The sequence below is a fragment of the Balaenoptera acutorostrata genome, chromosome 11 (assembly GCF_949987535.1).
Source record: "Balaenoptera acutorostrata chromosome 11, mBalAcu1.1, whole genome shotgun sequence".
NCBI classification, from domain to species: domain Eukaryota; kingdom Metazoa; phylum Chordata; class Mammalia; order Artiodactyla; family Balaenopteridae; genus Balaenoptera; species Balaenoptera acutorostrata.
This window is the reverse complement of record NC_080074.1, coordinates 28,208,025-28,496,382: the sequence shown is the minus strand read 5'-3', so window position 1 is coordinate 28,496,382 and position 288,358 is coordinate 28,208,025. Positions and strand designations below refer to the sequence as shown.

At 38.3% G+C, this 288,358-nt stretch overlaps 3 protein-coding genes, 2 non-coding genes and 2 pseudogenes across 7 annotated transcripts; 5 read left to right on the top strand and 2 right to left on the bottom strand.

The window, feature by feature from the left end:
* The first annotated feature begins 58,013 nt into the window (after nt 1–58,013).
* LOC103008948 (pleckstrin homology domain-containing family G member 7) lies at nt 58,014–64,274 on the top strand. Its single transcript, XR_009009802.1, has 4 exons — nt 58,014–58,019; nt 59,504–59,570; nt 62,951–63,699; nt 64,209–64,274. It is a non-coding gene; the product is annotated as a pleckstrin homology domain-containing family G member 7 (transcript).
* An 8,441-nt stretch (nt 64,275–72,715) lies between these two features.
* LOC103019970 (pleckstrin homology domain-containing family G member 7) lies at nt 72,716–142,097 on the top strand. Of its 2 annotated transcripts, XM_007165899.2 has the most exons (15): nt 72,716–72,848; nt 78,767–78,894; nt 81,783–81,823; nt 87,971–88,069; nt 89,126–89,269; nt 92,359–92,454; nt 93,309–93,410; nt 97,230–97,343; nt 122,284–122,458; nt 124,003–124,118; nt 124,466–124,559; nt 130,461–130,540; nt 132,482–132,635; nt 137,636–137,733; nt 138,741–142,097. In XM_007165899.2, the coding sequence occupies exons 1-15, from the start codon at nt 72,799–72,801 to the stop codon at nt 138,846–138,848; spliced, it is 1,599 nt and encodes a 532-aa protein (XP_007165961.1). In that variant the 5' UTR covers nt 72,716–72,798; the 3' UTR covers nt 138,849–142,097. The 2 variants fall into 2 exon arrangements, with proteins under 2 accessions (XP_007165961.1, XP_057412376.1); XM_057556393.1 differs by lacking the exons at nt 72,716–72,848; nt 78,767–78,894; nt 81,783–81,823; nt 87,971–88,069 and adding exons at nt 87,836–87,924; nt 128,168–128,191.
* Nucleotides 92,735–92,836, top strand: LOC114238404 (U6 spliceosomal RNA). Its single transcript, XR_009009828.1, has one exon. It is a non-coding gene; the product is annotated as a U6 spliceosomal RNA (small nuclear RNA).
* Nucleotides 142,098–142,503: 406 nt separating the features above from the next.
* On the bottom strand, nt 142,504–267,339 carry EEA1 (early endosome antigen 1). 2 transcript variants are annotated; one of them, XM_057556391.1, is made up of 30 exons: nt 267,077–267,339; nt 235,427–235,519; nt 228,182–228,307; nt 223,591–223,715; nt 219,803–219,857; nt 219,641–219,706; nt 217,700–217,739; nt 216,321–216,434; nt 210,435–210,556; nt 209,362–209,517; nt 203,211–203,327; nt 194,677–195,015; nt 188,677–188,826; nt 187,530–187,649; nt 180,577–180,780; nt 175,833–176,033; nt 174,585–174,698; nt 172,067–172,222; nt 169,630–169,769; nt 166,634–166,964; nt 165,416–165,517; nt 163,350–163,544; nt 157,133–157,315; nt 150,560–150,745; nt 149,406–149,537; nt 148,206–148,391; nt 147,073–147,311; nt 146,696–146,816; nt 146,023–146,121; nt 142,504–145,311 (listed from the first exon to the last, which is right to left on the bottom strand). In XM_057556391.1, the coding sequence occupies exons 1-30, from the start codon at nt 267,098–267,100 to the stop codon at nt 145,189–145,191; spliced, it is 4,359 nt and encodes a 1,452-aa protein (XP_057412374.1). In that variant the 5' UTR covers nt 267,101–267,339; the 3' UTR covers nt 142,504–145,188. The 2 variants fall into 2 exon arrangements, with proteins under 2 accessions (XP_057412374.1, XP_057412375.1); XM_057556392.1 differs by lacking the exon at nt 228,182–228,307.
* On the top strand, nt 169,138–169,498 carry TNFSF4 (TNF superfamily member 4). Its single transcript, XM_057556506.1, is given in 2 exon segments — nt 169,138–169,220; nt 169,222–169,498. Coding segments are annotated over 2 exon segments (360 nt in total).
* On the bottom strand, nt 178,690–178,809 carry LOC114238419 (small nucleolar RNA SNORA40; annotated as a pseudogene).
* On the top strand, nt 249,333–250,203 carry LOC114238018 (60S ribosomal protein L34-like; annotated as a pseudogene).
* Nucleotides 267,340–288,358: the final 21,019 nt, after the last annotated feature.

The window sequence follows — 288,358 nt, the reverse complement described above, 5'->3', positions numbered from 1 at the left end:
AATAAAATGGACAACCTGGAAGAAATGAACAAATCCTTAGAAAGGTATAACCTTCCAAGACTGAACCAGAAAGAAATAAGGAATATGAACATACCAATCACAAGCAATGAAATTGAAACTGTGATTAAAAATCTTCCAACAAACAAAAGTCCAGGACCAGATGGCTTCACAGGTGAATTCTATTAAACATTTAGAGAACAGCTAACACCCATCCTTCTCAAACTCTTCCAAAAAACTGCAGAGGAAGGAACACTCCCAAACTCATTCTATGAGGCCACCATCACTCTGATACCAAAACCAGCCAAAGATACTACAAAAAAAGAAAATTACAGACCAATATCACTGATGAACATAGATGAAAAAATCCTCAACAAAATACTAGCAAACAGAATCCAACAGCACATTAAAAGGATCATACACCATGATCAAGTGGGATTTACCCCAGAGATGCAAGGATTCTTCAATATATGCAAATCAATCAATGTGATACACCATATTAACAAATTGAAGAAGAAAAACCATATGATCATCTCAATAGATGCAGAAAAAGCTTTTGAAAAATTCAACACCCGTTTATGATAAAAACTCTCCAGAAAGTGGGCATAGAGGGAACCTTCCTCAACACAATAAAGGCCATATACGACAAACCCACAGCCAACATCGTTCTCAATGGTGAAAAACTGAAAACATTTCCTCTAAGATCAGGAACAAGACAAAGATGTCCACTCTCACCACTATTATTCAACATAGTTTTGGAAGTCCTAGCCACGGCAATCATAGAAGAAAAAGAAATAAAAGGAATCCAAATTGGAAAAGAGGAAGTAAAACTGTCACTGTTTGCAGATGACATGATACTATACATAGAGAATCCTAAAGATGCCAGCAGAAAACTACTAGAGCTAATCAATGAATTTGGTAAAGTTGCAGGATACAAAATTAATGCACAGAACTCTCTTGCATTCCTATACACTAATGATGAAAAATCTGAAAGAGAAATTATGGAAACACTCCCATTTACCATTCAAACAAAAAGAATAAAATACCTAGGAATAAACCTACCTAGGCAGACAAAAGACCTGTATGCAGAAAACTGTAAGACACTCATGAAAGAAATTAAAGATGATACCAACAGATGGAGAGATATAGCATGTTCTTGGATTGGAAGGATCAATATTATGAAAATGACTATACTACCCAAAGCAATCTACAGATTCAGTGCAATCTCTATCAAATTACCAATGGCATTTTTTACGGAACTAGAACAAAAACTCTTAAAATTTGTATGGAGACACAAAAGACCGCAAATAGCCAAAGCAGTCTTGAGGGGAAAAAATGGAGCTGGAGGAATCAGACTCCCTGACTTCAGACTATACTACAAAGCTACAGTAATCAAGACAATATGGTACTGGCACAAAAACAGAAACATAGATCTATGGAACAGGATACAAAGCCCAGAAATAAACCCACACACATATGGTCACCTTATTTTTGATAAAGGAGGCAAGAATATACAGTGGAGAAAAGACAGTCTCTTCAATAAGTGGTGCTGGGGAAACTGGACAGCTACATGTAAAAGAATGAAATTAGAACACTCCCTAACACCATACACAAAAATAAACTCAAAATGGATTAGAGACCTAAATGTAAGACTGGACACCATAAAACTCTTAGAGGAAAACATAGGAAAAACACTCTGACATAAATCACAGCAAGATCTTTTTTGATCCACCTCCTAGAATAATGGAAATAAAAATAAAAATAAACAAATGGGACCTAATGAAATTTAAAAGGTTTTGCAAAGTAAAGGAAACTATAAACAAGATGAAAAGACAACCCTCAGAATGGGAGAAAATATTTGCCAACGAATCAAAGGACAAAGGATTAATCTCCAAAATATATAAACAGCTCATGCAGCTCAATATTAAAAAAACAAACAACCCTGGCTTCCCTGGTGGCACAGTGGTTGAGAATCTGCTTGCCAATGCAGGGGACACGGGTTCGAGCCCTGGTCTGGGAAGATCCCACATGCCGCGGAGCAACTGGGCCCGTGAGCCGCAATTACTGAGCCTGTGCGTCTGGAGCCTGTGCTCCGCAACAAGAGAGGCCGCGATAGTGAGAGGCCCGCGCACAGCGATGAAGAGTGGCCCCCGCTTGCCACAACTAGAGAAAGCCCTCGCACAGAAACAAAGACCCAACACAGCCACAAAGAAATAAATAAATAAAATAAATAAATTCTAAAAAACAAAAAACAAAAAACAAACAACCCAATCCAAAAATGGGCAGAAGACCTAAACAGACATTTCTCCAAAGAAGACATACAGATGGCCAAGAAGCACATGAAAAGCTGCTTAACATCACTAATTATTAAAGTAATGCAAATCAAAAGTACAATGAGGTATCACCTCACACCAATTAGAATGGGCATCAGAAAATCTACAAACAACAAATGCTGGAGAGGGTGTGGAGAAAAGGGAACCCTCTTGCACTGTTGGTGGGAATGTAAATTGATACAGCCACTATGGAGAACAGTATGGAGGTTCCTTAAAAAACTAAAAATAGAATTACCATATGACCCAGCAATCCAACTACTGGGCACATACCCAGAGAAAAGCATAATTCAAAAAGACACATGCGCCCCAATGTTCATTGCAGCACTATTTACAATAGCCAGGTCATGGAAGCAACCTAAATGCCCATCGACAGACGAATGGATAAAGAAGTTGTGGTACATATATACAATGGAATATTACTCAGCCATAAAAAGGAACGAAATTGGGTCATTTGTTGAGACATGGATGCATCTAGAGACTGTCATACAGAGTGAAGTAAGTCAGAAAGAGAAAAACAAATATCGTATATTAACGCATATATGTGGAACCTAGAAAAATGGTACAGATGAACTGGTTTGCAGGGAAGAAATTGAGACACAGATGCAGAGAACAAACATATGGACACCAAGGGGGGAAAGTGGCGGGGGGCTGGTGGTGGTGGGATGAATTGGGAGATTGGGATCGACATGTATACACTAATACGTATAAAATGGATAACTAATAAGAGCCTGCTGTATTAAAAAATAAAATAAAATTCTAAAATTAAAAACAAATTTTTTTAAAAGAAAAAAATAGTCCAGTCAGAATTTTTTTTTAAGATTAGCCCCACTTTTTAGAGCCAACTGCTTTAAATCATTTAGCCACTTTCTTTTTAATCCTGATTGCTGCTTTTCATATTTCTTAACAATATGCTGATATTGATATTTTTTTTCCAGTTTTACTGAGAAATAATTGACATAGAGCATTGTATAAATTTAAGGTGTGCAGCATGATGGTTTGACTTACATATATTGTGAAATGATTATCACAGTAGGCTTGGTTAACATCCATCATCGCATATAAATACAATAAACAGAAAGCTATTTCTTGATTTTTCCATTTTTATACCTGATCTATTGATTTCTCCTATTATGGATGAGGAGTTAACACTCACCATCCCCATCCTTCCACTATTTTAGGTAAATCAATATACATTTTCTACTATGATGACTATGTAAATGTTTTCCCTGGAAAGGCCAAGCCATTTGCTAAGCATGAAGCTTAAATGGGAACCTAAAGTGGAAAAACAAAGACTAAGAAATAAAAAGGAGCTAGCAATAAGATCAAAATGCACTCTGTAAGAAAACATATAGGTATTTCTCTCGTGCCATGAATAAACCACCACTTAGATCACTCTCAAACTATAATGTGCATAAAAATCACCTGAGAGCTTGTTAAAATGCAGATTCTGATTCTGAAGTCCGGATGGGATCTTTGCATTTTTGACAAGCTCCCAGGGGATGCCAATACTGCTGGCACATGAACTTTCAACTGATGACTTTCAACTTTTAACTGATGACTTCCAACTGTTTCTCCAGAGGGCCCTGACTCTTCTCAACAATCTCATCCTATTCCATTTCTTACCCTAAAGTGTGAGGCAACGTGGCATTAACCATAACTACTTGCACAGTGGGGAGGAACAGGTGTCCTGTCTCTGTTTCTCAGATGGGAAACTCTGGCAGGTAAGAGTCACACAGGGTTGAATGGCAGAATCCTCTAATGTAGAAAGTGTTGCTTTAATCTCTGCCTTTCTTCCTTAAGACTCAGGGGATGTTTAAGCACATCTAGCTTTAGTCTGATGACAGTCTGAGTTGATAGGATAAGCAAAGAACCAAGCACAATTCCTGATCCTTTCTCTTGTCCCTGCTTCTTTTCATTTCTCAAAGGTGCTCTTTCTTTACCCACATCAAACTGGGCTACCAGCAATCTAGAGACACAGGTTGATGGAAAAGATGCCAAGGGAAGCCCTCCTCTGCTGTACTATGGCTGTCCTCCACTGCAGAAGAAACTTCCTTTGAATATTCCTAGGAAGTGGCACCTGTCTTTTTTTTTTTACGTGGTTAATGGCCAGTGGCATGCTGTAAATGTTTAACAATTGGCTGTCCAATCCCCAAGGTGTAAATACTCCCACCCTGGCTGATTTCAAGCTAACAATGTGACTTTACTGAACATGGAATTAGAAAGAGATAAATACAATTGGCTCTCACCAGCTGGTACAAACTGGCTCCAGGACATCACAAGTAAAGTCTGTAAGTTTAATGCCAGACAATTAAACTTGTATATTCAGTAAAGATTTATAGCTGTTTTATCAACCTTCTCATCACCTTCCTTTACTACCAAATTAAGCTGACCTGGCAAGGTCTTTAACAGTTGATAATTTTTCTTTATTACAAATTATTTGGCAGAAATGTTCCCACCACGTAAATTAGGCCCTTGGTCTACAGATAGCTTCTATAAATAGCTTTCTTTGTCTCCTATTGAATTATTGCCTTGGACCAGAGAATCCGAATTCCCTTCCTGATGGTTCCCATGCATTTGGTAACCCTCTAGGAAGTGGAAAAAAACAATCTTCTACACATATGCTGAAATTAAAATTATTCAAAACCAGTTATTATGCTCTAGTTATGTATCTTAAGGAATTTTTTCAGACATTGTAAAGGTGTGTTTGAAATAAATGTATCCATTAATTGAAGTTGCTATGTGAAGGAAATGAGATAAAATTTTTATATAGGAACAAAAATATCTTATGGCTCTTAATCCAGTGTTCCTCAAAACTTAGTAAGTGATCGATTTCTACTAGTTCAAGAATAGTTAGTTTGCACTTAAAATATAAACTTAGGTACACCTGAAACTAACACAACATTGTAAATTAACTATACTTCAATAAAAATATATATATACATATATATATAAACTTTAGGAAATAAGTATTCTTTGACAGCTTTTAAGGGTTATAGAAGTTCAAATGTATTTGCCTGGGAAGAAATAGAAGGTGTCTGTAAGTGGGTTCTTCTTATGTAGCCATGTCCTTTGTCATGTGACTTTGCAACGGCTCACATTAAAAGGTAAGGTTTACTTCTCTACACCTTGAATGTGAGCTGCCCTTCTGACCTCTTTGGCCAGGTAGAATGTGACAAGGCAGTATGTTCAGTGCAAGCTGAGGCTCCAAGCAGCTGTGGAATTCCCACGTACCGTGTAGGGAAACCTGGCACCACGTGGACAAACCTAGGTCAGCCTCCTGGGGATGAGAGACCACACAGAGCAAAGATGAACCATTCAGTGAGCCCCCTACCTCCACCCAGCCAGACTTCCCCTCAGCCACACGGAATCACACCTGAGCCCAGCTCAAAATGTCAAACCACAGAACCTTGTGCTAAATAAAAGACTGTTTATTTAAGCCACCAAGTTCTGCAGTGGTTCAGCAGCTAAAGGTAACTGTTACAGTCACCTACAGATTAAACTCAAAAGAGGCACCAACCTTATGCAATATGTGGATCTTTTCTTTTTTTGGATGCTGATTGAAATGAAACCAATTGTAAAAGGATTACTAAGATAACTGGGGAAATTTTAAATGAAATTAGATGTCACTGAGGAATCACTGCCAATTTCGTGAGATATAAAGGCACTGTGCTTAGGTTCGGGACACATATATACTTATATATTTTAACATATATTCATACATATATAAATGTATATATAATACACATACATATACAGACATACATGTACACATGCACCCAGAAACATTTAGGCATGAAATAATATTATGCTTGGAATTTGCTTTAACATACTATAGCAATGGAAAAAAAGGGGAAGGCAGGGAATAGAAAATAGGCAAAATATTATGGTGATAATATTTGAAGGCTGATAATGGCTACATGGCAGTTTGTCATGCTATTCTCTCTACTTTTGTGTATGTTTGAAAATTTCCAAAATAATTTTTTAAAATATTTCACCTAGGAAGAAGTTCTTAAGATTATTTCTGGGATTTTTTTTCCAAGTACATGAAAAGAAAGCAATCACAAAATAGAAAGACTGTACAATCACTGGCCTGTCTGCTCAAATAACCAGTAAATTTCACCATGCCACTGTGGAGGCAGAGGGAATTAAGCAATGGAAGTGGAGATTAGATTAGTCAAATCATCATGGTAAAGTCAAACCCAAGAAATTAAATCAGTTTACAAATGTAAACCCCAAATGCACTTAATGAAAATTACAAAGTGAACAGATCAAGGACAAGGAACTTGGGGATTCTGATTTTAAGTCCAGTATTTTTCTACTGCCACACTGCCACTCCTTTGTTTTAATTGCATTCAAGTGGCCAAATGTTAGCAGGGCCCTTCTGGTTGCAAGTGACAGAAACATAGCCTAAATTAGCTTAAGCAATGAAAGGTTAATTTCTACATGGATAAGTTAAGGTATTAATCACTAGTTGCTTAAAAAGTTAAACCCCCAAATCTCAGTGTCTTAACATAACGAACATCTATTTTTCGCTCATGCCACTGTTCCATGGTGGTATCCTAGTCAGATGGCCGCAGGATCAACCCTTCTCCAAGACTTCAGCCTCCTACCCAAAGGATAAGAAAAGGAAATGAAAGATCCCTCGTGGGATGTGTTAATGGTTTAAGCCTGGAAATAGGTTGTGTGTGTCAGCACATTTGGTGAGAATTCAAGCCCGTATCCAAGTACAAGGGAAGCTGGGAACTGCAGTCTAGCTGTGTGCACCAGAGGAGGAGGAAATGAGTATTGATAAACACATTGCAATTTCTGCACAATTAGACTTTATGCCAGGGAAGGCAGAAGTGGTATATCAGGCACCACTGGGTCCAAGGTTCCACCCTGATGTGAGATCTCTTCCACACGCTCTCACTTGTCTCTACCATATTCCACCTCAGCACTGCCTTATTCTGTCTGCTGGCTCTTTTCTGTCTACTGCAGAATGTTCAGGCACCATACTGTGTGGAAATGCAGCTAGTGTATATGATGTAGATATTGACTTTTCCTATATATCCCACTATTTAGTTTCAACCATTCACTGAAACATCATGGTTGCAAAAATTGCAAAGGGGGTATGTATGCTAAATACTGACATTTAGCAAAAGCTGGAATAACATAGTCCCTCTGTCTTACCACTCAGTTTTGTGGGCAGGAAGGACATACAAAGAAACAGAAAGCAACAGGACAAGGTAGAGTGTGCTATGCTTGAATTATGAGCGAAGTGCTTCACGAATCCAGAGGAAAGTGGATATATGGCCCTAGAGTTGGAAGAACTTGGCAGAGAAGCGATTTCACTTTCCTCTGCTGGAGGAGGGATTTCAGGAAGAGGAATCACTACATTTCAAAGTACAGGTCTGAGAGAGTGCACGCATTTGAAGGAGAAAATCAATATGGTCGGAACACAAAGATCATGGGGTGAGTGGGCACTAGTAAGACATGAGGAAGTCTAAATACACAAGGTCTTAACTGCCAAGCCCAAGATTTTGCATTTGCTTTCACAGATATTCTCTCCTTGACCAAATTCTAGCCAGCTCCTCTAAGGCCTCTCCTTGACTAGGCCTCAACTCTGGCCTACAAAAGACTTGAACAAACACTAATTAATTTCTAACAACTCAAGGCTGCATCCCTAGGATGACCCTAGTTCCCCTTAAAATGTCTGCCTGAGGAAATTCAAGGCTGCCAGAAGAATTTACTGTTTGTTCTAACCAGCAGGTGAAGATAAGGCCCCTGTCTCCAAGCCTCTGTGGGAAGGTAGGGGCCTAACTTTAATAAGTGCCAGTTAGTAAACCCAGATGGGTTTCACATGGATGAATTCCCACTTCGCACTTCTTATAACTTTTCACTTCCCTGTCTCTACTGAGCCCCTGCTCACCCACCTCCCTATTCCCTCATTCTTCCTTTAAAATGTTCAGTCTCCTCTCTACAAATTAAAATTGAGTTCAGTTCATGCTGGACTCTTCTCCTTATGGCAATAGTACATTACTGATTAAAATCTGCCCTTTCCAATTTAACTGGTATCCAGCTTTGTTTATCTTTGACAGTTTCCATACAGGTAATGGAGACTTCTGAATCAGAAAATAACCAAATGTGAGGTTGTTCGCCTGTTTTGGTTTTTGTCATTGTTGTTCTTATTGTTTTATGCCTAGGGGTAAATCATCTGATGGGGTGTAGCAGATGATTTGGAGCAAGGTGATACCAGACACCAGAAGTCCAGAGAGGAAGCTGATGGGAATAGAGCGGGCAGGAGACAGTGAGGCTTGAGCTGAGCTCTTGGCGGTGAAGAAAGAAGGGGAATCTTCATCTTGAATTAGAATTTGCAAGATTTGGCTACTGACTGGATGAAGGTAGTGAGAGACACAGAGGAGCAGGAAAACATCTAAAGTTTCCAGATGAGGATGTGGATGGATGACGCCATTGATTTGTTGCTTCAAAAAGAAATATAGGGGCTTCCCTGGTGGCGCAGTGGTTGAGAATCTGCCTGCCAATGCAGGGGACACGGGTTCGAGCCCTGGTCTGGGAAGATCTCACGTGCCGCGGAGCAACTAGGCCCGTGAGCCACAATTACTGAGCCTGCACGTCTGGAGCCTGTGCTCCGCAACAAGAGAGGCTGCGATAGTGAGAGGCCCGCGCACCACGATGAAGAGTGGCCCCCGCTTGCCGCAACTGGAGAAAGCCCTCGCACAGAAACGAAGACCCAACACAGCCATAAATTAATTAATTAATTAATTTTAAAAAAAACCGAAATATAATTCATTCGAACCATATTTTCACAAGTTTAAGCTACAGGAAGAAAATTACCAGAGGAAAGTTCTCTGGGAAGAGATTTGGGTATCAGAGGTTTTCAAAGCAATTATAGAACACAAGGCTTGAATTAAAATAGCAAAAGTTACACCATATAAAGTTTGATTGATAAATAGTACATTTGGTGTTTCCAAGTGAAAACCAGGGTCATAAACCAAAGTCAACAACTTTGATCTTGCTAAATCTTCTGAGTTTGAAGAGCTGAACACACACACACACACACACACACACACACACACACACACACACCACACATACACAGTGTTGTACTCTTGAAAATGTCCATTTCCTTTTTGCATTTAAAATTCAGATTAAAAATTAGGGGAGTTGGTCCAGAAAATTATGCTACTCCCTGCAGTAGTTTTAGTTTGTAAATGGTTAGCTGGAAACAAATCACGAGACTAAACATTTCAATAGAGAATTTCTAAATGACATTACCTGGAATAATGCACAAGAACTGGCCAGTGGTGTTTTAAGAGACTCATAGCAAGGTTTTAGAAAAATAAGAGCAGAGATTGAATCTCTACTACAAATGTTAGGAATTAGAATTGAGAAAAGTATCCAATGACACCTTCATCCTTAAAAACCTTTGGAAAAAGGACATAAAATGTCTAATGTTCCCCCAGAGCCAACTTAATATAGCAGAATAGAATAAAGAAAAGAGAGTTGGAGAGACACTAGAATACTTCTTTAAGATTATCCAGAAAAAGTAATTATGTCCTCATTTGTTCTGAATAGATAACAATTTATAAGCTTTTAATAAGAACAGGATACTTAAACCATTAACAGATTTCACTTAGTTACCAACGCCAAATATTAAATGCTGAAAATATAGTAGCAAAATCCCCATCCTGGGGAGCTCCGCATCCCCTGTGTGGCCAACACTGCATCCTTCACAGAAGATGATGAGGGGAGAAGCAAATGTCTCTCCTGCCAGCTTTGAAAAGTTATCGTACACCACAGGCAAAACCCAAGGACAGAGTTGCTCAGGGGAACTACAGGGCAGCAATGAGAGGCAGGGGGGGTCCCAGGAAAGCACTGGATCTGCCCTCCTAGGACAAAGATGGATGATCCCGCCTCTGCCACCTACTGTCTATGGGACACAGAGCAAGTCTTTGAAACCCTCTGCACCTCTAAATGGAGGATCATTAAAGTTTGTCTTTATTAGCTCTTTAGTTTTATATGCATGTGTGAGGACAAAATGAGATAATCAATGGAAAAGCATTTTATAAAATAGGAAGAACAACATAGAAGCAGAATGGATTCGTCAGTTGATGTCCTAGTACTATGTATAATATTACAAAGCTTGGAGACGGGTTGAGGGTATGACGTTGAAGCAACTTAATGTCTGCCACCTGAGTCTTTTGTAAGCTCCAGAATTACACAGGTTATACCTCTTGATGTGGTGTGCTTATCCACTTACAACATCACCAGAAGATTATTTTAGGATTTCTCTTTTTTCTTCCCCAAATGGGTTCCTTTCAAGTAATGCTGGTTCAAGATCTCCATCATACAAAACATATAGGCCTGTGGCTGTAACCTACTGAATTAAGGGAAGAGTTAAGAGAATCAGTATTTTCAGTATCCCCTCTACTGATAAGGAAAGGCATGCAGTGAAAAGAGCAGGGCATTTGGATTCAGGCCTGGTTTAAATTCGTATTACCCACTTGCTAACTGTGCGCCCATACAACAGTGACATCAGACTCTCTCTGGACTTCAGTTTCCCCATCTGTAAAATGGGGGGCAGAGGGGAATAGTATTACTTTGCCAAACTGTTATGAGTACTCAAGACAAGGTGTAAAAATACTCCTCCGATCATCTAATAACAGACATATTGCTCCTGAGCCTGCAGAGATTTCTAGTTTGGACAATAATGTCAGTTTTCTCTTCCAATGTGGGAAATTCTTAATAGTTTCCTTGTTATGTTGACCAATTGTTATATTTTGTATACATTTTATTCATATTGCACATGAGAATGAATTGAGAATAAACCAAATGTATCTTATGCAGCCCTTGAAATTAGCATATTATGTAAGTTTTGATCATCTAGCTCTGTTAGCAGTACAAAATCAAAAAAAGAACTCATGAAACTTTATTGAGAATAATCTAGAAGATAAATATGTTTGACAACTCACAGAACACGAGGAATCACTATACTTTGATTAATCGAAGCATAATATCTATATAACATGACATTAAATTCCCTCCCCTTCCATCTAAATTTGCATACATAATATCCTACATAACTAACGGGATTTTAATAATATTTTTTAAGTTGTCACCTTTGCAGTTGCAAAAAATGCTTCTTCATTTGTTTTTCGTAAGAGAACATGAAAAGTGCATACGGGATGTGGATTCAACATAGATTTGTTATACCAAACAAGTTTTGTCTCAATCCTAGCTAGGAGAGAAAATCGTTGGAACAATACAGGCATTTGCAAAACCTCTGTAGTTTCTGTTGACCAGGCACTTGCAGGGGTGCTAACAGACTGCAGCAGGTACCGGCAGGGCACCTGTATTTGTGGGTCTTGAGTAATGCCATTTGCTTGGGATTTTAGTGATCAAAGGTGTGATCCTGAAACACTTCACTGCTCTACAACAACTCATCAAACCTGGCCAAAATGACAATCAGGGGACAATGACAATAAGACAACATAACTGTCCATCCCGCCTGGCCTATAGATCTCTCAGATCACTGCCTTCCTCCTGTCCCCTTTCCAGTCCCTCCCTTCTCACAGAGGGTGACTCCACATGCAGGTCTAAGCACTATATTTACTGATTTCCACCTCTTTTTTTTCCTGTGAAAGCCGTATCTCCAATCCTCTACCTTCCATCCCTAGCTCTCTATTTTCTCTTTCCCCTCAACAGACTTGAACCCGGTAACCACCTGCTTGCCAGAAACTCCTAGACTGGTAACTTTTGCTCTCCTCAGCTGCGTGGAATTTTGTGTCACAGGCCCTCCTAGCTGAAGGAAGGTCACTGTCTCGTCACAGCTGTCCACTCCCAGGCTGACCTTCTGTTTACACTTGATGCAGAAGCAAGAATGCAACTGTAGTGACAAAGCTGGAGGGAGAGTTGGTTTGGAGCTGCTGGACTTGAGCACATTCTCCAAAATGATGCCTTTTCAAAAAAGTTTAACCAAATATGTTGACATAATGATTGCTAAGTTGTATTAAATATCCTCACAGAAAGGAATGTAAAAAGAGTGCCACAGATAGATGGTAGTTAACCTTCCATCTAAAAGTCTGGGTGGGAGGCGAGCTCTTTGGCTGTTGCTTCTCTGTCAGTCACGGATCATCCTCAGAGGCCCCTCCCACACACACCCCATCTTCCCTCCCAGGCCCGACCCTCAAGGCTGAGAGACTGTGTATTTTCTGTGTATTTCCTCCCCGGCCATGAGAACATAACTCTGCTTGTGTTTGATATTGGAATGATTTTTTTTTTAACTAAAAAACATTCTCGGGGGGTTGGGGGGGGGAAGGGGCAGGAGTGGTGAAGGGAGGGGGAATTGGAGGAAGGTGTTCAAAAAGTACAAACTTCCACTTATAAGGAAGAATGTAATGTACAACATGACGACTACAGTTAACACTGCTGTAGGATAGGAAAGTCGTTAAGAGAGTAGATCCTAAGAGTTCTCATCATAAGGAGAAAAATTGTTTTTGCTTTTTCTTTTTTTTTTTTAACCACTTATAATTGCTACGTTTTATTAATACCAGGAATTTTACATATATTATATCTGACACAACATCTCTGTGAAGTATTACTGTTGTCCCATTTTAGAGTTGAGAAATCTGAGCCTCATAAAAGTTAAATAATTTCTCTATAAATGGCAGAGAAAATGTTCTCACATGGTTAGTCTTTCTAACAAACTATCCTGAAGCTCTATGGCTTAAATGAGGAAAACATTTTATTGCCTGTCATGATTCTGTGGGTTGCCTGTGTTCAGTTGATATTGGGTGGAATATTCTGGACCCCTCACTCGTCTTAGGTCTGCGTGGGGTTGGCTGGAAGGCTGAGCTCAATTGGGATGTGAGGATAACGGGGATTCCCTCCCTCTGTGTAACTGCAGAACCTCTTCCTCTCCACATCGCCTTTCCATGGGATGTCTCTAGCAGGATAGCTGGATCCCTTATGTGGTAGCTCAAGGCTCCCCAAAAGCACAAAAGGAGGACTTGTGAGGCCTTTGGGAGGCTCAGACCTGAAACTGGCATTGTGTTACTTCCACCACATTCTATTGGTTAAACATGGCCACCCCTAGATCCAATATGGGGGCATGGGGTGACTGCACAGGGCCATGAATACCTGAAGGCATATTTGGTTGGGAATAATCTTTGGGGATTCACTACTGTACTGTGTGATTCCAAAGCAGACAACGTTTTCACTAAGCATCTACACTGATGCTTACTTCTTCATGAGAATAGGGATCGTGACTGCATTTTCTTTTTTTCCTCATCTTTATATCTCTAGCACCTGATACAGTATTTGGAACATAGTAGGTGATCAATCAATGCTTTCTTTTTTTTTTTTTTTTCCCGTTTTATTCTTTTTTTTTTTTTTTTCCACACACACACACTGTATTTTATTTTTACAAGAGATAGATAGACTGACACCAAGCATTGTACATGGATGACCACAACAAAAGCAACAATGATTGCAATTACCAAACATGAAACACACTTATACTATGTCATAACATTGACATTCAGTCCAGTAATCCTCCACTGTAACAGCTCCTTTACTTTGCAGTGAAAATTGATTTGTATATTCTTTTCCTCTGAGTCCTTGTGGGATTTTTTTTTTTTTTTAATTCAGACAGAAAGTCACAAAAATTATACTCATCCTCATCAGTTCACTCAGTCCCATGTAATTAATTTCTTTTTTTTCATCTTGATCTTTTGTTAGCACTTTTATGAGTTCATCAGTTTTTCATTAGAGTTCTGAAAATGCTTATTCATTCAGTTCAGCAGTACAGTCAGTTACCAGAAACCTGTACTTGTCAGAGTCTTTTCCATGAATTTCTTGAAGATGAAACTCTTTTATAGGAACATATTTGCAAAATCATCAGAGTACACCCAGAACTGTCTGTAAATGACAAAAGACATAAAAATGACCATGGTTAAAGATTTGATGAAAGTTCATAATAATGCAGTTGACAAGAAAATTAGTTATTTCTGAGATATACATTTTAAAGTAATAACTAGGATTATTACTTATAACATTATACCAGAACATATAAGATTTTTAGACGTTTCCTGTAATGTCTGAAACATTTATATTAACATATTTCCATACATATTTCCATACAAATACAAATATAAGATTTTTAGAAATTTCATGTAATGTCTGAAACATTTATATTAACATATTTCCATACATATTTCCATACAAATACAAATATAAGATTTTTAGAAATTTCATGTAATGTCTGAAACATTTATATTAACATATTTCCATACATATTTCCATACAAATACAAGATTTTTAGAAATTTCATGTAATGTCTGAAACATTTATATTAACATATTTCCATATATATTTCCATACAAATACAAATATAAGATTTTTAGAAATTTCATGTACTGTCTGAAACATTTATATTAACATATTTCCATACATATTTCCATACAAATACAAATATAAGATTTTTAGAAATTTCATGTAATGTCTGAAACATTTATATTAACATATTTCCATACAAATAACCCAATGAAAGTTTAGTATTAGTTGTTTTGTTTGTTTTTTTATACTGCAGGTTCTTATTAGGCATCAGTTTTATACACATCAGTGTATACATGTCAATCCCAATCGCCCAATTCAGCACATCACCATCCCCACCTCATCGCAGTTTTCCCCCCTTGGTGTCCATATGTCCATTCTCTACATCTGTGTCTCAACTTCTGCCCTGCAAACTGGCTCATCTGTACCATTTTTCTACGTTCCACATACATGCATTAACATACGATATTTGTTTTTCTCTTTCTGACTTACTTCACTCTGTATGACAGTCTCTAGATCCATCCACTTCTCAACAAATGACTCAATTTCGTTCCTTTTTATGGCTGAATAATATTCCATCGTATATATGTACCACAACTTCTTTATCCATTCGTCTGTTGATGGGCATTTAGGTTGCTTCCATGACCTGGCTATTGTAAATAGTGCTGCAATGAACATTCGGGTGCACGTGTCTTTTTGAATTACGGTTTTCTCTGGGTATATGCCCAGTAGTGGGATTGCTGGATCATATGGTAATTCTATTTTTAGTTTTTTAAGGAACCTCCATATTGTTCTCCATAGTGGCTGTATCAATTTACATTCCCACCAACAGTGCAAGAGGGTTCCCTTTTCTCCACACCCTCTCCAGCATTTGTTGTTTGTAGATTTTCTGATGATGCCCATTCTAACAGGAGTGAGGTGATACCTCATTGTAGTTTTGATTTGCATTTCTCTAATAATTAGTGATGTTGAGCATCTTTTCATGTGCTTCGTGGCCGTCTGTATGTCTTCTTTGGAGAAATGTCTATTTAGGTCTTCTGCCCATTTTTGGATTGGGGTGTTTGTTTCTTTGATATTGAGCTGAATGAGCTGTTTATATATTTTGGAGATTAATCCTTTGTCCGTTGATTCATTTGCAAATATTTTCTCCCATTCTGAGGGTTGTCTTTCCGTCTTGTTTATGGTTTCCTTTGCTGTGCAAAAGCTTTGAAGTTTCATTAGGTCCCACTTGTTTATTTTTGTTTTTATTTCCATTACTCTAGGAGGTGGATCGAAAAAGATCTTGCTGTGATTTATGTCAAAGAGTGTTCTTCCTATGTTTTCCTCTAAGAGTTTTATAGTGTCCAGTCTTATATTTAGGTCTCTAATCCATTTTGAGTTTATTTTTGTGTATGGTGTTAGGGAGTATTCTAATTTCATTCTTTTACATGTGGCTGTCCAGTTTTCCCAGCACCACTTATTGAAGAGACTGTCTTTTCTCCATTGTATATCTTTGCCTCCTTTGTCATAGATTAGTTGATCATAGGTGCGTGGGTTAATCTCTGGGCTTTCTATCTTGTTCCATTGATCTATGTTTCTGTTTTTGTGCCAGTACCATATTGTCTTGATTACTGTAGCTTTGTAGTATAGTCTGAAGTCAGGGAGTCTGATTCCTCCAGCTCCATTTTTTTGCCTCAAGACTGCTTTGGCTATTCGGGGTCTTTTGTGTCTCCATACAAATTTTAAGATGATTTGTTCTAGCTCCGTAAAAAATGCCATTGGTAATTTGATAGGGATTGCATTGAATCTGTAGATTGCTTTGGGTAGTATACTCATTTTCACAATGTTGATTCTTCCAATCCAAGAACATGGTATATCTCTCCAACTGTTGGTATCATCTTTAATTTCTTTCATGAGTGTCTTATAGTTTTCTGCATACAGGTCTTTTGTCTCCCTAGGTAGGTTTATTCCTAGGTATTTTATTCTTTTTGTTGCAATGGTAAATGGGAGTGTTTCCATAATTTCTCTTTCAGATTTTTCATCATTAGTGTATAGGAATGCAAGAGATTTCTGTGCATTAGTTTTGTAACCTGCAACTTTACCATATTCATTAATTAGCTCTAGCAGTTTTCTGGTGGCAGTTTTAGGATTCTCTATGTATAGTATCATGTCATCCGCAAACAGTGACAGTTTTACTTCTTCTTTTCCAATTTGTATTCCTTTTATTTCTTTTTCTTCTCTGATTGCCGTGGCTAGGACTTCCAGAACTATGTTAAATAATAGTGGTGAGAGTGGACATCCTTGTCTCGTTCCTGATCTTAGAGGAAATGCTTTCAGTTTTTCACCATTGAGAATGATGTTTGCTGTGGGTTTGTCATATATGGCCTTTATTATGTTGAGGTAGGTTCCCTCTATGCCCACTTTCTGGAGAGTTTTTATCAGAAATGGGTGTTGAATTTTGTCAAAAGCTTTTTCTGCATCTATTGAGATGATCATATGGTTTTTATTCTTCAATTTGTTAATATGGTGTATCACATTGATTGATTTGCGTATATTGAAGAATCCTTGCATCCCTGGGATAAATCCCACTTGATCGTGGTGTATGATCCTTTTAATGTGTTGTTGGATTCTGTTTGCTAGTATTTTGTTGAGGATTTTTGCATCTATATTCATCAGTGATATTGGTCTGTAATTTTCTTTTTTTGTAGTGTCTTTGTCTGGTTTTGGTATCAGGGTGATGGTGGCCTCATAGAATGAGTTTGGGAGAGTTCCTTCCTCTGCAATTTTTTGGAAGAGTTTGAGAAGGATGGGTGTTAGCTCTTCTCTAAATGTTTGATAGAATTCACCTGTGAAGCCATCTGGTCCTGGACTTTTGTTTGTTGGAAGATTTTTAATCACAGTTTCAATTTCATTACTTGTGATTGGTCTGTTGATATTTTCTGTTTCTTCCTGGTTCAGTCTTGGAAGGTTATACCTTTCTAAGAATTTGTCCATTTCTTCCAGGTTGTCCATTTTATTGGCATAAAGTTGCTTGTAGTAGTCTCTTAGGATGTTTTGTATTTCTGCGGTGTCTGTTGTAACTTCTCCTTTTTCATTTCTGATTTTATTGATTTGAGTCCTCTCCCTCTTTTTCTTGATGAGTCTGGCTAATGGCTTATCAATTTTGTTTATCTTCTCAAAGAACCAACTTTTAGTTTTATTGATCTTTGCTATTGTTTTCTTTGTTTCTATTTCATTTATTTCTGCTCTGATCTTTATGATTTCTTTCCTTCTGCTAACTTTGGGTTTTGTTTGTTCTTCTTTCTCTAGTTTCTTTAGGTGTAAAGTTAGATTGTTTACTTGAGATTTTTCTTGTTTCTTTAGGTAGGCTTGTATAGCTATAAACTTCCCTCTTAGAACCGCTTTTGCTGCATCCCATAGGTTTTGGGTCGTCGTGTTTTCATTGTCATTTGTCTCTAGGTATTTTTTTATTTCCTGTTTGATTTCTTCAGTGATCTCTTGGTTATTTAGTAACGTATTGTTTAGCCTCCATGTGTTTGTCTTTTTTACGTTTTTTTCCCTGTAATTCATTTCTAATCTCATAGCGTTGTGGTCAGAAAAGATGCTTGATATGATTTCAATTTTCTTAAATTTACTGAGGCTTGATTTGTGACCCAAGATGTGATCTATCCTGGAGAATGTTCCGTGTGCACTTGAGAAGAACGTGTAATCTGCCGTTTTTGGATGGAATGTCCTATATATATCAATTAAATCTATCTGGTCTATTGTGTCATTTAAAGCTTCTGTTTCCTTATTTATTTTCATTTTGGATGATCTGTCCATTGGTGTAAGTGAGGTGTTAAAGTCCCCCACTATTATTGTGTTACTGTCGATTTCCTCTTTTATAGCTGTTAGCAGTTGCCTTATGTATTGAGGTGCTCCTATGTTGGGTGCATATATATTTATAATTGTTATATCTTCTTCTTGGATTGATCCCTGGATCATTATGTAGTGTCCTTCCTTGTCTCTTGTAACATTCTTTATTTTAAAGTCTATTTTATCTGATATGAGTATAGCTACTCCAGCTTTCTTTTGATTTCCATTTGCATGGAATATCTTTTTCCATCCCCTCACTTTCAGTCTGTATGTGTCCCTAGGTCTGAAGTGGGTCTCTTGTAGACAGCATATATATGGGTCTTGTTTTTGTATCCATTCAGCCAGTCTATGTCTTTTGGTTGGGGCATTTAATCCATTCACGTTTAAGGTAATTATCGATATGTATGTTCCTATGACCATTTTCTTAATTGTTTTGGGTTTGTTTTTGTAGGTCCTTTTCTTCTCTTGTGTTTCCCACTTAGAGAAGTTCCTTTAGCATTTGTTGTAGAGCTGGTTTGGTGGTGCTGAATTCTCTTAGCTTTTGCTTGTCTGTAAAGCTTTTGATTTCTCCATCAAATCTAAATGAGATCCTTGCTGGGTAGAGTAATCTTGGTTGTAGGTTCTTCCCTTTCATCACTTTAAGTATTTCATGCCACTCCCTTCTGGCTTGCAGAGTTTCTGCTGAGAAATCAGCTGTTAACCTTATGGGGGTTCCCTTGTATGTTATTTGTCGTTTTTCCCTTGCTGCTTTCAATAATTTTTCTTTGTCTTTAATTTTTGCCACTTTGATTACTATGTGTCTCGGCGTGTTTCTCCTTGGGTTTATTCTGTATGGGACTCTCTGCGCTTCCTGGACTTGGGTGGCTATTTCCTTTCCCATGTTAGGGAAGTTTTCGATTATAATCTCTTCAAATATTTTCTCTGGTCCTTTCTCTCTCTCTTCTCCTTCTGGGACCCCTATAATGCGAATGTTGTTGCGTTTAATGTTGTCCCAGAGGTCTCTTAGGCTGTCTTCATTTCTTTTTATTCTTTTTTCTTTAGTCTGTTCCGCAGCAGTGAATTCCACCATTCTGTCTTCCAGGTCACTTATCCGTTCTTCTGCCTCAGTTATTCTGCTATTGATTCCTTCTAGTGTAGTTTTCATTTCAGTTATTGTATTGGTCATCTCTGTTTGTTTGTTCTTTAATTCTTCTAGGTCTTTGTTAATCATTTCTTGCATCTTCTCAATCTTTGCCTCCATTCTTATTCCGAGGTCCTGGATCATCTTCACTATCATTATTCTGAATTCTTTTTCTGGAAGGTTGCCTATCTCCACTTCATTTAGTTGTTTTTCTGGGGTTTTTTCTTGTTCCTTCATCTGGTACATAGCCCTCTGCCTTTTCATCTTCTCTGTCTTTCTGTAACTGTGGTTTTTGGTCCACAGGCTGCAGGATTGTAGTTTTTCTTGCTTCTGTTGTCTGCCCTCTGGTGGTTGAGGCTATCTAAGAGGCTTGATGGGAGGCTCTGGTGGTGGGTAGAGCTGACTCGCTTTTTCTTTTCATTGTATCTATGAGAGATACTGGATACTAACTAAACTGATTGCGGTAATCATTTCACAATATATGTAAGTGGAACCATTATGCTTTACACCTTAAACTCATACAGTGAGGTATGTCAATTATATTTCAATAAAACTGGGGGAAAGTTCTGAAAATAAGAAAGGACAACAACAATCCAATGCACTTGCACACGGTTTTTATACTTGCCAAAGTCCTTTCACTGCCAATACCTTGTGCAGGAGGTATGGGAGATAATATGTCTGCTATATCAATGAGGAAACTGAGGTACATTGTGATGAATAAATTTATCGTAGGTCACACCGTCATTAGAATCCCATCCCTGGACTTCAATTCTAGGTCTCTCGCAAATACAAGAAGTTGGTTCCCAACTTATGCTGGAATTAACATAAGTTAATGGGTCTTAAATTATGAAAGATATTAAAAGAATCTAAAAGAAACCAGACTAAAAGTGAGTGAATATTTTAGTACTCTTCTATTATTATTTTCATTATTATTAATGACCCCCTAGTGGTATATTTTAGGATATTGATGAGCCTTGACCTTGGATGCCACACCACCATGCAATTATTAAGTGTCAGAAGAATTGATAGCTTTTAGAAAGTAACAGCAAGGCTGAAATTAACTCCCAGCCAGTATGCTGTTGACAGCAGCTGATGGATGAGAGTGAGTTCAGCAAAGATATGGTTGCAAAGGAAATCACAAGTTCCTGCCCCTGAATCTCCCAAATCAACTTAACTTGGCTCAGATGAGCATCTGTGTTTTCCCCGCTGTCACTCTGAATTCTGTTGGGAGAAGGAAGTGGAGGCCCTTCCTTTTTCTTCCATTGACCACCAAGCTGGAGGATACCGATCTGTGGATTCCCTTGTTAAATGGAAAGCAATCCTTTGACCGTAGAAGAGATTTTATAGCCAGTTGGAGCTTCAGAAGGCTCTGCTGTTTTCTGGTTTTGTCAACATGATCTGAATGTAGCTTAGAAACAGAGTAGTTCAGCTAATAAAATAATAATTTGGAAAGGGAAAATATAGGCCAGGAAAAACATGTCCTTTAACACACAGGGATTTTTTTTTAAGTCAAGAAGACAAGTAATTCCTGGAAGAGTGATTTTTCTGTATCAAAATTAGCTCTGACCTTTGGCTTGAGTGCCATATGCCTCTGAGGCTCTTTTAAATGGAACCACTACCACCCTTGGGTGATTCTGAGTCCTTGGATAGAAATCGGGAACTCTGGTCTCTGAGTGCTTGGGCTGGCACTCCATTCCCATCTGTGATGGCAGTTCTTAGCTGGATCTAACCTCTTTTATAAAAGCCAAAGACCCCAGAGAGATTTCAGGAGAACTTGCAGATCAGTCTTGCAAAGGGCACTGTGGTGCTAGAAGCACTGGCCAGGACACAGGAGAGCCTGAATACATTTAGCCAGAAAATCTCAACCACATAATCATGAAGATGATTATGACCTTGTTGGTAGACCACACATTTCTTCTTCTTTGGAGAGACCCTCTGAAAACTGTGAAGGTGTGCAGAACTTGTAAAGTCTGACTCATCAATACACTTTTCCTCCACAGGACCGGGGGGAAAGAGGGGAAGAGAGAGGGAAGGGAAGAGGAGGGGAAGAGGGAGGAGGCAAGAGAGAAGAGCAACAAAGTTTTCAGATTAGCAGAGTCACCCATTGGCAACTCTGTAAGAAAATTTCATCTTGCAGTTTAGTGACTTGGCCTCTATTTCTTTTTTACTGAGATACAATTGACAGAGAGCATTATATTAGTTCCAGGGGTCATGGCTTCTTGATGAAGTACTAGATGTGACTGTCAGCCACTAAAAGAGAAAGCAGTGCTGCAAGCCAGACACAAAATAAGAATTAAAAGATTAAAATCAATGCAATTCAAGGGCTGCTGCTCCCCTAAGTGCCCTGACCCTGTTTTCCATGGGGGAATCGTTATCATCTCCACTCTCAACAACTCCTCCTTGTGCACTGCGGTCAGAAGCGCAGACGCGAGAGGAACTGCCAAGTCCTAAGGAGGAAGCCTGGGTTCCATCCAGAGAGAGTTTGGGGAATGTAAGAAAGAAACTGAGAGCATTTCCAGAGCTAGGGAGAAAAAAGGCAGTGACAGAGGTGATCGACAGGAGCTTTCAAGAAGTTTAGCTCCTTTCCTACCCTAGCCCCAACCCAGAGGCCCACTTACGAGCTTCTCCATGTTCTATTCTTGGTCCTATTTTTTTCTACCATATTTTCAGCAACCCCAGCAAACCCTCTTCTCCCCCTTTCCCTTTATCATTTATCTCTTCTCTCTAGTTTAAATGGTTTGGATTTTATTCATCATTTTAAACCACCCTAAACCCATTTTCTAAGTAGTAGGAGTAAATAAATAAATACACACATAAATAAATAGGGTTGGCCTTCATCTCAGCCACTCTCCTGGCTTTAACTATTCCTGTGAAAAGGACCCCTGAACCTGAGTCTTCAGTCCTGAGACTCTGCCCCACAGCCCAAGTTCAGTGGCTCGGCAATCTGGTCAACATCTCCACCCGATTCCCCTTTGAGCAACTCACATGGGGAGCCCAGAGCCATTCTCCACCCATCCTTCCAAATCTGCTCCCGTCCCTGTGCTCCTGACTTAGACTATGATGATTAACATCCATCCAGCAAGCCACACAAAAACTCCAAATCACCTGTGATCCTTCGGTCTCTCTTGCCACTAAATATCCACACATTTGTGAAATACCATGACCCTGTTGCTACCATAGCTCTTGAATCCATCTCCTTCTCTCTCTTTCTACAAGCCCTCCCTTAATCTCAAAACTCCCTACCTTGCTCTTGGGTGTTTCAATAACCTCCCTTCCCAGCCTATAGTCTTTTCCCACCTCCAGCCCTGCCTCACTGGGGTGACCATCCAAGCCAGGACACTTTGAAGAGTGAAAGGGGGCACTATTCATAACTACCTCAGGACAACAGGTATAACCCAGGTCTATCCTGAATATATGCTCACACTGATCCTATGCCTTCTGACAGACTGACCTCCCTAAAGCTGAGCTCTGATATTGTGTGACCCTGAGTGAAAACCTTCTTGAACTTCTTGCTTCTTATTCAGTAGATTCAGAGTTTTAACACAGCATTCAAGAACACAGCACTCAAGGCTCTGGCTCCAGCCTACCATCCCAACACGATCTCTCTCTCTCCTTCCTTACCCTCCACTCCAGCCAAGCTCAGGAACCTATGCCCCACCTCTCCCCACCCCTTTTGTCTTTGTCTTCACCTGTAATATCCTCCCCTCCCAACTACCACCAGTCTCCCAAAATCCAAATCTTATCTAATTTTCAAGATTCATCTTAAAGGCCACCTCTCCTGAGAAGCCATTCCTACTATCAACATGGCAGGTTCTGTATTCAAGCAGCCTGGGTTAAGAGCATAGCTCTTCCATTTACAAGAAGTATGCCAGGTAAGAAGACATCTTACCTCTGTCTTGGTTTCCTCCTTTGTAAAATCTCTTAGAGTTCCTCTGAGGATTATCTGAGTAAATACTGAAAAGTGCTTACAGCAGAATACTGATGAGTGTGGGTTATCAGGATTACCTTCCAATATAGCGTTCTTGCCTATATTACATCCAAAGCCCTGCTTCCCACCCCTCCCAACCCTGCCCCCAGGCAGAGCCACGAGGCATACAGGATCTTAGTTCCCCTGACCAGGGATTGAACCCGTGCCCCCTGTAGTGGAAGCGCAGGGTCTTAACCACTGGACCGCCAGGGAAGTCCCGAAAGACCTGCTTTTTTATAAAGCTCCCATAGGACCCTCATCATATTTGACTTTGTATTCCAATGTTTCCCAGGATGAAAAAATAATAAGAGCCTTAATAAGAGTAAACAAAACTAACAGAAACAGTACTTCACTGGTCCACCCCACCAGATATGAAGGCCCTCTCGGCAAGTCATATCACTCCCAAATTGTAGTCAGAATTTCAGAGGAAGGGTCCCCTCATCCACTTTACAGTCTTGGGTGGAGGGGGCAGTAGGTAAATAGCCCCTCAGTGACACACACACCATGAGTGCTGGGAAAGACCCACATGGTTGAGACCAGAGGTTTGAGAAAGTGACCACAGAGCTGAAGGAAGGTGAGGAGGGGGATGATGAGGTAAGTCAATATGCACAGGACTCTTATTTGAGAACCAGGAGCTAGAAGATTTAATGATCAAGTACTAAAACCCCCTTTGACCACCTGCCCAGCTTTCCAGCCTCAGCATCAGGCAAGCTCACTCCCGCACATCCGCCCTGGGAGGTGGGGGACTCTGCGGGAAGGCCCCCAGGCTTGCAGTAACACCATGTGCCTTCAGGAGTCAGACGTGCTGCATACACACCAAACAGAACCAGAGAAAAGCACCGGGGATAATTTAATCCCCAAATCTGGCCCGCATCGCCCCGCAAAGGTGCAAGACATCACCAGAGAAACAAAGGAAGATGCAGCGGGGGATGTTCTCACCTTTGTTTTTGCCTTCATGTATATCTGAGGCAGTTTGCACAGCTGACTAAACACTAATAATGATCATTGAGGGGGGCTGGGGGAGCTAAGAAGTGACATCACTCCTGCCTGTGTGAAATTAATTTTAAAATACAGATAGTTAAGATCAAACTCACAGTTTTACGACTGATAACAGCTGGATGGGAGAATGTGGCCACGTTAGGTTTCCTGAATATCCCCCTCCATAAAAAAGAACTTACCCCCCAAAACTGTATGGCTCCCCTCTGACAGGGCAGAATCTGCCTAGATAAGCTTCCAGTAGAGTGAAGAGCAAATGAAAAAGTCCTTCCTCTGCAGAAAGGCCAACAAACGGGAGCTGAGCGTGCTCCTTTCTTCTCCCCAGTCTCAGTCAGGATGCCACGCCTCCTTTTCCAGGAGGGAGGGAGTGCAGGGACAGAGAGAAGCTGGAAGGCTTCCTCCCGCTCTTTCTATTTCTGGGAATTGGAGTAAAAATCCCAGCCCTTCTACGAAAACATGAAGGGTTGAGGGATACATTTCCCACAGATGTCATCATCATTATTACAACCACAGCCATAAGGACTAACCCCTCCCACAGACGATGCGCAGTCCCACTAACCCTGGTAGGGCAGCACTAATGTCACCCCCACTATACAGGTGAGAAAAGGGGGACTCTGTGAGGTTCTTTGACTTGTTCACATTTACCCACTTAATAAGCCAGCATTCAAATTCAACTCTGACCCTGAAAACCATTTCAACCACTTTGCTGTGCTGCCTTAAAATGGTGCCAGTAAGTAAACCCAAAGGTCTGATCTCTGTAAGAATTAGTTTTAAAAGAAATACTTTTTGGTCTGCAATTATAGGCTCTAAGATAGTTATCTACAAGTTAGTGCTTCTGATTCCCAGGGACCAGGAAAGCCTTTCAGTGGCTTGGCCCTGTGTTAGGAGACGTTTCCAAGATGTCTGGCGGTTTTCCAGCTGCTACCGCTGGGAGTGGAATGCTCCACTGCCTGATGCCATGCTGGGCCAGCTGCCCCCAACCACCGCCGATGTGACCTTCAGAGTTGGAAAAAGAACCAAGGGCTGGAGACACTACCTGCAGTAGTAATGATATAAATCCTGTGTTTTCTACACTTGGAATGTCTGAGAGGGCAATACAATAAGGAGCCCACAAAGCAGGAGCCACTGATGGTTCTCGGCTCCTGTTCCCTCCTTGGGCTCTCTTGCTATGTGATTTTGGGGGACCAATTCCCTATTCCATCACATTAAGCAAGAGGTACAGCAGGTAGCCTCTGAGGTGTCCCCAAGGATCCCCACCTCCTGGTTTTCATGCCTAGTGTAATTCCCTCCTCTGGAGTGTGGGCTGGACCTAGTAACTCACTTCTAAGAATAGAATACAGCAAAAGTGATGAGATGCCATACCCAAGATTAGGTCACGAAAAGACTGTGCCTTCTGTCTTGGACACACACCCTCTCCTGGCTTGCTGGCTCTAGATGAAGTCAGCTGCCATGTTGTGAGATGCCCCATGGAAAGGTCTGCTTAACAGGAAGTGACGTCTTCAGCCAACAGCCCAGTAAGGAACTGAGGCCACCAACAGCCGCGTAAGTGAGCATGGAAGCAGATGCTCTTCCAATGGAGCTTTGAGATGACGCAGCCCTGCCAACCCCTTGACTGCAACCTTGTGAGAGGTCTGAGTCAGAGGCTCCCAGCTAAGCCACCCCTGAGTTTTTGACCCACAGAAACCATGAGATAATAAACATTTGTTCTTTTAACTCACAAACTTATAGGATGACTTGTTCTGCAACAACAGAGAGCGAATACAATAAGAGACAAGTCCATGGTTGAGCACCAAATGGTGACCTCAAATTCTTCTGGCAGATTCTCCTTTTAATGTTCTTGTCCCTGTAATTATCTGTGGAGGAATAGTGGAATTTTGTGGGTCCCTGATATGATGGTGAGCAAGGCTTTCTGAGCTGAGCACTTGAGATTTTTTTTTTATAGAGATTCTTATTAGTCATCAATTTAATACACATCAGTGTATACATGTCAATCAAAATCACCCAATTCATCACACCACCACCTGCACCGCCCCGCCGCTTTCACCCTTTGGTGTCCATACGTTTGTTCTCTACATCTGTGTCTCAATTTCTTCCCTGCAAACCGGTTCATCTGTACCATTTTTCTAGGCTCCACATATATGCGTTAATATACGATATTTGTTTTTCTCTGACTTACTTCACTCTGTGTGACACTCTCTAGATCCATCCACATCTCTACAAATGACCCAATTTCATTCCTTTTTATGGCTGAGTAATATTCCATTGTATGTAAGTACCACAACTTCTTTATCCATTCGTCTGTCGATGGGCATTTAGGTTGCTTCTATGACCTGGCTATTGTAAATAGTGCTGCGATGAACATTGATTGGGGTGCATGTGTCTTTTTGAATTATGGTTTTCTCTGGGTATATGCACAGTAGTGGGATTGCTGTATCATATGGTAATTCTATTTTTAGTTCTTTAAGGAACCTCCATACTGTTCTCCATAGTGGCTGTATCAATTTACATTCCCACCAACACTGCAAGAGGGTTCCCTTTTCTCCACACCCTCTGCAGCATTTGTTGTTTGTAGATTTTCTGATGATGCCCATTCTAACTGGTGTGAGGTGATACCTCATTGTAGTTTTGATTTGCATTTCTCTAATAATGAATGATGTTGAGCAGCTTTTCATGTGCTTCCTGGCCATCTGTATGTCTTCTTTGGAGAAATGTCTATTTAGGTTTTCTGCCCATTTTTGGACTGGGTTGTTTGTTTTCTTAATATTGAGCTGCATGAGCTGTTTATATATTTTGGAGATTAATCCTTTGTCCATTGATTTGTTTGCAAATATTTTCTCACATTCTGAGGGTTGTCTTTTCGTCTTGTTTATGGTTTCCTTTGCTGTGCAAAAGTTTTTAAGTTTCATTAGGTCCCATTTGTTTATTTTTGCTTTTATTTCCATTACTCTAGGAGGTGGATCAATAAAGATCTTGCTGTGATTTATGTCAAAGAGTGTTCTTCCTATGTTTTCCTCTAAGAGTTTTATAGTGTCTGGTCTTACATTTAGATCTCTAATCCATTTTGAGTTTATTTTTGTGTATGGTGTTAGGGAGTGTTCTAATTTCATTCTTTTACAGGTGGCTGCCCAGTTTTCCCAATACCACTTATTGAAGAGGCTGTCTTTTCTCCATTGTATATTCTTACCTCCTATGTCATAGATTAGTTGACCATAGGTGCGTGGGTTTATCTCTGGGCTTTCTATCTTGTTCCATTGATCTAAGTTTCTGTTTTTGTGCCAGTACCATACTGTCTTGATTACTGTAGCTTTGTAGTATAGTCTGAACTCAGGGAGTCTGATTCTTCCAGCTGTTTTTTTCCCTCAACTGCTTTGGCTGTTCGGGGTCTTTTGTGTCTCCATACAAATTTTAAGATGATTTGTTCTAGTTCTGTAAAAAATGCCATTGGTAATTTGATAGGGATTGCATTCAATCTGTAGATTGCTTTGGGTAGTATAGTCATTTTCACAATATTGATTCTTCCAATCCAAGAACATGCTATATCTCTCAATCTGTTGGTATCATCTTTAATTTCTTTCATGAGTGTCTTATAGTTTTCTGCATACAGGTCTTTTGTCTGCCTAGGTAGGTTTATTCCTAGGTATTTTATTCTTTTTGTGGCAATGGTAAATGGGAGTGTTTCCATAATTTCTCTTTCAGATTTTTCATCATTAGTGTATAGGAATGCAAGAGATTTCTGTGCATTAATTTTGTATCCTGCAACTTTACCAAATTCATTGATTAGCTCTAGTAGTTTTCTGCTGGCATCTTTAGGATTCTCTATGTATAGTATCATGTCATCTGCAAACAGTGACAGCTTTACTTCCTTTTTTCCAATTTGTATTCCTTTTATTTCTTTTTCTTCTCTGATTGCCGTGGCTAGGACTTCCAAAACTATGTTGAATAATAGTGGTGAGAGTGGACATCCTTGTCTTGTTCCTGATCTTAGAGGAAATGCTTTCAGTTTTTCACCATTGAGAATGATGTTGGCTGTGGGTTTGTCATATATGGCCTTTATTATGTTGAGGAAGGTTCCCTCTATGCCCACTTTCTGGAGAGTTTTTATCATAAATGGGTGTTGAATTTTGTCAAAAGCTTTTTCTGCATCTATTGAGATGATCATATGGTTTTTCTCCTTCAATTTGTTAATATGGTATATCACACTGATTAATTTACTTATATTGAAGAATCTTTGCATTCCTGGGATAAATCCCACTTGATCATGGTGTATGATCCTTTTAATGTGTTGCTGGATTCTGTTTGCTAGTATTTTGTTGAGGATTTTTGCATTTGTATTCATTGGTGATACTGGTCTGTAATTTTCTTTTTTTGTAGTATCTTTGTCTGGTTTTGGTGTCAGGGTGACGGTGGCCTCATGGAATGAGTTTGGGAGTGTTCCTTCCTCTGCAATTTTTTGGAAGAGTTTGAGAAGGATGGGTATTAGCTCTTCTCTAAATGTTTGATAGAATTCAGCTGTGAAGCCATCTGGTCCTGGACTTTTGTTTGTTGGAAGACTTTTAATCACAGTTTCAATTTCATTACTTGTGATTGGTCTGTTCATATTTTCTACTTCTTCCTGGTTCAGTCTTGGAAGGTTATACCTTTCTAAGAATTTGTCCATTTCTTCCAGGTTGTCCATTTTATTGGCATACAGTTGCTTGCAGTAGTCTCTTAGGATGCTTTGTATTTCTGCGGTGTCTGTTGTAACTTCTCCTTTTTCATTTCTAATTTTATTGATTTGAGTCCTCTCCCTCTTTTTCTTGATGAGTCTGGTTAATGTTTATCCATTTTGTTTATCTTCTCAAGAACCAACTTTTAGTTTTATTGATCTTTGCTATTGTTTTCTTTGTTTCTATTTCATTTATTTCTGCTCTGATCTTTATGATTTCTTTCCTCCTGCTAACTTTGGGTTTTGTTTGTTCTTCTTTCTCTAGTTCCTTTAGGTGTAAGGTTAGATTGTTTGAGATTTTTCTTGTTTCTTGAGGTAGGCTTGTATAGCTATAAACTTCCCTCTTAGAACTGCTTTTGCTGCATCCCATAGGTTTTGGATCATCATGTTTTCATTGTCATTTGTCTCTAGGTATTTTTTCTTTTCCTCTTTGATTTCTTCAGTGATCTCTTGGTTATTTAGTAATGTAGTGTTTAGCCTCCATGTGTTTCTGTTTTTTACTTTTTTTCCCTGTAATTCATTTCTACTCTGATAGCATTGTGCTCAGAAAAGATGCTTGATATGATTTCAATTTTCTTAAATTTCCTGAGGCTTGATTTGTGACCCAAGATGTGATCTATCCTGGAGAACGTTCCGTGCACACTTGAGAAGAAAGTGTAATCTGCTGTTTTTGGATGGAATGTCCTATAAATATCAATTAAATCTATCTGGTCTATTGTGTCATTTAAAGCTTCTGTTTCCTTATTTCTTTTCATTTTGGATGATCTGTCCATTGGTGTAAATGAGGTGTTGAAGTCCCCCACTATTATTGTGTTACTGTCGATTTCCTCATTTAGAGCTGTTAGCAGTTGCCTTATGTATTGAGGTGCTCCTATGTTGGGTGCATATATATTTATAATTGTTATATCTTTTTCTTGGATTGATCCCTTGATCATTATGTAGTGTCCTTCCTTGTCTCTTGTAACATTCTTTATTTTAAAGTCTGTTTTATCTGATATGAGTATTGCTACTCCAACTTTCTTTTGATTTCCATTTGCATGGAATATCTTTTTCCATCCCCTCACTTTCAGTCTGTATGTGTCCCTAGGTCTGAAGTGGGTCTCTTGTAGACAGCATATAGATGGGTCTTGTTTTTGTATACATTCAGCGAGCCTGTGTCTTTTGATTGGAACATTTAATCCATTCATGTTTAAGGTAATTATCAATATGTATGTTCCTATGACCATTTTCTTAATTGTTTTGGGTTTGTTTTTGTAGGTCCTTTTCTTCTCTTGTGTTTCCCACTTAGAGAAGTGCCTTTAGCATTTGTTGTAGAGATGGTTTGGTGGTGCTGAATTCTCTTAGCTTTTGCTTGTCTGTAAAGCTTTTGATTTCTCCATCGTATCTGAATGAGATCCTGGCCAGGTAGAGTAATCTTGGCTGTAGGTTGTTCCCTTTCATCACTTTAAGTATATGATGCCACTCCCTCTGGCTTGTAGAGTTTCTGCTGAGAAATCAGCTGTTAACCTTATGGGAGTTCCCTTGTATGTTATTTGTCATTTTTCCCTTGCTGCTTTCAATAATTTGTCTTTGTTTTTAATTTTTGCCAGTTTGATTACTATGTGTCTCAGCGTGTTTCTCCTTGGGTTTATCCTGTGTGGGACTCTGCGCTTCCTGGACTTGGGTGGCTAATTCCTCTCCCATGTTAGGGAAAGGAAATGTTATAATCTCTTCAAAAATTTGAATATTTGTTATAATCTCTTTCAAATATAAACTCTTCAAATATTTTCTCTGGTCCTTTATCTCTCTCTTCTCCTTCTGGGAGTCCTATAATGCGAATGTTGTTGCGTTTAATGTTGTCCCAGAGGTCTCTTAGGCTGTCTTCATTTCTTTTCATTCTTTTTTCTTTATTCTGTCCTGCAGCAGTGAATTCCACCATTCTGTCTTCCAGGTCACTTATCCGTTCTTCTGCCTCAGTTATTCTGCTATTGATTCCTTATAGTGTAGTTTTCATTTCAGTTATTGTATTGTTCATCTGTTTGTTTGTGCTTTAATTCTTCTAGGTCTTTGTTAAACATTTCTTGCATCTTCTCGATCTTTGCCTCCATTCTTTTTCCGAGGTCCTGGATCATCTTCACTATCATTATTCTGAATTGTTTTTCTAGAAGGTTGACTATCTCCACTTCATTTAGTTGTTTTTCTGGGGTTTTATCTTGTTCCTTCATCTGGTACATAGCCCTCTGCCTTTTAATCTTGTCTATCTTTCTGTGAATGTGGTTTTTGTTCCACAGGCTGCAGGATTGTAGTTCTTCTTGTTTCTGCTGTCTACCCTCTGGTGCATGAGGCTATCTAAGAGGATTGTGTAAGTTTCCTGATGGGAGGGACTGGTGGTGGGTAGAGCTTGGTGTTGCTCTGGTGTGCAGAGCTCAGTAAAACTTTAATCCATTTGACTGCTGATGGGTGGGGCTGGGTACCCTCCCTGTTGGTTGTTTGGCCTGAGGCAACCCAACACTGGAGCCTACCTGGGCTCTTTGGTGGGGCTAATGGCAGACTCTGGGAGGGCTCATGCCAAGGAGTACTTCCCAGAACTTATGCTGCCAGTGTTCTTATCCTCACGGTGAGACACAGCCACCCTCCGCCTCTGCAGGAAACCCTCCAACAGTAGCAGGTAGGTCTGGTTCAGTCTCCCCTGGGGTCACTGCTCCTTCCCCTGGGTCCCGATGCATACACTACTTTATGTGTGCCCTCCGAGAGTGGAGTCTCTGTTTCCCCAAGTCCTGTCGAAGTCCTGCAGTGAAATCGCACTAGGCTTCAAAGTCTGATTTTCTAGGAATTCCTCCTCCCATTGCTGGACCCCCAGGTTGGGAAGCCTGACGTGGGGCTCAGAACCTTCACTACAGTGGGTGGACTTCTGTGGTATAAGTGTTCTCTAGCCTGTCAGTCACCCACCCAGCAGTTATGGGATTTGATTTTACTGTGATTGCACCCCTCTTACCATCTCACTGTGGCTTCTCCTTTGTCTTTGGATGTGGGGTATCTTTTTTGGTGAGTTCCAGTGTCTTCCTGTCGATGATTGTCCAGCAGCTAGTTGTGTTTCTGGTGTTCTCACAAGAGGGAGTGAGAGCACGTCCTTCTACTCCTCCATCTTGATTCCGATTCGAGATTTTTAAATATAAAGAGTTCTCCTTTCACTGCCCTTAATGCCCAGCACCTGCCTCTTTAAGAAGAGCAAATTAATGTCTTTTACCATCATCTGCATATCTGAGGACCTCTATTATTATCTTTTGTGTGTGTGTGTTTCTGTTCTTCTTTAAACCTGTAAATCTATACAGAAACATATATGATATATTTTCCTTATATATTGACACAAACTGTCAGCTCAATGATATGAATAAACAAACAGAATTGCATTAAAATGTACTGTATACTTAATAAAGATGTGTCTTTATTCACAGACTACAGAATTATTGTGCTAAATGGTAAGTGCTCTAGCAGAAGAGGAATGAAAACTGGCTTTGCTTTACTAAATAGCAATGGAGCCAATTTGGAGCACATATAACAATTTATTTCCTGACCGAATATGAAAGTAGAAATCACTGAGTTATTTTATCATTAAATAGTTCATCATTAAGAGTTATTTTCAGCATCTGTCACTTCCACATTATAATCGCCTCCCTATGGATTTTATTTTCTTCACATAAAGAAATACTCTTTGCAGGGCTTCCCTGGTGGCGCGGTGGTTGAGAGTCTGCCTGCCAATGCAGAGGACACGGGTTCGAGCCCTGGTCTGGGAAGATCCCACATGCCATGTAGCGGCTGGGCCCGTGAGCCACAATTACTGAGCCTGTGCGTCTGGAGCCTGTGCTCCGCAACAAGAGAGGCCGCGATAGTGAGAGGACCGCGCACCGCGATGAAGAGTGGCCCCCGCTTGCCACAACTACAGAAAGCCCTCACACAGAAACGAAGACCCAACACAGCCATAAATAAAATAAATAAACAAATACTTAAAAAAAAAAAAAAGAAATACTCTTTGCAGATAAATACTCCCTCTCTCCCATTTATTCAAACTCAACTCTCAAATTCTAAAAAGCTCATGACTATGTTTGGCACTGGAAAAGAGAGAATAAGAATCCTCTGTAAATTAACCCCACTATAAAAAGGCAATTAACTGGTCTTCCATGGTGGGTCAGAGGGATGACCACCACTACGAATATAGTATATTCCTGTTCACACACACACAAACATACACACACTCAATCCCTTCCCGCAAAGGGACTATATTTTTCTCAATTAATGTATGAACAGTGGTAAGGATCTGGATCTCAGGGCATGCTTGATTACTACGGTGATGCTTAAGACCTCCTGAAATGCAAATGATTTTCCAAAGCTGGACAAACTGTAATGCCAAGAGTAGCACATTAACTTCCCCAGAGGAGAAAGCAGGTACAATACCCAGATTCATGAGGAAAATGAAGCACTGACTTTCATGCTTTAGGGATCACATTTGCACATTCCAGAAACAAGCAGTGTGTATGAAACTGTGGCCAGATTGACCCTTTCCTCACAATGCTTCCACATGGTGCAATTTCAGTCTAATTAGAGCCATCTATGCAAATGAGATGGAAAAACAGACAGCCAGGTTACAATTAACAAGGAGGCAACGCAGTGCAGAGGCATGTTGTGCTTGCTTATGCACAGCTGCTGAATGAGGGGACTGGGACCAGGTGATCTATGAGGGTTTGTCAACTCGGCAATTCCTCTGTTGCACACCAAGAACAACAAAATAGCAAAGCCTGGCCATCTCCAAGAGGACTTCGTAACCCCACAGAACTGGAACCCCTCACTGTTAGGCTGGCCTTGTCCACTTCGCTGCAGGCTCAAAGGGCTTACTAAAACCTAGGACCCAGCCCCTACATTCAAAGCACATGAACTGGGGGTCAAGAAGCTCACGAAGTCAGAGGTTGCGTGTTATAAGGGCCTACTTGGATTGTCCCAAAGTCTCCACAGAAGTTCCTGATTTTGTCCTGACCCTCTGCAACACTCCTTGGATCAGAATGGAATCTCTGGACAAGCGTAGGATAATATTATCATCATGTTGATGCACTTGAATCCTATCACTCCACATCCAGCCCCACTGGAAAGTTGTGGATAAAGGCACAGAGCCCAGAGCCACACGCAAAACAGCAAAATGGTTAAAGGGCTCTAGAGTCAGAGGACCTGGGTTCAAATCCGAATCCACTCTTTGCTGTGTGACCTTGGGCAAGTAACTTAACTTCTCTAGGCTTTGGTTACCCCCAGTAAAATGGGGACACCAAGAGTACTTATTTCACAGGGTTTATACAGAATTAAGATAATGCTTCTGCAAAACTTAGTAACATGTCCAGGACAAAATAAGTGTTCAACAAATGTTTGCTAAGGAAAACAGAGACCCACCTGGAAATTATCTCTGCTCTCTGACATCAGGTATTACTTTGACTGAAGAGAGAAGAAATACCCAGGTGTTACAAGGTTCCTAAAAAGAAGCCTATTCTCAGTGTCTGCTCTGGAATCAGGCATGTCAAGGATTGTTCTGAATGCAAGAACAATGGCAGATTATAGCTGACAGTCAGCCTCTAAGACTGACTCCCAAACAAGAAAAGAACAAAGACCCCAACCTGTAAACTCTGGGCACTAGACCAGGCAGGGAAGGCATACATCCTTGGAGAAAGGAGAACCAGAGCAGTACCAGGGACACAGGATGGTGACTGGAGCTTTGAGTTCAATACCACAGAGTCACTGAACTTCTCTCTCCTCCCAGCTTAGCCTGACTTTGTATCAAGCATTAATTGTGGGTAAAATGCAAAAAGCATAACTTTAAGAGCACAGGATGAAATTAAGAGTATGCTGACCAGGTTTGGAAGCTTAAGAAAAAACATTTCAATACTTTTTAAATGAAAGCCCTTATCTCTGCCATCGTGGGACAACCACTGGATAGAAAGCAGTCAGGACCAAGCTAAGACAACCAAGTCATCCAGGGTGATGTCAAGAGGGATGACAGCATGCCCCCACGATCAGAGAAAAAACAGCAGGGAGACTGCAGTGGAGGAGATGGGACAGACTGAGGAAGGAAACCTCTGCAAGTAGAAGGTCACAATAATACTTGAGTGAACAGCTAAATTTGATGTTCACAACAAGCTATGAGTTAGAGCTGGTATTTTTCCATTTTGCAGACGTGAAATCAGGGATTCATGGGGAAAAAATGCCTAAAGTTACATCACTAGAAAATAGAAAACCTGGAAATCAAATCTACATCTTTTGAGTCCATGCCTCTTTCTGTCATTTGCAAGTGCTCAGTAGATGGAATCTAATATACCTACAATGTGTCTACAATGATGCAATGGTATCGTCCTCATTATTTTTACTATTATCACTAATATTATATCATAAGATCTTTTAGATGAACAAAATATGTATGAACTCTGTCTTCCAGGAGCCTGTCATTTAGTAAATAAGGTAAGTACACAAATAACTCTCTCCTGCAACCTAAATGAGGTTGGCTTGAGTCACCTCCCAAGGTTTACCGCTGCACCCAAGATTTCTGCCACTTTCAGTGGGTCACTGATGTGGTCATGCCTGGCTCCAGGCTCTTGCTTTGCCGCCTAAGCTGGCTCAGTTTGGTACCACTTCAACGGAGACATGAAACTCAGCCCTTTCTGATATCGTCACACAAACATACATGACCACACACCAAAAAGATTTCTGGTTATAGTTTAATTTACCGTGGGTCTACAGAGGAGAGGTTAACATCTTGTGGTGCATTCCACTTCAAACTAAATTGTAGGTTCAGATTAGACATTAGATTCCTCTGTTAATATACCTTTAGCTAACCAAGCATCCAGGAACTTCGACTAGCCACTTCACCCCCGAGTAAACCCAGCCACAGCACATGTCTGCTTGGCTTCTGACTGCACACAAAACCCCTCTCACTTCTCTGTCCTCTCTCTCCTTCCATTTTTCTTCTCAAAAGCTCAAAGACATTCATCTCACTGTCTCCTTCAAAAGAGTATAACCATCACCTTTGTTCTCCTGGCTCCCGCTGAAGCCAGCACCATTTTCTTCCTACATGTACCTTATCTATATATCAGTGTGTTTACCTCCCTAAGGGTTATTTCAGTGCCACCTGTTAAAGTAATCCACTAAATACCTTGCTACAGCTGTATTATTACAAGGTTGTTGTGTTAAGCCCAAGAAGATAAAATAGAGTTTTTAGATAGAAAGAACAGGATTACTTCCAGTTACAGATACTGATGAAATCTTAAGTGAGGAGGTTGGATTTAAAAAGGGCATTCCACGCAAAGGGGACAGCATGGGCAAAGAAGAGGTACAGGTATATGTTAGGGGAAAATGCTTGTTTCAGGACCCAGAACTAAAGGGATAGAAATGAGAAAAAAAGATTGGGAAAGCACACTGGAGCCAGAATGTGGAGGTTGTAAGAGATCTCGGATCCATTCTATAGGAAACGAGAAGCTATCTTTGAGCAGGAAATTATTTTACAACCTCAGTGTAGAGACAAGAAATATAGATCATCTATCAGCACATAAATAACTCTCCACACTAGCAACAAATGTGTATTCAGGACAAAAGAAGACCGCAGAGTTCAGGTTCAAGATTTCTCCAGACCATTTCCTTGACTCTTTAGGAAGCTCCTTAACTGTGATGTGAGCAGGAGGTGTGAAGCAGGGGGAAGAGGATGGCTCTCTTGTGCCTGCTGTGTTGTCTGTCAATAATTTTGATTATCTACTAATTAAGATTTTGCAGTTGATAGTTTTCCTCTGTTTTAAAATAGAATAGGGGATCTCACCCCTGTGACACTCCCAACTGTGAACAGACTTTGACCAAGAACAGCCAATTGTGAAGGTGTCTTAGGAAGAATATTTAGGGAGGGAGGGCAGTCTGGCTATTTGTACACAGACTAGATGGGACATATTTGGGATTAAACCTGGTTCTGCTATTTACTAGCCATGTGACCTCGAGCAAGTCAATTAACCTCTCTGGGAGGACCAAACAAAATAAACTTGCAGCCCAGATTAAGTGTGTGAGCCTCCGGCAAACAGATTCGAAGAGATTATGTATGGAAAGTAGCTGGCGCATATTCAATGATCAATAAATAAAAGCTATCATCATCACCATCATCATTTTTTTCTTCTTACTCCAGGATGCCAGGGAGTTGTGCTAACATGCAGAGTCTGGCTCTCTCTGACTGTGCTCTCCTGGGCACCAGGGTCCTTACATAAACCACCCTAGGGTGCTGCCTCATCCTGGCCTTGCCAATGAAGAGATATGGCTGACCCCACCTCTGCTGAACTTTCCCTGGCAGCGTTACCCTTCTGTCCAGCCACCAATTCATGCCCACCTCCTTCCTCTACACACCCTATTCATACTCAACTGCAAATTTTACTGAAAAGGCCTCTGCCTCCTCTCTGCTTAGCCAAACCCAATTCTGCTGCAAACATGAACAGGGCCAGGTGCTGGAAGGAAGAGTTAGATAAATGGGACCCAGGCCTATCCTCAAGGGGCCTGCAAATTGGCAATGAGAGTGTCTTATTCATCTTTTTGCCTCTAAATCCTGACACAAAGTAAGAACCCTATGATTGTTGTTGTTATTATTGTTGCTGGCTGTTTTTGTCACTGTTTTTGTTATTATTTAAATGCTTGTTAAATGTAACTAGTAAATTAGTATGTTAACTTCAGTACAACTTTACCTCCTATATGGAACTTTTATAACACTGGAGCATAATAAAACGGGTAAAGCAGATAAGCAAAGTATAAACTAAACATGCCTTTAAATAGACTTTTACTGGTATATTTTAGAGGCACTATTTGATTAGGAAGTACTGTAGCTAATGAGCCAAATATTAGAATCAGTACAGTAAGCTTACTGGAGCCAAATATCAGAGATAATGTAAGAAGTGGGGGAGCCAGATCAAATTTTTTAAATAGTCAAATAAATCCATAAAATAAAAAATAATAAATATTAAATAAATAAATCCATAAAATAGAGATATTTTATGACTGCACCTTCATTTTGCTTCTCACACACCAAAAGGTACTGCTTCTCACACACCAAAAGGTACTGCTTCTCACTATTTCTTTAGCTCAGTACAGGTGCTGTGGACTTACACAAGACTGGATACTGAGACAATTCTCCAGTTCTGATTAGAATGATCTCTCTGCGTTGCTCAGACCTTCGCATGATATAAAATTCTTTAAAAAAGGGTCAAAGACAAAGCCACCAGAAAAAATGTTACCATTAAGTTCTTTGATGTCACAGATAATGGTTATAAGGTCCTTGGATGTCTTGTCTTGACCTGAAATGTCAAGGTAAAAATGAGGATTCCTGAAATGTTAATCTATGAAGGAACAAGTCACAAAATGTAAATGGTGGTGTCATCCTCCTGGCATTACTTTGCGTGGCTTCATAACAAGGGCTTGGTCAGTAATGATCTTTGGAAAGAACGGTGAACCCAGATTTTAATATCAGCATCACACTAGAAGTTAAATTATCTTGGGCAAATCATTTACTCTCTGGGCTTTGTTTCTGTGACTGAAAAATGAAGGGATTCACCCTGGTGACTCTGTACCTTCCTCCTAGTTTTTGATTCTCTGCTGCCTCTGGAGCCTAAGAAGTTCATTCCCCTGAGAAGCTTGTTCCAGGAGGAACAGATATTGTCACCGCTTGCATTTTCTGTGACTTCCCCTTTGTTCTCTGCTAGCTGGAAATTTCTGAGACTGATTTTGCTGCAGGCAAAACCATGGGAAAGGAAGGAAGCACTCACAGGAGTTTTGACCAAGGGCACCTAGAAGCTAAAAAAAATAAAATGTGAGAAAATATGTATAATGAGCCCAGGGTAACACAGCCATGGACTTTCTAATGAGACAATTGTGTCTGAAAAACATTTAAGTAAAACCACACTTAGAACCAAGGAAAACATGCAGGAACAATGCATGAAGGATGCTTCCATGTCCCTCATCTCTGGGTGATACTAATATCAGGAAAGATATAGCTACAACTTAAACTTAACAAAACTTAGCAAATCTAGCCTTACTCTATGAGAACCCTGACTCAAAACTGCTTTTAAATCTTTCCTACAAACTAAAAAATACATGGTTCTGCTGATGAGAAAGTATGAGGAAGTCAAATTAGTGCTTAAATACTGGGACTTAAACACTTTAAAATTTAACCACATATTGAATAGCAAGAGTTCATTTGAAATAATACCAGAAATAAATTATATGAAGGATTTTTCCTGATAAATGTCAAGACATTATTCACATGTTCTTCACAGTATGGCTTTAAATGAGAGTTTAACATGGTAGTGTATGGACATACGTACATCTGCTTTTCAGTGCAGATAAATTTGTTTTGTATAACAAGGCAGCATTACTATGCCTTCTGCTTTATAACGTCCAATGTCCTTTTTTTGATAAATGTTTATCATATAATGATTAAGAAGAAAAGAAGTCAGATAGACCTGGTTTGAATTATAGCTCTGCCACTTATTAGCTGAGAACTGAGTGACTTTGGACAACATACTTTACCTCTTGGAGCTTCAGTTTCTACATCTGTAAGGATGTAATGATGCCCTTCTCATGGAGTTTTTGAGAAAGGGCTTAGACCCTAAAACATAGTACATGCTCAATTGTTTTTATCTTGTTGATTTGTAACTTGCATGTGCATGGTCCTGGGAGATTAAAAAATAAGTGCCAAAAGGTTGTTTGCATGTCCATTTGTTTGTGAGTTCCAAATGACTTAGAGGTGTTTAAGCATGTTGGCTCTGTATGAATTCAGAGTAGAGGTGGTTAGGGGAAGCTGCTATGAATTACTGGGGCCAAGATATCCCTTTCATCCAGGTAGGAGATAGTAATAGCAGCAAGCCATCATTCCAGCTGCAATACTAGGAAAAATGAAAAGACCTTCCTATGTGAACTGAGATTGTTAGCTATTTTCTTCCCTGAGGACATAAGCTCAATCTGGTATGAGCGGAGGACCAGCGTGACATAGGCAAAGGGACACTGTTAGTGGCAAGAAAAGTCAGCCCAGCTTTTGATAGTCACATGAGTTAGCATGACAGACGAAATCCAAAACAGCCCCAAATGCATGATCATTTTTCCCATAAGGCATTTGCCAAGTGCAGAGGCAGCAGGAGGCTGAGGTGGGGTAGAAATACTGAATGAAATCCCCATATCACAATTCTTAGGCAACAAAATTCCACTAGAGCGAGTGCTCTGTAACAAGCATACCACAGATCTCATCCTTGAGACATCTGAAAACAGAAGACTGAATTTAACCAAAGCTGCTACCCAACCCTAACTAACATAGATAAAATCTGATTAGATTGGGGTGGTTAACACATCAATCTAGCTGCCAGAGGAAAAGACAAATACTCCCTGTCAAAAATAATACTGCTTCTTTTATATACAATGTATGTGAAACACCCAATCAAACATTACAAGGCATGTGAACAGGCATGAAAAAAGTGGCTAGTAACCAAGAGAAAAAAGAGACAATAAAATCAGGCTTGCATATGACCCAGATATTAGAGTTAGGAGACAAAAACTTTAAAATAACATAATAAATCTAATAAATGCGTTCATGAAAATGGAAGAAAGATGAGGAAAAGATAACACAGAATTACATCTATTAAAAAAATAAAAAATGGAAATTTTACAACTGAACAAATAAAATATCTAAAATTAAGTACTCATGAGTGGGTCTGATGACAAACCAGAAGTTGAAGACAGTGTTAGTGAAATCAAAGACAGGTCAATTAAAATTTTCTAAAATGGAGAGAGACCTTCAAGATGGCAGAGGGGTAAGATGTGGACATCACCTTCCTCCCCACAAATACATCAGAAATACATCTACATGTGGAACAACTCCTACAGAACACCTACTGAACGCTGGCAGAAGACCTCAGACTTCCAAAAGTCAAGAAACCCCCCATGTACCTGGGTAGGGCAAAAGAAAAAAGAAAAAACAGAGAGAAAAGAATAGGGACGGGACCTGCACCTCTGGGAGGGAGCTGTGAGGAGGAAAAGTTTCCACACACTAGGAAGCCCCTTCATGGGTGGAGACTGCGGGTGGAAGAGGCGGGGGAGCTTCGGAGCCACGGAGAAGAGTGCAGCAACAGGGGTGCAGAGGGCAAAGCGGAGAGATTCCCACACAGAGGATCGGTGCCGACCAGTACTCACCAGCCAGAGAGGCTTGTCTGCTCACCCGCTGGGGCGGGCAGGGGCTGGGAGCTGAGGCTTGCGCTTCGGAGGTCAGATCCCAGGGAAAGAACTTGGGTTGGCTGCATGAACGCAGTATGAAGGGGGCTAGTGCGCCATAACTAGCCGGGAGGGAGTCCGGGAAAAAGTCTGGACCTGCCTATGAGGCAAGAGACGATTGTTTCCAGGTGCGCGAGGAGAGGGGATTCAGAGCACCACCTAATCGAGCTCCAAAGATGGGCGCAAGCTGCGGCTATCAGCACAGACACCAGAGGCAGGCAGGAAATGCTAAGGCTGCTGCTGAAGCCACCAAGAAGCCTGTGTGCAAGCACAGATCACTATCCACACCTCCCCTCCAGGGAGGCTGTGCAGCCCGCCACTGCCAGGGTCCCGTGATCCAGGGACAACTTCCCCGGGAGAACACACGGCGCGCCTCAGGCTGTGGCAATGTCACGCTGGCCTCTGCAGCTGCAGGCTCTCCCTACATTCCGTACCCCTCCCTCCCCCCAGCCTGAGTGAGCCAGAGCCCCCTAATCAGCTGCTACTTTAACCCTGTATGTACTGTCTGAGTGAAGAACAGACGCCCTCAGGTGACCTACGTGCAGAGGGGGGGCCAAATCCAAAGCTGAACCCCAGGAGCTGTGCAAACAAAGAAGAGAAAGGGAAATCTCTCCCAGCAGCCTCAGGAGCAGTGGATTAAATCTCCGCAATCAACTTGATGTACCCCGCGTATGTGGAATACCTGAAGAGACAACAAATCATCCCAAAATTGAGGCGGTGGACTTTGGGAGCAACGACATATATATTTTTTTCCTTTTTCTCTTTTTGTAAGTGTGTATGTTTATGCTTCTTTGTGTGATTCTGTCTGTATAACTTCACTTTTACCATGTGTCCTAGGGTGCTGTCTTTCCATTTTGTTTGCCTGTTTTCTTTTTTTTAGTATAGTTTTTAGCACTTGTTATCATTGGTAGATTTTTTTTTGGTTTGGTTGCTCTATTCTTTCCTTTTTTTTTTCTTCTTTTATACTTAAAAAAATTTTTTTTAAATTTTAATAATTACTTTTTACTTTAATAACTTTATTTTATTTTATTATACTTTTCTTTCTTTCTTTTCTTCTCCCTTTTCTCCTGAGCCATGTGGCTGACAGGGTCTTGGTGCTCCAACCAGGTGTCAGGCCTGTGCCTCTGAGGTGGGAGAGCCGAGTTCAGGACATTGGTCCACCAGACACCTCCTGGCTCAACATAATATCAAATGGTGAAAGCTCTCCCAGAGATCTCCATCTCAACGTTAAGATCCAGCTCCACTCAACGACCAGCAAGCCACAGTGCTGGACACGCTATGCCAAACAACTAGCAAGACAGGAACACAACCCCACCCATTAGCAGAGAGGCTGCCGAAAATCATAATAAGGTCACAGACACCCCAAAACACACCACCAGACGTGGTCCTGCCCACCAGAAAGACAACATCCAGCCTCATCCACCAAAAACAGGCACCAGTCCCCTCCACCAGGAAGCCTACACAACCCACTGAACCAACCTTAGCCACTGGGGGCAGACACCAAAAACAATGGGTACTACGAACGTGCAGCCTGTGAAAAGGAGACCCCAAACACAGTAAGTTAAGCAAAATGAGAAGACAGAGAAACACACAGCAGAGGAAGGAGCAAGGAAAAAACCCACAAGACCAAACAAATGAAGAGGAAATAGGCAGTATACGTGAAAAAGAATTCAGAGTAATGATAGTAAAGATGATCCAAAATCGTGGAAATAGAATGGAGAAAATACAAGAAACGTTTAACAAGGACCTACAAGAACTAAAGAGCAAACAAACAATGATGAATAACACAATAAATGAAATTAAAAATTCTCTAGAAGCAGTCAATAGCAGAATAACTGAGGCAGGAGACCGGATAAGTGACCTGGAAGATAAAATATTGGAAATAACTACTGCAGAGCAGAATAAAGAAAAAAGAATGAAAAGAATTGAGGACAGTCTCAGAGACCTCTGGGACAACATTAAACGCACCAACATTCGAACTATAGGGGTCCCAGAAGAAGAAGAGAAAAAGAAAGGGACTGAAAAAAATTTTGAAGAGATTATAGATGACAACTTCCCTAATATGGGAAAGGAAATAGTCAATCAGGTCCAGGAAGTGCAGAGTCCCATACAGGATAAATCCAAGGAGAAATACACCAAGACACATATTAATCAAACTATCAAAAATTAAATACAAAGAAAAAATATTAAAAGCAGCAAGGGAAAAGCAACAAATAACATACAAGGGAATCCCGATAAGGTTAACAGCTGATCTCTCAGCAGAAACTCTGCAAGCCAGAAGAGAGTGGCAGGACATATTTAAAGTGATGAAAGGGGAAAACCTACAACCAAGATTACTCTACCCAGCAAGGATCTCATTCACATTCGACGGAGAAATTAAAACCTTTACAGACAAGCAAAAACTAAGAGAATTCAGCACCACCAAACCAGATTTAAAACAAATGCTAAAGGAACTTCCCTAGGCAGGAAACACAAGAGAAGGAAAAGAGCTACAATAACAAACCCAAAACAATTAAGAAAATAGTAATAGGAACATACATATCAATAGTTACCTTAAATGTAAATGGATTAAATGCAAAAGATATACACTGGCTGAATGGATACAAAAACAAGACCCATAAATATGCTGTCTACAGGAGATCCACTTCAGACCTAGGGACACATACGGACTGAAAGTGAGGGGATGGAAAAAGATATTCCATGCAAATGGAAATCAAAAGAAAGCTGGAGCAGTGATTCTCATATCAGACAAAATAGACTTTAAAATAAACACTATTACAAGAGACAAAGAAGGGCACTACATAATGATTAAGGGATCAATCAAAGAAGAAGATATAAAAATTGTAAATATTTACACACCCAACATAGGAGCACCTCAATACATAAGGCAAATGCTAATAGCCATAAAAGGGGAAATCGACAGCAACACAATCATAGTAGTGGACTTTAACACTCCACTTTCACCAATGGACAGATCATCCAAAATTAAAATAAATAAGGAAACACAAGCTTTAACTGATACATTAAACAAGATGGACTTAACTGGTATTTATAGGACATTCCATCCAAAAACAACAGAATACACTTTCTTCTCAAGAGCTCATGGAACATTCTCCAGGATAGATCATATCTTGGGTCACAAATCAAGACTTGGTAAATTTAAGAAAATTGAAAGCGTATCAAGTATCTTTTCCGACCACAATGCTATGAGACTAGATATCAAGTACAAGAAAACATCTATAAAAAATACAAACACATGGAGGCTAAACAATACACTACCAAATAATCAAGAGATCACTGAAGAAATCAAAAAGGAAATCAAAAAACCCTAGAAACAAATGACAATGAAAACACAACGACCCAAAACCTATGGGATGCAGCAAAAGCAGTTCTAAGAGGGAAGTTTATAGCAATACAAGCCTACCTCAAGAAACAAGAAACATCTCAAATAAACAACCTAACCTTACACTTAAAGCAATTAGAGAATGAAGAACAAAAAAACCCCAAAGTTAGCAGAGGGAAGAAAATCATAAAGATTAGATCAGAAAAAATGAAAAAGAAATGAAGGAAACAATAGCAAAGATCAATAAAACTAAAAGCTGGTTCTTTGAGAAGATAAACAAAATTGATAAACCATTAGCCAGACTCATCAAGAGAAAAAGGGAGAAGACTCAAATCAACAGAATTAGAAATAAAAAAGGAGAAGTAACAACTGACACTGCAGAAATACAAATGATCACGAGAGATTACTGCAAGCAACTCTATGCCAATAAAATGGACAACCTGGAAGAAATGGACAAATTTTTAGAAAAGCACAACCTTCCGAGACTGAACCAGGAAGAAATAGAAAATATGAACAGACCAACCACAAGCACTGAAATTGAAACTGTCATTAAAAATCTTCCAACCAACAAAAGCCCAGGACCAGATGGCTTCACAGGCGAATTCTATCAAACATTTAGAGAAGAGCTAACACCTATCCTTCTCAAACTCTTCCAAAATATAGCGGAGGGAGGAACACTTCCCAACTCATTCTACGAGGCCACCATCACCCTGATACCAAAACCAGACAAAGATGTCACAAAGAAAAAAAACTACAGGCCAATATCATTGATGAACATAGATGCAAAAATCCTCAACAAAATACTAGCAAACACAATCCAGCAGCACATTAAAAGGATCATACACCATGATCAAGTGGGGTTTATCCCAGGGATGCAAAGATTCTTCAATATACACAAATCAATCAATGTGATACACCATATTAACAAATTGAAGGAGAAAAACCATAGGATCATCTCAATAGATGCAGAGAAAGTTTTCAACAAAATTCAACACCCATTTATGATAAAAACCCTCCAGAAAGTGGGCATAGAGGGAACTTACCTCAACATAATAAAGGCCATATATGATAAACCCACAGCCAACATCGTTCTCCATGGTGAAAAACTGAAACCATTTCCACTAAGATCAGGAAGAAGACAAGGTTGCCCACTCTCACCACTATTATTCAACATAGTTTTGGAAGTTTTAGCCACAGCAATCAGAGAAGAAAAAGAAATAAAAGGAATCCAAATCGGAAAAGAAGAAGTAAAGCTGTCACTGTTTGCAGATGACATGTTACTATACACAGAGAATCCTAAAGACCCTACCAGAAAACTACTAGAGTTAATCAATGAATTTGGTAAAGTAGCAGGATACAAAATTAATGCACAGAAATCTCTTGCATTCCTATACACTAATGAGGAGAAATCTGAAATAGAAATTAAGGAAACAGTCCCATTTACCACTGCAACAAAAAGAATAAAATGCCTAGGAATAAACCTACCTAGGGAGACAAAAGACCTGTATGCAGAAAACTATAAGACACTGATGAAAGTAATTAAAGATGATACAAACAGATGGAGAGATATACCATGTTCTTGGATTGGAAGAATCAACATTGTGAAAATGACTCTACTACTCAAAGCAATGTACAGATTCAATGCCATCCCTATCAAACTACCAATGGAATTTTTCACAGAACTAGAGCAAAAAATTTCACAATTTGTATGGAAACACAAAAGACTCCGAATAGCCAAAGCAATCTTAAGAAAGAAAAACGGACCCGGAGGAATCAGACTCCCTGACTTCAGACTATACCACAAAGCTACAGTAATCAAGACAGTATGGTACTGGCACAAAAACAGAAAAATAGATCAATGGAACAGGATAGAAAGCCCAGAGATAAACCCACGCACCTATGGTCACCTTATTTTTGTTAAAGGAAGCAAGAATATACAATGGAGAAGAGAGAGCTTCTTCAATAAGTGGTGCTGGGAAAACTGGACAGCTACATGTAAAAGAATAAAATTAGAACACTCCCTATATACCATACACAAAACTAAACTCAAAGTGGATTAAAGACCTAAATGTAAGGCCAGACACTATAAAACTCTTAGAGGAAACCATAGGCAGAACACTCTATAACATAAATCATAGCAATATCCTTTTTGACCCACCTTCTAAAGAAATGGAAATAAAAACAAAATAAACAAATGGGACCTAACTAAACTTAAAAGCTTTTGCACAGCAAAGGAAAACATAAACAAGACGAAAAGACAACCCTCAGAATGGAAAAAAATATTTGCAAATGAAGCAACTGACAAAGGATTAATCTCCAAAATTTACAAGCATCTCATGCAGCTCAATATCAAAAAAACAAACAACCCAATCCAAAAATGGGCAGAACACCTAAGCAGACATTTCTCCATAGAAGATATACAGATTGCCAACAAACACATGAAAGAATGCTCAACATCACTAATCATTAGAGAAATGCAAATCAAAACTACAATGAGGTATCATCTCACACCGGTCAGAATGGCCATCATCAAAAAATCTACAAACAATAAATGCTGGAGAAGGTGTGGAGAAAAGGGAACCCTGTTGCACTGTTGGTGGGAATGTAAGTTGATACAGCAACTAGGGAGAACAGTATGGAGGTTCCTTAAAAATCTAAAAATAGAACTACCATACGACCCAGCAATCCCACTACTGGGCATATACCCTGAGAAAACCATAATTCAAAGAGTCATGTACCACAATGTTCTTTGCAGCTCTATTTACAATAGCCAGGACATGGAAGTAACCTAAGTGCCCATCAACATATGAATGGATAAAGAAAATGTGGCACATATATACAGTGGAATATTATTCAGCCATAAAAAGAAACAAAATTGAGTTATTTGTAGTGAGGTGGATGGACCTAGAGTCTGTCGTACAGAGTGAAGTAAGTCAGAAAGAGAAAAACAAACACCGTATGCTAACACATATATATGGAATCTAAAAAAAAAAAAATTGTTCTGAAGAACCTAGGGGCAGGACAGGAATAAAGATTCAGACCTAGAGAATGGACTTGAGGACACGGGGAGGGGGAAGGGTAAGCTGGGACGAAGTGAGAGAGTGGCATGGAGTTATATATACTAACAAATGTAAAATGGATAGCTGGTGGGAAGTAGCCGCATAGCACAGGGAGATCAGCTCGGTACTTTGTGCCCACCTAGAGGGGTGGGGTAGGGAAGGTGGGAGGGAGACGCAAGAGGGAGGAGATATGGGGATATATGTATATGTATAGCTGATTCACTTTGTTATAAAGCAGAAACTAACACACCATTGTAAAGCAATTATACTCCAATAAAGATGTTAAAAAAATTTTTTTTTCTATCATGGGACTTCCCTGGCGATCCAGTGGTTAAGACCCCACGCTTCCACTGCAGGGGGCACGGGTTTGATCTCTGGTTGGAGAACTGAGATCCTGCATGCAACATACTATATGGCAAAAAAAAAAAAAAATTCCAAAATGAAGCCCTGAAGTTAAAAAAAGAGGGAGGGAGGGGGAAAGATGGAAATAACACAATATAACAGACATGTGGGACATAATCAAAACATACATAATTGGAGTCTGAGAAGGATGGGAGAGAGAGAGAGAGAAAATGGAACAAAGCAATACTGGCAACAGATGATCACAGAATTTCCTGATTCTTCTCCTTTGTTAATATTATTACATGAAATATATTAATTATTAATGTTAAAATAACCTTGTATTCTTAGAATAAGTAAGCCCCATTGCAGTGCATCAGCAGCTCCCCAGTCACCTTAGCCCAGCTCCTTCTCCTGACTACTCTTTCCCTTCTTAGAGACATCAACACACTGGGGTTGCCATCTTTTGGCTGCACCCCAGTCTGGAGGCCCTGATCTTCCAATGGGGACTTCCTCTATGCTATTACCACTGCTCTTAATAACCTGAGGACCAGGAGCTGAGCCACACCCACAAGTATCCTTTGTATAGAAGTTTCTTGCTATTGTTACTGCTCTAGGACCTGGCCTTTTGAATACCTACAAAGCAGCCCGTCATTTATTTTGGAGAGCCCTAAGTGTTACAAGTTTTTATTTATTTAGGGCTAAAGTTTGTGTCTAAATCACAACCTAATTCTGGGATGAAGTCATTTATAATAAGTCTACTACTATAAATTCCACACAATAATTCTTTAAGCATAGGAAGATAGTTCTCATATACCCTCAGCTAAATTTATACAAGCTAAATCTCTCCATTTCCGTTGACTATATCTTACTTCTGTATTAATTGGGACTCTTTTGGTTACCTGTGATAGAAACCCAGCTAACACTGGCTTTAAAAGGGAGAATATATTACCTAGCTGGGAAATGTAAGGGATTAAATGTAAGGGATTAAAACTGGCCTCAGGGATCCATAAGTTTTATTTTTCCTTGAGTGACTTGACTTGGGGAAGGTCTCCCACATGAAAGCAAATATGGTCATGAGCAAATCCCAGTTGACATCATCTTCAAGGCATGTGACTGAAGAGCAGGGAGCACCTGCTTCTTTGAACTACAGCAAAAGTCTTGATTGACCTGGACTGTAACAGCTGCCAACTCCTCACCAATCACACGCAGCCAGGGTGATAAAGCTCTTGGACTGACCAAGCCTCGTTCTGTGTTGAGGGGAAGGCAGAAGGAAAATCAGCCCCACTCCAACCAAAGGAAAAAACATCCAACCACCGGGAGGAGGAGTAGAAGAAAATCACTCTCATCTGGCAATGTCCTGCTACAAATTGGGAGCCAGTGATATCAATAGAGGCATGATTACATTAAAATATGCACAGTGGCAGGTAAACTTGTGAAATAATGATATCCAGATACAGAAATAGAGACAGAGACAGAGACGTATCTGCCCCAAGTTCCTGACACAGAACTCCTAAAACTCTTATAATTTCCTAAGCACCAGGGGTGCTCAGAGCATCTTTTGTTCTAACATTTGGTCTCTGACCCCAGTTCCTGACACCGAACTCCTAAATCTCTTGGAATTTCCTGAGTGATAAGAGTGTCGTTTCTTCTAATGAGGTGACTCGTGGTCATGACCTAGTCACCTTCCCAAAGGCCTCACCTCCTAATACCATCAGCACTGGAAGTTAGGATTCAACATAGGAAAGGGGGGGTGGGAGGCACATCAGACCACAGCAAGACTTAACTTTACCTGTAATATTTTTCCACAGGGCAACAGATTTCTATATTAATTACGTGCATCCAAAATATATAAATCTAAATATATGTATGAGCATGTATACACACACTTTAAAAAGTCTATGAGAAAACAGCCAAAATATTAGCATTTAGAAAGTGAGTACATGAGAAACTTTTTTCTTTTTTGTATGATTTTTAAACATTTTTAATATCTAAAATTAAAATAAAGAAAAACTTAAATCACTTTCAGTGTGTATCCCAGTCATACACCATCTTCTTGGATTTCCTTCATTACTCTCGTCAGCGAATGGGTTGTCTTGTGTAATTTTGATTCATTTGTCTATTTCACTGGCCACACTATCTATCACTGTGGCATCCACAAATGGGATAAACAGGACTTCTATTCCATCATACAAACATGGATAAAAACGTTGATCAACACAGACCAAAAGCAGGAACTCGTGGCCCCCCTCTATAGCCTGTCCTCCACATGAGCCCTTTTGGGGTACAACTGATCCCCATTAGCCTACCTGAACTCCAATTTAGCCCACACTTCCCCATCTTGCCCGGAAAGAAAGCAGGAGAATCTTTGTCACAAACAGCATTACAATTAAAGTACACTACATATTTTTAAAATTCTCCTTATCTATGAAAAGCAGAAAATAAGAATATAAAGCACTGATTTTTTTTTCAGTCAGGCCCTACGGACCCCTGGAACCTTTCCTGAGTTAATTCGTTTGACCCTGTGAGATGCTGAGTCTTTAACCACCCACAAAGGGCACTCCTAGGGTTAAACAAAATGCACAGCCACCGAATACAGCAACCTCTGACAAAAAAAAAAAACCGATTAATTGGGAGTGACTATTTAACTTTCTAATATGATACAATCAGCCTTGTGCACTGATTATTCCTCAACAAATGCACTCACTAGGCTATTCCACACACACGAGTTTCAGGTTATATAGTCCCATGGACAATAAAATCAGGTAAAGTGCTTTTCTGGTCATAAAAGTTTAAAGATGACTCTATCTTTATATAATAGGCGGTACAGGAAATAGTATATATTTCATTTTGAAAAAGCTTTACATCCATATATAATGTGACAGTAATATGACCCATCTCACAGAGTTCCTTTGCTTGAGAACAATTTCACGAATGTCATTTGAGAAAATTAGATCCATCTTCCTTCCATTTAGAAATAATTCTGGCTTATGTAACAAACCATGTTTTCTCTCTTCCCTCACTCTACTGTCCTCAGGAACATTTTTCAGAAGAGCAGAAGGTTTATGCTTCTCTGTTTCTAGGGCTCCTGCTGCTTCTGCTTATTCACCACCTGAAGTCTTAACTCTGTTTGTAACACCACAATTGGCTACTGTGGAGATAATTTTGACATAATCATGCTAGAATTATGACTTGGGGACAGAGATCACAGGGAAGTGGGTGAAGTCTTACAATGGGTCATAACTCACAGAGAAGAACCAGAAGCAGAATAATTCTCATCCAAGTCATCTGTTCTAGCTTTACTACAGTTAAAAATAAAATCCACAGGCTTGCTTCCCCCCCAACCCCCGCCACCCCACTGGGCTTTTAAAACTCATTTCCAAGCTTGTTATTGTAGTCATTAACTTCTTCTCAGCTAGAATTCTGACAAGGGAGGCAAACTCAGTCACTTGAAAAATATCATCACTAAAAATTGGTTGAGTTTAACTGGATGAAACATGCTGGGTAAATCAGCAGCAGCTTAGAACTTCAGCACTATTCAGAAATGAATTTCACACCTATATCTCATCTCCACACTTTCCAAGGTAGGCGACTTGCTGGTTTAGTCAACATGAGAACAAATTCATTCAGGTAAGTCTGAGCATTACTGTGAGCCCCTGCTGAATATCAGAGTAAAATTCAAAGCAGCCCACACTAAAATTAAACTGAAGAAATACATTCCACAGTGCCTCTGTTGGACCTTGGCAAACACAGATGGGCTGCCACAGAGCCAGGGCAGCCTAAGGAATTGTGAAACCTTAGCTGTGCCTTCCTCCCGGGTTTCTATGATGATCAGTTGCTTGGTTTATTTCCACTTTTCCACACTGGCCTTTCTCTCTCAGAAACACTAAAACCATTCTTCAGGTCAAACTGATGTCAAAGAGTAAAAGATACGGTGCGAAAGGTTGGGGACATATCTTAGCCACAATCCAATTCTAAAAAAACTAAATAACTATTGAAATGACTGTGGTGGACACAGCCTAATGTGACCCCCAAGTCACACTGAGTAACCCCCTCCCTGATAGTGTAGATGGGACTTGTGATTTGCTTCTAACCTACCTGTAGAATATGGCAAAGGTGATGGAATGTCACTCCTGTGATTATGCTACAGTACATCTATAAGACTCCATCTTACCAGACTGGATGGAAAGGCTGTCCTGCTAGCCTTGAAAGCAAACTGCCTATGGAGAGGAGCATGTGGCAGGGGACAGTAGGTGGGCCCTAGGACCTAGAGCCTCAGTCCTTCAACCACAGGGAACTGAATTCTCCCAACCACATGAAATTTGAAGAAGACCCTGAACTCCGGAGAGGAATGCAGCTCAGCCAACACCTTGACTGTAGCTTTGTGAGACAGTGAGCAGAAGATTCAGATAAACTGTGCCCAGTCTCCTAGTCCAGTTACTTGAGATAATCAGTGTCCACTGTTTTGAGCCGCTAAATTTATGGTAATTTGTTATGCAGTAATAGAAAACAAATACAGTGACCAACAAAATAATCATATTGGAAAACATCTGCATAACCACTGGAAATCAAGGACTGGTGCCACCTACATATCAGAAATCTACAGGAATTTATTCTCCAGATATAGTCTAAGAGGTCTTGGATCAAAGAAAGATGATGAAGGCTGCCCTCTTCCTGAGAACAATGTTTCTAGATGGTAGGGAGAAGAGCTAATAGACCCCCAATGACACCACTATACTACTGAGGATCCATTTGTATGCAAGTAAAGAAAGCATGACTCAAAGTGGCTTAACAATAAAGGAAACTTAATGACTTGGGAAAAGGTAAATGCAGAAGAGTGTCTTTCTGGAGTCCAATGAGGACAATCTCAGCTACTCAATGATGTCACTAAAGCCCAGTTTTGTTTTGTTGTTTTCTAATTCCACTCTCCCAGCCTTGGTGTCAGATATATCCTAAGACTGGCTCCTTCACCCCTATGGTCTCAAGACAGCTGCCAACAGTTCCAGTGCCACGTGCCCACTATTTCACATCCATCAGGAAAGAGAGTCTTTGTCCCTGTATTCTCAGCAAAATTCCTGAGAGGCACATTGATTGGACTGGTTTAGCCTACATGCCATCTTCTAAACAATCCTTGCAGCCAGGGGGTTGGAAACCATGTGTTCCGTCCTTCAAGCTGAACATGGAAGATCATGATGGAAACACTTAAACCTAAATGGAAGTCACAACTCTTTGGAAAGGGGAAGAGGTCATGGATCCAGGGAGGCTACTAACAAATGTTTACTGAAACCCCAAACTAAAGAGGTGAGTTTGGTGCTATCCTAAGACTCAGAAAAGAGGGCATTGAGAACTCACTGGTAAGCCCAGCCCTTAGGACCCTCTCACCTCAGCCGATAGATAACAGCTTCTGTGTTGGAACGCCTCAGACTTCGTTCTTGCAAAAAGTCTCAGCAAGCAGAAGATTGAGCACGATGGGGAGCTACTCTGCCCTGCATTTGTGCAATGGCACAAAGAGCTGGTTGTGATTGCAGCTGTGGCTCTAGAGACTTCTCCATGCCTTTTAGTCTTAAAAATCACTGAGCAAGCAATCTGATGATTTAATTGTCTCATTTCTTCTTTCAAACAAATTCTACTTGAGATATCTTGTCATAAACCCACACATTATCAGAACCCAGTCCAGTGCTTTCTTGGACACCAAGCAAGTAAATATATCCCTGTACAAGAATAGCAAACAGAATAACTACAGAACTCAGTACAATAGTCTACACATCATGAGAATAATGTAAAAGATTCTAAGATGACTAAGTAGAGCTACCTTTCTTTGAAATAGAGTTATTTGAAAAAATAGAAAAATTACAAATTATCTGATTCAGGATTTTTTACTTTAATTTTTAGACCACAAGTGTATAGTTGAGTGTATCATATACCTCAGTTTATGACACACTAAATAATTCATATTTCAACATGATTCAAGAACCTATAGAGTCTGCCATCATGAAAAAGGAAACATTTACAATAAAAAAGAATTGCAGGGCTTCCCTGGTGGCGCAGTGGTTGAGAATCTGCCTGCCAATGCAGGGGACACGGGTTCGAGCCCTGGTCTGGGAAGATCCCACATGCCGCGGAGCGGCTGGGCCCGTGAGCCATGATTACTGAGCCTGCGCGTCTGGAGCCTGTGCTCCGCAACAAGAGAGGCCGCGACAGTGAGAGGCCCGCGCACCGCGATGAAGAGTGGTCCCCACTTGCCACAACTAGAGAGAGCCCTCGCACAGAAACGAAGACCCAACACAGCCAAAAATAAATAAATTAATTAAAAAACAAAACAAAACAAACAAACAAAAAAAACAACAAAAAAAAAACCAAACCCCCTCTACTTGTAAACTGCCTTCACTGATTAAGTCCCCTTTAGTTATTAAAAAAAAAAAAAAAAAAAAGAATTGCAGTGGAATAGTCCTCTTTATCTTAAAAGTAAAATGGATGTTAAAGTCATTATAGAAGCAGTTAAATGCAATTTGCACTCCACAGAAAATGGAACAAGCGGGCTTCCCTGGTGGCGCAGTGGTTGAGAGTCTGCCTGCCAATGCAGGGGACACGGGTTCGAGCCCTGGTCTGGGAAGATCCCACATGCCGCGGAGCAACTAGGCCCGTGAGCCACAATTGCGGAGCCTGCGCATCTGGAGCCTGTGCTCCGCAATAAGAGAGGCCGCGACAGTGAGAGGCCCGCGCACTGTGATGAAGAGTGGCCCCCGCTTGCCACAACTAGAGAAAGCCCTCGCACAGAAACGAAGACCCAACACAGCCATAAATTAATAAATAAATAAATAATTAATTTAGAAAATGGAACAAGCAAAATAGTAAATGATGTCAAGAAATTATCCGCAACTACAAGGGAGAAAGTAAAAGCAATGAAAATAATGTAGAGAGAAGATGAGATAATAGCAGATGTCCCCTAAAGAAAGAGAACTACTGAAAGAGAGAGAATTGTCAAATAACAGAAAAAAATTCTTATTTGGGAAAAGTATTTTAAGTAATTGAGAGTACACACCAGATCCTAGGCAAAACTGAACCCACTTTGACATATACTGATTGAACATTTCTAGCTTCAAGTATTAAAAAATCAATTTTTAAAAGAAAAAATATAGAAACAAATTTAATAAACAATATGTACAACATCACAAGGAAAAATCTTTAAAGTTTAAAGTACCCACTAAAGAGCAAATATTCTATTGGCTTCCTATCTCAAATATCACTGACTGAAAATCTTATAAAAACGTCTACAGACTTTTAGAAGAAAATATTGTGGTGCGAGAATTCTATATCCAGCATTCATATGCTACAGCAGATATGAAACGGCTCAGAATATGTACTGCCCAGAAAACTCTCTTGAATAAACAACTCAAAGATATTGAGATGTATCTGGAGGCATTGAAATTAATCATTTTAAACATGGTTGCACTGGACTTTTATAACCCTAAAACCTAAAAAATAGCTCAAGTAAAAATCACACCTCTTTTCAAACACTAGGAAAACAATTTTTAAAAAAAATTTTTCAATTCGAAGACCTGTATTGGCCAGCAAGTCATGTAAACAAGTAAGCAAACCAGGATATAATCTGTTTGCACAGGCACACTCTTATTTTTATTCAAGCAAAGCATATGTAAACAGAAAACTGCACACAGTGAATGACACAAAGACAACACACCCAGGTGCCAGCACACAGGTCAGGAGATTGAACATATAAGCATCCCAGAGGTCACACTCCTGACTCACAGTCACTGCCTCTCCCCAAAGACAAAAATTCCAATTCTAACTTCTAATACTATAGATTAAGTTGGCCCATTCTTGTCGTTCTTATAAATAGAAACATACAGTCTGGCTTCTTTCACGGAACATCATGTTTGGGACTAGATAAATTGTTCCTTCACTTTCAGAGTTTAATATATCAATGTATTTGTTGATGATGGACATTCTATTGAAATGGACATTGGGGTTGTTTCTGCTTTGGGGCCATTCTTTGTGGTTCTGTTAGAAGAAATAAAACTCTACAAGCACAAAGATAAATGAGAGCCAGCATCAGCCTATGTCAGGAAGACTGGGAGAAGCAGAGAGTATGGTGAACTGGTCACTGCTTGTCCTACCTGAAACAGGGAGCCTGTCCTCAAATCTAGTCTTTTTATATAGATATGGAATTGTGGGAATATGAATGTAGTGTTGCCATAATGGCTAATTTTTCTAAAATTCTTGCAATCCAAAATTTTCTATAAAATCTCCTTATTTTTTTTTTTTTTCAAGATTTGCTTCTTTTTTTTTTTTAAGGATTTTTCTTATTTATTTATTTATTTATTTTATTTATTTTTTGGCTGTGTTGGGTCTTCGGTTCGTGCGAGGGCTTTCTCCAGTTGCGGCAAGCGGGGGCCACTCTTCATCGCGGTGCGGGGACCGCTCTTCATCGCGGTGCGCGGGCCTTTCTCTATCGCGGCCCCTCCCGTCGCGGGGCACAGGCTCCAGACGCGCAGGCTCAGCAATTGTGGCTCACGGGCCCAGCTGCTCCGTGGCATGTGGGATCTTCCCAGACCAGGGCTCGAACCCGTGTCCCCTGCATTAGCAGGCAGATTCTCAACCACTGCGCCACCAGGGAAGCCCAAATCTCCTTATTTTTAATGTCAGATTTTTTTTTTAAGCTGGAAGGCCACTCAGACATAGAAAACAAACTTATGGTTACCAAGGGGGAAAGGTGGGGGAGGGATAAACTGGCAGATTGGGATTGACATATATACACTACTATTTATAAAATAGATAACTAATAAGAACCTACTGTATAGCACAGGGAACTCTATTCAGTACTCTGTAATGACCTATACGGGAACAGAATCTAAAAAAGAGTGAATATATGTATATGTATAACTTACTCACTTTGCTGTGCAGCAGAAACTAACACAATATTGTAAATCAACTCTACTCCAATTTAAAAACATTAATTAAAAAAAAAAGCTGGAAGGCCAGTCAGAATTCCACAGCTTGCAGCCTCAGATCTAGGTATTCATGATACAAAAAGAGCTTGTCAGGCTTTAGACTTTGTAAGGGGTACATCCCAAGTGGTTTTCTCCCCAATGAAGACTTACCACGATCAAGTAAGGAGGAGGCAAAAACATAAGAAAAGCTGTCCCCTCCAGAGTACTGGAGAGAACATCTGTGTGTCACACTTAGAGATAAAGGGCCACCTTTGTTTCAAGGAGTTGCCCCAGGTCCTGAAGGAGAAGCTGACCCCCAGGATCGCCTTTCCATCATGGTATCCCTTCCCTATCCAATGCTTCCCAGTCCCTTTTACTCTTTAGAGGTTGCACTATTTTTTTTCCTGATAATCCTTTGTGACCTTTCTGTACACTCTGAATTTTCTTATTTAAGATACAACCAGAGGTTGGAAATTTTTGGATGGGTGTCAGATATCCCATTATCATTATCCCCCAGGAGAGACGGTTTTACGATCTTGTGTGCGTGAGGGGACTCGCAGATGAAGTACGACCTTCGTGTCCATAAACCAAAAGCTAAAATACTTTATTCATTTTTCTTTCTTCCTAAAGTGAAACAGTTCATTTCCAGACAGCTTTGGCAGGAGCTCAGACTATTTTATGCTGGCTCCATGCTGGCAAAATAGAGAAATGCCCTTGATACTGCGTTTTGGGTTTGGCAGTGACAGTGACAATGGCGGTAAAGGGAGACGGTCGAGTCATTTTTCAAAGTTCTAAGTAAATGATGTTCTAATAAGACCAACAAGAGAGCATTAAAGACTAAAGCAAGGGTTATCACAAAGCTAACATCTATAAATTAGACCTTTCTTCCCCCTAAGGCAGCAGCTCTCAAATTTTTAACACGTGTAAGAATCACAGGGAGGGCTTGTTAAAACGTAGACTGAGGGCCCCACCCCCAGAGATTCTGATGCAGGAGGTGGGAAGGGGCAAGAACTCGCCTTTCAAACAAGTTCGCAAGTGATGCTGATGCTTTTGACCCAGGGACCCCACTTTGAGAACCACTGACCTAAAGAAACCTTCACAGTAAGTATCTGTAATGATTCTGAACAATGACAACTTCAGTAAATTAGACTGAATTATAATTCGTTTGAATTTGTTTTTGTAAAGAGTCTGCAGAAATATCTTTTAAGACTGCGTACATTCTTGGGAATGTATGCCATATCTCCACCTAGACACCAAATAAAGGTTCTCTAGGGTACTGCTCTAATGAGAATGCTGGTAGATACAAATGCCTTTCCATCTGCCTTTTAACTACTTGAAAATTAATGCTCACAAATGTGTTCCCAAGTGCAATGATCATTTCCTCTATTATTCAATGCTTATCAAAACATTCCACTAAGTAAGTAGATCCACACAAAATGTTTTACGATGTAAGCAAAGTAAGGCTGAAAGGAATGACTTCTCAGAACTTTGGAGAAAATAAACAGATAAGAAACCTAGAACTGTCTCACTGAACTATCAGTGATAATCACTGAGCACCTGAAAGGGAAGTAAAAAGCCACACCTGCATCATTTCTGTATTAGATCAGTCACTGTTCAGTAGAAACAAATCACCTGACTTTTTCTTAGGTGGTCTTAGATTCTGAACTTGCTTCCCCTTAGGCTTTTTCATAAACAAATAACTAGAAAAGTCTCTAAGGAGGGGAGAGGCCAGTTCCTCATTTCAGCTCCCATCAAGTGTGCCTGTGCTCGGCCAGGAGGGTTCATTGTTACAGGTGTGGAACTTGTTCTTCCGAACCCTTGCCTGGCAGCTCGCTGTGTGGTTCTGCTGATTCCCTGGTCAGGACCCACATGGACAATGTCACCTTCAGAAGCAGACCATCTTGCAGGTATTAGAGGCCGTTCAGCTGCTATCTGGGTTTCCCTCTTGCACTTTTCATTTGGTCAGATCCTGTTGCTACCAGCTTCTCTTGGTCCTGTCTTGCTGGTCTTGGTCAGGTCTAAGTAGAATGGGTGAATCATTAATGTGTGTGGTTTAATTTCGAGTACACTGAGATTGCTTCCCCTAACAGAGTGGGTGGTGGCTGCTGGCTTCTTAAAGCTTGGGAGGTCAAAGCCTGGTGGATTTACTTTATAATGAGCATTTATTGATTTAGTCTTTTAGAGAACATAAAGGAGAAGAGTTAGCCTGAACTCTTCTGTTAACTTTTGGCTTCCTACCAGATCCACGGGGATAATCATTTAGGGAAGGCCTCCCAGGAGCCTCAGCCATTATCCCTGCAAGGAGCTTGTGAGGGAGGGACTTTAATATCCTTTCATAAGTGTGGCCTGGAGGCTGACAGAGGGGGAGTGGATTATCCCAGGTCACAGGGCTAGCTGGTGAGGCAAAGAGAGCAAGCAGATCGTTAACTCTAGAGCTTGGGCTCCCCTTCTCAGCAAACGGCCTCCCAGAGCTGCGCTGTAGTTAAAGTTTCTCCAGTTCTGCCGTGAGTCATGTCAGCAGTTACTAATGCCTTGGTTCCAATATATGAGACACTGGCCAGTAAACAATACTTAACGACCCTTAAGTCCCATTGGGTATAATAACCACCTACAGACTGCCACACCCTATGTCAGGACAACTAGAAAGGAAATCTGAAGCAGTGTCCTAACCCCTCTAAGGAGGAAGGAGAAGGCACAAGAACAGAGGGGAAACCCAAGGACTAAGAATTCTGAAAGAGCTATTATGCAAGTGCCTGGGTAAACATACTGAACTCCCTTAACCATGCTGCTGCCTAGAACTTGGACAATGCTATGAAGGGGAACGGAATAAAGTCCCCTGGGTGTGTATGTGTGTTGGAAGTACCTGGAACTCCAGTTCTCAGCTCAGGCATTTGTTTGTTGGGAGAATGAGGAACTGGCCCTCCAGTAAAGGACCTGAAAAGAGACCTAATACACCTGTTTTCATCAGTGGTCAAAATGGGTCTTTTCAATCTTCTCCTGTGAAGCTGGTATCAGCCAGAAATTACCAATCTAAAATCAAAACCAGTTCAACCTCACCTTAACTAAAATGTAAGTTTCCTAGCAGGTATTGCTGTCTCCCCTCACTCCCAAAATAAGGGTACCTCATACATTTTTGTTCTATATGTGAAGTCCTGCAACATTTGAGTCCTCGGCTCAAAATATTAAAGCAAACCCAGCATTAAGAATTTCAGATTTCTTTTGTAGTAAGAGTCTAACTGACTTTAGTTGGTATCTAAGTAGTTCCTTAAACAACTCTCCAATCTAAAATCCAGTACCTTTTAGTTTCACTTGGCTTTAAACCAGATGAGAGCCAGGGAGTAAACATACGAGAACACAGAGTCCCCCAAATCAATCTCACAGAATTGTCATGACAATATCATGATGTTGGGCTCCTCCCCTTTACTGATAAGAATAAACCTAAGAGTCTATTAATTCTCTTGACACAGGGTTATTGGACTTCTACCCCTGAAACAGATTAGAAGAAACAAATGAAAGGAAACAAAGTATCTGCCATAGGCAAGTACAAAACTATAAGGAGAAGTAATGACTAAAAACTAGGGAGTACATCAGTGTGAGGCTATTTCATATGCGGTAAATAATCATATGCTATAAAAAACCTGTAACAATTAGTCTCCATGGAACTACAATAAACAGTCATAATATTGTACGTCATCTAGTCTCATGAGTCACAACATAGGCGGACAGGTCATCAAGAATTTTCCGGTGGTCAGTATTCTCTATTATCAAATTGAGGATGTAAATAATACACAGTAGAAAAAGTTCTAAAAAGTGTTGGCAGTGAAATTAAAATTATACAGCAATAAAAGAGTAAATTATTAGCTGTCCTTAAAATTGGGCAGTCCAAATCGTCCATTCCTGAAGGGTTACAGATTGCTTTAGAATTATAGACTTGCTGGGAGTTCCCTGGTGGTCTAGTGGTTAGGATTCTGGGCTTTCACTGCTGTGACCTGGGTTCAATCCCTGGTTGGGGAACTGAGATCCCACAAGCTGCGCAACACGGCCCAAAAAAAAAAAAAAAAAAAAAAAAAAAGAATTATAGACTTGCTGCAGTTATTATTGGAGATCTCAGAATATGTGGTCAACTACTGATGTTCCATCCACCAACAAGCCATGTACAGCCTGAAACCGCCTCCCACATTGCCCATGGCAAGGCAAGATGGTTATTATTTGCTCCACAGTCCCACACCAGATCTGTAAACAATCAGGAGTTGCCTCTTATGCAATAGTTGATAGGATGGGTAAGGATTGATGCTTTCCCACAGGCAACTACCTTCTTCAAATGGAAAACTACAAAATACCGGAATAGCAGTAAGTCATTTCCATGTCACCATGAACGTATTTACACCATGGTAGAATCAGATTTGCTTGAACACGGGAAGAGCTTAATTGGGAGGTAATTCTGCATTAGTGAATCATAGAGAGCACCTCTAATCACGAGAAGCAGAGCATCTGCGTGACATCTCAGTTTTTCTTTTCAAACTGGTGAGTTATTTTTTCAGAACACGGGGATGGAGAAAATCTAAAATGTCTTTTGCCAAATACTTTGCATCACTATCTTTGAAATTATGTCTCATTCTGTAATTTAAACCTTGAGGGAAGGGGGTCTCATTTTTCTTGTTCTCTCATCCTTATATCCCTGGAATACTCCAAAGCACATACACACATATTCATACATATATAAATGCAGAATGTAAGGGAAATTGAAGTATATTTGATTCTCTTAAAATGGAATAATCAAAAGGTGATGAGCTTTGTGGCTTCCAAGAAATCTCTTAGATCACCAAGGTTTTTAAAAGCTTTTTTGTTTGAACTGGAAGGGATATTAAGTAACCAGTAAATGTTGCCAGAGCTGCTCCAGGTCTCTGATCAAAACCCATCAACCTCCACAGTTAGCAAGAGTGTCCTTGCTCAAAACCTGCCAAATGCCCCCCACCCCACCTTTAGCAGGAGTGAACACAAATCTTTAAGTTAAAGCGTCCAGAGATAAGAAAGCAAGCTACGAACGAAGAAAACAGATGAAACCAGCTGGGACTAAGATGGCATGAATCTGACGCCAACAGATCCTAAGTCTCATTATACATTGATTTTACTATATTAACATATTATGTGACACACCTACCGGCGGCCAGGACCAGACATTAAGGACAAAAAAGGGGGTGGCACCCCACTTCCTCGGAAAAAGCCCTGCCTCTTCCTGGTAGACTAACGCATAAGCCTCCCCATAATTAGCCTCACTCCTCCTCCCTTTGTCTTTACTCTTTAAAAAATCACTCTCGCCACATGGGCGAGAGGTTGGTCTGCGAACGCGGTTCCCGCTTCTCCATTCTTTGGCCACTAAGTAAAGCTTGCACTGTGTCCATCTCCGCTTGGGTTTCGTATTCACCTACTCGAACCCCAATGGGAAAAAGAACTCTCCCCCATCGAGGCACAGAGCAAGGTCCAAACGACTTAATTCGGTAACATAAACAAATTTCAATACGTAAACAATTTAGACGGGAAGACTGGACTCACTTACGTTAATTATCTACAAAACATAACAGATACTAACGTTAACTGGGCATTCCCTATCTGCTCTGGTGAATTAGAAGTTTTTATGTGAAATTTCAGACACCTTTTTTCTCACCTCCGTCTCCCTGTTCGCAACAGATTCCGCACTGTGCTCGTCCTCGTTAAAGATGCAGCCACCTGCTTGCAGGTATTCTCTGGAAAAGGACGAAGACACACCTGAGGAAGGGAGGCACCTGAAGGCGGAAACGGAGCAACCTCAGTGTGGTCGGGAGAACAGCAACTCTGACGGCGTCCCCTGGAAGCTTCCAGCAACCGGGCCCCTTAGCGGCGTGGAGAAGACGGAGCCATCCTTCCCAGAGGTGCAGCCCCCAGACTGCGGGTCCTCTCCTCGACCCCCCCTGGAAAGCCTGTCCAAGAAGCACTGTCAGAACCAGGGGAAACTTCTCCACTTTGACCGGCAGGCGCCGGGCCGCGCGTCCACCTCGCCCACATTGAGGAGGTTAAGGGGCCGCAGCTGCGGGAGTGTGCGTGGGCGTGCGCACGGCACTGCGCATGCGCCGCCTCAGCAGGAGGCCTTGGAGGGACCCGCCTCGGGCAGCTGCAAGGAGTCTTCCGGCTCCCCGCACCGCCTTTCCAACGGGCTGTTTGGAAGCCCAGAGGAGTCTTCGCACTCCCTGTTGCCCCTGAGACTCCACTCAAGATTGCCTCCGGACCCCGAAACGGCACTCAACGCAGCCGACTCATTTGAGCTCCAAATGGCGCCCAGTGATGAGTTTGCCCTTCCCGTGCTTCAGCCCCTCAACGAGGGCTCGCTTCCTCAGGCCTCCCTTCCACGGAGTGGAGGCCAGCCAGCACCCAGCCGCGCCCCACGGCTCCCCAGGCCTCAGGTAACACAGTTCTAAGCTTCCTGCCTCTCATTTGGTGGATGCAGAGCATAGTAGGTCTCCAGGTTGCCATATTGCCTGGTCGCGGAGTGGCGTCCTGTGTCGGTAGACGGCTGGGGGGACACACAGTCTTTAGGACAGTTGGCTGTCAAGTAAAAGGGGTGCAGCAGTTTGGGGAAGGAGCGTGGAGGTCGAGCTCACTTTCTTCTTCAGTATACTTGAAGGCACTTTAAGAAAGGACCCAGGCTAGAGATTGTCTGTCAGTCGTTAGATAGTAAAGGTGGCCCTCTTGCAAATCCACGCTATGTGAAGACCACCTGGCGTGGCTGGTTTAAAAGGGCAGAAAGAACAAACTACTCAAATTTCTAATGTTCTAACCTTCTCCCCCGAAAACAAAAATGCAAAACATTTTAGCTAGGAAAGTTACTGACCTCTCCCTTCAAGATGTCTGCTTTGGAATTTTGGGTGGGTTTGAGCAAGACTAAAACATGTATTTTTAAAATTTATTTCAGAGAGAAGAATTGCATCAGTCCAGGTATGTGTGTCTTTATTTTCTCTAGTGCTATGAAGTCTGTTGACTGTTTACTTTGACATCTTTTACTTCTGTTCTGACATAGCAAACCTGATGGTGTATTAATCAGGGTACTTTGTTTTACATCCCTCAAGTCACTCTTCATATTATGGGTGAAAGAGTCTTAATTTCAAGAGTCTCCTTTAAGCGCCCAGCATTTTGCTGTGGCTTTTGGGGCAGGGTATGACAGCCACAGGTGATCATGGTTTTCATTTTGAATTGTCAATGACTTGGTCCTGTGGCTTAATTAACATCCACCAGTAATAGGTTTTGTCAGGAAGAGAGTGTAAAGGCCAGAAACATTCAACAACTTTTCAAAGAGAAATTCAGAGGACAAGGATAAAAGGAACAAGATGTGCTGTTTAAATCTAGGATGACCTTTAAAATGCCTGTTATGACAGACTGTGCTTTTATCTAGATTGCAGGTAGATTGTGTCACTTCAGAAACCAGCTCTGAACTTTCAGCTTGGTCCCCCAGCTGTGGCAGTGGATTTGCCATTTCTTTCAGGGATGAAGAGCTTCTGTGGCAGTAAGGGAAAGATCCACGCCCAATTACATCCACCCAATTTGTAGGATTGGTGGGAAAGCCCTCAGTTCATTTGGAAAGTCATGGAGGAATCCTCAGGAAATTAGCTATTGTTTTATTACTGGACCTCAATCCTCAAGCAAGTTTGCTGTTCATAGTAGGAAGGATGAGATCCATCTATGCAGTCTTTGTTTATTTATAACCCTAGTTGACCTAAATGTCAGCTAAGGTAGAGGATATTTACAAAGCCATAGGCAAATACAAAGTATTGTGTTAGTATATCAGCTAGCTATTGCTACATAACAACCACCCCAAACCTCAGTGGCTTAAAACAACAAACAGGTATTGTTTCTTATAAATCTGTGTGTCCATTGAGGATCAGTTGATCCAGGCTGGGCTCAGCTAGGTAGTTCACTCCACGTGTCCCTCATCCTTTTCATGGAACCAAATTTCTACCCAGGGCATGTTCTTGTGGTGAGGGGAGAGGTTCAAGAGGATAAATGGAAACATGCAAGGCTTCTTGGACCCTGGGCTCTGTACCTTGTCTAATTCTACAGGCCAAAGCAAGTCACGTGGCTGAACTCAAGGGCAGGAAATTATGTGTCACCAACAGTGGGAGAACACTTAAGTATTATATGGCAAAGTGTTTGGATGCAAGGGTTGGTGAAGAAAGGGGCTTTTAATGGAAGTCTTCCACAGGTGTGAACCAGAATAAAGCTCTAAAAGGACACCTAATTCAGATGTGTCAGAGAAAGTGAAAAAGAGAGTAGTGTCAGAAAAAGATGATGTTGTTTAGAGTCAGTCATGCAGAGTCTAATAGGGTGTTTAGGAATTTTGTTCTTTACCCTAAGAGCAGTGTGAAACCACTGAATGGATTGATATGATCATATGGATACAGGGTAGACATGAGAGTTAGATGAGAGTGGATTCCAGCAGAACAATTAGAATGTTCAGGTATGAGAGGTTAGTAGGTTAGGCTCTGATGAAGGCAGTGGAGTTAGAAGGAAGTGTCTCGGTTCAAGAGATATTTAGGAGGTACCATCACCTAGACTTTGTGAATAGTAGACCACCAGGGGAGAGGGGAAGGAAGTTGTCAAGAAGGACTTCTGAACTTATGGCTTCCACCGTTAGGTGGCAAATGGTTCCATTCTCTGATCTAGGTAACCTTGGAGGGGAGAAGGGGATATGGGTAGGTGGAGTGTAAGTTTGAACATGTTGAATTTGAGGACCTATGGAACATCTGAGTGGATATTTTGAGTGGATAGTTGACTAGAGAAAGCATCGTGGATGGAGATTATATATATCTGAGAGTCTTTAATCAAGGAATGCTTCCTAGAGCAGGTAAAGTCTGTCCAGCTTTGTGTGTAAGATGGAGTTAGCAGATATAAAGGCTAACTGATGGGACACACCAAGCCTTTTGCAAAAGATGACAAACAGGTGATTTTTATTGACCTGCAGAATCTTTGTGGGGCAATAACAGAAATAGTCGTAAAAGATGCAAAGGGAAAACTTGGTCAGAGGGCTTGAGGCCTTAAAAAGCTCTGTGTGGTTCAGTATGTCACAATCACATACTACAAAATAGTGGAAGGTTACTGAAAATCACAGCAGGGAATCAGAGGAGAAGTAATTTAGATATCTTGGTATCTGGTAATGACCCTGAATTATCCAGTATTGTTTTTATCAGGACTTAGTACGATACTTGGCATGTAGTAGGCAATGTTTGTTGAATGAATAAATGAAAGGCTAAGTAACTATAAACAATATGTTTAATAAACATTCATGCATTACTGCTAAAAAGAAGTAATTTTGCATCAGCCGCAGACCACTCAATCTATACTTTTTTAATCAAAAGTTCACCAGAAGCATGAATTTTTGGTAAACAGCTAACCGTCTTTGGCACGAAGATCCTCTGTCTGCCTGTCTTTTGCTCCCTCTCTCTCTCTCCTTCCTGTCACTGCAGTCTTTTCAGCAGTCATTTGTTCAAAGGGCTCAGGTGGCTACTTCCCAGGCCTTGTAGTCAGATAGTGTAAGGTAAAGGGCTCTGCATGAGGCCCTGATGTCCATTGAGGAGCTGGGGGCCTCACCTCAAAAACTTATTTAAACTTTATTTAAAACATACTTAAACTTATTTAATTTAGGCCTTTAATATGCCTATGAGATGGTATAAACCAGGGGCTAGCAGACTATAGCCTATGGCCCAAATTCGGCCCACTCCCTGTTTTTGTAAATAAAGTTGTGTTGGAACGCAGCCACGTCTATTCATTTAAATACGGTCCGTGGCTGCTTTCACACTGCAACCACAGAACTGAGTGGCCACTACAGAGACCATATGGCTCACAGAGCCTGAAATATTTACTCTCTGGCACTTTATAGAGAAGGTTTGCTGACCCTGGTATGTTCAGTTAAGAAATGCTTGCCTCTGTGGCTGTCAGTCAATCACAGCAACTTTTTTTTTTCCTTGCAGCCCTTTTGCAAAAATTTTTCTTTTAATACAGTGTTTTAACACATGACCTGACAATTGGGCAGGCTTATATAAGTGAGAAGGGCCCAATCTCCTCTCATTTCCGAAATCAGCTCAGTGTTGACTTTGATTCCAGGTTTTTCTTTGTGGACTTTTTTTCTTATTGTTGTTCCCTCTGCCTATATATAACATTCCAGTGAATTAACACTCATTCTAAACCTTTTTCTCCAATCACCAAACTATGCCTCCTGGAAAACAGTCTTTACAATTCATTCTTACTAAAGTGTGAAGGACTTCAGGCTTAAGGCATATCCACACTCATCTTTCCAAGTAGAGCAGTGTATTTATCCCCTTTGGGTTTCCCTACACCTCATAAATGCCTCCATCATAGTATCTAAAACACTGTATTGTATTTCTTTCACATCCGTCTCCTTTCAGAAACAAGATCTTCCTGAGGGCAGAGACCACTTATTTACCCTTCATCTCAGCAGCTATTACTCAGCTAGAGTCTGTCTCCAGAATACTTACTGAAGGAAAGGATGCGTGGAAAGATGATAGGCAGGCTGCCTGGCTTATAGTGTTACTTATCTGTCCCTGATGTATTTGAATTTTAACACAGGACATGACTTGAAACCGAGCAGTGAAGCCGTGTTAGTGGAATTTTAAACATCAGGAAGCGAGTGGGGGGATTTTGTGGGTAGGGACACCTTCCTGGCAGCCCTTAAAATCGATAATCACAGAAAACTGTCTCACCTAACTTTTTAGTCAGCCCTGAAACTGAGAAAGGAAATGTACATACTGTTACATCTATGAGAACAGACTAGCCTTCCAGTGCTCAAAAGAAATAGGAAAGAAAACCTAAATACATCCAAAACATGAAAACAAAATGACAAGGAAGAGACCAGACAAAAACACTGAATGCCAGTAAAGCGCTTTCCAAAGCCAGATTTATCTGGAGTTACCCTGGAGGGTTGGGGTGGGGGGTTGCAGCACGGCATGGTGTTAGAATTACTGGAATCAGACTCCCTGGTTTTGAATTCTATCTCTACTTCTCTGGCAGCGTGACCTTGGGCAAGGCTGTGAACAACTCAAAACCTCAAAGGCTTCATCTGTGAAGTGGAGATACAAATACAGTTGACCCTTCAACAGCACAGGGGTTAGGGATGCTGACCCTCTGTGCAGTCAAAAATTTGCATATAACTTTATGGTCTGCCTTCCTTATCTAAGGTTCAGTACCCAGTGGATTCAACCAACCACGGATGATGTAGTACTGTAGTATTTCATGAAAAAACAAATCTGCGTGTAAGTGGACCTCCTCAGTTCAAACCTGTGTTGTTCAAGGGTCAATAGTAGTACCCATCCAATAGGCTTTTTTTTTTTTTTTTTTAAAGATTTATCACTTTTTTTTTTTTTTTTTTTTAATCTTTTATTTATTATTTATTTTTGGCTGTGTTGGGTCTTCGTTTCTGTGTGAGGGCTTTCTCTAGTTGTGGCAAGCGGGGGCCACTCTTCATCGCGGTGCGCGGGCCTCTCACTGTCGCGGCCTCTCTTGTTGCGGAGCACAGGCTCCAGACGCGCAGGCTCAGTAGTTGTGGCTCACGGGCCTAGTTGCTCCGCGGCATGTGGGATCTTCCCAGACCAGGGCTCGAACCCGTGTCCCCTGCATTAGCAGGCAGATTCTCAACCACTGCGCCACCAGGGAAGCCCCAATAGGCTTTTGATATGATAAATCATGTAACTTAAATATTACCTTTTTTTAAGAAACTATCATTCATTCATTCATTCATTTATTCATTTAGCACTTCCTGTATGCAAGTCACTGACTTATTCTTTCTAAAATATTCTGACCCTAGAGTGAAATGATCGATCACAGGAAGCTCATCTAATGTGTCTAAATGTTAGATTCAATACAATGTTAAATCCTCCCCAGACTTTTACCTAAAACCTGTTGTGTAGCTAGCACTGTCTGTAAACTCTAAGTAACGCCATAGGGGGAGAAGGCCCTGTCTCAACTGTTGAGCTTAAAAGCTTATTAGAAAGTTACTAACTAATGATTAATAGATGGCATATTGGTTATTTTGTTTGTTTGCTTGCTTTATTTAAATCTCAGCTCTCCATAGCATCATATTTTATTGTGTTGCTTTCTTTTTTTCCTCCAATTGTATTGAGATATAATTGACATAGAACATTATATAAGTTTAAGGTGTACAGCATAATGATCTGAAATATGTATATATTGCAAAATGATCACCACAATAAGTTTAGTTAACATCCATCACCACACATAGTTACAGTTTTTTCCCTTGTGATGAGATACAGGAATACTGTTAATTAGTCGGAAGAGGAGACTGCAGCCTCAGGGCATCAGGGAAGCCTTCTTGATCCGGGCATGGCTGGAGGCTAGAGTGGGAACTGGCACCTTCCTTTCACATCAGGAACCATGTAGTATTCTTGCACTGGCATCAGCTTCCCCAGAATGTAAACTCCATGACAGCAGGAGTTGTGCCTGTTTTGTTCATTGCTGTATCCCTAGTGTCTAGAATACTACCCAGCACATAGTAGATGTTCAGTGAAAGTGTAAGGAAGAAAAAAGGAAGTGCATTTGTTGGTTAGTTAGGTTAGGTCAAGCCTGGTAGGGGAAATTGTATGATCCCTTTTTGGAAGTTTTCTCCTCCAGCTATTTGTTTATCTCTCTCTAGCTCTTTTCAACCTCCCCCATCTTCCTAATCTGTTTTGTGTTCATCTCTTGAGTGTGCGTTGGGTTGTTGGGGATTTGTACAAGTATGGTTTGATCCCACTGGGTAGTATTTTGACTCTTAATCCAGAGAAGGCAGTAGCCTCGAAAGACGGCGAGAGTTCTAGAAAGTTACCAGTATCAGCAGCTACCCTGGTGCTCTGAACACGTGTGTGTTAATAACCATTACTGATTGAGCCCAAGATGTCACAGCATGGTGTGTTTTCCATGCAGTTGGAACTCCAAAGACTGTCTCTGTTTCTGTGTTCAAACTGTGTCGGGATGGGTCCCATTTGTTCACTCCACATTCATGAAGTGTCCACTCTGTGCCAGACCTTGGACAGTAAGCTAGAGGCTCCCCATTCGTCCTCCCTTCTCCATTGGATTTTCAGCAAATGGAACATTTTGGTAGAAAATGGGCATTTATAATCAAAGGAAAGTTCCTAACAATCTTGTGAGACTCATAATGAAAAAATATTTCCCAGATTTAACCAAGAAAGCTACAGTTCCATAAAGTGGCAGTTGAATTGTCATTTCTCTGTTGATTATTTCTTAAAAGGTATTTTTTTTAAAGATTGTTACTGATTCTTAATTGGCTCTTCCTGTATGATCAACTCAGTTATAAGCAAGCATTCCCATTTGCACTATATCTCTACCATAGGGTAGAACACTATGGTTCCTAAAATAGAACACCTACTTTCTCTAGTCACACAATTACTGGAAAACCGCCTGCTGGAAAAGGTACATTTACCATGAATTTCACTATCAGATAAGGAATGAGGCCTGATAAGCTTGCCTGATAAAAAAAAAACCATTGGGTTATCTTACTATTGTCAGTCTACAGCAGTGAAATTGAAAAAATATTAGAATAAAAAACTCAATTGTACTTTTTATTAAGGTAAAAAAAAAAAACCATTGAGCAACATTCACAGCAGAGGGGAAGGATTAGGCTGTGCCTTATCCAAACACTAGTACCTTCAATAAGATTTTTACTCCATTAAGACACACATATCACTATAGGGCAGTTGCAAACCTCCCTCCCCATATTCTCTAGTATCTTTGTTATTTTCCTTTAAAATTTGCACCTGGGAATTACAGCCCAGTAGTCCTTGGCTTAAGCTCCCTGCACAGAAGGAATCTTTTTTTTTTTACTTGCAACTTTTTTTATTTTTTAATTTTATTGGAGTATAGTTGATTTACAATATTTTGTTAGTTTCAGGTGTACAGCAAAGTGATTCAGTTATACATATACATATATTCATCCTTTTTCGGATTCTCTTCTCATATAGGTTATCACAGAATATAGAGTAGAGTTCCCTGTGCTATACAGTAGGTCCTTGCTAGTTATTTATCTTATACATAGTGTGGTGTGTGTATGTTAAACCCAAGGAATCTTTTCTTAAAAAAATGCAAATGATATATTTGTCATATTTCTGAAGGAGGAGCTTTAATTATTCATCTTCAAACATTTCTGCCAAGATAAAGGTCATCACGTAATTACTGCCCCACCCACTGGCGGGGAAGATAAGAGCAAACGTAAACCCTCGATTCATAGATCATGAGGGATGGAAAGGGTCTCACTCAAAGTTGCTTTCCACATAAAGAAACTGAGGCCCTGGGAAGCGACATGCCAAGGTCACACGTAATGAAGGTCAGAGTTGGGAATCGCAGTCCTAAGTCAGGTGCCCTTGCCATTCAATTGCATCGCCCCCTTCACTCGTCTCCTGTGGCTGTCGTAATAAATTACCACTAACTGGTGGCTTAAAAACAACAGAAGTTTATGCTCTGAGAATTCTGGGAGCCACAAGTCCAAAATCAAGGTGTCAGCAGAGCCACCCTCCCTCTCAAAGCTGTAGGGGAGGACCTTTCCTTGCTTCTTCATGCAGGCGTTCCTGGGCTATGGCTGTGTTACTTTAATCTCTGCCTCTGTCTTCACGTGGCCTTCTCTCCTATTTATGTCTCTTCTCTAAGTATCTCTTATAAGTACGCAGGTCATGGGATTTAGAGCCCACTCAGATAATCCAAAATAGCTTCATCTTGAGATCTTTTATTTAATTACATCTGCAAAGACTCCTTTTACAAATAAGATCACATTCACAGGCTCCAGGAGTGAAGAGATGGACATATATTGGGGCGGGGGGCGGGGGGCAGGGGTTTCCATTCAACCCACTACACACCCTCTTTTATCTAAAGTAATAACCACCATTATATCAATTTCAAAAAACGCTTAGTGCTTTGAAATGGTTTGTAGTATCTTTTTCTCTCCTTCCATTTACAAGTCTTTCTGGAGTCAGACTTGGGTATTTGAATTGAATTCTTGCTCTGTTGTTCACTAACAATGAGACCTTAAGTGAGTTCCTGTCCTTCTAAGCTTCAGTTTCCTCAGCTCTATAATGAGAACAGTAATTTCCACTTCATAGAGTACTTGTGAAAATCAATATGATAATGCATGTAAAGCTCTTAACAGAATGTCTAGTGAGAGCCGATGCTCAGGAAGTGCCAGCTGATTTTAAGTTAGAATAATATTCACCGTGACCAATCTGTTCTTTACAAAGTGTATGTATTTGAGGTCTACTGGGGGACACATTTTCCCCCCCGCCAGAAACTTTTCTGGCACCAACACGTGAGCACAAGCTCATTCCTGAGTGTGACGCATGAGTGTGTGGCCTGCTCAGCTGAGGGGGAGCATTCTCTGGATTCTCTAAATTGTTGCCGTCCCAGCCCACACCGTGGACCTTCGGATCTTCAGCGGAAGACAGAATAAGGAGAAATTCTGGTACCAGAAAGGAGACAAGATTATTCCGGCAACCATGGGACTAGTCCCTTCAGATCTGACCGGCCTGGGGCAGCGCAACTCAGGGTTAGTGGAAGTGTGGTTGTGTTTGGGTTTGTGGGGGCAGTGGGGTGGCTGGCAAGCCAGAGAGGGCTGCGAAGTCTGGGTCAGGCACCCCGTTAGTTATACAACCTCCTGGGTCCAGAATTTTGTCCTGAAACAAAGAACCAGAATAGCCAAGCATTGAACCAAAAACCAAAAAAAAAAAGTGTTTCCCATGGATGTTTGTTTAGTGTGCTTTTTCAAACAAATAAAGGGTAGCAAGAAGCTATACTGTAGTTACACAGTGACAATGGCCTGCCAGCCACACCCCAAACATTTTGCAGTTATTATCAGCTCATTCCTTAGTGTAATCTCCCTCTGAGGAAATTAGGTACCAAAAAATTCTCTTCCCCACCCTCTTCACACAGGATGCCATGACCCCATGCACATACCATTTTGTTTGGGGGAGGGAGATAAAAAGTCTGAATTTATTACAGTGATTGCTTCCAGTGGATAATCAATCCAGAACTGGATACAGTGATCCTTTGTGCATGCCATGTCTTATGAGAAGCAGTCCTTTTAGAATAGCAAAAATAAAATACCAGTTTGGAACCACCAACACCCCTCCCCCCAAGAGACCTAAATGCAAAGTCATTCTGAATTCATTGCAACTATTTGCATTAATATCACTAATCCAATGATCTGAGCAACCCTGGCTGACACAAGCATGGGATCCTGTGCAGAGTGCCCAGAAATCTAGTCTGCTGCCAGGCATGGGTGATGCAAGGGCAGGTTTTCTGCACCAGTTCATGTCTCTTCATGTTAGTATGTGCAGATGTTCTTTCTTGTTGTTTTCCTAGGTTTCCATATGGTTATAACTGTAATTCTTGATATTTTTATTAACCAGTGCCCTCTTCTGATGAACATAAGAATGTCATCAGAGCTTCTGTTATGCCCTTCCAGGGGCATGCCCCCCTTTCCAGAATGAGCATCACTGGGTTTTGAACACCAGGGCAACAAAGCCAAGGTCATGGCTCAAGCACTATGCAAGCTAGTTGTCTTCCCGATGCTCCATATGTGCACATTGAACTCCAAAACCTGCCCTATGTGCTCCCAAATGGATGCCTCATGTCAGAAGGTAGCCCAGACAAGGAAGAAATGGATAGGCGTAACTTAATCACCTTTAAAGGCTGTGAGGGGGACTCAAATTGCACTTTGTGTATTGTATATGCATATAATTATACATTTATGATCCAGAATGGAAAAGCAAATTCATTTGAGGACTATCTGGATATCATTTTATAGGTCAACATAGTTATTCATTCAACAAGCTTATCCAATTACCTATTCTATGTCAGGTTCTATAATTGGTGCTTAGACTCTATGATATATAAGACACAGCATGAGCCTTCAATGAAATCATTATAAAGAGGCAAGGTGGGAGTAGGGAGGGAGAGAATTGGCTCTCTCTGAGCAGATCAGAAAAGACTTCTGGAGGGAGAGCATCTAAGTGGGAATTTAGAGATGAATATGAGTGTGTCAGGCTCAGTGGAGAGAGGCAGGCAGATGGAAACTACCTGAGCCAAGGCATGGAGGCATGAAGTGCAGGGTGAATTTAAAGAACAGTGAGTAGCTAGCTATTACTGGAGTACACATTCTGCAGGAGCTCACGTCAGGAAAGGAGAGCAATGGATGACTCAGTGTGTACAGGTTTGGTTATTCATTTACTGAACAAATACTTATTGAGCCCTTACTAAACACAGGGATTTAGACCAGGAGGTAGGAACTTAGGATAAAAGGCGAGGAGATAAGACATGAATCTGCAAAACTACCTTATAAAGATAGTTTTATAAGATACTTTCCTCGAGGGAGGACAACATCAGAAGAGTCTTTTATTCATTGGTGTTCATCAGTAACAGTGGATTGAATACTAAATGGGCACCCACCAACACAAATTATAAGACATGCTTCTTGCAAGGAAGGAGGTAGCAGTCTAGTGGAATAAACAGACACATAAATAGAACATGATATCATAATATATTCAACAACCGACATAATCACATTTATTGACAGCTTAATAAATTCCAGACATGGATCTAAGCACTTTATGTTGATCAGTTGATCCTGACACAAGAAGTAGGTATGATTATTGTCTACATTTCACAGATGGCAGTCAGGGCCAGGGAGGTTACTTGCTCAATCAAGGTCACACAGCTAAGATTAAAATCCAGGCAATTTGACTCCACATTCTTAACCACTGCTCCAGAGAACTGTAGAAGCATGGAAGAGAAACATGTAAACCAGCCTAGAGGAGGCCGGGGAAGGCTAATTCTTCTACTCCACCATTGGTTATGGCCTCTCTGAGGTCCCCAGGGAATATAAAGATAGCTTATAGACTCATGCCAAATTCATAATAGTTATCAGATTGTGTACCATCTAGAGTTGAAGCTCAAAAGAGTAAACTTTTTTCCCAAAGTTTACCTAGCTTACATTTCTCATTCAAATTACTGTACTTTTCCCAGTCCCCTCTATCCCCATAAATACCAAATCTCATTGTATGCTTCCAGGGTCTTTATCAAGAGAAGTATAAAGTTTACAGGGAAGCTTCTAATATTTCTTTTCAGGGGACTTCTTGGGGCTCCCAGTAGTTTATGTTACCGAATACCTTTTGCATAGCACTGTGAAGATTCCTGGCTGGATTTGTATACTGTTCATTCATTATGTATCAGTTCCAATGTCCTGTTTGCAAAATGAAGAAACTAGAATTGTATTTCTCATTCAAATTACTGTAACTTTTCCAACTCCCACCTAATTCAGCCCCCTCTATCCTCATAACCACCATGGACATCAGGTTGGCAAATAACAAGAAAGGGAGAGTTGTGAGAAGTTGTACAATTTTATTACACACCTCATCATAAATAGATGGTGAAAAAGTCAAATAAGAGTGCAGAATGCTGAAAGATGATATTCTTGGAGAAGGAAGTCCAGGATGAGGAGATCTGTGTCAGTTAAGACAGCATTTGTCTGCATGTAACAACCCAACTAGAACAACCTAAGCAAATAAAGGATGTTTCTCTTATAACCAGAGCCCAGGCCAGGACAGATGTCGGCATCCTGCCAGGCTCCTTCTGTTTTCCTGTTCTGCTGTTATCTTTGCAAGATCACAGGTATACTTTCAGGTATCAAGCCATATTCATGACAACAAGAAGGGCAAAGGGCAAAAGGTAAATGGAAGAAGCTAGCCACCTCTGTCCCCTTTGAAAATTTTTTCCCAGAAGCCACACCCTGCAACTTCCATTTAAATCTTGTTGGCCAGATTTGTGTCACACGGCCTCCGCTAGCTGCAGGGGAGTCAGGGCTTGTCAGTGCATTAACTCGGCACATGCCACCCCCAACAAAGCAGGGTTTTGATAATAATAAAAGTGGAGAGCATGCATGCTGGCTGGGCAGCTAGCAGTGCCTGCAACATTACTCTAAAATTCTCCAATAAAAAAAACAAAGAGAAGAACAGAGGCAAGTCAAAACAGATTTTAAAATCCCAGGAAATGCAGCTAATTGAATAAATCTGAGCCTGATTTTATCTAAGTTATTCCTGTAAAGTTACTTAGATAATCCATAGCCCTAAATCTCATGGGATGAATAGGAGTTAGACAGGTTCAGAGAGGGCAGAGAGAGGGCAGAGCATTCCCAGCTAAGTCACTGACGTGTGAAACATTTTGTGTGGGAAATTACAATCCATTCCCTGTTTCCAGAGAATAAATTGCAAAGTAAAGAATATTAGGAAGGTAACTGGGCCAAATCGTGGAAGGCTTGTGTGTATGCTTTAAAAATGTGTTTATCTGAAGCCAGGAGGGACTAAGTCAGACTTACATTTTGGATAACTCACATTTAGTGACTGGGTGTGGGATGGAATCAAAACGATAAAGTGAAGAGGCAACTGGGTTACTACAGATGGAAGATGCTGAGGGCCTGATCTAGTGGGGCTGCAGGGCAGTGCACCAATATGAAGGAATATTTCTTTGAGCATCAGGGAAGACTTCTTAGAGGAAGCAGCCTTTTAAAACTGAAAATTAACTTCGTTTTAGGCCTCCAGCATCTATCTGCAGAGTCTGAGGCAGCCCTAGCTCACAGATTTTGTAGGAATTCATGAGACATAGGTTATTCACTATTTAGAAATTCCCATACAACTTGCCCTACTATTCATTGGTAAAATGATTTAAAATGTTTTTAGCAAAAGACTGAGAATTTGAAATAATCCTTAAAATCTAAAGGTAGGAAAGACCTATATCAAGGTACTTGTATTCTCAAAATCTGTTGTTCTCCAACTCTGATGAGTATCTAGGGAACTGGGTAAAACTACGGATGCAGATGCCCACCTTCAGACCTACTGGATCATAATCCAAAAGGTGGGACTTGGGGACAAGTAGTATAATTCCACAGGGTATTCTAATATATATCAAGCTTTGGTCAACAGCATGTTAGGCCTGACAGGACATGACCAGGACCCCAACACCAGACATATTGATAGGAAGAAGGACATGAGAGCCAAGAATATTCAATTATGAGGCAAGAGATGAAGGTGCAGGCAGAAAGGCCATCACTCCTGCAGAAGGTCAGAAGCATGGCACTTGGCTACAAAGCATGGAGGAGTTACACTATAGGCAGGTGGGAAAGTGGAAGGGTCAGAGAGGAAGGACTGGCCTAGGGAGACTAACGGTGCTCCAGGGATGGCCTCTTTGTTGGAGGAGGAAGCTGCATGGCAGTGACCCAAATCATAATATCCAAAGGGATATGACTGACCCAGACTCTGAACTTTCAAGGCAGTTCCATAGCTATACTTTTTTTTTTTTAATTATTTATTTATTTTTATTTTTGGCTGTGTTGGGTCTTCGTTTCTGTGTGAGAGCTTTCTCTAGTTGCGGCGAGCGGGGGCCACTCTTCATCGTGGTGCGCGGGCCTCTCACTATCGCGGCCTCTCTTGTTGCGGAGCACAGGCTCCAGACGCGCAGGCTCAGTAGTTGTGGCTCACGGGCCTAGTTGCTCCGCGGCATGTAGGATCTTCCCAGACCAGGGCTCGAACCTGTGTCCCCTGCATTGGCAGGCAGATTCTCAACCACTGCACCACCAGGGAAGCCCCATAGCTATACTTTTTGTTGGAGACAAAATTCCTTTGTATGTAAAGTAACCTATATGCTAAGCTATTTGTTGATGAAAAGAGAATTTTGAGGTTACATTGGTCAGTAAATAGAAGGAATTGCATCTCTCATTCTCAGAATAGACTAACGGAATATCTGAACAGCTATTATGGGGAAGCTCTGAAAATCCTTACAATTCGATGCAATCATTCCTTACGCATTTTGTTCCTTAGTGATCACAGAGCAAATGCCCAGTGGCTTTGGAGCTACTCCCCACTGTGTCTGATGTCAGGCATTTATTTTGTGAACATCCAACAGACAGGAAGTTTACTGAAATAGGGTGGAAGAAAGGAGAAGGTAGATAGGCCTGTTTGCTAAGCTTTTCCAACAACAGTTCTCATTTTTCTCTAGGAAAAACAAAAGGGCTGCCTTCACACAACCGGCCTCCAATATCTAGGGGTGTCGTGGCCATGGCCGTGCCCACGCATCCTGTTCCCTCTGAGGCCATGTTCAAAATTTGCAAAGACTCTTGTGTTTAAGGGCTTTCTCCTAGTGTCCTCCTGAGTCAGAACATATCCAGTATGTTTATGTTGACACTTCCAGGCGAGCTATTCTGCTTTGGATTAGTCAAAATCATGAACAGTCAATAAGGCCCAAAAAGGTGTCAGACATGGGGCGGTGTGTGGGTCGTCACAGCCCTCCGTGCCTGGAGCCTGGAGTGGCCTCCTGAAAAAGCAGGCATTAATCGGGCTGCCAGCAGTCACTTCCGAGTGCCCATGCATGGGCATGTAAGCTGTTAAGCTCTCTCCTTCCATCTCTTAAACACAGATTCTACGAGCACAGGAGGAGTTCTGTGGTGCTCAACTTATCTGGACTTGAGGTGTTCCCCGGGGACCTTCTGGTGTCAGATGGAGCTGCCGATTACCTGTGCCACCCGCTTCTGCTGCTGAATTCAGGTCCTGTCCATTCAGCATACTTATATTACATACCTGCTGTGGGATGGGTGTTATAATAAGTGCAAAGGGTATTTTCAGAATATTTAATGACTAGTAGAACGTGGGCACTGACACATTAGAACAGATGTCTCACCAATTAGGACAAGCATCAGCCATGAGTTACTGGAACCAGCTGAATACCGCTCTCGGTATTGGGCATTCCACTTACAGAGATGGATAAGGAGATGGATAAGGTATAGACCTTTCCTCAAAAGGTCCTCTTGTCAAATAATATACCCCACGTCTAGGACCTGGAACAGGTACACCAGTGACGGTGACCATCCTGGAGCAGAGTGCCCTCTCTGGGCTGGTGGGCAGTGTCGCTGTCATTGCTGTAATGCCACCCCCCACCCTGTCCTGGCCTTCAGCCTCGCACTGGTATCTTCTAACCACGGTGGTACCGTGTGGAGGCAGCGGGCCCAGTGACGGCAGATTACTGTTAGAGCAGATTAGAGAGAGGCGGCCTTAGGGATGAATCTGCATTTTGGACTGAGTTGTGAAAGAAAAGAACAACTGCGGTGTTCAGGACACATTCCCATGATTCCGATGGTAGCCTTTGAGAGCTAAAAGGAGACTTCAAGATCATCATCCATCCTGGTAGTTTTTAAACTGGTTTTGTTCTTAGCAGAGCTCTTTTTACAAAAGAATACTTACTTGGAAATCCAGTCTATAAAACAGATCCAGGTGGAGTTGTAGTGCTTGAAAATGGGGCAGGTCCCAAAGACTCACCTCCAAGGCATCCCTAGAAGCCCAGGATAGCCTGTGACAACACACATGGAAAACCACCAAGCTCTTTCCTCATTCACATATGTGCCAAGTGAGACCCAGAAAGGAGAAGTGGCCTAGCCATGGTGCCAGCTGGTTTGTGTCAGAGGAATGGGATCGAGACTCCTGACGCCTGACCCTGTATACGCTCCACCAGCCTGCATCAACCACCCATTACACAGGCAGCTGTAGTCTTCCGTGTGTGGAAGTCAGAAGCCACCAGTGAAAAAAGCATAACTAACATTTGTATAGCTCTTCACTCTTTATAGAGCCCTTTCACATCTACTGTCCTATATGACACAACAATCCAAATGCCCAAATGAACGAACCAAGAGGGAATTAAGTGATCTACTCAAGGACAGGCCCCTAGAAATTAGAGCTCGTTCTAAACACAGCATAACCTTAAGAGGTTAGTACATGTTCTGTGATGCTTTGCAAATGCTCTAAACTGGTTAAAAACTAAAGCAGTACTTCTCAAATACTGGTCCCAGACTAACAGCTTCAGCATTGCCTGGGAAATTCTGGCGTCCCATGCCACACCTTCTGAATTAGAAACTCTGGGGGTGGGTCCCAGCAATCTGTTTTTTAATAAGCCCCCCCAGGTGATTCTGATACCGGCTAAAGTTTGAGAACCAGCATGCTAAGGAGCAAGGTCATAATAGCTGCATGATGTTCTTTGTTAAGTTCTCTGCTAGGCATGTGTGCCTGGCATCACAGTAGATACCACGTAATAAAAGATACGCAACATTCTTCACCATATCCCTCCATGCCCTCTTCTCTAGGAGTTTAGAACAGAGTTCTCATGTCCCCATCATGGTCTAATGCAGTGCTTCTCAAGCTCTGATGTGCATATGAGTCACCTAGAGATACTGTTGAAATATAGATTCTGATTCAGCAAAACTTAATATTTAATAAAGATAATAAAAGATTAGGGATTCAATAGAGACACATTTAAATTTTCTTCTGAATACTTGTGAAGATTTCCCAAGGCCCTAAAATTACCCCTAAAGTTAGAAAAGCAGAGGAGAGAAATTTGCTAAGACAAGAGACCCCAATTATTGCAGTTCAAATTGTACATAATAATTTGCCACCAGGCATTTGAAGCCTAAGAGAGGTAAGCAGATTTGTCTCTGAGGGAGGTTCCACCTAATCGCCCCTTTACAAAGGTCAATAAGGTGGTCCGAATGAGCAGGATAATCGGTTGGATTCCAGGATTCCAGTGGGAAAAGTCCCTCAAGCACAGTCTGTTTTTAGTAAATGCTGCTCAGGTAATTGCTTTCATCTGATGGAAGTATTATGCAGAGTCTCCTGATAAACTAGTAGAAACAGAGATGAACCTTTAAAACATCCATTTTGTGTACTGAGTTATCAGAACATCTCACCAAAACCTAAGAGATGATTCCCACGTTTTTCTGGGTAGCATTAGAGATTGATGCAAATGACATACAAATCAAGAATCTACAATCTAATCTCTTTACTTCCTGATCATCAAAAGAATGAGTTACTGAATAATGACTTCCTTTTCAACTTAAAGCAACTCCTAAGGAGTATGTGGATGGTGGCCAATAGAGATTATAAGCCCCCAACCTAAAGATTGGTGACATGGGTTGATGTCCCCCTATTTCAGGAATCTGCACTCAACCACACCTGGGGATTATCAGGTCGATGCAGTCTCTGAGTCTCAAGTTTGGTCAGGCTATTGAAGTTGCATATGCTGGGGTGGTTTCCAGTATAAAAATAAAGTCCTTTCAGCCCTAAAGTCCTGTGACTCTGTCTTAAAAGAATACTCAACATTTTATTGCACTTTATAGATTTCTCCAAGAATGAAGGGGGAAAAGGAGGCTGAAACAGGACAATATCACCATAAGGTAGCAATAGTACACCAGCCTTTCAGTTGGAACATCGCTTCGTTTACTCATCTGCATAAATATAAATATTCATCCTGTGCATTCTCAAGAGAAGGAGAATTAAAGCAGGGCAAATGCTGTTTGGCTCATTTGAAAAGCAGATTTTGTAAAGCACTCCATTGATCTGTCAGTAGTTACTCAAAGTACTAATATATCTTCTTTAATTTCACCCACCAGAATCCAAAAAGCCAAGATGGCCTTTCTCCAAGAGAGGAGTGGTGAGTATTGTGCATTGTCATTTTTGTTTTAATTAAGCCTCCAGTAGCTAGGAAAGTAAGAAATGGCTAAAGAGCCTCTTCATCCCACTTTATCTTTTCATGACAGCAGATGGCACGTGAAGTTTAAATTGTATCATCACATTCATAGTAGTGGATACAGAACTTGCCAAATGATGCCACTTTGTGCAGTGATACAGTGCTAATTGCCAGTGGTTAATGAGCTCTGCAAGAAAACAAAGCAATCCTAATATTGCAGTGCCTTACAGCTCCAAATTTATAACTTGACACAGTGTAGGAAACAGCTCACTCGATGAAGAAAACTTGCACAAGCGTATGCCCCAGTTTGCAGTCAGTGCCCAGTATACTGGGAACATTGAAAAATTAATGAGATAATACAGAAACAGATTCCACAAACACGCTTCTGTTTCTGGGAAAGCCAGTTGGATTAGACCTAGTGGGTTTTCTTTAAATTCATTCTTGCACCCTCAATTATTGAAGAGTTATAAATTGAAATCAGTAGTGCCTGATTCTTTCTTGCCTAGGTCAGGAGTTAGCCACAGTGAAGCCTTTCTCGCAAGCATGCTGGGGGCAGAGGGGAGGAGTGTTCCTCGCTTCTGGAGTGAGGAGGAAGGAGAAGGACTGACTGTGTTCTCCCCACAGTACCTACACGCCACAGCCAGCAGCACCAAGAGGGCCTTAGGAGTAGTTACTGCCCTTCCTTCTGTTAAAAATCTGCCCACATGGCCTCTGCAGTTGGCCATCAGTTATCGACATCTACCTTGGAGGTTCTGTGGATGCACACACATTGATACTTAACTACTGTAGCTAAATTAAAAGCCCTCTGAGGTTTCAATCCCAGCTGCTCCATGTACTGCCCTGTGACCTTGGCCACATGAATCCATGTCTCTCTCAGCTTCAAGTCCTTCCCTGTAAAAAGTAGGTGGTAATAGTGGCAGCCTCTTAGGATGGTTGTGACAAGTGAGTCAAATAATGCGTGTGAGCAGGGCGCCTGAGACGGTCATTACTGGCCATATTATTGTTAGTGTTGTTCATAACCAGGGCTTGGAAAACTGTGTGTTCCCATAATCAAGTATAGGAGTGACTTTCACATTATTTTTTCAAGGGTAAAAAAATGGTTTGAGTGTCTCACTCCCCTTGGGCTGCTGTAAAATACCACAGACTGGGTGGCTGAAGCAACCAGTATTTATCTCTCACACATCTGGAGGCTGGGAAGTCCAGGATTGGGGTGCCAGCATGGTCGGGTTTTGGTGAGAGCTCTTTTCCTGGCTTACCGATGGCCGTCTTCTCGCTGCATCCTCACATGGTGTAGAGAGAGCTCTGGTGTCTCTTCCTCTTCTTATAAGGGTACTAATCTCATTGTGAGGGCCCCACCCTCATGACCTCATCTATGTGTAACTACTTTCCAGTGGTTTCACCTCCAAATACCACTGTGGGGTTAGGGCTTTAACATATGGATTTTGGGGGGGACAGAAACATTCAGTCCATAGGGACACAGTCTAAACATTACAAGTTGCAAATCATAAACTGTTAGTAAAACTATGATACCATTGTCACCAGGGGTGTTGCTCACCAGTCTTTCTCATTTTGCCCCTCTTTAGGGACATGATTTGACTGTTTTCCTGGCAGATCTGAGACAGGGCCTGTGGTGCAGCCTCTCTAGGGATCCTTCCTTCCTTCCTGCCTCCCTCCCTCCCTTCCTTCCTTCCTTATTTAATATCTTTATTGGAGTATAATTGCTTTACAATGTTGTGTTACTTTCTGCTGTACAACAAAGTAAATCAGCTATATATATACATATATCCCCATATCTCCTCCCTCTTGTGTCTCCCTCCCACCCTCCCTATCCCACCCCTCTAGGTGATCACAAAGCACCGAGCTGATCTCCCTGTGCTATGCAGCTGCTTCCCACTAGCCATCCGTTTTACATCTGGTAGTGTGCATATGTCAGTGCTACTCTCTCACTTCGTCCCAGCTTCCCCGTCGCGTCCTCAAGTCTGTTCTCTACGTCTACATCTTTATTCCTGCCCTGCCACTAGGTTCATCAGTACTGTTTTTTTAGATTCCATATATGTGCATTAGCATCTGGTATTTGTTTTTCTCTTTCTGACTTACTTCACTCTGTATGACAGACTCTAGGTCCATCCACCTCATTACAAATAACTCAGTTTCATTCCTTTTTATGGCTGAGTAATATTCCATTGTATATATGTGCCACATCTTCTTTATCCATTCATCTGTTGATGGACACTTAGGTTGCTTCCATGTCCTGGCTATTGTAAATAGAGCTGCAGTGAACATTGTGGTACATGACTGTTTTTGAATTATGTTTTTCTCAGGGTATATGCCCAGTAGTGGGATTGCTGGGTCGTATGGTAGTTCTATTTTCAGTTTTTTAAGGAACCTCCATACTGTTCTCCATAGTGGCTGTATCAATTTACATTCCCACCAACAGTGCAAGCGGGTTCCCTTTTCTCCACCTTCTCTCCAGCATTTATTGTTTGTAGATTTTTTGATGATGGCCATTCTGACCTGTGTGAGATGATATCTCATTGTAGTTTTGATTTGCATTTCTCTAATGATTAATGATGTTGAGCATTCTTTCGTGTTTGTTGGCAATCTGTATATCTTCTTTGGAGAAATGTCTATTTAGGTGTTCTGCCCATGTTTGGATTGGGTTGTTTGTTTTTTTGATATTGAGCTGCATGAGCTGCTTGTATATTTTTCCTTCCTCATTTAAATGAAAGCAGGGTCAGTTGTCAGTCGGGTCTAGGGTCTTAGGAGAAGGGGCACCTCCCACCAGCTCTCCCGAGGGCTCCTCCAGAGCAGGAAGCTAGAACGTGCTTTCAGAAGGGAAGACTTACCTAAGGAAGGGTAAGGGTAAAAACCTACAAGTTTTTGTGATGCATCTATTTTTTTCCGCATAAAGAAGTAATTTGTTCCACATGTATCGGGTGACTATATGTGCCAAACACTGGACTAGATACCTAAGATTCCAATATGCTCATTTTCAGCTCACAGTTGAGAAGGTCAGACTGACATGTAAATTGGAAAAAAATGTGATAAATGGCTTGCACAATGTTGGAGGTGGGTAGGCAGTGGTGGAGATACACAAAGACAGAACAATCAGTGAAATGACAAAATGTTTCAGCAAATGTTCTCAGTAATGAAAGGAGACTCATTTCTTGAAGGCTCACTTTTACAAGGACACAATGTCTGGTCCCCTTAAAAATCAGTGTCTACTCACTCCTTCATCTTTTAGTTTTATTTATCAAGCAGTTCATATCTATTGATATATAAATGATAATCCACATCAATATCAAGCAGTACCATATTGTAATATGTTTCCCCAATCTATCACAGATTTTTCCTTTCCTTACCTTTCTTTCTTCACTCCTTCCTTTCTTCTCAACCATTAATAACAGTATTTGTAATAAAAGCAAACACATATATAATTTTTACCACGTTATCAGGCATTGTTTCTGTTTATGTGTTTCTGTTTATGTATGTCACAGCTTACATATGTTAACTCATTAATTCTGAAAACAACCCACCAAGGTAGGTAACATTATTATCCCCATTTTGCAAATGGGGAAACTGAGGTTCAGAGAGGTTGAATAGCTTGCCTGAGGTCACACAGCTCTTAAGCAGCAGAGTGGGCATTTGTCCCAGCAGTCCCAGGCAGTCTGGCTCTGAGTCTGTTTTAGCCCTAATATTGAATTGCTTCTCCAGCTGAGGGGCTCCATAACCAGACCTGGACACTCCTCCCTCCTTTATCTCATCAGAGCTCTCAGAGATCTTGTCTCTTCTCACCAATTCAAAGCCAATTCAAGGTCAACCACTACAGAATCCATCTATTCTCATACAGTCAGCCCTCTGTATCTGTACATTCTGCATCCTTGAATTCAACCAACTACAAATGAAAAATATTTGAAAAAAAATTCCAGAAATTTCCAAAAAGCAAAACTTGAATTTGCCATCCACCAGCAACAATTTACACAGAATTTACATTGCATTATATATTACAAGTAATCTAGAGATGATTTAAACTATATGGGAGGATGTATGTGGATTATATGCAAATCCATTTTATAAATGGGACTTTAGCATCTGTGGATTTTGGTATACGAAGAGGTCCTGGAACCAATCCTGCTAGGATACTGAGGGACGACTGTATATCCATTTTACTCCAGTTCCATGTCACCAGTGCCTACTACAAATTTCCATTCCACACGCCTCTTAGTTATTAAATTTGAGGCCCCAGAGTTAACCTTGGCTTCTTTTCTTTATCCTCCATATCCTCTTAGATACCCTTCACATCTTCTCATTGCCTCTCCTAGTCAATGCCACCATAGTGGAAGCAGCACAGGTTCCAACAAAGGGTCTGTAACTCTAATGAGTTAATGTTTCCTCCAAGAGGACTGTCCGCTCCCATCTCACTATCATATCCACCAAGCACTTTGGCCAGGAGGTCGTTCAGACCCTTGGAAAGCCACGGTGAGTGTCCTTCAAGACAGAGGGCTGGCGCCCCCTTTCCCACAGCTCCAGTTCCTCTTCCATTGCCTCAGCTTCTTTATTTTCCAACTGGCTGCTGATTTTTAATTTCCACAACATGCAGTCACTGTGGTTTCAGACATCAACAAAAGGAATACGTCCCAGCTGCTGTAGGAGGTCCCCAACCAGTTCCAAGATTCCTCTGCTACTGTGAAGCCTATAAGTCTCTAGTAAGTTTCTTCTTTCAGTGCCGTAGCCCTAGCAGAGAAGTCAGCCACAGCCCTTCAGCACTTTCTGAACCGATTGCGGGGTCTCCTTTCAGACACACAGGGAGCTGCCTCCCCACAACAGATAAGCTGTGCCTTCTCTGGCTCCTTAACCTAAAGTCGGAAAACGCCCACCAAACTGCTTAGATCCACGCCAGCGTCATGAGCCCTGAGGCAGTAGAACAAGTTGAAAAATGATTTGTGCTGAATATTCATTTGAAATGCAGCCAAGTTGACTTTAGAAAGCCTCACACTTCGTTATTTGATAGCTTCTTCCTGGTTTAGTTGGTAAAATGAGGTCTTTAAGCAGGTAATTCATGATGTTGCACCAGGATATTGAATGAGTCCAAAAAAATTGAAAGGTCATGATAAAGTTTCAAAAGCAAGTTACAAAAGGATGTATAAATATGACACCAGTAAAAATTAATTATAAATACAATCAGAAAAAGGCTTTTGGTAGTTACCCCGGGGGGAGGAAGGGGCAGTGGAGATTACAGGTAACTTTGTGTAACTTTTTTTCTTTGTGGTTTTCTCAAATTTTCTATAATAACCATATATTACCTTTGTAATCCAATTTTTTAACTAATATTATTTAAAATAAAAATTATAACAAAAATGAGTCAGTGGTTCCATCCTAAGGAAACTAGAGTTTCTAGCATATCCTGGTATTCTCCAGCTGTGAATTACCGTGTTAAGAAGTTGCTTTACGGTGTTAAGAAGTTGCCCACTCCAGAGTCAGAGTTGGTACGCGATAAATATGAGTCAAAGCTCAGGGGCAGGAAGGGGGAGTTAAGTGGGAGGGAAGGGGCGCGCTATGCACACGCAGGCTTTCCCGGGGGCTGGAACATGGGCAGGGGCACTTGTGCACTGAGAGGCGCTGTGTACAGCTTGAAGCGTGGGGGAGATCTGCCCAGTGGCTACAGGAGTAAATGCCAAAGGGGAGAGAGTCATCTACTAAATGAGGGGTTGAACTAAGACATCCAAGGCCCCTTCTGATGGTAAACATCTATGATCAAACATTTGGAAAAGTTAGAATATGAAGGACTCTAGGACCGCAAGGTATGTGCTAGACTGAAATCCATCTATTTGCTATAGGAGTGTTCTGAGCTCTGTCTTTTTTTTTTTTTTTTCTATTAGTAAAATGAGAGGTTTGCATCAGACATCCTCACCAGCCTCTCTCCTCCATGTCTGACATTCTGAGGTCCCGTGGGTCAGACTATGGCTCAGAAATGGTGTTTCACCTGTTAGTGACTCATAGACAAAATGTGCAGTCTGTTCTCATGCATGTTGGACAATGAACCAGAGATGCCGAGGCTACCAAAGGTGTGTTGTTAAAAGATTGAAAATCCTGTTTCTAACAATCTTTAAGCAGGGCAGAGACAAACACAAGCACATATCTGATCTGAAAGACTGCCTCTCCTCTTTGAAGATTACAGACTTCAGAGACTATGAGTTCCACAGCCTGAAGGTATCTCGTGCATTGTCTTCTGTGTGGCATAGCTTTTTTTGTTTGTTTTAGCCATTATTTTAAGTTGTCAGATTATTGGCTTGTTCATAATAACAGTAAAGTGCAGGAGAGAAGCCCAGGCTTGTTCATAATAACAACAAAGTGCAGGAGAGAAGCCCAGACCTGGGCAGACCGAGGTCTGCTCTCTCTAAAGCAGGGGTCACCAACCCTTCCAGTCCGAGGCCCGTTAGGAACAGGGCCTCACAGCGGGAGGTGAGCGGCGGGCGGGTGAGCGAGCTAAGCTTCATCTGCTGCTCCCCGTGGCTCACATTACCGCCTGAACCATCCCCCAACTGGCTCGCATTCCCCCCTGCCCGCCCCATCCGTGGAAAAATTGTCTACCATAAAATCCGTCCCTGGTACCAGAGAGGTTGGGGACCGCTGCTCTAAAGCACACTGAAAGCTCGGGAAAGTCATTGTACCTTAAGTAAGGTAATGGACGTGAGACCACTTTGTAGACCATGAAGCCCTGTACAAATGTTAATATTTGTTACAACCATTCCCCTCTCTGGGCCTTAGTTTCCTCATTTACAAAACAAGTTGGTTTTGATAAGACAATTTCTGAAGGTCTCTTAAAAACTTTAAGTCTCTTATTTCATGATTCTTCAGTAATTAATTTCAACAAGTTTTACCAGTGGAACCTGGATCAGACTTCCCAGTTCTGGGTTTGGGGTTCTTTTGGTGGGTTGTTTTTTTTGTTTGTTTTTTTTTTTTTGCCAAAAAACTGAAAAGGACTTATGAAATTCTCAAACATAGTTCAAAACAATATCAATTTGAATTCGTTTTCATTTTAAACTAAAAACAGCATGTCCATCCCATCCATGGGAGGAATTGATATCCCAAAGCCATGCAGAGAGAACTGTGGTTTGGATAACTCTACCCAGGGGGACGCCTGGGGCTTGCAGTGAGAAATCGTGATTTGGGGGATTGCTTGTTCCTGCTGTACTGCAAGTCAAAGGAAGGGTGAACAGGTCAACCCATTGAAATGTTTTGTTCTCTCTTTTCTCCCACGTACAGGATAAGACGTGGAATGAAGTCGTGGAAACACATCAAAAACTTCCTACTAATCAATTAGACTTGAGAAAGCAGCAAGAGGCTGTATGGGAACTCTTCACGAGTGAATGCACTTATTTCTTGGACCATTTATTAGTTCTGAAGATGGTAATGCTGGCTTTAATTTTTGTAGTAGATGGAAAACACTGGTTCTTTAGGGACTTGTTTCTTTCTTGCATGCTGAAGGAAGGAAGGAAGTATGGGGGGGGGCTCCCCTCTTTCAGAGGATCTTAAGGAAATTTTGTTTGTTTATTTTTGGTTATCAGCAACTTGGTTTCTCTTCATGCTTTTCTTAAACATAGCCTCTTAGGATTGGGTGAGACCTTCCAGCTCCCCATGTGATGTCTGAATCTCTTGTGCCTGATTCTCACCCTGTGCTTACATACTCCTCACGTCAGGGAGCTCACAGCCACCCTCAAGGCAGCCATCCCCCTTTCGTTCAGCTTCCTCTTTTGGCTCTCACACTCCCTGATGAACAGCGCCAGGCAAATGCTTTTTATCAGCTACAGAGCCACAGATTTCCAGGGCAACCATCCACGTGTAACGCGGGGGTGGGTGGGGAGGGGTGGATTATACGGTGTGTTCACGATGTCTGTCATGTAAGTGGTGCTCCTGAGGTTGTACAGTGCAGTAGCCCTGATCTGGGGAGGCTCTGAGCAGAGAATTCCTTATAGAAGAACCACAGGGCAAAGGATGGGAGGGGAGCAAATGCCTTCTAAGACCACAGGGGAGGATGGGCCACATTGCTCCCAAGGTTGCCTCTGCCCATAAGCATTTTTGAATCCTGGCTGCTCCCTTACACAGGAAAAGGCACTGTGTTGGGAGAGACGAGTTCAAGTCCTGGATCTGCCTCTGACTTGCCATGTGAACTTAGGAAAGTCTAGTCCTCCATTCCATAAAACAGAAGTTGGTGCGTGCTTTCTGTAAATGTCCAGATAGTAAATATTTTAGGCTTTGCCAGACATGTGGTCTTTATTGCAACTACTCAGCTCCTCCATTGCAGTGCAAAAGAAGCCATAGATAATTTGTAAAGAAATGCGTGTGGCTGTGTCACAGTAACACCTTATTCACAAAAATGGGTAGCAGACCTGATTTATCCCACAGGCTGTCCTTTGACAAGTCCTGTTCTAAGCTATAAAAGAGGGATGACAGTACCATCTCTGACTGTCTCATAGCATCTGATTATTGAGATGATCATATTAGTTTCCTTTGAAATCTATCAAGTGCTATACAGATGTTCTTTTCTGTAAGTAATATTTATTGTGACAGTCATACTGCTAAGTACTTTAGCAAAATTTAAGCCACAAAGACACTCAGAAAGTTAAAACTTAGAGACTGTATCAGGATACAGAAAACTAGCTTAAGTAAGGATCTTATTGACCCAAGTGACTGAAGTCCACAGTTGAGACAGAATTCAAGGTTGGTTTGATCAAGGGGCTCAAAACCAAGGGCAAAATTTCTTTTCGTCCCTCATCCCTGCCTTCCACAATATCAGTGTCATCCTGTGGCTGGCTTCTGTTGTAGTCACAGAATGGCTGCTGTCCTTGAGGCCATGGAGAGAGTGAGAAATAGAAGGGAGAGAGAGAGAGAGTCTCTTCTTAGCACTCATAGGCAAAGTCTTGATTGTCATTCTGATTGGACTGGCTTAAGTCACATGCCCACTTCTGAACCAACTACCCGGATAAGGAGGAAAGTGCTCATTGGCTTAAGATGATCACATTCAAGGTATGAGGAAGAGTAGATGCTGAGGTGAAAACTGGGATGATATTAAGGAAGGGGGGACACTGAAGCTGAGTGGTACCCAATAGATGTTCACTGCAGAGGACTCACCCTGTGAGCTCTGCTACCTCCCTTGCCCTAATAGACAGCACAGAACTTTCCATCCCACTATAAGCTACATAAGCATTTTAAACTAGCATTTTTCTGCTTAAAAGAAAGCCAATTTGAGTTTATTTTCAAATGCCCCAGTGTATTTAAAGTATATAAGTACCTCTCTTTACACAATCAATATGAATTTCCCAAAGTTGCTTGTAAATTGGAATTTTGTAACTCAAATAATAAATTCACTGAAAGACTCAATGTTTTTCTTAAACGGCAAAAATTTCTATAAAGAAAAGAATCTTATAGCACAAAGATGATTTTTTTCTAAATTTTCCCAATTTATCTGAACTATTGATTTCTGTTTCTTACAATTACATGTTTTAAATGCTTGGATATTGACAGATTTCCAGACAACTGATGCTTCCTGGACTGGGGGAAACTCTAAGTCAGTGGTTCTCAAAGTGTGGTCCCTGGACCAGTAGCATCAGAATCACTTGGGAACTTGTTAGAAACCCATATTCTCAGACCCCATCAGTGACCTACTGAATCCGAAAGGCTTGGGGTAGGTCCCGCTAGTCTCCAGTTTAACAAGGCCTCTAGATGATTCTGATGCAAGTTCAAGAACCATTTACTGCATTAATTAAGAAATATGGCAATGGGAATTGGAGAACGCTGGTGGTCTAAAGTCCAGTCTTTTCACACCTACAGTTCTTGAAATATTCGGTCCCTTTGAATGCTTCATCATATTTATACAAAGTATTCCTATTCCAATAAATTGATCTCTCTTTAGTTTATAGCATGAGAGGCAGGTATTCTGCGAGGATCAACTTGCTGTAGTTTTTCTCTTGTAGGAAAACATCAAGTAATGACATAAAGCCTCTCTCAATGTTTTCATTAATATTTAGTGTCTTTATCCAAATCTAAACATCTTACCAGTTATCAGGTATTAACTCATTAGTTCTCTATTTTTAATTTCCTGAAAGTAAAGGACATTTGGGTCTTTCGCAGAGAAAGGAATAAATAAGAACTCAGTATGAATGTTGTTTTGGTCTCAAGTAAGTGCTGTTGGCAAGAAGAGAACCTTGGCGATTTCTTTGGCACTGGGAGCAGAGAAAGCCCATCTGAACAGATTATGTTCAACAGGAGTGTTGTTAGGGCTCACAAAGCAGCAGCAGCTTCATACAGAAGAGCACATCTCCCGTATGTTCTGTGGGGGCTTAAATGTCATCATACGTGTTTAGCACAACTCTTAACGATTGAAAATACTGATCTCCAAGTTGTTTTGTAAAATTATAGTCAGGAGGTTTATGTTTAATGTTCTTGCAAAGGGCAAATATCAAAATTGAAAAACAAAGTAATGTGCTTTTTTTTTTAAGATCTTCATGAATACATTAAAATACCTACAGACTCATGAATATCTCCTGGATGTGGATTTATGGAGACTTTTTGCAAACCTGGAGGAGTTAAGTCAGGTGAGCCAAAGTAGGAAGATTCCAGTACCCATGTGTTAAAATTCGCCAGAGGACGATGAAAATTCATGCTTAGTCTATTCTTCTGGCTTGTATTCCATATTGGAACATGGAATATGGTTTCTTCCATATTTCATCCCCATTTAATCTTATGGTCAGGAGTTCAGGTTAATAAGGAAACCTACACATCCATTGATGTCTTTCCAATAGATGGCAGTTATTAGTTAGCCTTCAGTAACATTTTTAAAATTCTTCCATGGCTATTTAAGAAAGTAAACATATTGCTCACTTCAGCAGGACATATACTAAAATTGGAGGGATACAAGGATTAGCATGGTTCCTATGCAAGGATGGCACAAAAATTTGGGAAATGTTCCATATTTTCTCTAGAATACAAGCTCTGGAACACCTTCTAGAATATGCTCAGGAACCCACCTTGTTCACTGCTGTATCCAGAAGACCTTGAACAGTGCCGAGTACATGGGAGGACTCAATAAGTAATGTTGAATACATGAATTTCCTCAATAAATGATGTTAAATACAAAAAAAAATTCCTAAGATCTCTGTCACCACCATAAGTGTCTATTCTCAAATGAATGTTCTTTCTCACATATATTATAAATAAATAATATCTTTCCTCTAAAAAAGGAAGTGAGATACCAACAAGAATTCATTTATAAGAAAAACTTATAAGAAAATATATATTGGAAAGTAGAGGAAAATAGATCTTTGAATTTTGCCAGGAGATAAATTTGAAATGGAAAACATCTGTAAGAATGACATTTGAAGTTCATCAGATTTTTATTTCTTACCCCTGGAAGTGTACCTACTCTTGTTTTCTTTCTCTCTGGCTCTAGACAAGCTTTGGTTTTGTGAACAGTCTTTTCCACATCTTCAAGGACTATGTCGACACTTCTGAGACTTTACCGTCGTTGGATTTCATTTCCGTGCTCACAAAGGTAAAATCCTTCTGGGAGATCTCAGCTTGTATGTGATAAATTCACCTACCTCTCAGGATAGTCGTTTATATCTCCTTGATCATTGTTATTGTTGTTCCTGGGAAGGTTCCACCTGCACCCTCCCACAAGGGAACTATCCCTTTTCCCACCAATCAACATTTTCAGAAATAACTTGCAGATTCTGTTTCTCCATTGTCTTCTCTCCTGTGTGGGTTTTATTAAGACAAAAATCTGCATGCATGGCAAAGCCATTTCCAAGTCTGGTTTTCAAATGACTTCAATTTAAAGCTGTATTCATGGCAGTAGTTTGTGCAGGCTAATTACATGGTTCAGTTGTTCTTCTAACAGAAGTGCCAGGCTCGCTGAAAGGAACAAAATAAACCTTCAGATCCATTAACACCCTTAATAAGACTTCTGTGTGTGAAAGGAGGAGAAAAGAGGAAAACTTGTACCTGTGGTCTGATAAATGCTATTTTTTTTCTTAAGTAGGTATTTGAACCTCTTCCCCTACTTTGAGCTTTTTAATTCAGTCCCTATCTATCCTCATTTAGCAAGATTTAAATTGTTACAATCTACTTAAAAAAACATAGATTGAGGTTTATTGAGCACTTACTAAGTACTTATGTGTGGGACTGATAACCTGTGCACAGTAATGTGCAGAATTATGTGCATATCCCCTGCTTTGGGGGAGTTTTCAGTCTCGCGGGGAAGAAATTAATCCAACGATGACACTAATGATTATATAATCAAATTGAGATCAATGCTGGGGAAAAAAGGAACATAGATATTATGAAGGAAAACTTCTAGGTTGGGGCAGATGGTGAAGTAGTTACAGACAGGAAACTCTTCCTGGGGCGATGATGCTTGAGGTGAGGTATGAAGAAGAAAGACAGTTTAACAAGGCAAAACAAGCAAAAATTAGGTATAAAGTGGGGAGATCTTTAAGTGACCTTCGAAAGCAGATTAGAATAAGAAAAGCTTTGAAAAACAAGAGAAAGAATGTAAAGTGTTGGGAATTACCTAAAATCTCAGACTCTCTCAATTCCTTTAGAGTCAGAAATTATCTTTTTTTTAGGACCATCACATGCTACACATTTTTTGTTTTTGTTAGACAAAGGGGCAGAGCCCTTAGTAAGTTACATAATGGACATGAATATTTGGATGCGCATTGGTTCAAGGTCTGAAGTCCCCTTGGTTTTCTTGATAATTTCTTTACTCCATCAAAGGCTAGGACAACTGGCGGGCTTGGCTCCACTTGGCTCTATCCATCTCCTTGGATCAGTGGACTATCCTGGTCATCCTCTTCTCATGGTAATGGGTGGGAGCACAGAAGAGCATAAACACCCATTATATTGGGTGTTTCATTTTGTGGCTCTTGCTTGGGACATAGAAGCTGGTGGCAAACGTATCCGGGAATACTCATCTAAAGGCTGACATCTTGCTTGGGACATTAGCACCAAGACCTGGCATCCTAGAATTTATTTTTAATGTAGTCTTTAGTAAATAGTCTGGAGAAATATCAACTTCTCATCAAAACACGTAAGTTGTCTTAGTCTGCTCAGGCTGCTGTAATGAAGTGCCGCAGACTGGGTAGCTTATAAGCAACAGATATCAATTTCTCACAGTTCTGGAGGGTGGAAGTCTGAGATCAGGGTGGTGCCCAGGTCATGTGAGGGCCCTCTTCCAGTCAAAGACCTCTTACTGTATCCTTTGCATAGCGGAAGGGGCTAGACAGCTCTCTGGAGCCTATTTTACAAGGGCATTAATCTCACTTATGGGGGCTCCACCTTTATGACCTAATCATCTCCTAAAGGGCCCACCTCCTAATACTGTCACATTGAGGGTTAGGATTCAACATGTGAATTTGAGGGGAACACACATATTCAGACTATAGCATAAGTGTACTTAACAGCCTACTAAAGCATAGACTCTTTGCTGAAAGTCAATAATAATACCCACATATGAATGCTTCCTGTTACGTTACAGATGTGTGAAGATGGGCTATAAAAGTTTCTCCTAAATTTAAAAAGGCCTACATGAGTCAGGTTAATTTCAGTTATACCACAGGAACAAACTCCAAATCTCAGTGGCTTGGTTTCATATCTCACTTATGCTCTGCTCCTACTTTGTCCTCACTCTGGGACCCCTGCTGAGGGAGCACCCATCACCTGGAATGTTACCAGTCTCAAGGGCAAAGACATAAGAGACTGAGGCAGAGCTCTCACTGACTCTTCAAGTTTCTGGCATGTCTGTTCACATTTCATCGGCCTAAGAAAGTCACATGGCCAAGCTTACCCTCAATGGAGTGGGCCTATATATTCCTCCCCAGGAAAGGGAACTAGATGAGCAGTGATAACAGTCTACCACGGTGTCTCACAAGAAGCTCACCAGTGGAAGATTGGGACGTTTGTTATCCACACAAAAGCCATCTGAGAAGTCGCTGAGAAGGAAGCTGAGGCTTGGAGAAGTTAAATCTCTTGGCCAAGTTCACATAGCCAGTGGGTTGTAGAGCTGCATTTCTAAGCCTGACTGTTTATGGTCTTCACAGCAGCCTCGTCGTACTGGCCTTTCTCAAGCATCTCAAGGTGACCTGTGAGAAGACCTTCTCTTTATTTCCAAGCCCCCAGCTATCACCAACCCCCCAGGAAAAAATTAATTCACGTTATCAGCTTTCAAATTACTACTTTTTGAAGGCAAAACTTGACATTTCCCCCCATAACGTTTTGTCCTCTGAGGTCCTATAGCAAAATATTTTTCTAGGTTTTTGTTATCTCTGCCTTTACTACTGTCACTTCCTTTACTGGCCTGTTAGGCTTGGTCTGCTGTCTCTACTCACTGCGGTTATAATGTTACCAGCAAGTGTGTCTTCCTTCTCCCCTTCACCACATTATGACACTATTGGAAATTCCCTAATGGGACCCATTACTCATTATACTAATTAATAAACCTATCAAGGAGCACATAGGCTTAGCAATGTGGTAGGCACTATGGATTCCTAAAGAGAGCGTCTGCCAGTAAGGAGCCAGAAGCACTGGTGAAGAGAAAAGAATAACTGTCATTCCCGAGACAGACACCTAACTGAGATGGTGGCACATTGTGCAGCGTGCCCAGTTTGACCATTATACATATGAATGTATACGTACGAATTGGCCGCTTGCCTCATTTTAAAATAAATTTGACATGGCTTACGAATGTGTAGTCATTATAGCAAGTTTAAGACATTACATAAGCATAATGAAGACAGAACACAAGTGTTAGCTTGGGTAAGACTAGCACATAAAACGCACGCTACGAAACTACATTTAGTAGAGGTGCCCCAAATCTGACTCTCTATTTTTAGAAGCTGGAAGGAGAATTCAGTATGCGGATATTTTTGAGGAAGATTTAGTGAAAAGTCAGATGTTGTTACTTTAATCACTTACTACGAACACAAGCTTGACATCAACAACATGAGCAGTGAAATCAAAGGCGGTGTTTGTCATCAGATTCCATGCGGTGTGTGTAGGCCTCAACAAAGCATAAGTGCAAGTAAAGGGTGAATTAAATCAAGATGTCCTAAACAGAATTTTCTTTACGGGCAAAAAAAAAAAAAAAGGCAACTTATTGAGGAGTTAACTGTTTATTATGGGGATATCGGGGTTTTTTTAAACAATGTTTATTTTGAACTGTTACTATCCATGCAGTCATAGCTCCTACTTGATAATGGTGCCTCCTGCACTTTCCCTGTTCTAGTTGCTGATAAAAGCGAAGAGAAAGAGAAAGTCTGTCTGTGCTCTCTTTGCTTCCATTCATTCTCCTTCTGCCCTTCTCCTCTTGCAGTATTTCCAAGGAAGCTTGTGTCAGAGCCACCAGACCTACTGCCTGAATTACTCAGCTGCTGTCTTTTATCTTGAGAGTCTGAGGCAGAGAGAGGACTTCGGAATTTATTTAAAAGTAAAGTACCAGTTTCTTTTCTTTTATATTTTTCCTGAGACTCTTTGGATATAACAGGTACTAGGGATTATTAGACCCAAATTAAATGGGAAAGAAGGAAAATAAATGATCAACCATACATTTTAACTACAAACCTGCTTTCCTTATAAAGACATCATTCTCTGCACACTTAGGATTTTAAATGGTGCACTTCTGGAAACACTGATCATCTAATGTCCCTCCTGAGATTTCGGCTGGAGCTTTACAGTGCTTTATTTGTTCATTTGTTTGTTTTTGGAAGGAATTGGTGAGAAAACTAGAGTAGGAACTGAGGCTTTGTTTGTGACTAGAGGTTTGGCTCTTGCAGGATTTGGCCCCAGCAAGGTCCTGTTGCACAAAAGCTGGGCGCACCATTTACCTTGTATTCTGTGTGAATGGTGCTTCCTGGAGGACGTCAAAGCACACAGTGTAAACACTGCCCCTGAAGTTGTTCAGCATGGTGGCTATGGGTCCCAAAGTGTTATTAGAACAAGGAATCTCTGCTAGGGACCTTCAGTGTTTGCTGCTAAGCAAAACCGAAAAGAATTTTCCTTGACTTCCCTACTTCCTTTAACCCCTTTTTGACATGTCTTTAGTCTGAACCGTACCTTTCAGCCTTTCAGTATTGTGCCAGAGCCCTTTTCATGACCCAAGAAAATGGTCCAAGCCTTTCCAGAAAACCAGCTCTTCCCTGCAGCTGCAGGAAGCACCTGCCAGAGCATCACCTCAGAGCTGTGGGAGGAAGGGCCACCACACACAGTTTCCAACAACTTAGCTGTGAATCGGTGCATCTTTGCCATGGCCAGGATGTGCCAGGAAACCTGGGCGAGGGACGAATGACCTTGGAAAGAGACTTGGCTCTATTTTTGTAGCTTCAGCCTTTCAGTGTTTTCTTTGCTACTCAAACCCAAACCTGAAAGCTCATTAGATTTCCAGGGTATGAATAATCTTGTTGCAGAAGTTTTCCCTGGAAGCTTATGGATGAGACCCTCGCCAAGCCCCCAAACTAGGGAGAATCCAGCTTCATTCCTCTCCCTTCCATGCTAAGGCAGAGAATAATTTAACAAGGCTCAGACATTGTTTTCAAGTAACTGTGGAAAATCCCATAACAACTGTGACACAGACGTTTATGTCTATATATAAATATATGCAGCATCCAAAGATATGTAGGGAAAAGAATGGAGGATGCACTCTTGTAATGATGACATATGATACTTTTATAATGCATAATGCTTTGCCAAGCACTTTCTCAAACAACTTTTTTTTTTTTTTAATATATTTTATTTATTTATTTTTGGCTGTGTTAGGTTTTCGTTGCTGCATGCGGGCTTTCTCTAGTTGGAGCGAGCAGGGGCTACTCTTCATTGCAGTGCACGTGCTTCTCATTGTAGTGGCTTCTCGTATTGCAGAGCATGGCTCTAGGCTCACGGGCTTCAGTAGTTGTGGCACGAGGGCTCAGTAGTTGTGGCTCACGGGCTCTAGAGAGCAGTCCCAGTAGTTGTGGCACACGGGCTTAGTTGCTCTGCGGCATGTGGGATCTTCCTGGACCAGGGCTCAAACCCATGTCCCCTGCATTGGCAGGCAGATTCTTAACCACCACTCCCCAGGGAAGTCCCAATACCATACTGTTTTTTTTTTTTTAATTAATTAATTATTTATTTATTTATTTATGGCTGTGTTGGGTCTTCGTTTCTGTGCAAGGGCTTTCTCCAGTTGCGGCAAGTGGGGGCCACTCCTCATCGCAGTGCGCGGGCCTCTCATCATCGCGGCCTCTCTTGTTGCGGAGCACAGGCTCCAGACGCGCAGGCTCAGTAGTTGTGGCTCACGGGCCCAGTTGCTCCACAGCACGTGGGATCTTCCCAGACCAGGGCTCGAACCTGTGTCCCCTGTATTGGCAGGCAGATTCTCAACCACTGCGCCACCAGGGAAGCCCTATACTGTTTTAATGACTGTAGCTTTGTAGTATAGTCTGAAGTCAGGGAGTCTGGTTCCTCCAACTCCATTTTTCTTTCTCAAGATTGCTTTGGCTATTTGGGGTCTTTTGTGTTTCCATACAAATAAAAAGTTTTTTTTTTCTAGTTCTGTGAAAAATACCATTGGTAATGTGATAGGGATTGCATTGACTCTGTAGATTGCCTTGGGTAGTACAGTCATTTTGACAGTATTGATTCTTCCAGTCCAAGAACACAGTATATCTTTCCATCTGTTTGTCATCTTTGATTTCTTTCATCAGCATCTTATAGTTTTCGGAGTACAGGTCTTTTGCCTCCTTAGGTAGGTTTAATCCTAGGTATTTTATTCTTTTTGATGCAGTGGTAAATGGGATTGTTTCTTTAATTTCTCTTTCTGATCTTTTGCTGTTAGTTTATAGAAATGGAACAGATTTCTGTGTATTAATTTTGTGTCCTGCAACTTTACCAAATTCATTGATGAGCTCTGGTATTTTTCTGGTAGCGTCTTTAGGATTTTCTATGTATAGTATCCTGTCATCTGCAAACAGTGACCGTTTCACTTCTTTTCCAATTTGTATTCCTTTTATTTCTTTTTCTTCTCTGATTGATGTGGCTAGGACTTCCAAAACTATGTTGAATAATAGTGGTGAGAGTGGACATCCTTGTCTTGTTCCTGACCTTAGAGGAAATGCTTTCAGTTTTTCACCTTTGAGAATGATGTTTGCTGTGGATTTGTTGTATATGGCCTTTATTATGTTGAGGTAGGTTCCCTCTATGTCCACTTTCTGGAGAGTTTTTATCATAAATGGACGTCGAATTTTATCAAAAGATTTTTCTGCAACTATTGAGATGATCATACAGTTTTTATTCAACAATTTGTTAATGTGGTGTATCACACTGATTGATTTGCAGATGTTAAAAAATCCTTGCAGCCCTGGGATAAATCCCACTTGACCATGACGTATGATTCTTTTAATGTATTGTTAGACTCGGTTTCCTAGTATTTTGTTGAGAATTTTTGTGTCTATGTTCATTAGTGATATCGGCCTGTAATTTTCTTTTTTTGTGATATCTTTGTCTGGTTTTGGTATCAGGGTGATGGTGGCTTCATAGAATGAGTTTGGGAGTGTTCCTTCCTCTGCAATTTTTTGGAATAGTTTCAGAAGGATAGGTGTTAACTCTTCTCTAAATGTTTGGTGAGCCCTCCCATTTTTAATTTTCTAGTTTCTAATTGTGCCCTTTTTTCCACTTAGAGAAGTTCCTTTAGCATTTGTTGTAAAACTGGTTTGGTGACGGTGAATTCTTTCTGCTTTTGCTTCTCTCTAAAGCTTTTGATTTCTCTGTCAGATGAGAGCCTTGCTGGGTAGAATATTCTTGGTTGTAGGTTTTTCCCTTTCATCACTTTGAATATATCATGCCACTCCCTTCTGGCCTTCAGAATTACTGCTGAAAAATCAGCTGATAGTCTTATGGGGATTCCCTTATATTTATTTAATATTTTCTCTTTGTCTTTAATTTTTGTCAATTTGATTACTATGTTTCTTGGCGTGTTCTTCCTTGGGTTTATCCTGTAAGGGACTCTGCACTTACTGGACTTGGGTGACTGTTTCCTTTCCAGTGTTAGGGAGGTTTTCAGCTATTATCTCTTCAAATATCTTCTCAGGTCCTTTCTCTGTCTCTCCTCCTCTGGGACCCCTATAATGCAAACATTGGTGTGTTTGACGTTGTCCCAGAGGTGTCTTAAATTGTCCTCATTTCTTTTCATTCTTTTTTATTCTGTTCTGCGGCAGTGATTCCCACCACTCTGTCTTCCAGCTCATTGATTCATTCTTCTGCATCACTTATTCTGCTATTGATTCTTTCTAGTGTATTTTTTCATTTCAGTTATTGTATTCTTCAACTCTGTTTGGTTATTTTTTATATTTTCTAACTCTGCTAAAAACTTGTAACTTCTCACTTTATACATCCGTTCTTTTCCCGAGTTCTTGTATCATCTTTACGGTCATTACACTGAACTCTTTTCTTGGGTAGATTGGCTATCTCCACTTTGCTTAGTTGTTCTTCTGGAGTTTTATCTTCTTCCTTCATCTGGAACATATTCCTATGCCAACTCATTGTGTTTAAATTTCTGTTTGTATTTCTATTCTGTAGCTTAGTTACATTTCTCAGCCTTGGATAAGCGATCCTCTGAAGGCAATGTCCTATATGTCCCAACAGTACACTCCCCTCTCATCAGTCAAGGGCCAGGGACCAGCTGGTCCCAGGGTAGGTTCTGACCTATGTTTGTGGACTCAGTTCTGCAGGCTGCAGGATCATAGTTTCCTTGCTTCTGGTGTCTGACCCCTGACACTGCTCTAGCTGTTATGCAGGCTTCCTGGTGGGAGGGGCTGGTACCTGCTCACTGGTGGCTGGAGCTGGGTCTTTGCCCTCTGGTGGGCAGGGCTGTGTCAAGGGGTGTGGCTAGAGGTGACTGTGGGCTCAGGATGACTTTAGGCAGCCTGTCTACTGATGGCTGGGGCTGTGTTCCCACCTTGTTGGTTGTTTGGCCTGAGACGTCCCAGCACTGGAGCTTACAGCCTGTTGGATGGGGCCAGGTCTCAGTGCCAAGGACCTAAGATGTCTGCCTCCAGCCAGAGTTCACATAGGTCCCTGCTCTGTCCACTACCAGCTTTTATGACTCCAGAGAGATCCATGGCCACCCCTCCTTCCTAGGAGACCCTTCAAGACCAGCAGGTGGGTCTGGCCCAGGCTCCTATGGAGTCACTGCTTTGCCCTGGGACCTGGTGCACATGGGACCTTGTCTGCACCCTCCAAGAGTGGAATCTCTCTTTCCCCCAGTCCTGTGGAGCTTCTGCAATCAAGCCCTACTAGCCTGCAAAGCCGTATGTTCTGCTGACGCAGGGCTCAGAGCTCTCACTGCTGTGGGAGAACTTCTCTGATATAATTATCCTCCAGTTTGTGGGTTGCCCACCCACGCAGTATGGGATTTGATTATACCATGAGTGCACCCCACCTACTGTCTCATGTTTTCCTTTTTATGTCTTTGGATGTAGAATCCTTTTTGGTAGGTTCCAATCCTTTTTATCAATGGTTGTTCAGCAGTTAGTTGTGATTTTAGTGTGCTCGTAAGAGCAGGTGAGCTCAGTGTCCTCCTACTCTGCCATCTTGTCTCCCTCTACACCTTGGTCAGGTTTATTCCTAAGTATCTTATTTTTTTGATGTGATTTTAAAAAGGATTTTTTTAACTTTCGCTTTCTGATATTTCATTGTTAGTGTAAAGAAATGCAACAGATTTCTGTATGTTAGTCTTGTATCCTGCTACCTTGCTGAATTTGTTTATTAGTTCTAGTAGTTTTTGTGTGGAGTCTTTAGTTCTAGTAGTTTTTGTGTGGAGTCTTTAGTTCTAGTAGTTTTTGTGTGGAGTCTTTAGTTCTAGTAGTTTTTGTGTGGAGTCTTTAGGGTTTTCTATATATAGTATCATATCATCTGCCTATAATGACAGTTTTACCTCTTCCCTTCCAATTCAGATACCTTTTATTTCTTTTTCTTGTCTGGTTGCTGTGACTAGGACTTCCAATACTATGTTAAATATAAGTGGTAAGAGTGGACATCCTTTTCTTGTTCTAGATTTTAGAGGGAAGGTTTTCAGCTTTTCACTGTTGAGTATTATGTTGGCTGTGGGTTTGTCATAAATAGCTTTTGTTATGTTGAGTTATGTACTTACTTTGGTAAGAGTTTTTATCATGAATACATGTTGATTTTATCAGGTGCTTTTTCTGCATCTATTGAGATGATCATGTGGTTTTTGTCTTTTCTTTTGTTGATGTGGTATATCACATTGATTGATTTGCATATGTTGAACCATCCTTGTAACCCTGAGATGAATCCAGCTTGATCATGGTGTGTGATCTTTTTTATGTGTTGTTGGATTTGGTTTGCTAATATTTTGTTGAGAATTTTTATATCTGTATTCATCAAGATATTGGCCTATAATTTTCTTTTCTGATAGTGTCTTTTTCTGGTTTTGGTATCAGGGTGATGGTGGCTTCATACAATGAATTTGGGAGTGTTCCCTCCTCTTCAGTCTTTTAGAAGAGTTTGAAAAGGATTCGTATAATTTCTTCTTTGTAGGTTTGGTAGAATTCCCCAGTTGAACCCATTTGATCCTAGACTTTTGTTTGCAGGGAGTTTAATTACAGATTCCGTTGCACTTCTAGTGATCAGTCTGTTCAAATTATTTATTTCTTCTTGATTCTGTTTTGGTGGGCTGTATGTTTCTAAAAACTTGGCCATTTCTTCTAGGTTGTCCAATTTGTTGGCATATATTTGTTCATAGTATTCTCTTACTTTTTTGCTTATTCTCTCTCTTTTTTTTTTTTGGTATTTCTGTGGTATCAGTTTTTCCTCTTTCATTTCTTATTTTGTTTATTTGGGTCCTCTCTTTTCTTCTCTTTTTTTTTTTTTTCCCCTGAATGTTTTTGTGGTCTCATTCATTGATGCCTTCTGTTTGCAGTGCCCAGTCAAAGCCTTGGTAGTACAGAGATAGACAAGAATAGCGAAATGTTTAAAAGTGCAAGTTGTGAAGTGAGAACGTCAGACACTCAAAGTCAGACAGAATAACTGACCCACCACTTATGGACTGTGTGACTTTGAGCAAATTACCCAACCTCTCTGAGTCCAATTTAATGGATTATCCTACTTTTCCTCACTGATTTTTTTTTTAACATCTTTATTGGAGTATAATTGCTTTACAATGGTGTGTTAGTTTCTGCTTTATAACAAAGTGAATCAGCTATACATATACATATATCCCCACATCTCCTCCCTCTTGCGTCTCCCTCTCACCCTCCCTATCCCACCCCTCTAGGTGGTCACAAAGCACTGAGCTGATCTCCCTGTACTATGTGGCTGCTTCCCGCTAGCTATCTATTTTACATTTGGTGGTATATATAGGTCCATGCCACTCTCTCACCCTGTCACATCTTACCCCTCCCCCTCCCCATATCCTCAAGTCCATTTTCTACTAGGTCTGCGTCTTTACTCCCATCTTGCCCGTAGGTTCTTCATGACCTTTTTTTTTTTTTTTCCCCATAGATTCCATATATATGTGTTAGCATACTGTATTTCTTTTTCTCTTTCTGGCTTACTTCACTCTGTATGACAGACTCTAACTCCATTCACCTCACTACAAATACCTCCATTTCGTTTCTTTTTATGGCTGAGTAATATTCTATTGTATATATGTACCACATCTTCTTTATCCATTCCTCTGTCGATGGGCACTTAGGTTGCTTCCATGTCCTGGCTATTGTAAATAGAGCTGCAATGAACATTTTGGTACATGACTCTTTTTGAATTATGGTTTTCTCAGGGTATATGCCCAGTAGTGGGATCGCTGGGTCGTATGGTAGTTCTATTTTTAGTTTTTTAAAGAACCTCCATACTGTTCTCCATAGTGGCTGTATCAATTTACATTCCCACCAACAGTGCAAGAGTGTTCCCTTTTCTCCACACCCTCTCCAGCATTTATTGTTTCTAGATTTTTTGATGATGGCCATTCTGACTAGTGTGAGATGATATCTCATTGTAGTTTTGATTTGCATTTCTCTAATGATTAATGATGTTGCGCATTCTTTCATGTGTCTGTTGGCAATCTGTATATCTTCTTTGGAGAAATGTCTGTTCAGGTCTTCTGCCCATTTTTGGATTCGGTTGTTTGTTTCTTTGAAATTGAGCTGCATGAGCTGCTTTTAATTTTGGAGATTAATCCTTTGTCAGTTGCTTCATTTGCAAATATTTTCTCCCATTCTGAGGGTTGTCTTTTGGTCTTGTTTACGGTTTCCTGTGCTGTGCAAAAGCTTTGAAGTTTCATTAGGTCCCATTTGTTTATTTGTGTTTTGATTTCCATTACTCTAGGAGGTGGATCAAAAAAGATCTTGCTGTGATTTATGTCAAAGAGTGTTCTTCCTATGTTTTCCTCTAAGAGTTTTATAGTGTCCGGTCTTACATTTAGGTCTCTAATCCATTTTGAGTTTATTTTTGTGTATGGTGTTAGGGAGTGTTCTAATTTCATTCTTTTAAATGTAGCTCTCCAGGTTTCCCAGCACTACTTATTGAAGAGGCTGTCTTCTCTCCATTGTATATTCTTGCTTCTTTATCAAAACTATGGTGACCATAGGTGCGTGGGTTTATCTCTGGGCTTTCTGTCCTGTTCCATTGATCTATATTTCTGTTTTTGTGCCAGTACCATATTGTCTTGATTACTGTAGCTTTGTAGTACAGTCTGAAGTTAGGGAGCCTTATTCCTTCAGCTGTGTTTTTTTCCCTCGGGACTGCTTTGGCTATTCTGGGTCTTTTGTGTCTCCATACAAATTTTAAGATTTTTTGTTCTAGTTCTGTAAAAATTGCCTTTGGTAATTTCATAGGGATTGCATTCAATCTGTAGATTGCTTTGGATTGTATAGTCATTTTCACAATATTCATTCTTCCAATCCGAGAACATGGTATAGCTGTCCATCTGTTTGTATCATCTTTAGTTTCTTTCATCAGTGTCTTATAGTTTTCTGCATACAGGTCTTTTGTCTCCCTAGGTAGGTTTATTCCTGGGTATTTTATTCTTTTTGTTGCAGTTATAAATGGGAGTGTTTCCTTAATTTCCATTTCAGATTTCTCCTCATTAGTGTATAGGAATGCAAGAGAGTTCTGTACATTAATTTTGTATCTTGCAATTTTACCAAATTCATTGATTAGCTCTAGTAGTTTTCTGATGGCATCTTTAGGATTCTCTATGTATAGTATCATGTCATCTGCGAACAGTGACAGTTTTACCCCTTCTTTTCCAATTTGTATTACTTTCATTTCTTTTTCTTCTCTGATTGCTGTGGCTAGGAATTCCAAAACTATGTTGAATAATAGAGGTGAGAGTGGACATCCTTGTCTTGTTCCTGATCTTAGAGGAAATGCTTTCAGTTTTTCACCATTGAGAATGATGTTTGCTGTGGGTTTGTCATATATGGCCTTTATTATGTTGAGGTAGGTTCCCTCTATGTCCACTTTCTGGAGAGTTATTATCATAAACGGGTGTTGAATTTTGTCAAAAGCTGTTTCTGCATCTATTGAGATTATCATATCATTTTTCTTCAGTTTGTTAATATGGTGTATCACATTGATTGATTTGCTTATATTGAAGAATCCTTGCATCCCTGGGATAAATCTCACTTCATAATGGTGTATGATCCTTTTAATGCGTTGTTGGATTCTGTTTCCTAGTATTTTGTTGAGGATTTTTGCATCTATATTCATTGGTAATATTGGTGTATAATTTTCTTTTTTTGTAGTATCTTTGTTCGGTTTTGGTATCAGGGTGATGGTGGCCTCATAGAATGAGTTAGGGAGTTTTCCTTGCTCTGAATTTTTTTGGAAGAGTTTGAGAAGGATGGGTGTTAGCTCTTCTCTAAGTGTTTGAAAGAATTCGCCTGTGAAGCCATCTGGTCCTGGACTTTTGTTTGTTGGAAGATTTTTAATCAGAATTTCAATTTCATTACTTATGATTTGTCTGTTCATATTTTCTATTTCTTCCTGGTTCAGTCTTGGAAGGTTATACCTTTCTAAGAATTTGTCCATTTCTTCCAGTTTGTCCATTTTATTGGCATAGGGTTCCTGTAGTAGTCTCGTAGAATGCTTTGTATTTCTGCAGTGTCTGTTGTAACTTCTCCTTTTTCATTTCTAATTTTATTTTTTTCCCGTCTTATTTATTTATTTTTTAACATCTTTATTGGAGTATAATTGCTTTACAATGGTGTGTTAGTTTCTGCTTTATAACAAAATCAATCAATTATACATATACATATATCCCTATATCTGTTCCCTCTTGCATCTCCCTCCCTCCCACCCTCCCTATCTCACCCCTCTAGGTGGTCACAAAGCACCGAGCTGATCTCCCTGTGCTATGCGGCTGCTTCCCACTAGGTATCTATTTTACATTTGTTAGGTGTATATATGTCGCTGCCACGCTCTCACTTCGTCCCAGCTTACCCTTCCCCCCACCCCTGTGTCCTCAAGTCCATCCTCTACGTCTTTGTCTTCATTCCTGTCCTGCCCGTAGGTTCATCAGAACTATTTTTTTTTTTAGGTGCCATATATATGTGTTAGCATACGGTATTTGTTTTTCTCTTTTTGACTTACTTCACTTTGTATGACAGACTCTAGGTCCATCTACCTCATTACAAATAACTCAGTTTCATTTCTTTTTATGACTGAGTAATATTCCATTGTATATATGTGCCACATCTTCTTTATCCATTCATCTGTCCTTGGACACTTAGGTTGCTTCCATGTCCTGGCTATTGTAAATAGAGCTGCAGTGAAACTGTGGTACCTGACTCTTTTTGAGTTATGGTTTTCTCAGGTATATGCCCAGTAGTGGGGTTGCTGGGTCGTATGGTAGTTCTATTTTTAGTTTTGTAAGGAACCTCCATACTATTCTCCATAGTGGCTGTATCAATTTACATTCCCACCAACAGTGCAAGAGGGTTCCCTTTTCTCCACACTCTCTCCAGCGTGTATTGTTTGTAGATTTTTTGATGATGGCCATTCTGACCAGTGTGAGATGATATCTCATTGTAGTTTTGATTTCCATTTCTCTAATGATTAATGATGTTGAGCATCCTTCATGTGTCTGTTGGCAATCTGTATATCTTCTTTGGAGAAATGTCTATTTAGGTCTTCTGCCCATTTTTGGATTGGGTTGTTTGTTTTTTTGATATTGAGCCGCATGAGCTGCTTGTAAATTTTGGAGATTGATCCTTTGTCAATTGCTTCATTTGCAAGTATTTTGTCCCATTCTGAAGGTTCTCTTTTCATCTTGTTTATGGTTTCCTTTACTGTGCAAAAGGTTTTAAGTTTCATTAGGTCCCATTTGTTTATTTTTGTTTTTATTTCCTTTTCTCTAGGAGGTGGGTCAAAAAGGATCTTGCTGTGATTTATGTCATGGAGTGTGCTGCCTATGTTTTCCTCTAAGAGTTTAATAGTGCCTGACCTTACATTTAGGTCTTTAATCCATTTTGAGTTTTGTGTTGTTTTGTCTATGGTGTTAGGGAGTGTTCTAATTTCATTATTTTACATGTAGCTGTCCAGTTTTCCCAGCACTACTTATTGAAGAGGCTGTCTTTTCTCCACTGTATATTCTTGCCTCCTTTATCAAAGACAAGGTGACCATATGTGCATGGGCTTATCTCTGGGCTGTCTATCCTGTTCCATTCATCTATATTTCTGTTTTTGTGCCAGTACCATACTGTCTTGATTACTGTAGCTTTGTAGGATAGTCTGAAGTCTGGGAGCCTGATTCCTCCAGCTCCGTTTATCTTTCTCAAGATTGCTTGGGCTATACGGGGTCTTTTGTGTTTCCATACAAATTGTGAAATTTCTTGTTCTAGTTCTGTGAAAAATGCCAGTGGTAGTTTGATAGGGATTTCATTGAATCTGTAGATTGCTTTGGGTAGTAGAGTCATTTTCACAATGTTGATTCCTCCAATCCAAGAACATGGTATATCTCTCCATCTGTTTGTATCATCTTTGATTTCTTTCATCAGTGTCTTATAGTTTTCTGCATACAGGTCTTTTGTCTCCTTAGGTAGGTGTATTCCTAGATATTTTATTCTTTTTGTTGCAATGGTAAATGGGAGTGTTTTCTTAATTTCACTTTCAGTTTTTTCATCATAAGTGTATAGGAATGCAAGAGATTTCTGTGCATTAATTTTGTATCCTGCTACTTTACCAAATTCATTGATTAGCTCCAGTAGTTTTCTGGTAGCATCTTTAGCATTCTCTATGTGTAAGTATCATGTCATCTCCAAACAGTGACAGCTTTACTTCTTTTTTTCCGATTTGGATTCCTTTTATTTCTTTTTTTTCTCTGATTGCTTTGGCTAAAACTTCCAGAACTGCGTTGAATACTAGTGGTGAGAATGGGCAACCTTGTCTTGTTCCTGATCTTCGTGGAAATGGTTTCAATTTTTCACCATTGAGGACGATGTTGGCTGTGGGTTTGTCATATATGGCCTTTATTATGTTGAGGAAAGTTACTTCTGTGCCTACTTTCTGGAGGGTTTTTATCGTAAATTATTGTTGAATTTTGTCAAAACCTTTTTCTGCATCTACTGAGATGATCATATGGTTTTTCTCCGTTAATTTGTTAATATGGTGTATCACATTGATTGATTTGCATATACTGAAGAATCCTTGCATTCCTGGGATAAACCCCACTTCGCCATGGTGTATGATCCTTTTAATGTGCTGTTGGATTCTGTTTGCTAGTATTTTGTTGAGGATTTTTGCATCTATGTTCATCAGTGATATTGGCCTGTAGTTTTCTTTCTTTGTGACATCTTTGTCTGGTTTTGGTATCAGGGTGATGGTGGCCTCGTAGAATGAGTTGGGGAGTGTTCCTTCCTCTGCAATATTTTGGAAGAGTTTGAGAAGGTTAGGTGTTAGCTCTTCTCTAAATGTTTGGTAGAATTCGCCTGTGAAGCCATCTGGTCCTGGGCTTTTGTTTGTTGGAAGATTTTTTATCACAGTTTTAATTTCAGTGCTTGCGATTTGTCTGTTCATATTTTCTATTTCTTCCTGGTTCAGTCTCGAAGGTTGTGCATTTCTAAGAATTTGTCCATTTCTTCCAGGTTGTCCATTTTATTAGCCTATAGTTGCTTTTAGTAATCTCTCATGATCCTTTTTATTTCTGCAGTGTCAATTGTTACTTCTCCTTTTTCATTTCTAATTCTATTGATTTGAGTCTTCTCCCTTTTTTTGTTGATCAGTCTGGCTAATGGTTGATCAGTTTTGTTTATCTTCTCTAAGAACCAGCTTTTAGTTTTATTGATCTTTGCTATAGTTTCCTTCATTTCTTTTTCATTTATTTTTGATCTGATCTTTACAATTTCTTTCCTTCTGCTAACTTTGGGATTTTTTTGTTCTTCTTTCTCTCATTGCTTTAGGTGTACGGTTAGGTTGTTTATTTTAGATGTTTCTTGTTTCTTAAGGTAGCATTGTATTGCTATAAACTTCCCTCTTAGAACTGCTTTTGCTGCATCTCATAGGTTTTGGGTTGTCGTGTTTTCATTGTCATTTGTTTCTAGTTATTTTTTGATTTCCTCTTTAATTTCTTCAGTGATCTCTTGGTTATTAAGTAGTGTATTGTTTAGCCTCCATATGTTTGTATATTTTACAGTTTTTTTCTTGTAATTGATATCTAGTCTCATAGCATTGTGGTCGGAAAAGATACTTGATATAATTTCAATTTTCTTAAATTTACCAAGCCTGATTTGTGAGCCAAGATATGATCTATCCTGGAGAATGTTCCATGAGCACTTGAGAAGAACGTGTATTCTGTTGTTTTTGGATGGAATGTCCTATAAAGATCAGTTAAGTCCATCTTGTTTAATGTATTATTTAAAGCTTGTGTTTCCTTATTTATTTTCATTTTGGATGATCTGTCCATTGGTGAAAGTGGGGTCTTAAAGTCACTTGCTATGATTGTGTTACTGTCGATTTCCACTTTTATGGCTGTTAACATTTACTTTATGTACTGAGGTGCTCCTATGTTGGGTGCATAAATATTTACAATTGTTGTCTTCTTTTTGTATTGATCCCTTGATCATTATGTAGTGTCCTTCTTTGCCTCTTGTAATAGTCTTTGTTTTAAAGTCTATTTCGTCTGATATGAGAATTGCTACTCCAGCTTTCTTTTGATTTCCATTTGCATTCAATATCTTTTTCCATCCCCTCACTTTCAGTCTGTATGTGTCCCTGGGTCTGAAGTGGGTTTCTTGTAGACAGCATATGTATGGGTCTTGTTTTTGTATTCATTCAGCCAGTCTATGTCTTTTGGTTGGAGCATTTTTCCATTTACATTTAAGGTAGTTATCTATATGTATGTTCCTGTTACCATTTTCTTAATTGTTTTGGGTTTGTTATTGTAGGTCTTTTCCTTCTCTTGTGTTTCTTGCCTAGAGAAGTTCCTTTAGCATTTGTTGTAAAGCTGGTTTGGTGGTGCTGAACTCTCTTAGCTTTTGCTTGTCTGTAAAGGTTTTAATTTCTCCATCAAATCTGAATGAGATCCTTGCTGGCTAGAGTAATCTTGGTTGTAGGTTTTTCCCCTTCCTCACTTTAAATATGTTCTGCCCCTCCCTTCTGGCTTGCAGAGTTTCTGCTGAAAGATCAGCTGTTAACCTTATGGGGATTCCCTTGTATGTTATTTGTTGTTTTTCCCTTGCTGCTTTTAATATTTTTTCATTGTATTTAATTTTTTTTTTTTTATAAATTTATTTATTTATTTACTTATTTTTGGCTGTGTTGGGTCTTCGTTTCTGTGCGAGGGCTTTCTCTAGTTGTGGCAAGCGGGGGCCACTCTTCATCGCGGTGTGCGGGCCTTTCACTGTCGTGGCCTCTCTTGTTGCGGAGCACAGGCTCCAGACGCGCAGGCTCAGTAATTGTGGCTCACGGGCCTAGTTGCTCCGCGGCATGTGGGATCTTCCCAGACCAGGGCTCGAGCCCGTGTCCCCTGCACCGGCAGGCAGATTCTCAACCACTGGGCCACCAGGGAAGCCCCCCATTGTATTTAATTTTTGATAGTTTGATTAATATGTGTCTTGGCGTGTTTCTCCTTAAGATTTATCCTGTATGAGACTCTCTGTGCTTCCTGGACTTGATTAACTATTTCCTTTCCCATATTAGGGAAGTTTTCAACTATAATCTCTTCAAATATCTTCTCAGTCCCTTTCTTTTCCTCTTCTTCTTCTGGGACCCCTATACTTCGAATGTTGTTGCGTTTAATGTGTCCCAGAGGTCTCTGAGACTGTCCTCAATTCTTTTCACTTTTTTTTCTTTATTCTGCTCTGCAGTAGTTATTTCCACTATTTTATCTTCCAGGTCACTTATCTGTTCTTCTGCCTTAGTTATTCTGCTATTGATCCCTTCTAGAGAATTTTTAATTTCATTTATTGTGTTGTTCATCACTGTTTGTTTGCTCTTTAGTTCTTCTAGGTCCTTGTTAAACGTTTCTTGTATTTTCTCCATTCTATTTCCATGATTTTGGATCATCTTTACTATCATTACTCTGAATTCTTTTTCACATAGACTGCCCATTTCCTCTTCATTTCTTTGGTCTTGTGCATTTATACCTTGCTCCTTCATCTGCTGTGTGTTTCTCTGTCTTCTCTTTTTGCTTAACTTACTGTGTTTGGGGTCTCCTTTTCACAGGCTGCAGGTTCGTAGTTCCCGTTGTTTTTAGTGTCTGCCCCCAGTGGCTAAGGTTGGTTCAGTGGGTTGTGTAGGCTTCCTGGTGGAGGGAACTAGTGCCTGTGTTCTGGTGGATGAGGCTGGATCTTGTCTTTCTGGTGGGCAGATCCACGTCTGGTGTTGTGTTTTGGTGTGTCTGTGGCCTTATTATGATTTTCGGCAGCCTCTGTGCTAATGGGTGGGGTTGTGTTCCTGTCTTGGTAGTTGTTTGGCATAGGGTGTCCAGCACTGTAGCTTGCTGGTCGTTGAGTGGAGCTGGGTCTTGGCTTTGAGATGGAGATCTCTGGGAGATTTTTGCCGTTTGATATCATGTGGAGCTGTGAGGTCTCTTGTGGACCAGTGTCCTGAACTTGGCTCTCCCACCTCAGAGGCACAGCCCTGAAACCTGGCTGGAGCACCAAGAGCCTGTCTTCCACAAGGCTCGGAATAAAAGGTAGAAAAAAAAAAGAAAAAAAGAAAGAGGAAGATAAAATAAGATAAAATAAAGTTATTAAAATAAAAAACACATATAATTTTTTTAAAAAAATATTTTTGAGTAATAAAAAAAAAGAAAGGAAGAAGAGAGCAACCAAACCAAAAAACAAATCCACCAATGATAACAAGCGCTAAAAAGTATACTAAAAAAAAAACAAAAGCAAAAAACAACAACAATAATACGGACAGACAGAATCCTAGGAAAAATGGTAAAAGCAGAGCTATACAGACAAAAATCACATACAGAAGCATACACATACACACTCACAAAAAGGGAAAAAAATATATATATCGTTGCTACCGAAGTCCACCTCCTCAATTTGGAATGATTCGTTGTCTATTCCAGGTATTCCACAGATGCAGGTACATCAAGTTGATTGTGGAGATTTAATCCGCTGCCCCTGAGGCTGCTGGGAGAGATTTCCCTTTCTCTTCTTTGTTTGCACAGCTCCTGGGGTTCAGCTTTGGATTTGGCCCCGCCTCTGCGTGTAGGTCACCTGAGGGTGTCTTTTCTTTGCTCAGACAGGACGGGGTTAAAGGAGCAGCTGATTCGGGGGCTCTAGCTCACTCAGGCCAGGGGGAGGGAGGGGTACAGATGCGGGGCGAGCCTGCGGCGACAGAGGCCAGCATGACATTGCACCAGTGTGAGGCAGGCCGTGTGTTCTTCCAGGGAAGTTGTCCCTGGATCATGGGACCCTGGCAGTGGCAGGCTGCACAGGCTCCCAGGAGGGGAGGTGTGGATGGTGACCTGTGTTTGCACAGAGGCTTCTTGGTGGCTGCAGTAGCAGCCTTAGCGTCTCATGCCCGTCTCTGTGGCCCATGCTGATAGCCGCGGCTCGCACCCGTCTCTGGATCTCCTTTAAGCGGCGCTCTTAATCCCTTCTCCTCATGCACCGGGAAACAAAGAGGCAAGAAAAAGTCTCTTGCCTCTTCGGCAGCTCCAGACTTTTTCCCGGACTCCCTCCCAGGTAGCTGGGGCGCACTAGCCCCCTTCAGGCTGTGTTCTCGCCGCCAACCCCAGTCCTGTCCCTGGGATCTGACCTCCGAAGCCCGAGTCTCAGCTCCCAGCCCCTGCCCACCCCGGCGGGTGAGCAGACAAGCCTCTTGGGCTGGTGAGTGCTGGTCGGCACTGTTCCTCTGTGCGGGAATCTCTCCGCTTTGCCCTCCTCACCCCTGTGGCTGGGCTCTCATCCGCGGCTCCGAAGCTTCCCCCCTCCGCCACCCGCAGTCTCTGCCTGTGAAGGGGCTTACTAGTGTGTGGAAACCTTTCCTCCTTCACAGCTCCCGCCCACTGGTGCAGGTCCCGTCCCTATTCTTTTGTCTCTGTTTTTTCTTTTTTCTTTTGCCCTACCCAGGTACGTGGGGAGTTTCTTGCCTTTTGGGAGGTCTGAGGTCTTCTGCCAGCATTCAGTAGGTGTTCTGTAGGAGTTATTCCACATGTACATTATTTCTGATGTATTTGTGGGGATGAAGGTGATCTCCACGTCTTACTCTTCTGCCATCTTGAAGCTCCTCTCCCTCTCATTTCTAATTTTATTGATTTGAGTCCTCTCCCTCTTTTTTTTGATGAGTCTGTCTAATAGTTTATCAATTTTGTTTATCTTCTCAAAGAACTTTTAGTTTTTATTGATCTTTGCTACCGTCTTCTTTGTTTCTATTTCATTTATATGTGCTCTGATCTTTATGATTTCTTTCCTTCTACTAACTTTGGGTTTTGTTTGTTCTTCTTTCTCTAGTTCCTTTAGGTGTAAGGTTAGGTTGTTTATTTGAGATTTTTCTTGTTTCTTGAGGTAGGCTTGTATTGCTATGAACGTCCCTCTTAGAACTGCTTTTGCTGCATCCCATAGGTTTTGGGTCGTCGTGTTTTCGTTGTCATTTGTATCTAGGTATTTTTTGATTTCCTCTTTGATGTTTTCAGTGATCTCTTGGTTATTTAGTAATATATTGTTTAGCCTCCATGTGTTTGTGTTTTTTTACAGTTTTTTTTTTCCTGTAATTGATTTCTAATCTCATAGCGTTGTGGTCAGAAAAGCTGCTTGATATCATTTCAGTTTTCTTAAATTGCCTGCAGCTTGATTTGTGACCCAAGATGTGATCTATCCTGGAGAATGTTCCATGTGCACTTGAGAATAAATTGTAATCTGCTGTTTTTGGATGCAGTGTCCTATAAATATCATTTAATCTGTCTGCTGTATAGTGTCATTTAAAGCTTGTGTTTCCTTATTAATTTTCTGTTTGGATGATCTGTCCATTGGTGTAAGTGTGGTGTTAAAGTCTCCCACTATTATTGTGTTACTGTCGATTTCCTCTTTTATAGCTGTTAGCAGTTGCCTTATGTATTGCGGTGCTCCTATGTTGGGTGCATATATATTTATAATTGTTATGTCTTCTTTTTGGATTGATTCCTTGATCATTATGTAGTGTCCTTCCTTGTCTCTTGTAACATTCTTTATTTCAGAGTCTGTTTTATCTGATATGAGTGTTGCTACTCCAGCTTTCTTTTGATTTCCATTTGCATGGAATATCTTTTTCCATCCCCTCACTTTCAGTCTGTATGTGTCTCTAGGTCTGAAGTGGGTGTCTTGTAGACAGCATATATATGGGTCTTGTTTTTGTATCCATTTAGCGAGCCTGTGTCTTTTGGTTGCAGCATTTAATCCATTCACATTTAAGGTAATTATCGATATGTATGTTCCTATTACTATTTTCTTAATCGTTTTGATTTGTTTTTGTAGGTCCTTTTGTTCTCTTGTGTTTCCCACTTAGAGAAGTTCCTTTAGCATTTGTTGTAGAGCTGGTTTGGTGGAGCTGAACTCTCTTAGCTTTTGCTTGTCTGTAAAGCTTTTGATTTCTCCATCGAATGTGAATGAGATCCTTGCTGAGTAGAGTAATCTTGGTTGTAGGTTCTTCCCTTTCCTCACTTTAAATATGTCCTGCCACTCCCTTCTGGCTTGTAGAGTTTCTGCTGAGAAATCAGCTGTTAACCTTATGGGAGTTCCCTTGTATGTTATTTGTCATTTTTCCCTTGCTGCTTTCAATAATTTTTCTTTGTCTTTAATTTTTGCCAATTTGATTACTGTGTGTCTCGGCATGTTTCTCCTTCGGTTTATCCTGTATGGGACTCTCTGCACTTCCTGGACTTGGGTAGCTATTTCCTTTCCGATATTTGGGAAGTTTTCAACTATAATCTTTTCAGATATTTTCTCAGGTCCTTTCTCTCTCTCTTCTCCTTCTGGGACCCCTATAATTCAAATGTTGTTGTGTTTAATGTTGTCCCAGAGGTCTCTTAGGCTGTCTTCATTTCTTTTCTTTCTTTTTTCTTTATTCTGTTCTGCAGCAGTGAATTCCACCATTCTGTCTTCCAGGTCACTTATCCATTCTTCTGCCTCAGTTATTCTGCTATTGATTCCTTCTGGCTTATTTTCATTTCAGTTATTGTATTGTTCATCTCTGTTTGTTTGTTGTTTAATTCTTCTAGGTCTTTGTTAAACATTTCTTGCATCTTCTCGATCTTTGCCTCCATTCTTTTTCCGAGGTCCTGGATCATCTTCACTGTCATTATTCTGAATTGTTTTTCTGGAAGGTTTCCTATCTCCACTTCATTTAGTTGTTTTTCTGGGGTTTTATCTTGTTCCTTCTTCTGGTACATAGCCCTCTGCCTTTTCATCTTGTCTGTCTTTCTGTGTATGTGGTTTTTGTTCCACAGGCTGCAGGATTGTAGTTCTTCTTCTGTTGTCTGCCCTCTGGTGGATGAGGCTATCTAAGAGGCTTGTGCAAGTTTCCTGATGGGAGGGACTGGTGGTGGGTAGAGCTTGGTGTTGCTCTGGTGGGTAGAGCTCAGGAAAACTTTAATCCGTTTGACTGCTGATGGGTGGGGCTGGGTTCCCTCCCTGTTGTTTGTTTGGCCTGAGGCAACCCAACACTGGAGCCTACCTGGGCTCTTTGGTGGGGCTAATGGCAGACTCTGGGAGGGCTCATGCCAAGGAGTACTTCCCAGGACTTCTGCTGCCAGTGTTCTTATCCTCACGGTGAGACACAGCCACCCTCCGCCTCTGCAGGAAACCCTCCAACAGTAGCAGGTAGGTCTGGTTCAGTCTCCCCTGGGGTCACTGCTCCTTCCCCTGGGTCCCGATGCATACATTACTTTATGTGTGCCCTCCAAGAGTGGAGTCTCTGTTTCCCCCAGTCCTGTCAAAGTCCTGCAATCAAATCCTGCTAGCCTTCAAAGTCTGATTCTCTAGGAATTCCTTCTCCTGTTGCTGGACCCCCAGGTTGGGAAGCCTGACATGGGGCTCAGAACCTTCACTCCAGTGGGTGAATTTCTGTGGTATAAGTGTTCTCCAGTGTGTGTCACCGACCCAGCAGTTATAGGATTTGATTTTATTGTGATTGTGCCCCTCCTACCATCTCATTGTGGTTTCTCCTTTCTTTGGATGTGGGGTATCTTTTTTTGGTGAGTTCCAGTGTCTTTCTGTCAGTGATTCTTCTCTCCTTCTTTGTTTTGCTTATATTTCTTTGACTGTATGAATTTAGGAGAAACAGTTATCTACTGTGGTCTTGAAGGGCTGTTTTTATGTGGAAGCATCCCTTTGTAGTCTGTGTGAGTCTCATGTTTTTGGTGCAAGGGCTGTTTTTAGTATGGATGCCTGCCATGTCTTTCCTCTATGTATGCTGGTTGTTATCCCCTTGATAGGGGGTGTGATTGTTTTTGTGGTGACCAGAGCCTGCACTGGAAGTTGAGTGGCCCTGCTCTTTGCTCTGTGCTTGTCACAGCCTTGTTGGGACAGGGTCTGCTCCCCAGTTGTTGGAGTAGAAGCCCCCAGGTCTGTTTCTGAGCTGTGGTATGAGGTAAGCAGTACTGGAGCACTCCCACTGGGAGTCACTGAGTGTTCCTCCTCAGGAGCTGTCCACCGGCAGGTGTGCTCTGTGGTGTCCTCTGTCACCCATTGTGCATGCTCACAAAGTACACCATTGTTGGCACTGCCCTCAGGCCCTCCTCAGCCATGGGGATGCAGGCAGTCAGCCTGGGTGTCCCTCAGGTGCGGTGCTCACAAAGCCACCAGCGCCGATCCATTGGCACAGATTCCCTGAAGACAGGCACCGGGACCTTCCTTAGTTGCCTGTAGTCGTGCACCTGGACCCGCTGTGGGAGCTACGGAATCGGCACAGACCCTGGCCCCACCTCCACGTTCATGCATCCACAAAGTTCGCAGCTGCTAACTCTAGCCCCGTGCCAGCCCCAGGAGTACCAGCATCTGCTCGGATGTCCCACAGTTGTTTAGCTTACAAAGGCGCCAGCAGCGTAAATCCACCAAAGTCACAAAGTCTCCCAACGGGGCTCAGATTTCAGCCCCAGCTCTGTGTGTGGGCACCTGCAGGCACTGGCGTGCCCCCAGAACTCGTAGAGGCGGAGCCCTGCCCACTTTGAGCACTGTGAGGGTGAGGCTGCTCTGGCAAGGCCCCACTCCTCCCTTCAAGGGTGTGTTAACAGTGGGGCTTCTTTGGCGGACCCAGGCTTCATCCTGCACACAGACCCAGTTGCAGCCCAGGCCACACTCCAGCCCCTCCAGCTTCTCTGCAGAGCCACTGCCAGTCCTCTCCCCAGGTCTGTCCACTGAAGCCCAAGCTTCAGCACCCAGCCCCCACTCATACCAGGAGTTACATGTCTTGGGCTGGGGAGTGCAGCAAGGTGGCCAGGACCAGGTGTGCTGGTATCTCTCTCTTCTGCCAGCTGTAAGCTGGTTGCTGCACTCTCCTCTGAGCCTCTGAAGCTCCCTTTCTGTCCCAGCTGATCTCCCAGCCGGTGAAGGGAGTTCCCAGGGTGAGGGAACCTTTCCTCTTTCACAGCTCCCTCCCAGGGGTGCAGGTCCCATCCCGATTTCTTTTTTTTCTTTTGTCCTACCTGGTTACACAGTGATCTTTCTTGCAGCGTTGGCTGTATGTCTTCTGCCAGCGTTCAGTAGGTGTTCTGTGAGAGTTGTTCCACATGTAGATGTATTTTTGATGTAATTTGTGGGTGTCATTGAGCTCCGTGTCCTTCTATTCCGCCATCTTGATCTCCCACCTATAAATTTATTTATTATAAAACTGAAGCAGATTTCATTGATCTAGACCCATCCATTAAAAGGACTTCTATGTCCAATCTCTCATGACAGAGAATTGTTTTTCTTTCCCTAATGTTTCTGAAAAGTAAAGCCAATAGAGAGATGAAAAAAGAAAACTTACAGTTTTACTTTTAGAATCATCAAATATCTTTTTTTTTTTTTTGCTCTTCTGAGACCTTCCAAAACGCTAAAAGCTTCCAGTATCTCTGCCTGGATCTCTGTCTGAACTATTTACCACTGGTGTTTCTTTTCTGATTGATATCTGGGGGAGATTAGGTGTTTTTATATTTACCCTGAACACCAGTGGGTACTGGCAGCCAGAGCTGTTCCCTACAACATGGAAATTTGGAGCAGTGGCCCAGGGCTGTGTGTTTTGAGGGAATCCCTAACTGCTGCTGAGAAATCAGTTACTGGAGCTTCCCAGCCCCCCACAAAGACCAGCAGGTAGTGCTGGAATGCTGCTGCTAATGACTCAGCATGGAAGTCAGCCACTAAGGCCACAGACTACAGCCTCTCCACACCTCCTCTTTCCAATCCTCCCCACTCCCAGCCTTTCCACATCTGCAGTCCTTGCTTCCTTCATCCCTTCCAGCCCCAGTGAGAATCACAGCCATTTTGAGCTGGATGAGAACTGGGAGGTCATCTAGTACCTTCCCCCATTTTAAAGAAGAATGTAAGGTGCAGAGACGGAGAGGTGGTCCCTCAGCCTTGAAGCCTGCCCCCTAGAGCTCCATCCTCCATGCACCTTTCTGACCTTTCTGGGCTCACCTTTCTGACCTGCCATCTGTAGGTGGGGAAGTGGGAAAGATCACGCCGGCAGAATTCCCGTAAGGAAGAGTCCCGGATGTTTTTAAAAGAAATGTGATAAAGCTGCTAGTGTAGGAGGGTACCACCCTCCAGGGATGTGGTCAGGTTATGAAAGACCAGGACAAATTGCAAAGCACGAGGCTAGGAGAAAAGAAGGGGAAAGCTGGAGAGGGGAAGAGAGAGAAAGAGCTCTCTCCTTTCAAAGAAGAGAATGGCGTCAGCAAAATGGGGTGGTGGGTGGTGACTGTGGGCTGTGAGCCCTCCCCATAATCTGAAATCTTCAGTAAAATAAACACATACACTCATAAAATGTTTGGCACGAGTGGGTTTACAGTGGAAACCAACACAGGAAACCTACCAAAGGGCTAAGTGTGGCATTTGGCCCATGCTGTTCAGCGAAGAAACAGAATGTGTACAAGCAGGAGTCCAGGGGCCAGAAGAAGCCATTGGAATATCTCTTTATGAATATCTAAGGGAGAGTTTTGGACTTGTTGGAGGTTTGAGCCAATTGTACCGACCCCTCTGAAATGCAAGGGCTGACACCTGGGCATGAAGACGTATGAAGATATCTTTGGGGACACAGAGGGAGCCTTCCGCAGTGCACAGTCGTCCCTTTGTATCCCCAGGGTGTTGGTTTCAGCACCCCGACAGATACCAAAATCCGAGGATGCGCAAGTCCAGTATATAAAATGGTATAGTATTTGCATATAACCAATGCACATCCTCCCGTATACTTTAAATCATCTCTAGATTACTCATAATACCTAATACAAGGTAAGTTCTATGTAAATATTGTACATACAGTGTAAATGCTATGTAAATGGTTGCTGCTGTGCTGCAAATTCAGGCTTTTGGGAACTTTCTGGAATTCTTTTTCCCAAATATTTTCAGTTCACAGTTGGTTGAATTTGAGAATGCAGAACCTACAGATAGTAGAACCGACTGTACCTTGACCCACCTGAGGCTGGTCTTGAGGGTCTGGGTCATGAGGGTCAGGACTTAACCTGGGCCTGGAGTGAGCATGAAAGAGGGAAGAGGCGAGATCCCGCAGCAAGAAAAATATTTAGTGTGAGGACAGGATCCATTTAGAGCTGAACTCAGGACCAGTATGGCGTGAGCAGGTGGGAGGAGAGAAGTGTAAGGGAAGTGAACACACCCTTAATAATACTTCTTGATGTACCTGTGTGTGCGGTAGCCACAGACCTGGCTCCAGGCGTCATGTGTCACCTGCACAAAGGCTGGGACCCCTCAGGTTCAAACGGTGTCACATTCAAAGAAACAGTCCAGCAGATGAAACAAATGTAGGAGCTATTCTCATGTTGCTTGCATTTCTCAAAATACCATTTATGGAAATCCAATGTATAACCCATAGCAATACTTACTGAAGTTTCCTTTCATGTATTCCCCATTGTGTGTACTCCTGGCAACTGCCTCTTTGAACAAACTCTCCCTGTTGACAATTGTCTACGTCTTTTTCCCTCTCCTCTCTTTTCTATATCATGTAGATCAATTTAGCATCTTCAACTTCTATTTTCATTTTCTCTTCATTATCCTGATTCCCTCCAACAAAGGAGAGTCAAGGAACTGACCCAACAAGCAAAAATCCTTCCTTTTCCTGTCTACGTGTGTAGTGTTGACTCTCAGTTCTCCTAACTGCATTGCAGCAAGGGTGGGAGCAGAGTTGGCAAAACCAGAAATCTCCCCCAAGGGCCAGGGAAAAGGAGAAGGCAAGGGGCAAAACTAAACTTTTCAGTGACAAGGGTAAGCAAGGCTGAAATATGTGTATTAATACATCTTACACGGCCACTGATGGAGTATGCAATTTCTAGGGGATTTAACAAAATTCAAACTTTTCCTGTGCATTCAAATCTTGACATCAGTTTTCCCATTTAGGAGGATTGAGGGGGTGGTGTTATAGGTGATGCTGATGACCTCTTCCTTTTCATCACCATTGCTGGGAAGGCAAGACATCTGAAGAAAGATTCTTTCATTTTTTTAATTGGAAAGCAGCAATGTTTCAGTCAGTAATATTCAATGATACTTCTTAAGCACATTGAAAAAACCCATTTCAGACCCTGAATTTAGTACTGGTAGATAGATGCTTGCTAAGACAATTTAATATGGAATTTTCAAAAGCAAAGTCTAGTCCATGGCTTATAAATTCTCCTAGCAAGCTCACAGGTGTGTCGTGTCATTACTGAGTGAAATCTCTAAGGGTTTCTTGTGTCCGGACTTCTCAGGGCCTTGATAGGAGACGCGATGTTCTGATCCACTTGCTTTTGCCTTCCCCAGTGGTGTGAGCAAAATGAACAGTGCAGACGCCTTCACCTGCCTGAGCTGCTAGTGGCCCCACTACACAGGCTGACTCGATACCCCTTGTTGCTGAAGAACATCTGGAAAAGGAGTACAGACTCTACGGAGAAAATCATGATCTACTCCATCAAGGAAAAGGTGGAAAAGTCAATCTGTAAGTCCCTGAGATGAGTGACCCAGAGCTCCAGTGTCAGCTTTAATCAAAGAGTTGGGGGACCCTCTGGCTCCTGGGAACCATTTGGGCTTCCATCCTAGGAGGTAATTCCATTGCCTTGAGGTCATGGCTTTCCGAAATGTGGATTCGAGTTTGAGTTTGCACTGTAAATCAAACACACTCAAAACAATGGGCTCCAGTCACATCCTGGCGAACCCTATGAGAACTCTTAACTCCAAGTTCACGCAGGACATGGCCCCGTCTCCAAGGCTTTCAGATGTGAGTTCAGGCAGGAAAAGTTCTATTTCCCAGATGATGAAGGCACTTTGTTTTTAACATCCATACTGAACCCACACACAAAGCAAATGGGAGTAAACAGCATGGGAAGCCTTTCCGGAGAATAAATTACCATCCGTCATTTTTTTTAGGTCACTGAAATCCAGGGCCAATCTAAATATAATGCCAACTGCAATCTTTAGACCCAAAATTTGGGAATAGAAAAAGAGAAAGCCCTGTGATGACTTAAATTTATTTGGGTAGCTCTGTATAATCAAATTCAAATAAAGAAGTTCGTGATATATGTCCATAAACCAAGATTTCCTGGGGAGCATCAAAAGGGAACAATTCAGAATGATGATCATTAGCTGTACAGAAATGATATATTTTTTTTCTTTTGCATGTTTAAAAATAAAATGACCATTCACTTAGGAGTTTCTTTCCTTTTTTAAAATTTTTTGTTGAAATTCTAAAATAACCCAAGGAACTAGAATTCAGCTTATCAAGTGATTAAGACAAAAAATTCAGTTAAAGACAGACTTTTTTAAACTTCTAAAGTAATTTTGAAGATTATTACTCATTTTGATAAGTTTGTGAGGGAGATAACATCTCTTCTAGGAATTTCTCAATAAAATGAATTCTCATTGTTGGGGAAAGAGATCCTGTGGCCTTCCTTTAAAGCTTAAAGATGGTGAATTCTCAAGGATTCCCTAACCGTGTGATTCTGTGGGTCTACGACTTGCCCTCCATGTTTTCAAAAATCATTTCAAAACCTCAATAGCAATATGTTATTAAAAATCATTGGAAAATTAATATAGACCTTCAAAGAGAAAATGAGTTCTTACCAAAAGAAATAATCAACCTTACCATAAAGTGAATGTATGTTTTATGATTAAGACAAAAGGATATGTTTGTCCTTGTTAGTCTGATTTTTGTTTCCTTCCTGTAATCACAAGCTGTGTGATGTAGGGAATATGAGAAAGCTACTAAGGGAACTGTTAGTATTATTGAAATAAAAATGCACAATACATTTCCAACTTACTGAGTTAAATTAGTTCAGCTTCATTTTTCTCTGCAAGAGGCTGATTTCAAATTAGTGAGTTTTTCTAAGGCATTTAAACAGCAAGAAATATGTTAAATGAACCTAAGATATGGTTTGGCTCCAGGGGCGGTCAATATCTCTAAATGATTCCTGTGGATCTTGGTTAAATTTTATGCTGTAATGTCTCATGCATTTAAAAATATATTGGATGTGTCTTGTCTTTCAGGGGATCTTGAAGGAAAAGTGAAGTGGCTTGACAATTTTCAAAAATGCAGACATCTACAGGAGATTATAGTGTGGCCTCCACTTTGGGATAGAGATAAAAGGTTTTTCATTCCAGAGGTACAAAAAGGATCAATTAGAACCTGTGTCCCTTTCTAAACGTTTGGCATTCAAGTGGAAGTATACTAGTCTCACAAAGTCCCCAGCTGCCCACTAGAATTATAAATCTAGCAAGAAGTAAAGCCTTCATCCACATGGCATTGTGTGTGGGGAGGCTGACCTCCTCATGCCGTTCCTGAACTGGTCCTTCTAAGCATTTTTCCCATTCTTTCCCATTCCCATGTGCATTTACTGGCATTTCCAAATGTCAGGAACTTTCTAGACAGAGTACATTGCCCCAGCTTCTAGAATATGCTGTCCTCCAGTCACTAACAACATCTCTTTGATTTCCTCCCTTGTTTTGCCAGTGCCTGAAACACATTTTTAAAGAACACATGGCAGAAAACATCCTGTCACCAACCAACAGACACCTTCTCTATGAAGGAAAATTAACTCTTGCAGGTAAATAACTGCTTCCTTTACAAACCCAACATGTTTGCTACCTTGTAACTTGTCCAACTATTGCTTATCGAAGGGTGGCAAGAATTGTATTTCCTTATGGCCAAGGCAATGGAAGATGTGAATCAGAGAGCATCCTGTGGAGTCACGCAGACTCCAGCTTGATCAAACCATGACGTAACTGGCCACACGCCCTCCGTTTTCTCTCTGTAAAATGGGATAACGATATCTGTCTTATAAGCTCAATGTTAAAGTGAAGTAACATATGTGGAGAACTTAGCTCAAGGTCTGGAATATAGTAACCACTCAATGTCAGCTGTTACCACCCTCATTTTACTCCCCCAGTGAGCTGGGCAATCATACTCTCAGTGTTGACTGAGAACCTATTATGTAACACATGTTGCATTGTGTAGGTACCATTGGAGGATAGAAAAGTCATTATTCTGGATAATCCTTTCCCTCTAGTTGGGAAGCACTGCATAATGAGCAGACCTGCAGTCTAAGTCCAGAGGAGAGTCTGATGCTGGAGTACCCAGGAAAGGCTTCAGGTGGTCCATGGGACTGGAGGCGGGCTTTGGGGGGATAGAAGGGTGTAGTTCAGTGAAAGGACAGGAGGGAGGACATCCCAGATGAAAAGCACAGCAAGAGAAAAGGCTTGGAGGCAGAAGCCACTTGAGAGAATAGGCTCACAGCGGCGTGGTTAGGAGGGTGATCCCCGAGGCTGCCTGCCAGATTCCCTTCCCAGCTCAGCCTTTGCTGCCTGTGTAACCTGGGGCCACTTACAGCAATCTCCCCATGCTGCCGTGTCCCCTCTTTGTTGTGAGGATTAAATGAGCTAATGGATGTATAAGCACTTGAAAGAATGGTTGGCAGAGAGTCAGTGCTCAGTAAATATTATCAGAAAGGGCTGCCCGACTGAAATAAGATTTGCATTCATTCATTGATTCATTTCTTCACAAAATCTTGATTGAGCACCTACGGTGTGTGAAGCCCTGTGGGATGTGAGGTTACCTGAGATCTTTTGGGGGGTGCCAGGCAGTAATTCCTTATTCAGTACACACCTGTTGAGAACCTGCTCTATTTTAGGGATAGCGCCAGATGTCAGCTTGGGACATAACCCCCGCAGGCAACTGCCAACTCGAAACATAGACATGCCTAGCTTTTTATATCAAAGGGCTTTTTCATGCATTTTTTCCTTCCAGTGAGTTATGCAGAGAAGTTACATTTAATCCCATGTCACAGGTGAGACCCGGGGAGGTTCTGTATCATGCTCAAGGTCACTTGGTGGCAAGTTAATGGCAGCATCCAGACCCAAGCCAGGCTGCCTCACCCTAGCAGGCTTCCAGAATCATAGCCACTGCCTTGAAAGCCAGAGGGACCCGGCCAGGAAATTGCAGGCAACAAGAAGCCACTGAGTGCTCAGGGACATGAGAGGCTTAAAAGGGTGTTGAAGAAAGAGTTATGGGAAGCAATACACAAAATGGCTAGAGGAGGAGACCAAAGCAGAGAGACCAGCCTGAAGCCGCCACAGTGAAGCAGGATGGGGTGGGAAGAGCCTGGGCCTGTGTTTCTCAACCATTCTCCACCTGTAGACCACTCCCCTCCCACTTTCATTTGGAAAGATAACAATCTTACCCTTTCTTTTACAATTTCAAAAATAATATCATTGTGACAAAGCCAAATCCAACCAAAACCAAAAGTAATGAAGCAAAACACAGTTCTGTGTACAATCCTATGCCTTTCCCTGCAAAATTGGCCTCCACCTGGAATCATGAGAGATGTTATTTCACCTCTTCCCCCTATCTACCAAATTCCCAACTGTGAGACGCACCAGCCTATCCTAAAATGTTAGAAATGGACGTGGATCAAAAAGGATAAATGTGAGAGCTATGTCAAAGGCAAAAACAGGAGGACTTTATGATTGATAAAATGGATGAAGAGGAAATGAGTCGAAGACCTTCAAGTGTGCTTATCTATCTACCTGAAAGGTTGGTAGATGACCCTGAGGGTGGCGCAGGGAGTGGGTCAGGGAGTCAGTTTTAGGGTTCAGGTGTGGACGTGATGGGAGGCCACGTAGAGGCTGGATGAACGTGACCATGAAAAATCTCTTGGTGAAAAGCCGCGTCAGATGTGTACTCATATCAAGTGGGATGGGGGTGCTTGTCATGGAAGCATGGGTGGGAGACTGGCCTAAGAAGGAGTCGTTATGGTTCAACCCAACTTTTCAGGAAAAGTTTCTTGTAGAGTCAAATGTGGTAGAATGGCGATGACCTACGTAAGCATTACTAACACCAGGCTCCTGTCTGACAGCACATGCTGTTAGTCAGATTTCACCAGAGAGGGGTGTGTCATATAGTAGTGTCAGATCAAGTTTAAAGTCACTGGGACTTTGGCTCGGAGTTGGCATAGAGATATGGTGTCGGTGGGGGTAATAGTGTTAGAAGAAACAGGACATCATTTTGAATGGAAAAAGCATTGGACCAAGAATTAGGGGGTCTAGCCCCAACTGTGGGCTTTGGGGAAATCGTTTAAATTCTCTTAATCTCTTCTGTAAATATTGATGATGATGATGATGGTGATGGTATCCACCACTAATATATTATGTTCCAAAATTTCTTCTAGCCTTAAGTTGAAATTAAGTGCATTTTCTCATTCCCAGAAGGTCCAAGTTTTTATAACTTTTGGAGCATAACCAGCTTCCCACTGGAATTCATGCCAGCATGCTCCCCACAGACTGGTATTTCTAAATAGAAAAAGAGGTAAAGTTCAGGCAAATAGGATGGCCCAGCAGCTGTAGCACCTAGAGAACACACGTTGTTCAAGCTGCTGCAGAACTAGAATAAGTCAGTGACGCTGCTCTGTTCTCTAGCAGTGTGATGAAAACCCCACAGGCCAGACTCTTTGAGAAAAAATAAATACCTAATCGAGTTAGAACCGCACAAGTTTGTTAAGTCTCGTATCTGGTTGTGTGGCACATAGCTTCAAACTCCTGGGATGATAAATGTGAATACTCTAACTTTATGCCTACAGTCTTCCTCCTTAGTCATCCTTTTTCGTAATCCCATATTTACTTTAGCACTATCAGTTCTTGAATTTATCTTAAATCGTGTTTGTGTTTATTATGTATCTGCTCCCACTATAATTAAAGCTCTTTGAAGGAGAGATTTTGTCTTAATCATTGATGCATAGGAGGTGCTCAGTATTTGTTGACTGCTTGGTGGAAAACTAGGGCCTCAATAAACGGTAGCTAAAATAATCATCATTTCCTAGAATGAAGTCTAGGACATAGAAGATGCTCATACCTGTTTGTTAAAATACTTGAAGTTAGAAGGAGAAAACAAAGCTATTTCATTTTGACAATGATCATTCACCTAATTCAGATAGGAGTGGCAGAGGGTGGGGAAAGCAATATTTAACAGGTCTTAAAGGTCTAGCATTGTCCAAATGTCCCATTCCTCACCCTATGTGTTAGTTAGGATATTAAGCCAGCTCTTGGAGACAGACCGGTTTATTTATCTCACACGTAAAATTCTGAGCTATATGACAGCTTTACTCCATGAAGCCACAAGGGATCTGGATTTCTCATGTCCTTTTGCTCTGCCATCCTACAGACTGCTTTCTTCTGTGGCCCCAAGGTGAGTCACCAATTTGCCTACATTCTAGCTCGTATTCCATTGGTCAGAATTTAGTCACTTGGTCATATTTAGCTACAAGGAAAGCTGGGAGATGTAGTATTTATTCACAGTGAACATCTACCCACTAAAACTTGGAAATTTCATTACTACAAAAGAAGGGAAGAATGGTTTTTAAGGGACAACCAGCAGTCTTTACTGCAGCCCAATTTGCAAAAAGGAGTTTCTAGTAGTGATAGAAAACATTAAAAAAAACTATTCAAGGACAATTCAAGATTGAATAAAATATCTAATTTCTATGCAGATACAGGAAGTATCTTTCCTGTAAACTTAGACTAAAAATGAATCCCAGATATTTTATTGATTAATTTAACCTTAGGCATCTCGTTTCCACAGGTAAATGTATATGAGAAAGAACTTCTAGAGAAATATAAATAAATAAAATAGAATAATAAAAAATAGTTACTGATTTTTCTTATATTTAAGTGCCTGTCACATCCCCCTCAAGGATGGCCTATTCCTCTAAAATCATTTAAATTTGACCATTTCTTTTTTTTTTTGGTATGTGAATATAAATTACTATTTTGGGAACTTTTGGAAAGGGTAACTTTTGTCAGATTAATTTTAAATTAAAAATTAATTTAAATTTTTAATTTTAAAAAATTTTAATTTAAAAAATTAAAATTTTTTCTTTGTTTAATTTTTGAATTTTATTTATTTTTTTATACAGCAGGTTCTTATTAGTTATCTATTTTATACATATTAGTGTATATATGTCAATCCCAGTCTCCCAATTCATCCCACCACTACCACCAATGCCCCGCCACTTTCCCCCCTTAGCGTCCATACGTTTGTTCTCTACATCTGTGTCTCAATTTCTGCCCTGCAAACCGGTTCATCTGTACCATTTTTCTAGGTTCCACATATATGCGTTAATATACGATATTTGTTTTTCTCTTTCTGACTTCACTAACCATTTCTTTTTCTAATTTCTAAGGGATAGAGTTAAATTGAGAGGGGAATATCTCATTCTAATATTTTATTTCTCTTCTACGAGTATCCCCTTCTTAGGGAAAAGTAGAAAAGCCTATTTGCCTTCAGTTATTATCAAAAGTGATATCAGAAATATATTTGTAAATATAAAGCTTCATGAAGATTATTATTTTTTTTTTAATATTTATTTTTGGCTGTGTTGGGTCTTCGTTTCTGTGCGAGGGTTTTCTCTAGTTGTGGGAAGTGGGGGCCACTCTTCATCGCGGTGCGCAGGCCTTTCACTGTCGTGGCCTCTCTTGTTGCGGGGCACAGGCTCCAGATGCGCAGGCTCAGTAGTTGTGGCTCACGGGCCCAGTCGCTCCGCAGCATGTGGGATCCTCCCAGACCAGGGCTCGAACCCGTGTCCCCTGCATTGGCAGGCAGATTCTCAACCACTGCGCCACCAGGGAAGCCCCATGAAGATTATTTAAAGCTTGTATAGACACATTGTAAAACTTAAGAAACAAATTGTTTTAGTGACTGTCTTAATCAGCTAGGGCTACCATAACAAAATACCACAGACTGGGTGGCTTAAACAACAGACATTTATTTCTCACAGTTCTGGAGGCTGGGAGTTCAAGGTCAAGTTGCCAGCTGATTCAGTTTCTGGTGAAAGCTCTCTTTCCAGCTTTCTCAGTGTCCACGCGTGGCAGAGAGAGACAGAGAGAGAGAGCATGCTCTGGGGATGACATTCACCCTGTCAGATCAGGGGTCCTCCCTTAAGCTTTCATTTAATCTTAATCACTTCCTTATTCCAAATACACAGTGGGGAGGGGGGTACGGCATCCACATAGAATTTGAGGGAGATGCAATTCAGTCCACAGCTATGACAAAGTGCCTTTTCTTCTGGTAATGTATACCTTTGCCAATGACCACAGAGATGAGTCAAGAGGCCAAAATGCTGGAGTTCTGTTAGTCAATAGATGTGTCCTAGGCTCAGCTGAAACCACGACAAATACCATCCAAGTAACCTTAGATCCACATGAAATGCCTTACAAATACAATGTCTTTAAAGTTGGAAGGGTGGGCTCACATCAAGTCCCTGCCTTAGGGAGAAGTCAATTCAACCATAATGCAGTTTTCTGACCCACGTGATTGGAGCCCCCTGAGCTTCAAGCCTCGTGTGCCCTGATCCCCGGCCTGTGTTGTTTTCTAAGGGATTCTTTGATTTAAAAAGAAAAAAAAAAAAAACCTCTGCTTACTGTTTCCAGCCCCAATTTCATCTTCTTTCTTTCCTCAGAAAGCACAAGATTCCTAGATGTTTATCTGTTTCTCTTTGATGATTTCCTCTTAGTTACGAAAACTAAGCGCAACAAAAAGGTAAAATGCTGTTGTCTCTAAATAATTCTGCTAAATGAGTTTAGAAATATTTCTGAATAAGTTGAGTTGAAAAGAGAAAAGATTCTTATACATCAAATCGGACTTTACCCTCTAAAAAATGGAGGCATTTAAAAATACTGGCTTTTTCCATCGTAGTGTGCTGGACTGAAAAACAACAGTAACAAAAGCAAGTCCCATTTCTTAAGGATGTCAGAGGGTGTGTATATTTTTAGAATGACTTAGTCTGTATACTTCCGAGGTGAGTCCCAGAAGCCACAGGGCTTTATGCCCAGCCTGCCTCAGCAAATGAAATTAAGATACTTTTGTCCATATCCGCCTTTTCCTCATCCAAATTGACTACCGCAACAAAAGCTGCCAGAGCAGGGGGCCTCTCTAAACCGTCTGCTGCCAAGTGCTGAGGTGATACCTACCACCCGTTCTCACGTTCTTCCTGAGAAATGATGCTTTGGGGGCTGCAGGTGGGAAGGAGCCCTGGTCTCTCAGTGTCTGCCTATAATTAAGAACTGCAGAAGCCAAACAAATGTACAGTTGGCATCACAGAAAAAAAACGAGTCACCAGGGGCTAGAGCCACAAAATCTCTTCTAAGAATAGGGATTTCTCCCTTAAGTATTAATGGTTACCATTACTGTCGTTACTCCCCGTTAAGCCAGGGGTCTCCGTGGTCCACCAAAGGCTTTCTATCTAATGTCCCATTTCACAGTTGTTCCCTGACTGGTGTGTGTGAGTGCTTTCAGGAAGAGGCCTCCTCTGCAGCTCTCAGACACCTGCCCTTAGAGATGGGAAGAGGCTGTGCAGTATGTTTTTGGCTGTCAGAGATAACTAATGTTGTTCTAACCCACTCACTTCTTTACTAACCGACTAGCCTTACACAGATGTAAGATTATGAGACTAGATCTCTCAGATCTTTTAATAACCTAAGCTTCTAGATGGCATGTTGGTTAGTTGAGCTAAATAATTTAAGGGTCTTTAAGCAATAAAATAGACACCCATTAATCAATCCGTGCATAGTTGATCAGTGGTTGAGGAGGGAATGGGTGTTGGAGAATATTAAGTCACAGTTTTGAGACTTGGATGGCCTCTTATTTTCAGCTACCCAGGCTAGCATGTCTGAACAGGCAAGCTCTGAAAAATCTCTGTCCCCTTCAAAAACCTGACGTTAAGCACAGCTTACCTTCTCTTTACATAATGGCACAAATCAGCGCCCACAAACTAGTGGCAGCCCATTATTGGCCATATTATAAGATAATATTCTGGTTTCATGCTTCACAACTTGATTCCAAAATAAGTAATGTTATCTGTTTTAAATTCCTCTTTAAGTTCTTCCGTCTGATAAATCTGAGAGAACCACCCAGAGAAGACACCAGGTTTCATTTATTTTTTTGGAAAAAGAAATAAGGCATGTTATCTGTTTTAAATTTCTCTTCACTATTTAATGCACAAATTACTTCACGTACATCCCAATCTTTGACACCATTTTTTTTTTAAATCAGTATTTTATATATTCAAAACAATTTCAGTTATTTACAGATCATAGAGCATGGAATTTATTTATTTAGATTTTAGTATAAGATCCCATGGACAGAGTTGGCCAACATGAGGCTTCTCTTTCTTGTTTAACTCAGTACCATAGAGGGATACTACTGGAAATGAAGATCTTCCCATTGATGTGATAATGATTTAAATGTTTCCCAGCTATGAAATTACCCTTTTATTTATTCAGGTAATTAAACTTGGGGATCAGAAACACTATGCTTTAAATCACTGTGTACTTTGGGAAATGCTTTTCAAGATCCAGAAAGAATAGTAAGCTAGATTTCAAGCAGTTGTTTCTAAAAATCAGTTTACTTAAGGATGTACCTTAAGTATGTGCATCAATATTTACTTCCTACTTATTGCATTATTTTCCTCCTTAATTTTAGAAACTTGGAGGCTCAGACCCTGGTTTAATGTGCCCTTCACTTATTCCTGAGCTACAAACAGTAATCAAAGAAGGTGGTTCATGTATGGTACTTGATCAGCCCATTCCACTAGACAGATTGGTTGTCAGAGGTCTCGATCCACTCCACATGTCAGGTATGTGTCTATTTGCATCATTCAGCTCATCTGTTTGCTATCCCAGAGTTTTATGTTGGCCTTTTTTTGGTAACAGGACATGAATCTAATTCAAATCTTCATGAAAGATAATACTGGGTTCCTGTGTAGCTAAGTATCACTCACTCTATAGGCTAGTTATGGAAAGAGTATTGGACTTGCTTCCAATGCTTGGATGACCCAGCTCTGCCACTTGCTAGCTGTGTGACCCTGTGTGCAAGGTACTTAAATTTTCTAAGCCACAGATTCATCTTGGTAAAATCAGGATAATATCTACCCCAGTGAGCTGTCATGAGAATTAAATGAAATCATGCAGGTAAAGCACTCAATAAATGACAGCTATTATTAGGATTGTTATTCTGTTAACCATTTTTAGTACTATTGCTATTGTTAAAGCACTGGTAAACCATGATATACTATGCAAGCCTAAGATATTTTATTGCAATTGCTCTATAGAAAAATGCCAGAAATAAATATATAAATATGTATATGTACATACATATACACATATACGTCATGTGTATAGATCAGAAATGTATATTTTTGTTTATTTTTCAAGCATTTCCTGAGTGTCTCCTGTGAACCAGGCACTCTGTAAGTGCCCTGGAGTTACAAAGATGGAGCTCTCAGAACAACGAAAGATCAATAAATCCTGTCAGGAAAGCCCTGGGCCTCGGAGGGACTTGAAGGACATTCTGGCCTACTTAGTACTGGGTGGGTGGCAGCAGTGTTCAGAAGGAAGCATCCGTCATTCTTTCCTGGGGACAGGCTGCTAGAAGACCAGCAAAGCCAGGCAGGAGGGGAGTGCCTTCCTGTCCCAAGGGAGGAGCAGGAAGAGAGGGAGCACCGTCCATGTCCTGCAGTTCCCACTCCAGCAGCCAAGCCCAGAGCACCAGTCATTAGCACAGGACCTGCTTGTACTCAGCAGAGCCACATTACACAGTGAATACACCAATGAATAATAATAATAGCAAAAATTCACATCATTAAGTTATGTAACTAAGTTGTATATTTAAATGTTCAACTCGTGAATGGATGCAAATTCTCTCCCCAAGAGCAGCAGGGCTCCAATGAGGGGAAACCTGTATCCAGAACTAGAGCCTTCTGCCTCCTTTGTCTGTTCTTTCTGTGTCTGCTAAGATTTGCTGAAAAGCAACTGGTCAGTCCTTAAGGCCTCTTAGATCAGATTTGGCACGGACCAATCACTGTCACAGGCCAAAGTCTGCATAAACCAGAGAGCTTTCCCGAGCAAGCCTAAAAACGGGCATCTCAGAGGAGCACAACCTTCTTACTACAGTGGCCATAGTTAGAAGATTCTGCCATGATAAATGGATGTGAGTGGAGGAAGGTGTCAGATCCCCCAAGCAAGAGAGGGAAGCAGCGTGGGCTCAGGTCAGCCACAGCCCTGCCAGCCAGCTGGACTTTATGGGAAATCTGACATCACAGGATTCCCTTGGGAGACGCATGTTATTTCTCCTGTATTCCTTTTTCTTTTTTTTTTTTAAATAAAATCAATACCTTTTTAAAAACCATACTTCCACCATCTTTTGTTACTTTTTGACTTGTCACTACCATTTCATTTCTTTTTTTTAAATATTTTTCTCATTGCTCTGGTGGTTATTTTAACTGTTCAGATACAGTGCATGAGGTAGAATAGCTGTAGAGTGAGACAAAGTCTGAAAAAAGAAGAGATTGTGCTTTGCAGTGACAGAGACCTAGTTTCAAATCCTGGCTATATTATTCACAAGCTGTGTGACCTTAGAAAAATTCACCTAATCTGTGCCCTCATTTGTAAGTGGGAATTAGTTGACCTTTTTTTTTTTAATTGAAGTATAGTGGATTTACAGTGTTCCAAGTATACAACAAAATGATTCAGTTATACATACATATATATTCTTTTTCAGATTCTTTTCCATTATAGGTTATTACAAGATATTGAGCTTAGTTCCCTGTGCTACACAGTAGGTCCTTGTTGTTTATTTTATATATAGTAGTGTGTACCTGTTAATCCCAAATTCCTAATTTATCCCTCCCCCACCTTTCCTCTTTGGTAACCATAAATTTGTTTTCCATGTCTGTGAGTCTATTTCTGTTTTATAAATAAGTTCATTTGTATCTCTTTTTTAGATTACCACATATAAGTGGTATCATATGATATTTGTATTTCTCAGACTTACTTTATATGATAATCTCTAGGTCCGTCCATGTTGCTGTAAATGGCATTATTTCATTCTTTTTTACGGCTAATATTCCAGTGTGTGTGTGTGTGTGTGTGTGTGTGTGTGTGTGTGTGTATATGTATACACATCACACACCACATCATCCTTATCCATTCATCTATCGATGGACATTTAGGTTGTTTCCATGTCTTGGCTACTGTAAATAGTGCTGCTATGAACACTGGGGGTGCATGTAGCTTTACAAATCATAGTTTTTATCTTTTCCAGATATATGCCCAGAAGTAGGATTGCTGGATCATATGGTAATGCTATTTTTAGTTTTTTAATGAACGTCCATACTGTTCTCCATAGTGGCTGCACCAGTTTACATTCCCACCAACAGTGTAAGAGGATTCCCTTTTCTCTACACCCTCTCCAGCTTATTATTTGTAGATATTTTGATAATGGCCATTCTGACCAGTGTGAGGTGATACCTCATTGTAGTTTTTATTTGCATTTCTCTGATAATTTGTGATGTTGAGCATCTTTTCATGTGCCTGTAGCCATCTGTGTATCTTCTTTGGAGAAATGTCTATTTAGGTCTTCTGCCCATTTTTTGATGTGTTGTTTTATAAGCTCTTGGTATATTTTGGAAATTAATCCCTTGTCGGTCGCATCATTTGCAAATATTTTCTCCTATTCTGTAGGTTGTCTTTTTGTTTTATGGTTTCCTTTGCTGTGCAAAAGCTTTTAAGTTTAATTAGGTCCCATTTGTTTATTTTTGCTTTTGTTTTCATTACTCTAGGAGATGGATCCAAAGAAGTATTGCTGCTTACTGCTGCTTAAAATATCTCCTTAATTTATGTCAGAGAGTGTCCTGCTTATGTTTTTCTCTAGGAGTTTTATAGTATCTGGTCTTACTTTTAGGTCTTTAATCCATTTTGAGTTTATTTTTGTGTATGGTGTTAGAGAACATTCTAATTTCATTCTTTTACAATAGCTGTCCAGTTTACCCAGCACCACTTATTGAAGAGACAGTCTTTTCTCCATTGTATATTCTTGCCTCCTTTGTTGTAGGTTAATTGACCATAAGTGCGTGGGTTTATTTCTGGGCTTTCTATCCTGTTCCATTGATCTTTGTATCTGTTTTTGTGCTGGTACCATACTGCAGCTTTGCAGTATAGTCTGAAGTCAGGGAGTGTGATCCCTCCAGCTCCATTCTTCTTTCTCAAGATTGTTTTGGCTATTTGGGGTTAGTTGACCTATCTTATACAGTTGCTGTGTGGTTTAAATGACACAAAAAGGAAAAAAATACATAGCACTGTGCCTAGTACATAGTAAGTGCTGAATAAATGATGTCAACTATTAATTGTTAATCATTATATTAGAACATCAGGGAGAAAAAAGCTATTCCTGACCATTTATTATCTCCTTATTTTATTTTCTAAGCCTAGCTATACCAGGTCCTTTTGTTTATTAAGCCCTTAGTAGCCATATTACAAACTAAACAGATGAGGGATACCTTAAATAACTGAGAACTACAGTTACAATTTTGAGGAACATGGATTCTGAAATCCAGCCAGGAACAACAACCTGATCTTTAAAGCCTCACTTACTACAGGGAATTTATAAGGAGAAAAATCAGGGAGTAAAACAAAAACAGCCAGATCTTTTTTCCAGAAAGTCATTTTAATAGGTTTAAGTCCTCTCACCCCAGAGAAACTGGACAGAATTTCATGACCTTGACAGGCTTTGTTGTGTAGAATTTAGGAATTATGAGGTTTAGACTATTACAATCTGTAATAGTGAAGTAGTTCTTGCAGTTAAGAAAATAAAAGTCTCACATTTGCTTCGATTCTGAAATGAGGCCCAACTTGCCTCAGTGAGTTTGAATTAAACCCACAAACTTCAAGGAACAGAAATAATGACTGTGAGCAAGCATCAGCTTAATGATCATCCAGGAAGAGTCAGTGTTCTCCTCCTCCTCTCTGAAGTACTTGGTTTGACCCGGAGCCAGCCCTGGTTTGGTTTTGTTTGTTCCTAAACATAAATTGACTGTAGAAAGAATGTATAGACTGCAAAATTTTATTCCTGGTGCTGTATAAATAATTCAAGGAAGACACTTTCATTTTAAGAGCTCCAGCTGTATAAAAAAAGGAAAATCTGCTCTCCTAGTATCTCCTATCATTTCTTTAAGAGACCAGCTAGGAAATGACAGAACAGACTGTTTCTTTTCAAACACAGAAACCATGCCAACATTTTTTTTGTTTGTTTTACATTTCACATAATTTGGTGGATGTTGGATTTTATTTGAGTCCATTTTTTTGGCTTTTCTTGGACTGCTGTGAAGCATTCAGGTGGTTTTGTATTTTTGCTACATCTTAATTTGTTTAACTGTTGTTTTGATGTGACTTCCCTTTAAGTACAAAAATAAAACATTTTTAAAAGGAGTGGTGGAGGTCAAAGAAACAATGATTGTATTATTTTTCGTATTTGTATTTATATTTTACACACACAAAATCTACCTATTATGCTAATAAGCTTTTTCCTTGGGAAGGAACACATTTTCCATCACTTAAGCCATAAATGTATTTATTTCCTCAAGCCCCAGAAGTCATTGGCTAAGGAAGAAAAGGTTTTCATATTTAAGTGGGCTCTCTTTGGACATAGCAGTGAAGTCTTGGTCTTGGAATCAGATTCTTTTTTAATTGACATAAACCTCCCACACCCATTAATAAACAAACAAAAATCCAGGTTCTTGTACTGAGAAACTGTGGATTTCATATTAAATGCTTTGGCTCTTTGTCTTTAATGTTCTTCTAGTCTTTGGGCTGAGAAATTCTTTCCTCATACAACATGAAAACAGCTATCGACAGTGTATAGCAGCATTCTTATTACAAGCCCAAACAGAAAACATCAAGGTATGTATTTCAATTTTGTAGGTTTTGATTCTTCAGACTTAAGGAAAAAAATCACACCCCAAGCTCATTAAGGAACAGTGAATGTAAAGTTTTGTGTATTTTCCTCTCCTGCTTTGGAAAGGGGGTAGGTTGGAAGGAGGGGAAGGATATGAATATCTAGACCATACCAGGCTCAGAGACCTCAGAACTGACCATCTTCTTACATCCCCAGTGTTGACACAGCCTCCCTCATTTTCTCCTGTGGCAGAAGCTCAAGAGCTGCCTCTGACTTCTGGGGGGGTCTGTAGGAAATGGGGGAAGAACTGCTTTGGATTGCATGCTTGATTTTTAAGATGCTCCAATCAATTTCCAAAGCCCCAGTATGCAAACAGTATGATGCCAGCTTAAGTGAGGGGCTCCTGCAGAAATGAACTGTGTCAAGTCTTCTCTTTACCCTTTGAAACTATGCTACTGTTTTTACAGCTATGGAGCTGAAGAGCAGCTGCCTATCTGACTCTGGTTTCTTTATCTTAGAAGTTTCCATTTTTGTCTTTCCCCTGGTAGGCTTTCATCAGGGCAGCAATGTGGCCAGACAATTAATGGAAGACTACATTATTTTCAAGGAGTCAATTTCTTCCCTCAGTCTGTTTTTCAAGTTATGCCACTGATTAATAACTTCTGTTTCCACACAAAGTGGAAATTCAAGAAATTCAGCTTTCAAACTACTTATATTCCCAGTATTCATCTTTGTAATTAGCCATCATTGACTATTATGGTTTCTTGATTACTCGCAACTGTTTATCCAACTTGCATACCATACTCATCTAATCCATTTGCATTTTCATATGTGATTAGAGATATTTATGATATATTCGATTTAAGAAAGAAAATGGGAAACATGGCAAATGTTTCATCAGTCTTCAGTTTTAAAGAGCGAGTCAACAAATACAAAGGGAAATATTAATCCAAATATGTGAGAAATTTAACATTCTCTTCTCTCTATATATTTCTTTTTTCTTTCTTAACAGAAAACATGGATTGCACAATTAACAGCAGCAATCTCTTGCTTCACCAAGAGTCAGGAAACCAAGAAGATGTCCTTATTCACTTTGCCTGCAGAATCCTCGGAAATTTAGGGACCTAAAACAAGTGGCACACCTTTTTAGACATTAGGGATTAAGGTATTCTTTCATTCAAACTTGTAACACTTACCTAGTAATGAGCTAAAAGAAAATGTGCATTTTAAAGAAGTTCCAGAATTTAAGCTAGGAAATTCCTCAGGGTAGAGTAATAATGGCTGCAACAAATTTGAACCGGAAGGAATTTCTTGGTAAGTGTATACATGCTGATATCCAGACTATGTTATAGTGCTTCAGTCAGGCTTGCAAGAGGGGCGAGGGAAGTATGATGCTATTATAATTCGCAAAAGGTGAATGATCAGGTAAATGCAGTATCAGGAGGAAAACAATGCCCACTGCTTGCATCTGATATGAATTCTAGCATCTTACTTTGTGTATATCTGTAATGAAACCAAGTTTCCTACATGACTTATAAATCAGCCTTACTGCTCTACAGTCCTACCTCATACAAAGTTTGATTGCTCTTTTAACATACTAAGCAATGAATAATAAGGTCTCCATCTTAGCAGTTTTTAAATTCCTAGTCGCCAACAGTTTATTTATCTCAGGTATACTTTATATAACTCTTAACATGGAAGGAGAAAATCCCAAAGACTAAATTCCATTGTTTTAAGAAAGAAAAAGCAAACATCTGTTCCAGTTTCACCAGTTAACAGTTTTACTTGGGAAATTTCATAGAAATAGTAGGATATCTTTCTCTAAATCTCACTTTTTGAAGAACAGTGGAGTTTGTCATAAAACTTCTTTCTGGTTTTGAATGTGTGTGTGTGTGTGTGTGTGTGTGTGTGTGTGTGTGTGTGTGTGTGTGTGTGTGTGTGTGTGTGTGTGTGTGTGTGAGAGCACAGTACAGTTACTTCGTCTTATTTGGCAGGACTTGAAACATTAGAATTTCTTAAGAAAGACAGCTTGAACTATTATCATGGTGGAATATACTGTTAACTCCATGTAAGGAACTAGTTCTTATAGTCAGATTTCATTTCAATATGAAATCCACAGATTTCAATTTCAGACATGGTATCTTTTGCAGTTTCCAAAATGGAAGTAGTAAATTTATCAACTTGGACTGCAAGACAAATGATACCTTAACTGATCTCCTTAAGCTGGAGAATGGGATAGAAAGGATGATGCTTGGGGAAGTCACGTGCACAGTTAATTCTCTGAGAAAAATGTGATTTCACCATGTAAACCAGGCAGTATAGACAAGTGCAGTATAACAGTTCTTTTTAAGGGCCAAGCACCATTAGAATGGAGGGTCACAGCCCCTGTATAATAATGTCATATTTATTAGGAGTAAGTGAAAATGAAAGGAAAATCAGGAAAGCAGTAACTATGGTCAATGCCTAAGAATAAAAGAAAAAAAGGCAAAGTACAGGAGAACAAATTTCAAGTGAGTTCTTAGAGATGAAAAATATGTATTTTTTAAGAAAAAAACTAACAATTGTCTTGCAAGGATTTCTAGATATCAGCCAACTTAGGAAAAGGGCAATGGACTAGGTGATCTCCCAAAATTCCTTTTAGTCCGAGTCCAGTAAACATATATTTGTTTATATGTATAAAACTATTTTCTCCCTTAAATGTCATTAAAGGGAGAAAAAGATTGACTAAATTAACATGTAAATTTAATTAGTTAAGATGTAAAACAGCTTTAAAATATGCAATATGCAAAGAAATATTAGCACTTCTATGTTCACTGCAGCACTAGTCATAATAGCCAAGATGTGGAAAAAACCTTAATGTTCACCAACAGATGAGTGGATCAAGAAACTCTGGTACGTACATACAATGGAATCCTATTCAGCCTTGAAAAATATGAAACAACATAGATGAACCTTGAGGACATTATGCTAAGGGAAATAAGTCAGTCACAGAAAGACAAATACTGCATGATTCCACTTATATGAGATTTCTAAAATACTCAAATTCATAGAATCAAAAAGAGTGGAATGGTAGTTGCCAGAGGCTGGGGGTAGGGGGAAATGGGGAGTTACTAATCAATGGGCATAAAGTTTCAGTTAAGCAAAATGAGTAAGCTCGGGAGATCTGCTGTACCGTACACTTTTACAAGAGTTGTCGAGAGTTGTACTACTCTTGACAAAAGTAGTTGTACTACTTTTACAATGAGTAGCTCTCATGTTAACTGTTCTTACCACAATAAGATAAAACTTAAAAGAATATACTATGTACTTAAAGTGAAATTCTATAAAGCTCATAAAAGAGCATATCTAATATATAATATATTAAGTGCTTGAGGATATACACATTATTCTCTTCAGAGGGAAACACATTAGAGTAAAATGAAAAATCACTTCTGGAACTTTGGTTTCCAGGGGAAAAAAATCAGTAAAAAGCAATGGTACATTGAGCCTTGAAATGGTCACCTGGGTATTAAATGTACAATGAAAGAAGAGATTAATATTGTTTAATATTTTTTAGTTTTGCTAATTTTTCTCAATAATGAATGAAATGAGAAGGGGATGTCTCGAGCAAAATAGCATTAGTAATTTCTCTTGAAATATGAACTTAATTACTATTCTTAGTTGAACATTAAAGCACACCCATTGTGAGGTTGGGATTGACATATATATACACACACTATTGATAGTATGTATAAAATAGATAACTAACTAATGAGAACCTACTGTATAGCACAGGGAACTCTATTCAGTGCTCTGTGGTGACCTAAATGGGAAGAAAATCCAAAAAGGGGATATATGTATACGTATAGCTGATTCACTTCGCTGTACACTAGAAACTAACACAACATTGTAAAGCAACTATACTCCAATAAAAATTAATTTAAAAAAATAAAGCACACCCATTGTCTATATCCAAGTGCAAAGTTCTAAATCTGTAAATAAATTAATGTAAAATGGCTAATATCTTACCTCTTTTAAATAGACAAAATAATTTAGTCACAGAATATATCTACTAGAAATTATTTTTAATATCTTTAGCATATTTTTAAAAAAGCAACAATTCAATAAAGGATTCTTCCATTGTTCTTTATACAGATTCAAATGTTATATAATTTATCAGTTACATTTATAATCAATAACCTTCCACTCACTGAGTTTAGAAACCACAGTATTTACTGAGCTAAACTCTCTCACAAATAAGGCACAACTACATGATCACAAGTAGTAAATACAATGAATCCAAAAACTAAACAAAATATTCATGCAAAAGTATCTACAGAAGTTATGAATATATGATCCAGTTCAAGAAGTACAGAATGTCATATACATAACTGCATCATGTTACAATAAATTCACTACTTCTACAGGGAGAGAACCTAGCTATTTCCAATTCTATTTTATACAATTTTACATAAATTTAGTAAGTTTATGCACAGTATTCACATTTGCAACAATAACTGATCATTAAAATTCAGGCAAAGGGCAATTAAGACAATAATGTGTGGTACGTTATATAATTACAGAATACCATTCATCAAGCTCTTGTCTAGGAATACTAAATTGATGGCACGTTTAAATTTTATGGATCAAATCATCCATGGTTTCATAGCCAAAGTGCATTTAAAAAAAACTGCTATAGTCAAATAGGTCATGAATATCAAAATATATGATCATAATTCGCTTTCCACTTAAAAGCTAAACATCTTTATGCAAATGCAAGGTTAAAAAAAAGTGGCTTTAAAGTTCCCAGAACTATAAAATAATCATAAAGCCTTTTCAAGAGAGATGGGGAACTAACAAATTTGGCAGTTACTATGTAACATTACTGTGAAGAAACTATTAAACTAGCTAATTCCACATTAAGAGGTAGTTGAACAAAATTATACACTGCATTGAGGTTTTTGTGTTTGTTTCCCTCTTTTCTTCAAAATAAACAAATCCTATACCAGCAGCTTGTCTTCTTTCTACTAAAAATTCTGTAGGTATAGTTTATTGTACACTAACCCAGCAAGACTTGATTTTAACTCACGTTTCTGTGCTTGGGTTTAGAATTTACTAACACGTGATGCCAATAGGCTTTGCATTAGAGCTGGAACTCTATACGTGCCAGCTGTAAATCACTGACATATAGTACCAGCAGACATCTAAAATGTAGAACCAATAAGCACTCAGAAGATGACTTTTTAATTAAAAGAAACAGAAAACTCTTTAAATTTTGTTTCCAAAACACCTTATTGGTGAAATTAATAGCAAAATATTGTTTCATTTCTAAATATAATAGCCTAATTATTTGGGGCCTAGGAAGTGAGATTAGCTAGATGAAAAGTAGAAAATCACTCAAATACATATGGTTGTATTTGTTGTCCCCACAAATTTTTATGAATATGTGGGTGGGGGGACAAGGCAGGGAAAGGCCTTCAGTGCACCCAGTTAGGAGATGAGTGAACAGATATTCTAAGCCAGAAGAATTCCCGTGAAGTTTCATATCATAAAAAAATAACAGTGGTGCTGTGAATATGTTTTTCCAACATGCTTATTAATTTACTTATAAGTGTAGAATTAAGACTATTTGAAAGAATTTATATGAAAATGCATAAATGATTTTAGCTCAATTTTTGTTATCCAACTTATTTTTAATAAAGATCCACTGTATTTCTTCATTCTGTACGCTCAAGGATATATGTTTATCCGAGTCCAGGGACTCAGTCAGGGTCCTTAGTAGCTACTGACAACAGAGTTTACTTAAATGGGTTTTTTAAATAATTAAATGAATATTTGGCAATCTCTTTGTTTGTATATATTATAGGAAGAGCATAAACATGATAATGTGATTTCAGCATGATATTTGAAAGCAAGTGTACATTATAAACTATGTATTGTAAATGAAATATTAGCTCCCATCCTTCCCTATTACCAAATGATTGCACTGAATGAATATATATCTTTACATTTCTTCTTAGAGTAATAAACCAATATTAATGAGTTTTCTCTTCAGATGTTCTCCAGTTTTCCAAATTAATAAGACTATGATAAATTAAAGTTCAATTCCATTGTTCAGCATCCAAATAAACTAATTTTTAATTACCCTCAATTTGCCATTCTGTTTCAGTTCTAGTTATAATTTGGGGATTCCTAAATACATGTGTTTTTGGCAATACTCTATTATCCAACTGTTATTTCAAGGTAATTTCATAGCATTATTTTTGCAAAGTAAACAGATACACAGTTGATATGGAACCCCAAATTCTGAACCTTTTAAAATTTAAGTCAAATTTAAAACTTTAAAAAATTCCTCCCTATTAGGTAAGAAGAGAATATAAAGCAGAATATTTAATGTCTCCTTACCATTTTGTATTTGTTTTCACAGATAAGACTATAGCAATATCAGTTACTAGCTTTAAGATGCAAAATCTATAGAACAATTACAGTGAAGCTGAGCTATGCTTGAGAAGGTTAAACCAAATTACCTTGAAAAAAGCAGATCCATTAAAAAAGCAAATTCAGATTCTTGAAGATGCTGGAGAGACAAAATGAGGATATAAAGTGAAGGCTAATCTCAGAAGACTTCCCACTTAAACAGAGAATAGGACCATTATACAACTTCTATTATTCACCTTCCAACTAGGGATGAGGGTGGGAAGTTTTGTAGGATTCTTAATTAAGACTACATGGGAGTTTAAAAATGAAATAGAAAAAGACAAAAAGAAAAATTAACCCTAATCTTTAAAATACAACCCAAGGATAACCATAAAATAAGCAAATTAATTTTCCAGAGGTTTTCATAAAATCCACCCAAGAGAATTTAATCAATATTGTTAAAATAAAAACCATGTTTGAATTCATGGTTAATATTTAAATATAATCTGTATTTGGAACACTTGAGTAGTAAATTTGTAACATAACAATGCAACTGAGCTATGGACCTGTGTATAAGGGAAAAAAAGCTTTATAGTTCTATGCATTTCACAATGAGAATATTTAATATAATTAGAGTGTTACTGTGCAACATATCTGATATGGTAACATCACCCATGTACATTTCTTGACACTAAATGTGGGAGAAAGAAGAAGTAAGCTATGGAAGTGCATTCATGTCATTTCTGAACAATGAAATTATATTTAAAAAAATACATTGCTATTTTCCATCCAAAATTTATTTACATTTCATTGGCTACTTCTAAACTTGGCATGAAAGCTGTTCCGGGGTAAATGGAAAAAAGTAATGAAAGATGGGCTTGAGTCTCACAAAAATAGAAGAGTTTTACTTGATATTGATAACATTCCAAAATATATGAATTCTAATTTGGTTTAGTATTGCAACCACTGTCCAAACCGAATAGTAGTAGTCCAAGATCTCTATTAAGTGTATTTATTAAAAATCTAATGTTAGTGTAATATTACTGTGAAGTTGCGATAACCCATTATCCTTGCAAGTCATTGAAACATGCATCACAGACACGAACAGGCTTCTTGGAAGAAGGAGTTAAGGCATTTTTGGCTGAACACTCAGCACAGAAGATATTTCCACATTGTCTGCAGTGATGCTGTAAATGACAAAAATTAAACATTTTTAAGCATAAAAACTATACCAAAAGTATTATGAGACTACAAGAATACAGCAAACTTCACTGTGAAGGTATACTAACTTTCAAGTGATAAGCATTTAATAATATAAAATCTCAGTATGTCGATTTAATCCCTTAGTTAATTTGAATGCTTCCTATTTAATCAGATACTGTACTAAACAATATGGAATTTATCTTGGAATTCTCAGAAGAACCTTAGGAGGCATTTTAATGCCTTAATAAAGTGCTTAATAAAGCACTTCTATCAGGTGAAAAACTATTCCTGTTTGCAAAATGTTTCAGGCATAATTCCTTCAATAGGAATATAAACTTGAAACATCACATAATGGCATTATTTTAAATGATTTTTTTATCTCTGCTTTTTCTTCCTTTAAGAGAACCTAATGATGACTAAAACGTATGAGTTTAATACTGATGCACTGGTTCAGAAAATGATTATCCAAGAGAGTAACTCAGTAGGAAGGTAATAACTGAATTCAAAACTAAAATTGAAACACACTAACCAGGAACAAGATTTCATGAAACTTAATTATTCTATGTAGTTGTAAATTAAAGTTAATAAATGGCAAAACTTTTAAAATCTGTCAAATGCAGGACAATTTCGATGGTTAAAACACTGTCACTGAGGAATAAAATCAAGAACTATAGCAATATAACAAAACCATTTACCCGTCTCACTGTTACTGAAAAGCCTTTCCCACAGGCCATACAGTTTTGTACTTCATTGTCTTCAGCCCACTTTCTATTCAACGCTTGTGTATGTTTGATCTATTTTAAAAAAAACACATTATAATATTCAATGCTGTAAAGAATGATTGATAATTTCTAATTTGGTGGCCAAGTTTTAAAATGGATAAAATTTTAAAAATCAGAAATACTTTGGTCAACTTCCATTATCAAAAGTTGTTACATAATTAAGTCTGAATGACAATAAATAAATAAATAAAGCAAAGCAAGTTTTATTCCTCAAAGGCATTGGTAATTTCTAACCTTTGGTGATTTCCCATTCATTCTAACCCTAAGGATCAATCCTTCCTTGGAACTCTGAGCATATAATCAGATCACTTCTTTATCACATAGCAACTCATTCATTCCTTTGTGTTCTTGACTTTTCCCAATAATGACAATTCATGAGTGACGTGGCTCTCTAATCATTGGGGTCTCAGATAAGTTCTTTAAATCTTATATTTAATTACCCGTAACACCTGCAATACTGCTACACGGGCAGTAGCCATTCAAAAGTATTATTAAATACGAGATTTTTTTTAAATGTTGAAAATATGCTTTTCACTAAGAGGTAAATTCTAGACTAAAAAACTGCCTCATACACCAGGTGACTTACTTGAAGGGACTGATTCTCTCTGCCCAGTTCCTGCACTGCTGCAGTTGTATTATCCAGCTTTCTTTGCAATTCTAGTACTTTGGTTTGAAGCTTTTCTATTTCACCTTCTCCTTTAAGACACCTGGAATAGATTGCAAAAACAATTCATTTTTAAAAAATCATTAAAGACCCTCTCTGAACACAGATAATGAACTACTTTAGTAACTTTAAGCATAATACATTAATTTCAACTCTGTTGTAAGGGTTAATTTTTCAATGACTACTTAAATACCTGCTGGAGCACTTTTCTCAAGACTTCTATTTTTTTAAATGTGGACTACAACAACCTTTTTATCACTTAGCATGGAAATAAACTAATTTTACTAGACATCAACCACCTTTCTAGTAGTGCCCTCCTTTCATCTTGATTATTCTGAACCGTTGCTTCCAATACTGCAATTTCACCCCGTAAGTCGTCCGTCTGTTTCTCAAGCTCACTGACTCTCCGTTGACTGGACTGCCACTCCTTCTTTATGGTGCCCAAGTTTTCATTTAATGCTGTAATCTGCATGGTAAGTTTAGCCTCGTTTTCTTCATGCTGCTTCATTCCTACTTCTTTTTCTTTTATTTCGGAAAGCTGAGAAAAGGAAAAACAGTGGGTAGAAAACCTATTACAAAAGTAGTGCAAAATTTAAGTTGTTGAATTTTAAATATTGGCAACATAAATAATATTACTTCTTCAGCGAAGAAGGCACTAGTAAAACTGATTCCACAAACATCTCTGTAATTTGAACTGACAATGGTCATGACACTGAAATGGTGATCAGCAAGCCTCTCATAAAATCAAACTAAAGTAAAGCAATTTGAGATTTTCCTTTTTTCCACTAGAGCAGGGGAAGAACACATAGTTAGGGAAAGCAAGGTGCCCTGGAGACAAAGCTGGCATTTTCTTATGTCTCACATTCCAAATGCATCCTTTTGTGTCTATCAACCTGCCAAACAAACAATACTTCAAATCACTGTGTGAACTTGAAATTGCAATTCTTCAACGAAAACATTCAGCAGTCAATTTATCTGGGGATATTTGGACTTAATTCAACAGAGGAAAGCCAGATGCTTCCCATTTGGCATGCACAAGTTAGGGAAGGAAAAGTAGACTTTGGTCATTGTAATTCCAAACTGAAGTTTCCGTTCCCCCTCATCAACATTCAGTTTGACCAAACAAATGAGTTTAACATGATTAGCATTCATGCCATTTACCTCAATCTACATAGTTATAGGTTTGTTTGTTTTTCTGGCACTAAAAGTGTCCCCCCCATCATGTTTTATTGAATTTTCACTTATATAAACCAAAATATAATCATAGAATAAAATATTTCCAATCACATGTCAGCTATTTAAACAGATCTCTTAAATCAAAAATTAAATGTTAGGTGAGCATTTGAATCATAACTTTTAAGTAGAAAAATCCTCTCTTACTGGATTAATTTACAAAATCAATTACAAAACACACCTCCCACCACTAACTTACCAGTTTAGCTTCCTTCTCCATAAATTCTTTCTTCAGCTCATCTTCTTCCTTTTTCATCTGCTCTTTTAGCATTTGCTGGGTTTTCTTCTCCTGTTCAAGGGTTGCCTTCAGGGAATCTACTTTCCCTTGAAGCTCTAATTTCTGCTGAATCAAAAGCTGTTTGGCATCCTTGAGATTTGTTACCTCCTATGAGAAAGTAAGGCCAAAATAAATCATCCTTTATAGTAAAAAAAAAAAAAAAAAAAATGTAGCTGAAATTTATGCAACTTATTACAATATAAACAAAGTTTTAGCCTCTTATGAGAGTCTTAAAGTTCAGTATTTCAAACAGTTGATTAAAAAGGTGAAATATTATGTACTTCCTGCTCAACAATCATTTAAATTCAAGTGATGCCTTGCATGCATATGTTTTGATTAAATTATGTGAAAAATTTCTACCCCCTATTTTCCCTTCATTTAGGAAGCATTTATTGGTTCAACATTTAGGCATCACACACTGTGTTACGTTCTAGGGATATATATAAAGATGAATTATATACATTCCCTGCTTTAAGGAAGTCAGTCTGGAAGAACATAATGACATAAAGAGGTAAGTAATTATAAAGCAAAATGGCAAGTATACTGATAGACATAAGAGGTATTATGAGAGCACTCAAGGGAAAATCCAACCTTTCTCTAAGAAAATGACATTTTACAAACATTTTACAAAGCAAATTATAAGCAGTTAATATTTTCAGGTGGCATGCCAGCCATGCTAATGATAGGAAAAATGTTCTAAACAACAGATTATTAAAGGATTTTAGGAAGAAAAACGATTAAAAAAACAATCCCTTAAAATCTTAATTCTAAACTCTTACATATTTTGAAGTTTACCATCTATAAGCATAATGGATAGCTCTTGTCGATTATCACCTCAACAAAATCTAAACTTTTAGGGTTACTTTGCTTTATTCAGTAATTTGAAAACAAAGGTAACATAGTTTCAGTATGTGTATAGGTATTATGCAACACAAGAGCACTGTGAGAGTGAGAGTATTTGTCAAAAAACAGCAAAACAATGTGCCTGGCACATAGTATGTCCTAAAATAAATAAAGTGTGTGTGTGTCTACACACATACACACACATACGTATATATACACAAATCTTTTTAACAACACTAATACAATACAAAAGGAAAAACAATGATTATCTTCACATACCTTTATGCTTTCTTGCTTGTGAGACTTGAGTTCTTCACTCAATTTAGCAATTTCTTTTTCTTGTCTACACTTAATTTCCTCTATCTCTGCCAATTTACATTTTTCATTTACTAGTTCTTTTTCTTTCAGTGACTATAGAAAAAATGATTTATTTTAAAAAGTTTTAAAGTAAATACTTAAAAGTAATGTAACAAAAATGACTGCTACTATTTATGACTGTCTCTGCCCCTTCCACCTTAGTTAACTTGAGCAAATTATTTACTTTCTCTTGCCTCTGTGTCCTTATTTATACAATATGAACAATAAGATCGTTACAAGGATTAAATAGTTACAGTAACTATTAAAATTAATAGTGCCTGGCTAAAGTTTAGCTAAAGCTACCATCTTATGCTTATGATTATCATCATCATCACTATCTTTATATAGGGCACCTAGGGAGGAGTATTATACATTATCTAATTTAATCTCTATGCTAGGTAGCTCTTTTTAATCCTCATTTTATAGGTAAAGGAACAAAGACTTAGAGAAGTTAAATAAGCTATTAAAAGTAGAACCATAAAACTAAAACAAGATCTGCCTGATCTAAAGCCCTTGTAATTAAAGGCCTCTGAACTATAGTTCTGCCAGAATTTTCTAACCTTGAGGCACAAATCATAAATTTCATTCCAGCCTCACCAGCACCATCGCTACAAAAACATCCACCAATTTTTAAATTAAAGATAATTCAGAGGTAATTCCCTGGCGGTCCAGTGGTTAGGACTCCGCGCTGTCACTGGCGAGGGCCTGGGTTTGATCCTTGGTCAGAGCACTAAGATCCCACAAGCCACACAGTGCAGCCAAAAAAAAAACATAATTCAGGAACTGCACAAATAAAATATACCAAGAACTTCAGGAATTGTACACTTCAGAATAATATCAGCTGATGGAAATATAAAATTTCAATTATGAAACCAAAAATAAAATGTTTCCTAGAATTTGAATTTCTCATTCATATAAAATTTTAACTGATCTTTAAACGTACTGGTCATAATACAATGCTTTCAACTTTATAACTTAGCATCATTTATATAAAATACACCCCTACTTACCCTTAGAAAAAGCTGGTTCTTAATTTTAAATGCTAAGATTCTAGATTTAGTCAGAAAATAAAATACCTTTTCTTTCTGTATATCTTGCAGTGCTTTACTCTGCTCCTTCAATTGCTGTTCTTTCTTTGCTAAATCTTGCTCCAAAGTAGCCTTGGTGGTCTTCAGTTCTTGAATCAATTTATTTTGGTTTCCAATTTGATTTCTATTTGAAATCAAGTCCTCCTGTGCTAGAGAAAGCTTCTCTTCTACAGACTTATAAAAACAATTTCCCCAAATTATTATATGTCATTTTTTGGCAAATTTCAACAGAAACATAATAGTTAACAGTTACACATAACAGTTATGCGTAAGCACAGTGGAAAGTAATATACTTTAAAAAGATAGTAAATGGGCGGAAGCCCTAAATAGACATTTCTCCAAAGAAGATATACAGATTGCCAATAAACACATGAAAGGATGCTCAACACCACTAATCATTAGAGAAATCCAAATCAAAACCACCATGAGGTATCACCTCACACCGGTCAGAATGGCCATCATCATAAAATCTACAAACGATAAATGCTGGAGAGGGTGTGGAGAAAAGGGAACCCCCTTGCACTGTTGGTGGGAATGTAAATTGATACAGCCACTATGGAGAACAGTATGGAGGTTCCTTAAAAAACTAAAAATAGAACTACCATATGACCCAGCAATCCCACTACTGAGCATATACCCTGAGAAAACCATAATTCAAAAAGAGACATGTACCACAATGTTCATTACAGCACTGTTTAGAATAGCCAGGACATGGAAGCAACCTAAATGTCCATCGACAGAGGAATGGATAAAGAAGATGTGGCACATACATACAATGGAATATTAGCCATAAAAAGAAACAAAATTGAGTTATTTGTAGTGAGGTGGATGGACCTAGAGTCTGTCATACAAAGTGAAGTCAAAAAGAGAAAAATAAATACCGTATGCTAACACATATATATGGCATCTAAAAAAAAATAGTTCTGATGAACCTAGGGGCAGGACAGGAATAAAGACACAGACGTAGAGAATGAACTTGAGGACACGGCGGTGGGGGGAAGGGAAAGCTGAGACGAAGTGAGAGAGTGGCAGTGACATATATACACCTACCAAATGGAAACTAGATAGCTAGTGGGAAGCAGCAGCATAGCACAGGGAGATCAGCTCGGTGCTTTGTGACCACCTAGAGGGGAGGGTGGGAGGGAGACGCAAGAGGGAGGAGTATGGGGATATATGTATATATATAGCTGATTCACTTTGTTGTACAGCAGAAACTAACACAACATTGTAAAGCAATTATACTCCAATAAAGATGTTAAAAAAGTTAAATTAAAAAAAAAAAGATAGTATGTTATGCCCTTCAGTAAGATGATGTAAAAGAGAAAGAATGCTAGATAACTCTTGCCTATGCAAAATACTTGTAGTATTTTGCATAGGCAAGTATAAAATAATAAAACTGAAGCAATTCCAAAGCTTCTAGAAATAATCTGTAAGTATTTACTAGCTAAGTGATACGAAGAATATCAAATAAGTAGGAACCATATCAAACACACTCAGAGAACATATACATAATGAGAAGATATGGGGAGACATGGGAAAAAAGCAATTTAAAAAGAGATAAACATGACATTATATATGCATATATGTTTTGTAGGATCTATGATGGCCCTTGACATGCTAAAAGGTTTATTTAATAAATAGAAAGGGGTTTTTGTCTTAGGGGAAAAAATGTATTTCAAATCTGCCAACCTGATTAAGTGAACTAAAAGAGGAAAGTCAACCAGACATCTGAGGCTCTACTTCTAACAAGGCCATCACCCCCATCCTCTTAACTTCTCATCTATGTGGTAGAAGTAGCGCTGTCAGTTGACACAGTCCATAGTTACTAACTGTTCGAAGGCCCAAATATTTCAAGAAGCTGAAGCTGGGGGAAAGAGCAACTTTTTGACTCATTAGGTTTTGATTTGGAGGTGGATATGGTAACAGGTGGGGAATGGAAAATGGCAGGAACCTTGACACTCTCAGCTGCTAAGGGAAATAACTCTAAGATGCTCTTCCACCATCTAGAAGAAGTTTATCTTTCTTATTCTGGAGATACAGTTTCTTTGAAAAAAAGGCAGAAGATACAATTCAGGAGGAATCACTGCTATCTAGGCTTGGCTATAGTAAGCATTTGATAAAGAATCGATGAAAATTAAATGAATAAATGAAAACCTTATTTAAAGGGCTTTACTTAAGCTTCCTGAAAGAGATTATTCCTTACAAATAACCCAGTTCAGAAGTCTTTTCTGATGTAAATCAAATTTCCATTTTCAATGGCTTCCACTAGAACACTAAGAACTGTAAGACTTCCTTTTTGGAAAAGACTTAAAAGTCATCTAGTCCTTTACTAATCAAGCAGCTAAGCTTTAATTGAGTATACTACTAAGGTAGACAGGAGGATAAAAGATGGTCCTGGACTTAAAGAAGCTGACCATACAGCCTGGAAAACAGAACCAGGGTATAAAATGGAAGTTGTACAGGGTATTAGAGCATTTGCTATATGCCAAATGCACAGAAAAACGAGTGTGAGTGTTCTCTGTGGAATGTTTAAAGAAGGCTTTGTGGGCATGTGGGAACTGACCTAAGTATCACAAAAGGTGAGAGTGATTTCAGAGAAAAAGAATAAAATTTGACAAAGCCTAGCCCATACTGTCTATAGCAATTGTAATTAGGTAACAGAGGTCCTGATCTAATGCTAAAGAATACCAACACTTGCTAGAGCCTAAAAGCAAGAATACCCCCAATCTCTGACCACAGAATTCCAAAATGCCCATGGTTTAAATAACAGCCTATAAAATTCTGAACTCACAAAATCCTAGTGACTAAATCTTTAAAGTCAAGTTCAAAATCTGCACTGTTTTCTGAGCCAAAACATGTTGTTCAACCTTGCCTCTGAATATTCATCTATGTCATTCAGCAGTATACTGCTGTTTCAAAATTTCCTTTTATCTTTCTTACTTCAGACTATATTAGTTTCATCTGCTCAGCATCTTCTCCCTTGGAGAACTCCCTCTCCCATTAGATGGTTTACTGGGGCTATCTTTAACCCACCCACTGCCACTGGAATAAGCAAATCCCTGAGTAGATCAAGTACCAACCCTGATCCTGAATACCCCAATCACATTATAGTAATGTAGCAAAAAAAGATTTTCTGCACTGTTCTGTGGTAGCTATTGGTTTTTTGGGGTTTTGGGGGGGGGGTCTGTTCAACAATTTTTCCTTTTTCTTTCAAAATAAAACTTTAAAATTTTTAGTTATTTTTCTTGATGTCTGATGAAATGACATAAAGAACAGTACTAGGCTAAGAAGATTTATATTTAATTCTAAACTTTCTATCCTAGAATTTTCACTTCACTGAGGGTGCAAAATTTACAGTTAAACACCACTTCTACCTTTCCTGGAAAACAAAGAATAGCACACAGCATAGCCAGTTTGAAATATCCAGTCAACAAATTTTAGTATTTCATAAGTAATCCAGCAGATGGGGCTAAAGGCATAGATCAAGCCAGCCCTTCTTCCATTCTACTGGTGTCTTGGTATACACCGTCAGCCCACAGATGGCAGCCTTGACTTAGGTGTCATGTTACAAGGTTCTGAACCTCTCCCTTTCTCTCTTATACATAAGGTCATATAATAATCACTGAAGCAAAAGAAAAAGAATGGCTGATCCCTTATTCTGGCCTATAAATATTATTTGAACTTTCCTAGGAATTTCTTTCTTTTTTTAAATATTAAGTAGTTCAGATACCTGTCATTTTGGAAGGATTAACTTCCAAATATCCTATTTTATAAAAAAATAAAATAGGATATTTTGTCAATATCCTGTTTTATAAAAATTTGTCAACATCCTATTTTATAAAAAAAATTCAATATCCTAATTTTATAAAAAAAATTCTAGTGAAATGATGGTAAAAGAATAAAGGGCTACTGGTCTTCCCCAGTGGCATAGTGGTTAAGAATCCGCCTGCCAATGCAGAGGACATAGGTTCGAGCCCTGGGCCGGGAAGATCCCACATGCCGCACAGCAACTAAGCCTGTGCACCACAACTACTGAGCCTGCGCTCTAGAGACTGAGGGCCACAACTGCTGAGCCCGTGTGCCACAACTACTGAAGCCCAAGTGCCTAGAGCCCGTGCTCCGCAACAAGAGAAGCCACCGCAATGAGAAGCCCGCGCATCGCAAGGAAGAGTAGCCCCCACTCACCGCAACTAGAGAAAAGCCTGCACGCAGCGACGAAGACCCAATGCAGCCAAATTAATTAATTAATTAAAAAAAAAAAAAAAAGAATAAAGGGCTATGAATCAGAAGAGCTGAGATCCAATCATCGTTCTGTTATTGTGCAAACACTAGGCCTGTCACTAACCAAGCAGGGCCTCAGTTTCATCTGCAAAAGGAAGCTTTGGAAGAGAGAGTCTATCCACGGCCTCTCAACAGTTGTTAAACTCCACAACAGCCTTATCCCTCTGTCTTTCTCTTCTTGCCCATGTTTACATTTGAATTTTTCTTTCGTGTATAAAATTAGAACATGATGTAGCTTTCGGGCATAATAAAAATAATTGTTGGCTTAATGAAAAACATACTGATTTAAAAGATCTAAGTCTTATTACTGTGTTATGCTCTTGGGTAAATAATACATCCATATGAAGAAAAAACGTGATTTCTACAGAACTTCTACAATCAGTCATTAGGTTTCATCTTCTCTACCACCTCAATGTCCTTTGAATTCATGCACATTCTGCATCCTTACTACTACCAGCCCGAGCCGCCACCATCCGCACTTGGACTACCACAAAGTCTCCTCTCTCATCCCAACGTTCAGCCATGTTCCCCTACAATCCATTCCTTCTCCTGCAGCCAGTTATTGGCCTAAAATACAAATCCGAGCAAATCCTTTCAGTGGTTCCCTCCTGCCTTTAGGATAAAGTCCAAACTCTTCCACAAACCCTCCCTGACTTTCAACAGTATTGTAAAGGAAAACTAATAATAATTTAAAGCTACTTAGAGAATATAGCAAGTTAAGATACTTTCTAAATGTCAGGCGGTATTTTTTTAAAAGAACTCTTGCTAATTGTGAACTTTATATATATAAAGTATCTACTGTTGGCCCTATGAAAATTCTTTTACCCAATCTCCTGCTTCTTTGTCAGATCATTAGTCACCACTGATTCCTTCACTTCCTTGCACCCTGTACGTTATTCAGCCCTTTTGTTTCATATTCTCTCTCCCATTAATCTCTTCTGTTCCATCCTCTTTAACTCCAGTTCAAATCAGCTCACAGCTAGATTACTGGAGTTTATGGAGGAAGGAAGGGAGATAGCCTCTTAACTAATCTCCCCAGCACTAGTTTACGCCAGATCCAAACCAAGCTGCTATCTATAAACCAGTTCCAGGTTGTTGCCTAAAATATATCTTCTTCATTTTATTCCTCTGCTTAGACTCTTCATCCCCCTCTCCCCCGCCCGCCGCCAACCCAATATAAAGTCCAGTCAGTCGTCCTTGCTAGGCATCTAAGATACCTCACAGTTTGATCCCAACCTTTTTAACTTTAACTTCCAAACACAAACCAGCACTCTAGCAAGACAATTATGGCGACTGCCTCCTGGCTTTGCTGGTTCCCACTGCTGCACCTTTTCTCAAATGTGCCCCTGAGTGAACTGATCTTTCTCAGGACTCTCTGTGTATTCAAATTCTTATATCCTTCAGGACCTGGTCAAGTCCTACCTCCTTCATAAAGTCTTCCCTATAGCAGCCTATGAATAAAGTATAGACATAGTATATTTATGTATATTATATATAAAAATATTCTGTGATTTTCAACAGAATTTTTCAATAAGGCATTTTAAATTAAGTAAAGAAACAAAAATCCAAACATAGGAAAGAATCAAAAAGCATACTATTTCACTATGACAAAAAAGAGAAATGGCTAACTCTTCTGTGAGAGAATACAAATGTTCCATTTCCCTTAGAGAACTGATACCTTAATGCTACATAAAAATTGTTTACCATTTTTCCATAGTCTTCATTTTAGTAAAAATGATACTTTAATCAAACAGTATTGCCAAGGACAAAATATCCATATATGTTTAGATAATTAAGGTTAAGTTTACTTTGAGCTATAATCTCCTAATTTTAATCATTATGCATTCCAGTAGTCTTGGGAAGTTGACTAATATATAAAACTAAAGTTAATATTGCTTGACAAGCAACAGTAAAATTGCTTGCATTTTCACAAGTGGTTTACATTTAAAATTCCTTAGATTTTTTAACAGCAGTCCATTTTAAAAGTTATTTTTTTTACATAAAGGCAGCAAAGTCCTTAGATAAGCCAATGTAGCAATTAACAATTTCCAAATTATTTCTATTAAAGATGTTATTTTTAAATCCTATATTTACATATATATTTTGTTATATAAAACAATTTAAAAAGCATGTTTCTCCAAATATAATAATTCAACAGAAAACAAGCATGATATTCCATAAACACTAACATTCCCATGCCCATTTGGGTTCAAATCAATCATTTAATGAATGTCTATAAACAACTTATTGGTTTTTATGATATAATATAGTTCACTATACCTTAAGATCTTGCCTTGTGGCAAGAAGTTCAGATTCCTTCCCATAGAAATCAGACTGAAGCTGTTTTAGACTTTCCTGACTTTTTTCATAGGTATTTTGTAACACTGATATTTTCTGTTTCTCTGCTGCAAGTTCCTGTGCTGCTTGTGTTGACTGCTGCTGTAGTTTATTCTCAAGTTCTGTCTGAAACATACAATAGTTATTTAAAACAGTATGCATACCAAAAACCAGTTACAAATATAGAATGAAATCCACACAACTAAGATTCCTAAGAACAAACTGAATTGTAGTTATGCCCTAAAATTTTACTTTAATAAAGTGTAACTTGCCTTATAGTTACAAAATTAAAGAATTACAAAATTCAACAAGTCCCAATTTAAACGACAAAAAATGAAAAAGCAATTAAATAAAGAAAAAAAAATTTCACTGAGAATTCCCAAGTACCAAGGTCTCAGGAGACTGAAAGTAACAACTACATTCTGATGGAAGATACAGTGCTGTATGCTTTAAAAGATGATATAATTTAAGGTTGAACTATGGGAAATTTCTACATGAAATAATTAAAAAACCATTACTAAGTTGAAGTATATTGTTTCTACTCCTTGAAATTCAAGAATAACTTAAGAAATTTCTACAGGTCATCTTTATTAACATCAAGGCAGAAAAAGAGAAGAAAATGTTGCAAAGGTACAACTCCTCTAAACTCTAAACCTTCAGTCTTTAAGAAGATTCAGGAGATATGCACAAATTATAACATAAATAAAATATATGTAAGCATAGCATGAAAAGAAGCACTTGGCTTTTAAAATAAATACACTTCAATGAAACTGCTGTTGAAGTCATCAGCGACCCCCTTGTTCCAAAATACAATACTCATGTCCTTGTCCACATCTTATTGACATCCCAGCAGTCCTTCAAACAGTTGATGATGCCCCCTCCTAGAAACATTCTTCAACCTGGTTTCAAGGACATCTTGTGTTTTAGATTCTCCTCCTACCTCACTGGTCATTCCATCTTAAAATCTTTTACTAGCTCCTCCTCTTTTGTTTGATCTCTCAATACTGTATGACCCCAGGGTTCAGTCTCTAGCCCTCTTTTATTCTATATACAGTCTCTATTTAGAAGATCCCAACTAGACTCATTTTTATTAAGAATATAGATATAAAGTACTGTAGTTTACAGCTAGGCCTTGAAATATCTTTTTAGGATCTGTTAGGAATAAGGTTGATATTGTATTGTGTGTAACCTGCACAATGTGGAAAGCAGATATATCTGTGCAAAATCTTTGCCTCTGTGCTGTCAGTGTGATGTGCTTTCTGCATGGTTATATACTACTAGTGATTTTATCAAAACTTCTAAAACTTAAATTACATGGTAAAAGATCTGTAAGAGGCTGCATAAATGTTAGTTGGCACATAAAGACAATTGTAGAAGTTGAAGACATGATTGCTATATTTCAATGTTTATTCCCACTCAACATATTGCCTTCTAAGCTTTCTTTTGTTGTTCAAAGCATGATCTTAAAGATATGTTTAAGTTAATGGATGTAATGCAGGGTTCCTACACTGTCTTGGCGCATGTTGGTGGCCCTCTGTGCCCTAGATATATGCACACAGGGTGCAAGTAAAAAGCTACAGAGTGAAAGTTGGTTTGGATCCTCTTCATTTCATTTGTTTAGCTTTTCTGTTATTTTTCTCTACTTACAGGTATTCCTGTGAATAAATCCTTGTTAAGTTAAAAAATACATATTTTTTAAAATATTGTTTATTTACAATTGACTCCTGAATTTATGTCTCTAGCTCCAACCTCTCTGCCTGAACTCTGGGCTCATTATATCCAAGTACTTCCCTGACATCTTCACTTGAGTGATTGACAGATACCTATCTCAAGTAGAAATCTTGATTCCTGACAGCAACCCTGCTCCTCAAAAACATGCTACTTCCCCCAATAAATATGGCCATCTATCCAATGGCCATCTATCCACTTGCACAAGCCACAAACCTAGAATTATTCTAGACTCCTCCTTCCATCATCTCTCACCATCTAACCTATCAGCAAGTCCTGATGACTCAGCTTACAAAAGATATTCCCAAATCATCCACGGCTAACACTTTAGTTTACGCCATCATCTTGTACTTTCTAGACTACTGCAATAGTTTTTCAATGCCTTTCCTGCTTGCTCCTTTATGTCCCTTTAGTCAGATCCCACCATTCTCTGCTCAAAATCTCCTTATCGATTCTAATTATCCTTTGAACAAAATACATCATTCTCTGTTATCTTATAATCTTCAACTTTGTATGTTTATGCTTTTACCCCTGTCTACTTCTCTGAGCTCATCTCATATTACTCTTCCTCTCTCCACTATACTTAACCTATACTGGTCTCCGTTTTTAGAAAATACCAAGCTTGTTCTAGCCTTAAGATCTTTGCACTAGTTGTCCCGCCCCAACCACTATATGGATAGCTCTTGTATTTCATGTATCAGCTCAAATCTCCTCAGAGGGGCTTCTTTGATCACCCAACCTTTTAGTAGGACTCTGTCCCATTACTGTCTTTCACATCACCCTGTTTAAGTTTCTTCCCCCCAAGAAAGTTTAAGTCCATGAGAATAGGTTCCTCGTCTGTTCACAGCTACACCTCCAACACCTAGAACTGTGCCCATGGCACAGAATAGGTGCCTAGTAATATTTCTTGAATGAATGAATGACAAATAGATGGGAGGTGGACAAATAGACCCCAGGACATCCATTAAGAGACTTTTATAATAGTCCACATAAGAGAAAAAAATAGCCTGGACTAAGACTGTGGCACTTGGGAAATAAGAAAAGGGGATAGATTCAAGAGAGCTAGGAGGCAGATTGCCAGGAGGTAGTGCTAACTGCCTATGGAGGAAAGGGGGTTCATCACCCCACACATTATCTGATAACATCCCACATTACCTCCAATTTAGAGTCTTCACGACGAAGAATTCCTGGACATTGTTTTTCGTGTTGAAGACTACACTGCGTTTTTTTGTTTTTTGTTTTGGTAGAATACTACTTCTTTTCTTTAACATTTTCCCTCCCACAAATCTAGTTTTCTTTCTCTTCAATCACCTTTATGGCTCAAATAAGCCCTCTACAAAGTCTCAACACTGATCATAATTGCCCTCTGGGTTCATATTTGGGCCTTCATTTTGCTTACTCTAAATGTCAGGCTCATTCATTCATTCATTTTTTTAAAAATCATTGATAGCTTATTTGTTAGAAAACACAGTTCTCTGACTTTGAGGAATTCAAATCTATTAGTGGGTAAGTTAAATAAAAGAAAATTTAAAAAAATAAAAAGATCAATGTAACAGCTTGATAATGGGTTTAACAGAAGTAAACCCAAAGTTCCAAAGGAGAATACAGGAGGGTCAGTCATTTACAATTTATCCTTCACAAGCTTATCAGTTTTTGCTCTAAAACAGGTCTGACTACATTTCTCCCTTCTAAAGATTTTTACCTTTAGTCTTCCAATATTAAAAATTTAAAGTGGAAACAACTATACAACATCTACTGTGATCTGACTTCATCCAATTCTGTAGCCTTATCTCCCCCCTCACTTCTCCACTTACGAGGTATTCCAACAGCAAATCTTCTATAATGACATTTTTTTAAGTTTTGCAAACTTTGCTAATATTGTTTCCTCTCCTTTGAAATATCTAATTTCCTCTTTTTTTTAACCTTTCAAAATTAGGATAGTCTTCAAAGACACAGTTCAAATGCTAGCTCCTCTAAAAAGCCAGTCGAAATTTCCATTAAGTTCTAATTTTTCTCATTCTCCTTCTTACTACAGTTTTCTTTTTCCTTACATACCTGATTGCTCATTAAATTATAGGCTACTTGAGAATAGGGGCCATTTCCTATTCATTCTGTATTCCCACATTAGGTTTCAAATAAGGTTGGTACAGGAACTGATGACTTATATAGCCTTGCTGGATCCTTTATCTGTGACTCCCAAACAATCACAATCACATTTAAAAAATGTATGTACATGTGTGTTTCATATAGATAGATAGATATAGATATATATGGGGTGTGTGTGTGTGTGTGTGTGTGTACACATACACATCTATACCCATTTAAACTTTATCCTTGTTTTCCTATTTCACTGTGGCCCAGTGAAAAGTTTCCAGAGACCATCACTGTATGGTTTACCATGCACAATGACACTCTTAGATCATAGTTTGCTACACTTATATATAATATCCAACAACTATTTTGCTTCCACATGGCACTGGGCACACACAGTACTAGGTACTTTAAATACATTATCGCAATCTTTTTTTTTTAATAGATCTTAATTGAAGTATAATTGCTTCAAATTATCTCAACCTTTACAACTCTATGACCCTATTTTATTTAGCTCAGAAAGATGTATCACTTTCCTGTGACCATAAACCTAATGTGCGTCACACAGAATTTAAATTCAAAAATGCCTGGCTCTAAAATTTATCTTCTTTCCATGATAGTACACTGCTCCTCAATAAAACCAAACAATTCTTGCCTTTCAGTGATTCTCTAGGTACTCCAAATTCCAAGTCTAATTTATAGAGACTGGCTATCCACCCAACACTCCCCCAAAATGCTGTCCTCCCCAAGGTTAAAGGTGTTCCTTTTTCTAGCATTCATACACTGACACAAGTGAACTACTGCTATGAATGTTTGTGACACCCCCCCCCCCAATTCATGTTGAAGCCTAGATCAAATGTGATGGTATTTGGATGTGGAGTCTTTGGGAGGTCATTAGGTCATGAGGGTGGAGCCCTCGTGAATGGGATTAGTGCCCTTATAAGAAGAAACACAAGAGATAATCTCTCTCAGTCATATAAGGATACAGCAAGAAGACAGCTGTCTGCAAGCCAGAAAGTGGGCCCTCACCAGACACTCAATATGCCAGTGCCTTTATCTTAAACTTCCCAGCCTGCAGAACTGTGAGAAATAAATGCTTATTTTTTAAACCACCTAGTCTATGGTATTTTTGTTATAACAGTCCCAAGTAAGACAACTACCAATAAGAACATTTCCTCTGAATCTCAAAATCCTTAAGGTGTCATCTAGTAAAGCCATGCAAAGTACAGGCAATATATATTAATCATAAATCTGGAAGAAACCTTATTATAACTAATAATTTAATAAAAAAGAAAATGTGCTAAAAATAGTTGTTGGGTTTTTTTTAATTTACTAAGTCATGATGTTATAAAAATGAAGATCTAAGGAAAACTTGAATATGAGGCTAATAGATTTTGGGAAAAAATGACCTCAAGATATCAAATCATAGAACAAAATACATACTATGATAATTATATCCTGATGTATGATTATATATAACACACCCAAAAAAAGGATAGACAAATTTGTCTACTCTTGTTTGTGTTATTAGAAAATTACTCTTTTGTAAAATGGCCATAATAATAGTTATAAAAATAGTGGTCAACATAAAATATGTATTTGTGGGGTTAATTTTTTTCTCTAGTGATGTGACAAGCCAACTATTAATAACATGACATATTTTGTTTGTTTTACATACTAGGGATCTTATATCTTTCTTCTCCATGAACTAATTAATATGCACACACCAACAGTGGGGAAAACCTCGTTTTGTTCAAATATTAAGTTCAATCCACTTTTATCAAGTCTTAGTCTGGACAAGTATTAAAACTTACTTAAGGATGAAGAACGGATGCTTAATAATAAATCAGGATAGGTTTGGAAATGGAAACCATTATGATATAACTTAAAAAACCAAACAATTATAACTATATGAAACCTATACTACTGAATATTTAAATATATCTCAATTTGTGATGTTTGTTCTTGATTATATTCCCTTAATGATGATAATTTATTTTTAAATTCCTTTAAAATTTTCTAATACACTAGAAATGTATAAATTATTCTCTTAACATAGTTAGTTATATGTTATTTTTAAAAAAGCTAGTTTTATGCCTATCAGACAAATGATTAGTGCTAGAATTTCAAATAAGAATTATCTAACAACATGGTTATAGTGAATGGAAATCCAGACATAGATATTTAATCATATAATTAAGTGCATTTATACATTTAACTTAGAAAAAAATTTGAGCATATGTAAAATTTTCTTTGTTGTAACTCATCTGTGTTACTATCATACTGTTATTTTAACTGCAAAGTTTTTCTTCCCATAAAAAGTAAACAAATATATCACTACCTTCTGTGAAACAGCAATTTTAACCTCTCCTTGGAGTGCTTCAATTTGCTTTTTCTTCTGTTCCGTCAATTGCTTTAGCTCATTTATGTTACTCTGAAGTTGTTGTTCTTCTTTTTCCTTTTGTGTTAAACTATTCTGGGCCTGTATGACTTGTCCCTGCATTGAACTGAGCTCCAGCTTCAGCTGATGAGAAGTCTAAAAGAAAATAAAACCTGTTTAGCATTCATTTATCCATGCAACACACATTTATTGAGTACCTATTCATGCCAAGCACTACTCTAAGTAGAAACTACTGAGTCTATTGGCCACAAATAATCAGTAGTAAACCCAAAAGAAAAATCCCTACCCTCATGGAGCTTTCATAACTGACAGTATTCACTACTGGATGACATGCTGGATTAATCTTCAATATTTGTTTAATCTTCCCTTCCTTTTTAACTTATAATTATACATTTGGATAGAGCTTGCAAATGAACTAGATTAGTATTCCCTTATATCATAGAAAAAGGGAAAATCAACATCGATCTTTAGATTGCTGAAATGTCTACTGTTTTGAATATTCTCAAAATGCTAACTGCATTCCCTGACGGTCCAGTGGTTAGGACTCGGTGCTTTCACTGCCAGGCCTGGGTTCGACCCCTGGTCAGGGAACTAAGATCCCTGCAAGCAGCACAGTGGGGCCAAAAACAATAAAATAAATATTTTTTTTTAAAAAATGCTAAATGAGCCTGTTGGCCACAGTGAATCAGAAAGGATAGCTTCATATTAACTGTGATAAAACCAAAATAATTTTTGGCAAATATGTTTAGTATCTGTCTGATAACACTAAACTAAACAATAGTTTCCTCATTTAGAGATTTGAGGCATATTTTGCTACCACCTTATTTTAACAATCTACTAGGACATATTTCTGTTCAAAATTAGATATCATATAGAAGTCACACTGAGGTTCCTCTGTGGCCAAGGTGAACTACACTAACTCTCACCCTTCCAGCCAAAGTCATGTTTTCATATTTTATGCATATTTCATTAAGAACCTAATTTGAGCATCTGACCATTGAAAGTTACTTTTGAAAAAGTTTCAGTGCTATATATGGATGCTTCAGCTTATCTTCAATACAAAGGGAAATATTTTTGTGCAAAACAGGAGTCAGGTAGTGTTAATAATGATGATTATGTTATGATAACCAATGATAAATAGCTAACATTTGACCATTTATTTTATTACAGTTGGTATTCTGAGCACTTTGAAATATATTAACCCATTTATTTCTCACAATAATTCTATGACACAGATTCTACTATTAGCCCCACCTTACTGCCGAGGAAACTGGAGCACAGAGAGAGCAAGTCATCTGCCTAAGACAAGGCAAAACAGCTTAGCTAATAATTGGCAGTCAGGATATAAATTTGCACAATCTGGATTCACAGCTTGGGCATTAAACCTCCATAATTTTGCCACTTACATGGCTGGCATATAAAGCACAGGTGTCTTCTTTCAATCAACAACCAGAACACAATCACACTAAAGACTTGTCAGGACTATGTTTTGCTGCTTTATCAAATCTGATCTCTAGAAAACTACATGCCTGGACTCTAGCTGCTAGAGGTATGTCTTCAGAGAATAACAATATATATTATACCCATTTATTTACTCGTTTGCTTGTTTGTTTTGATGGAGAACAATAGAAGCATTAACCATAGAAAAACCTCTTAATTGTTATAGAACCATTATCAAATATGCCATTAATATAAATGTCCATGAAATAAAGAGCCCTTAAAATGTCATTTCTATGGAAAATCTATTGACTTTTTTTTATCCATAGTAATGTACCTTAATCTAGATTATCTAATTATAACTCTATAGTTAGTTGACTCAATTTTCTACCTTTATTAATTATAATCCTTTATTTTGGGCCTTTTATTAAACTAGCTTAAATCTTTTTAGTAGTAGGTAGAACACAAATGAAAAAACCTTCTTTTGACTTAAGTATTGTGAAAATATTTTGAAAATATAAAGACCTTATTATGCTTTACATATTTTTTGTTATAGAAAAAAATCTTACCTCCTTCTCTTTTTCAAGTGACTTTTTCAGTTCATTCTGTTCCTTATGCGTGCTTTCTGTCTGTACTTGAAGTTGTTGCTTTAATTCTTTGCACGTTTTCTCCTAAAAAAATGGAAACTACATTATGCAGAAAATATCTGTAGTGAATTTAAGAATTTTGGTTTACAATCTCAGTAAGATCCACACAAGGAAATAAACCAGAATCACTGATGATTTAAGATGGGACAAAATCATCCATTTCAATAAAAAAAGCAGGCAAATATTATAGCAGTAAATGGGGAGGGAGAGGAAAAGGCTAAGAGTTTCTATTATCAGCCCATAGTCACAATAAATACTTCAGATAATATTTAGACAAGATTTTAGAATACTTTGGAAACCACATTTTTATGTCACAGAATTAATTAATTAACATACTATTTTAAAAGTAGAATAATGGGCTTCAAAAAATGGAAGCAAATTTTTTTAAAGTATTGAAACAACAAATAAAAATAATCACATATAACTTAAGAGGGAAGATGTACAGATAGATGTTTCCTCCAAACAGAAAGGAACATAAAAGTAACATACAATAATCATGTTTTTTATGCTACTCAACACTTTCACTGACCTTCATATTGAGAACAAAAGAATTTTACTTTTGCTATTATTCTGTGTTATTCTGGGTTAAAATATTTCTGAGAATACATTCCTCTTTACGCATTTCCTGAGACTCAGATTTTTTTTCTCTATAGTTTAAATATTTTTTACAGTATCTCTAAGACATGGTATTATCTAGAGTTTTAGAAAATTGAATAAAGAAAGTTTATAGCACCACAGTTAAAAGTCATTAAGATCTTTCTGGTCTTCTTTCTTTCTTTTTTTTCTTTTTTTTTTTTTTTTTTTTTTACAGTCAAGTGAAAAACATTTCAACTAGTAGCTATATTCTCTGTGGAAGTGTCCCTGAGGACAAACATGCTGCAGTCCTTCCCAAATCTAGCACCAGACCCAGAATAGAGAAAGACTATATACTCAACTGAAAATTTTCTGGGCCATTGGAAAATTACACACACAAACACCAATATCTTTTTCTCAGGTTAAGTAATCCCAATTCCTTTCCTCTAAGAACACTTAAAATCACTTAAATGCAAGGTGAAAAGTCAACAGTGAATTAAGCAGAAAAGTCACTACATCTTAAATAAAAATCACTTCTACCTAAGAAAGTAAACATAAACAACTAACCAAATCTAATACAGCAGCTTTTCCTTTCTGATTTTCCTTTTCAAATTCACTTTTGGAGTTCTTCAAAGAATCAGAAACTTTTGATAATTTCTCTTTTGCTGCAGAAAGCTCTGCTACTAGAGTTTCTTTCTCCATCTTCACTTTTTGTAGTTCTGTTACTGCCGTGTGAATTTTGTTATTCAATTCCTTGTGCTGCATCTTTGCATCTTGACTTAAATTTTCAATTTCTTGTTTAAGGACTTTTTTTTCTTCTTCTTGCTTGGTAAGCATTTGCTTAATATTTTCAAGCGCTTCAGATTTCTTCTGTAGATCCAACTTTGTATTGGATACTCTAAATATTTAAGAAACAATTTCTTTAATAATGTATAATTTACCATTCAAATTAATAAATTATTGAGTTTTGAAACTTTCTTGTGTAGTTAAGAAGTAAAAATAATAATTTAATGTCGTAAAACCACACAACCGAAAAATGCCTTAGAACATCTGATCCAATCATTTAACAGATGAAGATGATTTTCCTCAAGTCAAATAAATTAGTGGTAAAGCCAAGACCATCTAAGCCCATGACTTAATCCAGTCTTGCTGACCACAATGTATCCCCAAATAAATCTGTGCATATAGCAAACCCTCTAGTCTATGACAGCCAGAAATGTTTTCCCATGTACCCTAAAGAACCTATTTATTATGTTAGCCCCCATGCACAGAGAACTCTGCCTCTTTCCTTGAAAAACTAAAACACATTATGTGTTTGCCAGGTCCTAAACTTCAAAACACATAAGGTAACCAGGAAAAATAAAGTTAAAAAATAGAAGAAATATTTCATTTCAAACATGGAGGAAAGACAAAAGATTTACTTTAATCCTAGAGCCTAGCAGATTATATAAAAGATTTGTTATCATTTGTCCTTTAATATAAGTTTTCTACACCAGAATGAATTAAAAAGTTACAAGAACCTGAAACTAGCACAATACTGTAAATCAACTATACTTCAATTTTTTAAAACAGGGAAAAAAAAAGTTATAAGAATTAGGAAATGAAAATATTGTTTTAAGAAAGTTAAACTAAAGACTTTGCTTTCATAAAATGAATAAAATTATGCATATTACATATCAAAAGAAAAGAACACATTAAAGATCAACCATTTTTTAAAGTGAAAATGAAACTAGGTACAAAGTAATATTTCTAGAATGCATACTATTTCCAATGTACTTTACTATCAATGTATTTTATTATAAATTCAACAATATGTTAAAGAGAGGTTATTAAAAAATGTACCAGCCACATAATTGAAGTTGGGTATTAATACAATACCAGAACTGCATCTATACCTTGAAGTTTTCTAACTTTTAGTCCCAGAAACTTACTTTTACTTTCGAAAAAGTAGCTAGAACATATGAAGGTACATTCACAGGATCCTGTACCTCATGGGTTTTTAAAGGTCTAAATAGAAAAGTCACTGTACTAATATTACTTTACCATTTAATATAGTTAAAATCCCTGTCAAGCAACCCTAAAATTGGGACTTGATATATTTACTATGCTACTTAACTTTCCCATAAGTAATTACTATAAAATCATAAGACTATGTGAATCAAAGAAGGCAAACAGAAATAAAGGCTTTCATAGTGACTGTAAAACTTAGTTTATTTTTTAAAAAGTCACTTAAGGAAGTAATAAATAAATCCACAATCTGGGAAACCTTAACACCCCTTTCTCAGAAACTGACAGAAATGACCAGAGAAAAAAATTGGCAAGGATATAGAAGATTAGAACAACATTATCAACCACCTTAACCTAACTGATATTTATAGAACACTTTACCCAAAAACACATATATGTGCACATGGAAACTTAACCAAGATAAACCATACACTGTGCCCTAAATGAAAATTTGAAATGTCTGAATTTTACTGAGTATGTTCTCTGACCAAAATGGAATTAAATTAGAAACGAATAACAGTAAGATATCTAGAAGAGTCCTAAATATTTGAAAAGTAAACAATATACTCCTAAGTAACCCGTAAATCAAAGAAATCACAAACGATATTTGAAAATACATTAAACTGCAGAGTAATGAAAATACATTATAAGATGGAATTTGGAGGGAAAGAGTTGCATGCAGAGTGAAGGTGGCCCTTGAGAAAGGGGAGCCCTGTACCCTGTTATTTGGGCTGAGTCCTATGACAAGGGGTGAGGTTTAGTCAAACCTCAGATGTGTTTACCCAGCCCTTCTTTCTTAGGTAGTACTCTAGAAATGCAGGACCCCACATAAGAAATGTTGGCATAAAGTATAAAGGCAAAAATTTTAAAAACCTTAGTAGAAATGGAAAGAACCACTGGGCCCATAGGGGGCCTTGGGAAAGAGAACAAGAACCAACTCAAAGGTCATCTTCACAGACACATGACTGGGTTCCAGAGGTGACAAATCACTCAGTGAGTGATACAAAGGATCAGATGTACTCCCCAAATACCTAGGCACTGGAAACGACGATGTTAAGAGAAGAATGCCACTTGAGGCACAAAATACATCTGTATATCCTCAAGTTCACAATATCAGGACCCAATTTACTAGATGTGAGAACAAAAACATTTTGTCATCACTCCCAAAAAAAGGATGAAACCATGAAGGTATAAAACAATTTAACTATCATCAACTTTGATGGGTTTTATTTCATTTCCCTGAAAGGTACTGCATACCTTTCCCAGCCTCTCAGCTTCCATCTTTACTACTGAGAGTCAAAAACCCTCACCATCCTGACACAGATCCAGTCTGCCAACTCAGTCAGAGTGGTGTATTTGGCCTTTAAAGACAAAGTCTACTGAAATGTGACTGGTCACAAGCCCTCCTATTTAACCATATTGTGATGGCTTTATTTTTCATTCACATTAGTATCAGTACTTTATAGAATCAAATAAATCTTTAAGCACTGTGATAGCAAAATTGAAATCTTATGAAACTTAGTTTATAATCCTCTCCCTTAAGTAGTTTAGCTTACGTTTCTTTCTCCTTTTCAAGTTGTTTACTCAATTCTGTGGCTCTAAGCTCTAAATCTGTGTTCAGCTGTCTTTGCTCTTGTAGATCCTGCAAAGCTTGCTCCTTGCTTGCTTTAACTTCAAGAGTATCAGCTTCTAGTTTCTATGGCAGAAATATAATATAAAACCATTTTAATGTCAATGATTATCTATTAAACATTATAACATTTATTTACACTCAAATTGGTGTTGACATAACACACAAAAATAACCAAAAATATTTATGTTATAATAAAAAACACATTCTGAAGCCATGACTGAATAAAGAAGCCATTTATCTTGGAATCTTTCAGAAGACCTAGCAGCTGGCTTTATATATGAGAGGCAGTCACTAAGTTTTTACTTTTTAAAATGAACTCTGAATAAGAGAATAAATTTAATTATATTTATTACTTGAGTAAAAGTTATTAACTCAAGTATGAAAAAACTAAGTAACAGGTTCACACATGGGCCCACTTAAAATATATAATCCTGGGACTTCCCTGGTAGAGCAGCGGTTAAGAATCTGCCTGCCAATGCAGGGCACAAGGGTTCAAGCCTTGGTCTGGGAAGATCCCACATGCCACGGAGCAACTAAGCCCATGCGCTACAACTACTAAGCCTGTGCTCTAGAGCCCACGAGCCACAACTACTGAGCCCGCACACCTAGAGCCCGTGCTCTGCAGTAAGAGAAGCCACCACAATGAAAAGCACACGCACAGCAACGAAGAGTAGCCCCCGCTCGCCACAACTAAAGAAAGCCCACGCACAGCAACGAAGACCCAATGCAGCCAAAAATAAGTAAATTTATTTTAAAATAAATAGATAAATAAAATATATAATCCTTTATATTCAGTTAACAACACTGATGTTATATAATTATAAATATTCAAAACTAAAATGGAGTTGTCACGTCATCCTTCTCATTAACCCCTATTGACCCTAAATATAAAGCCAATTAAACTTCTGATTTTGCTTCTTTAATCTCTTGGTCTAGAGATTATTATTCTTCACACTGTGGTTTCTATCTCATACATATACATATAACTGTATGTATTTTTACAAATTTACAAAATCAAATTGTTAAATATATAGTTTGAACGTCTATAAGCAATGCTTTTCTTGTATAGTTGTAAAAATTTTGCATACTATTTTATAAGCCAATTTAGGTACCTGTGGCTCTTACTCAACACTTACACTGGATATTCGATGTAACTATGTTAATTCTATTAACTACATATATACACAAACACACACATATATATATAAAACAGGTGGAATACTTCCTAAAATAATAATTACAAAATGTTAAATATCCGATATTGTCATAGATCACAATAGACACTAGTGGTTCTAAATATCTTTTCTTTGGGGGGGGGCGGGGGGGGCACACCACGAGGCATGCGGGATCTTAGTTCCTTGACCAGGGATCAAACCCGTACCCGCCCTGCAGTGGAAGCGTGGAGTCTTAACCACTGGACCACCAGAGAAGTCCCTAAATAACTATTTTTAAAAGATACTCAAATAGAATTCTCATTAGATGCCTTTCATCTAAAAAAAGAGACCAAAAAAAAAAGTTTTTCTGTTCTTTTCAACCATTACATCATGTAATTGATCATACCATTATCACTGACCATAAAGAAAAGGGAACCCATAAATAGAATTGTAAATGTAATTTTCTTCTTCCATGTTATGTTGGTATAGATGCACATATAGAAATATACATAGCCCATGATTCTATAATTGTACAGAAGTGCTTCGTCTGACTGTGAAGGTATAAGTTACATATATAGTAACTTGAGAAATTTTTCTTTAACTTATAGAAGTTCTAATTTAAAGGACAAAGGACTCAGGTCAAATCCTTCTCTAATATGTGTAGTCATTTAATCTCTTTAGTATAAATCAATACTCTCACTTGAATTTGTGTTAAAGAAAGAAGCAATTTACCATAGTGTAAATTATAATAGTTTTAATAATATTAAATTAGAAACAAAATCCAAAGGGTATAAATGTAAAATGTAAAAAAAGGAAGAAATATACCATACTGGAATATTACATTGGAATAAGGAGGGAAGGAGACAGGAATGATAGGGCAGAAGAGACTTCACAACAATAAAAAACTAAGTTCCTTGTAATTATAGAGTAGATCCTTGGTTAGTTGTCTCTTTAAAACACTTACACATTACAATGCAACCAGTATATATGTAAACTGCTATTTGTAAAAGCCATCCATTAGTGAAGAAATTAAAAGTAAAGGTGGAATTCAAAATTAAGACATGAAAAAACTACGAGTAATTTTTTAAATTGGTATATCACAACTTCACATTTGTTTGCAAATTTAAAATCTTTGATTCCTTCTAGGTCATCAATTCCCATTGCTACAGCAGTAGAAAATATGGCTACAGTTTCCTTTATACAAACCTTAATTTGACCTTCCAATTCTTCAGTTTTCTGTTCTAAAGAGAGGTATTTCTCTTTATATTCTTTAAGATGACTTTCCAGCTGACTGCAATGTTCTTGCTTATCCTGCAACTTTGTAGTGACCTGATCCAACTGAGTAGTGATCTTATTTAACTCCTATAAAAAGTACAATTAAAGATAACTTTGGTAAGGTTTACTTTGCTGTAATGCCCAAATGTTTGGTCAAAGTAAAGCAGAAAACTCTAACTTTATTTAAGAAACTATTTTGAGTAAGACCATAGATAAGTCTAATAATATATCAGAGGTTATATTTACCCACCAATGGAAAGGACCTGAACTGAAGTTGTACATAGTCTGAGATACTACGTTTACATACATAAGAGCTCAATAACTTTTTCTAGGAAGAGTTATTTTAGGAGCCAAAAGATACAACAGAATATTAAACAGGCTAATAATAAAATAAACTTTTATACTATAATTAAATGTTTTCAATGTTCAAAACACCATTTTTTAATATAATTTTTTAAATTACAGGGATTACATTATGATACTTGAACAATTCATTTGGAATATCTAGTTGCACAGAAAAAACAAAATAAAAATTACTAGTAAATCCACTACACACAGATAATTACTATTAATGTTTTGATAACTCTCCTTCTAGTCTTTTCTGTATGTTAGTTTCTATTTTTTGATTTGTACTTTTAAAATAAAGGAGGTTGCTTTACATACTGTTTTACTGTAACCTCCTTTGTTTTTACATAACAATGCATCATGAAACTGTGACATTATTTTCTAAAATATCATTACACATGACTGTGTAAATTTCTATTTTATCGATACAGACCATTTTTTAGCCAAATGTCCTATTTTATATTCTTAGATTGCTACAAACCTTTCTGCAGATATGCAAACTGCATACTTAAAACTACGATTATTTCCTTAGGGTAAAGGACTAAAAGTGAGCTAATGAATATGAAAAATCCTAAAGGTCTTAAAATAAATATATTGCCAACCAGCTTCCCCTACCACCATCAAAAGGTTGAACTAATGTATACTATTGCAAGCAATGTATGGAAGTGGCTTGTTCTTCTACACCATGTCCAATCCTTCCAGTGTTAAACACATACACACATTTTACCTTAATAAGGGCATATTCCATTACGTCTTAATTTGCAATTGGTTCTTAATGAACTTGAGGATTTGCTAATATAGTTTTGATCATTTACTTTTTTTTGTAGTCACTTATTTCTTATGTATAAGTGTTTTAAACATCAAAAATATTAACCCTTCATCAGACATACTTCAGAAAATGTTTTATTCTTTTGCTACTTGCTTTAGAATTTTGTAATATTTTTGGCAGGTAAATTTTAAACTTTTATGTGATTATTCTTATAAATACTTTTTCCACTATAGTTCCTGGCACTGACCTAATACTTAGAAAATACTTTACAGATGTATTTAGCAATAATGTAAATAACAATGTAAAGTAAAAAGCAAGTTGTAGAACAACATATATAATGATAGTATATGTATAAAACAAAAAGATCTGTGTGTGTGTATATACACACACACATATATTTTTGTTCAATGTTTATATAAGTCTGGAAGGATACATACAAATTTAAAAGCAAAATTTCCATATAAGGAGAAAAAATGGATTGGGGTTAAGGGTAAATATAGAAAATGATTTTGTTTTGTTAACTTGATACACTACTATAAAAAATGTTTGGACCAACAACCAGTATTACTTCTCAAGCAAAAAGTAAACTTTAAAAATTCCTACCTGGTCAAAGGTAAGAAAAATCTACCAGCATTTTGACCTTGGCCCTAAAGGAGGAAGCTTTTATTCTACCAGAAGTGTTGAGAAGAGTAACTTGTGTATTCTTTCCAGCCCTACTTACTCCTACCCCCAAGAAAAGAGAGTAACTCTTACTATTGAGATAGAATACATGGTGCTCTTTTCCTGCTTCCAAGTGGGAAGTATATCTGGGTCATGGCCTGATTACCTACTTAAAACAGTTGTGGAAATCTGTCTCTTTCCCAGTCATTGGCACTTGATGGGATGAAGCAACAATTCAACAATTAGGAGTAATTATTTCAGCTCCACACCAAGGTCTATATTATGGGAGAAATACAATATTAAGAAGCTCAACCATAGCTGCACAAGTTGAGCTTTATCAAAAACAAAGATGATTTTTTTTTTTTTTTTGCCACGCCTCTAGTCTTGTGGAATTCTTAGTTCCCCAACCAGGGATTAAACCCGGGCCACCATGGTAAAAGCACCAAGTCCTAACCACTGGACTGCCAGGGAATTCCCAAAGATGATACTTTTATCTCCATCTGTCTGACTCTTGCATCTACCACTCAACTGGTTCTGAACTCAGGGAGAAATTAAGGAGAATAAGCAAGTCAATCACAATATTATATAAAACTGAGTATCATTTTTACATGTTTCCAGTTAATTTATCTACCAAAACATTAGGTTATGGTAAGAAATTGCATCAGGTTCTCCTACCTGCTGTTTATCTTGTAATGCGTTTTGGGCTGTGTCCAAATGATTTTGAAGATCTGCTCTTTGAGCAGTTTTTGCTGCTTCTGCTGACAGCAATAATTCAGTTTTGGCTTTAATCTGTAACAAAATTTACAAGTCATTTAATTTGTATTTAGTTCTTGATTTCCCCTTGCTTGACTGTACATTAGTTTTGTCACTAAATAATTTTAAAAAATTAAATCTTTTGGCAGAAAACATAAAGATTTAGACCTTAAAAAATAAGTATGTGATAATCCCCCAAACAGGAATGAGTAGGAGAGAATACTCCTAATAATGCTTGAATAAATGATAAAAAAATGTCCCTATATAACAGCAAAACACTTATCCCTCTCTAAAATTGGACATCCACATATTGAATTATCTGTAACTCATCTAATAAATATATTTTTAAAAGAAAGAAATGTGTATCCTCTTTTTCCAAATTCTAATAGTATACTTGTTATTTTATTATATTATTTCTGATTTTCAATGGAATTATTCTCCTCAAATAAAGAAAATTAAGGCTTAGAAATGTTTCTATAACTTTCTCTACTATAGTATAGAATAAAAAACGAATGATGAGAATGAAGAAAGAAATATGTCTTAATTCCCACACCATGATTGACTCACTGAGCAAGGCTTCCATATTGGCCTCTGAAAGAAAACACATTAAAATACATAATGGTACCATACAAAGTTGGGCTTTTTTTTTTTTTTTGGCCGTGCTCTAGGCTTGCAGGATCTCAGTTCCCCAGCCAGGGGCTGAACCTGGGCCCTCAGCAGTGAAAGCACCAAGTCCTGACCACTGGACCACCAGGGAATTCCCTAAAGTTTTTTTTTTTTTAACCAAACATTTAAAAAAATCAAATTCAAAGTAATTCAAATATATGTAACAGAAATCTAATGGTATAATAATATCAAACAACTTTGAACTTAGGAAACAATAATAAGGGCTTCATGAAAAAAAAAAGTGAAAAGATCTGGTAGTTTCAGGAAGAGTAATTTGCTGGGAGAGAGAGAGAGAGACGGAGGGAAAGAGAGAAAGGCAAACAGGAAAGCTCAACAAACTGTCTAAATACAACCTTTATTTAATTCCTATTCCTAAGTTTTTTTTCCATTAATAAGTAAGGCAGGGGGTGGGGAGGGAGGGAGAAACAATTTAAAATATGTGATGGCCTAAAATTGGTGTTTTATTCACGCAAACTCATATTAAGTTACATAATTCGATATTACCTGTATATCAAGCTGGGAGACCTTCTCCTTGCTTTCATTTAACTGACTACTTAATTCATTAATGCTGGATTCTAGGGAAAGGACGCGGTCTTGTGCAGCTCTGAGATGTGCCTTCTGCTCTTGCACCTGGTCATGCAAATTCTCCTGGGCTTGTTTATGACTTTCTGACTGATTCTTCAGCTTCTCTGTTAGTTGAGTTACCTACCATATAAGCAAGACTCTAATTATGAAGGTCACAAATGATGTAACTAGAAACCCAAATTTAAGCACCATGAGAATGTTAAAGTGCTCTACGATAGATTATCTTAACTTTTTTTCGAGAAACATTATTCACATCTTTCCAAAAATAAGTAAACATAATCTCTCAAAATCATAAGAATAACATCAAATTCAGAGATTCCTATTATTTTTAAAACCAACTCTACTGAACTATAATTTAGATGTAATAAAATTCACCCAATTCAATTATACAGTTTGAGGAGAGCTGATAAATACATACATTCATTTAACCATCACCACAATCAAGCAAGAGAACATTCCGATTACCCCCAAAAGTTTCCTCATGCTCCTGTGCACTCAGTACCTTCCGCCCATCTCTGGCCCCAGACAATCACTGATCTGATTGAGTAATAAGAGTTCCTTATATATCCTGGATGTTTCTGAATTGTCAGATATAGGTACTACACATATTTTCTCCCAGTCTGTCTTGGCTTTTATTTTTGTAATGGTGTCTTCTGAAGAGCATTCATTTTTCATTTAGGTGAAATCCAATTCATCTGATGTTTCTTTGGGGCACTCTGGTTAGAATTCATTGAGTTTCTTAGATCTGTGGTTTCATATTTTTAATCAAATTTACAATTTTTTCAGTCATTATTTCTATAAATATTTTCCTCCTCCCCACTCTTCTTTGACACTCATTATATGTATGCTAGATTACATGATACTATCCCACAGGTCATTAAGGCACTGTTCATTTTTTTTCCAGCCTTTTTTCTCTCTGTGCTTCATTGTGGACAGTTTCAATTACCTTGTCTTAATGGTCACTGACACTGTTTTCCATTTGCTTAATCTATTATATTCATCCAGTGAAATTTTCATTTCAGATTTTTTTTAATCTCTAGAAGTTCTAATTTTCATTCTTTCCACTTCTATTTCCATTATTATAGTTTTTTCTTTATATCCATAAGTATATTTTATTTTTTTAAGTGTAAAGGGTTTTTTTAAAATTATGTGTAACATAGGCAAAATTATTTTATTTATTTATTTATTTTATTTATTTATTTTTGGCTGCGTTGGGTCTTCGTTGCTGCCCACGGGCTTTCTCTAGTTGCGGCGAGCGGTGGCTACTCTTCGTTGCAGTGCGCGGGCTTCTCTGATTGTGGTGGCTTCTCTTGTTGTGGAGCACGGGCTCTCAGCGCGCTGGCTTCAGTAGTTGTGGCACAAGTGCTCAGTAGTTGTGGCTCATGGGCTCTAGAGTGCAGGCTCAGCAGTTGTGGCACATGGGCTTAGTTACTCTGGGGCATGTGGGATCTTCCCGGACCGGGGCTCGAACCCATGTCCCCTGCATTGGCAGGCAGACTCTTAACCACTGTGCCACCAGGGAAGTCCTGGCAAAATTATTTAAGTCAGTAATTTTTAAGGAATTTCACAAGTTCTGATTCTTTCCACTGCCAATCACCTTAGTTCCTCCAAACTCAAAATCTTCAAGATAAAATAGCCCTTTCAGAAAGTTGTCATGTGAGTCAGCCCACAATTCTTTTAGTTGGGCTTCTTCGATCTCCAGTGGAATACGAACACACTTCAAAATTCCCCACCTGTAATCTTTGGGATCCAATTTCCTCAAGCAATTTACTTTAGGACCACGTTTAGGGTCAGGAGACGGATCTGCCTGGTTTTGAATTTGACACCCTCTAAAAATGTATTAGGCTCAAATCATATTCACTCCTAAGCCATCACACCCTAGAACAATACAGATCGTTGGGATATGCCAATACCTTTTTAATATGATTTTTTTAATTAATTTATTTATTTATTATTTATTTTTGGTTCCATTGGGTCTTTGTTGTGGTGCATGGGCTTCTCATTGTGGTGGCTTCTCTTGTTGTGGAGCATGGGCTATAGGTGTGCAGGCTTCAGTAGTTGTGGCATGCGGCTCAGCAGTTGTGGCTCACAGACTCTAGAGTGCAGGCTCAGTAGTTGTGGCGCACAGGCTTAGCTGCTCCACGGCATGTGGGATCTTCCCGGACCAGGGCTCGAACCCGTATCCCCTGCATTAGCAGGTGGGTTCTTAACCACTGCGCCACCAGGGAAGCCCGCCAACACCTTTTTAAAATCCAGACACTGTGTTCAAGATAAAAGCCTAAAAAAAGAAGCCATCTTTGTTTCATGTCAACATTAAAATTAGAGTACTAAATCAATGCAGCTGATAATTTAAAAGCTTAAGATATGAGGGAAATTATCAGCTCTATAATCCTGGAAGCAATCTTTATGTTTATCAATACACCCCCATCATTTGATTCTCTTTTAAGTATCATGTTCCTTCTTATCTGTATCAAAACTCATACTGGGGCTTCCCTGGTGGCGCAGTAGTTGAGAATCTGCCTGCCAATGCAGGAGACACGGGTTCGAGCCCTGGTCTGGGGGGATCCCACGTGCCGCGGAGCAGCTGGGCCCATGAGCCACAACTACTGAGCCTGCGCGTCTGGAGCCTGCACCCCACAACAAGAGAGGCCGCGACAGTGAAAGGCCCGCGTGCCGCGATGAAGAGTGGCCCCTGCTTGCCGCAACTAGAGAAAGCCCTTGCACAGAAACGAAGACCCAACACAGCCAAAAATTAATTAATTAATTAATTAATTTAAAAAAACAAAACAAAAAAACTCATACTGAACACTGAGTTCTGGGTTGCAAAAGAGGATTTATTTTTGCACCTGTCTATAAGTCTTTGTCCACAAATTAAACAAAAACAAACACAAGTGCTATATATTTTTAAAGCTGTGTTAAAGTACTTGTCTGATGACTCTATCCTCTCTCATTTCAGGTTCTATCTCCATTGAATCATTTTTCTCCTGCTTACAGCTCACATGTTTTCTGCTTCTTTGTGTGTCTAGTAATTTTTTTTATATTTGTTGTGACAAGTCTGGATTTTGCTGTCTTCTTTCAAAGAATGTTGAATTTTACTCCAGCTGACAGTTAATATACTTGTGGTTCAGCTGGACCCTTTCCAGGCTTGTTTCTATGCTTCTTAGGTCAGGTGTAGGCTAGCTTTCAGTCTAGGGATAGTTTAGCTTTACTCCGAAGGGGTGACATTTCTGGGGTTTCTACTGAATGCCCCCAAGTGTTCAACCATGTCTTTCTGCTCTGACTGGCTAGAACTTGAATGTTTCCCAGCTCTGTGAGTTCTAATCATTTTTCAGCTGCAGCTCCTAATAATTGTTCACTGCCTGGCCTCATGGAATCTCTCCTTATGAGTGTAAAGATTAGCATTCATTGAAAGGTTCAAGTTTATCCCTAAGCAGATTTCTGGAGCTTTTTCTCTACATTGTTCCCTCCTCTCTGACATTCTGCTCTGAAAATTTGAGTTCAATCTCCCTGAACTTCAAACCTCTCATGTCTTAGTTCGTGAGACCACTGTGCTTTCCTTGGATTCTCCCGACCTGCACCAGTCTGAAAAATGTCTCTGGGTCAAAAGTTGGAATGGTCAAAAGGCTCACTTCACTTGCTTCTCTTCTCTCAGGGATGAAAACCTGCTTGTTGTACAATGTCTGAAAACAGTGGTTTTACACAGTTTTTTCTACTTTTCTAGTTGTTTACGGTGGGAGGACTTAATAGGTATCAGTTACTCCAACATTGCCAGAAGCAGAAGTACATAAATTTACTTTTATTTATTCTTTTTTCAAAATTGTATATGCGTTTCAGATCATATTTGTATAATAAGCAATGTCAAGTTGTATGCAACTTTTAACTATAAAAACTAGTCTAAATAATTCTTCATAAAAACTGGTAACCTAGGCTAACTTTGAAATTTGGGGGAAAAATTTGTGTTATATTCTAATACCCAAATTAGAAAAGTGATATGACCTACTTATACTTTAATACTTTCTCATTTAGATAATTAGAATTCTCTTATTGGACAATTCTTCCCAAAAGTGACTATACATTCTTTACAGTTTGAAAATGTATTAAGCTAAATTTTATAAGTTTCACTTAAACTAACACACAGATGTTAGAACGATAAGGCAACTTACCAAAATTATTATTAGCTATGTATTCCAAACACATATACAATATCAAAATACAGCTAACCACTAAGCCTGGTTATTAACCAATACATAGTAACAACTGACACTTGATTAGTGGTTTTAGTTTATAAATATATTTTGTTATTTACTTTTTTCAAAACATCACAAAATGTCATGAGGCAAGTATATATTATTAATTACTTTTCAATATGAGCTAACTATACTTTTCAAATGAGCTAACAAGGTGAAACGATTTGCTCATGGTCATCACAGGTAATAAGTTACATCCTGGGACATGAACTGAGAGTTCCTTCATCAAATCATGTTAACTTATTTTCACTACAATAGCAACCCACCTCTAAGGTAAATGAGATGGTATTTGTCAGAAATACATAATAATTTTTAAAGTACTAAAAATAACAGAAGACTCATTTAGATAAAGCACTTAGTAAGATTTAGAGAGATACAAGTAAATTTTAGAAATAGAATACACTTGACAAGCTTACGTGTTCTTGTAATGTATGGTTTTTTTCTTGTAACTGGTTAAGAACAGCAGTCTCTCCCTCACCAGCCTGAATTTTTGCATAAAGGTCTTCTCTTTCTTTTTCTAGTAAAGAAATATTTTCTTTACTCTTCTGTAATAAGGCTTCAAGGTTCTGGATCTTTTGGTCCTTATCACCAATTTGACGTAGTACTTGTTCCAAATCATTCTGTAAAGAATTGAAAACTACTACCTTAATGATAGAGAACTTAAAAAGTTATTCCTCAAACAAAATGATAATAAATAAATTTTAAGACTCAAACTCTTAGTCTTACACATTTTTTACTAATCATTACATCTTAACATGGCAAATTTAATTAAATAATTAGAACTATATACTTCACAATATAAACCTATATTATTGATAATAAACTAGAATTTAACCAAAATACCCCTTCAATTAACCACATTCTTACTCTCACACTCTGAGCTCACCACCTACGACGACTCTTGTTTACTCCATTTCAGACACGTGGGAGTCCTCATTATTCTTAATCACACCAGGCACATGCCCACCTCAGAGCCTTCGCACCAATTGTCTCTTCTGCCTGGCACACTTCCTCACAAAGTCACATGGCTCATTCCCTCTCCTTCCAATGTTTGCTCAGATGCCACCTTCTCAATCATGCCTACCCTGATCATTACATTTAAAATTGCAGCCTTTCCAAATACTCCCTCTCCTGAATATTTTTTCTTTCCATAGCACTTATCTTCTAACACTAAATAATTTACTTATCTTTCATGTTTATGTGCCTCCCTCTGCCCCCTCACAAGAATGTAGGCTCCAAGAAGGTGAAGATTTTTATCTGTTTTATTCATCGAGGTATCCAAGACCTGTATGTTCTAAGATATTTACTGAATGAACAGAAAAGTAAGTGATTGTACTCTAACACACATACACTCATGAAAGATCATTTCAATACCCCAATAGGACTCTTCTGTCACTACATCAAGGGATCCCTCTTCTTTACTTCACCAAGGACCGTCATGTTACACAGAGCACATGCAAGAGCCCACATCCAGAGCAACACTCATTAATGTTGAGAGCTATCTGACCCACAGCCTTTGCCTCTGCCTCAATCATTCTAAGAGAGCCAGAGAGCCTCTACCCAGAACAAGGCCCTAACAAGCCCTTATGCAAACTTTATAGCAGCCCACACCACCTTCCTGAGACAGAGCCAGCAACCCCCTGGTACCCTCAACGAAGTGTGCCAATATTAAAATATGTGAGATCAGTCACTTCCAAACATGCTTCTCATCCCTCTAAGTTTCAATCACGAAACGATGAAAAGCAACCTAATCTCTCTGCTCTCATCCTCTGTTCCTGCCACTAAGAACCCTCTCTGCACATTCTACCAATCTTCTGGAAACACAGTTTCAGGGCTAAGCTTTTTCTAGAACTATCACTCTATTTCCAAGTCTAACTGAAGTTTGGTGCTCCCTGTACAGATGCTGATTCCCCATCAGCCCTCTCTGATATGTAAGGACTGTTCTGTTGGGCAAGCAGGAGAGGTTGACTTTTTCTAGATTTCTTCACCGCCATTACTCTCTCCCTCAAGTAAAAGGTTTATGCTGCTTTGGGAATTATGTATTCATTTATTCTACCCTCTATGCTGTGTTGCTATCATCTATAAATCCCTACCTCATTCACTGAAGACTTGAGACCTGATTTAGTCTTTCTCTCAATCCCAATTTCTGCCAATTTCCTGGGAAATACAAAATACATAGAGAATTAAGAGTACAGCCTCAACATTCATATCATCTTAATTCCTGGACCTTTATTCATTCTATTCAATCACTCACATGCAGGATCTTGTGATCACCTGAAATTGTTCTAGATTAAAAAAATGTCAATTATCTTACTCTGTGACCACAACTTCCTGACCGTCTTCCAATTTCATGACCTCATTTCTGCTCTTCAATGTCAAAGAGACATTAACCTCAATTTTATTCTAGCTTATTTAGCATACACCTAGCTTTTCTTCCTGAACCTCATATATGGATATGAACTAACCTTAACTATTCTTTCATCTACATTCTCCATTTCCTTTTACCCCGCAAATTTCCAATACAGCCACTCCAAAAAAAACCCAATCCTAGATCAATGGTGCAATCTGCTTTCTCCACACCTACATTTCTGAGCACTATTAGAACAAAATCACAAACCTCCATAGATTGGTGCCACCACAAATTTCTAGACTCCAACCTCTATTATATACTCAGAATCATCTTTTCACTCCTGTCACTTGAGTGGGGTTCTCATCCTCAAATATTCCCCTAAATAACCATTTAAAAGCTTAATCTTAATCTCCAAATTCTTAATCTCTGTCCACTGGACATTCAGCTATTACTATTCAAACTTAACCTGGGGGGTGGGCGGTGCTAATATTATCTTCAGGAATGACCTACCATGATTTTTCTTCCTCTTACCTATAAAATTATATATAGACATATATAATTCAAAAATATTTACACACTACTATATGTAAAATAGATAACCAACAAGGACCTACTATATAGCACAGGGAACTGTACTCAATATTTTGTAACTGTAAAAGAAAAGAATCTGAAAAAGAATATATATATATATATATATATATATATATACACACACACACACACACAAACACATGCATATTTATGTATGTATTATGTATCACTGAGTCATTTTGCTGTATACCTGAAACTAATATAATATTGTAAATCAACTATACTTCAATAAAAATAAATAATAAAGTAAAATATATTTAAATACACACACACACACACACACACACACACACACACACACACACACACATCCTTTCTTCAAAGGATATCCTTCACAGGATAAGTTTGAATTTACCACCACCCACTGTATCAGTGACATCATAGCTTATGAATACCTTATTCCTTCAGTCACCTCCCCTTCTCCAATATCCTCAATTATTCCCTCTCTACTAATCCCTTTGTCCTACATAATAAACATATTCAGGTATCTCTGGTTCTCAAAACCACTTCCTAGACCAAGTCCCACTCCAGTTTCTGCCCAGTCTTTATGCAATTCACATTTTAATTTCAAAAGTAATGCATATTTACTTTCCCAACTCCCTCATCTCTCATTCACTCATCAATCAAAAATCAGACATTCATGTCTATCACTTTATTGAAATTATGTTTCACAAAGTCACTAATTCTTAACTACTTAACCTAATGAATATTTTTCATTTATCATACTGGGCATCCTCACCACACACCCACATTTGAAGTTGCTGCTTACTCCCAACTTTTGACTCTCCCTAGTCCTTTGGCTTTCACTCTGCAAGGTCTCCTTAATTGCTCTGATCATTCTTTCTTTGAGCTGTTCTTCCTCTACTCATTCATCCCTTAAATGTTAGTGTTTCCCAGAAGTCTTGTGTTACCAGTTGTCTATTTTTCTCATTACACTCTCTCCCTGGTTGATCACATTTATTCTAATAATTCCATTTACCCCATAAATACTGTCTCTCACAGCTAATATATAGCATGGTCCTCTCCTTCAGGCTTTAAATTAATACATCCCATAGGTGCCTCAGGCCTTGTCCAAAACTGAACTCACCGCACTGGCCGTCTTTCTCAAGTTCATTAACACAGCTGATGATACCTCCCTTTACCATGTACCCAATGTTATCAGTCTGCAAGCCATTCCCTTTCTCTGTCATTCCCTACAACTATTAATTTACCTCCAAAGTAGTATTCATATTTCTCCAAAGTAGTATTTTACCTCCAAAGTAGTATTTATTTTACCTCCAAAGTAGTATTCATATTTGTCCCTATGATATTTTTTAGCAATTGCTTAAACTAAGACCATCATTATTAGGCTTCCCTGGTGGCGCAGTGGTTAATAATCCTCCTGCCAACGCAGGGGACACGGGTTTGAGCCCTGGTCCGGGAAGATCCCACACACCGCGGAGCAACTAAGCCTGCCCACCACAACTACTGAGCCTGCGCTCTAGAACCCGCAAGCCACAACTCCTGAGCCCACGTGCCGCATCTACTGAAGCCGGGGCACTCTAGAGCCCGTGCTCCGCAACAAGAGAAGCCACCGCAATGAGAAGCCCGTACACCGCAAAGAGTAGCCCCCGCTCGCCACAACTGGAGAAAGCCCGCGTGCAGCAACGAAGACCCAACACAGCCAAAAATAATAAATAAATAAAAATAAATTGATAAAAAAAGACCATCATTATTTTTCACCTAAACTACTGCATATATTAGGCTTTTAACTGATCTCCTGTTTCAGAATATTCTCTCCAAAATTCATGTTTTACAAAACCATGAGAATAATCTATTTAAAAATCAAATCTGGCTATGGCACTTCTATCTTAAGACCTTCAATACCTTTCTATCTTCAAGCATAGATAGAAAGGCCTTCCATAAACTTACCCATGTCTAATGCTCTAGGCTCTTCTCCAACTCATCTCTAAATTACACCTTAAGCTCCAGCAAAACCTAACAGTTTAGTTCATACCAGCTTCACTATTCTTTTCCTTGTAACTTCTACTTGGAGTATACTACTCACTATCACCATCTTTGCAACCCAGAAACATCTACACAAACTTTGCAACAGATTGCCCCTTCTAAGGAAATTTTCTGTAACTGCTCTTTTCCAAATTATATCCGAGCTACATAACTGTCTTCTCTATGCTATCGTAATAATTTTATACACATATATATACCTAGAACTATACTCATCACAGCTCTTTAATTAGTTTTCAGGACTTTTCATAATGAGAGACTTTGCCTGGCCTCTTTGCCATCCTCTTCTTATTCCTCCCCAGAGATTGAGAATTTAACTAACTGGAAAGCTTGGAATAAGGAATCAAGAATGTTTAACTCAGCCCCTTGCTCTCCCCTCAGTCTAAGAGACAACCTGCCTATAAGAAGGTAAAAGGCTGTCATTTCCAGCTTTGTCTGTGACTGGATGAATAAATTTAATTCTGCGGTACATTATAAGAAAGTCCACTTGCCTGCAATCTATGCCAAATTCTCTACCTCATCTTTACTACTCTATTTTTTTGCTACTCTTTATAATAAAACTCCTAGAGTTATCTATATTCATTGCATCAAACTTCTCTTTTCCCATTTTCTTTTGAACCCTCTCCATCAGGCTTTTGCCCCTCCTTCTCTTTACAAATTGCTCTTACCAATGTCATCAGTGGCCTCATGTTGGCAAATCCAATAGGATTCCCAGTCTTCATCTTGTTTGACCTCCATCCTTCCAACTACCCGAGTCAAAATCCTTGGAATCATCCTTGACTTCTCTGCCAATGCCCCATATCAATCTATTGGTAAATCTGTCAGCTTTACCTTTAAAGTATATCTAGAATCTGACCATTTTTCACTACCTGCACTGTTTCCACTCTGATCCAAGCTGTATCATTCTTGTCTCAATTATTATAGTAGTCTCTTAGCTAATTTCTTTGTTTCTACTTATGTGCCCCTACGGCCTACTCTCAATACAGTAGCCAGAGTAATCCTACGAAATTATAAGTCCGATCATGCTACTCCATTGCTCAGAATCCTCCAATGATTTCTCATCTCACAGTAAAATCCTTAAAATTACCTATAAAGCTCGACATGTTCTGATCCTCTGTGATCTCTATGGCTGTGATTCCTATGGCTTTTAACTCTCTTATCACTCACACCACTCCACACACTGGCTTCTTGATGTTCTTGTACACCTTCCCTTCCTTTAGATCTTCTCAAAGATGCCTTCCCTGGCAACCATATCTAACATTGCAGTCCCACCTCCAGATCCCCAGATACTTCCTACTCCCCATCCCTTTTTTCATCTCCATAGCACTTCCACCATCTAACACACTATATATTTTGCCTATTTACCTTGGCTAGTGTTTGTCTTCCTCACTAAGCTCCATGAGAGCAGACATCTTTGTCTATTTTCTTTGCTGCCATATCCACAAAATCACTTCCTTGGCTAAAATTAGACATTAATATATATTTGTTGACTGACTGAATGAAAGAACAAATAAATGAATACAATATTTGGATCTCTAACCACCTGACTCCCATGCCACTATCCAAACTCAGAAGGGAAAGAAAGGCATATTACTTACTGTCTCCTTTCAACTCCAACATTGCTTCTGTGTGTATATCATTAGATTGCCATTTCCTAGAAGGCAGGCACTGTGTCTTACTCAGCTCTCTAATTTCAGTGCTTACCACTGGGCCTGACACACAGTGCTCAATAATATTCAACGAATTAATGAAAGACCGAAGGAATAAATGAATGTCAAATTCAAATTCATTTCAAACATCTGGGTACTGTCTTCTGCTCACCGTAACAAAAAAAAAAATTTAACTTATTTCAATCTTCTGAGCTATACTATAGAATCTGTACAAATTTAACTCAGTCACATTTTCTATACCTACAATTCCAATGTTCATATGATAGTTCTGAAACAGGGAAAGACATGACCAATAAACAGTAAGTTCTATTGTAGGAAATACAAAATGTTATTTTTTACTGAGGTAAACTAAACTGAGAAATTTTATTTGCATTTTTAATTTCTAAAATAAGGTATTTTTAATAAACAATAATAAATAAATAATTTATTATGTATAAATAACAATTTAAATAAATAATATATTTTATTTAAATAAATTTAGTAAATTTCTTTAACAGAAATTTAATAAATTTTAAATTTTTATATAAATAAATTTATAAGTAACAAATCTATTTATAATAAATATTTTTTTAATATTTTAGAAAAAATTTTCAACAGAGCAATCAAAAGAAAAGATTTTCTGATTATCCAGATACAGAAAATAATCAAAACTCTTCATAATCAAGTACTTTGCATTATCTAGTTTCACCACAACAAAAGGATAATGATTTGGTTAATTTTTGTTTAAAAGGCTAAAAATTCAAATACTATTTACCTGAGCTTCACGAAGTTTTGCTGTAGTGCTTTGCTGAAGAGCTTGTTGTTCTTGATGCTGTTGCTTTGTTTTATCTAACTGATGCTGCAATTCTGTGGAATTTGTTACTTTTTCCTTCAACTTAAAAAAAAAAAATGAAGACTATCAGTTGACAACTTAAAGGCATAATGCTATTATATAAATATCTGGTAGTACTTCAGATCTCACAATTCTCAAATCTGAAGAGAAAATTCAATTCAAACAACAGATAAAAATCAACTTTAAAAGCAATATCTCATTACTTATAGAATCGTAATCTCACGATTAAGAAATTATTCCTCAAGAATTGATTCTCATCCTGAAAAGTATAAAATTCTTTCTCCAGGTTGGCATTTAGTTTATTATTGTTTTTATATACTAATATGATCAAGGAATTAATTATATATAATTAATTATATATTTATTTTTAATTAATTATATTTGTAACATTATCAATATTTGTTTTACTTTTTTCACAACAATCATAATTATCACTTATTGGGAAACAACAGCATGATCTACCACACTAAGATTTTGGGTCTAGAAGAAAATCTTTTGCTGAAGCTACAGATTTTAACTCTCAGGGTTTGTTCAAGTCTAATAAAAGACGTACTTATATATAAATTATAACTTTTACTTTAACCAAATAGCAGTTACCATTTTTGCCAACTACAGCTTAAATTAGGATAGCATACAATCTTATGTTTAATTTTTAAAAGAGAAAATCCTTAAATGCAAACTCAAAGTTTATATGCACCAACTACATGTCATTAATGCCCTCAGCAAATATTCATTTTTCAGAGTCATTAGGAATTGGTCCTTCCTGGATAGGAAGACTCTTCTTGAGCAGCCTGACAGGTTCACCCAGAGAATTTATCCTGCCTAAAGCTGAAGAGTAGCCTTCTTTGCACATTTTTGCTGAGAACTTTAGGGAATACAATCACAACAAAATGACTTAATGTAGTCAATAAATAGGACGTTTTAATTGGGGAGAAATAAAAGTCCCAACTTAAAGTTAAAAAAATCCAATTAAAGCTCTTGACCATAAAAAAAATAAACACAATATTTAAGGTGCCTCAAATCTATCAATAAATGTACTAATGTAAACTCATTTGAAATGCGAGCTTACCTCTTCTTCTAAACGAGAAAGTTTGAGCTGTAGATCAGCCACTTGTTGTTCTTTATCCATCAGCTTTTCACTTGAAAGCTGTCTCTGTTCCTTCAGTCTACCATGAGCTTCCCCTAGTTGGCGCTCTGTCTCCAGAAGTTTGCTATGTAACTTTAGAAAAGGAAAAAAAGTAAGTACATATGTATAAACACACCTACAATCACCACCATTACTACTACCACCTACTTTCCAAACAATGTTTTATTTTTCACCAATATAAACATAATATATTAATTTTCATGATACTTTAGAGGAACCTAATATCCAACTGAATTTTAATCACATAAGTTATGACTCACATAAAACTGTAACCAAACATCACAGGTTTCAGGGTTTTTGCACTCTCTAAAAAAAAAAAAAAAACAGCAAACCTGAGGCTTTTGTTTAGATATGTGTTGTAATCACTTGAAGAACTTAAATAAAACAAAACTTAAAAATTAAGACACTTTAAGGCACATTCAGACCTATTCAGATGTAGTTTTTAGAATCCCAAAGTGATTCTTGTTGTTTTCCCATAATTATGAACCACCACAACTGACTTCTTATATTTGGGTACTGAATAGAGCACAAAGCATTCTCAAGTCCTCAAACTGGCACACAATTTCTAAATAAAAGAGAGGAAAGAATAGTTTCTTAAAATATTAGGTGGTTCTCATTCATTAACTTTAAAATTGCCACCTAGCTAAAACTAAAGGAGAAATTTGTCCTGGTGCTAGAACTATCACTTTCTCAAATTCCTTATTTTCGCTAATACTACCAGAAATAACAGCTGGTTTCTCTTGTGGGATTGGCTGGGGGTGGGTTCATTAAAAAAAAAAAAAAGTTTGTATTAATTTTAGAATTACTGCACAAGTGCTGGGAGTACAGAACAAAAAAAGAGTGGCATGGAGATAAGGATGCAAGACATTCGGCAAGGCTTACACACTAAGAGTACTTCTATACCCCAGCCTCATAACACATTAAATCAAATCTCAGCATGTGCCTCAGCAAAACTGGAAATTAATAACAAGCATTCTATACAATTGCTTTCAATCAAACCCATTCATGTTAAATCTGAAAATACTAAGAATCTATAGCCTTTGTGTCATATATACACTTATATGCTCTATACTTGCATATTTCTCCATAAAAATTCACAGTTGGCAAGGAAAAAATAAAGTTCTATCAGAAGAGTGGACACCCACTATTTTCTTATGCTATGAAGCAACCTGCGGCTGTCAAAATATATCCTATCCTCAATAAAGAAAACCGAAGTGGATTTCTAAAGTAAAGCATGCTTCAACCTAACTAAAACAGGAATCAGTAATAGTTAAAGAGAAGACATTTATTTTATTCTTGTCCTAAGCCAGCAACCTGACATCTCTCCATTTTCTTCTTCTTCTTCTTAAAATGCAGTGAATTAGCACTGTAGTAACTACCCAAACCCTCTCCTTCTCACTACAAGAAGTAGATCCAATCCTGCTATGTGAAAGCAAAGGAGGCCTTCAAAGTAAATTCATATTTCAAGCATCTAAGTGCTTGATCTCTTACAGACAGGCATCACCTACGTCTAGTTCCTGAACTTGTTGGATAAGAATCACCCAATATCATTATTAACACAAAGATAATCAGACTTCTCCCCTAGAAGTTTAGATTTAGTACATTTGAGCTGAAGCCCAGAAATCCATGTTTTCATAACAAGAATCAGATGATATTTAGTTTCAGGAATCATTTGCCAAAAAGCGACACTTTAAAAAGCAGCAGTTTTCAATCTTAACTACAGAGTACAATCACAGGGGAAACATTTAAATACACCAATGCCCAGGCCTACGCCGGAGATTATGGCATAACTGAGTGGAGGGTGAGGCCTTGATATTGGTAATTTCTTAAATTTCCCCAGGTGATTCTGGTGTGCAGACAGAGTGAAGAACCACCAAATTAAAGATAAGTGTTGCTCTGGATGTAGAAAACAAACTTATGGTTCCCAGCGGGTGAGGTGGGGGGTGGGGGGGATAATAAATTGGGAGATTGGGATTGACATGTACACACTACTATATATGGAACGGATGGCTAGTGAGGACCTACTGTGTAGCATGGGGAGCTCTACTCAATACTCCTCTGGTGGCCTATATGGGAAAGGAGTCTAGAAAAGAGTGGATGTGTGGATGTGTGTGGCTGATTCACTTTTCTGTGCACCTGGAACTGACATGGTATTGTGGGTCGACTATACTCCAGTAAAAATTTTTTATTAAACAAATAAAGATAACTGTTGCTCTGAAGCAAAGATTTACTAAAGGGGTGAAAAAAGAGATATTATATACTATAAATAACTGTCATTCTTTACTGTACAATCCTGATAAATCCCTGATCTTTAATAAAGAGATGAATCTCAAATCAAAGCTGCCCAAGGGTGTAAGCAGGCCAAAATCCCTTAAGCCATAATGCCTATACCATTTTATTTATTTTTTAATTTTTTTTTTTAACATCTTTATTGGAGTATAATTGCTTTACAATGGTGTGTTAGTTTCTGCTTTATAACAAAGTGAATCAGTTATACATATACATATGTTCCCATATCTCTTCCCTCCTATACCATTTTACAGTAAATATATTAAGGAAAAAAAAGGATAAACTAAGAGTAAAAATAATACATCCTTGAGTTATTAATAGAATGGTCTATCCTAAAGTTACATTTTGAGATATACATACATGTATATGTTCTCTGAGAAATTTAGTTTTGTAAACTTATATACATAATTCTTTATTCATTAAGTTCCAATTAATGTTTGCTAAGTGCCAGGCCCTATTCCAAATGCTTCACAAATATTAACTAATTTAATCCTTAATAACGTTATGAAGACAGTTCCATTCTTATCCTCTTTTTGACAGATGAGCAAACTGAGGTACAAATTAAATAACTCGTCCAAGCTCACATAGCTTGTAGGCCACAGAAATGGAACTCAGAAAGCTGGTTCTTACATCCACACTCATAAACCACTATGCTATTTGAGATGGCACATTAGATAATTTTTTTAAATTAAGTTGGATATATGGGTTGGGGAGTGGGAGATACAAACTACTGGGTTAGACAGGCTCAAGGACATACTGTACAACATGGGGAATACAGCCAATATTTCATAATAACTGTAAAGAAAAAGAAACCTTTAAAAATTGTATAAAATTTTTTAAAAATTAAAAAAAGTAAATTGATGTCTAATTGTTTAATTACATAACATCATTATCTGCACATCTGTGGCTATTTTAAAAGTGCTCACGAACACAAATATGAAGAATATGGGGTACTTTGCTTTCAAGTCCTTTGCTGACAATTGACAGCTATCTATTTTTGTCAGCACTGAAATGGGAGCTGAGGACACAGTGGAGAGCAAAACAAACCCAGTTCATCCCTACACTCTTTAAGGACGCTGAAAGAAGGTTTAAGGTGAGGTTCACTTCCATTCTTCCAATAAATACTTACTGAAAGCTCTAAGTGTAGAGGCTGATAGAGTACAGAATAAAACAGATTCCTCAAATTAAGTAGCTCACCATCCAAAGGGAATGGTAGATAATACGCAAGTAAACTAGCTATACAATATAAAGTATTATAAAGAAGAAGCTTGCTGGAATAAAGTGGGGTCCAGAATAAATGGAAAATAAGCTATTGAAATAGAATGGTCCAGAAAGGCTTTATTGAGGAAACAATACCTGAGCAAGCCTTATGAAGAACTGAAATCAAGAACACTCTAAGAAAAATACATGGGCAAAGGACCTAAGGCAGGAAAGTGCTTTGAAGTGTTGGAGTGTTTGAGGAACTGAAAGGAGATTAGTATGGCTGCTTCACATGTTGGAGACAAGCTTGAAAACAGACATAGTGTGGACCATACTACAAACAAGTGCTTACATGACCAAGTAAGATATTTGGATTCAATTCAAAGTGTAAGCAAAGCCACTGAGGTTGTTAAGCAGAGGAATAAAGTGATATCCTTCACATTTTAAAACAAGGCCTCTAGCTTCCATACAGAGAATAGACTAAGGAGGTCTCTAGAAAAAGGAAACCTGTAGAAAGGCTAACACAGTAGCCCAGGTGAGCAACGGCAGCAGCTGAGATTAAGGGTGGTAGCAGTATAGATGAAGAGAAGTGGACAGATTTGAGTCATGCTTTGAAGGTAGAATCCAGACGGCATGCTGAAGAGAAGAAGATAAATGGTATCACTTCAAGGTCTTCAGTACAACCTCTTTATTTTGTACAGAATTGTGACTAAACCAAATAATTATGTACATTCAAGTCTTTGAATAAAAATATTGTTTGAGTAGGTTCTCAAAAATTCCTGATGACCCTCCACCCACTGACAAACAAATGAAACCCAAATTCCTCAGCCTGCTATTCAAAAGCCTGCATAATAAACTTCCAAATGCTCTTTGGATTCAAAATAGTCCACTACTATTACACATACCCTATCCTCAAAGCAAATGCATGTCCCTCCCTGGTTCTTGTAATACTTCCCTGCCTCTAGTTTAGTTTTCTGCCTGGAAGACCCTCCTGCCTTCAAACTGCTACTTGTCGAAACCCATCCAATATTCACAATTTCAAGCACCACCTCTCTCTCACACAAAGCTTTTCTTGATCACATTAACAGGACAAAATAATTATACAATATGAAGTACTATGGGGGGGAAGAAAACAGGAGAGGAACTCTCCCAAATTCCCAAGGTATATGAGATCATTTTATTTTAATTCTCACATTCATTGGTATAGGATAGTACTTGCCTCATCCTCAATGAGATTTACATAATCATTTAAGGTAGGTACTGTTTCCTTTTTCATTTCTGTATCTCCTAATAAACAAGGCATAGTGTCTTTTAGAAACCATAAATGCCCCATTTGTTCATTTGAACTGAAAGGCAAATATCTAAGTTATATTTAAGTTATTCATTGATATCCCCAAGCCTCTGTTTCCTTCGATTATGAATGCCTGCATTTGTTCATTCACTTACTTACTAAAACATCTGCTGATTAATAAGCAAAATGCCAGGTAGTTGGGATAAAAAATGAATAAGACATGGTCCCTGCACCTGAAGAGTTCAGAGTCTAGTGAAGAAAGATACGTAAGTTATGATAATATACTATACTGTGATAAGTAAAACAATCAAGATATGTAAATGCTTAAGCCATATCTGGAGGGGGTGGTGGTGAGAAGTGGCAATATGCAGAAAAAGATTTCTGGAAGAGTGACAAGTGGAGTAAGTTGTATTTATCAAGGAGAAGAGAAATAGGAAGAGTATCTCAGGCTAAGAAGACAGAGGACTGATGCCACAAAAGCCAAGTATCACTGCCCTATAAATGAAAACAGTTGAAAATTATCAAAAAAAAAGTGGCTGAGGACTTTAATCTCCCCCAAATTTCCATTTTTCTACCAACTTTAATGTTACCTATAAGAAATAATCAGAATAGAGAATTCAAAAATTAAGTTAATGGCAAAGTCGAAACTTCCGTGAATCTTCTTCTGATAGATATTATTTACCTATAAAAAACAGTTGTTAGGACTAATTTGTTTTTTCTTCTTTTAAAATATCTAATTTTTATATTATTGGTTTAACAGCAATTATATTTTAAAATTTAGTAACAAGAAAAGAAAAAAGATAAGAATTTTTAAATAAAAGAATGATCAACAATTTGAATTATTATAATAGCTAATACCTGCTGAGTACCTACCATGTACCAGGTATCATTCTAAGCAATTCATATGTATTAATTCATAAACACTTCACAATAATACTATATGATAGATACTATCATTTTAAGGGAAATTGAAATTAACAGAAACGAGATCTGACTCAATACTATAGGTTGTGAAAATTAAGAATTATTTTTTTTTAAATGACAACTTTTTAAATGAACTATATTATGATCAAACAACCATCAAACACACTAAGAAGAAACCATAGGGGGAATTACAATAAATAAAAGTTAACAGCTCTTACTTGATTAATTTCACTTTGGAGTTGTAATCCATGCTGTTCCTTTTCTTCTCTCTGTTGTTGTAGCTGTTTAAACTCTGCCTTAAGATGCTGGTACTTGGTCTCCACTTCTGATAATTCTTCTTTGAGCTTTTGAGTAGCCTCTCCCTTTTCACCTAGCTCTGCCTGTATTCTCTGCAGTGAGGTTTCAGATGCAGATAACCTTGACTGAAGCTGTTGACAATCTAGGTCTTTTTGATGAAGGCTTGCTTGTATATTCTTTTTACTCATACATTCTTCATTATGTTTCTCCTCTAACTGAGTATAGTCCAGTTCTTTCTTCTGCAACTTTTCAGTCAAGTTCTGAAATATCAATTTAACAATTTTCTTTTCCTAATATTTTTAATTATTCTAATTATTCAAATAATCTTTAGAGCAATATCATTTCCTACTAAATGTTTTAGTAAATATTAAAATATAAAAACAATGAAAATATTTTAACCAAGAAGAATTAAATTGTTATATACTAACTTATGGTTTTATTATTGGTCTACTTGACTAAGCTCTATTAATATAATTTTTAAATTACCAACAAAATTTTGACATAAAATGAAAACACTAAAATCTACTAACTAGATTCTTTAGGCTATGCAACATATTTATAATCTCCCATTTGAGTTAAAAATTGAAACTACCCCTCTATTATCAAAAATTACTTTAAGTAACAATATGGCAATTCTGATTTTTGGCTTTGCAATTTCATAATTGGTAAGAGCCTTAGCAATAACAATACCATTTACTGCTCTAGTATGCCTGATTCTACTGATTCCTCATTTTTGCTCTTCTTGACAAACATCATTTTTAAGAGTCACAATTTTAAGACTTACTCAAATTTCTTTCTAGGTGTATAAAACAGTGATCTAAAAATATCACTTACCTGCCTTATATTTGTTATTTTACCCAATACTATCAAGTACAAAATATAAAAATGACACCTCCAATCAAAGATCTGGATCAACCAGCCTAATCAAATGTTAAAGTCTGGGCTCAGTGGAGTTTTTACGACTAATATTGAACATTTTTAGTCAAGATATTTACACACAAGATATGGATCAGAATTTTGACTCAACTCTGTAAGAAAGATAGCCAGGAAAAGAAGCCACTATAAGCAGCTGATGAGTCAATCATGGACATTTATTATACTCATTTTTATATACAGTGTGCTAGAAGGGGATAATACAGAAATAGTGGAGGGCAAGCAAAACTTCTGGCCTTTAAACAGACTATAATCTAAATGAAACACATTTTAAAATTTTTTTCTAAGTTAAAACATAATGCACAAAAAACACAGATTAATACAAAAGCTGTGTTAAATTTCTCAAGTGCACAATTTTTTTAAAAATGAAAAGAGCAAAGTCAGGTGGGGCTAACTAGTAAGTTACAATCACCTGAAAACAAAGTTTGAACTTGGTAAAGTAGTGAGAGGAGTTAAGGACTAGGTATACATGACTCATGCCATCTGCTCTATACAAAAAGACACAAAGGAACAGACAAACAAGTTGCAAGTGGGGACACAGGGGAGTAATAAGTTTAGATAATAGAGTGGGAAAGGCAGCAGTAATGGTTCTTAAACACGTGTCTGAGAAAAAGTTCATTAATGTAAATTATCAAGTAGAAATATACTATAGAAAAAGCAGTGTCAAAAAGATATAAGTATATGTAAGAAAGACAAAATGGGAGACAAAGTAAAAACAGCACCCAGAAGTTTTCAGCAAAATTAGCAAAGAAATGTGTCTTGACTAACCAACAGACACAGAACAAAAGAGGTAGAGCCAAAAGACTAGAGAAAAACAATAATAATTTTGAGTCAAACTACCTGTTAGGAAAGTTCTCTTTTTATAAACATTTTTTTGTCTTACTCGTTAGTAACTCCACATCTTTCTTGACTTGATTTCATACTTTTTCTTTGAAGAAAATAATATTTATTTTAGAATTCATAAGCTAAATTAAGACTATTCATTGATCATTATAAATGCCTTGCATCTTTTCAAAGAAAATTCTAAGTTACTAAATTTTATGAATGCAACCATGCTCACAAATACTTCGGTGGGATATAATTTTAAAACATGCTACAAAAATTAAGGCTAGTAATGAGGTAGTGAGCCTTCCTCATAGGCTTACTCATAAAGTGCCCAAGTAATCCTACTAGTTCTATACATAAAGGACCCATCAGACAGCTTTACTCTTTAAGAAGCAAAAATACATTACAACCATTCACTTTAAAATTCACTTATCCTAAAAAATTAATCAAAATCTTCCTGCTTTATTGCACAGATGAGATAATTAAATTTTATTTAAAAGAACCTAAACTACTTTCTTTTTAAATAACCTAATCCACTCACATTATATATATTTTTATATGCAAAAGGCTTACTATATTTAGTATCACAAACTTTTTATTCTTATTATGGTCTTCTCATGGAATCTGAAGCAAAAAGTCTAGTGAATACATGGTTTTTGAAGATTGATTTTTTTTTAAGTACAGTAGAATCCATTAAAGAAAACAGTAATTGCACTTTCACTTCTCCATATTAATCCTTACAACAAAAGATGAGACAGACATTATCATCCCCATTCTGTGGATGAAGAAGCTAAAGCTGAAAGAACCTGATATGACTTGGCCAGGTAGCAGAGTCACATATGATGATTCTAAGTCCAATAAAGTTTTCACAACACAATTCAGACACTCAGTGAGTCAATTCAGGCTTCCCAAAGCATACACTATTCAAGTTTAAATTATAAAATGAATGTTAAGCTTAACTCATAACATAATTATCATTTGAGTCAGCAAAATTCTTTCCTTCCGAATGTCCAGTCCTCTTTTGACTTCCTCACCAATTGTTCTTTCAACATATTTCCTTACAGAGACAATTTCCCTGTATTAGACTCTGTTATTCACTTGTTACTAGCCCAGGTAATGAGAAGAAATGCAAAAAGAATGGCATTTTTTATTGCTTGATAGCTTACAAAGTGGTTTCAAGGATCTCATCTCGTTTGTTCCTCAAAACAGCTTTGTGAGAAAGAACAAACTGAACTACTTGTACCTCTCCAACATCTTATATTTTGTGCTCTTACATGTCCCCATGCCTTCTGTATCTAGCTCTCAAAATGAAATGCCATTAACCCCTCTGCCATGTGACATGCTCCTAAGCATCCTTAAAGACTAAGCTAAAGGGACTTCCCTAGTGGTGCAGTGGTTAAGAATCCGCCTGCCAATGTAGGGGACACAGGTTCAATCCCTGGTCCGGGAAGCTCCCACATGCCACGGAGCAACTAAGCCCGCGCCCGAGCACCACAACTACTAAGACTGCGCGCCAAGAGCCTGTGCTCCGCAACAAGAGAAGCCACCTCAATGAGAAGCCCACACACCGCAACGAAGAGCAGACCCCGCGCACCACAACTAGAGAAAGCCCGCACACAGCAACGACGACCCAACACAGCCAAAAATTAATTAATTAATTAAAAAAAAAAAAAAAAGACTAAGCTAAAAGGTTATGTCTTCAACAAGAGTCTTTCCTGATTTACTAGGCAGTAATTTAGGAAAACATCCACCTTGGTCTTGACTCAACTCTGCATCACAAAACTTACAGTAAATAAAAACAGTAACAACAAACATTCACTGAGGTGCTTACTCTAAGCCAGGCAGTGGTCTAAGCACTTCAACATCTATTAATTTTTTTTAATACTCATATCAATCCTAAGAGGCAAATAAGTATAACAGTACTTCTTAGCAGAAGAGGAAAGAGGCTTTGAGAGGCTCTGTGTTACAGCCAGTCAGTGACAAAGCTGGGATTTAAACATGCCTTTGACCACTGTACTATGCTGTTCATCTCAATATACCACTTTGCAATACAGTGGTAATACACAGCAATACAACTACTTGCCATATCTGGCTTCTGCTTTGGCCTATGAGCATCTTAATACTGAGACTGTTGGAAAGTGGAGAGCAATGAAGGGTGGAAAATGGGTAAGAGGTGAGACCCAAATAATAACTCAGTCTCTTACAATGACCTATACTGATCAATTAGTGGCTTTAAATAAGCATATGATTTTGTTCAGAATTTATATGGAAATAGTTAATTAAATTGAGCTGCAGAATTTTGTTTAAATGTCAGCATATGATTCTTATTAGAAACTAAAAAGGAAATTTCTTCAAGATTCCTGGCTTGTTTTTAAGTTTTCAGAGCCAGTGATTAAAAAACACTGGTTTAATGCTGAAAATCTTGACATTAACACAAAAGCAACTATTTTTTCAATTCATTATATTTTATAATGTTATCTATCAACCTTGATGCTGCCTATGACCCACAAAAGCTGCCGAAGGCATTTCATTAATAGCCTTCAAAAGACCAGGCACAGAGATTTCCAAATTCATAACACTTGGATATCACCACTGTCAACAATCATGGTTTGCCAAGGACTTGGGTGAGGAGAGGTCGGGGAGCAAGGATAATAAAAAAAGGTAGATGCACACCTGTGCTTGCTCTAACTGGAGAAAAAAATCCTAAACAGGAAAAAACTTCAAAAAAAATTTGAAGTCTTACTATTAGTAAGATTAGTAGAAAATCCTATTATTCCCTAATCAAAAATATTCTAAGTTTACCATACTAAACCATCTTGAGTCTATGTATTATTCATAAAAAAAAAACATAGTACTTCCTTTAATAGTGTGAATGTATACATGCATGTGTGAATATATACACACACACACACACACACACACACACACACACACACACACAACCTGTGCTTCATTATCCCTTATTAATAGTTTAATGTTTCAAAAAGACAAAATAAATTACACTGATCATAAACATCCATTGTGTGTACACCTCTGGTAAATTTCCAAGAGGTAGAAGGTCAACTCTGAGCTCAAAGAAATTAAAAATCAAACTGAGGGACAAAGATAAAACTAGAGTATACGTGGAAGTTTTCTACATATAGCTTGACAGGAGGGAAAAAAGGGGGGTAGGGAGACACAGAGGTTTTCATAAAACATAAAAAAGATTAAATTTTAAAAACCAGTCAGCACCAGGAGTATACGGAAAAATGGACAATGGTAAACTGGTATAATAACTCTGAAAAATAGTTTGGGATCACCTAGTAAATATGATTATGTATATAGCCTATAACCCAGCAATTTCACGTGAGACTACATAATAGAGAAATTCTTACACAAATGCATGAGATTTGTATGTGAATGTTCATAGCCGCAATATTTGAAATAGCAAGAAAAAAGAAAAACTGTGAAAAAATAGGAAGTATATATGGGTCACTTCTGCTGCATACCAAATAATATAACTGTCATACAGAAGAGCATTTATGTGATTGAATTATAAACTGAGCTAGTTGCTTTTTTCCATGAAACACCATTTTTAAGAATGACAGACAAACTATGACTATTCAGATTTGGGGAGGAAGAAAATCTGTCACTTCAAAGGATAGAACTGATAGTATTGGTTGCCAATGATAAAATTCAAGCTTCCAAATGAAGCTTAGAATTTTGGAAAACTTGTATCCACTACCATGAGCTTGACACTTCCTCATATGTATAAGGTATTCTAAGATTGATGGTGATATTGACAAATGTGATTAGTTTTATATTGTACAATGAAATGTGTCAATATTTGGGAAAAAAATCTGCATAACTCAGTGAACCAATATTTTCCACATGACTAATGCATAATGTTACAAAATCATGCACAGGAAAGACCCATTCAAAACGCAAGACAGAGGAAAAAATTTTATTGTTACGAAGTACAAAAATTGCATTACTATGGTTTCAGATTCTACACTGTAATTAACTTTTGAGAAACTATACTTTAGTTTCAGTTTAATATCAAATAAAAATAGCTACAATTATCTGAAAAGGCTATTAAGATAGTCCTCCGTTTTCCAACTACACATCTGTGAGACTAAATTTTCTTCACACGCTTCAAACATATCACAACAGATTAAATGTAAAAGCAGATATGAGAATTAATTAAGTCATTAAAGCAAAGCCAACAAATTCACCATACCTTTGAGTAAAAAGATTTAATAACTTCCTATTCCTCCACCACCAAAAAAGTAAAGACATGGGAAAAAAAAGTACTGATACCAATACCTGCCCTATCCCAAAACTAAATATTATCTGTTGCTCATCTTTAAAGAACCAAGGCAGAAAATATTAACATTACAGAATACAGAATAAGAACAAAGTTGGAGGTCTCATACTTTCTGATTTCAAAACTTATTGAAACATTCAGTAGTCAAAACAATGTGGTACTGGCGTAAAGAAAGACATATAGACCAACAGAGTAAGACTAGAGAGCCCAGAAATAAACACTCACATACATGGTCAAATGATTTTCAACAAGGGCCCCAGGACCATTCAATAGGAAAAGGACAGTCCTTTCAACAAATGGTGCTGGGAAAACTGGATTTCCATATGCAAAAGAATGAAACTGGACCCTTACCTTACACTATTAAAAAAAATAATTCAAAATGAATCAAAGACCTAAATCTATAAAACTATTAGAAGAAAACATAGGTGAAAAGCTTCATGACGCTGAACTTAGCGATGATTTCTTGGATATGGCACCAAAAGCATAGCAACAAAAATAAAAATAGATAAATTGAATTCTCTCAAATTTAAAACTTCCGTGCATCAAAGGTGTGATATTGTAAAACATACATTTGGTCTTGGTCCCCATTCCTGGAACCAGGCTCCTAAAACCCCAGGAATTCCCTGTGATAAGAGCAATAAAGATATCCTTTGTTATTCCTAACAAGCCCCTTTCAACCACCTATGAGTTCGTATTCATGACGTGATTTTTTAGAAAGCCCTAAGGATGGGGGTTGGTTGCCAGGGGAACCAACCTTGAAGAAAAGGTTGGAACTTTCAGTCCCACTCCAACCTCCAGGGAGGGAAGAGGGGCTAAAGGTTAAATTAATCACCAGTGGTCAATGATTTAATCAATCGTGTAGGAAGGAAAGGGTTTTGAGAGACTCTGAGTTGGTGAACACGTGGAGAGCAGCCAGAGAAAGCAGGGAAGCTTCAAACCCTTTCACACATATCTCGCCCTATGCATCTCTTCCATCTCACTGTTCTTATGTTATAGTCATCTATAATAAGCCAGTAATCTAGTAAGTAAAATGTCTTCCCAAATTTTGTGAGTTACTCTAGCAAATTAATCACACCGGAGGCAGGGGATTGGGAACCTTCCATTTATAGCCAGTTGGTCAGAAGTACAAGTAACAAGCTGGACTTTCAGTTGGTGTCTGAATTGGGGTGCGTGGGGGAGATGGGGTTGGGGTGCTCAGGCACAGCCCTGCAGGACTGCACCCTTCATCTGTGGAATCTGATGCTAGCTCCAGGTAAGCAGTGTAAGAGTTGAGCTAAACTGTAGGACACCCAGCTGGTGTTGAGAACCGTTAATATACGGAACACCCTCACATCTGATGTCAGAAGTGAAACTGTAGTACAGTACTGAGAGTACAGACACACAGGAGCGTTTTTCCTTTATAAAAAGATACAATCAACAGAGTGAAAAGGCAACCTAAGAGAAAATATTTGCAAATCATATATCTGATAAGGGGTTAATATCAAAAAACATATAAAGAATTCCTACAGCTCAACACAAAAACACAAACAACCCAAAGAAAATTACATAGCCAACAAGCATATGAAAAGATGCTCAACATCTTAATCATTAGGGAAATGCAAATCAACCATGAGGAGATACCACCTTAACACTCATTAGGATGGTTACTATAAAAAAAAACAGACAAATAAAAATCACAGAAAATAACAAATGTTGGCAAGGATGTGAAGAAACTGTTGAATCCTTGTGCACTGTTGATGAGAATTTAAAAGGATATAGCCACTATGGAAAACAGTATGGTGATTTCTTCAAAAAACTGAAAATAGAATTACCAATACGATCCAGCAATTCCAATTCTGGGTATCTACCCAAAAAAAAAATGAAAGCAGGATCACAAATAGATATTTGTATACCCACGTTGAAAGCAGCACTACTGACAACAGAACTAGCCAAAAGAAGGAAGCAACAGATGATAGATAATACAATATATACATACAATGTAATATAACCTTAAAAAGGTAGGAAATTCTGACACATGCTATAACATGAATGAACCTTGAGGACATTATCCTATGTGAAATAAGCCAAACACAACAAGACAAATACTGTATGATTCCACTCATATGAGTTACTTAGAACAGTAAATTCATAGATATAGAAAGTAGAAGGGGTTTGGGGCAGGGGAGACAGTGAATGGGGAGTTGTTTAATGAGTGTTGAGTTTTAGTTTTACAAGATGAAAAGACTTCTGAAATTGGTTGCATAACAATGTGAATGTAAATAACACTTAAAAAAAAAACCCACACAGAACAAGTCATACTGTACTGTGCCAATATATAAATAACATACACAAGATTAAAATTTAAGGTCTATAAAATCAATTCACCATTATATGTAGTTTTTAAATTCTCACCTGATTTTTTTGTGTTAATTCATTAACTGAACTTTTAAGTTTTTGTAGTTCCTGCACATACACAGCAACTTCCTGGGGGCCTTTGGCAAGTTCACTCCTCAGTTGGTTTACTGTGGCCTAAAAGGAAAAAAAAAAACTAGAACAAACTAAAATAAAAAAGGAAATGGAAGCATCCAAAGGTTTTCAGATTACATAGATTTTTGTCATTGTTGTTGAACTGAAATAACTCAGAAATTTCAACTTGATTCTTTATCTTACCACCCCTACATCTTTTCTGGCTGAAAATTAATTTTTAAAATTTATCCAAAATATACAACTTCATTTATTTAATAATACATGAAATGAAAGGTTGACACCCTATTTTATGTGTCTGAAGTAAGCACCAAACTGCAAACGTGAATTTACTGGCTTTAAATTCTATACTTTAATCCTCCTGAATTTAAAAAGGATATGCCTATATTTTCTCCCAGTTTCTGTGCACAGCCTTTTTTTTTACTTCAGAATCATGTTAAATGCAACAACCAACATAGAATTACCTTTGAAAGTGGTGAATCATCTTTTGGACTGTAATGGAAAGTATTTGTCCAAAGAAGTTATCAAACAGAAGCTATATATAGTTTTATTAACCTGGATCACTCTGTGATCATGGAGAATAGCTGGGTATGAATTTGCTTTAATGCATTTAATATTGTTTAAATGAAAATTAATGTCTATAATGAAAACAATGGTTTAATCATTTAATAAATAAGGTAAGAGAAAGATAAGCAAAGAGCCTGGAAATACAAGCTTCCTATACATGAAAGCTTCAACCACTAGAGAGAGACTAAGTACTGCCTTTTAAGTATGGTTTCCTGCAAGTGATATTAACAGGAGAACTTTTTCATTTCTAATACTGCTTACTGGCTTTACTTTTTACATTCTTAACGTTACGATTATTTTCATTGCCTATATTCTTCATCAGTAAATAAACTGTAATATGAATACAATAAATTTCTTAATTTTTTTAAATGAACACATTGCAGTTACCTATATCATATATTACAAGTGAGTACTTTCATCTTCAAGGAAAAAATCTTAGAAGGCTACTAATTTATTGTGACAATAATGCCAAGTGATCTTTGCTACTTCTTTTGGAAAGCCTTCCAGAATGCATGGCCCTTTTTTTTGTTAAAGGATTCTCATTGTAATAAAACCAAATCCACTGTGGATGAAGGTATGAGGATAATGGATGAAGGTATAAAGTTTTAGAAACAAACTAGTAAACAAGGTAACTGAACTGAATGATCAAACACTTGGGCTTATTTTAATAACCATAAATTAGTGAAACTAGTTTTTTGAGTGCTTTCCAAACTGGTTTAAAGTCAATAAAAAGAGGTTTCAAAAATGTTTTGGGGAATGACAGCACGTCTGAGATATGTTTATGACCTGATTTTTTAAGAAAAACATGTATATAAAATATACTTCAAAGAAGAAAAATGTTTAAATATTCATGTATTTTTAACTGTTTTCAGGTAAAAAGTATATCCTAAACACTTTCTGTCTTGAACTGGTCGTGTAACCTTGAAATGGATATAGGTATCGGAAGTTTATTTCAATTTGCTATGTCTAACAACTTTGAATCTCAGAATCACTTTCTATTAGCAACATTATGGATGTTAATAAAAATATTAGGAACAATCCAGCTGCTTTAAATTAGTATGTTTTAATCATGTAGTACAAATGCCTACTTATCACACAGGAAAATAAATTATAGTATTTAAATCCCTACTTCTAACTCTCTCTTCAAAGGAATTACTAGAATATCTCACACATAATAAACAGAAATAAGTAAGTGTTCTAAAATGCAAATTTTGAGTATATTTCATTAAAATACCATGATTCCACATTGAAGTTTATAAGATACAGTTAGCCATGTGTAACATCTATCTAGTATCTATCTTGCTGATAAATGCCAACATATAAAAGGAACTAAACAAAGAAAATGTAAAGCAAATGTATCCTTTTAGATACAGTAACATAAATAATTTTATAATGTATCCTTCGTACACTGAATATGTATATGTTTTTAAACTAGAATTTTTAAAAATATAAAAGCAAGCATTTAAAAGTTTTCACTTTACTCAAGGGGGGAAAAAAGAAAGAAGTGGGAAAAGTATACACCTAAAGGTACATTTTAGTTATGGGGAAGGGGAGGAACAGGAGTGAATTATAGGACACTTTCACTCTCTCTACTGCACATTATGAGTCATTTTAATTTTTGACAGTGATCATATGTTTCTATTTAAAAAAAAATAAAGACTGAAGAAAGACAAAATTTCAAAGGAAATAAATACATTCACTATAGTAATATCACTATGGATGAAATTCAAAAAGAAGGTTCTTCAAGTCACACAGACAGTCCTCACTAGTTAATGGGACAAGCTCATCTGTGCCTAGAAATCTTTAGCACATGCACTCTCTCTTCCTGGGAATGCTGCTCCCAATTCTTCACCCTGCTTCTTGCTTACTTCATTCTTCTCCCATGTAACCTCTTTGAGGATACCTTCCCTGATCATTCTGTCTAAAATTGTCCCACATTATTGCCAGCCCCACTACTGTCCATATCCTGCTTTGTTTTTCTATATAGCACTTAGCATTAACTGACTTTCTATCATGATTTGGTTTACTTATATATTATTTGGTTTCCACAAAGGAATATAAGCTTTATGAGAGCAGGCACTGTATCTTATTCACTGTTGTATTTCCCACATGTAAAATAGTTGCTGACACTCAGGCATTCAAAAAATACTCACTAAAGGGATGAATGACTCTATCTCCAAGAAGTTACAAGATATTTGTACACAAGGAAACAGTATATAAGACCCTATATAGTTTGCATTTCCTTGAAGCCACGTTATTGAATTTAACATCGAATTTTTACTACAAAATTTTAAATTACAAAATAATTAAGGAAAAATTTCATGCAAACCTCCTGCTAGTGCTTTAAGATTATAATTATTGTCCTAATATTCTACTACTTTTAGTAAATAATCATTTTAAAGATGGTTAAAAATTTGCTTGATTAATAAAACAAAAATGAGCATATGTTTGAAGTTCTGAGATTGCCTTAAAACACAAAATTGCCATATGGTGCTAGAAGGTGCTATATTAAAAGTAATACTAAACTACTAATATTAAAAAGCCTTCCAAAAACACATTACCTCAAGTTTAAGCATCTCCATTAGAAAGCAGAAAAAAATAAAATAAAATGATGGATGAAAGGTGGAAGACAAGACTGACAAAAGTACACATTGAACATACCATAAAAAGTCCAAACACACCTCTAAATCTGATCTCTTATACTAGCATTTGTTTAAATGATACTTAAATGCTCTCTTTAGTAACTATGCATGAGTGTAATCATACTTATTCCATCTCTTTATAACCTTTTTAGCTTTAAAAATTGGGATTCAAATAAGTATATTTGGAATAAAAATTAAATTCTTAAAAAATCATTTCCATTAAAGACAACACCAAATATAAGTTGATTATAGCTTTGATATTTTTAATAATGTAGATTTTTATGAATCATACTTTTATTAACCTTAACTTCTGATCTAAAGAAAAGCTAATTATTTAAAAAGTACTTTTTGGGCTTCCCTGGTGGCGCAGTGGTTGAGAATCTGCCTGCCAATGCAGGGGACATGGGTTCGAGCCCTGGTCTGGGAGGATCCCACATGCCATGGAGCAACTAGGCCCATGAGCCACAATTACTGAGCCTGCGCGTCTGGAGCCTGTGCTCCACAACGGGAGAGGCCGCGATAATGAGAGGCCCGTGCACTGCGATGAAGAGTGGCCCCCGCTTGCCGCAACTGGAGAAAGCCCTCGCACAGAAACGAAGACCCAACACAGCCAAAAATAAATAAATAAATAAATAAAAATTAAAAAAAAAAAAAAAAAAGAAAAAATTAAATGGATCCGGCTTTAAAAAAAAAAAAAAAAAAGTACTTTTAAATGTTTTAGAATGAGTTATTTTTCTATATGCCTTCTAAAATATCTAGATTTTTTAAAATGTCAATGAATTCATAAGTTATATTGTTAATGAAAGGAATGGAACATATTTAACAATGTGTAATACCAGATTGTATATCTTGAGCCTCAACTAGAAATACCAAACAAATCATTACATTTTTAGTTTCTTTAATTCCTTTTACTGTTTTGTTTCTGATTCCAATGTTTTAGGTTCAGTAAAACAGTAATATATAAAATAGTTTTTTTTCTATTAAGTTATATAATTCACTAACACACTTAACTGAGACTAAATAGAAATGAATTTTAATAAATTAATAAAATACATGCCATTTTTCAAGGAGTAAGCAGAAGCTAAAAACAGTTATAAACAAATAAATGAGATGGAATATTTAGACAGTAATTTTTTTCATATGGAAATGGTATGAGACACAACTCAAAAGTACTTTAAGCTATACTCAATACAAATATACAATATGTCAAGATATAAAAAGTAATAAAAATAAGTATTAGATCAAGATTAATAGCACAAATTTACTTCTAAGGCAATCACCAGACCACCTAAAATGGGAAATAACATGATATAGAAAGAACACGAGCTTCAGACAGGACTTGAGTTCTAATCCACGCTTCTTTATGTTAGGTGCATGACCTTGAACAAGTTATTTAACCTCATTGAGCCCAGATTCCTTAAATATAAAACAAACTTAATACTTAACTTACAGGGTTAAAAGAAGTTTCTACTCAAGCATTATCTGGATGGGATTTTACCTCATGAGACTTCTTTGATTCAGCCTCTCCTTGAATACACATTAGGAGCTTTTTATTGGCTTTGATAAATTCATGAACTCCCTGGAATTATTTAAAAATTTGTGGGACTATGTGTCATTGGGCTACAAAGATCACTTTTGGGAAATCTGCACCTGAAGTTCATAAACTTTAAAGTCTGAAGTGTTAGGCATCATGAAGCCTCACATGCCTATGCATGTTGTACCCATAAACTTTCACCATTCCTCCACTGATAAGATATAGGAGGAACTAAAATAAAGGATGACATGGGTTATCTATATTTATACTCCATAGCTCATTAATAAGTTACTAATTATGAATAGAGTGGCTTTTAGATCACCAGCTGAAAATCTCTAAGAGATGCAAGTTGAAATGTCACTATAACTTAACGTTTTAAACTGAAAACATGAAAAACAGAGGTCTGTATCATATATGGGAGCTTAAGAACTACACATAGTAGTAGTTATAACAAAATACCTCCTATGATACAGTAGGAAGGACAAAGGCTATCATTTTTAAGCAAGTATATTTACTACACATCCTAGAGTTTGTCATATGCTGACATAATTATATAAGGGATTTACAGGCCAAAGTCATGCAAGAAATAGTAGAAGAAACTGAGAATGTTTATCCTGGAAGAGAAAAAAACTCAGAGTAAATATGAACAGTCTTCAAATATTTCATGTGGAAAAGAACAATTTATTATGTTTAATTCCTGAGAACTGGAACCAGTGCATGTAAATCATAGGGAAACAAATGCCAACTCAATGGAATGGCTGACTTAGGAAGAAATATGCACCCCCTACGTCACCTAGCAAGAGTTGTAGATCACTTATCAGAGATGCTATAAAGGGAATTCCTGGATGGAGTGTTAGACTAGATGATTTTTATGACTTCTTTCAACCACATAATTAAATAGCTGATAAATGAAAAAGAAGTCGAATAGAAAATAAGTCTTAAATACTTTTTCTAAACAACATTGGTTATACAAATGAAGAAAATGAAATCATACTTCCTTTACCCCTACCAAAATGAAATAAACTTAATTACTACTTACTGACTAGTCTGGAGCAAATTTAACTTTAAATATAATTTCTACACAATATACATCATTTATTAAACAGAATAATACTCTTGTATGCAAACATTCTTCTCTAAGTCTCTAGCTTCATAGAGCAAAGATTGAAAATATTGACTACCAGACCATATTGACTATATACAAATATTACCCAGACCAGATGAAAGAAAGGCAAATACTGCTTGATAGGTCACTCAGAAAAATCCTGGCTTCACTCAAGAGTGCACACTAAACAACTTAACATCAATCTCGTTTAAGTGCACTAAACTTCATTACCTGTGAGTGAGCATGTTCTGCTTGTAACTTTTTGCATTCATCTTTGAGTTTTTCAGATTCTCTCTCACGTTCCAAGGTCATGTTGTCCATTAGCGTTTGAACTTGGACCAGTTCTTTCTTAAGCACAGCAACATCTTCTATTCCAGGTCTCTGAAGCTGTGAAGCAACACATTTTTATTAAAAATCACAGTGAAACTAAAATAACACACATTTTTAAAATAGTTTTACTACTAAGAAATCAAAATAAAACAATCTTTAATATCAATTACTAGATTCCAAACATCAAACACTGATGTCTTCCCCCAACAATCCTCTCCTTTTCCCGCTCTATCTTATACTTAATAGTATTACCACTCAAGGTACAAAATCGCAAATTCACAATTATCCTTAGCGCTTTAATTGCTTTCCTTTCCTTCACAAACTACACCCACTGGTAATAACAATCACTTGATAAATGCTAAATTCCTTCATTTTTTTATCCTACGAAACTGGTCAATAACATGAAGAAAAAACAGGTATAAGCATAATTTGGGTTTGTTGCAGGTTGAATACAGTTGATTCATTTATTCATATATTTCTTGAGTGCTAAATAAAGGACAGAAAGGATGCAAGGACAGATCCAAAGTTGTTAAGCCTGGGGAGAGTGATGAAAATACATGGTACCAATGACAGAAATACAGTTACAGAGGAAATAGGATGACTTGATGTTATACTTGTTGAATTTGAAATGAAAGCTAGAAATGCAATCAGAAGTATCCTAAAAGTATGGATTTATAAAACTAAAGTTCAAGGGATGGTAAGATCACAGATGCAAATATGGAAACTACTAAAAAAGACAGTTGATACTAAGATAGAAACAACAAAAATGTTAATGTCATAAATTATGTGTCATAAAATTCCATTTTTACTTTAAAAATCATATAAAGTATATACATTTACGTGGTAAAACTATAGGGAATTTTTTGTTTCCTCCATTCTACTCAGGCTGTACTTTCAAAAACGTTTCATCAGTGTATATATTTCATTTTTCAATTTCAAATAAGGTACATTCTAATAAATGGCTTCTAAATTACCAGTTCAGTCTTTAGATCGTGAATTATAGTTGCTCCTTTGTTTAATTCTTCTGTTAGATGTGTCACTTTTTGTTCAGCAGCTTCTCGAAGACTCCTTTCTTCATCATATTTTGACTTTATATCTAATTCAGGATAGTTACACAAATGACATGACATTAACTCTAGGGAAGAACAGTTTTATAAATTCTTGTATATTCCAGTATATATCTATATATCACTCTAATTCAAATTCATATTCCTTTGATAACCATAAATATATACAATAAAATTATACTTCTGATTACATTAAATGATAAACTTTTCTTAATTTTTTAATTTTATTTTATTTATTTTCTTATACAGCAGGTTCTTATTAGTCATCAATTTTATACACATCAGTGTATACATGTCAATCCCAATCGCCCAATTCATCCCACCACCACCACCACCCCCCCGCCGCTTTCCCCACTTGGTTCCCATACGTTTGTTCTCTACATCTGTGTCTCAATTTCTGCCCTACAAACCGGTTCATCTGTACCATTTTTCTAGGTTCCACATATATGCATTAATATACGATATTTGTTTTTCTCTTTCTGACTTACTTCACTCTGTATGACAGTCTCTAGATCCATCCATGTCTCAACAAATGACTCAATTTTGTTCCTTTTTATGGCTGAGTAATATTCCATTGTATATATGTACCACAACTTCTTTATCCATTCGTCTGTCGATGGGCATTTAGGTTGCTTCCATGACCTGGCTATTGTAAACAGTGCTGCAATGAACATTGGGGTACATGTGTCTTTTTGAATTGTGGTTTTCTCTGTGTATATGCCCAGTAGTGGGATTGCTGGATCATGTGGTAATGCTATTTTCAGTTTTTTAAGGAACCTCCATACTGTTCTCCACAGTGGCTGTATCAGTTTACATTCCCACCAACAGTGCAAGAGGATTCCCTTTTCTCCACACCTTCTCCAGCATTTGTTGTTTGTAGATTTTCTGATGATGCCCATTCTAACTTGGGTGAGGTGATACCTCATTGTAGTTTTGATTTGCATTTCTCTAATAATTAGTGATGTTGAGCAGCTTTTCATGTGCTTCTTGGCCATCTGTATGTCTTCTTTGCAGAAATATCTATTTAGGTCTTCTGCCCACTTTTGGATTGGGTTGTTTCTTTTTTTAATATTGAGCTGCAAGAGCTGTTTATATATTTTGGAGATTAATCCTTTGTCTGTTGATTCGTTTGCAAATATTTTCTCCCATTCTGATGGTTGTATTTTCGTCTTGTTTATGGTTTCCTTTGCTGTGCAAAAGCTTTTAAGTTTCATTAGGTCCCATTTGTTTATTTTTGTTTTTGTTTCCATTACTCTAGGAGGTGGATCAAAAAAGATCTTCCTGTGACTTATGCCAAAGAGTGTTTTTCCTATGTTTTCCTCTAAGAGTTTTATAGTATACGGTCTTATATTTAGGTCTCGAATCCATTTTGAGTTTATTTTTGTGTATGGTGTTAGGGAGTGTTCTAATTTCATTCTTTTACACGTGGCTGTCCAGTTTTCCCAGTACCACTTATTAAAGAGGCTGTCTTTTCTCCATTGTATATCCTTACCTCCTATGTCATAGATTAGTTGACCATAGGTGCGTGGGTTTATCTCTGGGCTTTCTATCTTGTTCCATTGATCTATGTTTCTGTTTTTGTGCCAGTACCATATTGTCTTGATTAGTGTAGCTTTGCAGTTTAGTCTGAAGTCAGGGAGTCTGATTCCTCCAGCTCCGTTTTTTTCCCTCAAGACTGCTTTGGCTATTCGGGGCCTTTTGTGTCTCCATACAAATTAAAAAATTTTTTGTTCTAGTTCCGTAAAAAATGCCATTGGTAATTTGATAGGGATTGTATTGAATCTGTAGATTGCTTTGGGTAGTATAGTCATTTTCACAACATTGATTCTTCCAAAACAAGTACATGGTATATATCTCCATCTGTTGGTATCATCTTTAATTTCTTTCATCAGTGTCTTATAGTTTTCTGCATACAGGTCTTTTGTCTCCTTAGGAAGGTTTATTCCTAGGTATTTTGTTCTTTTTGTTGCAATGGTTAAATGGGAGTGTTTCCTTAATTTCTCTTTCAGATTTAACATCATTAATGTATAGGAATGCAAGAGAGTTCTGTGCATTAATTTTGTACCCTGCAACTTTACCAAATTCATTGATGAGCTCTAGTAGTTTTCTGGTGTCATCTTTAGGATTCTCTATGTATAGTATCATGTCATCTGCAATCAGTGACAGTTTTACTTCTTCTTTTCCAATTTGTATTCCTTTCACTTCTTTTACTTCTCTGATTGCCGTGGCTAGGACTTCCAAAACTATGTTGAATAATAGCGGTGAGAGTGGACATCCTTGTCTTGTTCCTGATCTTAGAGGAATGCTTTCAGTTTTTCACCATTGAGAATGATATTTGCTGTGGGTTTGTCATATATGGTCTTTATTCTGTTGAGGTAGGTTCCCTCTATGCCCACTTTCTGGATAGTTTTTATCATAAATGGGTATTGAATTTTGTCAAAAGCTTTTTCTGCATCTATTGAGATGATCATATGGTTTTTATTCTTCAAATTGTTAATATGGTGTATCACATTGATTGATTTGCATATATTGAAGAATCCTTGCATCCCTGGGATAAATCCCGCTTGATCATGGTATATGATCCTTTTAATGTGTTGTTGGATTCTGTTTGCTAGTATTTTATTGAGGATATTTGCATCTATATTCATCAGTGATATTGGTCTGTAATCCTCTTTTTTTGTAGTATCTTTCTCTGCTTTTGGTATCAGGGTGATGGTGGTCTCATAGAATGAGTTTGGGAGTGTTCCTTCCTCTGCAATTTTTTGGAAGAGTTTGAGAAGGATGGGTGTTAGCTCTTCTCTAAATGTTTGATAGAATTCATCTGTGAAGCCATCTGGTCCTGGACTTTTGTTTGTTTGAAGATTTTTAATCACAATTTCAATTTCATTACTTGTGATTGGTCTGTCCATATTTTCTATTTCTTCCTGGTTCAGTCTTGGAAGGTTATACCTTTCTAAGAATTTGTCCATTTCTTCCAGGTTGTCCATTTTATTGGCATAGAGTTGCTGGTAGTAGTCTCTTAGGATGCTTTGTATTTCTGCAGTGTCTGTTGTAACTTCTCCTTTTTCATTTCTAATTTTATTGATTTGAGTCCTCTCCCTCTTTTTCTTGATGAGTCTTGCTAATGGTTTATCCATTTTGCTTATCTTCTAAAAGAACCAGCTTTTAGTTTTATTGATCTTTGCTATTGTTTTCTTTGTTTCTATTTCATTTATTTCTGCTCTTTTCTTTATTATTTCTTTCCTTCTGCTAACTTTGGGTTTTGTTTGTTCTTCTTTCTCTAGTTCCTTTAGGCGTAAGGTTAGATTGTTTATTTGAGATTTTTCTTGTTTCTTGAGGTAGGCTTGTATAGCTATAAACTTCCCGCTTAGAACTGCGTTTGCTGCATCCCATTAGTTTTGGATTGTCGTGTTTTCATTGTCATTTGTTTCTAGGTATTTTTTGATTTCCTCTTTGATTTCTTCAGTGATCTCTTGGTTATTTAGTAACGTAGTGTTTAGCCTCCATGTGTTTGTGTTTTTTACGTTTTTTCCCTGTAATTCATTTCTACTCTGATAGCATTGTGCTCAGAAAAGATGCTTGATATGATTTCAATTTTCTTCAATTTACTGAGGCTTGATTTGTGACCCAAGATGTGATCTATCTTGGAGAAAATTTCCGTGCGCACTTGAGAAGAAAGTGTAATCTGCTGCTTCTGGATGGAATGTCCTATAAATATCAATTAAATCTATCTGGTCTACTGTGTCATTTAAAGCTTCTGTTTCCTTTATTTATTCCTTCATTTTCATTTTGGATGATCTCTCCATTGGTGTAAGTGAGGTGCTAAAGTCCCCCATTATTATTGTGTTACTGTCAATTTCCTCTTTTACAGCTGTTAGCAGTTGCCTTATGTATTGAGGTGCGCCTATGTTGGGTGCATATATATTTATAATTGTTATATCTTCTTCTTGGACTGATCCCTTGATCATTATGTAGTGTCCTTCCTTGTCTCTTGTAACATTCTTTATTTTAAAGTCTATTTTATCTGATATGAGTATTGCTACTCCAGCTTTCTTTTGACTTCCATTTGCATGGAATATCTTTTTCCATCCCCTCACTTTCAGTCTGTATGGGTCCCTAGGTCTGAAGTGGGTCCCTTGTAGACAGCATATATATGGGTCTTGTTTTTGTATCCATTCAGCAAGCCTGTGACTTTTGGTTGGAGCATTTAATCCATTCACGTTTAAGGTAATTATCGATATGTATGTTCCTATGACTATTTTCTTAATTGTTTTGGGTTTGTTTTTGTAGGTCCTTGTCTGCTCTTGTGTTTCCCACTTAAGGAAGTTCCTTTAGCATTTGTTGTAGAGCTGGTTTGGTGGTGCTGAATTCTCTTAGCTTTTGCTTGTCTGTAAAGCTTTTGATTTCTCCATCGAATCTAAATGAGATCCTTGCCGGGTAGACTAATCTAGGTTGTAGGTTCTTCCCTTTCCTCACTTTAAGTATATCATGCCACTCCCTTCTGGCTTGTAGAGTTTCTGCTGAGAAATCAGCTGTTAACCTTATGGGAGTTCCCTTGTATGTTATTTGTCATTTTTCCCTTGCTGCTTTCAATAATTTTTCTTTGTCTTTAATTTTTGCCAGTTTGATTACTATGTGTCTCAGCGTGTTTCTCCTTGGGTTTATCCTGTATGGGACTCGCTGCGCTTCCTGGACTTGGGTGGCTATTCCCTTTCCCATGTTAGGGAAGTTTTCGACTATAATCTCTGCAAATATTTTCTCTGGTCCTTTCTCTCTCTCTTCTCCTTCTGGGACCCCTATAATGTGAATGTTGTTGCGTTTAATGTTGTCCCAGAGGTCTCTTAGGCTGTCTTCATTTCTTTTCATTCTTTTTTCTTTATTTTATTCTGCAGCAGTGAATTCCACCATTCTGTCTTCCAGGTCACTTATCCATTCTTCTGCCTCAGTTATTCTGCTATTGATTCCTTGTAGTGTAGTTTTCATTTCAGTTATTGTATTGTTCATCTCTGTTTGTTTGTTCTTTAATTCTTCTAGGTCTTTGTTAAACATTTCTTGCATCTTCTCGATCTTTGCCTCCATTCTTTTTCCGAGGTCCTGGATCATCTTCACTATCATTATTCTTAATTCTTTTTCTGGAAGGTTGCCTATCTCCACTTCATTTAGTTGTTTTTCTGGGGTTTTCTCTTGTTCCTTCATCTGGTACATAGCCCTCTGCCTTTTCATCTTGTCTATCTTTCTGTGAATGTGGTTTTTGTTCCACAGGCTGCATGACTGTAGTTCTTCTTGCTTCTGCTGTCTGCCCTCTGGTGCTAAATGATAAACTTTAAATGATCAAATGTCTTTGTCTACATAAATTCCACACAGCAATAAATTACTAATTAGCATTTTAATGTATACTTAATCACATACAATATTTTACCTAAAAGCATGTATATGTAGTTAAAAAAATTATGTGTAATTGTTAGCATAACCAAATGTTAAATCTGTACTATATTATTTGACTTCTTCAAAATGTTACTTGTTAATCTTTAAGCATACCCCAAAAGAAAATTCATCCTCTCTAAGATTCAGGAAGAATTTTACAGAGAAAATCAGTCCTTTGAAGGGAGGAGGTGGAAGAACAAACAAAATAACTTATATAGCAATTCTATTATCATTAAATGCCAGTAATCACCACCACAATCTATAACAAATGCTTTATCACAGTAAAATACAATGTTTATTTCTAGGATTTACAATGGCAAAATTGTAATGTGACTGATATATTGGCTAAATAATTGTGATTTAATTTACCTGCAATTTCAGTGGCAAGTTGGGCTGCTTTCTGTTCAAATAAGTCTTTCATTTGCTTAATATTAAAATTTTCTGTTTGGGCTTCTTCTAACTTCTGTTCCAGAGACTGTAGTTCTACAAAAAAGTACAGTAGTTATTCAAATACAATGTGAATTACATTTCCTAAATTGTTATTACTTATATCATAATCATTGTAGAAGTTAAAGACAATCAACATGCGTCTACTAGCCAATTACAAGTAGAGTATCTTCACATTTTAAGAATTAAGCATAGGGCTTCCCTGGTTAAGAATCCGCCTGTCAATGAAGGGGACACGGGTTGGAGCCCTGGTCCAGGAAGATCCCACATGCCTCGGAGCAAGTAAGCCCGTGCGCCACAACTACTGAGCCTGCACTCTAGAGCCTGTGAGCCACAACTACCGAGCCCACGTGCCACAAATACTGAAGCCTGCGTGCCTAGAGCCTGTGCTCCGCAACAAGAGAAGCCACTGCGATGAGAAGCCCGCACACCGCAACAAAGAGTAGCCCCAGCTCGCCGCAACTAGAGAAAGCCAGCATTCAGCAACAAAGACCCAACGCAGCCAAAAATAAAATAAATAAATTTATTTTTTTAAAAAAAGAAAGAATTAAGCATAGCCAATTCATTTAAGGCTCAAGTCATAGTTTACAAACATGTAAAACAAATGAAAGGAATATTTAGCAATCATACCCAAATAATTTATAAATATTTGTTTAAGGATTATTTTGACTTCACATTTCTCAGTTATTTTCCTGTATCTGTCAACTGACCAAAAAGGAATATATCCTGCGCCTCTGATGAAATGTGTCACAGTGTGAAATGAAATTAGCACTGTTTTAAGAACAATCAAGGTCTTAAATAAAATAATCAATTAAAATATGCAGTCAACTCCTACTACTTCATTCTCATAAAGAAAAGGGATTTCAGAGGGACATTAAATACAATAGCTAATCTCAAAATATAATTTTGATTATTCATTGCACATTCCTCCAGTTAAAGTCCATTACAAAGATGCTAGTTTCATCATTTTTTTATTTCAAGAGAAAAAACTGCATCGCTCTTTAATACAGATCTAAATTTTCATTAACCACCATATTAATGTAATATTTCAGAAGTTTCTTTATAACTTCAGAATATAATGAACTAAAAAAGGACTAAGATTTCATTAACTGATTAAGTTACAAAGTTCACAGGTAATAGACACTCTCAGCCTAGAATATGACTGTTATCTTCACTGTTTTAAAGCCATAAAGTATAATCACAAAACAAAATTCATGTAGCAAGCATCACAGAAAAAGAAAGAAGTAAAAAAGGATGAGAAGGAAGAAAAATGAAAAAATAACAGCTGTAAGTAAAGTTACCTGCTGATGAATCAGCCACTAATCCATCAGGTTTAGACTCCTCGATGAAAACAAAAAACATAAACAAATGCATTAAAAGGAAAAGACAATACTGTTACAATTGCCAATGTGAAAAAAATCTCTGAAATCCACATTCTGTCAGGTAAGTAGCAAGATTTTGATGAAAATCAAATCTTGGCCTGCTCACATTCTTCTAGATCTCTAAGGTCCGACTAGGCAGTCTGGAATAATGATGTTAACTGTAGCTCACTGATTCTAAGAATTCTTTTATGTTAACATATATTAAATTTTTATGAGTCTTGACAAGATGGCATCTTAAATTCCATAAATACAGTAATAAGTAACATAAAGTATCACAATTATAAAAATAGATTCTAAAGCAAATACTTAAGTTAGCAGACAAGATTCAATCTTATAATAGTTGAAAATTTTCATAAGCTGAAATATGCCATGAAACTAACACTACTAAAAAAATTGGCTTTAAAAACATAAATTTTTAATTCCAGATTATAAATTGTCTTTAAAGAAGCCGAAATAAAGAATGTATTCCATAAGGTTTAATTTATCACATGCATTAGGAATAAAATAATATACTACCTAGTCATTATTTCCATATTCTAAAGAATTATATATATCTGAAAAAGTTTCATAAGTTATCTCATAGTACATCTGACTTTTTTATTTTCCTATACATTGGATTTAGACATACTGATTGCTAATAATCATCAATATTTAAAATACATTTTCCCCCAAAGGTAAATTTCTTATCAAGGCAATTGCACTGGGAATGTATTTAATTTATTATAAATGTAAAATAGCCATCTCAAATGTAGTAAACAATTTCCTCTGTGTTTTCAGGTGCAGAAAATAATACAGCTCATGTTTGACTGATTGTTAATGGCATCTATGTAAAACACATATAAGTGAACTATAAGTATTTTAGATTACTAAAAACCTCTTTAATGTGACCTCAATTATAGAAGCTTAGCAGTAATAAGACTGATATCTTTTTATCCATTTATTTGGTTTTTTTCCTAGTCCAAATCACAATTTTTGGTGAAAAGACAAAAAGACCAACTGGGAGTCATAATGTGCTAAGATAATGAGTACAGGGATCACTAATTACTTTATAAAAGTATTAGAGCTATAGTTAAAGGGTGTCAGTTTTATTCTTACAAATGAAAACTATACATGTATTTGGTAAAATTCATTATTCTATGATTCTTTATGTAATTTTAGTATAAAAGTCAAAATAATTTTAGTATAAAAATCATAATTGGTTAAGACATTGTTTAGAAAATACATTAAGCTATAAAGAACATATATATATAAAGAATCTGAGATATCAAGTGAAATCCCTCAAAATAACTACTTTTGATACCACGATGATTTTCTTGTTCTTTTCCCTATATATTATTTTTATATAAAGTTGTATAGTACATATGTGCCTGTGTGTGTACAAAGACACAAATTTTTTTAACATCATTAATACATCAGTTTTCCCATGTTTTCAAACAATCTCCACTAATATAAACTGTAAGCAGCTACTAATAGTTCTGTCCTTATTAATAGACATTTTAGTGATTTTCAATTTGTCACAAACACAAATGCTTTGAAGAGCTTCACTATTGTTTGAACCTATATTTCTTAACCATTTAGGTATATTGTCAGAAAATAAGAATAATGTTTTAAACAATCCATAGGTAAATGATTCTTAATGGAGCACCTTTAAGGAGTTACATCTGACCTTCCCACATATTAGTTATATTGGTTTGCATTCATTAGTACTACCAAAGGATATACATGTAGACTAATACACAGAGAAACAAATTAGGAAGTTATTCATATCAGGCCACCTGTTTACAAAAAAGTATTATGCTTGATTTTCAACAATGAAAATAAACAACTAATAACACACTTCAAGTATTTAAAAGTAATTACTTGCTGCTGCAGCCCTTGAAATTTTTCTAATTCTTTCTTTAATTCTTCTGAGTACCATTTTTCCTCCTAAGAAAAGAAAACGGTTTTTAATTAGCAAATTGTAAAAGATTTTATTTATCTGAAACACTGAAAATAAACAAGTATAATCATTTTTAGTCTTACCTTAAGTGAAGCCTGTAGGTCTTGGACCTCTTGTCTGAGTAGTGTTATGTCATCTCTAAGCATAAGTTGAAAAAAACAGGAATTAATAGTTAATGTTCTTTAACAAATCATGGCTAGTGACTGCATATTAGTATTCTAATTTTCTCAAGTCTTAAAAAAAAACTATAGATTTTATGTATAGTGGCATATATATATATATAAAATCCTTGGGAAAATAATTTTATTCATAAAGCACATTGTCTGTAAATGGAAGAACATTTTCTCATGGAAATGATAAAACTGACGGTCAGGAACCTGAGCCAAAAGCAAAATATCTCCCATTAATTTACCAGCAATAAGCATCAATGGCTTCCTACTGCAGTTAGTGTAAAATCTAAACTCATTAACAAGGACTATAAAATCTGCACAATCTACTCCTTGCCTTACCACTCTCACCCTCATTACTTTAGCTCTAGCAATTCTGGCTTCTTTTTGTTTCTTGAGTCTGAAATGCTCTTTCCTGTCAAAACCTCACATTCTGTTCACCGCACCTAATTCTCTGTCAGTCTGACAAAGAATGGTGAGCAGACACCTCAAGGTCCTAATGCAGGAAAAAGATTCCATGAGAAAACACATTTAGGATTATTCTTGTGGATATGAGGAACATATCTTCCCCTGTTAGATTATAAACAGCAGAAAAAGGGACTCTCCTTCCTCCATGCCACTCCAATGGCTGCCATGGTAGAAGACACAAAACTGAACTGAGCTGATTGGGAATACTCAAGTTAACTGATTCTAGTACAAAGGGAACAGAACAGGATCAGTTCTAATGTTTCAGAAGACCAAGTCCACACCAGCACAAGCATATCAGAAAGTAAAAGATGATGAAACATACTGGTGGGAGAATTATTCTCTAGGATGGGAGTGGGGGTAGAGAACAAATGGACAGAGTCAGCTTCATCTGTGAAACATGGTTAATAATAGAAAAAGAAGGAAACTGCCAACAAAGAAAAATGTAAAAGATGGAGAAATGAGTCCTCTACCTTTGGTAGCCATTCATATGTAAAGAATTAATTCATTATTCAACAGAACTTGTCTATGCCAGACTCTCAAGTTGTTCAGTTTAATGGGGGAAGTAAACATGTAAAGAAGTAAGAGTAACAGACCATCAGTTCTATGATAAAAATAAAAACAGAGGCATAGGGACTTCCCTGGTAGTGCAATGGTTAAGAATCCGCCTGCCAATGCAGGGAACACAGGTTCGATCCCTGGTCCGGGAAGATCCCACATGCCGCAGAGCAACTAAGCCCGTGCGCCACAACTACTGAGCCTGCGCTCTAGACCCCGTGAGCCACAACTACTGAAACCCATGCGCCTACAGTCCATGCTCTGCAACAAGAGAAGTCACCGCAATGAGAAGCCCACGCACCACAACAAAGAGTAGCCCCTGCTCGCTGCAACTAGAGAAAGCCCGCGTGCAGCAATGAAGACCCAATGCAGCCAAAAATCAAATAAATAAATTTATTTTTAAAAGAAAGACAAAGAATACTAGTCTGGCAGCAATGTGGAGAGTTAAGTAGAGAGGTACAAGACATAGGGAGAGAGCCAACTATAAATACTGAAAAATATTTCTGAGTGAGAGATGAGGAAGCCTAAACAAAGCCGTAGCAGGGAAGATAAAAAAGGTTATAAGAGCTGTTAAGGAGATAGAATTAACTAAACTTTGTGACAGATCAAATAGGGGAGGGTTAAGTGTGTAAAAATGAGCAAATCCAATTTTCTGGCTTTAGTAACTTGGTGGAAAGATGATGTTGCCATTAACCAGAAGAAGTAACAGTAGGTAAGGAACAGGTTTAGAAGGAAATATAATGAACCCTGTTTTCCAATGTCAACAGGGAGATGTTCCTTTGGAACCTCTAAGAGAAGATACCTAGTAGGCAACTTGGGAGATAATTCTAGGTTGGAGATGTAGTTTAGGAGGAAGTCATGGATGTGGATATTACCCCAAGTACATTATATAGAGGAAGGGAGTACATTAAACAGATCAAGAAAGAATTATCACAATGATGTGCTGTCTCAGAAGAGTAGAAGGAACAAGAGCCAGAAGAACCAAATTTCGCAGACATTGTCTACAATAGTCTACAAAGATGGCTGCCATCAAGTTCTTCCCTTCCTATACACAGAAGTCACTCCTCCACTGAAAGATAGAGCTTACTTCTTGGCCTCTTCAATCTGAGCTGGCCCTCAGATTCCTGAGCAGTCCTGTGGCTACTATGACCAATAAAATATGGCAGAAGTGACACTCTGAAACTTTTTAAGCCAGGCCTTAAGACAACTGGCAGCTTCTGTTTCTTTCCTCTTGTAATGCTCTTTATTAGAACCCAACTGCTGGCCTGTAAGTCCAAGCAGCTGCATAGAGAGGTCCACATGAAGGAGAACTGAGTCCCCTGATATACAGCCCCAGCTGAGCTGACAGCCAGCATCCAGTATCATCTCCCAGCCATGAATGTGAGGTCATTTTGGACCTTCTGGCCTTCCCAGCACCCAACTCTACATAACTTAAAGCAGAACCATCCAGTTAAATCAAAGAATCATGAGAAGTAATACAGAGTTACAGTTTTAAACCACTAGGTTTGGGGTGGACTATTACACGGTTATAGATGACCAAAACAGAGGTCAAGTAAAATAAAAACTGAAAATAATCCAGGTTTTTTTTTACTGTTGACCTCTGAAGAAGTATTTTCAGGAGAATGGTAGGGCAAAAACGAGGTTTTAGTGAGCTAAACTGGATGAAAAGTTAAGAAGCAAGAACACAGGTAGACTATGGACGTTTTTATGTTGAAAGTTCATGTATTGGGCACTAATTCACAGCTGAGAAAGCAACTCTGTTAAACTGACACTAAATATATAAACATTTACATATAAAGTATATATTTTATATCTACCTCCTAACAAATGACAAAAGAACAGTACCCAAAATTATTGACTCATACATAAAAATCCTAAAAAGCACTAATAGTCATGTAAAAGGGAAGATTCATATTTCCCAAAAGCTCTGGTTTTCCCACATATTTTAATAAATTAAAACAACCATATTTTATAGTTCTACATTATCTGTCAACAATAATGTGGTCATAATACTTTTCCTTAATGTGGTGTTCTTTATGCTATAACATTAACCAACTGAGAGGCTTTTTTTTTTTAAAGAAAAACATGAAAAACAATTTTTTACAAGTAGAATAAAATCAAGTTTTCTTCCTTAGTGGGAATATAAGACAAGAGTCCTTACCAGTAGAAGAAGAAAAGCAAAGTCATACTGTTGAATGCTGTTCCAATTAATTATATTTTAGTTTAATTCTTAAAATGGTCAGGCAAAATTGTCAAGAAGCAGAATGTGTTATGTGTGCTTGCTGTTATATTGGTGATTACAAAAAAAAAGTTTTTTAAATAATTATTAAATTTAATTCTTTGCTAAATTCATTATTTTATCAACTTACTATAAAATCTTCTAAACAAAGCATATCATTCTTTATTAAGCAGAATTGCTAAATATAATTTAACCTTTTAAAAAATCACAATCTTTATTAAAAATATAAACCTGTGAACCATATTGTAGATGCTCGTATAGATAGTTATTGGTCAAGGATAGGATTGGTTATAACAATGAAAGATGAAGGCTATGCTAAAAGAAGATAGATTTAAATTAGATAATATAAAAACACTACTCTTCTCGAGAACTAAGTATTCATGATTAAACAATGATATCACATGCATTCACTACATTACACTTCAAAACTATTATACTGTACCGCTTCAGAGCCAGAGCTTCCCCTCCATGACTCGAATCATTACCAGCATCGTGGACTGCCTCATAGTGTTTGAAAAGTTCATCAGCGGATCCAAGAGATTTCATACACTGGGGACATATGAAACCCTACAGAAAGAGGTAGAAAAGGTTTCAAAATAGTATTTAGTATTGCAAAATAACCATTTATATGTTATGAAATACAGTCATACGTATTATTCATACCAATAAGTAAATTGTAATTTACAGTGTTAAGCCCAAATTCTGGTATTGTGCAAAGGTACATCACTGCCTATCCTGGTTGCAGTTTACAAAATGTTTTTTAAAACCCTTACAACCATCTTTTAGGTTGAATAAATTAATGGCTAGAGTATAGAATTCTAATCTGAGAAATTAGTTCTAATCTAGAAGTCTAGTTGAGAAGACTTGCCATCATATCCTCCATCTCTCTAGATATCTCCCTTAGTAAAACAATATCTGCTCCAATCTACTGCACAGGAATAACCAAAATATTAAGAACATGAAGCGCTCTGATCATTGAGAAAAAAGGTAATGTAAACAACTCATAATTACCACAGACTATCTACAATGGTTGAGAAGTATTTTCATCAGTAAATTCCTTGCTAACTTAAGATTAACACTATAAGAGCTTAAAATTAATATATAGTCCCACAAAATATTAAAAACTTATAAATAATCCCAGAATTATTATATAGTTATGGCATACAAGGCCCTGCAGGTATAGTCCCCCAATGACCTAACCAATCTGATCTCTGGACATCCCTTACTCTATACAACATGCTTCAACTATACTGAAGTACCTACGTTTCCCTGAACACACCACAGTATCTCACATGTTTACACTTTTGCATATATTGCCTTTTTTCCTCCAGCATTCTCATCATCGGTTTGTCAAGTTTCTACATCCACTATAATGCACAACACAGTGAAGCTTTTAATCTATGTTTCCCTAATGGCTAGTGTAGTGTTTTGAACATACCATATACTTTCTACAGAGTGTACTTATTTAATGAAATATGAATGAACCTGGCAGGGCAGAATTTGGCAAAAAAAACAGAAGAGCTTGCAGATTATAAAACCTGCCAAAGGATAGACTGAGCTAAGTAATAAGTACTCCAGACACATAAAAACTAAGAATAAACAAATAACTTCTGCTCCTTTGTTGGGTGCTATACAAATAACATACCCTCACATCATTTATGCACATCATATGGCAGAATCAAGGCTCAATGAACATAACATTACCAGACAATGGTATAACAGAAGTATTGATATATATAAAGAACTATAGGAACACAAGAGAAGTATCCAAATCTGCCTGTGGCAGCAGTTAATACTTTCCAAAAAATAAACACACACACACACGCACACACACACACACACACACACACCCTATGTATATATGTATATATACATGTATGTAGACATATGTCTATATGAGACACTGGAATTAGGTACTGAATAGAAGTTTACTTGTCAGAAATAAAGGCATTCTAAGCAAATGTAGGAGCATGAATAAAGATGTAGGAAGAGGTATGAAACACAGCCATGCTGCATTTGGGAAACAGAGGTATGTTCTGATCACAGAGCCAGAGTGAAGGGCAGGGGCACTACAGGTGAATGAATGCAATGATCTCTTATGAAACTCCTAAAGTAAGCAAAGACAGAAGTACTGAGGATGTGCCTTTGGACATCAGAATAATGCCATTAGGATCCAGAGGTATGTGATGCTCAGCACTGTCTTCTGAATGAATGAATGCCCCCAGCCTGTGTGTTAATCTACTTGGTATTATGCTCTTGTTTCAAAGCCATCTATTATCTACCATCATATTTCATAATGGCTCTATATTAAGCTCTATTTGGTATTCTTATAACTTCTGCCCAGTAACTGCTGTACCACACTAGTTAACATGCTTTTAGTGCAACAGCACATAAACCCCTATAATATTTAGCTTGTCATTTCTCTTTCGTGTCTCAGCTTCTGCTAGTAACTAGTAGGCAAACTACAGTGTTACTCAGGGAATCCACATCCCAATTATGCTATTTAATCTTCACAACTTTGGCTTTTTGACCATTGTGTTTACTTCCAGGTTTTGGCTCTAGATACCCAAGGACACCAAAAAGCTAATGATCCCATTAGGGTATGCCATACTTTCTTAAAGCTTCTAAACATTACCAGGTTAATATTCCAGAAAGAACTGATTCATCCCTAAAGAGAAGTTTTAGAAATTCAGTAATACGTATTTAGAAATATTCCACCTAAGTAAATTTTCCATGTGATTAGAGCTTGCATGTTTAAATAAAACTTCAATTTTGGGACAATTCTGATGAAAATAATTCTAAAATACATATATGTACTTCCTCACTTACTTAAACAGATGATATTAAACCTTTGCTTAATATCCCAGAAGCATAAATATTAATCACTGAATGGGTGTCTTCCACTCTATTAATTCTGGCAAGTCTCTTTAATTCCTGTACCCACATTCTATAGTTTTTCTTACACACTGTTTTGTCTTTCAACAATCATTTCTAAAAACTATTCCTATGCTATTTCTAGCAATGCTTGCCTGATATGGATAGGAAGGATAGATTAAGGGAAAAAAAGTTTATTAAACCATATCACTCATTTAAAATAAAAGTAAAGGGACTTCCCTGGTGGTCCAGTGGTTAAGAATCCACCTTCCAATACAGGGGACGCAGTTCGATCTCTGGGCAGGGAACTAAGACCCCACATGCCGTGGAGCAACTAAGCCCGCGTGCCACAACTACAGAGCTCATGCGCTCTGGAGCCTGCACGCCACAACTACTGAGCCTGCACGCTACAACGAAAGATCCCACATGCCACAACTAAGACCCAACATGGCCAAAAACAAAAATAAATTTTTTTTTTTTTAAGTAAAATAAGCTCAGAATGAATATCTGCGGATGTCCCGTGAATAGAGTTCATGGGCTTTGTGATACTAATTCTGGATATTAAGAGACTCCTCTATTTTTTGTAAACTATCTTCAAGGGAATTAAGGTTGCTAGACAGATAACTTACAAACAGTAAAACAGCAAACAATAATACACCAAAATAGCCAGCTACATTTTATTTCCCTTAATCATTCCAAATATCTCACCTACTCACTCTCTCTCTCTCTCTCTCTCTCTCACATACACACACACACACACACACAGTGTTGACTTAAGATTAAAAGCATTAAATTCCTTACTGTTAGTTTTCAGTTATCTGTAATCCTTTCTCAGATCCACCATAGCTACGAACTTAACTTGATACTTATGATACCCTATTGTACCAAGTGTCCTTTCAGTTAAAAGGAAAGTTCTTATTTAAGTGACAGGTAGGTAAGATAGTCACTTTTGATTTTGGCTAACCCATAAAGAAAAGTTGACCCATATGTTCTGGAAGAAAAACAACTGGTAAAATGCTAAGCAGAGTTCCAAGAATCTTTTATGCCTCTATCTTTGCTCACACTGCCTCCGTAGTTTAACTGGTGTCCTCCTATTTGCACTCATTTCCCCACCACCCTAGAGAATGTCTGGTTTAATTGTTCCCCTCTTCAAGTTCTTCTGCAGTTCCCCTCAAGCTGAATCAGACATTGTACTCTTTTTGCAAATATCTATCATAAAAACTTCCTGGCATAGAGACCATATCTTATTTACCTTTTTATCTCCTGTACCTACCAAAATTCCTGGCACAAAGAGGTGCTCTATTAATGTTAAATAAGTGAAAGTTTGGTGAGATCGTTTTCTTATACATCATTAACTCATAGGAAAGAGTAAGTCTGATTTTTTTGTCTTTCATGGTAAAAAAAAGTTTCATTCTTTTAAAAGATTTGTAAAAGAATTTTTTGAAAAGCTACGTCTCTCTTTGTTTTTAGAATACTGTAAGTAATTTTCAAAGGAAGGAGATATATCAAGACCATCTGAGAAATTTTTTCCAGACTGAAAATGGGCAACACTTCCCCTCACTCGCTCCCACTCCCAGCCTTCTGCATACACCAGCCTCACATACTACAGAGAAACATTTGGATGACCCATGATTAATAACAGGTGTATATCATTCTGTCACTTCCAACAGGTCTGGGGAATCAAAACAAAGACTGAAACAGTGGTAGATCCAGACTCTAATGCTGTATATTTTTCCAAATAAAGACAGTAACAGTTCACATGCAAAGTCCTCTTTCTATGTAAGAGTAAAGCATCTTAACCTAAAGCATTTTAAAACATTCATTAATAAAACATTAACTACATAATAAAGATATAACTTACAAAGGTTGAAATAAACATTCACTTTATATTTCAAATTTCATGGCAAAATTCATGCAAAAATATAAACTTAAACTTTTATATATGTTTAAAGATTCACAAAAAGACTGCTGCAAACAGTAAGAACAGCTAACTTCCCAAGAGCCTCTTTTCCTTATTAAACCTTCTTAGAGCATGCATAATTAAAGCAATCCACATTCCCTTATAGCAGAAAAAGTTAAGCAACACTGAGGCAAGGAAAAACAAAGCTATTTTGAGCAACCCAAAACCAAGCTGCTAAAACAAAATATTCAGGACCCACAGTAACACTGGAGTCATTAAGAAGTTCCTGTCCTCTTGTCTCATTTTCAGCGTGCACTTTCTGGTAATGCTCCGACAAATCAATAGCAGTTATACATCTTTTCATACATAATGGACAGATGAAACCCTGTGAAATAACAACTTTTAGGAGGATATACACAAAAAGTTATTTATGAAACAAAATAGAAACATTGAAAATAGACATAACAGGAAAATAATAGTATATCTCTTTTTAGTATATGGAAGGGAAATTTTCAAGTAGTAACTGTACAAAAGGTTGAAAGACCTATCCAAAGTAGGACTCTGAAATTAGTTTCCATCCTTATGCTGTAGATTCCCATTGGTCAATTTTATTGAGTGACCAGTTGCTTTAGCTGGAATATTATTATTCTTTTTGTTTATGATACTTTGTCCTTACTTATCTGAGAGCTAGTATTGGCAAGCTAGCTTTTATTTTAGATCAAGAAATGATTTGCAGTTTTAACAAATACTTTTATGTAGATGATGTTCTCAACAAAAAAGTTGTTATGATGAAAGCAGTTTTTAGTCTTCACCATATTCCACTAGCCTAAGATCCCATTCTTGCCCATACCCATAATTCCCAGTAGGTTACCCTTCCTTCTAATTTTATGAGCCAAATAAAATCATTTTAAAACAATCTCCCAAATTCCCCATACCTAACAATATATGTATTTTAAAATGTGGGCTGTTACACAGATCTATGGTTTGGGGTTTTGTCAGATAGGAACAGTAAAAGGATAAGAGAATAAAGGAGTTCAGAGTATCAGGGAGAAAGTAAATTAAATGAAGACAGTGGTGAAGGACAATAGGTTACAAAGGTTATAACGTCATGAGTTTTGGTGTCAGAAATAGATGTGGGTTTGAGTCTCAACCAATACTAACTATATGACTTTAAAAAATTCACTTTACCCTGCTAAATGTCAGTTTCCTCATCTATAAAATAGGACTAATATTAGCACCTATTTGTCTAGAGTTATTGTACAGTATATAAAATGCTTAGTACAGTGCCTGAGACATTATAAGTGCTCAACAAATATTAACTGTCATTAGATGTATGGTTAGAGAGTAAAGGAAACGAAGCCAAGAAAGGTTGACAGACTAGGAGAAAAAATAAAAATTAAAAATCTAAAATAATCAGCAAGGCCAAAGAAGGTAAGTAGTGAGACTATGAAAGTTTTTGAGAGGATAGTCAGTTGAGGTAAGGAATGCAGAGATATGATTTTAACATGTCAGGTAAAATTATCCTGCCTGATAAGAAGATGGAAGGCACTGCCATGGGCTTGAGTAACTAGAAAAGAAAAGTAATAAAGATCATTGGCACTGATAACATTAAGAACTGGGAGGCTAAGATGTTCCTTGAGTTCCTTGATGTACGTTAGGATCACAGCAAGGAAGAGGAAGACTACAAACAAGGTTCCAAAGTAAGAGGCAAGACAGGGTAGCAGTTAAGAGCTAGTCTTGGGCTTGAATCCTGGATTCACACCACTCTTAGTAGCTTATATTACCTTCAATTTCCTCATCTGTTAAATGAGGTAACAATAACACCTACTCCATATGGGGGAGGGGGTCTCATGAGAATTAAATAATACCCGTTAAGTCCTTATCACAGCATCTGATACAAAGAAAACATTCAATAAATGTTAGCTATCATTAATATCATTGTTCCTCTTGTTAACAACCCTTTAAGGAGATTAGCCAGGGGATGAAAGTGAGGAACATGAATTCACTTATTTTTTCTTTTTACTGATGAAAGAGTTGTCTTCCAGGCAACCACAGGCCCAAGTATTAAAACTACAGAATAATAATTTTTTTTAAATGCACTGTTGCATTGTTTTTTACCACAATATCTTTATGCTGCCTGCCTCTTTACTCATTTCTTCACTTTAAGTTTCCACATATCATCATTCAGTCATCCGTTCAAAAAGTATTGGGACTTCCCCGCTGGTCCAGTCGGTAAGACTCCAGGCTCCCAATGCAGGGGGCCCAGGTTCAACCCCTGGTCAGGGAACTAGATCCCGCAGGCGTGCCACAACTAAGAAGTCCACATGCTGCAACTAAAGATCCCACATGCCACAACTAAGACTGGGGCAGCCATAAATAAATAAATAAATTTTTTAAAAAGTATTTACTGAGTGTGATTACTATGTCATTATGCTATGTTGTTGAGAATGCAATGGTAAAATAAAGCAAAGACCCCATCCTCAATAACCCTGCACGCTTCTTGAAAGAGCTGTAAAAGAAAATACCCCACTAATCAGAAAATCCTACTAGAACTACCTTCAAAATACATTTAGAACCTCAGGGCCTCCACCACTGCCCTGATCCAAGCCACCCTCACGGTGTACATGGATCACTGTAAAAGCCTTCTAACAGTCTCTCTACTTCTATCCTTACCCCATTAACAGCTTTATTTTCCACACAGTAGCTAGAGTGATCCTACAAAAATATAGATAAATTTTGTCCTGTCCCTGATCCAAACTCTCCCATGACTTCCTATCTCAGCAAGAGTAAAACACTAAAGTCTGTGCAAAAGCCTATAAGGCCCTACACGAGGTGGGCCTGATTATCTCACTGACCTAACCTCCCCCCATTCACTGTGCCGGAGCCACACTAGCCTCCTGGATGCTTTTTCAATATGCCAGGCATGCTCCCACCTCAGAGACTTGTTCCACATGCCTGCAACATGCTTGCTCCAGAAATCCACATGATTTCTCACTTCATTCAGTTCTTTCTGAGCTACCCCCTCCTCAGAGACATCTTCAGTAGTTGTGGCATGTGAGCCCACGTGCCACAACTACTGAAGCCCGTGTGCCTAGAGCCTGTGCTCCGCAACAAGAGAAGCCACTGCAATGAGAAGCCCCCGTACCACAACTAGAGAAAGCCCGCGCACAGCAACAAAGACCCAACGCAGCCAAAAATTAAATAAATTAAATAAATTAATTAAAAATAAATAAATAAATTCCACCAGCATAAAGATTTTTTACTATTTCACTCAGTGCCATACCTCCAGCACCCAGAACACTGTCTGGTGACAATAAATATTTGATAAATAAATGAATCTCAGACTAATAATCATTACCAAAAGGACAGGGAATTCTTTTCCACAGAAGCATGTGGAAGAAGCATCTATCCAACATGTGAGTCAGGAAAGTTTATTGGAAAAATTATCTGTGATGAGACTTTAAGGATAATCAGATGCTAACCAAGAAAAAAGAAAAAGCAAGACTAGGTAAGGCATAGAGATCAGCATATACAAAAGTTCAAAGATAAGAAAAAACTTGGCACACTTTAAAATCAGTTCATTATGCCTGGATCAAAGAACATAAAAAAATATAACCACATATATAAGGTCAATTGATTTCTCACAAAAGTGAAAATTTAATTCAATGGGAAAAGGTAACATTTTCAGCAAATGGTACTGCAACAAGCATATGGAAAAATGTGGTTTCCATATCCACATGGAAAAAATGAACCTCAACCACTATCTCATACCATATACAATAATTTAAAATAAATCATAGATTTAAATGTACATGCTAAAATGATTTTTTAATTTTTTTAATTCTTCTGTCTTTTTTTTAATTGAAGTATAGTGGATGTACAATATATATAAGTTACAGTTTACAATATAGTGATTCACAATTTTTAAAGGTTATATTCCATTTATAGTTATTATAAAATATTGGCTATATTCTCTGTGTTGTACAATATATCCTTGTAGCTTGATTTTTTTTTTTTTTTTTAATCAGAAGCAAGCATAGGAGGAAGTTTTGCAACCTTGGGGTAGGCAAAAAACTTTGTAGTACCCAAAAAGCAAAAATCATAAAAGAAAAGGCTGACAAACTGCACTTCACCAAAATTTAAAACTTCTTCTCTTTGAAAGACAACATTAACAAAATGAAAAACAAGCCACAGACTGAGAAAAAATATACACATCACATATTTCTGATTGTGGTGTAAGGCCTAAAATTAAGGCCCAATATTTTGTGTTGCCTTGACAACTGGTGAAACTGGGAGGGCTTCAAATGGCCTAACTGCAAGTTCCGCTCCCCACTCTGCTCTCACAGATAAGGAGTTCTGGCCAAACAGCCCTCCTCTTCACAGGCAGCAAGCACAGGGCCTGCTTATCCCTGAGAAGGTTCCTTGCCAGCCCCTGGAATTACTCAAGCAAGCCAATCACATCTCCTTTAGAAACCCGGGGGCACCTTACCTTCCTGATTCTACAATGCCTGCCTCTCACAACCCCTGGTTGTTCATTTGGTTCCCAAGTGCAACCCTCGTGTGGCCCTGCATGGCACACCGTGTCCTCCTGCTCTGGGCTGTGAGTATATGTGACTAATAAACTGCTGTTGTTCTCATTTGTCTCATTTGTCTAATTATGTGTTTAGCTATTCCCATAAGCCTAGGACAGGAATCCTTCCCTCACTAATCAGATGAATAGGAGGCAATCAAAACATTGACAAAGGATAAAGAACTCTTATAATTCCTTAAAATAAAGATAAATACTCCAATTTTCAAAATGGTCGGATTTCCAGTTCCAGACAAAATGGAACAGATACACTTCTCTATTCTTCCTGCTAAGTACAGCTGAAATCCAGAGGCATTATATATAAAACAAAACAAAAAGAAAACTCTGAAAGGTAAAGAGAAGAAGGCAGACCAGCTGAGGATCTCAGGAGCCAAGGACTGAGACAGTGGTGAGTACTCTGGGTTTTCTTTTCATCTCATATATTCTGGACTGGCTGCTGGAGAAGCCAGCTACCTGGAAACTTCAGTGGACACCGACCAAAAAAGCCCCAAGAAAAGTCTGCTCTCCCTAGCCAAATGACTAGGAAAATGAAGCTCTGATTTGGTAATATGCTGGTCATTAGTGTGTTTCAGTGGGTACTAAGGATGGAAGCCAGATTAGAAACGGATAAAGAGTGAACAAAGAATTTGCTTCTGCAATGCAATATACTAAATAGTCTGAACAACTGTCCTGATGAGAACAAATGATATGATATCACTTATTACATTATGTATTATACAGATTAGATATTTGTTATAGACTGAATGTCTATGTACCCTCAAAATTCATATGTTGAAATCTTAACCTCCAATGTGATGGGGCCGTTGGGAGATGATTAAGTCATGAGGGTGGAGCCCTAATGAATGGGATTGGTACCTTTATATAATAAAAGAGACCCCAGAGAGCTCTCTTGCCCCTTCTGCCATGTGAGGACAGCCATCTATAAACCAGAAAGGAAGTCCCCATCAGACACAGAATCTGCCAGATCCTTGATCTTGAACATCCCAGCCTCCAGAACTGTGAGAAATAAATGTTTGCTGTTTAATCCTCTCAGTGCTTTTGTTATAATAACCTATACTGACTAAGATACTATTATATATATTATTATACATAATAATATATAAAATATGATATAAATGAGCACTAAAGCAAGGTGTTGCTTTATTTCTGACTATTTTTTTTAAAATCCTGCAGACCATGATATTTCAAATCCCCATTTAGATGGATGCTAAGGGCACAATGTTAAAACCTAGAATTTGTTCAAAGTGGGAAGCCAACATCAGGGTAAAAGGGAAGATTGAGAGAAAAAGAGAAATTGAGAGAGGTGGGGAGATATCAACTGAGACCTTAACAAGTCCATACCTTAACACTGGGCATATGGAAAAAACTATACCCCCTGAGAATTCATAATCACCAATAGCTCTCAATTAGGTTAGAAATTTACACTAGTGGGTAATCTGAAAAATTTCAAGTACCGAACTTAATTTAAGGGAGTCCCAGGTTAGTGGCACCTCTAGAGCAGTATTTGTATGCTGAAGGGAATAATTTGTGGCATAGGTAAAAACCAAAGTTGCATGAGGGAGAGATGATAAGCTGAGAATGTGAGAGAGAATGGAATCCAGAGCACAAGGGAAAGGACTGAAATCTGATAGGAAAAGAGACCTGTCTTCCGCGTACTAAAGTAATAAAGAGAATAGAGTTGCAAGTATAGTTTTAGGGACAAAATGAGAACATTCATCTTTTCTCAATGGTATAGAAGGTGACGGTGAGAAGGTGGGACTAAGGTAAGACACATGGAAGGTTTGAGGACAAAGAAGAGAGTACAACTATCACAGAGAGTAGAAAAGGGAGCCTAATAAGAAAATATAGCAGGATTATCAGGCACTGCTCATTTACCCACTGGAGATTTTTTTGTTGTTTTTGGTCTGAATGAGGTCAACAATTACTACTAAATTCCTTTCCAAGGTTACAACCTAGCTCTCTGAGCTCATCATATCATAAATACAGTTTGGAATGTTTTCCTTAAAGATATTTACTTAAACTTGCTCTTAATAAAGTTCAACTGATACTTTACTTCTCACTCTCACAGCCTTGTTCGATCTTGTTATGGTTAATATACATATACATGAAGACAGATGGTCAAAAAGAGACAAAACAGAGAAATGAATGGATAGAGAAATACCTAGAAACATACACATAATAGACTCACCAACCAAGATATGGGAAAGAATAGGGAAAAGGGGACTGGGTAGGTGGTACAGCTGGGCCGAGAAAGGGGCAATTGACAAAAACTGTCAGAGCAGAAATGTGAGTGTGTTGATCTCTTAGGGGCAGTGTTATGGGTGGTTTTTATGTTCTCTTACCTTATCTCCTTTTTCTATAATGAGTATATATTATTTGTTAAAAATAATGATAGTAATGTAGCAACTTCTAAGGCTGACTTCTCAAAAAATTTGAGTTATTTCTTTTTTAGACTTATTTACTTTCTCCATTAATTTTTAATAAGCTATCAGAAGTTCTTACAGAGTCATAAATGAAGACAACAAATAATATATAAATGTTATAGTTCATCTAATTTTTCATTAGCTTAGTCATTCATGGCAGTACAAACACATAAGTAGATACTAATTAACTGGTAATTCTTTACAAACAGATTTTTAAATCTTCATTAAGTTGAGATGACTTTAACATTAAAGATAAATTGTCAATATTATTTTTCGGTCTTAATATACACTTTCGCAGTCTCACAACTAAGCACTATTATCTATCTACAAGTGAGGTTCAAAAGTTGCATTCCAATTTGTAAGAAAGATTTATGAGCTCTTTCCCTACAAAAGTTTAAATTATCAATTGTTACTCCATATATTTGCTATTTTTCCTTAAATAATATTTTCCTTAAATAAAACAATATTTATTGCCAAATTATTATTTTCATACCTCCGAAGAGCTTTCATTATTGACATCCACTGTGTTTATAGGAGCTGATGATGAATCTAAATCAGAACCTTGAGAGCCAACTCTCCCAGGAGTCTGAAACACAAGCAGAAAGGGGGAAAAAAATCAAAGTAAATATCAACAATATATTCATAAACTATTTAATAACCTAAACAGTAATCAGGGCTAGCCTTACACATAAAGGTAGATGTCCTCTCAATAATAACAAACAGCACTAGAAGCTATCCTTTATTAAAGACTGACTGGACCTAATACTGTATCAAGATCTCTATCTGCCTTCTCTCAGCTTTAGTCTTTTTAAATTAATAACAAGTTTACTTTTGTATATAGTGCTTTATCATCTTCACCTCACTTTTACAGAATATCTTATTTAATCATAATGACATCTCTGAGAGAGACAGGTAAAATGTTATATCCATAGATGAGAAAACAAATTCAAAGCAGCTAAGGGACTTCTCAAGATTCTACCGTTAACAAAAATCAGAAAGAAGCAGAACTAAAATGCTGAAATTCTAATTCCTCTTGCATTGCTCCCCACTACATCAAGTGAACTACAATGATTTGAGGGGAGCTAAAAAGGTCAACACAGGCCACATTATCTAGTCACCCATCCATCTACTACCCATGCCAACCATTACCAATCTGTTTCCAATACTTAATATTCCATCATCAAATATACAGTTTGGAGGGTTAAAGGCCTTTTTTTTTTTCTCTCCTGCAACATTTATCATCTAACATTATTATTCATCATACTTAGGTATGACATTAAAGGAACTGGAAATCTAGTAAAATATTGGCTAAAAGACAGATTCAGAGCACAAGAACTGACTCAATAATCCTTATCAAAAACATTTATGGTGCACACTATCATTATTCCCACTTTATACAAGAGAGAATAAAGGTGTAGAAGGTAAGTTACTTGCCCAAAGTCACATGGCTAATAAGTGGAAGAAAGGATTTTAACTTGAGCAGTCTGATACTTAATCACTAACGCATACTACTTGACATCTCCACTGAGATATACCTCAAGCACCCAAGATTGAGAACAAATCGCTAAACATCAGTCTCAAAACATGAACACCCTGTACATCACTTACATATTCAACATAAATGCCAAAGAAGGATGAACTGATACTACTTCAAAATTCATCAGTTAAATTAAGGATTATAAAAACTGCATAGAAAAAATGAAATAACATGTGTGTACTATGATTATAATTATGTATAAAAACTAATTATATAAGAAAAGAGATTCAAAGGAAATATCCCAAAATGCAAACAATGATTTCTTTAGCAAGAAACAATTATGGGTTTTTTGGTCTTTAGTTTCTCAGTTTTTGTTTTTGCTACATTTTTTTCAGAATTTTAGATTCATAGTTAAATTACTTTTACATTGAGAAATTTTTGATATTAAAAATAATCAGTTGTCTAAATTGGATGATCTACGTTCCTATCATATTTTCCCAAAACATAACTCTCTAAAACTTTTTAAACTTATCCAGAGTATGTCTTTATTGTGTTCACTTAACATCCACAACATTCTCATGTTTGAACTATTACATCAGCTACCCTCCTCCAAAAAAACAAAGCAAAATTCTTTCCCAAAATGATATACTTGAGACATGAATTTATAAATAAAAGCCTGCTATCTGAGTTTGATGATATACTCATGCATGTGACAAAAAAAGTAACTAAATAGTAAAAAAATTAAAGAGCATTTTAATTATATACTTAATATAAATAACTGTATAAAACTAGAAATTCATTTTTGACTCATCAACATTTCAGAGCTTCACATCATAATGGTTTTTAAAACTACTGACCCCATCCCCAAAAGCACTGGAAACAAAAGCTGTACCTCCCAAGAACTACACTTTCCCCATTTCTGTATCCTAAGTTTTTCCAGAGTCCAGGTGGCTTTTCACCTGAGATTTATCTTGCCTGAGAACAAGCAATTCACAGAAATATCTACATAATCCTATTATCATCACCAAAAATACCCCTCCTTAAATTTGCCTAAAATAATCCTAGTAAACAGACCTAAGTAAGTCCACGAGGCATGGGGAAAAAAGAAGAAACAATAAAATCATCATGAGATGCTTTTGATGTGCATATTTTACACACATTCCCTCATTCCCTCCGATTGTTGCTAAATTGTCTAAGAACTTCTTTTCCTATTATTAGGCTGCCAAAATCCCCTCACTTCAATGAGAAGTGCAATTACAGTAACAATGACCCTGAGGAAACAATATAAAGCATTCTAACATTTACACTTATAAAAAGTTTTACTTTGTAAATACAATGGGATAAGAATAATTTGTGCTAAAAACTTAAAATGATAGGGGATAAATATCTTCCAAATTGTGTTTTTTAGGAAAATTATTACATAATTTAGATATCTTTTACAGTGACCAAAAGGTACAAAACACATTCACTTTGTTTATGGTTTCTTCAATAGATACTTATCCATCTCCCATGAAGTACCTAACATTCTATAAAGCTCTGCATGCCAAACGGAGGACACTGAGTATGAGGACAATGTAAGAGAAATAAGGAGCAAGCCTTCAGGTAGACTATACAACTTGGCTGGGGAAACCAAGCTAATGTGTAAAAAAAGAGATAGGAAACAATTCGAAAAAAATTAAATGCTAAAGGGCGGAGCTCTGAATGTGAGCAGAATTCTGAGAAAGAAGAAATCAATGCAAGTTGTGGTAATTGAAAAAAATCTTATTTCTTGAAGTTAAATTTAATTAAATAAAATGACAATCATTCCAAATAGATGAAAAAAATGCACAAGAGCAGACAGGGCAGAAATAAGAACACTGTATTTGATAAAAAATACATATGTTTGAAATAAAGTAATATACACACAAACAGGTTATTAACTAGGTTAAACTGATAATGTGGAATAGGGTAAGGGATATAAAGCATTGAAATATGCCATGGTAAAGAGAGAGTGTCCACAACTCCAGTCCAGATTGCACTCACAGTTAGCATAGAAACTAAGCTGCCTCAGCTCCAATCAAAGATCAATAGCTGATTAAAATTTTTTTAATGTTAAAATTGTAGACATATGCTCAAACACAAGGTAAGTATCTCAGTGGACAAAAAATAAAACAAACACACAGAGTATAGAGTTTGGGAACTAAAGTAGATAGAGGCAAACAAGTTCTAATGAGATCATAGGAACCAAAACACTCTACATGTGATAGGTAACAAGAAGCCAGGCCCACTGTGGCAACTCAGAAAGTTGGCCAAAACTACTACCCCCTGCCATAAACAACAACTTTTTAAAGCTGTAAACCCAACAAGCACTGTGTCTGGGCTTGAAGCTTGATCAAAACTTTTCCAGGCAGGGATGAATGGGCATTCCAAGAAAAGCATTATTTACAAAAGGGAAAATTATGGGAGAGTTCAAGATGGTAGCATAAAAAGATCATGAACTGACCTCCTCCTACAGACATAACAAATGTACAACCACATATGGAACAGTTCCCCCAGAAAGGGATTTGAAAACTGAATGAACAGAACCTCCACAACAAAGGGTAAAATAAAAGGACAGCAACAAGATGCATAGGACAGGAGAAGATATGAAAACCACACCTCAGCTTCAGCAATCCACTATTGGGAGGGACCACAAAGGCACGAATCCTTTCCCTGAGGAACGAGGGATTTGAGCACATCAGGCACCCCAACCCCTAGATCCTGCACAAGAGAGATGAGCCTCCAAAACACCTGGTTTTGCAAACCAACGGGAAATATGTCCAGGAAAGCTACTCTTAAAGTAGAATAGAAAACCTGCTCTTAAAGGACTTGCACACAGATTGACTTGACCTGAAAACCAGTGCAAAAACACCAAATTGAAAAGTGCATAAGACCATAGGTGAAGGGGACTCACCTATTAATCTTGAAGCATCTGCTAGAGAGGCAGGAACCAGTTGGAATGCTCCCCACGGGCTGAGTCACTGGCAGGAGCCATTTATGTGATCTCAGGCTACCTTGCTAATACTGGTGCTGGAAGGCACCACTTTGGAATTCTCCACCCAACCTATTAGCACCAGTGGGCACATCCCACCAGGGGTGAGAGAGCACTGCCAACCCCCGCACCTCAGGTGGGCCTCACAGCTGCCCAAGCAACAGCCCCACCCACCAGCACCCCACAGCAGCTGTGGCCCCACAAACTGCATGTAGCCCACATAGGAGACACCCCTTGAGCCCCTGGCTCTGGTGGCTAGATAGGATTGTGCTTCTTAGCCCCATAGGACATCTCCTAAATAAAGCCACTCCTTCAAGACTAAGAGAGATAGCTGATATACCTAATACATAGAAACAAACACAAAGAATTAGGCAACATGAGGAGACAGAGGAAGATATTCCAATCAAAAGAGTAAGTCAGAACCTCAAAAAAAAAGAACTAAACAAAACAGAGATAAACAATCTACCTGATAAAAAGTTCAAAGTAATGGTCATAAAGACACTAACCAAACTCAGATGAAGAAAAAATTAGCACAGTGAGAACTTCAACAGAGATAGAAAATATATGAAAGTACCAAACAGAAGTTATAACTGAACTGAAAAATATGCTAGAGGGGTTCAACAGCAAACTGGGTGAAGTAGAAGAACAAATCAGCCAGCAGGAAGATAAAACAATGGAACTCACCCAGACAGAGCAGAAAATGAAATAAGTATTTTAAAAAGCGAAGACAGGGACTTCCCTGGTGGTCCAGTGGTTAAGAATCCGCCTTCCAAGGCAGGGGACACGGGTTCAATCCCTGGTCAGGGAACTAAGATCCCACATGCCACAGGGCAACTAAGCCCGTGTGCCACAATCACTGAGCCTGCGCACTCTGGAGCCCATGCACAGCAACTATGGAGCCCCCGCACCACAACTAGAGAGAAGCCAGTGCACCACAACAAAAGATCCCGCATGCCACAACGAAGATCCAGCATGCCACAACTAAGACCCGACGCAGCCAAATAAATAAATATCTTTTAAAAATAATAAATAAAATAAAGATAAAAAATGAAGACACCTTAAGGGAACTTTGGGGCAACATCAAGCAGAATAACATTTGCATTATAGGGGTGCCAGAAAGAAAGAGTGAAGGGGACAGAAAACCTACTTGAAGAAATAGTTGCTGAAAACATCCTTAATCAGGGGAAGGAAACAGACATCCAGGTCCAGGAAGCACAGAGAGTTCCAAATAAGATGAACCCAAAGAGACACACACCAAGACACACTATAATTAAAACAGTAAAAATAAAGGATTAAGAGAGAATCCTAAAAGCAACAAGAGAAAAACAAATTGTTACATACAAGGAAAACTCTATAACTCTACAAGCAGATTTTTCAGCAGAGCCTTTACAGGCCAGAAGGGAGTGGCAGATCATATTCAAAGTGCTGAAAGAAAAAACTTCCAACCAAGAATTCTCTACACAGCAAAGTTATTCAGAATTGAAGAAGAAATCAAGAGTTTCCCAGATGAGCAAAAGCTAAAGGTATTCATCACAACTAAACTGGCCCAACAAGAAATATTAATGGGACTTCTTTAAGCTGAAAAGAAATGGCACTAATTAATAATAAGAAAACATATGAAAGTAAAAATCTCACTGTTAAAGGTAAATGTATGATAAAAGCAGAGGATCAATCACTTATAAAGCAAGCACAAAGGTTAAGAGACAAAAGTACTAAAAATAACTAAAATTACAATAATTAGTTACAGGATGCATAAAATGAAAAGAAGTAAAATGTGTCATCAAAAGTAGGAAACATAGGGAGGGAGTAAAAAGATAAAGCTTTGGAATGATTTCTAATTTAAGTTGCTAGCAACTTAAAACAGGCTACTACTTACATAGAATGTTACAGGTGAACCTCACAGTAACCACAAGGAAAAAACTTATAGTAAATACACAAAAGAAAGTGAGAAAATCTAAATATAACACTAAAAGAAACCACACCAAAACACAAAGGAAAAGAGAGAAGAGAACTACAAAAACAGTCAGAAAACAATTAACAAAATGGCAATAAGCACATACTTATCAATAATTACCTTAAATGTAAATGGACTATGTTCAATAGTCTTACCTCAAGAAACAAGAAATCCCCAATAAACAATCTAACCTTACACCTAAAGGAACTAGAAAAAGAAGAACAAATGCCAAAATAGGTAGATGGAAGGAAACAATAAAGATCAGAGCAGAAACAGAGACTAAAAAAAGAAAAAAAAACAAGATCAATGAAACTAAAAGCTGATTCTTTGAAAAGATAAATAAAATTGACGAACATTTAGCTAGACTCACCAGGAAAAAAAAAGAGGACTCAAATAAATAAAATCAGAGATGAAAGAGGAGATGTTATAACTAACACCACAGAAATACAAAGGATCGCTCATGATCTATGAATATACGCCAACAAATTGGACAACCTAAAAGAAACAGAAAATTTTTTAAAAACATACAATCTTCCAAGACTGAATCATGAAGAAATAGAAAAATCTGAATAGACCAATTACTAGTAAGCAGATTGAAACTGTAATCAAAAATCTCCCAACAAATCAAAGCCCGGAGCAGACAGATTTACTGGCAAATTCTACAAAGTATTCAAAGATTTAATACCTTTAGAAGGATTTAATATCCTTCTCAAATTCTTCAAAAAACTGAAAAGAAGGGAAGGCTTCCAAACACATTTTATGAAGCCAGCGTTAACCTGATACCAAAAGCAGACAAGGAGACCACAAAAAAAGAAAATTACAAGCCAATATCATTGATGAACACAGATGCAAAAATCCTCAACAAAATGTTAGCAAACTGAATCCAACAATGCATTAAAAGAAGCATACACCATGATCAAGTGGAATTTATTCCAGGGATGAAAGGATGGTTCAACATCCACAAATCAATCAACATGATACATCACATTAACAAAATGAAGGATAAAAATTATATGGTCATCTCAATAGATGCAGAAAAAGCATTTGACAAAATTCAACATCAATTTATGATAAAAATTATCAACAAAGTGGGTAGAGAGGAAATATACCTTAACATAATAAAGGCCATATATGACAAATCCACAGCTAGTATCACACTAAACAATGAAAAACTGAAAGCTTTTCCTCTAAGATCAGGAAACAAGACAAGGATGCCCACTATTTTCACTTATTTTCAACATAGCATTGGAAGTCCTAGCCAAAGCAATTAGAAAAAAAAAAAGGAAATAACAGGCTTCCGAATCAGAAAGTAAAACTGTCACTATTTGCAAATGACATGATACATATAGAAAACCCTAAAGACTACACACACACAAACACACACAAAAAAAATGTCAGTACTAATAATATAATAAATGAATTTAGTGAAGTCATAGGGTACAAAATCAACATACAAAAGTCTGTGGCATTTCCACACCAACAACAAACTATCACAAAGAGAAGTTAAGGGACTTCCCTGGCAGTCCAGTAGTTAGGACTCTGCACTTCCACTGCAGGGGGCACGGGTTTGATCCCTGGTTGGGGAACTAAGATCCCCACATGCCATGGCACGGCCGAAAAAGAAAAAGAAAGAGAAATTAAGAAAACAATCCCATGTATGGCTGCATCAAAAAGAGTAAAATACCTAAGAATAAATTCAACCAAGGAGGTGAAAGACCTGTTACAGTGAAAACTGTAAGACACTGATGAATGAAGTTGAAGACACAACCAAATGGAAAGATATTCTGTGTTCATGGATTGGAGGAATTAATATTGTTAAAATGTCCATACTACCCACAGCAATCTACAGATTCAGTGCAATCCCTATCAAAATTCCAATGGCATATTTCACAGAACCAGAACAAATAATTCTAAAATGTGTATGGAACCACAGAAAAATCCCAAATAGTCAAAATAATCTTGAGAAAGAAGAAAAAAGCTTGGAGGTATCACACTCCCTGATTTCAAACTATACTATAAAGCTACAGTAATAAAACAGTATGGTACTGGCACAAAAACAGACACACAGATCAATGAAACAGAACTGAGAGTCCAAAAATGTAAACCTACGCATATATGACAATTAATTTATGACAAAGGAGCAAAGAACATACCATGGAGAAAAGATAGTCTATTCAATAATGGTGCTGGGGAAAACAGACAGCCACATGCAAAAGAATGAAACAAGTAACTCAAAATGGATTAAAGACTTGAATGTAAGACCTGCAACCATGAAATTTCTAGAAGAAAACTTCACTGATATCAGTCTTTTTTTTTTTTGTCATTTAAGCAGTGAGTTTTATTTTGTTTTTGTTTTTTATGATTTATTTTTTAATTGAGTTTTTTTACAATTTTTGAGATATATTTGACATATACCATTATATTAGCTTCAGGTGTACAACATAATGATTCAGTATTTGTATATGTTGCAAAATGAGCACCACAATAAGTCTGGTTAACATTCATTGATATCGGTCTCAGCAATGTTTCTGTGGCTCTGACTCCAAAGACAAGCGAAAGAAAAGCAAAAATAAACAAATGGGACTATATCAAACTAAAAAGCTTCTGTACAGCAAAGGAAACCATCATTAAAACAAAAAGGCAACCTACTGTATGGGAGAAGACATTTGCAAATCATATATCCAATAAGGGGTTAATATCTGAAATCTACAAAAAACTCATACAACTCAACAACAAAAAAACCACCAAATCAAAAAATGAGCAGAGGACCTGAACAGACATTTTTCCAAAGAAGACACACAGGTGGCCAACAGGCACATGAAAGGATGTTCATGATCACTAATTATTAGGGAAATGGAAATCAAAACCACAATGAGATATCACCTCACACTTGACAGAAAAGACAAGAAATAAATGTTTGAGAGGGTGTGGAGAAAAAGGAACCCTGAACTATTGGTGGGACTATAAATTGGTGCAGCCCCTATGAAAAGCAGTATGGAGGTTCCTCAAAAAATTAAGACTAGAACTACCATACGACCCAGCTGTTTCACTTCTGCCTATTTATCTGAAAGACACAAAACCACTCATTCAAACAGATATATGCACCCCTATACATTACAGAATTATTTACAACAACCAAGATATGAAAAAAAACCTAAGTGTCCATTAAGGATGAATGGATAAAGAAGACATGGCATACACATATACACACACACACACACATACACACACACACACACACACACACAGGACTACTCTTCAGCCATAAAAAAGAATGAAATTCTGCCATTTGTGACCACATGGATGGACCTTGAAGGTATTATGCTAAATGAAATAAGTCAGACAGAGAAAGACAAATACGATTTTGCTCATACACAGAATCTAAAAAAAAAACAAAACAAATGAACAAATAAAATAAAACTAAAACGAACTCATAGACACAGAGAACAGATTAGTGGTTACCAGAAGGAAAGGGGGTTGGGAAGTGGGCAAAATGGGTAAAGGGGGTCAACTGTATGGTGATGGGCAGCAACTAGACTTGTGGTGGTGATCACTTTGTAGTGTACACAGATGTCAAATCATAATGCTATACACCTGAAACATATAATTCTTAAAAATTTTAAGTGAAAAATTACAAGCAAACTATGTTCAAAACAAAGAACAGGTTAACTAAATTGTGACATACCCAACTCAATAAAACTGACAATTAAAAATGACAAGGGTAGGGGACTTCCCTGTCGGTCCAGTGGTTAAGACTCCACACTTCCACTGCAGGGGGCATAGGTTCAATCCCTGGTCAAGGAACTAGGGTCCCGCATGCTGTGCGGCACAGCCAAAAAAATTTTTTAATTTTTTAAATTGTTTTTAAAAGTGACAAGGGTGAAGATTGTGCAAAGAAATTATAACACATGTGATATAATGTTGAATTTGTAAGACAGGCAAAATACAAAGTTTGGATATATTATGATTTCAATTATGTAAAGATATAAACACAGAGATTGAAAGGTCACAGAAGACTGTTGTGTTTTACATAAGGGTTATTTTTGTTGTTATTACTACTTTTCCTCTATGTTGCTGAAAGGATAAGATTTGTGTTGATGATTTAGTTAACCACATCCCAACTCCTCTCAAAAATTTTTATTAGTGTGGTCATATTTTTTTTTTAATTTTCAGATTTTTTTTAATTAAAAAATATTTGGGCTAGCAAAAGATCCAAATGATTAGAGTTATCAAACACCTATCATTAATGCTTAGTGGTGTCAGCCAATCAGATCAAAATTTGAAAACATGGGGGAAAAAGGTTATATGGTATTCAAAGTATTTATTTCAACCAAATAAGAATAGATGTCTGCAATATATTTGGCTACCTTAGGTTGTTGATAATATAAAAATACATTCCTACTACCAACAACTATAAGATCAACATAAAGCAGCATTAATCTCTCCAAAAACTACTTTCAAAAATCACATACAAGTTTTTGAAGAAAGAACAGGACTTACCTGGGAAAAAAAAAGTTACTGTTTACTGTATGCAATACCTTGAAAGGTAGTATCACTATCAAAGAAGTTTTAACAACATGAAGTTTCTTTAAAATGCATTTTTATCTATTTCAGACTAGTTGTTTATTGAATACAACTTTAAAAATCTACTTGTGAGAATCATAATTACACTGCTGTAATCCAAAGCAACCAATAGCTATGTCTTCCAATTATGACTGAAAATCTAATAGCAAAGAAAATCAAAACAAACATCTAGTAGCATATAAAAAACACCTATTTTATAGATGAATAACAAAAGTTTTTCTAATATCTGGTGATATACTGAGTCAGAGCTTCCAAACTCAACATACTCTCCCTACACATAACTCTCCCCCTACATATAACTTCACTACAGAGAAGATCAAGCAGGAAGAGGGCAATAATTTCATTGAGAACATAACTCAGTTTTACAACCTAATTGCTACTAAAAATAAAGAACCTCATCTCTAAATCTTACCTATCTTCAAAGCACTAAAACCAACTAAAAGGATAACTAGTCTTTGCACACAGAAGAGATGTAGTAAATGCTTAATAAGCAAATGCACAACCCATACCACTCTAGCTGAAACTAGACTGGGAACAAGGCAAACCAGCAGAAGCTGAGTTAGTAACACATTAATTGCCAGAAAAAGGTGAGTTGACTAGAAATAAAATATTGCTTTTACGAAAATCTTTGAAAAAAATTGTTGTGAGATACTAAACACACCTTATACTTAGCAAAATTATTTCTGAAACTGGAAAGGATACAAGTATTAGAAATTAAATGACATACAACCTCAAAACCTTGGAGACTCTTAGACATGGACAAGGATTTCTTATAAAATGTAACTTTCAGCATTGATTTTGTCACTCTGTTTCACCCTCCTCCCACCATAAAGACCAACTAGGAAAATTTTCACAAATTCAAGAAGTTTGAAAAGCCATCTATTATATTCAGACCTTAAGAAGGGTGCTTTTGGGACTTCCCTGGTGGCGCAGTGGTTAAGAATCCACCTGCCAATGCAGGGCACACGGGTTTGAGCCCTGGTCTGGGAAGACTCCACATGCCGTGGGGCAACTAAGCCCACGTGCCACAACTACTGAGCCTGTGCTCTGGAGCCCACGAGCCACAACTACTGAGCCCACGTGCCACAAATACTGAAGCCTGCACACCTAGAGCCCACGCTCCACAACAAGAGAAGCCACCGCGATGAGAAGCCCACACACCACAACGAAGAGTAGGCTCCGCTCGCCGCGACTAGAGAAAGCCCGTGCACAGCAATGAAGACCCAATGCAGCCAAAAATAAAACAAATCTATCAAAAAAATAAAAAGGGTGCTTTAAATACACTACCTGATCCTTGTACCATAAATGAATAATCAAAGATTTCTTACGGCCCTCACTACCTCTTTCTTACTATTAAGAACTAAGAACTTTGCACATACAGATGAACTGAGAAGGTATATTTGCAAATGACAATTTTCTTATTTCATGGAAAGCATTCCAGGGCTTCCCAGGGAATTTTCATGTTCAACCTCTTAGCTTACCATACACTGTTAGGTGATCTCACTTATTCCCTTAACTTTAATTATCCCCCAATGCAGAGAAAAATAAAATTCTAAATCTAATCCAGATCTCTGCTGAACTTCAAATTCATATTTTCCTTCCCTGCTAAATATCTCTACCAGAGTGCCATGAAAGCATACTAAAGTCATTTTAATCAAAACCAAATTCATTATCTGTTCTCATAAAACTTTTATCCATCTGCATTCTCTACCTGAACTTACAGAAACATCACACACCCATCTTGCTTAAATCTAACGCATTACCCTTAACTCCCCTCTTTCTCAACCTTCACATCCAATCACCAAATTAATTGAATCACCTACATAAATTTTGCATCTATCACTTCTTCATCTCCTTTGCCATTAACTCAGTTCAAGACTTCATCATCTCTCACCTGGACTATAAAAGAGAGACTTAATTTAGCACCCTATATCTCTATACTACATTTCCAGTTGCTTTCTAATTGATTTCCCAAAGCACCTCAAATGAATCATTTCCAAAATCAAACCACTTATCTCAACCCTTTACCACCCCAGGGAAAAAGTTTTCTTTTCCTCCTATGTTCTCTAGCTTAGTTAATAATAATCGTCATTTATTTAAAACCTCAGCTAAAGTCTAACTGAACTCGAATTGATATCTGTACACCAATGTTCATCGCAGCATTCACAATAGCTAAAGGGTGGAAACAACCCAAATGTCCACCGATGGATGTATGGATAAACAAAATGTGGTATATGCATACAGTAGAATATTATTCAGCCTTTCAAAGGAAGGAAATTCTAATACATGCTACAACATGGATGAACCCAGGAAGCATTAGTCTAAGTGAAATAAGCCAGACACAGAAGGACCAATATATATGACTCCACTAATATGAGTACCTAGAATAATCAAATTCATAGAGACAGAAAGTAAAACAGTGGTTACCAAAGGCTGGGGTAGGGGGAATAAGGAGTTGTTTAATGGTACAGAATTTCAGTTTGGGAATGATAAAAACATTCTGGAAATAGATAGTTGTGATGGTTGCACAACAATATGAATGTACTTAATGCCAACAAACTGTACACTTTAAAATGATAAAAATGCTAAACTTTATGTTATAATTTTTAAATTTTAAACCTAACTGAATCTCAAGTTAATGCTATAGCCACACAGAGAAGATAATTATTTCAAGTGTTTTAAGAACACAATGTTTTGACTTTATAGCCTTAGCGAGCTATAGTATAAGGACAAAAAGAACTGCTAAAAAAAAAATTAGTAAAACTGATTCAGTAAGCTTATTAACAGTAATATTAGTATTGTTATTTTAAAGCTATGGTATGTATATTTTTAGGAAAAAATAATTATGTTAACGTTAAGAGCCAAGATGTTCAGTATAAAATTTAAAAATATAAACTCAAAGAAGGAAAAAATACTTTAATTTGAACTCATGTTGTTTTGCTTTTTAAATCTGTCCATATGTACACGTGTGTATATATATATATATATCCTAGTTCTTATCTTAAATGCTTAAAAGCAATGACAACACAGAAGCAATGAGTACCCTAAGTGCCCAGACAGTGGTATTTAAATAGCATTCCCCATTAAAAGGAACCAGGACTCTTTGGAGAAATGGATGATTCCAGCCTGGAGGAGAAATTTTACTAGATGAACCTGGCACATGTTGTGCCACAAAGCAAGGAAGTTATCAAACACTAACAGGGTCCTGTCAAAATGACAAAAGTCACCTTGAAGGCACTTCTACTAGGTAAAGATGGGACAATTTGCATACCAAAAAATCACACTGACTTCAATTGACTGAAACCCACTAAATATACATAAATCCTTGAGTTAATGAAATATATTTAAAACTCCATGAGTGCTTCTTCCTCTTCCGGGGATGGTATCTAGAGGCATTCAGGATGGTCCAGTGTTTGAGACACCATCATAGGCTATCCTACAATACAGCCTCTAACAAAACCAGGCTGTCTCAAACTCCTGGTGTTTACCTTTATACCAAGAAGGTTGGGAAAGCACCAAAATCCACATGTGGCGTGTGCCCAGGCCAACTTTGAGGAGTTTGTGCTGTGAGACCTAAAGCCCTTACAAGGTTGTCTAAAACGAAAAAACATATCAGCCAGGCCTATGGTGGTTCCATGTGTGTTTTAAATGTGTCCATGACAGGAACAAGCACACTTTCCTTACTGAGGAACATAAAATCGTTGTGAAAGTGTTGAAAGCACAAGCATGGAGTCAGAAAGCTAAATTAAAAAATGAAGTTTTTCTGAGTAATTAAAAAATCAAAAGGCAAACAAACAAACAAAAAAATCCATGAGTTCTCTTTCCTCAAGGAAAGAGAAAGTCAAAAGACAAATAAGTAAGCCTCATTTCATTGATCACTACTAGAGTAGTGTATCAATTCTTATTCTGAAAATTCATAATTAAAGAAAAAGAATTAAGCATTTATCCTGACCATCCAGTATACGCTGAAATTCACGGCAACCAGATCGCCCTGGTTTAAACTGAAAAGTTCTTTACAGAAAAATGTCAGTTAATATATGTAGAAGAAATAAAAAATCTGGAAAATCAACAGTTTGCAACTGTTGATGGAATCAGTCTTTCTAACTTAAGTGACATCAATAAAACCTTTCCTTAGACAAGAAATCTTTCTCTCCTTTAAACTGTTATATCTCTTATTTATACTTCTCTTGTAACACTTAGCAATACAAGGAAGAAGAAAGTGGTGGTAGATTGTTACAGCAATGAATCACACCTATGTTTTAATGCCCTTGCAATTCTCCTGTGTAATCCTCTCCCACATGGGCTCTGGCCATGAGACTTGCCTTGGCTGATGGTAGAGTAGCAAATAGCATACAAGTGTAGAGTGCACAATGGGATTTGCTCCCTCATTGCTGGAAACTCTTCTGTCACCACACAAGCCCAGGCTAACCTTGGACACATGTGACCCAAGGAATATTATCAGCAATCTGAGAGAGGCTGTTAGACTAACACCCCAATCAAACCAACAGCTAACTCCAGCTGTATTAGTAACTCCAAGAGAGACCAGCAGAAGAACCATTCAGCTTAGCCTAGCCCAAATTGTTGATCTAGAGAATCTAGAGTAAATAAAATGATGGTGGTTTTAAGCCAAAGCCAAAGCCAAAGTTTGGGGATGGTTTATTATGCAGCAATAGACACAATTAGATACAGTAGATATAATGTCATATCTTCTCCACAAGAGAGAAAAGGAACCTTTCTGAGGATGGGAGCCCTATAAAGAATGAGGTATTCATCAAATTTCCTAGTAAGGACACAATAAATATACCCCCTGAGTTTAACTAACACACAATACTTCTCATACATTAAAAAGAATTAATGTAACTACTCCAAGATTTACATTATTCTATTTTCCATAGTTTCTTTTTTAACTTTCTAAGTTAAACAAGAGACTAGAAGACTAAACTGCCAATCTGGTTTTCAGGGTATTTGAGTAAAATCAAAAAATTTTTTTTCTTTGACAATACTCATTGGTGGAAAGAGTATTGGAAAACCAACACTCTCAAATATTGTTTGTGGGAGTGTAACTAAATACAAAAAATGTACATACTCTCTGACTCACTGCTAGGAAATTACCCAGTGGACAAATTCATTAAAGGACCACCTATATATGTATACAAGCATGCTCACTGCAGTGTTATTTATTAGCAAAACTGGAAACAAACTAAATGTCCTTCAATAGAGAAATGATTAAATTTTAATAATCCATATAATAAAATATAATGTAGTTATTAAAAATAAACAAATAGGGCTTCCCTGGTGGCGCAGTGGTTAAGAATCTGCCTGCCAATGCAGGGGACACGGGTTCGAGCCCTGGTCTGGGAAGATCCCACATGCCGCGGAGCAACTAAGCCTGTGAGCCACAACTACTGAGCCTGCGCGTCTGGAGCCTGTGCTCCGCAACGACAGAGGCCGCGACAGTGAGAGGCCCGCGCACCACGATGAAGAGTGGCCCCCGCTCGCCGCAACTGGAGAAAGCCCTCGCACAGAAACGAAGACCCAACACAGCCAAAAATAAAAAATATATATATATAAATAAATAAATAAAAATAAACACATAATAAGAGGCAGTTCTGAAAGTGCTGATACTGAAAGCTCTCCAAACTATATTAAGTGAAAAAGATCAAATTCATATAAAGAGTATGATCATACTGTAAAATGTTAATGGATATATGCATTAAAACTTTGTGGAAAAATACACAAGAAACTATTAGCAATGATTACTGGGAAGGACCTACTTTTCACTTTATATCTTCTATACTCCTAATCCTTAACTCCTGTCAGCCTCAAACTTCATATAAAATTTGTCTCAAGTCCTTTCCTGCTTGCTCTCAATCTTCAACCTTGAAAACGGTCACTAATACTCTTTGTTCTAATCTCCATTATAAATCTAACAACTTTAAACTTGTTTACAACTCATTTTTGGTAATTACTTTTTTTTTTGTCCTCTGAGTTCCTTCTCATTTCTCCACCTTCTTCTTAAAACTGAATATATCCCGATCTATATCAAATCCTGATGTAGAAGGCTAACTCAGACTGTTGCAGTATAACCTTGACCCACCATGTAACTCCACAGATGCTTTTCTATCCATCATAAAACCATGTACAATAGTAAGCTTCTTTACAAATATACCACATTTAACCCTAATTAATTTACATCAGCTTTCAACTGAAAATAATTCCTATTTTTTTAAATGTGAGCAGTTCCGCCTAACCTAGAGCCATCTACGACTTTAATAATAAGCATCAAATAGTCACCCCTGTTGTTAAATTATTAATGGTGAATTGAATGCAATTCCTACTCGTCTTTCTAAGGTGTCTTTTAAGAGGCTATATTCCCCCGCTGCACCTGATTCCAGCCTACTCCAAAATGTCTCAAGTGCCAGCACACAATATACTTCCGCATCCTAAGTCTTCCCTGCCTAACTTAGTGACATAGACTACGATACATACAATACAGTATGCCAGAGAAGGGGGGTGAGAAGCATACACTTTAGATAAGTGCAATGCAATTGGCTCTTGTTTTCAGCAGGGCCTGTCAAGCGTTCCAAAAACAAAAGTACATCTAAATCTAGGAATACTGATTCAGAAAACAGTAGTTGGAGTCACACAGACCTGCATTCAACTTCCAGTTTACCCACTTAGAAGCTTTGTAAAAGTACTTAACCTCTGTAAGCCCCAAATTCCCATTTGTAAAGTAACTAATGTCAGCCTCACAGAACTGTTGGGAGGATTAAATGAAATAGTATGCATACAATGTTTAAATTGGCACCTGGCACTTGTTAGATATACTATAAGTAGAAGATACTTACATTATTACTAAGTGCACCACTCCTAAAAAAAAGACGTAGAATCAAAATTTAAAAGCTGGAAAACGTCTCAGAAATCATGTTCCAACTGTAACACTCCATAGATGAGGAAACAAAGCCCTAGAAAGTACAACTGGCTTACCTGACGTCATGCTATCTAACAATAGGGTTGCAATTAAAACTTAGGTTTCCCAAGTCCTAATTCAATATCCTCTCTACTGTCTCAAATATTTCTTGGCCATCTCTCTGATACCCATCAAGACACTTAATTTCTCTAATCTCAACTTCTTCAATGACAAACTACAGGGACAGGACAAGATCATGGGTCTTTCTAGCTCCAAAATTCTCATTCCACGATTCATGTGGGCCCTAAACTGGCTAACTTAAAAGCATGACCATAGAAACAAAGTCAAATATATTTCCAGTCTTTATATATGCTTAGCTTTCTTATGTATACTTTCAAAACTCTAAAATTTAGTTAGTTGTTATTAATAGGTACATGAAAGCAGTCCAGTCAGAAAAAAAAAAAAAAGCAGCCTAGTCAATAAGAGACTGAGACAATCAAAACTAATTGTAGGGACTTCCCTGGTGGCACAGTGGTTAAGAATCTGCCTGCCAATGCAGGGGACACAGGTTCAAGCCCTGGTCCGGGGAAGGTCCCACATACCACGGAGCAACTAAGCCCGTGAGCCACAACTACTGAGCCTGCGCTCTAGAGCCTGTGAGCCACAACTACTGAGCCCACGTGCCACAACTACTGAAGCCCACGTGCCTAGAGCCCATGCTCCACAACAAGAGAAGCCACCGCAATGAGAAGCCCGCGCACTGCAATGAAGAGTAGCCCCCGCTCGCCACAACCTGAGAAAGCCCATGTGCAGCAAAGACAACCCAAAGTGGCCATAAATAAATAAATTTAAAAAAAAAAAACCAACTAATTATAGATAAGTTACTAGCAACTAAATTGGGTTTACAGACATCATACAATTAACTCAATATTAAGTGAAAGAATGAAAGACTTTAATATCTAACACTTTAAATATCTAACATGTAATTAAATATCTAACATATAATTAAAATTGATTCACATGTTTTAAGCAAGTTTAGACTATCAGGTGTCTTGATTCAATAAATATGGAGACAGACACAAAAATATATCAAAATAAGAATTCAGAATCTGGGGGAGAATGGATACATGTGTATGAAGGGCTGACTCACTTTGCTGTGCACCTGAAACTATCACAACATTGTTAATTGGCTATACTCCAATATAAAATAAAAAGTTTAAAAAAAAAAAAAAAGGTGCTTGCCCATCTCTCAGGACCGACTGACCTATGTTCAACTGCTGTTCACATGCAACCCTTCTCCACTTTGGCCTTCAAAGTTCTCATCTGAATATTTGCTACTACCTCCAAGATCTGCACCTGCAGCGGCTCCACCTGGGCCCACACCCTAGGCTTCAAGGCTCAACACAACCCTCCTACCTGTCTCAGAGCGGGGGCGGGGGTGGGGTGGGGTGGGGGGGAGGTGGAAACGATGACTACACCCCACCCTGAGGGAGGATGGCCCACACTCCTGCTCCCGTCCCTCACACGCCACTTTTCATTTTTTAAGTCTTAAAATCACTTGAGAGAACTGGGAAAGGTGCTAATAATAAAATTTCCTAAACAGAGAATCTGTGGGCCATACTCAAAATCCCAAAATGTGCTTGAAGACCTACTATGTAAAAACTCCAGAATCTAACAAAAATCCTAATCTACTGGCTATGAATTCCTGTTATAAAAGATATGTAGAATGTCAAAGAAGTGGAACACAATATTCATAAAATTAAACTCCATCCTGAATATTATCATCTTTTACAATGCAAAAATCCCTGAGAAAGACTATCCAAATAGCAGATGACTCGTAATTCAGGTTCCCAAGGAAACAGAGTCTGAGACTGATATCTGCAAGCAGGTTTACTGGGGAGTGCTCTCAAGAACACCTGTGTAGGCACAGAGGCAGCATGACTGGGCCAAGGGAGAAGCTGAACAGTACTGATCAATAACAGTTGCAAGAGCAGCCTCAGCTAAGCCTACTAAGAGTCCTGAAGCTAGAATGGCCCTTCATGTTAGTCTCTAATCAAGGCAAGAGGATGATTCTTTGCATCCCCCACCATCAACCAGGAATGAAATGCAGGCGGCTTCCAGGAAGGGGACATAAATTTGGGTGAGGCAGCCATGATCCCAAGCAACTAAGAGAATGTGTCTCTATCCTGAAGAGGTATCTGTGGCCCACACTAAAGCATCCACTACAACGAATGTACCTTACTTGCATTTGAGATACGCATAAAGGGCTATACACTGGGGAAAGGGAGTGGGGGAGGGAACTCAACAGAAAAGGAGACTTACTGTCTTCTGGAGCCTACTATGTGGCAGGTGCTGTGATCGTCATGCTACGTGAGCTATGGGATTTTATCACTGAATCCTTGCTTCCTGAAGACAGTGTTTTTTCTCAGCAAAGAGGTGAGGAAACAGGGTAAAAGGTATCAGGATTTGTTATGTAACACTTAAAATGCTACTTTGTGGTTGCAAATGGTCTGCAGACTCAAAATCCTGGTACTTCGGTGATTTTCAGCTAATACTTTTACCCTGAAAAGCACTTTAGAAATCACCTAGGTGGTGCCCTCATTGAACAGATAAGGAAAGTGAAGCCAAGAGAAGCTCATGATTTGCCTAAGATCACACTGATAGCAGAATTTAGAACGTGAACTCAAGTCTTTTGATTCCAAATTCAGTGATTTCTCTACTTGATGTGGTGCCTTTACATTCAAAAACTTAACAAAATCAAAATAACCCAGAGGCATGAATCTTATTGTAAAGCTCAGAATATCAACTTCTCCTAGATCATTTGTACTTTCAAAATCAGGCACATAAGAAACTTGAGTTTTATACTAGTTAAAGAAATGTCAATTGGTAGTGTGCTAAATGAAATATTATATCTTTCTATTAATAATAATAATAGCTAACTTACAACCTCTGTGATAGGCACAACATCAAGATCTTTATTCACATTATATCATTTAATCATCACAACAATCCTTTGGATAAAGTCAAAGGAATTGTTCCCATTTAACCAAGGGGGAAAAATAAGGTTAAAGAAACTAAGTAAGTTGCTAGCTAAGATTACAAATGTAATCATGCACAGAGCTGAGATTCCACCTGACTTAAACAAAATGCTCTCAAAGTTAAACCATCCACTATGCTACAAGCCCTATGCTTCTTCTCAATTTTCCTTTTCTGAACTTTTCAGATTTCCATGATGTACATGATTTATTTTTATAACCAGAAATATATTCTTTTATTATTTCTAAATATTCTATTTTAAAACTAAATCATTGCTTTAAATATTTGGAAGTTGCAAACAGATATAACAAGGTTTTATCAGAAAAATTAATGTCTTATAGAACAAAATAAACCCATACTTCCTTATCAGAGGTCCAACTCAATACAATTAACTCTTAATCAATCCCCCACAACAGAGTGTGTTTTGGCATAACACTACACAAAGTCAGGAATTCTTAAAACACTTTCCAAATATTATTTAGCTAATAAAGTCCCAATAAAGTATCACTGAGACGCTAGAAAAACTTTTATATTAGCATACTTATGTAACACTTAACCATAGTCTAATATTAAACATTGAAACGAGGGAAAGGATGTAGTTTTTATTAAATTCCATCTGCTGCTATGACCCATGCAATACTTAAACAGATGTCTATGCAACTAAGTTATTCATGTTCAATATGTCAATCAATCACAGTGTAAGCAATGGCCATGGATCTATCCCAAAGTAAGTTATCCTACCGCAGCCCATACTGAGAACATAGTCCAAGACAGCCAGGGTATATGACCCCATGTCTACTGCCAATCGACCAAATGTGATCACCTGGACCCAAAAGCAGCCATTCACAAGCTAGCTAGCAACCAATAAAATGGCTCAGTGGCAAAACAGACAAACAAACCCCAGTGTGAACAATGAACTACTGCTGAGCTCCAAACTTTGAAGAGAAATGACTGACTAGTTACACAGAGACTTCCCTGGTGGTCCAATGGTTAAGACTCCACGCTCCCAACGCAGGGGCCCAGGTTCGATCCCTGGTCAGGGAACTAGATCTCGCGTGCCACAACAAAGAGCCCGAATACCACAACTAAAAAAAGATCACACATGCCACAACGAAGATCCCACGAGTCACAACGAAGATCCCACAAGCCACAACGAAGATCCCATGAGCCACAACAAAGATCTTGCACGCAGCAACGAAGATCTCACGTGCTGCAACTAAGACCCAGCACAGCCAAATAAATAAATAAATATTTAAAAAAAAAAAATTAGCCACACAAACTGGCACTAAACAGATACACATCAAAGTCATGAGGTAAATAAGAGTACAGGAGGGACTTAAGTAAATCAAAGTTATAACCCAGCCAAAGTTTCAAAAGACCACTGACTCTTGAGAATGCAGAAGCTATGAAGGAAAAAACTAGAATAGAGGGTAAGAAAACTAGCTGGCACCAAATGAACCAAACCAGAACTATAATCACTATTTCAGAGCCACAGTAAAGCTTATTTCTAGAATGATCTGTAAAAGATGTGTTTCATGGTATCACAATTCCTAAAAGGAGGACTCCTAAGAATCAAATGACCTCAGTCCACTCCCAACCTCAGCTGACTAAACCAGCAGCAGACACCTGACCCAGAGGAAGCAACTCCATCATTGGCCAGCCAGAGACCTACGCGTGACCCAACAAGAAAAGATGAGGAGGACATTTTTGATTCTTCTCTTGGGGTTTGGAAATTGAGACATTTGGCCAGTTGGCTATGCAAAGGTAAGGTGAAAAGCAAGTAGAATCATGTGGTCAGATGGCCATTTGAGGTCTTGAGCATACTAAGCAAGGAGCAGCGAGGAGATGGACACAGAGATGCAGAGGCAAAATGCCAGTGGTCCAGGAGATTGTGTGAGACAGAGGGGAGCACTGCCTCTGCCCTGACACCTTTCTAGGTTCTACTGTCTAGAGACCCAACTGTACAGCAATTCTTATTCTTAGATCACTTTGAAACCTTACAATAAATCCTCCTTTCAATTTAGACTGATTTGAGGAAGTTTATAATCCTTGAAAATAAAAAGCACTCATTAGAATATTGTCCAAGGATGACAGATTACATTCATGCATTTAATATTTAATTACTGTTTCCTCTCCTCCATATATCTTGGAAGAATAGTCTGCACTCCCTGTTTCTACGCCCTTACTACCCAGCCAATCATTTCTCCCATGACTCTCCTGAAACTGAACTAGGTATGACCTAACTGTTCCATTCAGTGGATACTTCTCAGTCCTTATTTGAATTGACATCTCTTCAACATTCACACATATCTAATACTTGCCTCCACTTGTCTCCTGAGTGCTGGACCTACATATTTCCACCTGCCTAGTGAACATCTCTGTTGGGATGTCCATACCTCTAGTTCACACTCGTCTTCCTCCCCAAACCTGTTCTTCCTCCTCCTCTATTCTTCACCTTAGTTCCTTCCCCCCAGACTACTCACAAGTCAGTAAGTCCTATTAATTCTCCTAACTTTCTTGAAAATCTGTTCTTTCTCTATCCCCAAAGCCATTGTCTGATTCAAGCTTTCATCATCCCCTGGATTGACAACGAGAGATGCAGAAATTCTGATTCAATGGAGGGACTTGGGAATCTTTTTTTTCTTTTTCTTTTTTTCTTCTCTTTTTTTAAGGATTCCAAATGATTCTAATGTGCAACAATTTTAGGAACTAAAACGTTATTACTTTCTAGCTGGTCTCTCCCTTTATGAAGCCATCCTCTCTACACAGCTACCAAGTCAACATGTATTACTGAAAATACACCAAGTATCAAACATTAATGTAGGTCCTACACACTAAGAAAGAAAAACAAAATCCACCCTAAGGGAGCTCAGTCTAGCAGTGGACAAGTCAAGTATCACAAGAACAATGGAATAAGTTTTTACAGAGATCTATATACTAAGTGTTTTAGTATACTGAGCTACTATACACTAAGTGTTTATTGAATGCTGATACTGTGGTGAGTCTTCATGAACATTATTTCATTTAATCCTTCTACAATACTGTAAAGTACATATTATGCTCATTTTGCAGATAAAGCAGCTGGGTCTCAAAGAGCTTGAAATTTTGCACAAGATCTCACGCTCATGAATAGAGGAGGCCAGGGCTTAAACGATGGTCTAATTCCAAAAGCCCATTCTCTTAATTAGTATGGGGTGCTTTGGGAGAAAGAAAAAAGAGCAAGCAACTAACTCCTAGTATCCCCTAAACTGAGCAGTGTGGACAAGTAATGGTAGGGCACTCACAGCAGAATAAAGAGCTTCTACGGAGATGTGAAGGGATGAGAGATCAGGGGAAGTTGTGCAAAACACAGTTAGTGAGGATGGCAAGGTCAGTGAATGTACAGAGGTACATGGAGATGAGCCTGAAATGGAATCTTTTTTCCCAAGGAACCAGAGCAGTATCGGCCTTGCATGCCAAGGTAAAGAGTCTGGACATCTCCTATGGGCACTGAGTTGTCATCAACAGATTTTAGACAGAAGACTGATTCACCTGATACACTTTTTATAAGGAGCACAAGGGGAAAATATTTTGGGAGGGTTTTCCTTATTACAAATTTGATTATTTAAAAACTTTCCATGGGGCTTCCCTGGTGGCGCAGTGGTTGAGAATCTGCCTGCCGGTGCAGGGGACGCGGGTTCGAGCCCTGGTCTGGGAGGATCCCACATGCCGCGGAGCAGCTACGCCCGTGAGCCACAATTACTGAGCCTGCACGTCTGGAGCCTGTGCTCCGCAACAAGAGAGGCCACGATGGTGAGAGGCCCGCGCACCGCGATGAGGAGTGGCCCCTGCTTGCCACAGCTGGAGAGAGCCCTCGCATAGAAACGAAGACCCAACACAGCCATAAATGAATGAATAAATAAATGAATAAATAAAAATTAAAAAAAAAAAAAAACTTTCCATGGCTCCATATTGTCTACTGTATAAAGTCCAAAATCCTTTTCAGTCTCATAACTATCCCCATCCACATGCGAAATATTCACAATTCCCCTATGCTGTGCTAGGCTGCTTCAGGTTTTTCCATTTGCCTGGTCACTGTCTGTACAAATGCCTTCTCTCCCTTGTTGCTCCTTGCCCGAGTCTCTCCAGCTTCAGTAAGGCCTTTAACCATCTCCATTCCGTCTCCCTCCCTCCTCCTTTCACCACAGAATTAGTTATTTTCTTTTGTGCTCACATTCTTCCTCTGTATATCTATTGCCACATCACACTGCTTTGTAATTATTTAAGTATCTGTCTCCCCCATTAAATCCCTGCCAGCCCAGCACAGTAATGAGCACAGAATAAATGTTCAACAGTATGACAAATGACTTTCTACACACACACACACACACACACACACACACACACACACACGAAGTTAAAAAAAAAAAAGATAACAAGGGAGTGATAAGAAAAGCATTCCTTGAAGAAATCTGGAGTATGTAATAACAAAAAACCAACATTAGCAGCACATAACATTTATAGAGTTTACTGTGTGCCAGATACAGTTGTAAAACCTTCACATGTATTAATTCATTTAATCCTCACAACAACTCTATGAGAAGGGTACTATTATTATGACTATTTTAATGAGCCACAGAGAAGTCAAGTTACTTGCCCAAAGCTACCCAGCTAGTAAATAGGGTGCAGATGCCACCCCAGGCAGTCTGGCTCCAGAGTTCAGGTTCTTTTTTGTTTGTTGTTTTTTTCAGAGTTCAGGTTTTTTTACCAATAATTTTATTGGGTTGGCCAAAAGGTTCATTCGGTTTTTTCCGTAAGATGGCTCTAGTGGCACTTACTCATCTTTAACTTCATTCAAAACAATTTTGTTAGACTGTATGTGACAGCCGTCATATCAGCGTGCGTTAAAAAAAAACTTATCAAAATCAGTGAATTTTTGTGTAGCCACTTTAATGTTGAAGATGGAAGAAAAAAAAGCAACATTTCGGCATATTATGCTTTATTATTTCAAGAAAGGTAAAAACGCAACCGAAATGCAAAAAGAAAGATTTGTACAGTGTATGGAGAAGGTACTGTGACTGAACATGTCAAAAGTGGTTTGCAAAGTTTTGTGCTGGAGATTTCTCACTGGACGATGCTCAGGGTCAGGTACACCAGTTGAAGCGATTTGATAGCGATCAAATAGAGACATTAACTGAGAACAATCAACGTTATACCATGTGGGAGATGGCCGACATACTCAAAAGACATACTCAAAATATCCAAACCAAGCGTTGAAAATCATTTGCACCAGCTTGGTTATGTTAATCGCTTTGATGTTTGGGTTCACATAAATTAAGGGGAAAAAACCTTCTTGACCATATTTCCACAAGCCATTCTCTACTTAAACGTAATGGAAACTTTCCGTTTTTTAAAACAAATTGTGATGGGCGATTAAAAGTGGATACCGTAAAATAATGTGCAACGGAAGAGATCGTGGGGAAGAGAAATGAAACACCACCAGCCACACCAAAGGCCAGTCTTCATCCAAAGAAGGTGATGTTGTGTATATGGTGGGATTGGAAGGGAGTCCTCTATTATGAGCTCCTTCCAGAAAACCAAAAAACTAATTCCAACAAGTACTGCTCCTAATTAGGTCAACTGAAAGCAGCACTCGACGAAAAGCGTCCAGAATTAGTCAACAGAAAACGCATAATCTTCCATCAGGATAACACAAGACCACATGTTTCTTTCATGACCAGGCAAAAACTGTTACAGCTTGGCTGGGAAGTTCTGATTCATCCACCGTGTTCACCAGACATTGCACCTTCGGATTTCCATTTAGGTCTTTACAAAATTCTCTTAATGGAAAAAGATTTCAATTCCCTGCAAGACTGTAAAAGGCACCTGGAACAGTTCTTTGCTCAAAAAGATAAAAAGTTTTGGGATGATGGAATTATGAAGTTGCCTGAAAAATGGCAGAAAGTAGTGGAACAAAAGGGTGAATACGTTATTCAATAAATTTCTTGGTGAAAATGAAAAACGTGTCTTTTATTTTTACTTAAAATCCGAAGGCACTTTTTGGCTAACTCAATACTATCTCTTTAGCTCAAGCAAAAGACACCAGTATAAGGAAACAGTTCTAGCCTTGGTTCTTTTATATCTTAATCTCTTTTTTATTCTTAACACACTAAAAATAAATCTACACAGTAAGAAAAAATTCCACTTCTTAAAATTCGCTTCAATAAATGAGTAATAATTTCATCAAACTTAAATGTGTAAATAATCTGGGACGCCTTCCCTAACATCTTAGTTTAGATCAGGGCCCTCTTGCTGTACACTCTTGGGGCTCCCTGTGCTTTCCTTCCTAACATTCACCCAAGGATGTGACCATATACTTATGTGATTCTTTGAACAGTTCCTCTGTCCTCCCCTGGATACTCAGCTCCACAGGGGTTCATGTCTATTTTACTCATCAATGCAGCTTCAGCATATAGTAGACCCATAATAGATGTTTGAGAAGTAGATATGTCCAAAAGGCTTCCCTATTCATCACTTCTTTTTTTCTGCTCATGTTGCCATCATCACTTAGTGCCAAAGATATTAAAATCAATCTCATCTGATCTCCGCCTATATTCTCTTATGGTTTTATACATCTCATGCAACACTGACAAATTAATCTTCCTAAAACATTCCTTTACTTGTTCAAAAAATATTAACTCCTACTATGTGCCTAAAGGAAACCAGAACGACACCCCAAAATATGTCACTTCGGCATATTGATTATTTTTAATTAAAGGCATTTAAGAACCAGCAGGTACAAGAAGAACATTCTGGGGACTTCCCTGGTGATGCAGTGGTTACGAATCTGCCTGCCAATGCAGGGGACACGGGTTCGAGCCCTGGTCTGGGAAGATCCCACATGCCGCGGAGCAACTGGGCCCGTGAGCCACAACTACTGAGCCTGCGCGTCTGGAGCCTGTGCTCGGCAACAAGAGAGGCCGCGACAGTGAGAGGCCCGCGCACCGCGATGAAGAGTGGCCCCCGCTTGCCGCAACTACAGAAAGCCCTCGCACAGAAACGAAGACCAAACACAGCCATAAGTAAATAAATAATTTTTTTTAAAAATTAAAAAAAAAAAAAGTCACGAACCAAAAAAAAAAAAAAAAAAAAACCCATCTCTTGCCCATTTTCTCCAAGGAGACGCTTCACTCTAACAGGTTCATTCTGATTGGTCCTCCTCTGTACTACTATAGCCTTCACTGTCTATATAGTTTACTTTGGCACTTAATCATATAAGTTCCCTGAGAGAGGTCAGATCTCGTATTTTTCCCGTATCTTCCACAATGACTGGCATAGTGCTAACCATATGAGTTGAGTGGTTGGAGGAAAGGGCAACAAGGTGCTAAAAAAAGGAAATGGATTGAGTTGGGAAAACTTGGCTCTAGTCTCAGCTTTGACATCTACTGTGTTGCCTTAGATAAATCACTCAATCTCTCACTTCCTACTTCCTCATTTTTAAAATCAGAGAGACTCATTACCCATAAAAGAAGCCTTCTATTTCCACAATTCTAGAATTAAACCCATTTTTTTCTTTAGCAATATTATTGATATATACCAATAAAAGGAAATCTAATACACTTAAGGATCTTATTGTGATTTAACTTACTGTTAAATCACAATAAGATCCTTAAGAAAGAAATAGCAAAGAAGTTTATAAACTGCCTAAAGTACTAAATGCTGATGTCTTTCCAGCCATGAAGCACTTTAAATCCACATTTCTCTTCAAAGCCTATTAAGCACAATAATCAATACATACATATTGGAGCTACCCCAATTTTTTTTTTTCAGATTCTTACAAGCCTCAAAGAAACACCTTTTAGTAGCTAATGGAAAAAAGAAAAAGAACCAGAAACTAAATTTTCTATAAAGTACCCTAGGACCTTATCGGTGATGTTCAAAGATGCTGAGTTACAATTGATTATAAGCACATTGTCTGTTTCTTCTTTCAAAAATGCTACTTAAAGGACACTATTCAGGGACTTCCCTGGTGGCACAGTGGTTAAGAATCCGCCTGCCAATGCAGGGGACAGAGGTTCAAGCCCTGGTCCAGGAAGACCCCACATGCTGCGGAGCAACTAAGCCCGTGTGCCACAACTACTGAAGCCCGAGCAACTAGAGCCCGTGCTCTGCAACAAAGAAGCCACCGCAATGAGAAGCCCGCGCACCACAACGAAGAGTAGCCCCTGCTCGCAGCGACTAGAGAGAAAGCCCAAGCACAGCAACGAAGACCCAACGCAGCCAAAAATAGATAAATAAATTTATTTAAAAAATATAAAAAATAAAGGACGCTATTCAGAAGAAAATTACAACAGTTAAAATGAAAAGGTCATGTGAAAACAGAATGCTAAAGGTATGCGACTTAATTTCAAAGCATGAAGACCATTTCAAACAAATCTCTAAATCAGCAACCTTAGTTTTAATCTTATATCTTATGACCTCTGCTGAGAAATAAGATTATCAGGGTGGGGTAAAATAAAATGGTTGCCATGTTACATAATTTAAAGATTCAAGTTATACTTGTTAGTAAATAGCACCTGTGGAGCTCATACTAGTAATACAAATTACAAGATTTCTTTAAGGCTTTATCCAAATGCCCCTATTAAATGCTGAGCATTAACAGTGACCCATCTATAAGAGCCGAACTCCTCCCAGGTGACTCTAGGTCCTCTCCTGATCTGGTCTGAGCTACCTCTGCAGCCTCACCTCCCACCAATCCCTGCATATCTTTTCACTCCCTAAACTTAAATGTTCACATTCCCCTTAATATTACTTGCCCCATTTTGTGACTTCTTGTCTAGGCATTTGCGGTTCCCTCAGCCCAACCTGCCCTCCACTCTTCTGAGCTGCAAATATGCCCTCCTCCCAGAAGCTTTTCCTGATTGCCCCAAAACCCTCCCACAAAGTGGCCCCCAGGCACTATTCATTCTTCTATTACAAAGAACTGCCATTACTTTTAAATGTCCACTTCCCCAACCAGCTGTGAGTCCTAAAAGGCGGGCCCATATCTTATTTAACTGGTTCCCAGCACCTAGCAGATGCTTTGCATTTACTGACACTCAATATAAGGACATTGAAAAAAAGAAAGTTAAGTGGTTAACGATGAGAAACAATTCAAACTTTCCTATAAAAGAGTATATAAATTTAAGACAGTGGTCTCAAACAGGGCAATTTTGCCCCTAGGTGACATTTGGCAAAGTCTTCAGATAGTTTTGGTTGTCACAACAGGGGGGAGGGGATTTGGGAGTGCTACTGCATCTAGTGGGTAGAAGCCAGGGATGCTGCTCAATATCCTACAGTGCAAAGGACAGCCCCCAACAACCAAGAACTATCCAGTCACAAATACCAATAATGCCATGGTTAAAAAACTCAGTTGTCAACTGGCTTATTCAAGTGTGATGATTCCTTATCATATCTCAGCAATAACCAGAATAAATTCCAATTTTGTGGTTTCAGCTGAAACTTCTGTAGCCATCGATGTGTATGCACCAACACTCAAAATGATCTTTATATAATCGTAACGCTTAACAACATTAAACCGAGAGTACTGGAAAGCAGTTCATATTTCTGAAAACTAATCTACAACTACTAGAAGCTACTCTTAAGTCAGTAAACACTTTATTTATAAACTATAAAGCAAACCACAGGCGAACTAATTTTCAGCTGTGGAATTATGTGACGGAAACACAATCTGAGGCATGAGGTAATCAGTCAGTTCCTTCAGGTCTGACGAGAGAAAAAATCTCTAAGTAGTGGAAGTAAATCACACACAGGTGTCTTTAATGTTGAACACAGGAACTGATGACCAGTGTAAAGGGCATGCCCTCGCTACTGCCAAAATCAGCGCTTATCAAGATTTCAAAAAACTCCAACATTGCAAAAAATCATCAAATGTCAATATAGGGTGGAAGATACAGAAGTTAACTATTTCTCCCCCTGCTATATGACCAAGTTCCACATGACTTGAACATTTCCCAAAGCTATGCAGGAGCAAGGACACTCCCTTTCTACATAGTGGATGACTCAACTCTCTTTGGTACATTCCTTGACTGAATGCTACGAGTTCACTAACTCCTTTTGCCCTTGGAACTAGTTATCCTACTCCCTCAGTAACCAACTAATGGGTTTGGCACCAACTTTTCAGTCATTTACATTTTGTTGCACCCCATCGGTCTCAAAAAGAAATTAAGAAAAAAAAAAGCTAACCAAAACAAAAAGTTGAGTAACAGTGACTCCTACAGAAAAGATTTTGTTATTCTAGGAACAGATTCCTAAACAAAACACCTACAGCTTTCCAATGCTCTAATCCTTGTATCTTCAGGCTTTTCCAGATTTGACATAGAGAGAGCACTGGCAGAAAGTAAAGGAGTGTACCGTTGGATCAAGCTGACAACGGATCTATACTTGCATGGCTCAAAAAAAGGTACTGGGCTGGGAGGGGAAAACGCATTTTTAAATGGGGGGCGTGTGGGGTAGGGGAGTTGCCAACAGTGAGTAATAGCTTCCTTCGCAGCGGACTTTAGCCAGTTAAGTGTCGGTACAGCGACTGGGCCAACGTTAGGCCTGGTTTCACCACATTACCCTGCAGTGCTGCCCAGATGAGATTACGAATCCGCGTGAGGCAGGTGCGTGTCGGGTAAAGTTGCGGGCCACGCCGGGCGGGGCGCTGGGGGAAGAGCCGAGCTAGCCTCCCGAGGTCTCCCACCCGGCGTGCTCCAGCCCGGCGGGCGGCTGGCCGGCCGGACCCGCGGGCACTAACTCTCCATTTTCACTGCCATTCCAGAATCTGGAAGGAACGCGCCGGCGCCACACCCTCCCGCCCGGCCGCCCGCTCGCACTGACAGCCCGCGCGGGTGCGGGGCCCGGGCCTGTGCGCCGGGGGCCGCGGGGGACCCGGCCCCGCCCCGGCCTGCTGCCCCGCCACCGCCCCGCCCGCCCCCTGCCCCCCGCCCCCCCGCGGCCCGCCCCCAGAGCAGACGACCGAGGCCTAATCGCCGCCTGGGCTGCGGGGCCTAAAGAAGGAGGGGGCCGGCGCTGAAGAGGGGGCGGCCACGCCGCCGCCGCCTTGGCTACTCAGCGAGGCGGCAGCTTCCGCGGCCCTGGGCTCCGGCTCTCCCGCTCACGTGCTCCTGAAAGACGGTTTCACTCTCTTACCCTCTGCAAAATCCTCCTTAACATGGCTTAAACACCACCCGGCGCCGCCCCGGTGACTCTCCGAACCTTCCGCGGGGCCACTCAGTACTCGGGGGTACGCGAGAGGGAGGGACTGAGCCGGGAAAGGACTGGGAGGAGGTCGGGGCGAGGCTGTAGCGGTGGCCACTCGGGCTGCCCCGACTTCCCCACAGGCGGCGAGAGGGAGCGCGCGCGAGCGAGCGAAGAGGTAGCCAGCGAGCGCCCGCCCGCCAGCCTGCCGGGCCGCCCCCGTAACTGACAGCTAGGCGGACCCGCCCGCCACCGCCCCGCCCTCTCGGCCTGTCCATCTGCGGGAGGCGGGGTTGGAAGGGGCCTGGCCCGCGCCTGCGGCCAATCGGAAGCGGCGGCGGCGTGGGCGGTTGCGTGACGGACAGGCGGCAGGACGCTGGCGCCGCCGCGCCTTCCGGCGGGCTGGGGGACAACGCGGGCGCCGAACGCACGCCCGCACTCTGTCAGAGGACGCGCCCGCGCGCAGACAACGTACCCTCTAGGGGGACCTGGAGGGGGTCCCTGACCGCGACGCAAGAAGGGGTCTCTGGGCTGGTACCTGGGACGGCACCTCAGATTACTCTGTGAAATTTGTCACTGTGACCCCGGCCTTGGCCGTTCCTGAACTGGATCCTCATTTCTGCTGGAAGCGCTTGGAAGCAAAGGAGAGAATCGCAGACACGATTAACCGGTCTGATGGGCTTTTTTTCTCCCCTGGTCCAGCCCCTGGCGCCTTTCCGTACTCCCTTCCTGCTTCTAATATCAGCCAAAGGGAAAGTAAAGAATCGGAAGAAAGGGTAGGAAGAAACTGGAATTTGAGTTGGTAAGAGAAGTTTGGGGTTGTCATCTTTGGACTATAGCAACAATAATGGACTGATGTCGCTAACATGTTGCACCATCTAAAGCCCACGCTTGGCCCATTCTCCTAGGGAATTTTAAATCCTCTTCTGACAATAGATGTATGAAGTGAATCGACCTTAATGCGTCTGTTTCATAGATTAAGAAAAAATAATGAGGTCACAGATAAACAGTGTGCCAAAACAAGGACGTGGACTTGGAAGTGGACTTGGACCTGACTTCCAGGCACGATGTTATTATTTAAACTCAAAAATACAGCTGCGGAATCCTACCATTCTGCCAGTATTCACGAGCCAAGAGGTTCGACTTTACCTTGAGGAGGGGGAAAGAGAAGCCTTTAATAACGTTTAAGTAGGAAAGGAGAGGAGGAGAATAATGCAACTAACCTTGCTGGGGGTAGGAGGGGAGGGTGGGGATCTGAAGTCTACCAAGCAATGAATGGAGCGCTTATTAGAAAATACCCACAGATCTCCTGAAAAAAATGCAGCAAATCTTATTTTCAAATTACTTAATGTAAAAGTGTTTTGTAAAATGTAAATAAAGCATATGATGTAATATGTTGTTTCCATCCAAAACATATCTGTTTTTTAATGTGTGTCTGTGTCTATAGTGCAGCAAAACAGTCGTGCCTACAACTCATACATTATTAATCACTATTGATGATAGTGCACTTAAGTACTTCCAGGCAAACATAGCAAAGCACACACTTTTCCACCTTTCCAGACACAGGTACTTTATTTTCAGACAGTATGGGAAATATTTTCACTGAAGCAGAGTGATAAAACTGTGACATAATAAATATATTGAATAGATTTGGTCTCTGCCCCTGAGTGATAGGGTGATAAGAGCATCTTTTGTTGTAATGTTTGATCTACTGAGTGGTTGGGTGTCCCTAGATAGCTTTAGGGTGGGGGCTGAGTCATGATTAGAAGGTTGGAATTTTCCGGCCCACCTCCTGAAGCCAAGAGGAACTTCAAGACTTAATCCCCATTGGCCAGTGATATAATCAATCATGTCTATGTAATGGAACCTCCATAAAAACCCTAAATAACGAGGTTTGGAGAGCTTCCAAATTGAGGAACATCAAGATGCTGGGAGGAGGAAGTGTCTGGAGAGAATAGGGAAGCTTTGCACCCCTCCCCCCATACCTTGCCCTATGCATCTCCTCCATTTGGCTGTTCCTGAGTTTTAGCCTTTGTAATAAACCGGTAATAGTAAGTAAAGTATTTCTGTGAGTTCTGTGAGCCAGTATAGCAAATTATCAAACCTGGGGAGAGTGTTGTGGGAACACCCAATTTATAGCCAGTTGGCCCAAAGTACAGGTGACAACCTGGAAGTTTCAACTGGTATCTGAAGTAGGGGGCATTCTTGGTGGGACTGAGCCTTTAGTCTGTGGGGTCTGTGCTAACTCTGGGTTGTTAGTGCCAGAACTGAATTAAATTGTAGGACTCGGTGTGCAGGGAATTGGAGAATTGCTTGGTATGGAAAAAAACTCCACACATTTGGTGTCGTAAGTGTTGTAAGTAGAGAAAGGAAGCAGTTTTTTCCCTTTAAAGTGACACATTTCTATTTTTTATTTTTCAAAAATTAGTTTAAAGCTGCTTATTAATGTCACATGCTAAAGCCTTCTCCACTGGAATTCTCCAGTGGAATCTTCTGACTAATATAATAGACTCTCATCTACTGCTTAGCTAGATGAGTTATTCAAAAATCTGTGTGCTCCCCTGCAGCTTATGATAACTCCATCGTTGGAATAATATACTAGGGAACTGAAAACTCCAAAAAAAATAAGCAGTGGGTGAGACATAATCATGTAAGAACATCCTTCACTAATGTAGCAGCTTCCCACACAAAACATTCCTATTTACCCATCTGGCTGTTAATTCCTATCCATTTAACTTTTTTACATCAATATTCCATCAATTCTTAGACTTCGTCAAGACCTCCAGTCCATTGGCCCTTCTTACGTTCTTACTATGGGCCATTTCCCTGGCATCCTCATTTCCGTCAAAACCCAGCTTAAAGCTATGATCCAACTTTATAGCACCGCCACCCTTTGCAAATATGCTTAACTTCAGCTCTCTCTTCCTCCATTGTTTTTGTCTAGCAGAACCCAAACCTGACTACCCAGCTCCTCTGTGCTGTACAGGAGCTGCTGAATATCACTAGAGATACATGTATACAGCTGGAGCTGCTGGACTCATTTTACATTAACAGCCACAGATCTCAGGCACTCAACACAGTCCAGCAACAGTCCTGTTATACTTTCCTCCTGTCTTCTTTCTCTAGACCCCCAAAGTGGCTTTCACACCTATAGTTCTTTCACTGTCTTACCTTGCATTTTCTTCCTAACCCACTCCAATCAAGTCTCCTTCTCATCTACTCCAATGAGACTGCTCATATTAAGATTACTAATGACATACATGTTGCCTAATCCAGTAATGAGTTTATTTTTTTTTTACTTTATTTGACTCTTGTTCACGCTGAGAACAATAGACCATTCTCTCCTTGAATTTTTTTTTTTTTAATTTTATTTTTGGCTGTGTTGGGGCTTCATTGCTGCGTAGGCTTTCTCTAGTTGTGGCGAGCGGGGGCTACTCTTCATTGCGGTGCGCGGGCTTCTCATTGCAGTGGCTTCTCTTGTTGCGGAACACAGGCTCTAGGCGTGCGGGCTTCAGTAGTTGTGGCACGCGGGCTCACTAGTTGTGGCACGCGGGCTCTAGAGCGCAGGCTCAGTAGTTGTGGCACAAGGGCTTAGTTGCTTCGCGGTATGAGGGACCTTCCCAGACCAGGGCTCGAACCCGTGTCCCCTGCATTGGCAGGCAGATTCTTAACCACTGCGCCACCAGGGAAGCCCCACTCCTTGAATTATTTTATTCTCTTGACTTCCTTGACAGTATACTTTCTGGTTTTTCTCCTAAATGACCATTCCTTCTAAAACTTGTTTGAAGACTTCTCTACCGCATATCTTAACGTTAGAGAGCCCCCCACTCTGTTCTAGGCCCCTCCTTTCGTCTATGGCACATGGCCTAGAAGTGATCTCAACCAGACTCCTGGCTGTAAATTTCACTTGTCTGCCCAAGTCTCTATCTCCAGTGCCTAACCTGCCCAGGTTTCCAGACTTGTTTGACAAACCATCTACTTCATATTTCTTCTTCGATGAATGAGCATCTAATGAGCATCTCAAACTTAATATGAGCCAAACAAAACTGTTTCATTTTTATCTTCAGAATTGCTTCTTCACCAGTTCTCCTGTCTCAGTATGTCCTACCCCCAGCTACTAAGTTGGATCAAACCAGAAATCTTGACGTTATCTTTGGTTTCTCTCTTTATCTCATCACATCCCTTCCCTCCATCCAATCCATCAGAAAATCCTGACATGTTTACCTCCAAAACATATCCCAAATCTGCCACTTCTTTCCATTATCACCTCAGCCCACAGCACCTTCATCTCCTGTCCAGACTATTGGAATAGTTTCCTGGTTGGTCTCTCTGCTTTTACTTTGGCTTCCCTATAGCCCATTCACTACACAGCAGCCAGAAACAACTTTTTAAAATGCAAATTAAAGAATGTCACTGCCTTCTTGATTGTAGCTCCCCATCACAATCACAATAAAATTCAAATACCTTATCCTGGCTCACACAACCTGTCGATCTGGCCCTGCCTGCTTCTCTGCCTTCCACTTATAAACACTTAGCTTACTATGCCCCAGCCTCCTTGAACTTTTTTTTTTTTTTAATTTATATTTGGCTGCGTTGGGTCTTCGTTGCTGTGCGCAGGCTTTCTCTGATTGTGGTCTTCATTGCGGTGCGCAGGTTCTCACTGTGGTGGCTTCTCTTGTTGTGGAGCACGAGCTCTAGGTGCGCAGGCTTCAGTAGTTGTGGCTCATGGGCTCAGTAGTTGTGGCTAGGGGGCTCTAGAGTGCAGGCTCAGTAGTTGTGGCGCACAGGCTTAGTTGCTCTGCAGCATGTGGGATCTTCCCGGACCAGGGCTCGAACCCGTGTCCCCTGCATTGGCAGGCAGGTTCTCAACCACTGTGCCACCAGGGAAGTCCCTCCTTGAACTTTTATTCCTCAGCGGCACAAAGCTTATTCCTGACTTTGCACCAAACAGTTCCTATTTAGGAAATGCCTTTCCCTGAGATCTTGTGATTAATTTCTTGGCATTCATACTGCACTTTAAAAGTCATCTCCTCAGAGATAGCTTCAGGGATCACCTCATCTAAAGTGCTAAAGCAGTCTCCAATCTATCACATCACCCATTCTAATTCTCTGCATAGCAGAGAAAACTATCATTTCTGACTTTTCTTATTTCTCTATTCACGTCCCCCACAACAAGAATATAAGGGTCTTGTTTCTTGTTCACTGGTGTGTCCCCAATAATTAAAACGATGCTCAACCCATGGTTAGCAATAAATATTTATTGATGAATGAATGAAGAAAGGAAGGAAGGTACTATGGCTTAGATGTTTGTGCCCACCTAAAATTCATATGTTGAAATCCTAACCCCCAAAGCTGACAGTATTAGTAGGTGGTGCCTTTAGGAGGTGATTAGGTCATGAGGGTGGAGCTCTCAAGAATGGGATTAGTGTTCTTATAAAAGAAACCATAAAGAACTCTCTAGTCCCTCTATGTGAGGATACAAGAGGTCTGTGACCCAGACGAGGCCCCTCACCCAACCAGGCTGGCACCCTGGTCTTGGACTTCCATCCTCCAGGACTGTGAGCAACAAATTTCTGCCACCCAGTCTGTGGAATTTTGTTATAGCAGCCTGAACTAAGACAGAAGGGTATATAATCATTCCTGTAACAGTTGCCTTACAGGGTTCCTCAAACTAAGATCTTCCTACTTGTGAAGATATAGTCCACATCCAACAATCTTGAGAGTGATCCAACATCTTTTGATCCTACTCAGCAGTCTTTTTTCTTTTGATGTAATATATATGTGTGTATGTTTCTTGACTCTTCAAAATTTTCCCAGTATTTATGAGAAACAACTTATTCTCCACCTTTTGTAAATTCGAACATTTTTCTCCTTCTTAATTTCATGTGTGACCACCAAATAATTCATTTCCAATTAGAAGCAAATCTATGAAAAATCACAATACAACAAGCAAAGTGCAGCTGATGGCTCTGTATATGTAAAGCAAAGATAGTTTAGGGGTTCTAAGGAATACACACAGGACTACTAACCAGCTATTTGGCAGCAATTAGTTTTTATTTTTCTCAACTTAACTGAATTGTTCACTTTTGACAAATTATGTTAACATCATTGAACCAACTAACTGAAGTCTAGTATCAATTTGTGCTTCTTTCAGCCCGTGAGGGAAGGATGAGGAGGGAGGCAAAGATGAGAACTTCAAAGGAGTGGGGAGATACATGAATTCTCCAGAAGTCCCTACTGATTTTCTCCAAGTTGACTTGAGTAACTCCAAGAAAAGTATCAGGTCTCCATTGAGTTTCTTTGGAAGCAGGTTTAAGGAAGATCCAAAATAATAATTATGTTTTAAGAGCTATTAAAAATCATATATATGTACATATATATATGTATATGTATATGAATATACACACACACACACACACACACACATATATATATACACATATATATATGGCCCTGGCTAAGCCTATTGCATTCAAACCACATGTTGAGTTGTTAGAGTACAAAATAGTCCATGGAATCATGTAGAGGTAGCACAACAAAAATTCCCATCTAATATAAGTTGGTAGAGCCACTATGAAAAACAGTATGGAGGCTCCTCAGAAAACTAAAAATAGAATTACCATATGATCCAACAATCCCACTCCTGGGCATATATCCAGACAAAACTCCAATCCAGAAAGATACATGCACCCCTATGTTCATAGCAGCACTACTCACAATAGCCAAGACATGGAAACAACATAAATGTCCATCGACAGATAAACGGATAAAGAAGATGTGGTACATATATACAATGGAATACTACTCAGCCATAAAAAAGAATGAAATAATGCCATTTGTAGCAACATGGATGCAACTAGAGATTATCAAACTAAATGAAGTAAATCAGAAAGAGAAAGACAAATACCAGGACTCCCTGGCGGTCCAGTGGTTCCACTGCAGGGGCACAGGTTGGATCCCTGGTTGCGGAACTAAGATTACACATGCCGTGTGGCAGGGCAAAAAAGAAAAAGACAAATACCATATGATATCACTTATATGTGGAATCTAAAATATGACACAAAGGAACCTATCTATGAAACAAACAGAAATAGAGAACAGACTTGTGGTTGTCAAGGGGGAGGGGGTTGTGGGAGGGATGGAGTGGGAGATTGGGGTTAGCAGATGTAAGCTGTTATATATATATATGGAATGGATAAACAACAAGGTCCTACTGTCCTACTGTATAGCACAGAGAACTATATTCAGTATCCTATGATAAACCATAATGGAAAAGAGTATAAAAAAAAGAATGTATATATATGTATAACGGAGTCACTTTGCTGTACAGCTGAAATTAATACAACATTGTAAATCAACTATACTTCAATTAAAAAACTGTTTTTAAAAGAAAGAAAGAAAGGAAGGAAGAAAGAAAAGGGGAAAAAAAATTCCCATCTATGATAACAGTGTGAAATCTTGAGTGCCAATGTGACTCCTCCAGTCATACACAGAAAGTTCATGGTTGGGACTTTCTGACTTGGAAGACTCCTCATTCTGCTTGGGTTTCCTAAAACCACACATTTGGGGAACTAGGAAAACAGTGGGGAGCTAGGTTAACTCATCTTTTTGATCTTGTGAAGATTCTTTATTTTGCCTATTTGAAAAAAACAATTCAGTAGTAAATCAAAATGAAATTGATGTTAAATCAAATCCAAATCATCATTCCTATCAGTCTTCTAACTGAGACCAACCTGTGGACCCCCTACCTGCACAGCTAACTAAATGGAAAAAAACACATGGACTACTACAAAAGGTGGTGGTGTAGGCGAATTGTAGAAATGCAACTAACACCTGAAGTTCTGTTCTCACATGTTTCTAAAGTGTGTTTGTGAAGTCAGGTGAAGTGATTTAATGAGTTGGGTAGAGAGATGTCATCTGAGCGTTGGTCAGGGTTAGCATTTCCTTGGATTTGCTCAGTCCAGTGTTTTTCTAAGTATGTCCCTACAAGACCTAAGTGGTCCCTCAGAGGCCACCTCAGTAGATGGGGAGAAGCAAGCAATTGAGGCCCTACATTATTCACCCTTGCATCAGCTGATGTAGCTTCACGTTTACCTGTTTTACATAATGGGGCTCTGAGTGAGATTTGTTTCCAAAAAAAAGTAAAGTATCACTCTGGGGCCCAAAAGCAAAAGTATAATTGAAAATATTTTAGAGGAGGGGAAAACTGAAATAGGTATGGTCAAAAGTTAAGAAAACCAGTAAGAAATGGTGAGGCACACCTAGATTAGCAGCAGCAGGAGTTACCATATATCTAGTTGGACCAGTGCCCGAAGGGGCAAGAAGAGAGAACAGTTAACCAGAATCCAGAGAGATCTATGAGAGAGAGCTGCAGGACAGAAGCTGTGACCTTCAGTAGGGAGTATTTAGAAAACACTTAGATGTGAAAGACAGGATACCAAGGGACTATATATCCCGTCTTCATTCTCTTCCCAACTTCTGGATTTCCTGCTTGTGCTTTCCACTGGCCCAACTCAATGAGGAGCCAAAAGGCAAGGGAGCTTGTGGATGTAGTAAGTCCCCTACATACGAACCTTCAAGTTGCGAACTTTCAAAGATGCAAACGTGCGTTCACATGTCCAATCACATGTTAGTTCATGTGTCTGGAGTACATTGTCACATGCGTGCATCCTCTACAAGTGGTTGTGCTTTTGTGTACTTTACTGTACAGTACTGTATAGAGTACAGTAGCACAGTATCTTTATTTCAAGCCCAGGAGGTCCAGAAGCAAGCGTAAAAGCAGCAGTGATGTAGCTGCTGTGTAAGAAGCGCCAGCTGTTGTACTGTACGACTGTACTTTTCAAGGTACTGTACTGTAAGATTAAAAATGTTTTATTTTTTGTGCTTGTTTGGTTTTTATGTATTATTTGTGTGAAGAGTATTATAAACCTATTACAGTACATTACTATATAGCTCATTTTGTTAGCTGGGTACCTAGGCTAACTTTGCTGGTCTTATGAACAAGCTGGACTTACAAATGCGCTCTTGGAATGAAACTCGTTTGTATATAGGAGACTTACTGTAGTGAGTGGATCAGTTTCAGCCTCAAGAGGCAGAGCAGTTAAGACCTTGTGTTAAATAGGAGTCAAGCTATCCTCCCTTTGGAGAAATGTTGGAAAATAAACTAGATTCTGTATGTTCATATATACTAGATCTAAGCTATGAAGAGCAAAGAGCCTGCCTGATGCTAGACATGTCATATCTGCTGTCTATAGCTCTATGTTAAATATCATAGGTGAGTTTGCTGAGGATCAGAAGTTTGGAATTCATCCATGCCTACAAAGCTGTGATTCCTTCCATGCACTCCACTGAAGGGAAATACAAAAATAATGGTCAGCATTTTAAAACTCTTTCCTACTACAAAGTTCTGGAAATGGATAGTGGAGAATAGTTCCACAACAATGTGAATCTACTTAATGCTACTGAAGGATACACTTAAAAGTGATTAAAATGATAAATTTTATGTTATGTATATTTTATCACAATTTTTTTAAAAAAGGAGATAGAGATTGAACACAGAGGAGGAAGTGGAAGGCGTGACAATAGAAGCAAGAAGTTGGAATGATGCAGGGAAGAGGTCCTGAGCCAAGGAATGCAGGCAGCCTCCAGGAGCTAGAAACGTTCTCCCCTTGAGTCTCCAGAAGGAACCAGCCATTGAAGATACGTTGACTTAAGCTCAGTGAAACTGATTGCAGCCTTCTGACCTCCAGAACTGTAAGGTGACAAATTTGTGTTTTTTGTTTGTTTGTTTTTCTGTTTGTTTAGGATGCAACATGTGGCATGGGGACCTTAGTTCCCCGACCAGGGATCGAACACATGCCCCCTGTAGAGGAAGCTCCGAGTCCTAACCACTGGACTGCCAGGGAATTCCCAAATTTGTGTTGCTTTTTTTAAAAGAAATTGAATTCAGAGCATTGAATTCAGAGTTTATTGATTGTGACACAGTGTGTAGTCAATATCTGTAAATGAGTTTTGAAAGATAGGAAGGAAGGAAGGGAGGAAGGGATGGAAGGAGGGAGGGAGAAAGGAAAATGTAAATTTCAGACCAGTCGTTGGTAGTAAACTTACTGGCTAAACCTTCCAAAACACGTAAATGTAGCCTCTTTTTCCCCTGACGATTTTAAAACATATCTGCAAATTCTTTGACACTCCTCCCACCAAAAGGCAGAGTTTAATTTGCCTTCCTTTGAAGGTAGGCTGGACTTAGCGATTTGCTTCAAATGAATAGTCACTGTGTGACTTCTGAGGCTAGCATAAAGCTATTTAACAAATACAAGTGGAATGCTTTATTATGTGATTGTTAGCTCAGTATGCCTTCCAAGAAGTTGCCTACTTTGGAAAATCATGTCATGAACTTAAACTTTAAGCTCCCAGTCATGTACTAGAACTACTCAACTTTGAAAGGACATTGCCAGAATGTATACAGAAGAGTGACTGGTATTATTAGTTGCTGATCTTAGTAATCTGGCTAAACAAGGTGGATTGCACCAAGGTTTACAGCTACAGGACCATTATTATCCACCTCCCATACACTCTCATTGGGTTACCAGACACTCTTAGGGTTTCTATTACATGTTATTTATTTGCTGTTGATTCTAAAATCTGCAGTCTGGCTCTCTCGTCTACATATGAAACCCAAATATTTAACAGCCTACTGAACAAACCCACTTCGATATCTCCCAGAATCCTCAAGCTCAATTCAAAATGTCTGAACTCTAAAGTGACTCATCATGGGCCTCTTCTGCCCTTCACTCACTTCCCTATGACCTCTTGGGTTCCTATACCACTGCTGGCACCACCACGCCCAAGCTAGAAATCTGCCATCTTTGTCCATTCTCTTTTTATTTCTGCCCATATTTAATTAATCACCCAGACCTGTAAATTCCGTCTCACATTGCCCCAATTTTCAAGTCACTCCTTTCTGACCTAGAAGTAACTCATCTCTGATCTTGGTCTTGCATCCATCTAATTCATTTTCTACCCTGCAGCCAGAGTGATCTTACTAAAGCACAAACCCGATCTTCATTACACCCCTGCTTAAAATTCCTCACTCATCCCCATCATTTTGAGGACAAAAACCCAAACTCCTTACTGTGATTTGCAAGACCTTCCATGCTTTTGCTCCGGCTACCCCTCCCCGCTTATCACTTGACATTATTTTCTTTGCACTGTATGCTTCAGGCATGCTGAACTACTGCAGTTTTCTGGCTCATCACAGTCTCTCCCTGACTTCTAGGCCATGACATATACTATTCCACTTGCCTGGAATGTTCCCTATGTTCACCCTCCTTTTGTCTGTCCAGTTCCTACTCATCCCAAAATCTCACCCCACCCCAAACTAAGCTACATGGCCTATGTGTACCTCCATTTTGTACTCAACTCTATTAAGGGTGAGAAGGGAACATCACAGACTCAAAACACTCTAGGCTACATGAAAAGCCTGTCCCTGAGGTCCATCATTCAACTACCTCCTCTTGTTCTGAATACAGACCCCTCAAATTTTCAATTATAATTGGCTTCCCAGGTAGTTTTGTCTTTAAAGAGTAAATGCACTTATCCTGTTGAGGCAAGCAGAACAGTCCACACGACTGTTTTATTGCCCATTGTAAATTAATAAAATGACATTTCAGTCTCTGTAAGCTTGAATAAAATGAGTTTGCCAAGAGAAGATTTTACTTTCAATGTGCTGACAAAAATTCAAGTTTTGAGCCTGCAAAGCAAAGATTCAGAGCTTGTACCACAGTGAATTTACCAATGTAAATAAACTTCCTGAGGTCTCTTGACAGCTAGCCAGCTGGCCTCCCTAGGCAGCATAATTAGAATGATGAGTGGTATAGAATTTAGACCCACTGCACTTCCATCTCCCCTTATGACTTGACAGAAACTCAGTGACAGAAGATTCCAGAAGCCATCTAATTCAAACAGTATGTTGCTTAAGCCCATAGACTGCTTAGAATAGTCTGAAAATCTAAAGCAGAGTATTATGGTCAGGGCTCAAATGAATGGTCCATCGTAAAATACTAAAGTGAAAATGTCTTGCCACCACAGGTAGCATGAGTGAGGAATGGGAGATGATAAAGTACTTTACTTAATATAATTATTATTTATAGTTAAATTATTATTGTGTAAAAAATATTCTAGGTGGAAGAGACTCTCTTTCTTTCTCTCTCCTCTCTCTCCCTCTCTCTCTCCTCTATATCTATCTGTATTAAGAAAAATGTTTTCTTTGCTAAGGGAGGAAAAAATCTACCTAATAACTCAGGGCAATCATCTTATTCATGTTATCACTTGTAAATGATATTACAATAGTGTACTTGATGTCAGCATTGCAAGATTACATAAAAAATAACACATGGTACACTTTTTAAAAGTGTTTTAGGAACCATGCTTGTTACAGGTTAGTTCGCTAAAAATGGGATCCAAAAATATATTTTACTTGACAGATTTTGGTTAATATATAAAATGGATACTTAGTTGACAAACAAGCAAACAAATTAATCTGGGAAGAAAATTAAAGAACAATCTTTGGAAAATACAGTCTCCTTCTTCTCCCTTTTACCTTGTAGGGAAAGAAAATCTTTTCCTCTACCCTCTTAGTTCAAGTACCTGGGGAGATACAAATTAAACTAACAAAAGACAGATTAACAGGAGAAAAGGCATACAAGTTTTATTAATATTTACACGTGCATGATAACTTCACAAAAAAAAAGAAGTGAAAAATCCAAAGAAGTGGTTAGACTCAGGGGCTTATATATCATTTTAACAAATGGTGATATACTGTAGAGAAGTAACTAGATGAAGGAAAGGGAGTTTGGGCTTCTAGGGCAGATGAATTGTGGGAAAGTGACAAGAAAATATATGGGTAGAAGGAATGGAGGATAAGTGTTATTTTAGTAAGTTTTGTTTATGCAGACTCATCTCAGTGCCAGTTCTCCATCTCCAATGTTATAAATTAATGGCAATACCTTAGCAGCCTACATAAGCAAACCAAAACCTAAGCCTGAAATGCCTCAAGGTTAAGAAATCAAAACCTAAGGACAACCTGTCACAAACAGCCCACTAGGCTTTCTCAATTAATGCAACTGCTTAAGCTATAGCTAATCAAATAATTTCCTTGCTTTGCTTCTGCCTCTTCTCTATAGAAAGTCTTTCCCCTGGCTCCTGTTTGTGGAGTGTTTCTAACTACTTCCAGTTGGGTATTGCCCAATTCAAATAAATTTTTGCTCAAATAAACCTTATCATTTTTAATATACCTCAGTTTATCTTTGAACAAGCGATAAGGATAGCTCTCTTCTTCCTCGTACAGCAGAGGGGATAAATGTGTACCCTGCTTTTGGGCAGAAAGGAAGAGGGTAGGCAACTCTGTTTTTAAAAAAAAAGAAGACAATTCAGGTGATACAACAAATTTTAATACTTCATGACTTTCATAGTCTCCTTTTGGAGAACTGCAAAATGAGGTAGAAAGCAAGACATTTTTATAGGATAAAGAATAAAGAACAAGGAAGAGACAAATGAAAAATATCTGATAGGCTAGGGACATATAGTCAAACTTGTTTGGGTGAGAAGACCTGGAGTTGGCTTGGCATTTGAGGTTTGGCTGAATAAATATTCAACTGGCCCTCTGTATTCATAGGTTCCACATCTGCAGACTCAACCAACCATGGATTGAAAATATTTGAAAAAAGAAACTCCAGAAGGTTCCAAAAGGCAAAACTTAAATTTGCCACACTACCAAATTCTTCTATGAGACCAACATCACCCTGATAACAAAACCAGACAAAGATATCACAAAAAGAGAAAATTGCAGGCCAATATCACTGATATGAACATAGATGCAAAAATCCTCAACAAAATATTAACAAACCAAATTCAACAATACATTGAAAGGATCATACACCATGATCAAGTGGGATTTAGCCCGGGGATGCAAGGATGGTTCAATAACCACAAATCGATCGATGTGATACACCATATTAACAAACTGAATGACTAAATTACAAGAGAATCTTATAATGGAGAAGGCACCAACTTAAATGTGCATAAGAAATTTTACCCTTCATTACCAGTCTTTTCCTGGCAACCTCCTATAACTGGCCTCCTCCCACCAACAGAGACACAGACACAGACACAGATTCACACAGCTTTCTTTTATCTTTAGCTGAAGATGATCTTTCAGCTGGTAGCGTAGGCCACCTAGGGTGTTATTCATTTTTCCCTGGGTATCTCCCATGTGTACATGAGGTATACATGTTAATACAATTCTATTTGTTTTTCTCTTGCTAATCTGCCTTTTATTACAGAGTGTCCCAGCCCATAACTCAGAAGGGTAGAGGCAAAATTATTTTTCCTCCCCTACAGTTCACTCAAGAAACTACTACATATGTCGCAATTGAATTGGAAGACCTTAGGATGAAATTTAAAGCTAATAATAAATAATTTAGTCTTATGATGAAAAATAAGTGACAAAAATCATCTTTAAATCATTTTATATACTGAAGAAAAATTCTGAGATAGCATACATTAAAAAGAAAAACTATAAGCCCAAAATGGTGTCACTTGTGCTAAAGCTAAATACTAAACCTAGATTTAATACCAACCTGCAGTTTTAATCTTCCCCAGGAATGTAATCTTTCTTTCTTTTTTTTTTTTTTTTTTTTTTAGGTAACTCTGGTTTAAACATTACACAGTTGAAACTTGAACATGGGTTTGAACTGTGAGGGTCCATTTATATGCAGATTTTTTTTCTATAAATATACGGTCAACCCTCCCTATTCTCAGGCTTCGCATCCGCAGATTCCACCAACCACGAACCAAAATTTCCATCCACTGTTGGTTGAATCTGAGGATGCAAAACCCACAGTTAACGGAGGGCCAGCTGTATTCATTGTACTATGCCATTTTGTATAAGGAACTCGAGCATGTGTGTATCCATGGGGGCTCCTAGAACCAATCCCCCATGGATACAGAGGGATGACTATATAAATTTCATGTGTACAACATTATAATTCAACTTCCATATACACTACAGCATTCTTAGAGCCCAAAATCTAGTATTATCTGCCCATACAATTGACCTTCTTTACCCATTCCTCACCCAACCCCACTTCCCCTCTAGTAACTACCAATCTATTCTCTGTATCTGTTTGTTTTCATTTTGTTTTGTTTTGCTTGTTTGTTTTTATATTTTACATATGAGTGAAATCACATGGTATTTGTCTTTCTCCATCTGACTTACTTCACCTTAATGCCTTCAAGGTCCATCCATGCTGTTGCAAATGGCAAGATTTCATCTTTTTTTAATGGCTGAATAATATTCCATTGTGTATGTGTGTGTATATATATATATATATATATATATATATATATATATATATAAAACTTTTTCTTTATCCATTCATCCACTGATGGGCACTTAGGTTGCTTCCATATTTTGGCTATTATAAATAATACTGAAATGTATCTTTTCTAATTAGTGTTTTCATATTCTTTTGATACATACCCAGAAATGGAATTGCTAGATCATGTGGTAGTTCTACCAACTAAAGAATGTCGCTTGCCATTCAGTTCTACAAGCATTGAATCATTAGCCACTGCAGCAGCTTACCTTTAACACACCCTGAAAGGAGTTCAGGATGGAGATCAGGAATGAGGAACTCTGTGCTCTGGGAAAACTGGCAGAACAGGCCTTCAAATAGATATTTTCAGGAGAAAATAAACCTGGACTTTTTATAAACCTGGATTCTTTCATCTTTCCATACTTAGAGAAGCACTACAACCATAAACTAAGATGTTTGTTCCTCCTGACTATTGGCAACCTCCTACCAAGATATATGCTTGGTGGCATGTACCCCCTTTGCCAAAATAACATATATACTGACCTCCCCCCTTACCTCTTTGGAACAGTTTCTCAGTGCTATCTGAGAGTCTGTCTCTGGGGTTATAGTCCTCAGTAAGACACTGAATAAACTTGACCCACAGCTTTTACATTGTACATTTTTTAAGTCAACAGTTCTCAATTTTTTGAGAGAAGTCCATAGTGGCTGCACCAACTTATATTCCCACCAACAATGCAGGAGTATTCCCTTTTCTCCACATTCTCACCAACACTTGCTATTTCTTGTCTTTTTGATAATAGCCATTCTAACAGACATGAGGTGATAGCTAATTGTGGTATTGATTTGCATTTCCCCAATAATTAGTGATGCTGAACATCTTTTCATGTGCTTGCTGACCATCTGTGTGTCTTCTTTGGAAAAATGTTGTTCAGATCCTCTGTCTATTTTTAAATTGGGTTGTTTGTTTTTCCTTGTTGTTGTGTTGTTGTTGAACGCATGTTCATGTGCCCCATGCACAGTGAAGCCAAACAAACCAAAACATCAGGGTTAGGAGCAAAGAAAGGTTTATCGAAGGGCCAAGCAAGGAGAGTGGGCAGCTTATGTTCAAAAGACCCAAACTCCCCAATGGCTTTCAGGGAAGAGTTTTTAAAGGCAACATTTGGGGTGAGGGCTACAGGGGCATGACTTTCTTCTAATCAGTGGTGATATAACAGGGTGGTGTTCCAGGAACCTCAATCATCAACCTTCTGGTTCCAACCAGTCTGGGGTCTCAGCATGTAGTTACCATTTTCCACCTGGGTGGGGTCTTAGTTCCTGCAGAACAACTCAAAGATATGTATCAAGGAGGAAGTAGGACTGTTTTATCACCGAAATATTCTTTCTTGACTGATTTTCCTTTATTTCTGCACTGATTTTCCTTTGTTTCTGCATTCCCTCACTTCCCTAACTAGTAATTGGTTGAATCTGCTCTTTAGAACTCAGGGAAGGCCTAGGAGACCGAAGCCTTTTGCTATAAGCAAGAAATGGGGGTCCCAGAAAGGTTTTGTACCAAGGAGAGCCTCACAGAATCCTGCTCATGTCAAAAAGTGTACTGCCTGCTTTCTTCTGGGAATTTTATGGTTTCAGGTCTTACATTCAAGTCTTTAATCCATTTTGAGTTAATTTTTGTATATGGTAGAAGATAGGGGTCTAGTTTCAATCTTTTGCATGGCCGTGCAATTTTCCCAACGTGATTTACTGAAGAGACTTTCCTTTCTCCATGGTATGTTCTTGGCTCCTTTGTCATAAATTAGTTGCCCATATATGTGTGGGTTTATTTCTGGGCTCTCGATCTCAGAAATGTAATCTTAGTCAACCAGTTTGGAATTTCCTGGTCATCATCAGTGAGGTAACCTGTCATGTGGGCCCTCTAGCCCCCAGAGGAAGAAGAGACAATCTGCATGATAAAACTGTTACCATTAAAAAAAAAAAAAAAAAAAAAAAAAACTGTTACCATTCTCCTCCCCCTAAAAAGATCTCCTGGCCCAAAATAACTCTTTTCTTCTGCTAATGACTTCCTTGCCCCACCTACCTTTTTATAAAAGCTTACCATTTTGTACCACTCCTCAGAGTGCCCTTCTAGTTGCTAGAATGGGCTGCTTCCTGAGTAACTGAATCGTTGAACAGAGCCAATTAGAATCTTCAAATTTACTTCGTTGAATTTCATTTTTTTGTTTGTTTGTTTTTAACACATACAACCAATTTAGTGGAGTAATTTACAGTTGAAAACTTAAAGGTATTTCTAGGTAGATCAGTATCTCTGTCCCTCAATTTTGATAATCTTGGTGAATTTAAAATACTGTGAGGTAGTATAGAATAAAGGAATCCGTTGTACCATCTGCTCTGACTTTGAAACTTGAAGACATTTGGAAAGACCAACTCATTTTTTAAGTCTGCATAGTGTTTGCTCACCCTGATTAGAAAGTTGGCTTGAATAATTGTGCCAACAGTTTAAAAGGAACTATATCTGTTTTTGTTTTGTTTCCTTTTATTGTATTTAATTTTTTTGGCTTGTTTGTTTCTTTTATTTGGAAAATTAATAACTGCTAAAGTTTGGAAGAAGTGGATTTACTCGTAAACCCTCTAAAGAAATGTCTGCAAGGTATTTTCTTTGTATTGTCAATTGCTTACTCAAGCAACAGTCAGTTTAGAAGTTTCTCTTTCATGCAAATGAAGTACTAGTTGTTGAGACACAGCTTTGACTAGAAAACCAAACTTACTTGTGGTTGTAAAATGTTCCATAAAATAGAAATAAAATACAGTACTATGTTGGTGGATAAGAATTAATCCCTTTTTATTTGAAAGAAGCTCTCCAGTAAGTAAAACTTTTCAACATTGAATAATGTTGTTCTATTAAATATTGCAAACATTGTGTGTTGTTTTTATTTATTTATTTTTATTTATTTATTTTTTAAAATTATTTTTATTTATATATTTATTTGGCTGCATCGGGTCTTCTTTGCTGTGCACAGGCTATCTCTAGTTGTGGTGAGCAGGGGCTACTCCTTGTTTTGGTGCGTGGGCTTCTCATTGCGGTGGCTTCTCTTGTTGCAGAGCACTAGCTCTAGGTGTGCGGGCTTCAGTAGCTGCTGCACGTGGGCTCAGTAGTTGTGGCTTGCAGGCTCTAGAGTGCAGGCTCAGTAGGTGTGGTGCTCGGGCTTAGTTGCTCTGCGACATGTGGGATCTTCCCGGGCCAGGGCTCAAACCCATGTCCCCTGCATTGGCAGGTGGATTCTTAACCACTGCACTACCAGGAAAGAGCTGTGTGTTGTTTTTAAAGTCATTTACATAACGATATGAAGTTGCAGTGGTTACTTACTTGCTCTATATTACCTTGTATATTGTAAATTTTTCATTGCAAGAACAAAATAAACAGAAACCTGGTAGCTAAAATGTATCAAGCACTTACCAGCAGTTTTCTGAACTTACTTATATTATTTTATTTATTCCTCACAATAATCTGATAAGATAAAAGGTACTGAGGCTTAGATTAAACAAAAAAAAGAACATATTGTCCAGCCCAAGAAGTGGTTGAGCCAGGATTTGAAGCCAGGTAGTCTGATTCCAAAGCCTCTTCTCTTAATGATTTCAAATACTTGAATACCTAGTAGACCAGTAAAATAGGCAATATCATTCTAGGAGTTTAATTGTTTTATTTATCTGTTGTGAAATTAATTAAATAAGGAGCCCATTAGACTGAGGTGGTTCTAATATCTTAGTAGCCTATCTAAGCAAACCAACACCTAAGCCTGAAATGCCTTAAGGTTAAGAAATCAAAATCTAAGGACGACCTATCACAAACATCCAACTAGGCTTTTCAAAATAATGCAAACACTTAAGCCATGGCTAATCAAATAATTTCTTTGCTTGGCTTCTGCTTCTTCCCTATAAAAGCTCCTATTGGTAGAGTGCTCCTAACCACTTCTAGTTTGGTATTGCCTGATTAAAATAGACTTTTGCTCAAATAAACTCTTAAAAATGTTAATAGGTCTCAGTTTACCTTTTAACACTATATATTTTAAAAACATTCTCATAAACTTTTATCTCCTATGACTGTATGGTCTTCATAATTTTCATTTCTAATGCCTAGTATTCAATCAACATTAGAATGTTAAAAATCAACCCACAATTTTTAAAAAAAAAATTTCTATTATGTTATATATTTATATCTTTTTTTTGTTTGTTCATTAAAGATGTTTAGCATATCAGAATTAGATAAATCACATTCTATATGTTAATATGTCATTTTCAAAAAGTTAAAAACTATGATTCTCATTGTTGTTTACCTCATTAATGAGAGAACTAGCAGAATAATAAACCTGGTTCAAATGGGGCATAAGAAGACAAAGGTATTTATAGTCACTGAAAGGGAAAATAATGCTGGAATAAGATTACTAAATTACATAAAAATTGGTTAATGCCCCATAGGGCAATAAAACTAATATTTGGGTTACAACCCAATGTCCTCTACTGGACACAAATCATTTGCATCCCTATGAGACAAAGCTATTTGCATTGCTGAACCACATTTATTTGCATCAATCACTGTCTGGTTTTCTACAATTTAACATCTACTACTACAGAATCATTTTTACCATTTATCACTATCATATTATGTATTTTACATATTTACCTTGTTTATTGTTTCCTCCCACCATTAGAATATAAAGGCAGAACTTTTCCCCTCTTTTGTGCATTGCGGTATCCCCAATACCTAAAATAGTGCCTGTTCCAGAGTAGGCACTCATCATATGTGTCGAATGAATAAATGAGTAAAAACAAAAAATGATATGGTTGACTTTAACTTTAAAAACATAGGCCATCCAAGGGGGGAAAGTGGCGGGGAAGGGGTGGTGGTGTGATGAATTGGGAGATTGGGATTGACATATATACACTGATACGTATAAAATGGATAACTAATAAGAACCTGCTATATAAAAAAATAAATAAAATTCTAAAATAAAAAAAAATAAAAAAATTAAAACATAAGCCATATTAAGAGGAAAAAATGTAAAGTAACCAAGCCCAAAGTAAATTAAGAAGTAAACTAAATCCTAAAGGAGAGCCAAACTCTCATATTGATGCCTGAATAGAGGAAATTTCCAGCCTAACTTTATGCAGAGAGATTAATAGAAATGACATATGATGAGATGGAAAAACAAGCAGCACCTGTAGAAAATCTGTTATCTTCTCATTCTCAAGGTGAAAGTAGAGAAGAAACAACTGTGTGCTCTCTGAAGAGAGCTGGGGTGAGGGGGTGTGGGGTAAGGGGGAGGAACCAGATCCAGATTGTAAAACTCAATGAAATAAATTCCACCTCAAGAAGCCACTTGTTACTGAAAAAACTGAAATATGCTACTCTGACATAAGGATTATTTTGAGCTGAAGGCAATTAAGAAACAGCAGGCATGGGGGGGAAAAAAAAACTCTCTGCCGTCCCCCGATCTGGCCAAAAGCAAAACATACATTTTCATTTGTAAAAGTGTCTCCCTCTCCTGTGCCAGGAAGAGAAACCTATCATTCCCCATCTTAATCACTGGAGATAGCTCCGGACTTTTACAAGCCCAGAGATGGTACCGGGAGCCATCTAAATGACACACCTTACAAGTACCCTTATCTTCCATCTTCCCAGAAACTCAAACCCCTTTTCCTTTGTCTTGCACTTCACAAATGTAGTATTGCTCTTTGTTGAAATGGTATATAAGACTTTGGGTTTGATGGCTTCTTTAGGGTTTTCACTTCATTTCTGTAAGGCCTCTGATAGGCACATTTAATCAATCTTCTTCTGTTAATCTGTCTTTTGCCAGTTCAATTTGCATGG

Bases quoted from the DNA above. Each gene is read 5' to 3' on its own strand.
- LOC103019970 (XM_007165899.2), top strand. From the start codon at position 72,799: ATGGGACTAGTCCCTTCAGATCTGACCGGCCTGGGGCAGCGCAACTCA. The intron at 92,455-93,308 runs GTGAGCCAAAGT...CTCTGGCTCTAG, and splicing joins ACCTGGAGGAGTTAAGTCAG to ACAAGCTTTGGTTTTGTGAA. The intron at 124,119-124,465 runs GTACAAAAAGGA...TTGTTTTGCCAG, and splicing joins AAAGGTTTTTCATTCCAGAG to TGCCTGAAACACATTTTTAA.
- EEA1 (XM_057556391.1), bottom strand. From the start codon at position 267,100: ATGTTAAGGAGGATTTTGCAGAGG. The intron at 203,328-209,361 runs GTAATGAAGTTT...TTTTCCTTTTAG, and splicing joins CAGAACATGCTCACTCACAG to GCCACAGTAAACCAACTGAG. The intron at 157,316-163,349 runs GTAGTGATATAT...TGTATGTTTCAG, and splicing joins AAATTGCTGTTTCACAGAAG to ACAGAACTTGAGAATAAACT.